Source organism: Bos grunniens, chromosome 12 (assembly GCF_055505025.1).
Source record: "Bos grunniens cultivar Pamir isolate PY7600 chromosome 12, Bosgru_T2T1.0, whole genome shotgun sequence".
NCBI classification, from domain to species: domain Eukaryota; kingdom Metazoa; phylum Chordata; class Mammalia; order Artiodactyla; family Bovidae; genus Bos; species Bos grunniens.
The window spans coordinates 59969213-60257570 of NC_141176.1; the positions used below are offsets into that span (position 1 = coordinate 59969213).

The 288358-nt window shown below is 35.7% G+C and overlaps 1 long non-coding RNA gene across 1 annotated transcript; it reads left to right on the forward strand.

Annotated features, from left to right (window-relative positions):
• Window positions 1-78416: 78416 nt before the first annotated feature.
• LOC147361814 (uncharacterized) lies at window positions 78417-218439 on the forward strand. The gene is made up of 3 exons (XR_015137657.1): window positions 78417-78967; window positions 201287-201416; window positions 218062-218439. It is a non-coding gene; the product is annotated as an uncharacterized LOC147361814 (long non-coding RNA).
• Window positions 218440-288358: the final 69919 nt, after the last annotated feature.

Here is a 288358-nt window from a genome sequence, read left to right on the forward strand (position 1 = left end):
TGTGATATTTTGACATTGAAACATGTAATTGACTATTTTAAATTGATGTAATATTGGTTTATAATATTCATTTAATCCATTTTAAAACCAAAATTTATCTTGTCAATTATCAGTTGAACACTATTATTGTAAAGGAAACATTTGAATTTCATTAATGAAGTGGCAATATCATTTAAGAATCAAACATTTGGAAATAATTATATTTCTAAATATATCTACTAGATTACTATATAAATATTAACAAAAACCCTTTTGAAAGTAGAATATAAGAAGTGATTTCTTTAGCTAATTCCAACCAGATTCTGTGCATCCTACTGAAAAAAGTAAATATCAGGTAGATGATTAAAATTATGCTTCTCTGAAAATTAATATCCAGTTAAGGGTAAAATATTGACTTCCGTACTCAAATATTCATAGTATGCAATGAAAGATAATGCTTAGTGACTGGACTGACCAAAATTATTCATTTGTTCTCTGACCAAAGGGATCAATAATGATAAAAAAAGAAATAAATATGTTATGGAACTAAATAATGAAGGAACCTAGAGTCAATATCATTGAGGCTACTCAAAATAATTGGAAATGATTACTATGTTTTTAAAATGTCAAAAACAGTTCAAACTTACTTACTAGTATATGATCTGTAAATTCTTATTCCTGGGCTTCCTTGCTGCAGTGGAAAAGTGTAATCTACATTACACCAACTGGATGTACTAAGGTTTCTTTTCTGAGGTGTGAAATATGATGTCACAGATTTCAGGGAAAATGACTTTCTGGCAATCATGGAGGCAGAGTTGCTGTTTGTTCTGAAGTAGTTGTATTATTTTCTGTTACCTAGTGACTAGAGGCAAACGTAAGAATCGTGCTTTCTATACACTGGTTACTGCACTATGTGGTTCTTGTTCTGGGTCAGTCTCTAAGTGGGGTCCAGCTCTTTTCAATCTCAGGGACTACAGGATGGCAGGCTTACCTGTCCTTCACTATCTCCTGGAGGCCACTCAAACTCATGTCCATTGAGTTGGTGATGCCATCCAACCATCTCATCCTCTGTTGTCCTCTTCTCCTCCTGCCTTCAATTTTCCCCAGCATCAAGGCCTTTTCCAATGACTTGGCTCTTTGCATGAGGTGGCTAAAGTATTGGAGCTTCAGGTTCAACATCAGTCCTTCCAAAGAATACTCAGGATTGATTTCCTTTAGGATTGCCTGGTTTGATCTCCTTGCTGTCCAAGGGACTCTCAAGAGTCTTCTCCAACATCACAGTTCAAAAGCATCAACTCTTCAGCGCTCAGCCTTCTTTATGGTCCAAGAATCACATCCGTTCATGACTACTGGAAAAACCATAGCTTTCACTAGACAGACCTTAGTCAGCAAACTGATATTTCTGCTTTTTAATATGCTGTCTAGGTTGTCATAGCTTTTCTTCCAACGAGCAAGTGTCTTTTAATGTTATGGCTACAGTGACTACCCAGTGATTTTGGAGCCCAAGAAAATAAAGTCTGTCACTATTTCCAGTTTTTCCCCATTTATTTGCCATGAAGTGGAGATCAACCCTGGGATTTCTTTGGAAGAAATGATGCTAAAGCTGAAACTCCAGTACTTTGGCCACCTCATGCGAAGACTTGACTCATTGGAAAAGACTCTGATGCTGGGAGGGATTGGGGGCAGGAGGAGAAGAGGGCAACAGAGGATGAGATGGCTGGATGGCATCACTGACTCGATGGACGTGAGTCTGAGTGAACTCCAGGATGGACAGGGAGGCCTGGCGTGCTGCGATTCATGGGGTCGCAAAGAGTTGGACACGACTGAGTGACTGAACTGAACTGAACTGTACTGATGGGACTGAATGCCATGATCTTAGTTTTTTGAATGTTGAGTTTTAAGTCAGCCTTTTCACTCTCTCACTTTCATCAAGAGGCTTTTAGTTCCTCTTCACTTTTTGCCACTAAGGTGGTGTCATCTGCATATCTGAGGTTATTGATACTTCTCCCAGCAAGCTTGATTTCATCTTGAGTTTCATTTAGCCTGGCATTTTGCATGATGTACTCTGCTTATAATTTAACTAAGCAGGGTGACAATAAACAGCCTTGATGTACTCTATTTCCAATTTTGAACCGGTCCATTGTTCCATGTCTGGTTTTAACTGCTTTTACTTGACTTGCAAACCTGGTGTTTCAAGAAGCAAGTAAGGTGGTCTAGTATTCTCATTTCTAAGAATTTTTCAGTTTGTTGTGATCCACTCAGTCAGACTTTAGCATAGTCAATGAAGCAGACACTTTTCTGGCATTATCTTGCTTTTTCAATGATCCAGTGGATGTTGGCAATTTGATCTCTCATTCTTCTGTCTTTTTTTTTTTTTTTTTCGTCTTCTGTCTTTTTTAAATCCAGCTTCAAATATGGAAGTTCTCGGTTCATGTACTGTTGAAGCCTAGCCTGAAGGATTTTGAGCATTAACTTGCTTGTATGTGAAATTAGTACAATTGTGCGGTAGCTTAAACATTCTTTGGCATTGCCCTTCTTTGGGATTGGGATGAAAACTGATCTTTTCTAGTCCACTGGCCACTGCTGAGTTTTCCAAGTTTGCTGGCATACTGAGTGCAGCACTTTCACAGCATCAGCTTTTAGGATTTGAAATAGCTCAGCTGGCATGCCGTCACCTGCCCTAGCTTTGTTTGTAGTGATGCTTCCTAGGGTCCACTTGATTTCACACTCCAGGATGTCTGGCTCTAGGTGAGTGATCACACCATCATTGTTATCTGGATCATTAAGACCTTTTCTTGTACAGGTTTTCTGTGTATTCTCATGGATTCCCTGGCTATATGGAAAGTTTTTGGAACAATTTAACATGTACCAATATTTTTTAACTATCAAGAGATGGCTTTTACTATTGTGTGTATGAGTTCTAGGCAGAAATAACAAGTTTGCAAAATTATTGCAAGTAATAAATATTCCAGAATATGCTAAATTTGGATTTTGTATCTGACCTTGTCTGAATTCGCTACTATAGGATAGAAACTTGGAAGTCAAGAGCATCCAGTGATGAACAAATTATTCAAACTCTCACATTTACTCATCTGAATCATAACGCTATGGAAAGCAAGACTTTGACAAACCAAGGACTACTTTAGATTGCACCAGTTATTTAATGATAAAATGCAGCACTCAGTATTTAAATTCTTACCTCAACACACAGACACAGAAAATGGAGATTTTTATGATCAACTTTTTAATCTCCTCCAGCCAAAGGGACAATGATACTGAAAATCAAATCTATGGTCTAAATCTGCAAATTATAAATAAATTTTTTATTTTTTTAGGTTTTCTAGTCTCTTGTGTGTGATTTTGGTAATTAATTGCAATTAAAGATGATCTGGAAGTTTAAGTAATTTTTTACAATCCCCAACATATGAAAGTCTTCTCACCAACAAAAGTACTCCCCTTCTGCTCATTGTAACTTGAAGACCATGTAATTATTGTGCTTGCCTGAGAAAGTTACCTACTGATAGTAACAGTATTTTCTTCACATCTTACCCTAACTATCATGCCCTTTTTTTTTTTTTTTTTTACAAATTCAGAAGTATATCATACTCCACAATGCCAACTGCAAATCTAATTTAAGAAGGCTTACAAATCAAAAGAATACATGTGTGACTGCAGTCTAGACAAGGGAATATAACTTTCTATATGTTAGCTTATAAGTATGAGTTCACTTACCAGAGACTTTGAATTAAGTGTGCTCTTATAAAGTGGTGGTGATTGATTTCTCAGTAAGTGTAGACAGTAAACTAATTCAGTGGGTTTCTGCACAGAAAAGTTACGATGTCAGAAATTCCTTGTCAAATTGGAGAGGGAAGAGTCCAAGTCTAACAAAGATAGGGATTTTGGAGTGGACTTAATATGGCTTGATGTACACATTTATCATTTAGATATGTTTCTGGATACGATTTTAAAAATCAATCATTTTAATAGGCATTTAGAAATTCTTTAGTCTGGGACAGCAAGCATCTTATAAAATATTCTTTTGGCTGTTTTCTAAAGAACAGAGATGTGGGTCTTAATGCTGTCAGTAAAATGTTTTGCTTGGTTTCAATATGGATGGTAAGATGCTAATCCAGCAGAATTCTAGTACTAGTACTAAACCACCACAGGTAATCTTAGCTACTAGGTCTTGTCTCTAATCAGAATAGAATGATCAGAAAGACTAGTTGATAGCAACTAATTAACTGTTGGTTCCTCCAACAAATATAATGGGGTACAACTTGTATAATTATATTAGGATTATGTAACTGAAAAAAATAGCATTTTATAGATCTGGAAAGCAGTTCCCTATATGAACCACCACAATACAAAATCTCTATATTTGCCTTAAATTCTAGTTTTAATCAATTCAAACCAAACACGGACCCCTAGTGTCCCTGAGCAAGAACTATATTATAAGGCATTTCCCTGGTGGTCCACTGGCTAAGACTCTGGGCTCTCAATGAAAGTGGCCTGGGTTTGATCCCTGGTGAGGGAAGTTGATCCCACATACCACCAACTACAGATTCCATATGCTGCAACTAAAGATCTCTCAGACCACAACAGAGATGGAAGATCCCATATGCCACAACTACACTCGACACACCCAAATCAATAAGTGTTTAAAAAATGAACTATATTATGACAATACAAGCATCTGTTATATCATCATCCTAACACTGTCTAGTAATATGTGTTATTTACCAAGATAACTCTATACTTACAAATTAATAGAAATTTTCCTGTACAGTTGTATGATTTTCTTGTGTTATATTCACTAGAATTCAGAATGGCACTGAGGTCATGGCAGTACACTATGGCTTTCATACTTCAAATATCTTTGGTGGTATGCAAACTTACTTACCAATCTCTTATTAAGTAATAGAAGTCTATTTAGTATTGCACATATAATATTCCCTTTGGAGTTCTTCAAGACTTGGGGGCAAATTTTCCAGCACTGCCACTCCTGTGACTATAAGAGGTAAGTCTAATTTAAAGTTGGCATAAAGGTCCTTTGGTTTAAAACTGTTCACTAGGGTAGGAAATAACTTCTCTGAACCTATTACGTTCTTTTGCAAGGTATTCAGTATGCATCAAAATCTTCAATCAATTTCACAATAATTATGGTTTTTGTTGTCCCATAGTGACTATACATTGAATTAATTCCCCAAAGTTTCCTTCTCTTCCTACATTTTATGTCAATTAATAATAAATATCATCTTAGCTAATTGAGATATGACTACCATAATTTAAAACATCATAATCAGTGGGGTTTATCATTGTCTTTAATCAGGTAGGAATCTGACCCTTAAGGCTTGCTTTTTAAAACAGGCCCTACTGGCAATTTCTGAGCCTCAGATTCCTAACAAAATCAAACTTCACACAAGGAGAAAATGTCAAGAATTTATTCAAAAGGTACAATCCTAGAGGAGTAAGAGTAAGACTATAAGTGACATAAGACAGGAAAAAAGAAAAGCATAATGAAATATCACTCTTCTGGGTACTGTTCCATGTGAAGCCTTAAAAAAACAGTGCAAATACTTCTATAGACTCATAAGGACTAGCTCCATGGCAAAACTGCCTGGAGAAAGAAGAAAGGATTTATCTTCCTATTACTCTCTGATTTTCTGTTTAATTTGATTCAGACCAGAAGTTTCATTGCCTGCGGCTGACTAGCCCCAAAAGCTAGTGCCTTCGTTTCAAACAAGATTTTTTTTTTTTGCAACATGTTTTGCCATACTACTGAAAATCAATCTGATTTCCAGAGTGGCTGCATAATGGACCATCTAAAACAAACATTAAGTGCATGTTGAGTGAGTGTGTAGCGGGTAGGGACAACTTCCTGACTGGAGTTAATGTGAAGTAAAAGTTGCTCAGTCCTGTCCAACTCTTTGCAACCCCATGGACTACACAGTCCATGGAATTCTCCTGGGTAGCCTTTCCATTCTCCAGGGGGGCTTCCCAACCGAAGGATCACACCCAGGTCTCCCACATTACAGGCAGATTCTTTATCAGCTGAGCCACAATGGAAGCCAAAGAATAGTGGAGTGGGTAGCTTATCCCTTCTCCAGTGGATCTTCCTGACCCAGGAATCAAACCGGGGTCTCCTGCATTGCAAATGAATTTTTTACCAACTGAGCTATCAGGAAAGCCCCTGATTAGAGTTAATATGGGGACATAAAATAAAAATAATGCTGTTAAAAACCTTAATAGAATCACAAATAAAATTTGATCTCAACATCACATCACATAAAAAAATCACTTCTAGATAGTTTAAAATTTAAAATGTACAAGATGTGTATAAAATATTTTTTTAAAATCCAGAATATGTCCATATCCTTTTTAGAGGGGTTACTACCTTAACAAAACAGAAACTTGAAATGGTAATAAAATATTGAAAATAAAACTTATCATATTAAATGTAAGAAACATGTATTGCTCAAGAGATGACATGAAATTGTATAAAGAAAACTGCAAACCTGGAGATGATGCATGGAACACATGTAAGTCACAAAAAAACAGAGAGACTACTGAAGAATAAAGAAAAAAAAAAAAAAAAAAAGACAGACAAATACATAGGTAAGTAGACAAAAGCATAACCCAAAAATCTGAAGGGATAAAAATCATGTTGACATATTAGTAACTAGTAGCTGCTGCTAAGTCACTTCAAATCAATGTAATTATCAGTAAACTGAACTGATGTATAATTTCAAATTTCTAACATGAAATAATACCACACCTACATCAAACAATATAAGTGATAGAGAAATGGTACCTTTATTCTCTAAAATGGAGATAAGACAATGATGTCTACTAAAATCTCTCACTGTTCACATGGAAGGATGTGTTATAAGCACAACTGTAACTCAAAAAAAGGAAGGATATTGAGATGGAGATAAAGGGAACAGAATTATCATTATGAAGACCTACAAGACTTTCTAGACCTAACATCCAAAAAAGATGTCCTTTTCATTATAGGGGACTGAATGCAAAAGTAGGCCATCAAGAAACACCTGGAGTAACAAGCAAATTTGACCTTGGAGTACAGAATAAAGCAGGGCAAAGGCTAATAGAGTTTTACCAAGAGAATGCACTGGTCATAGCAAACACCTTCTTCCAACAACACAAGAGAAGACTCTACATGGTCATCACCAGATGGCCAAAATGGAAATCAGAATGATTATATTCTTTGTAGACAAAGGTGGAGAAGCTCTATACAGTCAGCAAAATCAAGACTGGAAGCTGACTGTGGCTCAGATCATGAACTCTTTATTGCCAAATTCAGACGTAAATTGAAGAAAGTGGGGAAAATCACTAGACTGTTCAAGTATGACATAAATCAAATCCCTTAAGATTATACAGTGGAAGTTACAAATAGATTTAAAGGCCTAGATCTGATAGACAGAGTGCCTGATGAACTATGGGTGGAGGTTTGTGACATTGTATAGGAGACTAGGATCAAGACCATCTTCAAGAAAAAGAAATGCAAAAAAGCAAAATGGTTGTCTGAGGAGGCCTTACAAATAGCTGTGAAAAGAAGAAATGCAAAAAGCAAAGGAGAAAAGGAAAGATATACCCATTTGAATGCAGAGTTCCAAAGAATAGCAAGGTGAGATAAGGAAGCCTTCCTCAGTGATCAGTGCAAAGAAATAGAGGAAAACAATAGGATGGGAAAAGCTAAGATCTCTTCAAGAAAATTAGGGATACCAAGGGAACATTTCATGCAAAGATGGGCTCGATAAAGGACAGAAATGGTATGGACCTAACGGAACCAGAAGTTATTAAGAAGATGTGGCAAGAATACACAGAAGAACTGTACAAAAAAGATCTTCATGAACCATAATCACGATGGTGTGATTACTCAACTACAGCCAGATATCTTGGAATGTGAAGTCAAGTGGGCCTTAGGAAGCATCACTACAAACAAAGCTAGTGGAGGTGATGGAATTCCAGTTGAGCTATTTCAAATCCTGAAAGATGATGTTGTGAAAGTGCTGCTCTCAATATGCCTGCAAATTTGGAAAATTCAGCAGTGGCCACGGGACTAGAAAAGGTCAGTTTTAATTCCAATCCCAAAGAAAAGCAATGCCAAAAATGCTCAAACTACCACACAACTCCACTCATCTCACATACTAGTAAAGTAATGGTCAAAATTCTCCAATCAAGGCTTCAACAATATATGAACCATGAACTTCCAGATGTTCAAGCTGTTTGTAGAAAAGGCAGAGGAGCCAGAGATCAAATTGCCAACATCTGTTGGATCATATAAAAAGCAAGAGAGTTCCAGAAAAAACATCTAATTCAGTTTTATTGACTATGCCAAAGCCTTTGACTGTGTGGATCACAGTAAACTGTGAAAAATTCTGAAAGAGGTGTGAATACTAGACCACCTGACCTCCCTCTTGAGAATCTGTATGCAGGTCAGGAAGCAACAGTTAAAACTAGACACGGAACAACAGACTGTCTCCAAATAGGAAAAGGAGTACATCAAGGCTGTATTGTCACCCCACTTATTTAATTTATATGTAGAGTACAAGATGCAGGGCAGGATGGAACACAAGCTGGGATCAAAATTGCTGGGAGAAATACAATAACCTCAGATATGCAGATGACACCACCCTTATGGAAGAAAGTCAAGAAGAACTAAAGACCCTATTGATGAAAATGAAAGAGGAGAGTGAAAATGTTGGTATAAATCTTAACATTCAGAAAACTAAGATCATGGCATCCGGTCCCATCACTTGCTGCTGACGCTGCTAAGTCACCTCAGTCATGTCCGACTCTGTGTGATCCCATAGACAGCAGCCCACCAGGCTTCCCCGTCCCTAGGATTCTCCAGGCAAGAACACTGGACTTGGTTGCCATTTCCTTCTCCAATGCATGAAAGTGACAAGTGAAAGTAAAGTCTCTCAGTTGTGTCCGACTCTTAGCGGCCCCATTGACTGCAGCCTACCAAGCTCCTCTGTCCATGGGATTTTCCAGGCAAGAGTACAGGAGTGGGGTGCCATTGCCTTCTCCATCCCATCACTTGGGATCATGGCAAATAGATGGGGAAACAGTGGAAACAGTGGCAGATTTTATTTTTGGCGGGCTTCAAAATCACTGCAGATTGTGTGCGGCCTTGAAATTAATAGATGCTTGCTCCTTGGAAGAAAAGCTATGATCAACCTAGACAGCCTATTAAAAGCAGAGACATGATTTTGCCAACAAACGTCTGTCCAGTCAAAACTCTGGTTTTTCCAGTAGTCATGTATGGATGTGAGAATTGGACTATAAAGAAAGTTGAGCGCTAAAGAATTGATTCTTTTGAACTGTGGTGTTGGAGAAGACTCTTGAGAGTCCCTTGTACCGCAAGGAGATCCAACCAGTCTATCCTAAAGGAGATCAGTCCTGAGTGTTTATTGGAAGGACTGATATTGAAGGTGAAACTCCAATACTTTGGCTGCCTCATGGGAAGAGCCAACTCATTTGAAAAGACCTTGATGCTGGGAAAGATTGAAGACAAGAGAAGGGGACGACAGAGGATAAGATGGTTGGGTGGTATCACCGACTCAATTGGACATGAGTTTGAGTATACTCTAGGAGTTGGTGATGGACAGGGAGCCCTGGTGTTCTGTGATCCATTGGGTTGCAAAGAGTCGGACATGACTGAGCGACTGAGTTGAACTGAACTGAGCAGGCAATCTAAAAAAGATTTAATCTCACTCTAATCTAAAAAGGTTAGAAATAAGGTCAATAATGTTCTGAGGATGAAAATTGATTCACAGAAATTAGTTGGATTTGTTTTCAAGAACAATAAAAAACTGATGATATCTAACTATCTATCTATCTTTCCACTCTCTTCTAATTTTATTCTAGGATAAATATAGAGGAAATAAATCAATATGTAAGTGACAAACTGTTTAATTTACCATATCAAGAAAGTGGGCTCACTTCACAGAAAAAGAATAAAATGACATCTCTACAGCATCTACAAACATGGAATTCAGACTTGCCTGACTTAAATGTCAGCAAATAAATCATGAAATAAATACATGAAAATATAAATCAAGCTGAATTTAGGAAAGGATTTTTAAAATAGTATGTCTAAAGTATATAAAATAATATGAAGAACTAATGGATTTAATTATATACATACCTTACATGAAGTTTAAGAAAAGTCATATTCAAACTGAAAAACCTACAAATGGTAAAAATAAAAAATAATAAAGAAATTCTGCAAATCACCAAGAAATAAACCAGGAAAGAATAGAAATATGGAGAAAGTATATAAATATATGTTTACAGAGGACAAAACTCAAATTCTATATAAGGTACAAAAAAATCACAGCTAGCCAGTAAATTAAAATAAAAATGTACTACATTATATTCATGACATATTAAAATATAAAATACTGGGTAAAATTTCTAGGTGAAATGACAGGAACTCTTCACTGCTAGAAATTTGACTGGTGCAGTAAGTATGGCATGTAGCCTGATATACACAATCAAAATACACCCTATGACTAGAAATCTTCTCCCATCATATGTGGCCCAGAGAAATTCTTACACACATCTGTAAGAAAATATGTCAGAAGCTTACTGCAACATTCTTATAGTTTTTGTATTTGGAAAGTGTTTAAATTTTTATTTTTGATGGAGATAAATAAAATAGAAAAGTCTATAGAATAAAATGCAGTAATCAGTAGAAATAAACTAGAATATGTACACCTCTTGTATGTAAACAGAAAAAAAAGAAAACATTTTAGATTTCTGTTTTTTATGTATTTTAAAAATGTATCTATTCCCCATATAAAATACATATAAAATTCAAGGATAAATGCTGACAATATTAGACTACCTGTGAGACACGTGATTGAGAGTGAGAAAGGGGAAGAAAAATGGAATGAATGGGGTAATAAATATTGAGTAAAATATAATAGAGTTGATGGATGAAGAGTGTATGCCTTCATGATATGAATACTGAAATGTATTTTTAACTCAATTATGTATGCATGAGTTAAAGAAAGAAAACAGTCCCATAGTTCAGGAAAGCTAGCATAACCACATGATAAGTGATTGAGGAAGTTAAAATTCCAGTATAAAATTGCTAGTGAGAATGCACATTTCCTACTTAGTTTAGTTTGAAGTACATGGACAGTTGCACATGTCATAGGGTCTAGCTCACAGTGGGATTCGATTCAGGAGTATTTTCTACTTTCAGGCTCACCTTTCAAAATGTGATAATTCTGCTCTGTATTAGGTTTGGAGATTCAACTTTAAAACTGCTTAACCAATGCTTAGAATAACAAAAAATACAAACAATAAACCTTCCCTCATGTGCTTTATTTAAAAGATTTAGGTTGTCAGGTGAAAAGGATAGTTGTTACTAACTCATCTAACTCACTTTTTAAAATACTTTATTGAAACAGTTTTAACATTCTATCGAGAAATAATTGAACTTATTGAACAATTTTATTACAGAAAGAACACTGCAATACAATATTCTTGTTTACTAATGTTTTAACTAAAATCAATATGTACAACCAAATCTGTTTTATCCTCAGATTTCTCACAGAAAGACCCTTATCATCCCCATGTCTTTATTCCAGAAGCAGATCAAATACATTAAAGATGATCAAAATCAATTTCCTCAATTTGTTCAGTTAAGAAAAACTACATTATTTTAAGAATAAATAAAATCATTCTTAGAATGACTCTATGCCTGTCTTATAGTATATAACTGTCAAATTTTTGCAAGTTTTGTTTATAAATTAAAAATGAAAATACTTTATTCATACATAAGTCTTTCTGCAACCATTGTGGTGGAAGGTAGGTCATTAAATATAGCCAAAAATGGTCTGTGAGAAATTGAATCAGTTTTTCAGAGAACTCAGAGACTGGAAAGAAAAGACTGATGAACTGGGAGACAAAAAACTTGAGTATAAGGCCTAGTCTTGCTGGGGATATGTTGTAGGAATTGAGATACATCATTTTCCCATGAAATTTTCTAGTTCCCCATGGTGAAAAAGAAAAAGCAATTAGAAGCACACATACGTATGGCACATTTCTATTTATCCAGCCCATTCACTCAATGAATGCTTTTTGAAAAGCTACCATGTACATACCTTGTTCTGCATAACGGGGAAGCAGTGATTCAGAGTGAAGAGATGAAAAGCTGAGAGTTTATGCAAGGGAGTGGTTAAAATAATTGTTCATAAAACTTAACCTACAAATCAGGAAAGAAATATCATCATAGGGATGAGAAATAAGGGGCTTTAAAAATGTAGCAACAACAAAGGATTTTAAGTCTTAAATAGGATGAAAGCAGTTTGGAGTTGGAGAACTCAGGGATTAAACTGGATTGATAACAGGTTGGATTGGAAATATATGAAAGTGAGATAATAGAGGAATTATAGGTTTTGGTAACAGCAAGTTCAAGTTTTCAACTCTTCTTATTTTAGAGCTTCTGCACTAACTCCATAATCGGCTATCCTCTCCCCTCATTATCACAACATTCCTCTCGAAAGGTACTAAGGCTTTATCCTTTCGGGATGAAACCCCAAATTCTCATCAGTGTACTTATATATTTGTGGACACTAGAATTTGAAACACGGTTTTCTTGGGGCTGCTGGTATACTCTACACTAACATTTGAGAAGATCTACCCAAATGAAAATGGATTCAAAACAGAAAAAAAGTTGAATTCTCAGGAATTTCAATTTATGAAAGTTGAATTAATTATGTAAATCAAATGTTGCTATTCAGTCAGTAAATCATGCCTGACTCTTTGCGATCCCACGGACTATAGCACACCAGGTTTCCCTGTCCTTCACCATCTCCCAGAGTTACCTTAAACTCATGTCCATTGAGTCAGTGATGCCATCCACCCATCTCATCCTCTGCTGCCCCTTCTCCTCCAGCTCTCAATCTTTCCTAGCATCAGGGGCTTTTCCAATGAGTTGGGTCTTTGCATCAAGTGGCCAAATTATTGGAGCTTCAACTTCAGCTTCAGTCCTTAAAATGAATATTCAGGGTTTATTGACTTTAGGATTGACTGGTTTGATCCCCTTGCTGTCCCAAGGACTCTCAAGAGTCTTCTCCTGTACCACAGTCTAAAAGCATCAATTCTTCAGCACTCAGCTTTCTTTATAGTCCAACTCTCACATCCATACATGACTACTGGAAAAACCATAGCTTTGATTATATGGACCTTTAGCAAATAACAAAGTAAATCAATGTGATTTTTGTATTTTTGTTCCATATCAAGAGTTCTCCTTTGTAAAGATTTTACCTCTCTAATATTTTAAAGATTACTATATATTTTACTATATTTCAAGATTGTGACCATTCACCTGTATTTATCATCCCTGGTGCCTCAGATGGTAAAGAAGCTGCCTGCAATGCAGGGGACTCTGGTTTGATCCCTGGGTTGGAAAGATCCCCTGAAGAGGGGAAGGGCAACCCACTCTAATATTCTCGCCTGGAGAATTTCATGGACAGAGGAGCCTAGCAGGCTACAGCCCATGGAGTCACAAAGAGTCAGACACATCTGATTGAGTGACACACATCATTTAAAACATTGTGGCAATCCAATACACATTTCATTGGATGTTTCCATTTAGTATAAAAATTCATGATCAAATGGTGGTTTGTCCTAATTTTTTTAAAGTTTTTGTGAAAACTTAACTTGAGATCTACCCTCTTTATATGTTTTAAGTGTACAATTCAGTAAATTTTCTACAGGCACATTATTGTACAGTAGATCTCTATAACTTACCTTGCATAACAGAACTTTTATTCTTGTTGATTAGCAACTCTCCACTTTCCTTCCCCCAGACACTAGCTAACACAATTCTAGATGAAGTTCTGGGCTTGAGAGACCCATTTGTGAATTCTCAGTTTAAACGTGGAACAGCCTGGGATGAATGAAGGAAATGTGGGAGTGAATACATATAGACATGAAAAATGGATGGAAGACTGATACAATGCTTAAATGTTGCTAAATGAGGAAATAGTCATGGGAAACTGAGACAATGGCTAAAGATGGAGTTCTATACTGAGAATCAACTGAAGAACATGTTCAAAGACAGATGTGGATAGACCAGCTACTCAGAGATCAAGACTGAAGATTGGCTTTTGAATTTGTCAGTGTGGATGTTGTCACTGACCTCAGTTATAAATCATGGTGTGGTAAGTGGTGAATAAAATTCTGATTGAAGTGGTAATAAAAAAATTAAAAAAACAAAACACTGAAATACTGGTGATACCAAATATCACCAGTGTAATACAATTGCTTCCTCCTTAAAAATGATGTCTTGACCTTGTTTTGAGGCACAAATTAGAGGTCCTTCAATTTTCTTTGAGTAGGATTAAATTTCACCCAACAAACTCCCTTAACTTGCATCTACTCTCTGAAGACCACAATGCATCTACTCTTATCACCCCGATGTCAGAAATATAGGGACAGCCTCTATTCCTCAAAACCCACAGAATTATTTGAATTAGCCAGTTCACAGGGAACCCATGAAATGTAGCTAACCTCACCCACTTGCCCTACATAAATGGCCCCTAAGCTCCTGGTTACTGGTACTCTGTCTCTACCCTGGGGTTCTCTTCTATGTGGCCCTGCATGACAGCCTTCTCTCCTTTAGAACTGCAAGTTACAGTTCTTCCATCTATCCAAATGTAATCAGTGTCATTCTGCAGTGTCTTGCCATAAAAGAATCTTTAAATCCTACAATGAACATCTCTTGAACACATTTTTATCAGAGGAAAAACTGTAGTTACAGGAAGATTTGAGAGCAAGGGAAGATTTTTTTTTTTTCTTTGTATTACCTTTAGTAGTCATTGTGTCATATTTGGAAGCTGACCAGAGTAATTTAACAAGGAAGAAAACACTGGAGAAAAAGTGAGACCACTGTAGGACCAATGAATTTGAAAAAGCCATCTGTACTGGCTGATGGTGAGAGCAAGGGAAATTCACACACCCCCAAAAAAAATTGCTACTTCAATAGCAGAAACAAAAAATGGATATTTGATGACAGTAAAATTAAACCACAATATCAGTATATACAGGCTCCCAGGAGAACATATTACAGCAAAACAGAGTTAAAACTTCAAAACACTGATGCGTTGTGCTAAGGCTCAAAAAGTTTCCTCTAGAGTGTGAAAACTTGGCTTCTTTTCACTACATTAAAAAAAAAAAAATCACGCTGCAAAAATTGCTGAGCTCAACATTTCTCCATGGAAATTAACCAATTTAAACAAACCAAGAGCAGTGAAATGTGATTCACTCACTTACAATTAAGACTAGCTCAGTATATTCAGCATCAACATACAATTTTTCTTTGGACTAACATTGTCCCAAGAGTGTACAGTAGTGATATAAAGGGTCAGGCTTATTAAATTATTAAGTATCCCATGGGGAACCCGCTGAATAAGCCATATAGATTCTGAGTAGTATTGCAGCAATGAGAAATGTGTAGATGTTTCGTTTTATGCATTTAACTGCAACCTGTGCAATTTTTAGAAACTTGGGTCAAAAAATTTGTGCCTGATATTTATTCGCAGTAAATTTTTCTTTAGTTCAATAGAGTACACGTAACTCAGATTTTGACTTTGCATACTTTCCATGCCTTTAAGATTTTCTTTTACTGTGAAACTGGGTGAATATGTTTTTGAATTTTTGGTTCAGTTCAGTTACTCAGTTGTGTCCAACTCTTTGTGACCCCATGAATTGCAGAATGCCAGGCCTCCCTGTCCATCACCAGCTCCCGGAGTTCACTCAAACTCACGTCCATCGAGTTGGTGATGCCATCCAGTCATCTCATCCTCTGTCATCCCTTTCTCCTCCTGCCCCCAATCCCTCCCAGCATCAGAGTCAATGAGTCAACTCTTCGCATGAGGTGGCCAAAATATTGGAGTTTCAGCTTCGGCATCAGTCCTCCCAATGAACACCCAGGACTGATCTCCTTTAGAATGGACTGGTTGGACCTCCTTGCAGTCCAAGGGATTCTCAAGAGTCTTCTCAAACACCACAGTTCAAAAGCATCAATTCTTTGGCGCTCAGCCTTCTTCACAGTCCAACTCTCACATCCATACATGACTACTGGAAAAACCATAGCCTTGACCAGACGGACCTTTGTTGGCAAAGTAATGTCTCTACTTTTAATATGCTATCTAGTTGGGTCATAACTTTCCTTCCAAGGAGTAAGCGTCTTTTAATTTCATGGCTGCAGTCACCATCTGCAGTGATTTTGGAGTCCCCAAAAATAAAGTCTGACACTGTTTCCACTGTTTCCCCTAATCAATGATAATTCTACTTTCTTGTTATCTCTTGTTAATATAAAATATTCTAATAATTCTGACTGAAAAAATATAGCTGATAAAATGATTTGCAATAGAGTTCTGAGATAAAATACTTAGCTTTCATTTTGTTTTAATTTATTAATAGATTTTTTTGAATGACATGAATTTGACCATTAGCAAACAGATGTTAAATATTTCACAGGTTTTTAAGTATTTTGAAATTCCAATGGATTACATTTAGTATTCATTTATATTTTCTTAAAAATATTATTTGTTAATAAGCTGAATCATTATTTTTTTCCTAAGAATTGTATCATAAGCAAAATCAGAGATAGAACTGAAATCCTGAAAAATAAGATTCTATTTAATTGAGAATTACTTTTTGATATGAATATATTCAATATTAATTATGTATGTGATCATGCCTTATATGCTTATAATGTCAATTATTTGATTATAATGACAATTGGGAAAAGTGTAATTTGGGCGAAGTTTGTGTACATTGTAGGTAATTCTATTTTATATATTATTACTGAAATGATTTTCACTATAGAGCTTACTGCATTCTCTAAGTGATATGTCAATGTATCTGCTAATTACAATAATTGAAATCCATGTAAATATTAATAGATTGTTATGCTATCTTTCAGCATATAACTCTCAAAGATTTCAAATCTCAACTTAGTTATAGTAGAAGCTGGGAAATAAAAACTATAAAAAGAAAATATTTATTCATAATTTGGAAACATTCTGATATATTTAACTTTTATCTGAAGACAGAATTTTAATTTAATGTTTACTTCCCAAGTTATTTAACCTCTAGAATAAATTGTTTATCTTTCGACTTACATTTGGAATGATTTCTAAGATGTAGATTTTTAGTTCAAGAAAGCAGAGTTTTGAATTGAAAAGAAACTTTTTTTAAAACTCTCTTAGAATTCAAATTAGATTAAATATTCAACTCTGTTCAAAGGGGTATATTGTATGTGTACATGCTACTGACTATTTTATTTAAAATAAGTCAACATGTTTCCATTAATAGAACACTGAGGATAATTCTATTTATGTTGCAAAGTTGAATGATGGATTAGCATAAATTTGATGGAGAAAATATGATCAAGTGATACTGTTTAAACAGATTTAACCTGATTTGTTGGTAATGAGAACCCAGTATTTTGACTGCTGGCGTGGAACAACTTATATGTTACAGACTCTGATTAGCATAAAAGCGGTTAATGTAAGTAAATATATGCTTTCTTAAATAAACTTTCCTTAATAAAACATATTCTTTGTAGAATACCAAGTATACTCAACAAAGACTTTGACAGTTTAGTGAGAATTTGTAATAAAATTTAACTGGGATTTTTGGTTTGTTTGTTTTCTTTATTTTTAGAAAGGAAAGAGAGAGCCTGAATTTATAATTTATCTAGAAGATTTATGTGTATTATCCAAGCTAGTTCTTATAATTTTTATCCTGTTTTACATGAAGGATACAGGGCCTTGTAGGCAATGATATTGAGATTAGAACCCAACTGACTGATACCAAGTTACTCTTCCTAACATAGCTTTTGCTCAGAATTCTTAGTTATTAACTTACATGTGTGTGTCTTAAATCTGAGTTCCTAGAATTCAAAATCTTGTTTAGAAATATGGAGTAGGTATATTTGCCTCTCCCTTCACATCTCTTATTAAAAGAAACCTTGCTGCTGCTAAGTCACTTCAGTCGTGTCCGACTCTGTGTGACCCCATAGACGGAAGCCCACCAGGCTCCCCCATCGCTGGGATTCTCCAGGCAAGAACACTGGAGTGGGTTGCCATTTCCTTCTCCAGTGCATGAAAGTGAACAGTGAAAGGGAAGTCGCTCAGTTGTGTCCGACTTGTAGTGACTCCATGGACTGCAGCCCACCAGGCTTCTCTGTCCATGGGATTTTCCAGGCAAGAGTACTGGAGTGGGGTGCCATTGCCTTCTCCAAAAAGAAACCTTACAAATACAAAATTAGAAATATGAATAATTTGATAAAATTTATGCTTAGAAATTGTGCAATAGTTTGAGCATTCTTTGGCATTGCCTTTCTTTGGGATTGAAATGAAAACTGACCTTTTCCAGTCCTGTGGCTACTGCTGAGTTTTCCAAATTTGCTGGCATATTGAGAGCAGCACTTTCACAGCATGATCTTTCAGGATTTGAAATAGCTCAACTGGATTTCCATCACCTCCACTAGCTTTGTTCGTACTGATGCTTTCTAAGGCCCACTTGACTTCACATTCCAGGATGTCTGGCTCTAGAAGAGTGATCACACCATCGTGATTATCTTGGTCATGAAGATCTTTTCTGTACAGTTCTTTGTACTCTTGCCACCTCTTCTTAATATCTTCTGCTTCTGTTAGGTCCATACAATTTCTGTCCTTTATCGAGCCCATCTTTGCATGAAATGTTCCCTTGGTATCTCTGATTTTCTTGAATAGATCTCTAGTCTTTCCCATCTATTTCTACTTTATTGACTATGCCAAAGCCTTTGACTGTGTGGATCACAGCAAACTGTGGAAAATTCTGAAAGAGATGGGAATACCAGACCACCTGATCTGCCTCTTGAGAAACCTATATGCAGGTCAGGAAGCAACAGTTAGAACTGGACATGGAACAACAGACTGGTTCCAAATAGGAAAAGGAGTATGTCAAGGCTGTATATTGTCACCCTGCTTATTTAACTTTTATGCAGAGTACATCATGAGAAACCGCTGGGCTGGAAGAAGCATTGCTGGAATCAAGATTGCCAGGAGAAATATCAATAACCTCAGATACACAGATGACACCACCCTTATCGCAGAAAGTGAAGAGGAATTAAAAAGCCTTTTGATGAAAGTGAAAGAGGAGAGTGGAAAAGTTGGCTTAAGGCTCAACATTCAGAAAACGAAGATCATGGCATCTGGTCCCATCACTTCATGGGAAATAGATGGGGAAACAGTGGAAACAGTGTCAGACTTTATTTTTCTGGGCTCCAAAATCACTGCAGATGGTGACTGCACCCATGAAACTAAAAGATGTTTACTCCTTGGAAGGAAAGTTATGACCAACCTAGATAGCATATTCAAAAGCAGAGACATTACTTTGCCAACAAAGGTCCGTCTAGTCAAGGCTATGGTTTTTCCAGTAGTCATGTATGGATGTGACAGTTGGACTGTGAAGAAAACTTAGAGTGCAGAAGAATTGATGCTTTTGAACTGTGGTGTTGGAGAAGACTCTTGAGAGTCCCTTGGACTGCAAGGGGATCCAACCAGTCCATTCTAAAGGAGATCAGTCCTGGGTGTTCTTTGGAAGGAATGATGCTGAAGCTGAAACTCCAATATTTTGGCCACCTCATGTGAAGAGTTGACTCATTGGAAAAGACTCTGATGCTGGGAGGGATTGAGGGCAGGAGGAGAAGGGGAGGACAGAGAATGAGATGGCTGGATGGCATCACCGACACAATGGACGTGAGTTTGAGTGAACTCCGGGAGTTGGTGATGGACAGGGAGGCCTAGTGTGCTGAAATTCACGGGGTCATAAAGAGTAGGACATGACTGAGAGAATTAACTGAACTGATGTTTAGAAAAAATAGTCAAACTGAGTTTATCTTTCATTATTTCTTGTTTAAACAATATTTAAAATATGTTTAATATCACAGATATTTCCCTATGCTTATTTCATTTCTTTTTTTATCATGTTAGTCATTTTTTTGAACAAATATCAAATCACTAAATCTATATTTTCTAAATCTATATTCTTATAAGATATAGAAGCTATCAGAAAACCAAAAGGTAAAAATCTTCATAGACAAATGCTGTTCAAATTCTTATTGAAATAAAGTATTTGAATTTTTATAGATGAATTGATAAACATATACATTTCTAAAAATATGATTTTAGAGGATAGATGTGTAATCAAGTTACCACAAACCTATTGCTTTCTGTATGAATGAAGACAGTACGGTTAAAAATTATGAGCCAAATAGAAAAAACTTTTTGTGGAAACATACATATATCACCTGAGATTTAGCTCATGAGCAACATGATTTCTAAAATGCCAAACACATAAAAACAAAATTGATAAATGCATATGCAGATAGTTTAGGATATTTTGCCTAAGTGCATGAAGGAAGACTAAAAAAATTTCAAGAAGTTCAGCTCTGTTGTATTATTCTGATTTATGTTTCTTTGGCATATATACTGTTATTAATTTAGCAGTTCCAACTTTTCCTTAATCAGCTTAAAAGTGTAATCTGCTTTACAACCTAGTTAATAAACATAGCATTCTAGATATGGAGAGATATCAGATTTTACAGTTTCTCTGTGTTGCTGCTGAAAATTTTTTCTCCTGAAAGTGCTTTTGATGTCCTCTCTAATTCCTGACATATGACCTTGATTTATTTTTGAGCATAACAACACATTTTTTCCCTCCCAATGTTCCTATAAAAACAAGGTTTCACCCAGTGCGGCAGTAATTCACAGAGTTTTGAATCAAAGAGTTATCATGCCAAGGAATAAATGTGAACAAGAGAAAGCTGGCCAGGTAGGTGTCATAGATTATTGAGGGGAAGGTTTGTTTCCGGGAAGAGATGACAGGTCTACTCAGCTGTAAGCTTTGGGTCAGGATCTATAGTGATTTAGTTCTAGAGCAGTAAGCTAAAGCAGAAAAGGCCTAACAAGTCTCATAAATCTTGACATACACAATGATAAATGCTATAGCACTGAGGTAATACACATTTTAGAATATGTGAAGTAAGTACTTTGGTGTACTTATTACATCTCAATATGAAAGCCTGGTTATGAACCATGATTACAGAAATATTGTACTTGTTTTCTATTGATTACTGAGAGTGGAGAGTTGAGATAAGCCAGATAATAACAGAATAGGATTAAAAATTTAATGAGAATGATGGTTTAGTTTAAGGATTGCCAACAAGCAATGAAAAGGACATATGAGAGAATTAACACAAGACCAGGAACAAAAGAGCATAATAACCAATCTGAATTTCTTGTATTGGTCCACACAAAGTACACCAGAGCTTTTATGTTTCGTATTATATAACTCAGGTGGAATGAGAAATTTATTCAGCTAACTGAAGCTCAGTTGTTGTTAGTTTTGATATGGAGATGTATTAAGGGCATCTCAGCATCAGAAGTCTAACTATTTCAATTAAGAGATCTTGGCTTTGCCATGCAACCACACTATGTCATGTTCTCATAATGCATATATACATAGATATAGTTACAGATTTAGATGAAAGATACATATATTTCATATACTTAAATATCCTTCATCTTATACCGGACATGATGTTTGCCTTGTGGCTTTGATTCCAACTTTATATTTGGTAGGAATTGATTCATAAAACTGTTACCATGAAGAGGTCCTTAGGAAAAATTCATACTTTAAACACTTAAAATTGGAAGGAACTAAAAAGTATTCAAATTTATATAAATATGCACTTAGTTGGGCTTCCCCAGAGGCTAAGTTGTACAGAATCTGCCTTCAATGCAGGAGATGTGGATTTGATCACTGGGGTGGGAAGATCCCCTGGAGGAGGACATGGCAACCCACTCTAGTATTCTTGCCTGGAGAATCCTGTGGACAGAGAAGTTTGGCAGGCTACAATCCATAGTGATGCAAAGAGTCAGACATGATGGAAGTGACTAAGCACACATGTATGTGTGAACACACACACACATATGCATGCATATATATGAAATGAAAGTGTTAATTGCTCAGTTGTGTGTGACTCTTTGTGACCCCACTGACTGTTAGCCTGCCAGGATCCTCTGTCCATGGTATTCTCAAGGAAAGAATACTGGAGTGGGTTGCCATGCCCTCCCCTAGGGGATCTTCCCAACCCAGGGATTAAACCCAAGTCTCTTATGTCTTCTGAATTGGCAGGTGGGTTCTTTACCACTAATGTCACCTAGGAAGCCCTAACTTCATATGACTTCTGGTCAAACTTAGCATTTTAAACATAAGCATTTAGTACATTTCATCCTAAGAATACATGACAAGATCACATATTATTTTTGTTGTTTAGTTACTAAGTCATGTCTGACACTTTATGACTCCATGGACTACAGCACACCAGCCTGCCCTGTCCTTCATTATTTCCTGGAGGTTGCTCAAATTCATGTTCATTGAGTCAGTAGTGCTATCTAACCATCTAGTCCTCTGCTGCCCGCCCACCCCCCCCCCCACCCTTTCTCCTTTTGCCTTCAATCTTTCCCGGCATCAGGGTCTTTTCCAATGAGTTAGCACTCTGCGTTAGGTGGCCAAAGTATTGGAGTTTCAGCTTCAGTACTTTCAATGAATATTCACGGTTGATTTCCTTTAGGATTGCCTGGTTTGATTTCTTTGCTGTCTAAAGAGTCTTCTCCAGCACCACAATTTGAAAGCATCAATTCTTTGGCACTCAGTGTTCTTTATGGACCAATTCTCACATCTGTACATGACTACTGGAAAAACTATAGCTTTGACTATACAACACTTTGGCAAAGTGATGTCCTTGCTTTTTAACATGATGTCTAGGTTTATCATAGCTTTCCTTCTAAAAAGCAAGTATCTTTTAATTTCATGGCTGCAATTTACCAACAGCAGTGACTTTGGAGCCCAGAAAACAAAATCTGTCACTGCCTCCACTTGCAAGAACCACTTGCATATATAACTTGCATATATAACTACTGGTAAAGAGAAAGGACAGGAGACAGCAGCACTGGAGAGTTTTAAATATATTTAGGGGAAATAAATATTTATAGAAGTGCTTTAACTGAAGTAACAGAGTAATAAACTAAGACCTAAGTGCTTAACAGTAAGAATGACAGAAGGTAAGATGCTTTCAACTATTACATCACCATAAAGACTAAGATATTTTAAAGAAGAGACACAATGAAAGGACGAAATATAGTGAGTCACATTTTAAACAAGTAGAAGGTTCAATTGCAATCTTTAAGGAGAACTTGCAAGTTAAGAGAGGGATCAAGCAAAGCAAATAATATATACAAAAGATCAAGAATAAGAGTAACAGTGCATTTTTTAATTGAAAACTTAAAAAACATAATGCAAACCAATGCTCATTCTTAGATAAAATGCTTCTCAACTTGGTATTTTAATATAGAGAATAATTATTCAAGTATGATTATAAATTTTCTAATATGTAAGATCTTCCAAATGTATCTGGGTTGCTCTCTCTTTTTCAGGAAGAAATTAGGAAATGTGTTCCAACAAAATGTGAAAGCACACATACACCCGTGCATATTTTTTAAAATAGATTTTGATAGTGAGAGAGAGAGACAATCACACATTCTTTATGATACTGTGAGCAGTTTAGACTTGGGGTCCCAAACCTCCAGGCTGTGGATCAGTATTTAGTATCAGATCAGAGGCAGCTTATATTAGAAATAAATTGCATAGTATAGTCACTGACTTCAGTCTCTCAGTCCTGTCTGACTCTTTGCAACCCCATGGACTGCAGCATGCCAGGACTCCCTGTCCATTGCCAACTCCCAGAGTTTACCCAAATTCATATCCATTGAGTCGGTGATGCCATCCAACCATCTCATCCTCTATTGTCTCCTTCTCCTCCTGCCCTCAATCTTTCCCAGCATCAGGGTCTTTTCAAATGAGTCTGTTTTTCATATCAGGTGGCCAAAGTATTAGAGTTTCAGCTTCAGTGTCAGTCCTTCCAATGAATATTCAAGACTGATTTCCTTTAGGATGGACTGGCTAGATCTCCTTGCAGTCCAAGGAACTCTCAAGAGTCTTCTCCAACACCACAGTTCAAAAACATGAATTCTTTGGCACTCAGCTTTCTTTATAGTCCAACTTTCACATCTATACATGACTACTGAAGAAACAAGAACTTTGACTAGACAGAACTTTGTTGGCAAAATAATGTCTCTGCTTTTTAATATGATGTCTAGGTTGATCATAACTTTCCTTCCAAGGAGCAAGCGTCTTTTAATTTCATGGCTGTAGTCACTATCTGCAGTGATTTTGGAGCCCCCCAAAATAAAGTCTGTCACTGTTTCCATTGTGTCCCCAGATATCTGCCATGAAGTGATGTAAGCAGCTAAAGTCATCCCCAAACCATGCCCCCATACACTCCATGGAAAAATTATCTTCCAGGAAATCGATCACTGGTGCCAAAAGGGTTGGGGACTTCTGGTTTAATCCATCTACAAGTGAAGTATCTGCAGAATATATTTCCTACATTTTAGAAAGAGATTGCTCAGACTGAAAGAAGATATAAGCAATGGAAAAAATAACAGAAAGAGAAGTCAGAATGTGACTTGAATATCTGGATCTGCCTGTGTCTAAAGCCAGAATTTTTTTTTTTTTAAGCCATAATGTTTTATTTCTTTTTATTTATATTAGTCTCTCTAGTGAAGTTGCTCAGTTGTGTCCAACTCTTTGCGACCCCATGGATTGGGGCCTACTGGACTCCTCCATCCCTGGGATTTTCCAGGCAAGAGTACTGGAGTAGGTTGCCATTTCCTTCTCCAGGGGATCTTCCCATCCAAATCAAACCCAGGTCTCCTGCATTGCAGGCAGACACTTAACCCTCTAAGCTGCCAGGGAAGTCTCTCTTTTATTTATATTAACCCATACTCTTTTCTTCCTTTCACTTCATTTTTCTTCCATCATTCCTCATAACTTCCATATTTTGCCTTAAAGTAGTTTAAAGTGTGTGTAAAAGGGAAGAACAATTCTGATTCCATATTAGATCTGTTCCTTTTGCTTTAACTTTGTGCTTTGTTGCTCGTGCTTAGTCATGCTGGCCTTGCATCTTTTGTGAAAGAATGTTGCTTAAAGCCTGAAATATATAGGATAGCCTATTCTCAGGACTCTGACTTTTGAGTCCATTCATACAGAGATAAAAAAGTTGAAGAACAGAGAATAACATTTGTCTTATTGGAGTTTTACAGGAACATGAGGACCTGACCTACGTGGACAGTTGCAAGAACAAAGACATTTCCAACAACTGACCACACTTCTCCCCCAGCTTGCCTTTAAAAGTGCTTTGCTGAAACCCTTCTGAGAGTTTATGGGGTTTTGGCCCCGAGCCCCAAGCCACTCATATCCTTACATGGCCCTGCAGTAAACTTTTCTCTGCTTCAAATTCAGTGTTTTAGTTTGTTTGATCTCACTGTATGTAAGGCACACAAACTTGTATTTGGTAACATTTCATCACTTAAAATTGAAAGATAACTTCTAAAGAATCTAGTCAATAAATCTCTAAAGAGAAACAACATTCAATCACCAAGTTGATAGTGTCATTCTCAGATACTCAAACATTTGTCTCCTGTTGTTGAAAGAAAATAATTCTCATTATTGAGTATGTTACTATGGTGCACTCATACTTGTTATATGCACAAGACAAAGGACACAGCTAAGTTGACCCTTGAACAACATGGATTTGAACTGCATGAGTCTACTTATACCCAATAATTTTCAAGAGTTAAATACTACAGTACTACACAGTCTGAGGTTGGTTGAAACTGTTAAGTAGGAAATTAGGCATGAGCAAGTAGTCGTGGTCTAGCCAAAAAGGATGCAAGCTGATAGTTAAACTCTATCTGAGATACTCCAGGAGAGCTCACGGATATGCTACAAAAATAACAACAGAGACTTTTACAATTCCTGCACTTGCCCCCTAAGCACACAGTGCATACAAACTAACCACAGGGGCTTCAAGTAACCTTATGCAGCTGGGAGCCTGTTAAGGGATCATAAATATTCTATACATATATGCATGCAAGCTAAGTTGCTTCAGTCATGTCCAAATCTTTGCGACCCTATGGACTGTAGCCTTCCAGGCTCCTCTGTCTGATTATAACAGACTGAATTATGGGAAGACATACACAACAGAACCTGTTATTATATAACTTGCATTTGTCAATCGGCCTTGAGTGTATGCCCATTTGCATTCCGTTTCTTGATTAGTGGTGGGTACAAGCCCTGTTTTGCAGAGAGCACAACCAAATGAAGAGATGGGAAGTATAAAAATGTAAAAGTCAAGAGGGACTGGGAGGAGGATGACTCCTTTGGAGTCAGTTGGCTCCCATGTCTTTAGAGTATCTAGTAAAAGATCTGTTGGCTTGAGCTGAACCCTTTAGTCCATCATTCTAAATTTTTTCTGTGATGAGACAAGAACCTAGGAAAAGAAATAAACTGACTTGACAAATCCGTGGACGTGGAAGAACCAGGATATGGAGGATCAACTATAGTCAGATTAACCCCCACATTGTTCAAGGATCAACTGTACTTAAGGCCTCCACCAGAAATTTGCTTTTGGAGGTATTATACTAGGTTCCCCTCTGGTGTTTTAACTCTGGGAAGTAGTGAAGGACAGGGAAATCTGGCATGCTGCAGTCTATGGGTTCACAGAATCAGACATGACTTAGCAACTGAACAACAGCAACTTTGCAAATAACAAGAATGGTTAAGGTCTAGCTTTTCCAATCCAAGAATATTCTTCCACTTTTAAGGCAATCATCCCTGTGAAAATGCTTCATCATGTATACCTGATTTCAAGTGCTTTCAATCACTCTCTTTTCTCAGGTATTCCCTCTTAAACACAATCATGCTCTTTTTTTTTTTTTGCGTCTTAAATTATAGAGCAATCATTCAGACTTTCACTTCTGTCAGACTGCTCCCTACACATTAGAGTTAAAAATGAAACTGAATTCAAATAACCACGCTGTAAAAAGTCCATGTAAATATATCTTCTTCAAAACATTAAAGATATTTCAAGACAGAATGGACACAGTAGACCAAAAGGTGTGTGAATATATAAAGTGAAGATGTAGAAGTAACTTTTACCCTGACAGCATTGTCATTATCAGGCAAAATTCTGCTTTGTGTTTCTCCTAGTGGGTAGCTAGGGTACAAAAGTTCAAACAAGATAAAGACCTAAGAGAATCAGTAGAAATTTGACAAAAATTATCAGAATTAACTTGTTCAGAACTCTGGAAATTAACTAGAGGTTTGCAGCAAATCCAGCAGCAGTTTGGGGGAAAAAAGCCTGAATCTCTGTAACAACAAAAATAGCTTTTTGATGTTTTAAATTATCTTATTTCCATCCACCCCTCTCTGTATTTGTGGTTGCCTTCAATCTAACAGCTGGAACTAAAAAAATCAGCACCCTGGCAGCCACTGAAGGTGTGAAAACTAGTTTGGACCTTTATCTTTACTCACTACTTGCTAAATGTCATTATTTGACACTAGTATGATGGTTCCATGAAAGGTCCAACTTCCATTAGAAAACTGGTTTTATTTGAGGTGACTTAAAGCTCATCCACTGTGAAAGCACCACCCCCCCACCCAGTTCAGGGATATTGTTCACAATTAATTAAAGCAGCTATTTTAACATTTTATCTGGTTGAGGTAGTGGATAGCAGTTAGGGTGATAAAAACACAGAAATTAATGAGTATTGGCAAAAATATGGAAAAATTTGAGTGTTACTACATTGTTAGTAGGAATATTAAATGGAAGAAATTTAAAATACAACCACTGTGGAAACCAGGTCATCTGTTCCTCAAGAAGTAAAGCAAGTTGAACTTTCAAAAATATAAATTAGTACAATGACTCAAAAATTTATTTTATATTATCTCATAATATTCAAATTGTTTTTAATCTAAATGCATAAGCCACAATAGTGATCTACAACATTTGCACATATCTACTAAATAGTTTGTAAACTTTATATACTGAGACAACCATTCTTAAGACTAATGTCTTAAATCTTCTAATTAAGTATACCTAGTTTTAAAAGATAAAATCATTGGCATTTATACATATTGACATTTTATAATAAAAACATTGAAGACTTTTAGAAAGATATCTTTTATTTTGCTTTTTTTGACCTTGAATTAGGCCTTAATTAAATCACTCTGGCTACCACATGGACTAACTGAATCATATGGAGCTGTGTGAAGCCTCTTCTGTTATCTGTCACCATCATTTAATATCAGTAACATCACTAATGAGCTTCCCTGATAGCTCAGAAGGTAAAAGCGTCTGCTTACAATGTGGGAGACCAGGGTTCGATCCCTGGGTCAGGAAGATCTCCTGGAGACGGCAATGGCAACCCAGTCCAGTACTCTTGCCTGGAAAATCTCTAACATGTTAGGAACATCACTGAGCATCAGGAACCACTTCTAATAAATGCTTTATTTTACATATATTAAATGCAGAAGACTCTTAAGAATCCCTTGAATTGCAAGGGGATCCAACCAGTCCATCGTAAAGGAAATCAGTTCATTGGAAGGACTAATGTTGAAGCTGAAACTCTAAAACTTTGGCCACCTGATGTGAAGAACTGACTGACTGGGAAAAACCCTGATGCTGGGAAAGATTGAAGGCAGAAGGAGAAGCGGACAATAGAGGATGAGATGGTTGGATGGCATCACCGAGTCAATGGACATGAGTTTGAGTAAACTTCTGGAGTTGGTGATGGACAGGGAGGCCTGGCGTGCTGCAATCCATAGAGTCGCAAAGAGTCCGACATGACTGAGCAACTGAACTGAACTAAACAGAAGTGCAGATACAACATTCTTAAAAAGTAGGTGATAGAGTGACTTTGAAATTAGTTGCAATGAAGACTGAAAAGTAAATGTCAAAGCAAAACATAGGAAAAAAAAAATGGTGGGGACTTCACTGGTGATCCAGTGATGGTCCATAACACTCTCCATGCAGGGCGTCCAGGTTCAACCCCTGGTCAGGGACCTAGATTCTACATGGCGCAACTAGGAGTTCACATGCTGCAACTAAATATCCCGCATGACAAACGGAAGATTGAAGAGCCTGCATGCCTCAATTAAGACCTGGTGCAGCCAAATAAATGAATATATAGATTTTTTTTAAAGAAAAGAAAAAATGAAAAACATTTATGAGTGGCCAAATATTTTGAAAATGTTTTAAACTGTGCCATTCTCTATAAAATGTACTAAAGAGTGAAGAGATGAGTATGATTGTTATTTAACTAAATTCTGAGAATTCCAAGGCTCATTTCCTCCCAACTTTCAGTAGCTTCAAGAAATTGGTTCAAGGCTGTTTTTTTATGAAAGGCTGAATAATATTCTATCATGAATATATACCACATTTTCTTTATCCATTTTTCTGTTGCTTGACATTTAAGTTGTTTATACATCTTGGCTATTGTGAATAGTGCTACAATCTGTTAGGCTGCTAAGCCAAAGGTATAAATCCTTCTCAGGACATGAGAAGATAAAATGAGATGTCTCAGCTTAATCAAAGATTAGGGGAAAAGGGGGCAAATTTATCCTTTCAAGCTTTTTGTTTTAGTCAGGCCTCCAATGGGTTAGATGATGTCCACCCATATTGGGAAATTATGCTCCCAGCTATCAAAATTGTCAAGAATATTTCAGTTAGAGAAGGGATACAGGTATTAATTATTTTTTGAGAAATGGCACTAACAATATATTTCTATTTAGTACAAGGCTAAAATGTTAAGTCAGATATTTATTATAGTAAAAAAATCACTGCCTCTACCTGTAGTAATTAGATACCTTAAAGAATACATAATTAAAAAAAAAAAGAAGGATCAGCACAATATTACTTTAATATTTTACTATGTTTACTTTTCATTATAACAGTTTTTGTTATTCTTTTCTTGGTATATTCTGGTAGGAAAATAATAAGATGGGAAAATATGTAAAATAAGATATAGAAACTGGGTATATTTTTAATGTACTTCATTTTACATGGGACTATAACTCCAGAAAAACATATGGAAAACCTAGGGGGATACCAAGAAGAAATTTTGATAACAGGGAATCTGAATTTAGGAGAAATCAAAGAAATTCATTTTAATTACAGAAATTGATCCAGTTGACAACAAATCCATAAGAAATTTCATTTCAGCCTGTTTTTTTGAATAAGGAAGATAAAACAGACAGGAAATAAGAATTGCCTATGTTTTAAAGAAAAGTTGATAATAGAAAATCTTAAATGTCTTGGTTGTAGCTTGTTCTTCATAAACTTTTCATCCAAATATTTTGATAACAAGACTCTCACTTTACCATAATGAAATTCTAATGGTAAAAAAAAAAAAAAAAACACACAAATGTGATAGTTGCTAGAAACTAATATCTAGCCTGTGCCCATTATATAGGACAGTTCTATGCACTAAATTTGCTTTTTGTTTATATTCTTCATGCCATATATTTCATCCCTATGACATTTAATTTATAACAAACTTTGTATCTCTCATATTTTATTGAAACTACTTTTACACAATTTAAATTTCACCCTTGAGAAGGTTAATTTATGGTCTAGGATAAACTGGGGATTAGTAAGTTTCACAAATGTGATGTCATACAAGGTAAATCTATCATGTGTATAAAAGGGTTAAATTGAGCTGCCTTAATGGAAAAATAGTGCCCAGGTAAGAACAAACTCTTGCTTCTCCTTTGGCTTCACTTGTAGGTGATAAACCCATTAGTTATCCTTTAGTTATCACCTTGACATTACTCCAGCAAAACTGCAGAGTATTAAAATAAAAATACACTATTTTAGTTTATTCTCCTTATGCTTTATGCCAGGATTCAGAATCATCTAGTAGCCTGTTGTCTTGATAGTTCTGCCTGCAAAGCCATCATCTTCATGGATCCAGGAGTAGGAATGTATCAATATTTTAACTGATATAAGCAAGGTAAAGAATTATACATACTTATAATTCATAGATATAAAGAAATATATAACTGCCCCATAGATAAAATACCTATTATACGTAAAAGTAAAACATTACATGGAAGAAATTTGAATGAATTATTAGCATGGTTGAAAAATGAGATGACACTAAATGGAACATACAAATTTTTATGCCTCATTTACATTTTAAAAATAAGCACATAGATCTTAACAGACTCATCACAAGGACGGAAATAGAAACTGTAATCAGAAATCTTCCAGCAAACAAAAGCCCAGGACCAGACGGCTTCACAGCTGAATTCTACCAAACGTAGAAAAGAGCTAACACCTATCCTACTCAAACTCTTCCAGAAAATTGCAGAGGAAGGTAAACTTCCAAACTCATTCTATGAGGCCACCATCACCCCAATATCAAAACCAGATAAAGATGCCACAAAAAAAGAAAACTACAGGCCAATTTCATTGATGAACATAGATGCAAAAATTCTTAACAAAATTTTAGCAAACAGAATCCAACAGCATATTAAAAAGATCATACATCATGACCAAGTGGGCTTTATCCCAGAGATGCAAGGATGCTTCAAAATTCCCAAATCAATGTGATACACTACATTAACAAATTGAAAGATAAAAACCATATGATTATCTCAATAGATGCAGAGAAAGCCTGTGACAAAATTCAACATCCATTTATGATAAAAACCCTCCAGAAAGCAGGCATAGAAGGAATATATCTCAATTTAATAAACACCATATATGGTAAACCCACAATAAACATTATCCTCAATGGTGAAAAATTGAAAGCATTTCCCCTAAAGTCAGGAACAAGACAAAGGTGCCCACTCTCACCACTACCATTCAACATAGTTTTGGGAGTTTTAGCCATAGCAATCAGAGAAGAAAAAGAAATAAAAGGAATCCAGATTTGAAAAGAAGAAGTAAAACTCTCACTGTTTGCAGATGACATGATCCTCTACATAGCAAACCCTAAAGATTCCACCAGAAAATTACTAGAGCTAATCAACGAATATAGTAAAGTTTCAGTATATAAAATTAACACACAGAAATCCCTTGCATTCTTATACACTAACAATGAGAAAACAGAGAAATTAAGGAAACTATTCCATTTACCATTGCAAAGAAAAGAATAAAATGTTAGGAACAAATGAACCTAAAGAAGCAAAAGACCTATATATAGAAAACTATAAAACACTGATGAAAGAAATCAAAGATGACACAAATAGATGGAGAAATATACCAATTCATGGATCAGAAGAATCAATATAGTGAAAATGAGTACATTGCCCAAAGCAATCTATAGACTGAATCCAATCCCTATCAAGCTACAATGGTATTTTTCAGAGATCCAGAGCAAATAATATTACAATTTGTATGGAAATACAAAAATACTCGAATAGCCAAAGCAACCTTGAGAAAGAAGAATGGAACTGGAGAAATCAACCTGCCTGACTTCAGACTCTACTACAAAGTTACAGTCATCAAGACAGTATGGTACTGGCACAAAGACAGAAATATAGATCAATGGAACAAAATAGAAAGCCCAGAGATAAATCCACGCGCCTAGGGATACCTTATCTTTGACAAGGGAGGCAAGAATATCCAATGGAGAAAAGACAATCTCTTTAATAAGTGGTGCTGGGGAAACTGGTCAACCACTTGTAGAAAATGAAACTAGACACTTTCTAACACCATACGCATAAATAGACTCAAAATGGATTAAAGATCTAAATGTTAGACCAGACACAATAAAACTCCCAGAGGAAAACATTGGCAAAACACTCTGACATAAATCACAGCAGGATCTTCTATGACCCACCTCCCAGAATAATGGGAATAAAAGCAAAAATAAACAAGTGGGACCTAATTAAATGTAAAAGCTTTTGCACAACAAAGGAAACTATAAGCAAGTTGAAAAGACAGCCTTCAGAATGGGAGAAAATAATAGCCAACGAAGCAACTGACAAAGAATTAATCTCAAAAATATATAAGCAGCTCATGCAGCTCAATTCCAGAAAAATAAATGACCCAATAAAAAAATGGGCCAAAGGACTAAACAGACATTTCTCCAAAGAAGACATACAGATGGCTAATAAACACATAAAAATATTCTCAACATCACTTATTATCAGAGAATTTCAAATCAAAACCACAATGAGGTACCATTTCACACCAGTCAGAATGGCTGCTATCAAAAAGCCTACAAACAATAAATGCTAGAGAGGGTGTGGAGAAAAGGGAACCCTCTTACACTGTTGGTGGGAATGTAAATTAGTACAGCCACTATGGAGAACAGTGTGGAGATTCCTTAAAAACCTGGAAATAGAACTGCCATATGACCCAGCAATCCCACTGCTGGGCATACACACCAAGGAAAACAGAATTGAAAGAGACATGTGTACCCCAGTGTACATTGCAGCATTGTTTACAATAGCCAGGACATGGAAACAACCTAGATGTCCACTGGCAGACAAATGGATAAGAAAGCTGTGGTACATATACACAATGGTATATTACTCAGCCATTAAAACAAATGCATTTGAATCAGTTCTAGTGAGGTGGATGAAACTGGAGCCTATTATACAGACTGAAGTAAGTCAGAAAGAAAAACACCAATAGAGTACACTAATGCATATATATGGAATTTAGAAAGATGGTAACGATGACCCTATATGCGAGACAGCAAAAGAGACACAGATGTTAAGAGCAGTCTTTTGGACTCTGTGGGAGAAGGCTAGGGTGGGATGATTTGAGAGAATAGCATTGAAACATGTTTATTATCATATGTGAAACAGATTGCCAGTCCAGCTTCAATGCATGAGACAGGCTGCTCAGGGCTGGTAAACTGGGATGACCCTGAGGGATGAGATTAGGAGGGAGGTGGGCGGGGGGTTCAGGATGGGGAACACATGTACACCTGTGGCTGATTCATGTCAATGTATGGCAAAAACTGCTACAATATTGTAAAGTAGATAGCTCCAATTTAAGTAAATAAGTTAATTTAAAAAATAAGCACATAGTTTTATTTCATCTAATAATTTTTGGTGAGTCAATAGTAGTTAATATAAAATAGCTTTCTCCCTTTCTTGCTTTCAGTTGCTGGAATATGTGGCACAAATTGAGGAATTAGTTACAGAAAAATTAATGGTTGGCACAGTTTGATGAAGTAGGAATAATAACGAAAATGTAGCAGAAGAATTAGCCGAGTGGCATGGTGATAAGAGTAAAGCATTTCTTTAGATACAGTTTTTTGTACTTGAACCCTCTCAACTTTAAAAAACACAAATATATTGTTGTGATTTTTATTTTTCAAGGGAGTGATTGAAAATGTTATTTTGAATTATAGCTATTTCAAAATATCATTTTCAATCACTATTATTTCATAATATTAATTTATGAAAATATATAAACCTGTAAGTTCACAAATCACATGTTAGTATGATAATAGAGTGTTCATCTAGAATAGAATTTTTTTCTTTCAGTAATGGAAATTCCAAAGTGGAGTTATTTTGAATACCCGAGGAAAAAAAATTAAAATTTAAGCTTCATGCCCCATTACTTTTCTTTCCCTCCTGTTCATTTGATAGCATCTCACATTAAGAAACCTTACATTTTCTGCTTTTCTTTACTTCTATTATTTATCCACGTTAAAACTGTGAAATTAACTTTTTAGAAATATGTCTCATGAAAGGTTAAAGATTGGCTTGAGAATGTCTAGATTTTTATTCCTTTTATCAAGATATAACATAATATATAATTAATATATTAGATATTAGTTTCTTAGTTGAGTTGGTCATTTTCCTATCAAAATGTAATGGATTTCCTTTTATTTTCCATGGATACTTATTCAAAATCATGTACTATAATTTTCTCTTACAGTATTATGCAAAAATTTTTGGTTTTGTATTTTAATAGTTCACTACAAAATTAAAACAAGCAAATTTAAGCTGACCATAGTTCATAATGCTGTTATATAATTAATTTCAGTGCTATTTCAGAATTAGAGAGTTTAATATATGTAAAGTGTTTGATACATTGGCTGGTATGAAGTAGATATTCATTGCTATTGCTAAGTCACTTCAGTCGTGTCCGACTCTGTGTGACCCCATAGACGGCAGCCCACCAGGCTTCCCCGTCCCTGGGATTCTCCAGGCAAGAACACTGGAGTGGGTTGCCATTTCCTTCTCCAATGCATAATAGTGAAAAGTGAAAGTGAAGTCGCTCAGTCATGTCCGACCCTCAGTGACCCCATGGACTGCAGCCTTCCAGGCTCCTCAATCCATGGGATTTTCCAGGCAAGAGTACTGGAGTGGGGTGCCATTGCTTTCTCCAAGATATTCATTAACTAGTGTATTTTATTAAATGTCATTTTCAAACTGGCCCAGTGACTGTTCCAGTCATACAATTATATCTTTTATTTAGCACTATATTTTAACATGTAATTAATGCATTTCTATACAACTATATATTTATTGAGAGATGATCATGAGCCAATCCTACCATAGTTAACTCTTCTATAAACTTTGGCTTTCCACACTGAAAGTCTATACCCTCGTTTTAAATTTCAGAGACTCTGCTACCCTCTTTTTTATTTTACTCATGGATAATACCAGCACTGCTTTGTGCTGTGTTTAGTATACTTGAAACCTAATAATAATTATTTCATAAAAGATTCCTTCCACATCCTTTCATATGACATTATGCCCTGGTGCCTTAAGGGTTAGGAGTTCATAGCAGATACCCAAAGAATAAACATGGCAGCTTCAGTGACTGCAACATTTCATAGTCTTGTATTTATTCTTAAGTTTTGTCCACTTGTGTAACATATATATTTATTACCTACTGATTTAATATTGTGAATTTTCATTAATAGAAAATATATTGTGATTCTTTGATTGATCATTCTGTAGTTTTTTAAAAATTATTTCATACCTATAACTTTTTTTCCTGTAGCTTTCAGATAAACCACAGCAGTAAATAATTTGGATGTCTTTGAACTAGTGTTAGCCTTTAGGGTATTATTCTGCAGGTTTTATGGCTAAAGAACACAAAAATAGAAATTTTTCAATAAATCAAAACGATGAGAAAACAATGGTTCTGAGACACACATGCTGACCTTGCTGCTGCTGATGCTGCTAAGTCGCTTCAGTCGTGTCTGACTCTGTGTGAGCCCATAGACGGCAGCCCACCAGGCTCCCCCATCCCTGGGATTCTCCAGGCAAGAACACTGGAGTGGGTTGCCATTTCCTTCTCCAATGCATGAAAGTGAAAGGTGAAAGTGAAGCTGCTCAGTCATGTCCGACTCTTCGAGACCCCATGGACTGCAGCCTACCAGGCTCCTCCATCCATGGGATTGTCCAGGCAAGAGTACTGGAGTGGGGTGCCATTGCCTTCTCCACATGCTGACCTTAGGATGCTCAAATATGTTAAATAATTTCCCTGGTATCTTATTTTTAAATTAGTAGGCAAATGAAATTAAAATTCTCTACTGACTCCAAAGTATAAAATCAGTGTACTGTTTGAATATCTTTTTACTGGATCAAGAAATGATTTTCTTAATTGACCCATTCTTTCTAGGACTATTTTTGCATGATTCAGGATATTTAAAAATTTACCATCAACTAATTTTTTTATCATAGCCCTCAGGGAATGTAAACTCATTGTTCCTGAATTATTAATTGATAATAACTTCAGTTTGGACTTCAGTGGTAATAGTTTGGTCTGGAAATTATCTGCAAAACATAATCTCCTTAGGGATTTGTGTTAGATTCATTGGGCATAAACTACATATTAGATTTGCAACTAGCTCAGTCATTCATTCAATCACACCCAGATATATTTATTGAGAGGTTGAATCAGGCTAATGTATTTCCAGTAAACTTTTCTAAACTAAATTTCACTGAAGGCTTATTGTCCTCGTTGTCAGTTCAGTGATGCCTCTTTGCTTCTATATTTTAATGATGTACGATGTTAATAAATCTATGAGACTTTTTAATGTTCAGATTGTTTGCAAGCTGCTCAAAGTTCTTTCCTATAAAATTCCTTTCCTAGTCTTAGCAAAGCACAGAAATAGCACACACAATTTTAAATTTTAAAAATTTAAACCACTGAACAGAAGTTTATATTGCCAATTGAATTGCAGAAAAAATTAAATTTGTATTAAAATAATTCTGATTCAGAGAGACAAAACTTGCAGTTACAAAATAAATTAGTCATGGGAATGAAATATACGGAATGGGAAATGTAGTCTATAATAATGTAATATTTTTGTATGATAACAGATGGTAACTAGATTTATTTTGGTAATCATTTTGTGATATATAAAAAACACCTGGTCACTATGTCATGACCAATAACTAACACAGTATTGTAGGTCAATTATACTTCAACAAACAAACACATAGAAAATGAGGTCAGATTTGTGATTACCAGAGGTGGGAGTCAGGGGAAGGGTAATTGGATGCAGGGAGTATAAAGATATCTGCTTTCAGTTATAAGAAAAATATATACTAGATATGTAAGGTACAACAACTATTAATATAATTAATATATCTATATGTTATACACAAAAACTGTTGAGAGTTAATACTAAATTCCCATTACAAGGAAAAAATATTCACAGTTGAATTATTTAACACTTGCTTACACAAATTGTATTTCCTACTAAATCTTCAATATACTGAGGACAACACAGCTTTTAATATGCTCTCATATCTTCAAAAGTATATATGGAAGTGAAAGTGTTAGTCACTCAGTTGTGTCTGACTCTTTGTGACCCCATGGACTGTAGCCCACCAGGCTCCTCTGTCCATGGGATTTCCCACGCAAAAATACTGGAATTGGTTGCCATTTCCTTCCTTCTCCAGGAGATCTTCCCAACCCAGGGATTGAACCCAGGCCTTCCACATTGCAGGCAGATTCTTTACCACTGAGTCACCAGGGAAGCCCCACCCCTGCCCCCAGTAAGCTAATTAAATGAATAGAAAAATGTTACTAATAATTGTTTGGAAAAATTATTTCAAACTTAAATAGCCTGTTAAGTATGAGGATGTTGACTTAGATAGAAATTTGCTTATGTTCATGCAAACACTGAATTTTAATTCCCCTTTTTTATATTCCATCCAGTCAATATTCTTTATGCAGTGTTAGTCAAAGGGAGAAAAACGTTACTGTCTATGAATCTCAAAATTATTTATAGATGATTATCTCAATATATTTTTACTGGAAGATATCTCTGAGATTAAATGATACTTAATCTTGAGAATATATTGTCGTTAGTGTGACTCAACCAAATAGCCACATAGGGGAGCTCTAACCTAACAAAAGAATAAATCACCTGCTAAACAGGGCACCCTAAGAGTACTTTTGCTTTTTCACAGTAAAATCCAAGATTATTATACATTTGCATAATTTTCCAATAATATTTTCTTTGCTTCTCATAAATATGTTTGTCTGAATATTATGTGACATTCAAAACAAACTACAGCAAAAAGTAAAGATTTTTTTTTGGCTGACTAACCAGTTTTACATTCTGTATTAGCATGGAATTATATTACAATAGCTAGAGATTCTACTTCAAAGCAATTACAGTTAATGAAAATGACCAAATTCTAGCAGCTGCTTTGATAGGTTTCAGTAACTGATGAAAGGAAGTGTCTTTAAATTATGTAAAGATGAAAGAAACGGAGCATATCTTTAATAGTTAAATATTTAATTGCCTTGGTGAGAAAGATTAAAAAAAAAAACTCTGTCCTATTATGGAGTATATATTTTAACATTTTCTTCTGGTGTGGTAATTTTAAGCAAACTGTAACATTTGTTTGTTGTATTATAAAACGAAATACAAAGTTAGAGACAACATCATTACATAATTTATTTTAAACGATTAAAAACCACCTTTTGCACAAAACTCTGAACAATTTAAAGTTTCTTTGAAGTCATTTCATTTCATAAGCATTTCTAAATGATTTCAGCAAAAAGTATGTAAAGATATACTATTGGGGATTACTTACTGAATGATAGTGTGAGAAACTCCATAGATCCCACAATCAATGAAATCAAATATAAACTGATGGAAACTATTAAAACAAAACAAATCCCTTAAAAAGTATATTTTAAGCTTTTGAGATTATCTTAAGAAGATGCACAAAGGAAGACATGATTACTCAACACAAATAGAATAAACTTTGATAAGAACAATGAGAGTCTGTGGCTCTTAGGTTATATAGTTCAATACTTGCTTCAGGACTAGCATGAATGAAACCTCACTCAGGTTGAATGGGGTAAGAAAATGTGGCTTTTTTTGTTTTAAACTTTATAATATTGTATTGGTTTTGCCAAATATCGAAATGAATCCGCCACAGGTATACATGTGTTCCCCATCCTGAACCCTCCTCCCTCCTCCCTCCCCATACCATCCCTCTGGGTCGTCCCAGTGCACTAGCCCCAAGCATCCAGTATCCGTGCATCAAACCTAGACTGGTGACTCATTCCATATATGATATTATATGTATTTCAATGCCATTCTCCCAAATCATCCCACCCTCTCCCTCTCCCACAGAGTCCAAAAGACTGTTCTATACATCAGTGTCTCTTTTGCTGTTTCGTATACAGGGTTATTGTTACCATCTTTCTAAATTCCATATATATGCATTAGTATACTGTATTGGTGTTTTTCTTTCTGGCTTACTTCACTCTGTATAATAGGCTCCAGTTTCATCCACTTCATTAGAACTGATTCAAATGTATTCTTTTTATCCCTGCCTCAGCTCCTATTCAAGAGCTACAGTATGCCAGTGGACAGGGGAGTGGCCACCCTGATTTCTTATAACCCCAACACTATATTTCTGAGGCATAGTGAGTGCAGCCAAAGTGCTGGGGATTTCCTTCTTTTACCCAGCTCCCATTTGAAGGACTGAGGCTTTAACCTAAGGTGTGGCAAATTAAAAATATCAGGGCCCCAATTTTAACTGCCTTAGCTCATTTACATGATGGCAGTTCAATGTGAAAAGAGACAAGTCAAGAAGACCAAAAGGTACAAACAAACAAGCAAACAACAACAGCAACAAAAAGCCCTAGAAAGAGGGGGAGATTAGTATATATTTGATTATTATCTAACTTGTCCAGTTTTCAACAAAAAATATTATGAGATTTGCAAAGATAAGGGAAAGTGAATATGCACAAAGAAAAGCAGGCAAAAGAAACTCTAAGAGGGCTGCCATATAGGACTTGAAAGCAGTTATTATAAATTTGTTCAAAGAACTAAAGGAAGTCATACATAAAGAAGTAGATGAAGTTATGGTAACAATATAATACCTAATATTGAATATCAAGAAAGGAAAATCATTTTAAAATAAAAGTTGTGATGTTTAAAAGTACAACAGATGAAAAATTACTAGAAGGTGTCAAAAGCAGATTTGAAAGAGAAAAAAGAGTATAAATTTGATGATTGACTGTTAATGATTATGCAATCTGAATAACAAATAGGCAAAAAAAGACAAAAATGAGTAGACCTTCACAGTAATGAAGGACATTGTTAATTACATCAAGTGAATAAAGTGAGTACCAGAAGGAGAAAAAATATTTTTAAAATTGCAGAGTACTTCTTAAACTGGATGAATGACATTAATCTAATCTTTCAAGAAGTTTGAGTAATCTAAAAGTTAGATAAATGCAAAGAGATCCACAGCCAACATATTAAAAATTATCAAAGACAAAGAGAGAGAAAGAGGAAGAGCAATAGAAACGTGACTCATCAGATACAATGTAACACTAATAAGATAAACAGGTGACTTCTTGTCAGAAACAAATGAGGCCTGAAAACAGTGGGATGACATATTCAAAGTGCCAAAAGGAGAAAAGAAACACAAAAGAGCTGTCAACCAAGAATCTTATATATCTTTCACAAAAGAAGATAAAAAGATAAAGGCATTCACAAACAAAAAGACTACTGCTGGCAGAAATAAGTTCTTCCAATGAAAATAAGTGAATCAAGATAGAAATTTGAAAACACAATGTAATCATGAAGAAAAATATGTAATTGTAAAAGATAATACAAATGCATGTTTTCTTCTGACTTCTGTTATCCAAGGCAAAAGCCAATTTTATAAACAATATCAATACAGTTGAATTTTTCATTCTTTAACATATAGAGACATAATATCTTGGAATAAAAGAGGCACAAAGGAGACAGGTGAGAGCAAAACAAAGAGTACATAATTAATATTAGATAGTAACTCAAATCACACAGTATCAAATGTTGAGAAATAGAAATGGTAAACAAGAAAATTAACATGCATGTCAAATTCTATAAAATACATATCCTCAATTTCTTCTTTCACTTTAGCTAAAACATAGAAAATTATATGAAGTAATAATTATAGCAAAGTACTGGTGGACTTATATTATATTCAGATATTTTAAAATGCTCATTAAAATAACACAGAATATAGCAATATAAGTAATATTTATCTACTAAAATACAGTTAGTATACATTTGAAGTGGATTATAGTGAAGTTAAGAGGTTTGTTGGGACCTAGAACAATGATTTAAAAAAATAACTTAGAAATATAACTTAGAAATATAGTGAACAAATTTAAGAGAAATAAAATGTTAAGGTAGAAAATACTCATGCAAAAGAAAGCAGTGAAGTGAGAGGATTAAAAGACATGAAGTATATAGAAAATCAAAAGTAAATTGACAGATATAAATTCAAATATATTAATGATTACATGCAATCTGAATGGATAAAAGAATTTGAATGAATGATGGAATTATTGTCAGAATCTTTTTTATGTAACACTTATATGTTCTCTACTGGAGATTTGTCTTAAATTCAAAGAAACAAATAGTTTGAAAGAAAAAGGATGGAAAATATGTATCATGCAATAGTAACCTTAATAAAGCTGGAGTAGCTATATTAATATTAGACCAAAAGATATTTAGAACAAAAATTTTTCTAGAGGTAAAGAACATAATGGTAAAAGAGTAAATACATAAAACGTTACAGCAATTTTTGCCAACAAAATTGGCAACTGAAAAGTAACATTTGGGAAAATGAGGCAAAAAGTGACACCAAAGTAGAGATCAAAACAATACAGAAAACCAATGAGAACTCACAGACGTGTCTAAAATATGTTATTTGACAACAGTAGATATTTATTCTCTGTGATAGTTAATATTGTTTGGAAAAGACCATATTCTAGGGTATAAAATAAGCTTCAGTACATTTAGAAGGAGTAAAATCCTTTAAGAATTTTATCTGTTCATAACGGAAAGAAATAAAAGTCAGTATCAGAAGGAAATTTCAGAATTTCACAAGTAACTGAAAACTCACAGAAACTGCTAAACAGTGAGTCAAAAAAGAAATCATGATGAACCTAGAAAATACTTTCAAATGAATAAAAATGAAAATATAACACATAAAAACTTAAGGGATACAACTAAATCAGTGTCCAGAGAGAAATTACAGTTTTAAATGTACTGTATTAAATTCTAAAGGAGATCAGACCTGGGATTTCTTTGGAAGGAATGATGCTAAAGCTGAAACTCCAGTACTTTGGCCACCTCATGCGAAGAGTTGACTCATTGGAAAAGACTCTGATGCTGGGAGGGATTGGGGGCAGGAGGAAAAGGGGACAACAGAGGATGAGATGGCTGGATGGCATCACTGACTCAATGGACATGAGTTTGAGTGAACTCTGGGAGATGGTGATGGACAGGGAGGCCTGGTGAGCTGCGATTCATGGGGTCACAAAGAGTGGGACACGAGTGAGCGACTGAACTAAACTGAACTGAACTGAAATACTTGAACTTTGCTGAGAAGTTAAGGGTTAAGCATTCTCAACACACACAAATGACAACTAGGTTTGCTGATGGGTGTGTTAATTAACCCGACTGCAGTGATCTTTACATAATGTAAGCATACACCATATCATCACTTTGTATACTTGTGCTGTACTCAGTCACTTGTCATGTCCGACTCTTTGAGACCCCATGGAGTGTAGCCCGCCAGCCAGGCTCCTCTATCCATGTGATTCTCCAGACAAGAATACCATTTTCTCCTCCAGAGGATCTTTCCCACCCAGGGATGGAACCAGCTTCTCCTTCCTCTCCTACACTGAAAGCAGATTTTTATCACTGAGCCATCCGGGAAGTCCCACTTTGATCACTAAACATGGACAATTTTGTCAATTTACTTCAGTAAAGCTGGTGGGTGGGGGAAGATTTCAAATCAATAACCAATCTTCCACTAGAAACAACTACAAAACAGCAGAGCAAAATAAACTCAAGGCAAGCACAGGAACAAAGTAATAAATAGAAGAGTAGAAATTTAAATAAGAGAAAACAAAGCCAATAAAATCAAGAGTTGGTTCCATGAAAAAAAACAGAGAAAAATGATAAAATTTAAGTTATTCAGATTAAAAAAAGCAAGAAGATTCAGATTATTGCAATCATACAAGACCATTTATATGAAATATCCTCAAAAGGTAAACTATTATTGAATATACAAAGCTGATTATTTTGTGTGTATGTATATATATATTTATATATATATAAACTATGTATATATATTTATAGATATAGACCAAAGACTGAATGACTAACACTACCACTAAACATAATGAATATATGTATAAATATATACACATATGTGTATATATATATATGGATATGAAAATGTTTTTAATGGGAAATTGTGTTAGATTGTGAAATTCCATTTATAAAACAGACTAAATAAACTAAGTCTTATTTTTAGAAAAATATTTTTACTTTCAGTCATTACATTTTTTAAAAAAATCACTATTTTCATTAATGTTATGTTTTATTCATTAAAAATCAAGCACTTTTTAGTCTCTTTCAGAGATATAAATACTTTTCCTAAGAACAGAAACAAGCCTCTGTAACCCAGAGAAAGATATTCCTATGTTATTCTTCATGAAGTCAAATCATGTTTGTTGAAGATCTTTGTTCATTTTAGGCAGCACTAAAAACCCTATTCTCTTCACATTAAGTAATAACATTGGGTGTGCTAAGGTACTTAGCAAATTAGGAAAACCTTTTATCTACAACGTTATTTTCTCACGTAATGACAGAAAATCATTGAAACAAAAATGCTTACTATCCTGCAATAGTGATAGAAAGCACATTTTCCCTGAACCAATACATCTTTTATCTTCTAACCTTAGGGATGTAAGTGAAGTGGCTCAGTCATGTCCGACTCTTTGTGACCCCATGGACTGTAGCCCACCAGGCTCCTCCATCCATGGAATTTTCTAGGCAAGAGTACTGGAGTGGGTTGCCATTTCCTTCTCCAGGGGATCTTCCCAACCCAGGGATCGAACCCAGGTCTCCCGCGTTGCGGGAAGACACTTTACCGTCTGAGCCACCAGGGAATCCCTAAGGGATGTAAAGGAGAGATAAATTGAGACTACAAGATTCCTTAGCCTAAATTATTGGTTTAATATTTTCCATTGGCATAATTTCAAACAAGCAAAAAGACAAAAATGGGATTTTAACTTTGTTATTCAAAATTCTAGTATAGTTTTTCAAAATTTCCCTTACAAGACCAAATAAAAACATATGTAATATAGTACATGCCACATGCTAGACGTATATCATAATCTAAACATGAAAAAGATTTTTAAAATATTTCTTCAACCTGAAGAGAAAATGCAAATGCTTATTCAAAGGTCACTCAGTTCAGTTCAGTTCAGTCGCTCAGTCATGTCTGACTCTTTGCGACCCCATGAATCACAGCACACCAGGCCTCCCTGTCCATCACCAACTCCTGGAGTTCACTCAGACTCATGTCCATCGAGTTGGTGATGCCATCCAGCCATCTCATCCTCTGTCGTCCCCTACTCCTCATGCCCCCAATCCCTCCCAGCATCAGGATCTTTTCCAATGAGTCAGCTCTTCGCATGAGGTGGCCAAAGTATTGGAGTTTCAGCTTTAGCATCAGTCCTTCCAATGAACACTCAGGACTGATCTCTTAAGGATGGACTGGTTGGATCTCCTTGCAGTCCAAGGGACTCTCAAGAGTCTTCTCCAACACCACAGTTTAAAAGCATCAATTCTTTAGTGCTCAGCTTTCTTCACAGTCCAACACTCACATCCATACATGACCACTGAAAAAAACCATAGCCTTGACTAGACAGACATTTGTTGGCAAAGTAATACCTCTGTTTTTTAATACACTATCTAGGTTGGTCATAACTTTCCTTCCAAGGTCACTAACATTAGTATAATACATGACAATAACAGATGCATAGAAATGAATTTTGTCTTCAGAGTTAGTTTAATATTTTATAACCAAGGTTTTAAATTTTAAGTCAGAGCATCACCATCAGTTCAATTCAGTTCAGTCACTCAGTCGTGTCTGACTTTTTGTGACCCCATGGACTACAGCACACCTAGTTTCCCTCCATCACCAACTTGTGGAGCTTACTCAAACTCATGTTCATTGAATCTGTGCTGCCATCCAACTATCTCATCTTCTGTTGTTCCCTTCTCCTCCTGACTTTAATATTTTCCAGCATTGGGGCCTTTTCTATTGAGTCAGTTCTTCACATCAGGTGGCTAAAGTATTGGAGTCTCAGCTTCACATCAGTCCTTCCAAAAAATATTCAAGACCAATTTCATTTAGGATTGACTGGTTGGATCTCCTTTCAGTTCAAGGGACTCGCAAGAGGCTTCTTCAATACCACAGTTCAAAATCATCAATTCTTCAGTGCTCAGCTTTCGTTATAGTCCAGCTCTCACATTCATACATGACCACTAGAAAAAACATAGCCTTGACTAGACGGGCCTTTGGTGGCAAAGTGTCTCTGCTTTTTAATATGCTGTCTAGGTTGTTCATAACTTTCCTTCCAAGGAGTAAGCATCTTTTAATTACATGGCTGCAGTTACAAAATCATCTGCAGTGATTTTGGAGCCCCCCAAAATGAAGTCAGTCACTGGTTCCACTGTTTCCCCATCTATTTGCCATGAATTGATGGGACAGGATGCCATTATCTTAGTTTTCTGAATGTTGAGCTTTAAGCCAACTTTTCCACTCTCCTCTTTCACTTTCTTCAAGAGGCACTTTAGTTCTTCACTTTCTGCCATATGGGTGGTGTGTCCACATTTCTGAGGTTATTGATATTTCTGCCAGCAATCTTGATTCCAACTTGTGCTTCATCCAGCCCAGCGTTTCTCATGATGTACTCTGCCTAGAAGTTAAATAAGCAGGGTGACAATATACAGACCTGACATACTCCTTTCCCTATTTAGAACAAGTCAGTTGTTCCATGTCCAGTTCTAACTGTTGCTTCCTGACCTGCATACAGATTTCTCAGGTGGCAGGACAGGTGGTCTGGTAGTCCCATCTCTTTAACAATTTTCCAGAGTTTGTTATGATCCACACAGTCAAAGACTTTGGTGTAGTCAATAAAGCAGAAATAGATGTTTTTCTGGAACTCTCTTGCTTTTTCAATGATCCAACGGATGTTGGCAATTTGATCTCTGGTTCCTTTGCCTTTTCTAAATCTAGCTTGAACAGCTGGGATTTCATGGTTCATGTACCGTTGAAGCCTGGCTTGGAGAATTTTGAGCACCACCATAGTGTTTTCATAAACCAAGAATAGATTGAATTTGGCTTAGGGTGAAATTCTGCTTTCAATTCAGCTCTTACTGCAATCTGAGAACAAAATCTAGTTTATATTTAACACTTTGGAATGTTATCAATTGGCATATAAATATGTATCTATTTTGCAATAAGAAATTTGTAATAGTTAATGACTAAGAAAATATGTTATGATTAAATATTTGTGATTAACATTAAGAAAATTTTAAATAGCTAAGTAAATAAGAAAATAGACTGCTACTACAGGGCTTCCCTGCTGACTCAGACAGTAAAGAAACTGCCTGCAATGCAGGAGACCTGGGTTCAATACATGGGTCAGGAAAAATCCCTGGAGAAAGGAATGGCAACCCACTCCAGTAAGTATTCTTGCCTGGAGAAGTCCATGGAGAGAGGAATATGGAGGGCTACAATCCATAAGATTGCAAACAGCTGAACACAACTAAGTGACTAACATAATTACTAACAGTATACTCAGCTAATTATCTCTAAAAAAGAAATAGGCTTTTATAGTCTTTCTTCCCTGAAAACAGAAAGGAGGCCAGGATTGAGTGCTGGTACTTTGTATGGATCATGATCTCAGGAAGCAAGATGGAGGATGCAGGAAGAAGGAGGTAGGTACATGAAAAAATAAATTAAAAGCTGTTATTAAAGCTGCTGCTTTATTAATGGCAGCTCATTTGTGAGGACGTCACTCAAAAATTGTGCCACTCCAAATTGTGTACCTGAGGTACGGTAGCCAAAGCATTAATCCTACCTCAATTTGTTGGGTATTTCCCACCTCCACTGATGTCAATTGCCTTTTAGTTCAGATAAAGCATATTTAGTGAGTTTTTTGTCATGGTTTCAATTAGAAAGATATGTGACACGGCTATATTGTGGGATACTGTTGGTTGACTCTAAACTGGAAATTGTATAGAAATGAGCACTGAAACTGAGGTTGAAGACAGAAATATTGTGGGGTACTGTTGGTTGAATCAATCTGTAAATTGTATAGGAATGCCCACCAGAGCTGAGGGCGAAGTCAGAGGGAACCTCATATGATACCATATAATCACCAAAAGTACCCACTACATTTTTGTTTCTTTGAACTAATAGATATTTATAACATTTAAATGGTAGTCATATTTATTAATGTTTCTATATATTTATCTTTGTACTTTAAACCTACCTTATATGTATATTTGTAGTATTTTTTTGTAGATAATATAGAGTTGGATCATTTTTTAAAATCCACTTTTTCAATCTCTTTCAATAGCTTAAGTCATACATATTTAGGATAATTATTGATAAGCTCTGGCAAAGTTTGTTATTTTGTTTTGTATTTTTTATTATCTCTGGTTTTCATATCTTTTATTCTACATTAATGTGGGCTACTTTAACATTTAAATAATTTCCCTTTTAATATGCTTATTGGTATTTTGCATGCATTGTTTTACAGTGTTTAGTGGTTGCTCCAGAGATTACATTATACATACAAAAGTTATCAGTCTACTGGTGTTCATATTCTACCAGTTTGAAAAAAAACTACAAAATTCTTAGCAACTTTGTCTTTTTGATTTTCATATTTATAATTGTCTTTAAAATTTTCCTCTCCATATATTTGAATCCAGCATTTTAATTTTGGTTTCAACGATCAAGCATAACTGAGAAGACATATCAGGAGAAAGAAAGTGGATTGTTTTCAGTCACATTTCACTTTTTACATTATTCTTTCTTCTTTACCGATGCTCTCAACTTTCTTCTTTTATCATTTCCTTTATTTTCACAGAACTTGCTTTGGGCCACTATTTTTGGGTAGGTCGATTGTTGACAAATTCTTAGGTTTTTTTCATGTGTGAATGTAATGAGTTTGTCTTCATTCCTGATGGGTATTTTCACTGGGTATAAAATTATTGTGTCCTTTTCTCCAGCTGTTTAAAATATTTTCCACTTCCCTTTGGCTTCCACTGTGTTGGATCAGAAATTGACTGTTATTCAAATTGTTCACCCCACCACCACTAAAGCTCCATTTCTATCTGTATGCTTTCAATATTTTTTGTCTGTTTAGTTTTCAGAAGTTTGATTATGATCTAGATAGGTTTAGATTTAAGTATATCCTATATGTGATTGGTTCAGTTATTTGGGTCTGTAGGGTTATGGCTTGTGTCAAAGTTAGGGAGAGGAATCAGTCATTATTCCAGTACTTGGCAGCAAAACTATTTTTATCCTGTCCTCAGGACTGTAAAAACAATGACATTAGATTTTTGGGTTATAGTCCAACAGGTTCTAGCACCCTGCCCATATTTTCTTCACATTCTTTTTTCTATGGTGTTCATATTTTATTTCTGTTTTGTCTTCAAGTACATTGATTCTTTTCTCTGTTTCCACCATTGGTTGTTGAGATCATTTGTTGAGATTTTATGTTATTATAATTATTTTTTTTATTTTAAAATTCCCATTCAGTTCTTCAGTGGGTTTATTCCAGACATAACATGAAGGATCCTTGTGGGTTTAAAATGGTCTTTATATTAATGTTGCATTTTAGTTTTTAAAGATTTAATTACTTAGCAAAACTAGGTAGAAGGTTTATGGGAGCTCTCTGTATTTTTTAAAATTGTATGTGCATCTACAGCCATCTCAAAAATAAAAATGATAATAAAAATAAAGTAAAAGAGAAAACAATCTGCTCTTACTCTAAAAATTTAAACATCAGATCAGGTCAGTCACTCACTCGTGTCTGACTCTTTGCGACCCCATGAATCGCAGCATGCCAGGCTTCCCTGTGCATCACCAACTCCCGGAGTTCACTCAGACTCACGTCCATTGAGTCAGTGATGCTATCCAGCCATCTCTTCCTCTGTCGTCCCCTTCTCCTCCTGCCCCCAATCCCTCCCAGCATCAGAGTCTTTTCCAATGATTCAACTCTTCGCATGAGGTGGCCAAAGTACTGGAGTTTCAGCTTTAGCATCATTCCTTCCAAAGAAATCCCAGGGCTGATCTCCTTCAAAATGGTCTGGTTGGACTTCCTTGCAGTCCAAGGGACTCTCAAGAGTCGTCTACAACACCACAGTTCAAAAGCATCAATTCTTTGGCGCTCAGCTTTCTTCACAGTCCTACTCTCACATCCATACATGACCACTGGAAAAATCATAGCCTTCACTAGACAAACCTTTGTTGGCAAAGTAATGTCTCTGCTTTTGAATATGCTATCTAGGTTGCTCATAACTTTCCTTCCAAGGAGTAAGCGTCTTTTAATTTCATGGCTGCAGTCACCATCTGCAGTGATTTTGAAGCCCAGAAAAATAAAGTCTGACACTGTTTCCACTGTTTCCCCATCTATTTCCCATGAAGTGATGGGACCAGATGCCATGATCTTTGTTTTCTGAATGTTGAGCTTTAAGCCAATTTTTTCACTCTCTACTTTCACTTTCATCAAGAGGCTTTTTAGGTCCTCTTCACTTTCTGCCATAAGGGTGGTGTTATCTGCATATCTGAGGTTATTGATCTGCATATCTGAGGTTATTGATATTTCTCCCTGCAATCTTGATTCCAGCTTGTGTTTCTTCTAGTCCAGCGTTTCTCATGATGTACTCTGCATAGAAGTTAAATAAACAGGGTAACAATATACAGGCTTGACGAACTCGTTTTCCTATTTGGAACCAGTCTGTTGCTCCATGTCCAGTTCTAACTGTTGCTTCCTGACCTGCATACAAATTTCTCAAGAGGCAGGTCAGGTGGTCTGGTATTCCCATCTCTTTCAGAATTTTCCACAGTTTATTGTGTTCCACACAGTCAAAGGCTTTGGCATAGTCAATAAAGCAGAAATAGATGTTTTTCTAGAACTCTCCTGCTTTTTCTATGATCCAGTGGATGTTGGAAATTTGATCTCTGGTTCCTCTGCCTTTTTTAAAACCAGCTTGAACATCAAGAAGTTCACGGTTCAGATATTGCTGAAGCCTGGCTTGGAGAATTTTGAGCATTACTTTACTAGCGTGTGAGATGAGTGCAATTGTATGGTAGTTTGAGCATTCTTTGGCATTGCCTTTCTTTGAGATTGGAATGAAAACTGACCTTTTCCAGCCCTGTGGCCGCTGCTGAGTTTTCCAAATTTGCTGGCATATTGAGTGCAGCACTTTCACAGCATCATCTTTCAGGATTTGGAATAGCTCAATTGGAATTCCATCACCTCCACTAGCTTTGTTCGTAGTGATGCTTTCTAAGGCCCACTTGACTTCACATTCCAGGATATCTGGCTCTAGGTGATTTATCACACCATCGTGATTATCTGGGTCGTGAAGATCTTTTTTGTACAGTTCTTCTGTGTATTCTTGCCATCTCTTCTTAATATCTTCTGCTTCTGTTAGGTCCATACCATTTCTGTCCTTTATTAAGCTCATCTTTGCATGAAATGTTCCTTTGGTATCTCCGACTTTCTTGAAGAGATCTCTAGTCTTTCCCATTCTGTTGTTTTCCTCTATTTCTGTGCATTTATCACTGAAGAAGGCTTTCTTATCTCTTCTTGCTATTCTTTGGAACTTTGCATTCAGATGTTTACATCTTTCCTTTTCTCCTTTGCCTTTCCCTTCTCTTCTTTTCACAGCTATTTGTAAGGCCTCCCCAGACAGCCGTTTTGCTTTTTTGCATTTCTTTTCCATGGCGTGGTCTTGATCCCTGTCTCCTGTACAGTGTCATGAACCTCATTCCATAGTTCATCAGGCACTCTATCTATCAGATCTAGGCCTTTAAATCTATTTCTCACTTCCACTGTATAATCATAAGGGATTTTATTTAGGTCATACCTGAATAGTCTAGTGGTTTTTCCTACTTTCTTCAATTTAAGTCTGAATTTGGCAAGAAGGAGTTCATGATCTGAGCCACAGTCAGCTCCTGGTCTTGTTTTTGTTGACTGTACAGAGCCTCTCCATCTTTGGCTGCAAAGAATATAATCAATCTGATTTCGGTGTTGACCATCTGGTGATTTAAACATAACAATACTCAAAAACAGATTTTACACTTTCAAGAAGCTGATTAATATTTGTTCTAATTAGTAATACCACATTACATTTAACACAGAATTTAATAACTTTTGCAAATTAATCGTTTATTGCATCTCATGTAGTTTTGGGTCCATGGTAAGTGTTCAGCTTCAAATATCTTACTGGGACTCTTTCATGAATTTGTAATCAGATGACAGCTGGGACCACAGTCATTTGAAAACCTGAATGGAGACTGGAGGTTCACTCACATAGTCAGCAAACTGGTATTGATTGTTAACTATGGACATTAGTTTTTCTATTTGTACCTCTCCTTTGGTATTTTTGTTTTTATTTGTTTTAGTTGCATGGTAATAAACTTTCTTCACAACAAGTCATCTAAGAGAATAGCTTGGAAATGAGGAAGCCTGCTATGACATGGGGTGGTGGCTGAGAGGACCAACCCCATGCTCAAGGAGTGGTGGCTGCGCAGGCGCAGGAGGGCTTAGAGGAGCTATCCTAAATTGAAGGTCAGGAAGGGTGGCAGTGAGGAGATACCCCTTGTCCAAGGTAAGGAGCTGCTTTGCGGGAGCAGCCGTGAAGAGATACCCCCATGCCCAAGGTAAGAGAAACCCAAGTAAGACAGTAGGTGCTGTAAGAGGACATCAGAGGGCAAACACACTGAAACCATACTCACAGAAAACTAGTCAGTCTAATCACACTAGGACCACAGTCTTGTCTAACTCAATGAAAGTAAGCCATACCGGTGGGGCAACCCAAAATGCGTGGGTCATGGTGGAGAGATCTGACAGAATGTGGTCCACTGGAGAAGGGAATGGCAAAACAACATCAGTATTCTTGCCTTGAGAACCCCATGAACAGTATGAAAAGGCAAAATGATAGGATACTGAAAGAGGAACTCCCCAGGTCAGTAGGGGCCCAATATGCTACTGGAGATGAGTGGAGAAATAACTCCAGAAAGAAGGAAGGGATGGAGCCAAAGCAAAAAGAATACCCAGCTGTGGATGTGACTGGTGGTAGAAGCAAGGTCCGATGCTGTAAAGAGCAATATTTCATAGGAACCTGGAATGTCAGGTCCATGAATCAAGGCAAATTGGAAGTGGTCAAACAAGAGATGGCAAGAGTGAATGTTGACATTCTAGGAATCAGCAAACTCAAATGGCCTGGAATGGGTGAATTTAACTCAGATGACCATTATATCTACTACTGCGGGCAGGAATCCCTCAGAAGAAATGGAGTAGCCATCATGGTCAACAAAAGAGTCCGAAATGCAGTACTTGGATGCAATCTCAAAAACGACAGAATGATCTCTGTTCATTTCCAAGGCAAACCATTCAATGTCACAGTAATCCAAGTCTATGCCCCAACCAGTAACGCTGAAGAAGCTGAAGTTGAATGGTTCTATGAAGACCTACAAGACCTTTTAGAACTAACACCCAAAAAAGATGTCCTTTTCATTATAGGGGACTGGAATGCAAAAGTAGGACGTCAACAAACACCTGGAGTAACAGGCAAATTTGGCCTTGGAATACGGAATGAAGCAGGGCAAAGACTAATAGAGTTTTGCCAAGAAAATGCACTGGTCATAACAAACACCCTCTTCCAACAACACAAGAGAAGACTCTATGCATGGACATCACCAGATGGTCAACACCAAAATCAGATTGATTATATTCTTTGCAGCCAAAGATGGAGAGGCTCTGTACAGTCAACAAAAACAAGACCAGGAGCTGACTGTGGCTCAGATCATGAACTCCTTCTTGCCAAATTCAGACTTAAATTGAAGAAAGTAGGGAAAACCACTGGACCATTCAGATATGACCTAAATCAAATCCCTTATGATTATACAGTGGAAGTGAGAAATAGATTTAAAGGCCTAGATCTGATAGATAGAGTGCCTGATGAACTATGGAATGAGGTTCGTGACACTGTACAGGAGACAGGGATCAAGACCACGCCATGGAAAAGAAATGCAAAAAAGCAAAACGGCTGTCTGGGGAGGCCTTACAAATAGCTGTGAAAAGAAGGGAAGCAAAAATCAACGGAGAAAAGGAAAGACATAAGCATCTGAATGCAGAGATCCAAAGAATAGCAAGAAGAGATAAGAAAGCCTTCTTCAGTGATCAATGCAAAGAAATAAAGGAAAACAACAGATTGGGAAAGACTAGAGATCTCTTCAAGAAAACTAGAGATACCAAGGGGACAGTTCATGCAAAGATGGGCTCGATAAAGGACAAATGGTATGGACCTAACAGAAGCAGAAGATATTAAGAAGAGATGGCAAGAATACACAGAAGAACTGTACAAAAAAGATCTTCATGACCCAGATAATCACGATGGTGTGATAAATCACCTAGAGCCAGATATCCTGGAATGTGAAGTCAAGTGGGCCTTAGAAAGCATCACTACGAACAAAGCTAGTGGAGGTGATGGAATTCCAATTGAGCTATTCCAAATCCTGAAAGATGATGCTGTGAAAGTGCTGCACTCAATATGCCAGCAAATTTGGAAAACTCAGCAGTGGCAACGGGGCTGGAAAAGGTCAGTTTTCATTCCAATCCCAAAGAAAGGCAATGCCAAACAATGCTCAAACTACTACACAATTGCACTCATCTCACATGCTAGTAAAGTAATGCTCAAAATTCTCCGAGCCAGGCTTCAGCAATATGTGAACCGTGAACTTCCTGATGTTCAAGCTGGTTTTAGAAAAGGCAGAGGAACCAGAGATCAAATTGCCAACATCCGCTGGATCATGGAAAAAGCAAGAGTGTTCCATAAAAGCATCTATTTCTGATTTTTGACTATGCCAAAGCCTTTGACTGCATGGATCACAATAAACTGTGGAATTTTCTGAAAGAAATGGGAATACCAGACCACCTGACCTGCCTCTTGAGAAATCTGTATGCAGGTCAGGAAGCAACAGTTAGAACTGGACAGGGAACAACAGACTGGTTCCAAATAGGAAAAGGAGTACGTCAAGGCTGTATATTGTCACTCTGTTTATTTAACTTCTATGCAGAGTACATCACAAGAAACGCTGGACTAGAAGAAACACAATCTGGAATCAAGATTGCAGGGAGAAATATCAATAACCTCAGATATGCAGATAACACCACCCTTATGGCAGAATGTGAAGAGGAACTAAAAAGCGTCTTGATGAAAGTGAAAGTGGAGAGTGAAAAAATTGGCCTAAAGCTCAACATTCAGGAAACAAAGATCATGGCATCTGGTCCCAGCACTTCATGGGAAATAGATGGGGAAACAGTGTCAGACTTTATTTTTCTGGGCTCCAAAATCACTGCACATGGTGACTGCAGCCATGAAATTAAAAGACGCTTACTCCTTGGTAGGAAAGTTATGACCAACCTAGATAGCATATTCAAAAGCAGAGACGTTACTTTGCCAACAAATGTCTGTCTAGTCAAGGTATTGTTTTTCCAGTGGTCATGTATGGATGTGAGAGTTGGACTGTGGGGAAGGCTGAGTGCTGAAGAATTGATGCTTTTGAACTGTGGTGTTGCAGAAGCCTCTTGAGAGTCCCTTGGACTACAAGGAGATCCAACCAGTCTATTCTAAAGGAGATCAGCCCTGGGTGTTCTTTGGAAGCAATGATGCTAAAGCTGAAACTCCAATACTTTGGCCACCTCATGCGAAGAGTTGACTCACTGGAAAAGACTCTGATGCTGGGAGGGATTGGGGGCAGGAGGAGAAGGGGACGACAGAGGATGAGAGGGCTGGATGGCATCACTGACACGATGGAGCTGACTTTGAGTAACACCTGGAGATGGTGATGGACAGGGAGGCCTGGCATGCTGCAATTCATGGGGTTGCAAAGAGTCGGACACAACTGAGCGACTGAACTGAACTGAACCTCTCTACCATGTAAACAGTGTCAGACTTTATTTTTGGTGGCTCCCAAATCACTGCAGACTGTGATTGCAGCCATGAAAGTAAAAGACCCTTACTCCTTGGAAGGAAAGTTATGACCAACCTAGATAGCATATTCAAAAGCAGAGACATTACTTTGCCAGCAAAGGTCCATCTAGTCAAGGCTATGGTTCTTCCAGTGGTCATGTATGGATGTGAGAGTTGGACTGTGAAGAAAGTTGACGCCGAAGAATTGATGCTTTTGAACTGTGGTGTTGGAGAAGACTCTTGAGAGTTCCTTGGACTGCAAGGAGATCCAACCAGTTCATCCTAAAGGAGATCAGTCCTGGGTGTTCATTGGAAGGATTGATGCTGAAGCTGAAACTCCAATACATTGTCCACCTAATGCAAAGGGTTGAATCATTGGAAAAAACCCTGATATTGGGGAGGATTGCGGGCAGGAGGAGAAGGGGATGACAGAGGATGAGATGGCTGGATAGTATCACCAACTCGATGGATATGAGTTTGAGTGAACTCCACCAGTTGGTGAAGGACAGGGAGGCCGGGTGTGCTCTGATTCATGGGGTCACAAAGAGTCGGACACGACCGAGCAACTGAACTGAACTGAACTGAACCTTTCTACAGGCTGAGTAACATTTTTAAGGGAAAAAATAAATTTCTTTACTTGTTAAAATTACTAATTATGTGCAAGTGTGCCAAACTGTTAATTGACGATAGCGTACCCATGCTGCTGCTGCTAAGTCACTTCAGTTGTGTCCGACTCTGTGCGACCCCATGGACTGCAGCCCACCAGGCTCCTCCATCCATGGGGTTTTCCAGGCAAGAGTACTGGAGTGGGGTGCCATTGCCTTCTCTGACAGTACTTATACTACATCATTATTAACCCCATCTAAAATTTTATGCTGCTTATTAGAGAGTAAAGGGACATAATTTCCCTGAAATTACCATATATTCTTATTACAAAGATAAAAAGTAAGTAGAGGTTATGTTTTATCAGAAAATTTGGTCCTTGATGTCCAAAAATTCTTCTGGGATATGGTTATGAATCAGTAGTTCCGATCTTTATGCAGTGTCCACTTTATTAAAATATTTATTTAAAATAAGTGTGGCCAAATGTTATAAGAGCACCTTGTTTAGAATTCTGAAAAATAGATACAAGACAGTGTCGCTGATAAAACACAAATATTATTTATTACTTAAGTATATAGAAATGTGTATCCAAAGTTACAGGAACACATATATAGCACATTTAAATAGTAATTACTGTAGCAAAGAATCATCATTATGTAACTGTTGTGTGAAGAAGATTTCATTAAGTTCCTTCTTTAGCCATAATCTATGTAGAGTCTCCTCTAGGGAGGATCAGCTTCTGTTCTGAAAGTTTAATTGTTAATTATCATATACAATCCTCTGTAATAATGCTAATTAGTTTCTAAGTGGCTGTACAACTATTCTCAGAGCTATCATCTTTCCAGTTGACAAGAAATATTGTGATATTTTAATGTTCTATGAGTGCAATACAATAGAAGACATAGTGAAGACAAAAACTGTTGAATGGCAATTGGCAATTCCGAACCAGTCTCTTGCCTACTGTTCCATTAAAATCCTCAATGTTATTTGATGAAGACTATACTAAGAAATATGGAAATGCCTTCATAGAAAACCATTCAGTACTCTATGAAAATTTTGTGTTGTTACACTTGATTTTTTAAACTGCTTTCTTTTCATAATATTAGGAAGAGTTGCATTTATTTTTTAAGAAGCTTATTTAGAAAAAAACTTAGCCTATATATTTTCATATTCTAATGTGCTTAACTACTTTCCAATTAAAACATTATCCATAAAATTATATTTTGTAATTAATATTAGATTAGATAACAGACATCACTTAAAAGCAAATAATATAATCAATTAAAGTGATATAATTTTCAGACTTTACATATTATTAGCAGTTTTATGCATTTAATAGATATAATTCATAAACATGATTATGGTGATGATAAAGAACTGAATATCTAAATGCCAGGTTCTACAGTAAGGATTAAACTGAAATCTAATTTATTTTGCCTTTGTTGATAGCCTTTTCCATCTAACATTACATTTTTCAATGTATCATAATGTGCATGGTATTTATTATTAATATATGTGTGTAAGTGAAAGTCGCTCAGTCATGTCTGACTCTGCAACCCTATGAACTTATCCAGGCCAGAAAATTGGAGAGGGTAGCCTTTCCTGTCTTCAAGGGATCTTCCTAATCCAGGTCTCCCACACTGCAGGTGGATTCTGTACCAGCTGAGCCACCAGGGAAGCCCAAGAATAATGGAGTGAGTAGCTTTTCTCTTCTCCATAGGATCTTCCTGACCCAGATATGGAACCGGGGTCTCCTGCATTGCAGGCGGATTCTTTACCAACTGAGCTATCAGGGAAGCCCCAGTATGCGTCAGTATATTTATATCTATATAATCTTAAAGTCATAAATTTCAATATTTTTGGTATATTCACACATGTAATATCCAATCTGAATTTTAATATTTTATATTAAGACAGAAATAAAAAGCCTTGATCATCAGAATAATACCTGTGTGTATGTGTTAGTTGCTTAGTCTTGTCTGACTCTGCAACCCATAGACTGTAGCCCACCAGGCCCCTCCGTTCATGGAATCTCTGGCCAAGAGTACTGGAGTGGGTTGCCATTTCCTTCTCCAGAATAATACTTAGATACTCCTAAACTGCTAAATGGACTACAGATTGCAAAATTACAGGTTTTTCTTTAAATGATGAAAGATATGATTTATTTTATTTCCAAATTAATTGCTTTTAAAATATTCACCAAATAAATGTATCTTGAATTATTTTTAACAATAATCTAATAGTTTTCTGATTTTATATGTATGACGTCTATCTTCTATTTTCCATTTATTTTGTTAAATATAGAACTATTGGTTTATGTGAAAGATAAATCAAGCTTTTCTTACAAAATTTCTATAAATGAATAATATTTTTATTGTGTTATGTGCATACTTCAAAATAACAAAGAATCTGTTAGCAAACATGATATTTTAACATACAATATAGCATGTTTGTATATACAATTGTGTATACACAGTAAAATCCTACTATAGATTCCCATAGCCCGGGGAAGTTCTCTCATGCCCCACTGACGATTTTCTTTTGCCATCCTCCAGCCTAGGTCATCCATTGATCTTCTAACTATCACAATATTTCTATCATTTCTAGAATTTAATGTAGACTTTATGGTATGTAATCTCTTTTGTCTAGTTTTTCATTTTACATAATAAATTTGAGATTTACTCATGCTGAAATTATTGTATCTATTGACTTATTGGTTTTTATTACTTTTGGAAGTCTTTTAGCCATGATTTTCCTGTTTAATTTTTTGCCTCCTTCTCTTGCTTCAATTTAAACATATGAGAGCCTGTATGATATTGTCCCACAAGTCACTGAAGTTCAATTTTCTTTTTGTTTTTACTCTTATATCTGTGCTCTATTTTCTGTAATTATTTTCCTTCTGTAATATCTAATCTGATATTCATTTCATCTATTGTATTTTTATTTCAGACACTTTATTTTTCATCTCCAGAACTTCTATTTGTGTATTTTTTATATATTTCTTCTTGGTAAGCCTATTTTTTCTAAATTATTCAACAAATGTATATTTACAATATCTGTTATAGTACATTTGAGAATTCCACGGACAGAGGAGCCTGGCAGGCTACATTCCATAGAGTCCCAAAGAGTTCGACACAGCTAAGTCTAACACTTTCACTTTTCACCCTCTCCATCTTTATCTTTTTAAGCAAATACTTAAAACTAATTGGATAGTGTGCCAATCTTACAATTATGATCATTATATAGTAGGACAATTACCAACTATTACACAATGGAAGAAGTCCATGCATATGTAACAGTAATGCATTTTATTTAATCTTGCTATCTCCTTTGCAACTGAATTATTTCATATTACTCATTTTACCATCTTCAGATCAATTATCATTCTTCTTAGAACAAAGATATAATCAACATAAACAATGCATAATTCTCTATACTTAATGTTGCCTACTAATATAATAACTGCTCAAAGAAGGTGATTCCTTTTTTAAACAAAATATTTTTCTCTTAAAAATACGTTTTTAACTAAAATTTTAGACTTCTGATGTAGAGTTTAACTAATCTTACTCTTAAGAGCATAGTGATGCCAAAGATTCATAAAAAATCCTTTATGATTTTAATTTTTCATTGAAAACTGATTTCCCACTCATTTTCCTCTCATCGTTCCAGCAGTGCTATATAAATATACTCTGATATTTTTGACAGAAACCCTTAAGTGTTCATGAGTCTGCAAAAAATGCACACTTGTGGTTTTGTTTTGTAGTTTTGCTTTCACATAATTGAAATTGTGCTATGAAATTTAAACATGTTTCCATGTTTTTGTAGGGAAATAACTGATATTTTCCTAGATGATTATTTCTTACTGATGGTCACTAAGTTACGACTTTGCTTACATGAATAACATGGACATCTCCATAATAACTTCATACATATTTATACTAAGTTTGGCTCATCAGGACAAAAGGCATATCCATATTTAATGTAAATATTGCAAAATTCCCTTTAAGAATGACTATTTCAACTTATTAACTTTTCAAGACAATGCTCTCTTTACAAAAATACTGTACTTCCAAATTGTCTATATCCAAAACAATTCTTTGATAATCTAGGTGTATGATTATCTTTATTTGGATGGATATAATTTTGTATGTCATCACTAATTTAATTTTTATTCTGTATTACAGTGACTTGGACTATTTCTTGCAGCCTTTCAGTGTATATTCAGTTTATACACTGGATTATCATTTCCATGGTCAATATTTCATTAAGTACTTCTTCAATACTATTGCTCTTCCTTCGTGTTCCCAAGTTTTAACTATCTTTTTAGATTTTAATTTTTATTTCTTAATTTTAATTCTAATTTTTCCCATGTGAATATATTTTGATTTGCATTATATTCTCCATGCCTAGGCTAGTTATATCCCCCTGTAACTAAAAATCTAAATTATTCCCTACAATGAGTTCATCACATGAGTGGAGGAGGGGTGTACATTTAAGATTGCTACGTAAACCTCATCATTCCATGTGAACTCAAGTTATGTCCAAATCATTGTACTATAGACTTTACCCTTGCTTTTAAGTGTAGCTTTCCTTTTCATTATTCCGTATTCCAAGGATTATGTAAAAGAGTGTTCAGAGGTCTGCAGTCCAGTCATCTTCAAGTTCTTGCCTCCTTAAACTAATAATAAAAGTCTATCATCTTCTTAATATTACTCTACCTGTTGGTTCGAAAGGTGGCTGTGCCGCCTTTTTGGTATGAGTGGGTCTGGCAGGAATCTAGGATTACAAAGTCTGAATACACGGTGCATAATAATGAAATCATTTCCCATGTTTTGTGTTATTTTAGAGAGTTTGTAGCATCACAAACATCCCTACTGCCTCAAAAGTATGAATTGATATTTGTGAGTACCACCTTGGTCAGGTTTTCAACTTTGACCTCAATATCACGTTTTGTTACCTCTAGCTTCAAGCCCTCAGACTCACAAAATGAAGGTAAAGGGGAAAACTCTAGACTTTTCTCTCCTGGAATATTCCTACAATTTGATTCCTTAGTCCTCTCCAAACAAAAGCTTCCATTTCTCACAATAATTGTAACCTGGCTACTGCCTAATTCTTCAGGGCTGTTTTCTTTTCTTTTTTTCCCCATACATTTCTCATTATTGGGTTTGGATTTTATCAGTGCTGAAATTTAAAAAAAAAAATATTGGAGGGTAACTGCTTAACAACATTCTGCCAGTTTCTGTCATACATAAACATGAGTCAGCCACAGGCATACATAGGTTCCCCTCCTTCCTGAACCTCTCTCCCATCCCTCACCCCTCCCATCCCTCTAGTTTGTCACAGAGCACTGGGCTGAATTGATACAACCACCATGGAGAACTGTATGGAGATTCTTTAAAAAACTAGAAATAGAACTAACATATGACCCAACAATCTCACTACTGGGCATATACACTGAAAAAACTATAGTTGAGAAAGATACATGTGCTCCAATGTTTGCTGCAGAACTTTTTACAATAGCTAGGACATGGAGGCAACTTGGATGTCCATTGACAGAAGAATGGATACAAAATTTTTAGTTTATTTTATTTATTCAACAATTGGAGCCACTAGCTGGTTCTTATTTGTCTTCTTATTCCACAAAACATTTCAATTCTGAGTCAATCAAGAAATAACTAAAAAATTCTGTCTTTATCAGGCTTCCCTGGAATACAGGAGACCTGGGTTTGTTCCCTGGGTTGGGAAGATCCCATGAAGAATGGAATGACAACCCCTTCCAATTAGCTCATGTTAAGTCACAGTCTAAAAACTACATCAAATGACTTACGGACCACTACATTTCTCATAAATTTTAATTTATTCCACTCAAATTCAGAAATTGAGTTGTGGCATTTGGAGCTGTTATGCAGTGTCAGGTCATGCTTAAATTTTCTCAAAGACAAATTTGTCATATTTTCCTTCTCTCTTGACTAAATGTATAGGAGTGAATGTTCTGTCCTGACTTTCAATGTCTCTCTTGTTATCACTTCTTGAAAACAGTAGTTTGCTCAGCAAAAAGCTTTTTTCCCTCAAGTTAACAGAACTGATTCTTAGAGAGTATGTTTATATTCTCCACTATGTGAAAGTTAAAAAAAAAATCTGTTTTATGGTTTACTTGATTTAAATTTATTTTTAACTTTTCTCAACATCCTTGTCTTATTTTTAATCAAAGTTTGGATTCCTGTCTGGCTTTCTAGAATTCAATTCTTTGAAAAAGAGAGGTAAGGGAAATGACAGGAGGCTGAAAACTTGTACTGATTTTAAGGCTATTGTTAAAAACACACCATAAAATTTCTACATCTTTGTAAAACAGTAATCAGATGATTCTACCACACTCATGGCTGCTCTTCTAAATTAGTTTGGGTTCCTGAATGATACTCATTCCAATCAACTAACCTGCCACCATCCTTCATGATGTCAAGAGCTTTTAAACCTGGCCTTAAACCCATCCACTGCAGCAATTTTCATTTCATTCCACTTTAACTTTATATCCCACTGCACACCGATACATCATAATCAGAAATACACAGTCTCTGAACTCTTAAAATGAAATATTCCACTTGGCATAATATTAATCCTTTCTCATCTAAGCCTCCTAAACTCACTCTCGCACTACACTTACTCTTTTAACGCTCTTAGTGAACTATACCATTTATAAAAATCTGTGTAATATAAATGAACAATGTAAACAGTAATAACAAGAGAACTCAAGCACACAAGCAATAGTGTATGTGTGTACACTTGTATGTATCTCTAGCTTTCTATATATACATATATGCATATTTCTTTTATATAAATAAATGTATTTCATACTTTTAATGTATATTGATATATAATGTGTAAATAATATATATAAAATGTGTGTATATGAACTCCAAAGTATGTATATGTGTGTGTTATATACATGCACACACATATATACATTTATGTGTATCTCCAGTGTTTTGTAAATAAGCATTACACCTGCCTTATCAAATACCCTCCCAGTGACAACTGTTAATTTACACAGTATTTTCTATATTCCAAGCACTATATTAGACCTAAAGAAAAATAACAGATATCAGTTGAAAAATTGAAGAAATACGTTGCCTTTGTTGATCTCACGTTCAAATATATACCTTTCAGAGTATGGGAAAGCATGCAACAATTATAACTTTGTTTTCTAAATGGTAATAAATACTATGCAGAAAACAAAGCCAACAGTGTCATAAGGGTTGTTGATCGTGAGAACTTGCAACTTTTAAGCGTGTCGTTTAGACAGTCTTCACTAAGAAGGTACAACATGCACTTTCACTCACATTTTATGGCCAAAGCAAAAACTTGGCTACCCCTAACTTCATAATGATCCTCTCCTATGCAAAAAATTGGAAGAGAACTGTACACTGGTGACTAATGATACTTTCACATCAAGTTATTCTTGTTGGAAGGCATAGCAATGAATTTAGCATTGCAGAGTAACTACAGGTATATAGAAAAAATAAAATAGCATTACTAGTATGAATTATGCTGTATATAGTAAGAAATTATCAATTAACAAGATTATGAAGAAAATTATTTGCAATATTGGATGCTAGGCACTAGATAAATACAATCTGAAGAGATTCCTTCTCTATAAGAGATTAAAATTTAGATTGACATATTTACAAAGCAAAATCACTTGTAAATGGAACTTTGACCCAACCAAAGTTTGATGCTTAAGAATACCATATTCAACTGTCTGTTTACCAGTTTCTCTTATTTAGGAGATTATAAATTTATTTTAGGCACAGAATCTAGCATCATTCCTGAAATGTAGCAAGCAATAAATAATAATTGATAAAGAGAGAAACAAATTTACATTGGTGAGATCATAAAACTCAGGTTTTAAAGTAGCATCTTTTTCACATTTTATTTTGAAATGATGAAACAAACAAAAGTTATTCATTTTCAGTTATGAGTATGTGTGAGAAGGAGATAATGTCAAAACTATTTTTATTTTTTGTCTCTAGACTTCAATTCTGGAAAAATTTTACTTCTTAGGTATGTGTTATGAGAATTCTTAGATGAATTTTTCTAGTAGTAGAGTAGTAATTTTTGTTTGGAATTCAAGCTTTCTTCAGCTATAATCAAACACCTTTCAGTCTTCTGGGGCCAAGGTTTTAAGATAAAGGTATTTGCCACAATTCACTATTTAAAAAAAAGTGAAGAAAAAATTGAAAATTAAAAGAAGAGAATAATTGCCTAGTTTTGACTTGTGAGTGAAAATAGCTCTGACCACTCAGTGACACAGAATGCAACTGCTGAAACATTACCAATAAAAAAGGTAGCCAAGAAAATGACTAGAGTGGACAAGATGCCTTTCCAGTCCATTAGATCACAGCACATCCAGCTAGATTTTTAACATATGTTCTGAGAGTCCTATAAAGTATTAAAATGATCTCTAATTCAATCATAGAGTTTCAGCTAAAGAAACAGCCCAATGTATCGCACCTTTTTCAGCTAATACCAAAGGTCCATTGAAGGAGCAGTGAAAGCACGAGGAAGTCCAGGGCAGCCTGCTTCTCTGGCTCCAGGCCAGGGCTCTCTAGCTTGCCACTGGGTGTCATTGCGATGCAAATGACTGGAAGCCAGGCATCCACTGCATCTGAATTGATAGAGAAGGAAACAAAAATAACAAAAAACAAAGCAAGCAGAATCACAGTTTAGAAGACAAATCTTGGCATGTTCAGTGGCATTTTGAGCCTCTAAATAAGACATTTAAATCGATTCATTCAGCAGGATTAAGGAAAAACAACAGAGAATATCAAATTTACCTGCAGGGTTTTATGAGGTGGTAATGGTTGACAAAATTTATAAGAATAAAAAGAATGTTCATCTTCCTCTAATCAAATAGCTTACCATACAGACTTTAAAAAACATTTTTAGACTAGACTTCTTTTTTAAATTAAAAGTTTGAAAAAGTATATTGGTGTGATGCATTTCAGAAAGAAAAAGATACACAAATGAAAATCAGAATATATCGTTATTCCAAAAAAAAGCTTAATCACTACATTCTAGACAAAACAGATGATATTATTATAAAATGATACAACTAACCAGAATTAACTATATATTTCAAAAGAACATATAATTATTCATTATTTTTTTTCTAAGGATATGGGTTCTGAGCTCTACGATCTGTGAGCAAAACAAAACCCCTACTGAAGTGCAATTCCTATATCTTCAACTGTTTGCTAAATGTTCAAAATCATAAAATTAAATTTACAAAAGATCTATTCAAACATTTGCAATGAAAGAGAATATTTATTATAAAAAAATGATGCTGGGTAAGTTCTAAACTCCGCTTCACTCTCTGTATAGATCTTTTTTACTTCCCTTTGTGTCATTGGTATATAGACGTTGTATTAGATTTCAGGGCTATTCACCAAAGACTTCTGGGCTGTTTCGATAAAGAAGCACATGATTGGACTGTGTTTCTCTGACCTGTTAACGTTAGGAATGGACCTATGACTTGATTTGGCCAATGGGGTAATTTAAGTGACAGGAGACATTTCTGGCAGAAGTATTAAAAGTCACAATGCTATTTATATTGTTTGTTTCTACTGCATCTTGAAAGCAAAGTCAAAATGAAATGAAAATGATCTGTGTTTCCTAGCAAGGCTAACATTAAGCTAACCAACTCATGTTGGGAAAAGTATAATAAAATGTTGTTTTACTAAGCCACTGGAAAGCCACTATAAAGAAAGCTTTATTGATGAACTGATGCTTTTGAACTGCGGTGTGGGAGAAGACTCTTGAGAGTCCCTTGGATTGCAAGGAGATCAAACCAGTCAATCCTAAAGGAAATCAGCACTGAATAATCATTGGAAGGACTGATCCTGAAGATGCGAAAGAAATGACTAATTCAAAAAGACCTCAATGCTGGGAAAGATTGAAGGCAGGAGGAGAAGGAGATGACAGGATGAGATGATTGGATGGTTTCACCTAGTTCTGGGAGTTGGTGATGGACAGGGAAGCCTGGTGTGCTGCAGTCCATGGGGTCGCAAAGAGTTGGACATGACTGAGGGACTGAGCTGAAGCCACTGGACTTTAAAATAGTTTGCTATTTGCTACTTACTACCTTAGCGTAGATGACCCCATTTTGCTATAAATAGAAATAGGCAGTCACAGAGGAGATGCTGCTTTAACAAATAACTGCAATGTGTGGCACATTTCACAAGTCCTGCAGTGAGCAGAAAAAGGGAGAACTCTTATTGCAGTACAGGGAAAACAATGACTCAGGCAATAGAGTGATAAAAAGAACTGGTAAACTGGCTAGTTTTGTTAATGAGAAGACATCATGGATGTAATGACCTTATAACTCTTGGACAAAAAGTTGGAAAAAATATTAGAAGCATGTGTGATTGGCTATTGACAGAAAAAAAATCAGGTATCATATATAAATTTTCATGTTTGATAAAAGGAATGGAAAGATATAAAGAGCAGAAATTCTTGGCTGTTTTAAAAAACAGCTGCTTCTCACACACATTTCTAATATATATATATATATATATATATATATATAAAAGAAAGCTTTGGACTACAAAATCATTTAAAATTCATCATTATATTAATCATGAAATCAATCATACATATATAACACTTACTGTTTAAATCTCTGTTTAGATTAAGAAGTCTCAGATTGAAGGACTAATAGTGTGGTTTGCAATAAACCTGGTGTTTTAATTGGACAGAATACTTTAGGGAAAAAAAGCTAATCATTTCTTCCAGTCTAGCATTGTGGGTCCATAGTACCCAAGACTGAATCATAAAGGGAGGTATAGGAATAGGAAAGCAAAGATGTATATAAATATAAGTAGAGATTATGAAAATTATCATGAGTGGTATCTGTAATCAAAGGTTCAGGATGGGGAACACAGGTATACCTGTGGCGGATTCATTTCGATATTTGGCAAAACTAATACAATATTGTAAAGTTTAAAAATAAAATAAAATTAAAAAAAAAAACAAAGAAATAAAAATAAAAGCCAGTTAAAATAAGGAGAGTTATACTGACACTTCTGCATAAGTCAAAGAGGCTAAAAACTTTTGAAATTTAAAGCTTGCCTTGGTGCTCCACCTCAATAATCTGCTGAAAGGAAATAGGATAAAAATATTTTCACTTTATTGAGTTGCTAATGCCAAAAACCAAAATAAGTAAAAAGATATTCTAGAAAGTGAAAAGGGTTTCTAGAGAATAATGAACAGGGATTCTACTTCCAGGGAGCAAAACTAAGGTCTCATCAAGTGTCCCCTTTCTTCACGAAGACACCAAAGCACCAACGAGATACCCTGGATTTGGACCTCAATCTCATAACTATAAAGAAATTTTGTCCCACTTGGGAGCCTAAGGGATATGTAGAGTTTATGTCGAAGGTGATCCTACTGCTGGGTGTATTTCTTAAGAAATTTAAAGCAGGATCTCAAAGAGATATTTGCATTTCCATATTCATAGCAACATTATTCACAATAGCAAAGAGGTGGGAGCAACACAAAGGTCTGTGGACAAATGAATATCTAAACAAATGTGGTGCAAAGCCTTAAAAAAGGAAGACAATTCTGTCTCACACTACTAAATGAAGATTTCATGTTTGGTGAAATAAACCCTTCATAAAAGGACAATTACTATATGATTCCACTTACATGAGGTATTTAAAGTAATCAAATTCATAGATACCAAAAGCAATGTGGTTACCATGGGTTGGGGGGATGGGGTAAAGGTACAGAATTTCAGTTTTGTAAGATGAAAAAATACTGGAGATGAGTTTTACAACAGCATGACTGTACCTAATGTCACTGAACTTAGGTTAGAACACTTAGAAATGTAATTTCTAAAGTAAATTTTATAATGTTTTTTACTACAGTTAAAAAGTTTACTTATTTACTGTTATTTTAAAGTTGCTTTATTTTATTCTAACACATCTACAAATCTGTCCTATAATACGTAATACAGTACAAATAGTCTTTGGTTTTCTACTTAAGAAAAAAGAATAAGGGATTTTATATATATATATATATATATATATATATATATGTATTTCTACACAAACTGTTATTGTATGAAACTGCTAATGATCAAAACAAAAACATAAAATATATTATTTGGCACATGGAATTGATATTCTAGTTCTACATCCTCATTAATTCATTAATCAGGTAACAAAATTGCATTAGCTAGCTTGCTTTCTCTTGGACTTTTACTTTAGATCAGGAAGAAAAGGAATGCAAAACACAGTTAACAAATAGCAAAAATGTACCATGATAAAGGTCTACATAAAGGCTATTGTGATAAGGAGAGGCTCTGATCCTGTTTTTAACAACATAACAAGTTAGCTAATCTGAATTTTTCTTGCTAAAAAACACCTCCTCCAGTTAAAAGGATACATGAAACAACAACATGTTAATATCAAAATAGAGATAAAGTTTAGCATTGGTAGACCCTCATTTTAAGAACTAGTGCAAGGTGTGTATGCAGAAAAATAAGACTGCCTTTATAACTACTACATAATAAATGCTTCTCTCATATAGTAAGAGTTGAGGGATGTATGAATAAAAGATAAGGTTAGCCAAGTGGAAAGAAAATGGGGAATAGAGTAGGCATGAAAAGAAATGCATTGCAGATATATGAAAGGTCATCCTGAGGTACAGGAATGGGATCAGAGGACAGACCCAGAGGATATATGTAGATTTCAGTATCAAAAGCTAGTAATATCCATGTTACAATGTCTTACTATATCAGGAAGATGTTGTATTATTAACCAGGCAAGGGAATATAGGGGAAGGTCTTAAGTAGCTAGTTGATATTCAGATTGTATTTCTAAAAGAGATATTATAACAGTTTTGGGGATAGATTGTAATCAGAGGCAAATAAGCATGTTAAAGAAAGAATAATATGGGGCATGTGAATGAAAATTTTATGAAGCTAGAAGAGCTTCTGTGAATGAATGTGTGAGAAAGGAGAGAAGGAAGAATTTACTTTTTTTGCTAAGTGTCTGGGAGGATATTGATCATATTTATTGAGGTAAGAATTAACCAGAAGGGAAAAATATGGGATGATAAGTAGGAATGAGAAAAATGTTTACCTGTTTTCAGGAGGGAGTGACTTAGAAGGAATGAATGGTGCAATCCCAGTGTTTTTGTTAAAAACTGAGGGCTCAAGGCTTCCTTTACTAACATACATAAAATCTTGGCCAAATATAAACATAGTTATGTTACTTTCATGATTTCTTATTGAGCTTAACATGTTAACTATGGCAAAATATTACACAGAATAATATTCATATGTGCAGGATACAATCAAATGATTAAAAATAACATTTTCCTCTATATAGTTGAGCCATGGGAACAATAGATTAAAAAAAAAATGTTATACTTAAGAGTAGTCCAAAGAATTCAAACACACAGACGCTACCAAGAGAGAATAACTTAGTGTTTTGGTAACTGTGTATGCACCTTGGTTACCATTTCTTAGTGATTCAGAGGTGCTAAATCCATGTCCTAGTTAGTGACAGCAGAAATCACACATTAAATCTGACATCTTCCTAAGAAGCAATCTGTATTTGATATGCATTGAGATATGCTCAAGTGTTTCCAAATTTCATGCGATGCAGGACTCCAGACCTTCTGGACTCAATTTTACTGGACTCACTCTTACCAAGGAGTACTGACTGCTAAGCAAAAGGTGGTCTGATGGGGGGCATATCCAAAATAAAAAAGCTCAGAAGCATCTCTCTGTAGGGAATCTTGGTCCAAAAGAAACTGTTTTAGTATCAGTTCTAAGAGTAGATGCTGCTATTTTCAATCTCCAGCCCCTTTTTTGGCCTGCTTTCCATCCTTCAGCTCTGTTATTGTTGCCTCCCTCTTTTTTTAAGAATTGAGCATGGCCAAATGAGATACTTTGGGCTTCCCTTGTGGCTCAGCTGGTAAAGAATCTGCCTGCAATGTGGGAGACCTGGGTTCGATCCCTGGGTTGGGAAGATACTCTGGAGAAGGGAAAGGCTACCCACTCCAGTCTTCTGGCCTGGAGAATTCCATGGAATATACAGTCCATGGGGCTGCAAAGAAGACACGACATTGCCTAATGCCTGACCGGCATGGGGATGCCAAAGACAACCTGTTGTCTCAAGGTGAGAAAAAAAAAAAAGAAAAAAAAGAGTTCTAAGATGTGCTCCAGGACTTGTCTGAGTTTCTAAAGCTAAGGATATATTCTTGCTTAACTTTCTTTTTATATCCCTTCTTGCTTTCTCAATTTCCCTCCATCTGAAAGCATTCCCCAAATAATACTTGAACAAGAATCCCCACCCTCAGGATCTACTCCTAGAGAATAACTGACCTAAGTCAGCTATTTTTTCTCCAAAGTGAGTAGTTCCATTCAACATTATTACATTAAATTAAAAGTCCTTTCGGCTGACTAGGCCAGAACTTTCTGAGTTAAAGCTCTTGGATTTTCTCACTCATTCCCTTATATAGGTATTTAGATTTCTCCAGATTGCTATTACTCTCTCTCTCTCTCTCTGTATATATATGAGGCTAAAGAACTCTCGTGGTATAGCTAGTACAATGGAGGACTGAGTGTGACCATCACATTTTTTTTTTTTCTTTTCTGTTGCAGAAGGAAAATTCTCTTAGGTAAATTTTATGATAGAATCCATTATGGATAACAAACCTAAAAGTTAATCATTGATGTAGAAAATGAATTTGAAAAACTCTAATACTTATGCATGACAAAAACTCTCAGTAAACTTTCTTCAAGTTGAAAAACGATATCTACAAATAACTTACATCTAATATCAAACTTCGGAGAAGGCAATGGCACCCCACTCCAGTACTTTTGCCTAGAAAATCCCATGGACAGAGGAGCCTGGTAGGCTGCGGTCCATGGGGTCGCTAGAGTCCGACACGACTGAACGACTTCACTTTCACTTTTCACTTACATGCATTGGAGAAGGAAATGGCAACCCACTCCAGTGTTCTTGCCTGGAGAATCGCAGGGATGGGGGAGCCTGGTGGGCTGCCGTCTATGGGGTTGCACAGAGTCGGACACGATTGAAGCGACTTAGCAGCAGCAGCAGCAGCAATATCAAACTTAGAAACTCAAAGTGAGAAATTCTGTTTTCTTACTAAAGTCAGGAATAAGGCAATGATGTACCCTCTCACCATTGTTTTTCAACATCTTATTAGAAGTCCTAACTAATATATTTAGAAAAGGAAGGAAAAATGGGAAGGAGGAAATAATAACTGTGTTTGTTCTCAGATAACATTATAGTCTATTGGAAAATCCAAAAGAATCTATGAAACAAAACTGGAACTAACTTATAAAGAAGTCACAGGATGTAAGGTTCATATAAAAAAGTCAATTTTCTCCTATAGGCAAGCAGTAAATGAGTGAAATTAGAAATTAAGAACAAAATATTATTTATATTCACACCCCCAAAATTGAGTACTTCAGTATAAATCTAACAAAATTTGGACAAGTTCTACATGAGAAAAACTGTGAAACTTTAATAAATCAAAGAAAAGCTATATAAGTGGAGATATATTCCACATTCACATATAGAAAGATTCAATATTGTCAATATGTCAATAGATTCAATGCAATCCTGATCAAAGTCCCAGCAATTTGTTTTGAAGATATAAAAAGAAATTTTAACCTTTATATAGGAGAGGCAAACTCCCAGAGTACCCACACAAAACTCGAAGAATAGCGTTGGAGAAGCAATACTGCCAGAATCCAAAACTTTATTATAAAGGTAAGTAATCAGGACTGTGTGGTGTTGGCAAGATAATAGATGTATAGATAAATGGAACATAGTAGACAGCTCAGAAACAGACTCACAAAAATATGGTCAACTGATCTTTGACAAAGGAATGAAGGTAATACAATAGAACAAAGATAGTCTTTCAACAAATGTCACTGGAACTGTAGGGCATCCACATGCAAAAAACGAAACTAGACATAGGCTTTATACCCTTTACAAAACTTAACTCCAAATGGCTCATAGATCTAAATTAAAAACACAAAACTACAAAATTTCTAAGAGTATGATGACCTGGGTATACCGAGTATGATGATGAGCTTTTAGATAAAAATTTAAAGACATGATCCATAAAAGAAAGAAATGAAAACCTGGACTTTATTAAAATTAAAACCCCTGCTCTGCAAAGGACAATGTCAAGAGAATAAGAAGACAAGTCATTGACTGGAAGAAAATGTTTTCAAGAGACATATCTGATAAATGATTGTTATTCAAAATATACAAATAAATCTTAAAATTCAACAGACATAAAACAACCTGATTAAAAATGGCCAAGATCTTAATAGGCACATTACCAAAGAAGATATACATATGGTAAGTAAGCATATGCAAAGATGTTCCACATCATATGCTGTCACAGAAATAGAAATTAAAATAAGATACTGTTACCTGCCTACTAGAATAGCAGAAATCTGTAACACAATAACACCAAATGCTGTCAAGGATGTGCAGCCATGTGAACGCTTTTATTGCTAGTGGGAATGCAAAATAATAAAATAACTTTGGAAGACTGTTTGGTGGTTTCTTACAGAACTAAATATACTCTTACTATACAATCTACCAATTCAACTTATTAAACATAGTTACCCAAAGATGTTGAAAACTTATATTCATGCAATTACCTGCACGTGGATATTTTAGAGCAGTTTGATCTATTAATGCCAAAATTTGGAAGTAACCCATAGGTGAATGGCTAAACTGTAGTATTCCAGATATTGGAATATAATTCAGAACTAAAAAGAAATGAGCTATCAAGTCATGAAAGAGGTGGAGGAACCTTAAATGCATATTAATAAGTGGGAGAACCCAATCTGAAAAGGCTAATACTATGATTCCAACTATGTGACATTCTGGAAAAAGCAAAATTATAGAAATAATAAAATTATCACTGAGTTCTTCTAGGTATTAGGTAGGGATGAGTGGTGAATAGTTGGAACACAGGATTTTTGCAGATATGAATAAACCCTATATGATATTAAAATGAAGAATATATGTCATCTCCATACAAAACAAATGTACACAACCAAGAGTGGATTTTGGGTGATACTGACGTCTCAATATATGTTCAGCAATTATAACAAATGTTCCACTCTGGTGAACATTGGTTATAGAGGAGTTGATGTATGTGTGGAGACAGGATGTTTATGGAAAATCTCTGTGCCTTCCTCTTAATTTTGCTGTGAATCTAAAACTGCTGTAAAAAATGTCTATTAAACAAATACGTTGGTAGAGAACCACTTACAAAGAAGAGGCTCAGACTTTTTGAGTTATTATAGAGTACAGATTTTGGAAAGAAACAAAAGAAAAATGCGTAATCATATCTGTCAATCTAGCTACCAATCTACCTAGAGAGAAAATTTTTAAATGATCATGGTAGTAAGTTATCCAAAATAAACTGGTTATCATAGAAGACCAATTTATGTCAAATGCAGTTAATATATTGAATGAGTTGTAGAATGAAAGTTGCCATTATATTGGCATAGTGATGATCACTGGGCTTTTCTTTTGTGTAGTGGGGACAAAGATCTGACTGACCTGGATTCCAGAGAATTCAATAGGTGAGAAAGGAGAATAATGTAAATAGAGCACTCCTTGATGATTTGCCTCAAAACAGGAGCATGCAAGATATTGGTAAGTGGAGGAGGATGTTGGATTAAGGATGCTGTTTTTTTTTTACTTGTTTTGCAGCAAAAAATATTAAAGAATTTCCTTATTTTAATAGGAATTATTCTTGAGGAGGCTTTAAAATAGAAATTCTTTGTAGAGATGCACCAGTGGGATTCAATGCACACGTGGAGATTTTGGCCTTGGATGGAAATATTTCTAATTCATTCATTTTAAAAGGAAAACAAAGGAAAAAAATTGATAATTTTAACAGTGAGTAGGTATGAGAGATCTCTTCTGATTGTGTACATTAGCTCAGTGACTTTAGAAGCAAAACTGACTGAGGACTGAAAAGAAGGCTTAGAAAACTAGTTGCATGGAAAAATAGGAGAAATGAATTGATATAAATATAGGAGACTTCCTTGAGGGTTATATTGATTAATGAGAGGTGAGAATGTGCACCCTGTGTATATGTGTCCCTAGATATATTCACAAGCTGCCTTTCAGGCAGAATGTAAAATTCAGATGTGGTTTTAAGCCAAACACCACCCCCCCTCCAATCTCAGAAATTTAATTAAGGGAGAGAGCAAGTTTGAAGATATATGCAAGGAGATAAATGTTGACAACTGGTTCTGTATGCAGAGAAGTCAGGCAGTGAGGGGCTGATGAAAAGTAAACATTGCAGTAACTTGTAGGTTATGGAAATGCTATAAAAATTTTAGAATTGGAGTATGATAGTGATTGCATTATGAAGATAGAAGGAGTTAGTTATTAATAGAAAGACAGCAGATATCGAAATTCAGGAGGTGGTTCAATTATTTCTCACTGAAAATCTAAGTGTGACAATTAGTATGTCTGAGGTCTGGTGGAAGAAAAATTAGAGGAGAAAACATCAAGAAACTATGGAGAATAGATCATACATTTATATTGAATGATATAACTGGCAAAATACAAGGAAGCACACTAAAATCTTTGCTGAATGAGGAGATTACAGAAGGATAGATGACTGCAAACAGGTTGGATTACATTATAATATGCAAATACAAGCAAATCAAAGTGTTGGTCTTCTGAGAGTATAGATATTAAAGAATCTGGGGGAGGTTGACTAACTACTGGGAACTGAGATAACCTAGAATAAAGGGCACGATGAGTCTAACTCTCATCTAAATTAAGGAGTTAGTCATGATGATCACGGAAATGTAGTTAGCTATGCTAATTATAGTCTCTCTTTTTTTAGTTGGGATATAGTTGCTTTACCATGTTGTTTAGTTTCTGCAGTGCAATGAAGTGAATCAGCTATATGAATGCATATAGCCCTGCCCTCCCCATCATCCCACTCTAGGTCAACACAGAGCACTGGGGTATAGCACTCTCTGTGCTATAGAGCAGGTTCCCACTATATGCCAATACTACATGTGTGTGTATATATATATTTATATATACACACACACATATACATATGCCAATGCTAATCCAGTTCATTCCCTCCCTCCCCAGCCTGGTGTCCACACGTCGATTCTCTATGTCTTTGTCTCTATCCCTGCCCTGTAAATAGGTTCATCAGTACCATTTTTCTAGATTCCACATATAAGTGTTAATGTACAACGTTTGCTTTTCTCTTTCTGACTTCAGTTCAGTTCAATTCAGTCGCTCAGTCATGTCCGACTCTTTGCGACCCCATGAATCGCAGCACGCCAGGCCTCCCTATACATCACTAACTCCCGGAGTTTACCCAAACTCATGTCCATTGAGTCAGTGATGCCATCCAGCCATCTCATCCTCTGTCATCCCCTTCTCCTCCTGCCCCCAATCCCTCCCAGCATCAGAGTCTTTTCCAATGAGTCAACTCTTTGCATGAAGTGGCCAAAGTACTGGAGTTTCAGCTTTAGCATCAGTCCTCCGGATGAACACCCAGGACTGATCTTTAGAATGGACTGGTTGGATCTCCTTGCAGTCCAAGGGACTCTCAAGAGTCTTCTCCAACACCACAGTTCAAAAGCATCAATTCTTTGGCACTCAACTTTCTTCACAGCCCAATTCTCACATCCATACATACACTTTCTGACTTACTTCACTCTGATTGATAGACTCTTGGTCATCCACATCTCTTTTTTATAGGACTGGAGACTTAGGCAGGATATTTGTGAATGGAAGTAAAGAAAAATGGCAGGCTCAGAGAGAACGTAAGGAGCTGTCTAGGTCTTTCTTCAACCCTGCTATTTTACTATGTGTGGGGAAATATATAGCCTTACAGTTAGTGCTAGAACCGGGACGACAGCAGTATTAAAGTTAAGGGACCACTCTTAGCTTATTCTGACAATTACTTAACAGAGCAAAGCCAAATCTTGTATAAGCCAGTATGGTATAAGGCATGGTATTGGACAGCGTATTTCCTTATTAATATCTTTGACTATTATAATAACTGTGAATACTTACCAATGTATTATTTAAAGAATAATCTGATGATATAAATGTGTCCTCAGTGAGGGGAATCAAGAAATTAAAATGCAAAAAAAAATTCAAAATTATTGAATATGCATTAATGAAGAACTGAAACTATCAAACAGCTTTCAATATTTTAGAAATAATTTTTTACAGTAACTTTTACTTTTAACTTTTCTCAATCACTTGGACAATTTTTTAAAAAAGCATAGATATGTTTTATTTGTTTTCAGAGGAACCCAAATAATTGTGAAGATTATTGTTTTCTAGTGGAAATAAGTCAAAAAGGAATTTTATTTATCAAATAGAAGTCAGTTATTTTTTTTAATCATGGAACTATTGTATAATTTAGTAAAAGAGAAATAGATATGAAAGAATGAAAAATAAAAAGTGATAGAAATTTGACCAAATCATGATTTATCTGTATAAATAATTGAGTTGGAAATACTACAACAGACTGTTCTCACCACAATAAAAAGTTACTTTGACCTACTTTGACCATGCTAGGAATGTGACATTTTCATCTATTTTCACATATTAGAGCTCTTCCATTCACAGTTTTCTTTTGGAAATAGAAGAGATGTGTAAAAAATTTACAAGGTGAAAAAATATAATATAAAATAGAACTTCAAAGACATATGATTCAAAATGTACTTTCAATGTAAGTGAAGTAATATTAAAATCATCCTTTATTGTATTAGCATCATTGCTATTGCTATTTAAAAACTTAGTATAAAACAGGAAGATTTTAACATGACTGGCAAAAGATCATGTACCAAGAGTCAAATAAATATGTTTCAATATTATAAGAATAATGAAAATAATCATGTTTACCAAAATTAAAATATTTTTGATTATATACCTTTTCACAAACATTGTAATTTTAAGGTAGAAAAAACAAAATATACTCATCTTAAATCAATTTGGGGTGTGTGTAGGGGGTGGTTCATTTCAGGTATTTTGAGTATAGGCAAGTTTATTCATCATGAAGAAAAGTTGATTTTCAATATATATATATAATATATATAATTTTTTAATATATATAGTTGTTCATATATATATATATTTGTTTACTATCTATATTTCATATTATATATGCTTATACTATGATAAGCATACAAAATAATATTATTTTATTCTACTATTAGAATAGTAAAGCACTCTTGAAATGAAAAGATAAAATCCTTGGTTACTACAGGTTAATAAAATTAGGGTTATTAGGTTGCTTAAAAAATCATTTCATGGGCTGACTTCAAATTTTAAAGTCAATTTACTGGGAATTTCAAGGACTCATGAAGCTGTTAAACACACACATGCACATTCAAACACACATACACACATCACAGACACACACATGCAGACTCTTGGGTAGGTTTTTCCTGTAAACTCTGAGTTCTCATGCTTTCAGAAAGTTGTTTGTAAGGTTCTATTTGTATAAAACATACAGTACCAAATTGTAACGTGGAGACTTGGGTCCTGTTTTTTGCTCTGCTAGTTATCAAGTTGATCACCTTAGACAGATCATCACCCTCTGAATATCCTTTTCTACAGCAGGGATAATAACAAGTCCTACATTACACGCATATTGTGCATGCATAATTTAAAAAGAGCTTGGGAATGGCCCACAGTATAAAAACAGGATCAAATATTTTAATAATTATGAAAAGCAAGAGAAGTTCCAAAAATAGGTTTTTGCCTTCTCCTGAATTTCCTGGATGCCTCTTGAAAACTTTATTAAATGCCCACAGGACTTAGGCATTTAAGTTTTATGTAAGCTCTGAGGAAACCACAAAACAATAAACTATAAGAGATACAGGCAGGGTCCCCATGAAGTTACTCCGGATTCCCATACTAAATTAAAGGGAAGGTTTACAACCTCCAAAGAAATTAACATCCTGTAAATAAAGGATAAGGATGTTCTCAAATTCTTTGGGAGACGAATCTGCTTAGGACACCAACCTCGGCTTCCCAATGGAACAGTACATCCACTAGAGGGAAAGTGATGGCGTCTACTTCATAAACCTGAGAAAACCCCCAGAGACGCTATAGCCAGCAGTTTGCGCCACTGTTGTCATTGACAACCTGGCTGACCTGAGTCATATCCTCCAGGATTACTGACCAGGGAGCTGTGCTGACGTTTGCCGGGGCCACTGGAGCCACTGGTATTGCCGCGGCTTGGCTTCTGGACCTGCACTCTGCTCCCGGGCCTCCACTCACCAGATCCAGGCAGCCTTCCAGGAGCTGCAACTCTGGTTACCGATCGCAGGGCTTCCCACTAGCTCTCACTGAGGCGTCTGGTGTCAGTCTGTCAACCACTGCTGCGAGTATCAGGCTCTCTTCTCTGCTAAGCAGACACTGCCATCTGAGCTACAAGGGAGCTGGCTCCCTCAGTCCGTCTAACCGGAAGCAGTCTGGCTCTGGAGTTCTGTGCTCGCCAGGCACTTTTTGGCGGGAAAACTCACAAGGCGTTCACTACTGTTCTCCACAGATCCTGCAGAGATTGAAAAGGAGGGCTGGGGTCTGCCATAAAGGCCATAAATGGGAAGGAATTTGAGAGTGATTCGACTTCTTTTCCCCCCAAGATTACTGTTCTTCAACCAGCTGTTGCGGAAGGCACTGAAACCACTGAGGACTGACTGGGCCTCAGGCCACTGCTGGAGTCAACGCTGCCGCTCCCGCTGCTCAGGCCTCTGAATGGTGAGAAGGGCCACTGAGTGGTCTTACTTTGCTTTTCCAGAGGTTTATACAGGAAATGGAAATAAGATTTACAGAAAATACATACTTTCTAAGTTTCTATGGGGAGGCGGGGGGGGGGGGAGGGGGGGTGGTGGGGGTGCGCAAAAAAACCTGCTTCTTTGTTTGTGGGACTCTTTCGTAGCTTTCATTGCCCTCGGCTTTCACAACTTGGTGTTCTGGGCCCTTCCCCTCATGGCAGTCTCACAGATTTAGGCACTAAATGTGAAGTACAAGCCTTTCGCTCCAAAGGGAGAAGCCCCTCACGGTGCCTACCTGATTGGATAGTGCTGTGTGGGACTGGGGTTTACAGCGGGAGCGTGACTCAGCATTTCCTACCTGTTTTGATGCAGCAGTTTTTCATTTGCTCAACTTGTAGGATTCACTCAGCCAATTTCTGCATTTCTTTCAGAGGTAAATGGCTCCATGTGTGGTTGTACATTCCATACACCTGTGTGAGGAGGGAAGTTCAGGGTATTTTATGTCATTATCTCTCTCTGTCTCTAAGAGAGAGTTCTCTCGCTTTTTGAGAAATAATTCACCAATCTTGATTTTTATTTCCAAAATTTTAGATGTTCACTTATTAAAAAAAAAAAGTTATGCTGGTTAATCAGGGCATCTGACAGTTTAAATATCCTTAAAACTCCTAGAGTAAACTGTTTGGAAAAGTAATAGCAAGTCTAAAGTTTACATGAATATTATAAATTGTGTTAGTTCAGTTCAGTTCAGTTGCTCAGTCGTGTCCGACTCTTTGCAACCCCATGAATCACAGCACTCCAGGCCTCCCTGTCCATCACTAACTCCTGGAGTTCACCCAGACTCACGTCCATCGAGTCAGTGATGCCATCCAGCCATCTCATCCTCTGTTGTCCCCTTCTCCTCCTGCCCCCAATCCCTCCCAGCATCAGAGTCTTTTCCAATGAGTCAACACTTCGCATGAGGTGGCCAAAGTACTGGAGTTTCAGCTTTAGCATCATTCTTTCCAAAGAAATCCCAGGGCTGATCTCCTTCAGAATGGACTGGTTGGATCCCCTTGTAGTCCAAGGGACTCTCAAGAGTCTTCTCCAACACCACAGTTCAAAAGCATCAATTCTTCGGGGCTCAGCCTTCTTCACAGTCCAACTCTCACATCCATACATGACCACAGGAAAAACCATAGCCTTGACTAGACGCACCTTTGTTGGCAAAGTAATGCCTCTGCTTTTGAATATGCTATTGTGTTAAGTCTGTGGCTATAACTTTTCCCTAGGACTATAATTGCATTTTGGTTTTGCTCTCCATCCTTGATAAAATATTCCCTGATAGTTCATAACTGTCTGTTTAGCAATGTCTTATTCACAAGTAAAATTATTTTAGACTACTGTGCTTTCACGTGTTTTCCGAGAATAAAAGAGCAAAGATAAAACCTAGGTAAGTGTTTGATCTACATAGATAACTTTTTAACTATAATTAAAAAAATACTACATATAAATTAATTAATCAAGTACCAAATCACCTACAAAGTGATACTGTCAAACTCAAATGCTTCACTGATCCCCAGAAATTAAAGGCTGCACATTTATATTTACATTTATTCCAATTTACAAAACCACTTTTAATCACAGACTGTTAGAACTTCCTATTTCAAGCTTCCGCAGACAGCCCTCGGAGAAGGCACTGGCACCCCACTCCAGTACTCTTGCCTGGAAAATGCCATGGACTGAGGAGCCTGGTGGGCTGCAGTCCATGGGGTCGCTACGAGTCGGGCATGACTGAGCGACTTCACTTTCACTTTTCACTTTCATGCATTGGAGAAGGAAATGGCAACCCACTCCAGTATTCTTGCCTGGAGAATCCCAGGGACAGAGGAGCCTAGTGGGCTGCCGTCTATGGGGTCTCACAGAGTTGGACACGACTGAAGTGACTTAGCAGCAGCAGCAGCAGCAGCAGCAGATGGCCCTGGGTGATGAGGGAATAAAGAAGACTCTGGTAATTTAAAAATTTGTTTAAATAACCTTATATATCTTAAATGCACTTAAAATAATGCTCAGATAATCTGAGCATGCATCAAATTCTTTATTATACTGAAAAGAAGAACATAGAACTAGAACTCCATGAGAAAATAAGTAAACTTCCAAGACTTGCCAAGAACACTAAAATCTTAAGAAAAAAATTAAAGACTGGGATGGTCTACTAGAAATTAAAATATATATATATGGATTTTAGAGCTAAGAAAACCCATATCAGATATCAGCTTTGACATTAGATAGGTGTATGGGCTTCCCAAGTAGCTCAGACAGTAAGGAATCTGCCTGCAGTGCAGGAGACCAGGATTTGGTCCCTGAGTTGGGAAGATCCCCTGGAGAAGGAAATGGCAACCCACTCCAGTATTCTTGCCTGGAGATATAGGTGTATACTTAACTTCATTTTTTGAATGCTTATTTTTTTAGTAGTGAATTGAGTAAAGTAGAAACCAAATCAAAGAATTATTACTTTAATTTATATTAAATTTTGTTGTTCTTTTACATTATGGAAGGAATCATAGTCCTTTAGGATTATTTATTTATAAAACTCTATTGCTTAACAAATAAAACTTGGCTAAGATCAGTTCATCACTTGACCTAATATTACTGGTTTTTAGAGCCTACTGAAGGTAAGCAAATTGAAAGATTTTCTTTTTTAAAGTGGTTTACCAGCTTTTCATTTAACTACAAATTTGAAACTTAAATTTGTTTATTTACTATATAAATAAATTGGATTGTTTCATAATATATATCATTTGTCTTCAAAACAATTCTATTACTACCAGCCTTAGTATCATCTTCACTTTATAGAGGAGAAAACTATGGCTCTGACAATTAAGCTTAATATCCTGCTTTTTATAAAGTCAAGATATTGCCAAAACAAAACTCAAAGAACACTGGATTCCAAAACAAAACATACAACACTTCTCGACTATCATTGTTAATGTTTTTCAGTTGCTAAGTTGTGTCCAGCTCTGTGCAAGCCCGTGAATTGTAGCCTGCCAGGCTCCTCTGTCCATGGGATTTCCCAGCCAAGAGTACTTAAGCAGGTTGCCATTTCCTTCTGCAGGGGATCTTCCCAGATCAGGGATTGAACCGGGGTCTCCTGCATTGGCAGGTGAATTCTTTACCACTGAGCCACCAAGGAAGCCCCAGTCATGACCATTACCTATTCACAATTTAGACTTGATAAGAAAAGAAACGATGTGCCCTCAAATCTCCTTCATTTATCTAAGTATATGATAACTATTTCAGATTTAAAAAGAAAATAAGAAAATACAATTATTTTATTAAGTATTTCAAAACCTTAATTGTTCACAGTGCCTTTGTTTAAATATGATGTGAACTCTTGCCTTTCATTAACTGAAGCATTTCCTATTAGCATTCTAATGACATCAACCACACATACTGGGTCTGTTATTTTGTACTTATTATTTCTATGTAGGCTTCTTTGAAAATTAGGATCTAACTTACATTATCTCAAGGGAGTTCCAGAACGTGACAATTAGTACTTTAGAAATCAAAGTTGCTTGCTTTCTTGTGCTGTAACCATATCGGATATATGCATGCCTCTTGTCTTTCAAGTCTGAAATTAATTTCCTGAAATGTGCATTTTAACTATAAGATAAGCATTGAGTCCCCAAAAAGAGTTTGCTTCAGTGAAGAATAACTAAGCCATAGGCATTGCTTTCAATCTTTAATAGAATGCAGATTATCCATTAAAAAGCAAAGCCTTCATTTAATAAATTGAATAGAAAGATGATTGGAAGTAATTACAACTGCTTAAAAAGTAGGTCACTTGGAAAAGTCAAATCTAAGAATCTCTCCTGAGGGACTGCAGTATTTTTATTTAATTTTAAATAGAAATATTTTCATTTATTTTAAGCAGCTAATGTTTTACTTTTATTCTCTTAAAACTAGAATTGATTGGTTTGAATAATTCAGCAGTAAGTATTCTTTTATTTAGAAATAAATTCTGAAATCTGTATTAATGTTAGATAAAGAGGCACGTCTTCAATGTTCATTGAAATTAAAACCCAGGAGGAGGCCGGGGAGGAGGTTCCACGCGGAGGGTGGTGCCGCCGAGCTTGGACGCGCACCGCGGCGCTCGGGGGCCCGCGCCCCAGATCGGACTGGGATTGGCCGGCCCGCGTCTTTCCCCGCCCTCCAGTTAATTGCCAGGGAGGTCTTCGGCGGGGGCGGAAAAAAAATTTTTTTAATTAAAAAAAAAAAAAAGAAAAGAAATTAAAACCCATACATGAAACATTTATTCTTCTACTTTGTTATCAAGTCAACCTTATTATAAGCGGTATGGTCTATAATAAGCTCACTCAAAATAAAGTAATAATGTAGTAAAATATTTGAAATGTTCAAAGAAAAAAGACACCAAGTTAAAATTATGTATCTAGTGAAATTATCCATCAAAAATGAAGAAGATATACTAAGACAAGAGTTGAAGACATTTTTGCCAGTGAGCCTGTCTTGAAGTAACTGTTATAAGAAATTCTTCACAGAAAAGAAAAATGCTATAATTCAGAAATTTTAATACACATAAGGAAAGCAAGAACATTAGATAAGGAATATGTACTGGTAAAATAAAATATTTTATTTTCTAACTCAACTTATCTAACAGATAAGATTTTGTTTCAAATAATAATAGCAGCAATGTATCAGATGATTATAGCATGTGAATAAATGAGATAAATCACGGCAATGTTAGAAGAGAGAGGTGGGAAAAATTGTGAATGGTTCGTTGTGAGGTGTGTGCAGTATAATTGAAATGGTATAGTTCTATTGGAAAAGAAATTTATATTAGTTGTAAATTATATTACAGACTCTAGGCAACCACTGCTGTTACTGCTACTGCTAAGTCACTTCAGTTGTGTCCAACTCTGTGCGACCCCGTAGATGGCAGCCCAACAGGCTCCCCTGTCCCTGGGATTCTCCAGGCAAGAACACCGGAGTGGGTTGCCATTTCTTTCTCCAATGCATGAAAGTGAAAAGTGAAAGTGAAGTCGCTCAGTCGTGTCTGACTCTTAGCAACCCCAGGGACTGCAGCCTACCAGGCTCCTCCGTCCATGGGATTTTCTAGGCAAGAGTACTGGAGTGGGGTGCCATGGTCTAAAGAGAAGTATAATTAATATGCTTAGAGTATATAAATTGGAATGAGCAATTAATTTCAGAGAAAGTAAGCAATAAATGAATGGAGTTGAAGGAATGAAGAGCAAGGACACTGACAGAAAAAAGTTACAAATATGGTAGGTATTAATCCAAATACATAAATAACACAAATTATATTGGATTATTTTAGTAATCTTCATTTTAGCTTAATTGCCTTTTCAAAAACTTTAAATCCAAATATAGTTACATTATAATGTACTAGGGCCTATGACTTAAACAAGAGTTTGAGGGGAACACAATTTGGGTCATAAGAGGTAGCCATATTAATTTTGGACAAACTAGACTTTAGAGCCAGAGAAGGCAATGGCACCCCACTCCAGTATTCTTGCCTGGAAAATCCCTTGGACAGCCAAGCCTGGTGGGCTGCAGTCCATGGGGTGGCTAAGAGTTGGACACAACTGAGTGACTTCACTTTCACTTTTCACTTTCACGCATTGGAGAAGGAAATGGCAACCCACTCCAGTGTTCTTGTCTGGAGAATCCCAGGGACGGGAGAGCCTGGTGGGCTGCCGTCTATGGGGTCGCACAGAGCCGGACATGACTGAAGCAACTTAGCAGTAGCAGCAGTGGACTTCAGAGCAAAGAAAATTATCAGGGATATAGAGATACATTATATGAATAAAAAGGGGTCAGTTCTCCAAGATGATATATTAATCCTTAATGGGTATGTGTAAGGCAAAAACTGATAGAACTGTGCAAGGATATAGACAAAGCTACTATGATAGCTGGAGACAGCAATGTTCCCTATCAGTATCTAACAGATCCAGGAGGCAGAAAATCGACGAGGATAACACTGACTGAACAACACTATCAAGTGGATGTACTTGACATTTAAGGAATATTTTATCCAACAACAGCAGAATATACATTTTTCTCAAGCTAGCATGCAATATTTGATTGTTAGGGCAATGAATGTTTTCTGTATGAGACTGTAATGCTGGAAAGTGACATCATGTGCCTGTCAGAACAGAACTGTACAACATGAATTGAACACTAATGAAAACTATGAATTTTAGTTAATAATAAAGTATCAATATTGATTCATCAGTTATAACAAATATAGGCAAAAAAGGTAGGGAACACTATGTGCCACCACCAGAGAGCTTCAGTCATGTCTGATTCTTGGTGACCCCATGGACTATAGCCCCCTAGGCTCCTTTGTCCATGGGATTCTTCAGGCAAGAATACTGGAATGGGTTGCCATTTCCTTCTCCAACTATGTGCCAAGGGTTGTGATAAAGAGGGGTAGATAAGAAATTTCTGCACTTTCAGCTGCTCTTAATTTTTGGTTATCTGTTGTTGACTTGTTTTAATATCACTAAATCTGTTTTGAGGTTTTCGCTAAAAAAAAAAAAAAAAAAAAATCTGTTCCATCTGCAAATAAGGAAAATAAGGAAAGTTTATTCCTTCTTTCCCCCGTATGCATAAATTTTCTTTTTATGGTCTTATTTGACTGGCTCAACTCAACCTCCAGTGTTTTTGTTTACTGTGGTTCAGTTGGTAAAGAATCTGCCTGCAATGCAAGAGATCTGGGTTTGATCTGTGGGTCAGGGAAGATCCCGTGGAGAAGGAAATGACAACTCATTCCAATACTCTTGCCTGGAGAATTCTATGGACAGAGGAGCTGGGCAGGTTTCAGTCTGCAAAGAGTCGGACTTGACTGTGCTACTTTCACTTTTTCTTTCAAGGAAAAAGCAGTCTTTATATTATTTTCTATTTTGGGCGGAAAGCTTTTACTCCTTCACAGTTAACTATGATGTTAGCTGCAGGTTTTCCATAGTAGTCCTTTAGCTGTTTGAGTAAGTTCAATTCTATTAGTTTCCAGAAACTACTACTTTTTACAGATACAGATGTTGCATTTTTTCAAGTGCTTTTTCTGCACTTACACAGATGTGTGGGTGTTTAACTCCTTTGCTTGTATTGCCATTGTCATTTGCCTTTTAATTTACAATTGTGTATGTTCATTGATTTGTGTATTTAAATTGCCAAACTTTGCTTGGGCAAAACTTCACTTGATCATGATGTACATAGATTTCTATATGTTACTGGATTCACTTGTTCGTGTTTTTAAGGAATTTCATGTGTATATTCATAATGCAAATTAATGTGTGGCTTTGATTTCTTTTGATGTCTTTATCTTGCCTCCATGTTGAGTTAATCCTGGCCCAGTGAAATGAGTTATAAACCTTATGTAGGACTGGGATATCTTTTCTACCTTAAAAATTTGATAGAATTACTTCAGCTTCTTTTGTGAGAAATTCTTAATTATTAATTCAATTTTATTATCTCATGTAAGTTTACATACACATTCTATTTAGTGTTCTTGCTTTAATTTTGGCAATTTCTAGCTTTCTAGAAATTTGTCAGTTTTATCAAATTTTTCTTATTTGTTAGCGTAAAGTTGTTCATAATATTTTCTTATAATTCTTTTAATATCTGTAGGGTCTATAGATATGTTTCTCCTTAATTCTCATGAGTTGAATTTTGATACTCATATAGATTGACTGGGGTTTAATTCCTGGGTTGGGAAGATCTCCTGGAGAAGGAAATTGCAACCCACTTCAGTATTCTTGCCTGGAAAAAATCCATGGACAGAAGAGCCTGGTGGGCTACAGTGCATGGGGTTTCAAAATAGTCAGACACAACTTAGCAACTAAACAACAACAAATTGAATATATGCTATTACAAAAACTTGGCTATTAGAAAACTCAGCATGATATGAAAATAAATTTCTAATACCATGGCTGCAGTCCATGGGGTCACAAAGAGTCGGACACAACTGAGTGACTAAGCACAGCACAGCAATACCATGCATGCAAATTCTTTGTTTTCAAATAATTCAAGTAAGATTTCCTCTCTTTTTAAAAATTCTATATATTTTTCTTTATTTATGAAGGAATATGAGTAATCTGTTTACTCATTCAGTTGCATTCATACTTTTATTCCATTGAAAGTAAGCTAATTGAATAATTATAAAAATAAGAAAAAAAACTTAGCTCCTCACTACAGAAATGATTCTCAAAAATTTTAATGACATCATCATGATTTTAATGACAATTCTCACTCCATTTTTAACATCCTCTTATTCTCCCATATGATATATGGATAGAGTATGACATACTGACATGCAACATAACAAGTATTTCTCAAGCTGCAGATTCTTGAGGACCCCGGGCTCCACACAGATTCAGAGTCAATCCTTGCTTAGTATTTTCTGGTAATTCTGATGTAGGAAGTCCTGAATACATTTACAGAACACTGATCTAAAAGGGCCATGTCTATGCAAATCAACTCTGTGTTTCCTTTTATTATTTCCCAAAAGGAAAATCTGTCTATATAACCCTTACTTTGCACCATCAAGCAAATGTTTGATAAATACTGTTTGACATAATATGAAAATTAGGTTGGATTTAATTTTTGTCTTCATATGGTATACATTTTATTGTTGTATAATTCTTAAAAATAATATTAAAAAAGAAGCACAGAGAAGTTTCCAATGTAATCTGACCTTTAAAACTAGTAGTATAGTATAATTTTCAAGATAAAACAGCATTTTGGCTTGATATATTTATTTTTCTTTATGTTTAAACTTTATTAACTGCCAGATGCACCTCATACACCCCAAAGCAGACTTTGTTTCATTCAGTCTTTGGACTGTGTAATACACAAATATATGTTTCAATTTCAAATTATTATTTCTGTAAATTGATGTTCAAACATGATATTTCCTTTTTGTGTATTTTTGTTTGGTCTTGGACCAGAAAATATAAACACATTTTTCATCACATTTCTAGCCAAAATTAATTATTTTAAATTATTAATTATTATAAACTAATCATTATTAAAAATTAAATTATTTTAAAATAATTATTATTTTAAATAAAAATTATTATTTTAAATTAATTAAAATTAATTAATTAATTTGATAATTATTTTTCATTATTAGAAGTAATAATGAAAACTCTCATGTGATTTCTATGAAAACAGTAATGACTCAACATTTCAAGATTGTGAATTATATATCAAAACAAAGCTACATTTTTCAAAAACTGCTAAGCCACTTGATGCCATTTGAAAAATGTGGTAGTCAGAATAATGTCCCCAAATATGTCCATGTCCTAATTCCCAGAATTTGTGAACAGCACCTTACATAGTACAAAGGACTTTACAGGCGTGATTAACCTAAAGGGATAATCTAGGGTACCCAATGCAATCACAAGAATCCTAAGATGTGGAAGAGTTAAGCAGAGTAATAAAAGTGACCTTTCAGAAGGATGATTGGTCAGAAAGATGCAGTGCCCTTGGCTCTGAAGATAGCAAGGCCACAAATGAGAATTCAAGAAGCCTGTGGAAGCTGTAAAAAACTAAGAAAGGGAACTCTCTTCTCAAGCCTCCTGAGATGAACGCAGACCTGCAAAGACCTTGATTTTAACTCAGTAAGATTTATATTGAACTTCTGGCTTATAAATGGAGAAGGAAATGGCAACCCACTCCAGTACTCTTGCCTGGAAAATTCCATGGACAGAGGAGACTAGTAGGCTACAGTCCATAGGGTCGCAAAGAGTCGGACATGACTGAGCGACTTCACTTCACTTCACTTCACTTCTGGCTTATAAAACTGCAAGACAGTATGTTTGTGTTGTATTAAACAACTAAGTTTGAGGTAATCTATTCATCAGCAACCACAAGCTAATGTAATATAAGTAAATATGATACAAATGAACCACCAGTGAACTATAGGCCAAATTTTGTGAAACATTTGGACAGATTTTAAATTTTGTTAGCAATCAGAACCATTAGAAATGGCAATTTTCTTCTGGTCAAATGAAATAGAAGTGGAAAAATTACTAAAATTCAAAAGTATTTGAATAATCCACTCAGTTCTATAAATTCACGCATATATTTACTTATCACCATTATTGCAGTCAGGCAAATGTAAGCACTACTTAAAAACAGTTTTGTTTTTTTTTTTGCTAGTGACATATTCTAGTTAGAATACTAAAAGGTTATTTGGCCTCTGATATAAATATGTGTCAATCAAAAAACTATAATTGATTGTGTTATTTATTTTATATTTTAGAAGTACTATTAAACATGTTACAGTGCTTTTACTGTCCAAGTTATCTTACTCTTACATTATTTTTATGCTTTTCATGTCATATGCAAGACTAATGTGGAAATACTCGTTGGATACTCATTTAATGTTCTCAAAAGCCTGGTGTTATAATATATGATTCCAATTTTTAAGTACAAAGAATCTGAGATAGAATGCTTTTCACAAATTAATACACAAATTAATATTTTTCACAAATTAATATTTTTTTCAGCCTCCTAACTGCAATAAAATCTAAGTGAATTCTGCACCTATGTCCTAAATCAATGTATTGCGATTTTGTTTTTTAGTCTCTAAGTCTGGTCTGACTCTTTTGTGACCCCATGGACTGTAGCCCTCCATGCTTCTGTGTCCATGGGATTTCCCAGGCAGGAATACTGGAGTGGGTTGCCATTTCCTTCTCCAGTACGCCTCAATTCCACTTTCCCATATTGAATCACTTTGTTTCTCCTCCTAGAAACTTTTTTTTGGTCTCCATTTATGTACTCAGGTGTGTTTAAAGATTATTTTTTGATTTACTACATTAACTATTTAAGACCTTCTGTATTACTTTTTAGTTAAAATCAAATTGTAATTACCCACATAAATGTTTTTTAAAAATGAAATTAAACAGGTCATGGAGACGTTAGTGGATGAGAATGCATAAATCAGATTTACTCACAATTAAAGAGAACATCACCATACATGGGCGCATAGCTTTGCATGTTGTGATACCCTTTTAATAGAAAAATATCCTAAACATCACATGAGTTTTCTTATTTAGTGCAGTGCACATCACTATCAGTCCATTATTTAAAACAGATAGTTTTCCATACCTTCCAGCAGGTGGCAGCACAATGTCACTATTTGAATCTCAGTTTGCACTTTTAAACAGGCAAAACTAAATGATAAAAACACAAGAACACAGACTATTTTAGAAACATTTTTAGGGAGTGTAAAACCTAATTTTTCATGAAAAAATATGTATTAACTACAGAAAAACTTTATTTTCATTTATGATTCTAAGCTATTTTTAAGTATGGGAAAAGTAAAATTCAAAATAGTTGTTCATTTCTGTCCAAATTATTTTTTCTCAGAATCATTTCCAGAATATTAAGTGATGTTATCTTTTAGAGAATATTACAATTTAATAAATTTAAATAAAATGAGACATTCTTTAAAAATCTGTTTGCCATTAATGAGATACATTATTTGTTGCCTACAATCTTAAAACTATAAACTTAATGAAGTTAAAAACAAAACATTAGAACTCTTTTTAGAATGCTTAATTCTGTGCAGCAAAGGGCAGAAAAAATTTTCTCATTATCCAAGCTAACTTTGTCCTCTGTTCTCTATCTCAATGACATCACTGTCCAACTGATTTTATCAATCCAGTAACTCAGTTTTTTCAAGCTGACCATCTCCCTTTACCTTATTCTACACATCAACTCTTGTTCTGTCCTATCAATTTTACCACTTAAATATTTATGGGATCTGTCTAGTCCTTTCTATTCCCCTGTCACTTCACTGGTTGGAGCCACCATATCACCTAGCTAACCTCACCAGCCTCATAAAATATCTACTAGCCTCAAGATTCTCACTGTTAGTTTGTGTCAATGTGAGAGAAATTTCTAAAATACAAACTGTGTCCTACCAATTTATTTATTTATTTTAATTTTATTTTATTTTTAAACTTTACAAATTGTATTAGTTTTGCCAAATATCAAAATGAATCCGCCACAGGTATACATATTTTTAAAAATCCATTTAAAAGTTTCTCCTTGCTTTGGGTATATATTTAACATTTACACAAAAATTAAGAAAATTTTGTTTAGCTGTTTTATAAGTAATTAATAAAAGAGAAATTAGATTCAACTATAGAATTTAAATATTTGAGAAAAGAAAAAGAAACTAAATATAACAGTATTATGATTTGATAGTACTGGAGAAATTCAGGATATTATAGGAGTATAACATAAAAGGAGATGTTCACAAAAATTTTCCCTGAGAAACATTTATGTTGAGGAAGATGACAAGACTGGGGAGAGAGAAGAAAGCATGGGGTATAATAGTTGGAGGCAATAGCACTGGCTAGGGGTTCTATATCCTCCCATGCAATTCCAGTGGAACACTCAAGTCTCAAGAGTATATTTGAAATCTGTAGTCATGAGGAATTGATGCAGTTCCTGATCATATTTGTGTTTTAGAAACTCAAATTGCATGAGAAAAATTATTTGTGGTGCAGCCTGAGGAAAATGAAAGAGAAAGCAAGGAAATGAATGAATAGTATGAGAATGTAGTTTTTAAAACTTGATAGCTTGATTTAATCTTCATTTTCATTATTGATTTTCAGATTTTTGTTGTGATTCTATACTTATAGGTTGTTTGTTTCTAGGAATTTGTCCATTTCTTCTAGATTATACAGTTTATTGGCATATAATTGTTCATATTAGTCTTCTATGATCCTTTATATTTATGTGATATCAGTAGTAATGTGTTCTCTTTATATATTTTTAATATAACTTTTCTCTATGCTTCATATAACAAAATGTAAAAGTTTCTGATACTAGCTATTTTAGCCTCTTTTCAATAAATATCTAGGTCCATGATCTAGGCCTCACCCACACACCTACCGTAGACTCAGATTAATGTCTAATTAAAGTGAGGAATCAAGGGCCACTGCGGAGTAGCTGCAGCTATTAATAGATCTACTTTCTAAGGCTATAGTTTTTGGGCTTCCCAAGTGGCCCTAGTAGTGGTTATGAACTTGCTTGTCAGTGCCCCAGACTTAAGAGATGTGGGTTTCATCCCTGGATTTGGAAGACCTCCAGGAGGAGGAAATGGCAACCCACTTCAGTATTCCTGCCTGGAAAATCCCGACAGAGGATCCTGGTGGGCTACAGTCCATGGGATCGCAGAGTTGGATACCACTGAGCATACACAGCACAGATAAAGCTATAGCTGTAGCTGTTTGAATGACAGCATCAACACCTTATGTTCGTGGAGTCAGTAATGTAATTTTTGTTGTCTGTTCCTGTAGAAACAAAAAGGGAAGTAATTTAAACCTAGGAGAAACCCTGGAAATGTAGGAGAGTTTAGCATACTCTGGCCTGTTCTACCCATATATCTTGGACTTTTTATGTGCTACAAGTGATTTTCAACAGCCAATATCTGCATCCCTTTTACCTTGGATTTTTGCAAAGGCTAGCCACCTACACAGCTTTGGCAGCAGACTGAGCATGCCACAGATTTATAGTGTCCAGGAGCAGCCCTCAATCAATGATGTTTATCCCATGAGTATGGTAAAATGGAAATGTGCATTTTCACTGTTTCCACAATTTGCCCAGTAGATTCATCTGATTAACACTTTATGGTAGCTTTGCTAATATCATGCCCATTACTAAAAATTACTGCTTCATATATTAATTCTTTGTTTAATAATATCATTTTATAACTAAAGAATTTCTCCTAAATTTTGAACTTCTTGGTTTTTGCACATTAAGACACTAAATTTATATTTGTGATGCTAAGTAATATATATTAAGACACTAGATTTATATCTGTGATGCTAAGTCAAATGATGTAAGTTGAAAAATGCTACCACTTTATATAGGTAAAACCAATAAGGACTCAGGTCCTTTAAGAATGAAGATATGTTTTATCTCAAAGGGGGAAAAAAAAAACTCTTTAACAGCTGAGCTCCTGGCTAAAGACAGGGTAAGTGATATAATTAGTGAAGTAGAAAAGTAATGAAAACCAGTTATCACCTATTGACAAGTTGGGAAATGAATACTATAGTAGATATTCATATTATGTTGTTGTTCTGAAATATACATGTGCATATAGTATAAATAATTTTCCTCTTCTGTGCATTTCTTTTTTTTCCCTATTATTTCATGAAGGGTATAAGTTATTGGTAATATCAAAATTAAAAATTTGACAAAATAATATTTTAATATTCATGACTGAATGACTATAGTACTCAATTTGTATTTAGTGATTCATATTAAGCTTTTCAATGGGAAGGTTAAGTGTATTTATCTGTGTAATTTATAATTATATTGGGAAAATAGTTAATTTTTGATGTTTATTTTAGAGTTAAAATAAGGAGCACATAATGATACTGTTATTATACAGACAAGGGTGGTGATGTTAAATATTTATTATTATTACTTTTTGTTCTTCAGTAAATTAATCTTTAGGGAATCTTTACTGCTATGAGAAAGGTCCTGATTCAAGCAAGTGAATTAGAAAGTTTCAGAATTTTGCTTTCCAAGTCTTTTTGGCAGATAGGGTGTTTTGGGAAACCAGACTCTATTAATTGCATGCATTTACCCCAAACATTGACTTAGAACAAAATAAAATAAATGGGAATGGACACGTGGAATTTATGGTGGGGTTGGTGGACTCAGTAGCATCCATGTTCAGTTTACAGGATTAGCAGTGGCAATGTTCTCACGAGGGCATTCTGAGTCAATACACAAACAGGTCAGTATAGCCCAGGGTCTGGGCTGTTTGATGATAGGAGCAGAGCTTTCATTAACCACCCCTGTACTTGACTGTGATCACTCTTTCTGGCTATAAAAGGAGTGCCCAAACCAGCTTCTTCAGCCTTGGAGATTCTGTGAGCTAAACAATAAACCTTAAGTAATATCATTACTCATTTATATTTTACCAGACAGAATTATGTTTATTTTAACAGATATTCTGTGCCAATGGGGCAGTGTTTCATTGTCATGAACTTAGTCTACATCACTCAAAGATAGATCTATTTTAAAAGAAAATAACTGAAAAATGTGATTACATATAATAGTGACAATTTATCCTGATTTCTAATGGAATACTTAACATTTGCTAATGTGACAGATGGATGTGAGAAATATTTTCACCACGATTTTAGTTTCATTAAGCTATATTATGAAGATGGTGGTCTCTGGCTACTTAAAAATAAGTGGTTTTATGTGTACTCAAATTTTGTTACATATATAAATGATTTTTTCTAATCATAAAGCCTTATCAAAAGTATTTGCATTCATTAGTACTATAGATGAAATGTAAACTATGAATCCTCTTATTTTTTTTATTCTATTACTTTCTATATGAAGCAGACCTAAAAGAACTGAAATAAATATCAGCCCAATTTTTAAAAGTATCCCCCAAACCAGAATTTTAATTTGTTATACTATGTGAAAAAGGTCAGACCTAAATTTTGCTGTCAATTTGGTTTTGAGTTTAGAATAAGTTGACAAAGCCAGTTTTAGAGTATGGATTCTTACCATCTATCAGATAGCAATAAAAATTTAAGAAATAAGTAGGCCTTCATTATGATAATAATGTTTTTTACTGCAGGAAGAGTCTATCTTTCTCTGGCTACTTCCCTTTGTCCCAAAAATTCCATGTCAGAATTGTCTATCTGAAGTCAAAACAAGAGAAACTATATGAAACTAACATACGTATTAATGAACATTTTTTATCCATAATGAAAATGAATGCTATTAGCTATCAACCTTTCCTCCTCTATCCCCATCCAACTAATGACATTGATTAAAAACTATTCTGCTATTTAATCTTTAAAGATTTTTCTACTTTATCTGACTGGAAAGTGTGTGAAAATGGGTCAAGAATAACCTAGATGAGAGTAGATATTTTCACTCAACACTGATATCCTTTAGACTCAGAGGCAGATTCTTGCCAATAATATAATGGCATTACAATAGTAAAAATAAAAAAAAATATTAATAATACAGCATTTTTTAAAGTCAGTGTCCCCAAATCTAGTCTTCTTACTTCCATAAAAATTGCTTTCATTATTATTGGAGTATTTATCTTTTCTCAGCAGAGAAGAGATATTTATTAGTAATAATTATATTTTTATGTTTATTAGCATTATTATATGTATATATTATATGGGATATTAATATATTGGGTTTTTTTTAACTTTACAATATTGTATTGGTTTTGCCATACATCAACATGAATCTGCCACGGGTGTACACGGGTTTCCAATCCTGAACCCCCCACCTACTTCCCTCCCCATACCATCCCTCTGGGTCATCCCAGTGCACCAGCCCCAAGCTTCCTGTATCCTGCGTCGAACCTGGACTGGCTTGAAACATGTATAATATCATATAATGTATTTTTTATTTTTATTAGTTTCCAGTTCTGCTGTCGAAAATTTCTCTATCATTCTGATACTTGACCATGTATAGCTGTTTTTGCCTACTTCGCTCTGTTGTTTTAGAAACTTCTCTTTGTCTTGGATAGACAAAATTTTGTGGTGATATTTGTTGATGGGAGTATTTTTTATTCGTTTTTATTTGGCATTTAGTTTGAAAACTAAGAAGGAATAAAATCCATGTTAGTAGATGACCATAATCAAGATAGATATTGTATAGTATAAAATCTGAAGACAAAAGATTCAAAATCTTGGGCATTTATGGAAGAAGAATTTATTTTGAAATCAGGACAGAAGTATTTTTGCCATATTTTTGGGCCTTGTGTAAAGGCTCAGTGAAAAAAGCTGCCACCATACAATTTAGAAATATCATTGTCCTTGGCGCAGACTCAGGAATGTTCAGAGAAGGGGTTTATGATTTAGGAATTTTGGTTTTTTATTTTGTTGTTTTTTGTCTGTGCTATGCAGCATGTTCCCTGGGTCAGGGACTGAACTCATGCCCCCTGCAGTGGAAGCACAAGTCTTACCCACTGGACTGCCAAGGAAGTCCCTAGGAATTTTCTTGATGATGAATGTTGAATTCTTTATTTGAAATCTTAAAATAATTTAAGAATTTTCAGATTTAATAAACATAAGCTATGAGGAAATTAAATATGTGCAGAGAAATATTAAACATGTATAAAATTATGAGGGATAACTGTAAAAGTAAGAGATGAGACAGAACCTAGTATTCTGAGATCTTTCAGAGTGATTTGCATTAACAGAGATAAAGACTATAGTGATACTAGTTCTGGTGTCCTTAAGAATTATAATAGTGATAACATTTACTGCTAGTGTTTTTTTCTTCTATTTTATAATTTTTGTTTCCATCAACAAAAATTTAATTCATTATGGAGGAAAAGTAACTTTATTAAATTATTAACTGTAATACATAAAAAAATATACTTTCTTCATACATTTCCCTGCAAGATAAATGATTGTACTAGGTACTACTGTAAGTAAACATTCAGGTTTAAAAGTGGGTAAAATAATCTATGCCTGTTTTCAACAGGCTTAGAATTGGATAAGGGAGACTGGAAATAAATAACTTTAAAGTAAGTGTAAAATTTTTCAGAAAATGAGTAATGTGTCTTATTTAATATCTCAGGCTGCATCAACTTACTGTAGGAAAAAAAAATATAAAGCTTCCTAATTCAAGGATATGATGAGCTTCCCAGGTGGCTCACTGCTGAAGAATCTGCCTGCCAATGCAGGAGATATGGGTTCAATTTCTGTGTTGGAAAGATCCCCTGAAGAAGGAAATGACAACCCCCTCTAGTATTCTTGCCTAGAGAAATACCATGGACAGAAAAGATGGGGGACTATAGTCTATTGGGACGTAAGAGTGGAACATGATTTAACAACTAAACAAACAGTAAAAACAAAATCAAAAATATATTTAGTTAATATATAATGTCCAGAAATATATATGCACAATATTTTTTCTGCATTCATTTGCTAAGAAATAGACTCATAATTCAAAATACTCGTGGTATGGATGCCCCCGATTTCTTCTTTTGTATTCCAATGAAAGACCATCCATTTAACCTTTCTAGGGTAGTATATCTTGCCCTGCATTCCTAGATGTGGTGCTAGGCTAAGAAAATGGCTGTTTCATTATGGGAGACACAGATTTCTTCTTCTTTAGCTCACCTATGAGAACAACAAAATACACATTCATAAGGTCCAAATGTCCAAATTACCATACAAATTAAAGGATTTTGATCTGTGGTTCTTGGCAACCTCTCTAGTGATGAAAGTGGCATACAATAGATATGGAAATCATGATTTCTCTTGTCTGTGACAAGACTTTAGTAGTGCCTTCTATTAAAGTTTATGTTTATCTTCCAGAAGTTGCTAAGAAAATAGAATCAGCACTCTGAACCTATGTCAAATCAAAAAGATCCAATATGCTAGCTTGTACAATAGAGGCTGTCTAGTGTATGGTTTTATCCACATCAATTTTCAGTGCAGAAAATTGTTTCTACTTCATTACTCCCCAAAGTATAAAACCCCCAACCTCACCATAGAGGACACACTTTGGTAGTACCAACAAATGCCTTTATGTCGTTTAAATATGTCCCGAAAGTTATTTGTCTATCTGAGTCAACCCCTGCTCTGCATCATTGCTACCCTCCTTTGCGCATTACTTCCTGAAGTGTCAGATATGACTTCTTCATGTTTCTAATTACAGTTAATGGAGACACATTCTTCTCTCTTAAGTTCCTAAGTTATATTGGCTATTAAGCCATGCATGCATGCATGCTAAGTCGTGTTAGTTGTATCCGACTCTTTGCTATCCTGTGGATTGTAGCCCGCCAGGCTCCTCTGTCTATTGGTTTCTCCAGGCAAGAATACTGGAGTGGGTTGCCATGCCCTTCTCCAGGGGATATTACTGACCCAGGAACCTGTCTTTTACATTTCCTTCATTGGCAGGCAGGTTGTTTACTGCTAAAACCACCTGGGAAGCCATAGTGTTTAACAAAACAACAAAAGGAACACTCATATGGTCTTCCCTGTCTTCTGAAGCCTATCACTCTGTAGCAGAAAGCAGGCACAATACCTTCCATCCATCATAGGTTTGCCTTAACCAGATCTCACCTTGTGCAGGCCAGATTCCATGCATCTAGATAGAACTTCCTGTTCCTAGTACCCTTGTATACTTTAAAGTGTATACATTCTAACTAATTGTTTTATATTTTCCCAATTTTATTAGGTAGGGACTTGCATGGTATATTTAAACTGTTCACGAAAATGTACCATACCAGAGAAAGTGCCATGAGTACTAACTGTAATTTCTACCCTATGAAATTTATTATCCAGACTTCTATGGAAATCTACTTTCACTTATAAATATTTTTCAAACAAAAGAGGACAATCTGTGTTTCAAAAAAAAAGCCGTCTAGATGATATTTCAAGTTTATGCTCAGTACATAATATCCCCTTTATTTACAAGTATATAATTTAATTTCTGTGACCATGAGTACTTTCTGAGCAGGTCTCCTAATTTAAACTTCTTTGGGGCTTCTTTCCATGTTTCTTTGAGCTGCAACTTGGGAAACTAATTTTCTTTTCTCTCTATTTGGCCTATCCTATAAAAAGCAGAGACATTACTTTGCCAACAATGGTCCGTCTAGTCAGATCAGATCAGATCAGTCGCTCAGTCATGTCCGACTCTTTGCGACCACATGAATCACAGCACCACAGGCCTCCCTGTCCGTCACCAACTCTGGGAGTTCACTGAGACTCACGTCCATCGAGTCAGTGATGCCATTCAGCCATCTCATTCTCTGTCGTCCCCTTCTCCTCTTGCCCCCAATCCCTCCAGGCATCAGAGTCTTTTCCAATGAGTCAACTCTTCGCATGTGGCAAAAGTAATGGAGTTTCAGCTTTAGCATCATTCCTTCCAAAGAAATCCCGGGGCTGATCTCCTTCAGAATGGACTGGTTGGATCTCCTTGCAGGCCAAGGGACTCTCAAGAGTCTTCTCCAACACCACAGTTCAAAAGCATTAATTCTTCGGCGCTCAGCCTTCTTCACAGTCCAACTCTCACATCCATACATGACCACAGGAAAAACCATAGCCTTGACTAGACGGACCTTTGTTGGCAAAGTAATGTCTCTGCTTTTCAATATGCTATCTAGGTTGGTCATAACCCTCCTTCCAAGGACTAAGCGTCTTTTAATTTCATGGCTGCAGTCACCATCTGTAGTGATTTTGAAGCCCAGAAAAATAAAGTCTGACACTGTTTCCACTGTTTCCCCATCTATTTCCCATGAAGTGGTGGGACTGGATGCCATGATCTTCGTTTTCTGAATGTTGAGCTTTAAGTCAACTTTTTCCACTCTCCACTTTCACTTTCATCAAGAGGCTTTTGAGTTCCTCTTCACTTTCTGCCAGAAGGGTGGTGTCATCTGCATATCTGAGGTTATTGATATTTCTCCCGGAAATCTTGATTCCAGTTTGTGTTTCTTCCAGTACAGCGTTTCTCATGATGTACTCTGCATGTAAGTTAAATAAACAGGGTGACAATATACAGCCTTGACGAACTCCTTTTTCTATTTGGAACCAGTCTGTTGTTCCATGTCCAGTTCTAACTGGTGCTTCCTGACCTGCATACAAATTTCTCAAGAGGCAGATCAGGTGGTCTGGTATTCCCATCTCTTTAAGAATTTTCCACAGTTTATTGTGATCCATGCAGTCAAAGGCTTTGGCATAGTCAATAAAGCAGAAATAGATGCTTTTCTGAAACTCTCTTGCTTTTTCCATGATCCAGCGGATGTTGGCAATTTGATCTCTGGTTCCTCTGCCTTTTCTAAAACCAGCTTGAACATCAGGAAGTTCACGGTTCACATATTGCTGAAGCCTGGCTTGCAGAATTTTGGGCATTACTTTACTAGAGTGTGAGAGAGTGCAATTGTGCGGTAGTTTGAGCATTCTTCGGCATTGCCTTTCTTTGGGATTGGAATGAAAACTGACCTTTTCCAGTCCTGTGGCCACTGCTGAGTTTTCCAAATTTGCTGGCATATTGAGTGCAGCACTTTCAAGGCTATGGTTTTTCCAGTGGTCATGTATGGATGTGAGAGTTGGACTGTGAAGAAAGCTGAGCGCTGAAGGATTGATGCTTTTGAACTCTGGTGTTGGAGAAGATCCAACCAGTCCATCATAAAGGAGATCAGTCCTGAGTGTTCATTGAAAGGACTGATGCTGAAGCTGAAACTCCAGTACTTTGGTCACCTCATGCGAAGAGTTGACTCATTAGAAAAGACTCTGATGCTGGGAGGGATTGGAGGCAGGAGGAGAAGGGGATGACAGAGGATGAGGTGGCTGGATGGCATCACCGACTCAATGGACATGAGTTTGGGTAAATTCTGGGAGTTGGTGATGGACAGGAAGGCCTGGCGTGCTGTGATTCATGGGGTCACAAAGAGTTGGACACGACTGAGCAACTGAACCAAACTAAACTGATGCCCTGTAAACAAAAACACTCAATGTGTCTCTTTTGTGTTATACCTCATAGGATAAGTTTTTTTTTTTTTTCCTTTAATTTTACTCTTTTTAAATGCAGGGAGTTTTGATTCAGAGATAGAAGGGATTTCTTCCTACAAAGTTACTGGTTGTAGATCAGCAAAAACAACTAATTTAGTATACTTATTAATTCCTAACCTATTGCAATCTAAGTGTCTTGAACTATTTGACTTTATAGTGTCAGAATTAAACATTTAAGGATTTTATGAGAGCAAAGGTCTGATACTGACCCTGAGAGGAAATAGATAGGAGACTGCTAAAGCGGGAAGATCCATCATGTTGCCATGGAAGATTGATTCTAAGTAAAGGATAGAAAAAAGGAATTTATATGTACGAGTCCTAGACTCTTTACGGAGAAGGCAATGGCAACCCACTCAAGTACTCTTGCTTGGAAAATCCCATGGATGGAGGAACCTGGTAGGCTGCAGTCCATAGGGTTGCAAAGAGTCGGACACGACTGAGAGACTTCACTTTCACTTTTCACTTTCATGCATTGGAGAAGGAAATGGCAACCCACTCCCGTACTCTTGCCTGGAGAATCCCAGGGACAGAGGAGCCTAGTGGGCTGCTGTCTATGGGGTCGCACAGAGTTGGACATGACTGAAGCGACTTAGCAGCAGTAGCAGTAGACTCTTTAAGTCTAAGAAAAGTTTAACAGGGAGACTGGAGAATTCTGGAACCAAGGGCAGCTCTAATCTCCTTGCCAGTCTTAGTCATTAGCCAATAATGTTTAGTAAGAAACTTATCATTATAAGTGTGGCTGATGGATTTCAGCACAGCAGCTTGGGCCCTTGGTCAATTATACTCCTATTCCCAAGGCTACTAATTCTACTACTTGTGTTGTACAGACAAGCTCCTCCATGGCCCATTTTCTTGAGAAAAACCTTAAAACATATTATTATTTTGAACTTGAGTTCTAACTGATGGAATTGATCTTGAAGTTATAGCGGATACACTGTCCTAGCACTACTGTCCATTCTAAATCCCTCCCAGTCTCAGTTATCTCTTCAGAGGTCATGCTGGCCTACTTAGTAGTGTGACCAAAACTTCATTCCTGATGGCTCTGACCCTGATAGTCATACCTTGCTTCTCCGTCCAGGGTACGTACATGTATCTGGTCACAGTTTAAATAGAGCAATGAAGGATTAATGAGGCAGAAGCAAGCCAAGTGGGTCGTCTGGGTTTTGTGTTTACTTGCCCCATTTTCTAAGTACAGTTATTCTTTCTCCTACTGATCAAGGTTAATTATCTCTGACATTAAATGACCTCTTTGCTTATCTTCTGATTCCTGGGCATATTAATTCTAAGGTCACCAGTTGGTTTCCATAACTTACATCTAAACGGGACCCTTGCTGTCCCCTACTCAAATGCAAATTCTGTGTGGGATTCCAAGCCTGTGGATCAAGTTCTCTATAAGCTACCATATGGGAATGTTGGCTAAGCATATCACAAATATTTGTTTGCTTTCAGTGTACACAAAGTTTAGCCAACACTGCTACATGGAAGCTCACAGAGAACTTGATCCATCTATTATTCTGGGGCTTCCCTGATAACTCAGTTGGTAAAGAATCCACCTGCAATGCAGGAGACCCTGGTTGGATTCCTGGGTAGGGAAGATCCACTGGAGAAGGGATAGGATACCAACTGCAGTATTCTGGCCTGCAGAATTCCATGGGCTATATAGTCCATGGACTCTCGAAGAGTCAGACATGACTGAGCAACTTTCACTTTCTATTACTCTGAGGTCATTCTGGACCTTCTAGACCTCATTTCGGAATTCTCCAAGAAGTAGATGCTAAGTGGGGTTAAATGTGTGGGCATTTTATTAGGAAAAATGCCCAAGAGGGAAAAAATGGAGTGAGGTTGGGAAGCTAAAAGAATTTGGGAGAATCTTCAAATTGCAATACAAGTCTGACCCTGGCAAAGGAAAGAGGGAAAGAAAGTTGGTGGATGCTTTCTAGACAGCAACACAATCTAAGAAAAGTTCATCTGAGCTACAGAGTAGTTCTTGACTCAGAGATGGCTGTCGAAAGACTATCATGCAGCCCAGGAATAGGCCTGACTTTGTATTCATACCATACTTAGTCGTTGATTGGGAAGAAATTGTGGAAATCATGGCTGTGAAGTAAACATGGACATGGATTTCATAGATAGCAACTAGAGCTTCTGGTCAGTTATGCTCTCATAGTTGGAAAGTCAGCCAGTGTATTCTTATCACTGACACACTTTTTGTGTGACCTGGGTTAGATCCCTGGGTTGGGAAGGTCCCCTGGAGAAAGGAATGGCTCAACACTCCAGTATTCTTGCCCAGAGAATTCCATAACATTTTATTTATCTTTTGAAAAATTTCTAGGAGAAATTTAAATGATACGTTAATGCATAAGAGCTAATCTCCAATTATTTCCAAAGTTGTCTGCAACATATTCAGTATATTACACATTTCCCTCAAATTTCACTAGATGGTGCTATGTATTAAATATAGTAAATTTAGTAATGGATAGTTCATCTTAATGGACTATCTCTTTTATTATCATTTTATTTTATTTATGACTATAAAACAGGAAACTGGCATTAGATGACTCTGTTTTTAACAACATTTATGGACCTCATTTATGGAAGGATATAATTGGCACAAGTTATAAGAAGGCAAAATGAAAAAGTGCAAAAGCCTTCCCCTTAACATGACTGCTGAGGCTGCTTAATGATGTGTGAGAGTTTATCTGATTTGTCATGGTTCATACTCACCTTCTGTGTTATCATATCTCTTCTGTGATGGCTAATTGAGTTATAATTTATAAATTCTATAGAATCTTCTTTTATAGAATGTGCAGTAATTATTGATACACATTGATTGACCATTCAAAATGATCTGATGAACCATAAAAAACACAGGCACTTACTTTGAAATTACATATCACAGGTGTTATCAGGCAGAGTTTATTGAGCTCTCTGTCAAAGAAGGTCAATGGAAACTCTTGGAAAATGATCTAAGCATAATCATTACATCCTGAAAATAATTGTCTATTTTAGGCCTATATCAGCAAACCATTCTTTTCTGATAAATCCAAATTAGAAATGCTTTACGATTCTGGCTAATATGTTATTACATAGCAACAAGTTTATTTTACTCAGTATTTAAAAACCATTAGTAAGTGAACTGCTGTATCTCCTAAAAAATAAAGACCTATGGTTATGGAAGAAAAGCAGGCCATTGTTTCTTTTCTTTCTTTCTTTTTTCTTTTTTTTGTATTTCTCTTAGGATTTAGCTGTGGAAGCTATTTTTTAAAGTAATGTATGAAGGAAACTGGCTTTACCCTTCATAATATATAGTATTTTATTATGATTCAGTGACCATAAATCCTTCCCACTTTCTCAGGAAGGCCCTATTCTCCCTGGACTTGCCCACCACTCTTAACTAACCTACAAGCGCATCTCTATGTTCACGCTAATTCCACAGCACAGTGTCCCATTGTGTACAGTTCTAGAACCACACAGTGTCGTATATGCTTTTCCTCATTTGTACCAGCTGTTCTCTCTCCCAGGAAACATTTCCCTCAGATGATGCCATAACTGTTCTATTCATTTGTTCTTTATTGTCTGTCATATCCTACTGGGATTTAAGCTCCAAAAGAGGAGGAGCCTTGTATGTCTTATACAAGGACATGTTTCCTGAACGTGGAATATAGGAAAAACGGAATGGTTGTTTGTGGTTGAAAGAATCAACATATTAGCTGAAAACAAGGCATCTTGACACATAAAGCATGTTTTAATTAGAGTAAGCACATTCAAATGAGAAAATAGTGTTGAAAAATACATTTTGGTCTATGTACATAGAGTGCTGTTTTTCCCAAGCAGGTTTTTGAAAATAATTTTTTTTCCTACAATGGAGCCAGGATATTTCAATATCTATGCTTTCATACTCAGCTGAGTTTCAATAGCAGCCTTACTTTAATATCCTTTTTTCTAGTTTTACCTGTGTGTATATTTCTGTGTGTGTGTGTGTGTGAGAGAGAGAGAGAAGAAAGTAAAAAAATAAAAGCTTTCATTTCATGTTTTAAATATGAAACTATATCACATTTTTTGTTGGTTTTTTTAGTCTGTTTTATTCATTATTATCCCTAATTTTTCTAGCATATTTAGTTTAAACCATGGTGCATACAAAAAGATATCATTTTTTATTTAAATTATTTGAGCACCAGTACTGCTAGTAACAATAGGGTAAAATGTGGCTTTTACAAAGTATAAGTAAAGAATTGTTAAAATGCCAGGGCAAAATATGGCTTCTGAAAATATAAACAGACAAAGGATTATGAGAATGCCAGTATCTGAATAGATAATATCACATTTCTTGGTCTACTGATTCAGATGTGATTATAATTATGAATATAAATGCAGTCTAATTCAACTCTAACCTGATTAGGTCTGCATAAACTTTCAAAAGTTAATCAACCAAGTAGGTCATCACATGTGTAGGTCATCGCTCTTAGTAGCCTTTGATATAAAGTATGATTGCACTTCTTTTTATTCCTAAAGCAAAATTGTTAATGTGTGAGCTCTTCTCATACCACTTACAGTACATAGTTAGTTCCACTCCAACTGCCTGCTATGTTATTCTGCAAATGACATTGGTAAAGTTAACCTCTGATTGGATTGTTTGTTGTATCTTGGTGACTTTGCTAAATGATAATTTCCGACATTGGGAAGGTGCTCATTCCTCTTCATGCTTGCTGGTGAGAGAAGATTTTGATATAACTCTTTACAATTATTATTTATAATTTCTGCCATGGGTATTCACTTCTGAAATTTGTGTTGATAGTAATGAGAATGTTGTTGATTTACTTTTGTGAACATAAAGAAGTGATTTGACATTGCTATTTATTTATAGTATTTTGCCATGAGAATTTATAACATATCCACTATTATCAGTATTGAAATAATTTTTCGAAACTCCCTACTTATCAGAATCTTGTTTCCAAAGAAAGAAGGAAATTATTTCTTGGCAACAATATTTTCAGATTAGCTTTTTACTTTGATATTTGAAAGTAGGAAAATCCACATATATGTATCCATTATATAATACATGCATTCATTATATATAATAGGTATGCTGCTGCTGCTGCTGCTGAGTCGCTTCAGTCGTGTCCTACTCTGTGCGACCCCATAGACGGCAGCCCACCAGGATTCTCCAGGCAAGAACACTGGAGTGGATTGCCATTTCCTTTTCCAATGCATGAAAGTGAAAAGTGAAAGTGAAGTCGCTCAGTCGTGTCCAACTCTTAACGACCCCAGGGACTGCAACCTACCAGGCTCCTCCGTCCATGGGATTTGCCAGTCGAGAGTACTGGAGTGGGGTGCCATTGCCATCTCTGATAATAGGTATAAGATACATTATATAATGTATAAAAGATTAATCAAATATGTAAAATTTACTGTAATTCAATCTAATTACAAAATACAGAAGTTCAGTAAAGTTTCTGGACACATGGTCAGTGTACAGATATCGAGCATATTCTAATGACTAGCAATGAATAATACTAAAATTTATGTAAATACAATGGAATATTATTCAGCTATGAAAAATTAAAATTTACCACTTATGAGAACATGGGAGGATCTAGAGGGCATTACGCTCAGTGAAATAAATCAGGCAGAGAAAGACAATCACCTTATGTTTTCACACTTATATTTGGAATCAAAAAAAAATAAAACAAGTGGATGATTATAACAAAAAGGAACATATTCACAGGAATGGGGAACAAACTAGTTTTTTCAAGTGGGAGGATGGCTGGGAGAGGAGGAAGAAGGAAAGGTGCTTAAGAGATGCAAGCTATTAAGTATTAAATAAGATAATATGATGTAATGTACATTTCAGGGTATATATTCAATATTTTATAGTAACTTTTTATAGTCTGTAAATATTGAATCATTGTATTGTATACTTGAAACTAATATAAGTCAACTATACATCAAAAGAAATTTTAAAAGATAAATTTGTGTAAAAATTCAAAGGAACTAGAATATTAAAAATGGTTTTGAATAAAAGGAACAAAGTTCTCATTCTACCTAATTTCTAGACTTACTATGCATGAGAAAAGAAAAGAAGCTAAAGGCAAAAGAGAAAAGGAAAGATATAGCCATTTGAATGCAGAGTTCCAAAGAATGGCAAGGAGACATAAGAAAGCTTTCCTCAGTGATCAAGGAAAAGAAATAGAGAAAAACAACACAATGGAAAAGACTAGAGATCTCTTCAAGAAAATTAGAGGTACCAAGGGAACATTTCATGCAAAGATGGGCACAATAAAGGAGAGAAATTGTATGGACCTAACAGAAGCAGAAGATATAAAGACGAGGTGGCAATAATATATAGAAGAACTATACAAAAAAGATTTTAATGACCCAGCAAACCACAATGGTGTGATCACTCACCTAGAGCCAGACATCCTGGAATAGAAGTCAAGTGGGCCTTAGAAAGCATCACTTCGAACAAAGCTAGTGGAGGTGATGTAATTCCAGTTGAACTATGTCAAATCCTAAACAGATGATGCTGTGAAAATGATGCACTCAATATGCCAGCAAATTTGGAAAACTCAGCAGTGGCCATAGGACTGGAAAAGGTTAGTTTTCATTCCAATGCCAAAGAAAGGAAATGCCAAAGAATTTTCAAACTACCACACAATTGCACTCATCTCACACTCTTATCAAGATAATGCTCAAAATTCTCCAAGCAAGCCTTCAACAGTGTGTGAACTAAGAACTTCCAGATGTTCAAGCTTAGAAAAGACAGAGGAACCAGAAATCAAATTTCCAATATCCGTTGAATCATAGAAAAAGCAAAAAAAAAAAAAATTCCAGGAAAAAAAAAATCTACTTTTGTTTTATTGATTACACCGAAGTCTTTTACTGTGTGGATCACAACAAACTGTGGAAAATTCTTCAAGAGATTGAAATACCAGACCACCTTACCTGCCTCCTGAGAAATCTATACAGGTGAAGAAGCAACAGTTGGGACCAGACATGGAACTGACTGGTTCCAAATTGGGAAATGAGTACATAAGGCTGCTTATTGTCACCTTGCTGATTTAACTTATATGCAGAGTACATCATGTGAAACACTGGGCTGCATGAAGCACAAGATGGAATCAAGATTGCTGAAAGAAATATCAAAAACCTCAGATATGCAGATGACACAAAGGAAATGACAAACCTAGACATTATATTAAAAAGCAGAGCCATCACTTTGCCAACAATGTTCCATCTAGTCAAAGCTATGGTTTTTCTAGTCATCATGTGTGGATGTGAGAGTTGGACTATAAAGAAAACTGAGCACTGAAGGATTGATGCTTTTGAACTGTGTTGTTGGAAAAGACTCTTGAGAGTTTCCTGTACTGCATTAGATCAAACCAGTCAATCCTAAAGAAAATCAGTCCTGAATATCTGTTGGAAGGACTGATGATGGTAAAGCTGAAACTCCAATACTTTGGCCACCTGATGAGAATAACTGACTCATTGGAAAAGACCCTGGTGCTGGGAAAGATTGAAGGCAGAAGGAGAAGGGGAGGACAGGGGATGAGATGGTTGGATGGCATCACCAACTCTATGGACATGAGTTTGAGCAAGCTCCGGGAGTTGGTAGTGGACAGGGACGCCTGGTGTGCTGCAGTCCATGGGGTCGCAAAGAGTCAGACATGACTGAGTGACTGAACTGATGCCTGCACGCATGCTGTCACTTCAGTTATTTCTGACTCTCTTTGACCTTATGAACTGTAACCTGCCAGGTTCCTGTGTCCATGGAATTCTCCAGGGAAGAATATTGGATTGGGTTGCCATGCCATTCTCCAAGGTATCTTCCCAACTCAGGGATCGAACCCATGTCTCCTGAGGCTCCTCCATTGCAGGCAGAATCTTTATTGCTAAGCCATCAGGTCATCCCCTCAGATTTACTATATAGTTATGATAATAAAGACAGTGTAATATTAGTGAACAAAATAGACAAAGATATCTGTACATTTTGAAAAAAAAAATGTCCTGAAATCAATACAAACAAATATGATCAACTGATCTTTGAAAAAGGTGCTAAGGCAGTTCAGTAAAGATAGGTATTTTAATAAATAGCATTGGAAAAGTGACCATATATTTTAGAAAATACCTGAAATCATACTTGATTGTTCTTCATTCAGTGGCTAAATCATGTCCAGCTCTTTGTGACTCCATGGACTCTATCCTGCCAGTTTCTTCTGTTTTACACTATCTCCCAGAGCTTGCTCAAATTCATGTCCACTGAATCCGTGATGCTGTCTGATCACCTCATCCTCTGCCACCCCCTTCTCCTTTTGCCTTCAATCTTTCCCAGCATCAGGGTCTTTTCAAATGAGTTGACTTTTTGCATCATAATATTAGAGCTTATAAGCTTCAGCATCAGTTCTTTCAATGAAAATTCAGAGTTGATTTACTTAGAATTGACCAGTTTGATCACTTTGCAGTATTTGATACCTTTTACAAAAATTATATCAAAATGGTTAACAGATCTAGATGTAAACCTTAGGATAGTTTAAAAACAGAAAAAATTTAGAGGATTTTTTTGTGAAAAACATTTATTGGGTTGTAATATTAAGTTTATCTCTTTACATGTGGCAAGACATTTTTTTTGTTGTTGTTGTTGCTTTTTAAATCAGTGCTATTTCATAAAATGCTGCTTTTGAATATGTCTGTACAACTTTTGGTGTGACGTTAGTTTCCTTTCCCTAGGATAAATGCCCAGGAGTATAGTTACCCTGTAGAGAAGTGGAGTTTAATTTTATATATCCAACTTTTTTTTTCCCTCTAAAATGGCTTCATTATTTTGCTTTTCCACCAGCAAAGTATGACAATTAAGTTGGCTTGCAATAACTCCAGGATTTCACATTTTAATTTTTTTAACTTAGCTGTTTAAACAGGTACATCAGTTCAGTTCAGTTCAGTTGCCCAGTCGTGTCTGACTCTTTGCAACCCCATGAAATGCAGCACGCCAGGCCTCCCTGTCCATCACCAACTCCCAGAGTTAACTCAGACTCATGTCCATTGAGTTGGTGATGCCATCCAGCCATCTCATCCTCTGTCATCCCCTTCTTCTCCTGCCCCCAATCCCTCCCAGCATCAGAGTCTTTTCCAATGAGTCAACTTTTCGCATGAGGTGGCCAAAGTATTGGAGTGTCAGCTTTAGCATCAGTCTTTCCAATGAAAACCCAGGACTGATCTCCTTTACATAGTGGTATCTTATTGTGGTTTTACTTTATCAAAAAGGTAACTATATTGAACATCTTTTGAAGTACTCATTTGCCATCTTTATAACTTCTGTAATCAAATGTCTGTTCATATATCCTGATCATCTTATAATTATGTTGCTTTCTACTGTTGATTTTCACTCTCAAGGTCCATCTAATTAAAGCTATGGTTTTTCCAGTAGTCATGTATGGATGTGAGAGTTGGGCCATAAAGAAAGCTGAGCACCAAGGGATTGATGATTTTGAACTTGGTGTTGGAGAAGACTCTTGAGAGTCCCTTGGACTGCAAGGAGATCAAACCAGTTGATCCTAAAGGAAATCTGTCCTGAATATTCATTGGGAGGACTGATGCTGAAGCTGAAGCTCCAATACTTTGGCCACCTGATGAGAAGAGCTGACTTATTTTTAGAAAAGACCCTGATGCTGAGAAAGACTGAAGGCAGGAGGAGAAGGGGACAACAGAGGATGAGGTGGTTGGATGGCATCACTGAGTCAATGGACATGAGTTTGAGCAAGCTCCAGGAGATAGTGAAAGTATGGAAGCCGGGTATGCTCCCATCCATGGTGTTGCAAAGTGTTAGATATGACTGAGTAACTGAACAGCGACAACTATCGACTTTATAGAGTAATTTTTATATTAAGGACACATGACAAATATGAGATATGCTAAAAATATTATCTACAAGCCTATTCTTTGCATTTTTGTCTCCATCATAGAAACTTTCCCTGAGCAACAGTTTTAATTTTGATAAATTTAAATTTTATCCACTTTTTTTTTTGGTGGAATGTTGCTTTTCCTTTTGTATCATGTTAACAAAATCTTTGTTAATCCTAGTTCATGAAATAGTTTTCATATTTTCTCTTCTTAAATGTGCTATATATTTGAATATCATAAGCATCTATATTTTTTAAATTTATTTTTGTCAGGACTTTATAGTTTTTGGTATACAAAGCCTCTGCATTTTTGCAGAGTATGTTAAATTTTTAGAGCCATTATTAATGGTATTTAACTGGTTGTTATTAAAAAATTGACCCTCAGTTTTACATTGCCCTTATAAATAAATATAATTATTTGCATGCTGACTTTTTATCCTGTAACCATATTAAACTCACTTATTATTTAAAGGAAATTTTCATTTTCTTGGGATTTTCTCCATATGTAACTATATAAGAAATGGGGAAACATTTCCATTGATTCCTCTTCATTCTGGCTGTCTCTCCTCCTAACCCCCACCTCCAACGACTTGTAATCTATAGCACAGGCTAGAAACTCCAATACTATGGGGAATAGGAGTGGAAAGAATGAAGATATTTGGCATATTAGTGATGTTAGAAGTAAAGTATGCAGCTTTTCACCATTATGTATTATGACAGTTTAGGTGTTATTTATTTATTTTTGATGTTCCTCATAAGTTTGAGAAAGTTCCAATCTGTTCCTAGTTTTCTGAGAGTTTTTTTTTTTTTTTTTAAAGAATGAGTGTTGCATTTTGACAAACACTTATTACATCATTTATATGATTATGTGTTTTTTTTCTGGAGTTAAATTAAATTTTTAATTTAATTAAAATTTCTGGAATTAAATTAAATTTAAATTAAATTAAATTTTTTACTGGAATTAAATTATTGAGAAATATCAATAACCTCAGATATGCAGATGACACCACCCTTATGGCAGAAAGTGAAGAAGGAACTAAAGAGCCTTTTGATGAAAGTGAAAGTGGAGAGTGAAAAAGTTGGCTTAAAGCTCAACATTAAGAAAACGAAGATCATGGCATCTGGTCCCATCACTTCATGGAATATAGATGGGGAAACAGTGGAAACAGTGTGAGACTTTATTTTTGGGGGGCTCCAAAATCACTACAGATGGTGATTGCAGCCATGAAATGAAAAGATGCTTACTCTCTGGGTGGAAAGTTATGACCAACCTAGACAGCATATTAAAAAGCAGAGACATTACTTTGCCAACAAAGATCCATCTAGTCAAGGCTATGGTTTTTCCAGTGGTCATGTATGTATGTGAGAGTTGGACTATGAAGAAAGCTGAGCACCGAAGAATTGATGCTTTTGAACTGTGGTGCTAGAGAAGACTCTTGAGAGTCCCTTGGACTGCAAGGAGATCCAACCAGTCCATTCTAAAGAAGATCAGTCCTGGGTGTTCATTGGAAGGACTGATGTTGAAGCTGAAACTCCAATACTTTGGCCACCTGATGCAAAGAGCTGACTTATTTGAAAAGACCCTGATGCTGGGAAAGATTGAGGGCAGGAGGAGAAGGGGACAACATAGGATAAGATAGTTGGATGGCATCACCGACTCAATGGACATGAGTTTGGGTGGACTCCCGAAGTTGGTGATGGACAGGGAGGCCTGGCATGCTGCAGTTCATGCGGTTGCAAAAAGTTGGACATGATTGAGCAACTGAACTGAACTGAACTGAACCATAAAATTAAGGAAGTTTGACTCTTAGTAGCAAAAGTAAAGTTGAGTGATACTTTCAATCATAAAGTGGATAGTAGGTTTATGTTTTAGTTTGGAATCAGTGGCTTCCCTCATATCTCATTATTGACTTTTGTTAAAAATGGTGGTATGCATTACTTCAGTCTTTAAAACAAAAGAATGAAATCACACTGAATGATTGAGAAATCAGTTAACGTAATATTGGATTCCTTACTTTTAAAATTCTTGTTTGATTTCTGTACCTTGTAATTATACATAAGGCAATGGCACCCCACTCCAGCAATCTTGCCTGGAAAATCCCATGGATGGAGGAGCCTGGTAGGCTGCAGTCCATAGGGTTGCTGAGAGTTGGACACAACTGAGCGACTTCACTTTTACTCTTCACTTTCATGCTTTGGAGAAGGAAATGGCAACCCACTCCAGTGTTCTTGCCTGGAGAATCCCAGGGATGAGGGAGCCTGGCAGGCTGCCATCTATGGGGTCGCACAGAGTCAGACACGACTGAAACAACTTAGCAGCAGCAGTAGCAATCTCATAAGTTAGTTGAGGATATCAGTTAACTTAAGCCTAGTGAAAAAGATTTTTCCTGACCTTTGGCTAGTAATTGCTGCTGCTGCTTCTAAGTCACTTCAGTCGTGTCCGACTCTGCGCAACCCCATAGATGGAGCCCACCAGGCTCCCCCATCCCTGGAATTCTCCAGGCAAGAACACTGGAGTGGGTTGCCATTTCCTTCTCCGATGCATGAAAATGAAAAGTGAAAGTGAAGTCGCTCAGTCGTGTCTGACTCAGTGAACAGTGTAAAAGCAATTGTTTCCCTTTGTATTTTTTTTACTGTTATGACTTATTTTGAGGATAAACTTAAAATCCAAGTTCAATTTTATAAAAAGTAACAAAGTACACATGATATATTTATCAAGGGAAAAACATAATGTGAAGATAAGAAGCGCGTACTTTTTAAAGATTTTGGAACTCTCATCTCAATGAAGATCAAGTAACACAAGAAAAGAAGATATCTAGTCACTTATCACTGTTGTCCCTTAGATTTCTTTTACAATGATTATATGGTGTGATGTAGCAGGTTGTTGGAGAAGGAAATGGCAACCCACTCCAGTGTTCTTGCCTGGAGAATCCCAGGGATCGGGGAGCCTGGTGGGCTGCTGTCTGTGGGGTCGCACAGAGTCGGACAGGACTGAAGTGACTTGGCAGCAGCAGCAGCAGGTTGTTACAAAGTTATTTTATGGATTTTGAGTAATTCTTAGAAACAGAGGAATTTCCAGAGATCTGTGCAATTGCTTACAATTGTAATGCATTTTCTTGTCCCTCACGAACCCTACTGCTACTCATCAACACATAGCACAACGTTAAGTATCACAGAACCCCAGTGACTAATAGTATCCCAGCCTCCAGCCTATATACCGTAAATTTAAGTTCAACCTTTAAAAGGGACAAGCAAAATAGTCAATATATATTACAAACTCCATAGATTTAGTATTTCCTGGTTTCTTTTCATATGGCACTGAGCTAATGCATTGTTTATAAACAGCTTACAAATCTCTGAAACATGCTGTTCTGTTTTCTATGGAAAAGCTACAAAAGCTGAGATTTTTCTTAATATTCTAGATATAAGACTAATAGACTCATAGAAGAATTATTTTCAGAGTGTTCACCAAAGTCTAAGGACTGTGGTAAAGATTAAGGATTTATTCATTTGAAAATGAATAATAATTGCTGTATAGGAATTTATTAATAATACTAATTTCTAACATTCCTGTGAAAGCAAACTTCCCAGTTGCCAATCAAAGGAACACTGTGGGTTAAGGTATACTATGAAATGTTCCATAATCTCATACATACATTATGATAATATTTGATCCTGGAAAGTAACAATTGTTAATTTGCGCATATATTTCCCATTTTGGTTATAAGTTTTTTGAAACAAGGACTGTGTCTTTACATATTTGCATATTTGGGTCTCTAGCAGGTATCATATATATTGCACATAACATATTTAATACATAACATAACAAGAGTCATATTAGGTAAACAATGACTACTTCAATTGGGAGCTAATAATTTAAAGAAAAGGTAACTGTCACATTATACCTAATTTTGCTGAGTACCTTAACATAGACTTGATGAATTGAAGCTCTTGTAGTTGTTCGTGTCTGAATATTTGACATTTTTGATGCTTATTTTCTTATTTGAATTATAGATTACCAAACACAAATATACCAATTCTGTATTAATAATATTGGGTTTATTTTACCAGAGAGAAAAATGACCATTCTAAAAAGAGCAAAAATGAAACTGATAATGCAAGGAGGTTAAGGAGAATTGTCTATTACTGACAAAAATGTACTTGCCTCATTTTTTTTCTTCTGCAGTTTAAGGAGATTTATGAAGATTGGTATAAAGCAATTTCTGACTTCTTACAGATAACAGAACTCTTTTTTTTCTTCCTCATCCTATTATTGCTGTTGCTGCTGCTGTTTAGTTGCTAAGATGTGTCAGAATCTTTGCAACCCCATAGACTATACAGGCTCCTCTCTACATAGGATTTTCCAGGTGACAAGACTGGAGTGAGTTGTCACTTCCTTCTCCAGGGGATCTTCCTGAGCCAGGGATCAAAACTGGGTCTCCTGTATTGGCAGGTAGATTCTTTTTACCTCTGAGCCACTTGGAATGCCAGATGGCTAAACTAGTTCTATGCATCTCTTAACTTACAGAATCTATAGTAAAATGATTAAAATACATTTAATGGTTTATATATTGTTATTAAGTTGCAATGTGGTTTTTTTTATTTTATTTTATTTTTAAACTTTACAAATTGTATTAGTATTGCCAAATATCAAAATGAATCTGCCACAGGTATACATGTGTTCCCCATTCTGAACCCTCCTCCCTCCTCCCTCCCCATAGCATCCCTCTGGGTCGTCCCAGTGCACTAGCCCCAAGCATCCAGTATAGTGCATCGAACCTGGACTGGCGACTCGTTTCATACATGATATTATACATGTTTCAATGCCATTCTCCCAAATCTTCCCACCCTCTCCCTCTGCAACAGAGTCCATAAGACTGTTCTATACATCAGTGTCTCTTTTGCTGTCTCGTACACAGGGTTATTGTTAGCATCTTTCTAAATTCCGTATATATGTATTAGTATACTGTATTGGTGTTTTTCTTTCTGGCTAGAGTGAAGTAAGCCTATTATGCAATGTGTTTTAAAATTCTATCACTCTTATCAGTCAAGATAATCATTCAGTTGAGTTCAGTTCAGTTGCTCAGTCATGTCCGACTCTTTGTGACCCCATGAACTGCAGCACATCAGGCCTCCCTGTCCATCACCAACTCCCAGAGTTCACCCAAACTCATGTTCATTGAGTTGGTGATGCCATCCAGCCATCTCATCCTCTGTCGTCCCCTACTCCTCCTGCCCCCAATCCCTCCCAGCATCAGAGTCTTTTCCAATGGGTCAACTCTTCACATGAGGTGGCCAAAGTATTGGAGTTTCAGTTTAGCATCAGTCCTTCCAAAGAACATTCAGAACTGATCTCCTTTAGAATGGACTGGTTGGATCTCCTTGCAGTCCAAGGGACTCTCAAGAGTCTTCTCCAACACCACAGTTCAAAAGCATCAATTCTTTGGCGCTCAGCTTTCTTCACAGTCCAACTCTCACATTCATACATGACCACTGGAAAAACCATAGCCTTGACTAGATGGACCTTTGTTGGCAAAGTAATGTATCTGCTTTTGAATATTAAAAATATCTATTTGGCATTAGAAAAATTAAAAAATTATCATTTTGATGATTTTTTTTCCCTCTGAAGTACCCATCTTTAATGGACAGTAACAATCTAACAAAATTTAAAATTTGATTTGCATATATAAGCACAGGGCTCCCCAGGTGTCAATAGTGGTAAAGAACACTCCAGCCAGTTTGGGAAACATAAAAGATGGGGATTCGATCCTTGGGTCAGGAAGATCCCCCGAACATGGGCATGGCAACCCACTCCAGTATTCTTAACTGGAGAATCCATGGACAGAGGAGCCTGGTGGGCTGCAGTCCATAGAATCACAGAGTTGGACATAAGTGAAACATCTTAGCACGCACGCACGCACACATGTAAACAAAAGTAACTGAATCTGTGTGAGTTATTTAATGCCATATTATTAAAGTGTAGTTTCTTCTAAATGGGAATTAATTCCACCTTCAAATGGATTATAAAATCTAGTATTTTCTGCAAAAAAAAAAAATGCTTAGTCTGCTTTAGTTTGCATTAATAGAGAATTGACCTATAGTATTGAAACCTTAAGTTAAAATCTTCTCAATTCTAAAAATGCTAGAAATAGTCAATGATTATTGTTGTGGTTCAGTTGGTAAAGAATCCACCTGCAATGCAGGAAACCTGGGTTTGATCTCTAGGTTGGGAAGATGCGCTGGAGGAGGAAAAGCCTACCCATTCCAGGATTCTGGTCTGGAGAATTCCAGGAGAAATCATGGGATCACAAACAGCTGGACACGACTGAGCTACTTTCACTTCACTATTGTACTTTTTAATCAATGGATTTATGTTGAACTTTGTTGTTTCAGTTCAGTTCAGTCTCTCAGTCATGTCCGACTCTTTGTGACCCCATGAGCTGTCCATCTCCAACTCCCAGAGTTTACTCAAACTCATGTCAGTTGAATCGGTGATGCCATCCAACCATCTCACCCTCTGTTGTCCCTTGTCCTCTTGCCTTCAATCTTTCCCAGCATTGGGGTCTTTTCAAATGAGTCAATTCTTCGAATCAGGTTTTGTTTACTACCATGAAAAAATAAAATTATAGTGATATCTGATAAGATTTATTATGGTAACAAAAATGTGAACAGAAATGACGAAAAGGACAAACTATCTGAGAATAGAATCATAATATTAATCAGCTGTTGATCCCACCCATTCAAATGGCAGGAACATGAATGTCTGATGAACAGCTAGAGAGTCACTCAGAAAAGTGCTTTCCCCTGTTAAAATGTCAGTTACAAAACAAACATGAAATCCAATTGTAACTGGTGAATTACAATGTTAAAAGTCTTATTTGTTTTAAAGTTTTTTGAAAATCTGGCATCTGAGTCACCACTTACATGATTTTTTGTATACAACGGCCTGAAAGCATGTTTATTCAATGAATTATCAGCGGAGACTAGAAATGGCTTATAAATCTGTCCCATTCACATTGCAGAAAGATAAATAACATTGAAGTTTTTAAGGCTGTAAACTGTTACATCATTTACTTTTTATTCTAAAAGCTTTTTGTTGACATCACTGTTAGGAAATATGCCATGTCAGCTATTTTATCCATTAGAACACGCCCATTACTTTTCTGTGGAATTTACTGTCAATAGAAATACCTGAAATACCTTACCTCTGATTACAATAGCAATAACTATTTTTTTGTTGTTGTTAAAGAAACAAGTGATTTGTTCTTAAAATTGTGACAAAATAATACACTGCCATTGATGAGCTGGCAGCTTACTTTTTAATTATTTACCATTTAAACTGCACACTTTCACCTAAATTTGGGTTAGTTTTGTGGTAAAAGGTAAGTAAAAGAAAGACAAAGGTTAGTTGATGGGCAGTAATGGCAGGGTATAAAATGAGTAACAAAGCTCTTTAGAGATCAACTTGACAGACTTCAAAGATATTGTATTCCTAAGTACTTATTATGTAGATGACTGTAATTTGTGTGGAATTAAGTTTAAAGAAATTGAAAGTTACTGACATCATGTTTATAGAATTTTCCAACATTCGAGAGTGTTTAAGAAATTAAAATTTTCTCCTTTCCATGCTTGCTTTGACTTGTTTATTGAAGAAAAAAAGAAAAAAAAAAACAGAAAAACAAAGAAAGCTGAGGTCACTTTCTCCTTGTATATCCATCCCTTTATTTCATTCGTGTACATTGCTTAATTGCCTGACTGAAATGGAAAATGTCATCTAGTAATTAAAATAAGCTTCTACTGAAAGAAATAATATATTTATATCCTCTTGATATAATTAATAAAAGGAAAGGAACAAAAGTATCTGTTTATTCTCCAAAAGTAAATTCAATGATTTAAGAAACTACTATAAGATCCATAGCCTAGGGTGAATAAGATCACTTGGAAATTATGTTGAAAATAAATAAGCAAGATGTGACTAAAAGATATATGCCAAAGTGTGTATTTTAATAAATATTATTAAAACCATGATTATCTGAAGTCAACATAAAAATTGAAAATATTTATTATCAATAAAACTTGAATGAAAATCTATATAATCATACTGTTTTAATGAGGTATAACAAAGGCAAAGTCTCTTAATGTAGACATGTAGTCATATAAAAAACATGGGAAGAAATGATTAAAAATTATAAATTGTATCATTAGTATCCAGAATAATAGAAGTATTAATATATTTATGTTTGATCTTTATAAAACCTTCATTATTGAGATAACTCTCATGTCATAAAATTCACCCTTTAAAAATAATTTAGTGATTTTTAGTATATTCTCAGAGTTGTGCAGTTATCACCATTGTCTAATTTTAAGATATTTCATCATACCAAAAAAAAACAAAACAAAAAACACCGGCACACGTTAGCAGGCAATCTCCATTCATTAACCCTTCCCTCCCAGCACTGGGCAACCACTAATCTACTTTATATCTTTACGAATTTGATAATATGTATATTTCATATAACTGGAATTGTATGTAGCCTTATATCTGGCTTCTGTCACTTATTATAAGGTTTTCAATGTCCATGTTATGACTGGAGCAGGACATCATTCTTTGTATTACCAAACAATATCTCATTATATGGATGAAAAACATCTTATTTATTCACTTATCCAGTGAACAACATGTGAATTATTTCCAATTTTTGGCTATAAGGAATAAAACTACTAAGATTGTTTATGTACATGTTCTTATTGAGACATATGTTTTCATTTCTCTTGGGTATATAACAGGGTAAAATTACTTGATCATAAGAGAATTCTGCTTAACATTTGAGGGAACTGCCTAACAGTATTTTTAAAGTAGCTACAATTACATAGAGTTCTGATAAAAGACCAAAGCAAGTTTGGTCTTTTCTTTATCTCAAGATTTATTTTGGCTAATCTGGATACCTTGCATTTCCATAGTAATTTTAGAAATCTGATTTCAATTTCTGCTAAAATATCATGCAGCTGAGTTTTTCATAGGGAATGTGTTGTGCTTGTAAGTCAGTTTGTGGAACATTGACATCTTGCTGTTGTCTTCTATTCCATGAAGATAGATGTCTTTCCATTCATGTAGCTTTTCTTTATTTTCATTCAACAGTGTTTTATAGCTTTCAGTGTACAAGTCTTGCACTTCTTCCTGGTTAACTTTTTCCTGAATAGTCCATTGTTTCTGTTATTGCAAGTGGAATTTTTCCTGAATTTCATTGCTAGTGTATAGAAATAGTGTTGATTGTTATATTGATTTTATGTTTTGTAAACTTGCTGAGTATTTGTTAATTCAGATAGTTTTAGTGGATTCTTAAGATTATCTACATACAAGATTATATAATCCTTGAATAGATGTAATTCTACTTTTTGTTTTCCAACCTGTGTGCTTTATATTTATTAATATTTATAGCCAAACTGACTCGGGTAGAACATCTAGTACAATGCTGAATAGAAGTGTATATAGTAAGATTCTTTCCTTAATCATAAAGTGTTTTCTTGATCTTTATACTTAGCAATGATCCTTAGCAAAATCAACATGCACTTTCAAAATCAAACATAATTATTTACCTAACTTTCTCAAAAAATACGAACATTACTAAATAAAATGATTTGAACAAGTATAAGTTTTTAATTTTACTTGTCCACACATCATTACTTAAAGAAATTGCAAGTGTATATTATGTTAATTATTTCTGTGAAAAGAATATGTGACAGAAAAAGAAGAGTAATGAAATTTGCAACCTATTATTTTTAGTGATTTTAACTGTTTGCAACTAATCTCATTGATTGTTTTGGAAATCACTATTAACTATCTAGAAAAGGAGTATGTCAAGGCTGTATATTGTCACCCTACTTGTTTAACTTATATGCAGAGTACATCATGCAAAATCCCGGACTGGATGAAGCACAAGCTGGAATTAAGACTGCTGGGAGAAATATAGATAACCTCAGCTATGCAGATAACACCACCCTTATGGCAGAAAACAAAGAGGAACTAAAGAGCCTCTTGATGAAAGTGAAAGAGGAGAGTGAAAATGCTGGCTTAAAACTCAACATTCAAAAAAAAAAAAAAAGAAAGAAACAAAGATCATGGCAGCTGGTCCCATTACTTCATGGCAAATAGATGGGAAAACAATGGAAACAGTGAGAGATTGTATTTTCTTGGGTTCCAAAATCACTGTGTACAGTGACTGCATCCATGAAATTAAAAGACTCTTGCTCCTTGGAAGAAAAGCTATGATGAACTTAGCCAGTGTATTAAAAAGCAGGGACATCACTTTGCCAACAAAGGTCCATCTAGTCAAAGCTAATATTTTTCCAGTAGTCGTGTGTGAATGTGAGAGTTGGACCATAAGAGCACCGAAGAATTGTTGCTTTTGAACAGTGGTGCTGTAAAATATATTTGAGAGTCAATTGGACAGCAAGGAGATCCAACCAGTCAATCCTAAAAGTAATCAACCCTGAATATTCATTGTAAGGCCTGACCCTACAGCTGAAACTCCAATATTCTGGCCACCTGATGCCAAGAACCAACTTATTAGGAAAGACTCTGATGCTGGAAAAGATTGAGGATGAGATGGTTGGATTGGGTGGCATCACCGACTTGATAGACATGAGTTTGAGCAAGCTCCAGGGGATGGTGAAGGACAGGGAAGCCTGGAATGCTGCAGTTTATGAGGTCACAAGAGAGTGGGCACACACACACATATGTCAGTTGTAGGTCAGCCTGCATACAAATACTTCAATTTGCCTATGGTAGATAGGAGTGTTTAGAGTTATTTTCAGAGTAATCAAAATGTATGTTGAAAAAAATGCAACTTTAATGTTTGTCTATATTTAAGAACGTACCAAAAGTTATTAAATAACTCACTCTGAAATTTCACATTGCTTTTATACAAGAAGAAAATGGTTAAAATATTCTTGTATATAAAATTTAGGAAATATATTAAATGTTCTTTGAATTGATTTTTACCACTGAAGTATCTGGGTCCCAATGTATGAAGGACAACTAAATTGTCAAAAAGTTTTAAATAATGTTACTTTTCAAGGCACCTCTCATCACATTCTGGTTAAAATTTGATTAGTGTAAAGCATGTGTGACTTTATTATAACATTTTACGGTTACCATTATGTATTAATATTTAATTTTTATTTGTTTATTGTCACATTTTCTTCTGTGATCCATCTTTTCTTCTCTTTGTATTTTCTCCATCTACATTCTATTAGTTTCTCATGTCTACATATCTTAGATTTTTATTGCCTATATGAGGGAATTATATTCTTCATCACTTCCAGTGTAGATTTTATTTTGGTGAGTTTCAGAATAGTTTTTCAAAATTGCATTCCTCTGCTTCTTCTCAACTGCCTTCAATAATGTCTTCTATCCCGGGTCCTTAGAAACACTTTTGTGTCCTGTTGAAGAAGCCAACTTATTTCATGTCATTACACAATGTAATATTCAGTGTGATAGTTTTTCTGTCATTATGCAAGATGAGTATACATTTGCTCTTTTAAGAATTACGTTTTTATGATCAACTAAGTCTCTACTTTCATTATCCTTATAATGATGTATGAGCCCAGTTGTTTAAATATCTTTTATGCTATGATTTATTACATATGCATTTCTAATTGTGGTTTTTCTTTTGATTTGGATGTTAGTTCAGATTCTGTAAAAGTGAGTCTGAGAAGTGAATTTACATTTAATAAATTTATTTTCAAAGGGAATGCTATTGTGGATAATTAAAAATAACTTTAGACAAGTCTAGCCCTTGGAGAAGGCAATGGCACCCCACTCCAGTACTCTTGCCTGGAAAATCCCATGTACAGAGGAGCCTAGAAGGCTGCAGTCCATGGGGTTGCTGAGGGTCGGACACAACTAAGCGACTTCACTTTCACTTTTCACTTTCATACATTGGAGAAGGAAATGGCAACCCACTCCAGTGTTCTTGCCTGGAGAATCCCAGGGACAGGAAGCCTGGTGGGCTGCCGTCTATGGGGTCACACAGAGTCGGACACGACTGAAGTGACTTAGCAGCAGCAGCAACAACAGCCCTTGGATAATGGTGTATATTGAACCATAGAGTTTGTTTCACATGGAGGAAAGACACTTGAGCATACCTCTGAGATATTACAACTTTTATTCCAGACCACCACAGTAGAGTGAGTATTTCAGTAAAACAAATTACACGAATTTTTTGTTTCCCAGTGAATATAAAAGTTATGTTCGTAATATACTGTACCCTACATAAGTGTTTAATAGTGTATCTATTAAAATTTTGTACACAACTTAATTTTAAAGTGCTCTATTGCTAAAAAGTGCTACTATCTGAGACTTCAGCAAGTCATAATAATTTGCAATAGTAACATCAAAATAACTAATCACAGGCCATCATAACAAATATAACAATGATGAAAAATTTTAAAATATTGTGAGAATTACCAAAATTGAGCCAGAGACATGAAGTGAGCAAATCTTGTTGGGAAAATGGTGGCAGTAGACTTGTTTCACACATTGTTGCCACAAACATTCAATTTGTAAAAAATGCAATCTTTACAAAGCTCAGTGAAGTGAAGCACAATAAGAGGCATGCCTCTATTGATTTTTGCTCTTCATTCACTTTTGCCTTGCAATAAATTGGTTAACCCAAGGTGATGCTAATAGTGCAAGAACAATATTTGAGCAGGTATGGGCAGCAGTGAAGGCAGTGCCTGTGTCTGGTGGGTAAATGGTGGCACCAGGTGATAAATGAGATCCGGGGTGCACCCAATGTGTATGCTCCAGTATAAAACTCCCTACTTGGTGTCTTCACCATAATCTCCAAGAGTCACCTAACTCAAACAGTTTTAAAACAGAATCTTATTTTTTCTAATTCAGTCTTCTAGTCTCTTGATTGCTCAGTTTTTCCCAACTCATAAGTGGCATGATCTTTCAGTCCATCACCCAGACCAAAAACCTAGAAGACCTCATTTGTTAATTTGCTTTGATCATATTCTGTATTCTAGGTTATTGAAAACCTGCCGTTCCATATTCAAAACTTCTCCTGATTGTCATAGTACTTTATAACCTTAAGGGGGAGTGGGGCTAATAATATATATTTTTTGTCATTCCATGAAACTATATTGTCACCTGATTTTTATAATTATGCACTGCAGAAGCAATTAATCCTGGGAAATAAAGAGAGATTTCAAAACAGAGTGCTAAATTGAGAATAAATGTTTAGTAGGTAGGCTTACTTGTTAACTATGTCTATTCTACCTAGTCATTGTCTTGTTCCTGCTTTAAAAAATAGAATTCTCATTTGCATATCAAAGAAAAGCACCAACAGGAAAGTCCAGGCACTTAATGGATCAATTTAGCTCTTATGAGTTATGATAAATTAGCTCTGCCTGTATTTTAGTGGCTCTGTTGCTTCTTTTGGAGAGGGCAATGGCACCCCACTCCAGTACTCTTGCTTGGAGAATCACATGGATGGAGGAGCCTGGTGGGCTGCAGTCCATGGGGTCACACAGAGTCGGACATGACTGAAGCGACTTAGCAGCAGCAGCAGTAGCAGTTGCTTCTTTTTCCTAATTGCTTCATCATATTCAGACAAATCTGATAAACAGGAAAGGAAAGGTTTCCAATTAAAATCTGTAGTTTTGGTTAATTTAGACCCTATGATTATACTATAATCAATGAATTAAATTGCTACAAGTGAAAAGTTGCTTTTCAATCATTAAAGTGCTTAAATGAATTTTCATTCTTCTGCCTACATTTGAGTGAAATGATGTAGCCCCCCTGACTTGTTTCAGTTCTTTATCTGACTGTCATTGCTGGAACACCAAATTAATCCAAACATTATTTAGTGAACCAAACACTACATAATAAAATAATTGGGTCTGTGCTTACACATGTGTATGGAAATGTGAGAGAATCAAAAACACAGCACAAATTTGAACAATGATAAATTCTGACATACAATTCAGGTAACATATTAAATCCTAAACATGTATTTTTATTCAAAGAGAAAAAAATAGACATTCAGTCAATCTTATTCTTGGCTGAGTCTTAACTTTCTTTGGAAGTAGGACATCATAACAGTTTTTACTTCCTAGGACTTTTTCTCAGTTGGATATTTCAAAGTAGCCTATTTATTTTTAATGATTTGATATTCTGTCTTCACTGCCTTTTACGAGGTTATCTTACATTTAGTTTTATACTACTAAAAATACTGTTCAACCTAATGTACTAAAGTCTCAAAAGCTGCACATATAGGCAGAATTAATGACTAGCTGACTGTGTTCTTCATTTAGTCATCCAAAATGCAGAGTGCTACTTTAGCTTTTAACTGTCTTAACTACTGTTGCTATCATAGGGTCTTTGCACATATCTGTCACTTACTAGATCTCAGCAGGATGATAAAATACATGCTCTTTGTTAGGAATCAAGGTTTTTAAAATCTTTAAAACCAAGGCCTATTGATGAACACTTTTTTCCAGTATCTGTGGTTGGTGAAATTCTGTTTTATAGAGAAAATATAAAAAGACCAATATTTTACAAGTAGAAAACCTACTTCTAAGCTGCTGCTGCTGCTGCTAAGTCGCTTCAGCCGTGTCCGACTCTATGCAACCCCATAGACGTCCACCAGGCTCCCCCGTCCCTGGGATTCTCCAGGCAAGCTAGATTTTGTCAAATAAACATAGTAAAGAATTAGCTATTTATGCTATTGTTTCTACATGAGACATCAACAATTGTACAAAACTAGTATCCTGACTTGCCTCATTTTATACATAAGGACCACATTGAAAATTTAACTGAAAAATCAAATTTTCATTAAAATTTACTTTTCTCTCTTTTCAGAAGCATAAAGAAATGTATTAGAAATAATTGAAGGCAACATTTTTCCAAAAATAAAAAAATAATGCTAATCGATTTTATTTTTGATAGTGTTAGAAATCAAACAATGTAGATATGGCTATGGCTAACCTTAGCTTTATTCAAGATTATAAATCCATTTCCCTGGCTAAGTTCTAAAGACTCTGACCCTAGTCCTTTAATTTAATTTGATATACATGTCAAATATCCATTTACCATTTAGAGCATTATGTGTGTGTTATTTCATGTGAATGTTTAGCAACAAAATGTATAATCCACATCTTCACTTTATTTTTTTTTTTTCACATCTTCACTTTATTGTCCACTTGCAACTGCATTTTATGATCTAGTTTTATTTTCATGTAAGTTTTCAACTGCAAAGTTTTCAGCTGCTGACAGTTGCTCTCAAAATAGTAGTAACAATTCACTCCCTCAGAATCATTTAAGAAAAATAATTTTATCTATAATCTTGTCAATATCTGAATCTATATACTTCTTTATTTTTTCCCAGAATTTTGGTTTGAAATAATAGCTTTTAATTACTTTAGTTTATAGTTTGCTGGTAGCTTGTAAGATTGAGCTCCCTTTCATATCTTTAATTTCTCTAAAGACTTTTAATTCTGGGAGTTCTTCATTCTATTTGTGAACTTTGTTCTAAATCCTATAGGTTTTTCATCTTTTTCTTTATATACTTTGGATGCTAAATATCTTCTATGATATTGAATTATATTTTCTGTCAGTTGTTTGGATCTGTTGCTTGTAAAAGATTATTATCAGAATCCAGCAGGCTAAAATCAGTCATGGAAAATATTAATTACTTTAAAATAAATTAACTATACAGAAAAAAATGGATGGTTTGTTGCTTTGGTATGGAAAAATATGTGCCTTGGTTGATCATTTCTGTATTTATTATTTCTTAGGGTAGTTTGCTCAAATGCATTTTTAGAAAAAATAATGGTTTACATTTATCAGCTTTATAGACACCAAGGATAAGTATTGTTCTGATAAACTATTTTTTATTTTACCTGCTCAAAGATTTTAGGTTTTGTTTCTGTTATTTATTAGAACTCTATTTTTATCTAATGCATGGATAAGAAGAAAGAACACATTTTAAAAAATAGAAAACATTATAGAGAAAAGGATTTATTATGAGGTAGAGTTTTCCAAATTATAATTTTCAAACAAGACATTCTTCATCTTACAACTGTCTCTGTCTTTTGAGAGGTATATAACTTTTGTTACAGTTTGATTTAGACCTAAATTGTCTACAACAAAAGTTGTGATTTTTAATGTATAGATGTGGGAGAATTTTAACAATACATGGAATTGTGTATCTACAGCCAAAGTCAAGATAAAGTACTATGTGCTTCAAATTCCCTCCTATATTTCTTGTAAATGACCTTTGCCTTCACTTGATCTCCTGGAAACCAATGCCCTGACTTCTGTCAGTGTAACTTTTGCTTAACTCAAAAATTCATTCAAATGAACTCTCACAGTATGTAGAGAGTTGGCTCTGTCTTTGTTCACTTAGCGTTATGAATGTGACATTATTCCACATTGATATTGACATTCCTGTGTCAGTAATTTGTTGTTTCCTTTAGTTCAGTAGTACCTCATTGTATTGATGTGCTTTTGATTTTTTATCATTTCATCAGCTGAGGGACATTTAGGCTGTTTTCAGGTTTTGGTAGCTTTGAATTAAGTTGAATACAGTACTCATACCTTTGAGTAAATACCTTGAATTTCTGGTTCTTATAGTCAGTTTACACAAGCTTTGTAAAGAGCAATTTGTTTTCCAAATTGACTATACAGAATCTTCTAACAGAAATGTATGTGACTTCCACTTCCTTCATACCCTCATCAGCACTTAGTACAAATAAGACTGGGATCTTAGCCATTCTAAGAAGTTTTAGTGGTATCTTACTGTGGTTTCAAATTGATTTTTTCTAAGTAATAATCTATTGAACTATATTTTTAAATGTTTAAAGGTTTGCTGTCTCCAATGAGAAGAAAATTGAAAGTGTGACAAGTACAAAATAGAACTTATCGATGGTAACAATAACCCTGTGTACGAGACAGCAAAAGAGACACTGACATATAGAACAGTCTTATGGACTCTGTGGGAGAGGGAGAGGGTGGGAAGATTTGGGAGAATGGCATTGAAGCATGTAAAATATGTATGAAACGAGTCGCCAGTCCAGGTTCGATGCACGATACTGGATGCTTGGGGCTGGTGCACTGGGATGACCCAGAGGGATGGTATGGGGAGGAAGGAGAGTATGGGGAGGGAGGAGGGTTCAGGATGGGGAACACATGTATACCTGTGGCGGATTCATTTCGATATTTGTCAAAACTGACACAATATTGTAAAGTTTAAAAATAAAATAAAAGTTAAAAAAAAGTTTACTAAATAAATTTTCATTTCCTAAGTATGACTTCATGCTCTTTATTCATGTTCCCATTTATATTTTTCCCTAATGTCATTATATTTAAACAACAGGAAGTATACCTGTCATTCTTTAGAAGTAACGAATTATGAATATAGTTAAGGTCTTGATATAATTTCTTTTAGTTTTAGTAAACAAGTAATCATACTAAGACCTCTATTTCTAAAGCAGGTATAAGAATCTATCCAAAGTAAACTTTTAGTGGTCATCTATTTACTTACTATTTACATTTTATTCATAGGCTTGTTAAAACTGGGGATTGTAAATAATGCAAACTATGACACATTGTGGATACATACTCATAAATATAAGAGAAAGATTGTCAAGGTTGAGTACATGGAATTAAAAGCAGGCTCACTTCTCAACAGTCAGTGAGATAAAAAGAAAAAAAAATCTTGTGGAAATATGTTCCAGTATACCATCCTAGCTGTAAGTGCCCTATTTCCTATTAAAGTGAAAGGAAAAGCTCAGTGCTTTCAGTGCTTTTGTCTGTAAGAGGAATGATACCTGAATGTTAAAAATTCCACTTGTTATTTCCAACCTAAGAAAAAATACGAAATATCAAGAAATAAAAATGTTTTTTAAAGTTCCAAAACATGATAAAAATAGACGCTGACTTAGAATTAGCCCATAGTCCTACCCATGTGAATAACCTAGCTCTTTCATTTATGTGACATATGATGACCTAACTACATGTTTAATTTCTTTTCCAATTTAATGGTTACCAGGAATATTATAATAAATAGTAATTTTATTAGTTATCTTAGATTCAGCTGTCTGCACCTGTGTTAGTAATTATAAACAATGATTAATGTGATAGAAGCAGCTCATTTCATCAGAGAATGGCATTTTCCCTTGCTCTGACACTTCATTGTGCCAGTCATCTCCAAACATAAGGTCACAGCTGTTCTGTGACATTTTTACACAATGGAAAATCAGCCTGTTCCATAGAGAAATAAAAAAAATAAATTTAATAACCTGACATTTGATAGTAGAAAAATTATTTCAAATACAAGTAATTTACATGCATCTTATGTGAAAACAACATCAGTGTTAAAGAAATAAAAAGAAATATTTTCTTAGGAATATTTTGAGTTTTAATATGTGGACATAACAAGGCCATCATCCTGAGTCATTTACCCAATGAGCAAGACTGACAATCTCATGAAACCTTTCCAGCAACCTACATGCATGCAATGCAAAAAAACTCCCAAGTTTTTACTATTTGTGGGAAAAAAAAAATCACTGTTCACTTATATTTTAATAGTGGTTTTACAACTTTACATACATGTCTATTTTGAGGTAGAGCTACCAGAATAAGTGCATCACTTTCTTAAAGTGACATGCTATAAGTGCAATGAAATTTAAGGTCTATTATGACAATAATAGAATATTCTGTCCTTTCTTTTCAGTCCATGAATTTGTCTATTCTGTTACCAATGCCATGCTGTTTTTTTTTTTTTGTTATTTTTAATTAAATAATAATTGCTTTATAATATCATATTGGTTTCTGCCATACATCAACATGATTCAGCCATAGGTATACATATGTGCCCTCCCTCTTGAATCTCCTTCCCAACTCCCACCCCAGCGCATCCCTCTAGGTTGTCACAGAGCCCTGGTTTGAGTTTCCTGAGTCACGCAGCAAATTCCCACTGCTGTTTTACATACGATAGTGTATGTTTCCATGTTGTTCTCTCCATTTGTCCTACCCTCTCTTTCCAGCCCCCAATCCCATGTCCAAAATTCTTTTCTCTATATCTACATCTCCCTTTCTGCCCTAAAATAGGTTCATCAGTACCATCTTTCTGGATTACATATTTGGCATTAGTATTTCAATATTTGTTTTTCTTTTCCTGACTTCACACTGTATGATGGGCTCTAGGTTCATCCACCTCATTTTAACTGACTCAAATGCATTCTTTTTTGTGGTTGACTAACATTCCATTGTATATATGTACCACAGCTTCTTTATCCATTCATCTGTCAATGGACATCTAGGTTGCTTCCATGTCCTAGCTATCGTGAATAGTGCTGCAAAGAACATTGGGGTACATGTATCATTTTCAGTTATGATCTCCTTAAGGCATAAGCCCAGTGGTGGGATTTTTAGGTCATATAGTATTTTTATTCTTAGTTTTATAGGGAATCTCAATACTGTCTTCCATAATGATGTTATGCTGCTTTTATTTGAATAAGCATACTTGTTATATTTATGTTTGTGCTTATGGACATTTTAAGATTCGCTTACTAAACTGTATGTCTGCATATTTAGACATTTTATATAGAATATTGACATTGTTCTTCCTTGAGAAATATTAATTTCTCTAAATTAAAAATTATAATTCTTATTAGAGTAATGAAGTATTTGGGCTAGTACCTTTGATAGAACTTGAACGTCACAATTCATCTGTCAAGTATGACTTTCAATAAAGGAAATGTTAATGACCTTTATTAAAAATGAGAGTTTGATATTTTAAATGTTTATGCATATTTCACTACCTGTCCTATAAAACAATTGAAAAAAGTGAATCTTTCTACTATTTTAACATTTTTTTCTTGCTCTTTGGTCATTCCCCAAATTCCAAACTGTATATATCTACTACCATATGTATTCTTTTCCATGATTTCACTCAACTCACTGTCTTTAAAAGGTTTATATATACTGATGATTTGAATTTATAGACTTACCCTCCACCACAATAGACTATTATATATGACTGCAGCCATGAAATTAAAAGATGCTTAACCTAGACAGCCTATTAAAATAGCAGAAGAATTACTTTGTCAACAAAAGTCTGTCTAGTCAAGGCTATGGTTTTTCCAGTGGTCATGTATGGATGACTATAAAGAAAGCTGAGCACAGAAGAATTGATGCTTTTGAACTGTGGTGTTGGAGAAGACTCTTGCGAGTCCCTTAGACTGCAAGGAGATCCAACCAGTTCATCCTAAAGGAGATCAGTCCTGGGTGTTCACTGAAAGGACTGATGTTGAAGCTGAAACTCCAATACTTTGGCCACCTGATGTGAAGAGCTGACTCATTTGAAAAGACCATTATGCTGGGAAAGATTGAGGGCAGGAGGATAAGGGAACGACAGAGAATGAGATGGTTGGATGGCATCACCGACACAATGGACATGGGTTTGGGTGGACTCTGGGAGTTGGTGATGGACAGGGAGGCCTGACGTGCTGTGGTTTATGGGATCGCAAAGAGTCGGACAAGACTGAGTGACTGAACTGAACTGAACTATATATTTATGTCTTGTGTTTGGATTTGTATTGTGTATCTAAGCCTATAAAATTGAAATATATGTTTTTAACCACACAAAATCTATGCCCTGCCATCAAGCACCTTCCTTCTCTACATTACCCAGCAGATACTTGTTCAGAGATATAGGAGTCATTCTTGATTCTTAATATTTCCTTCCATGCCCCCACAACCAATCAGCAGCAAGTTGTTCATCAATACATGGGACATTCTGTTCATTTTTCCTACTCTCCCCTACTTTAAGCTATTTGTTCAGACTTCTATAATGTACTGAATTGATTGGCTCTGTCTTTATTTTGTTCTTTCATATAGTTCTTTTAGATAGCAGCCTGGTGCCATTTCTAGAGTATCAAACAAATTACACAATTCCTCTCAGTAAGAGAATCCAATAACTTCCCATTTAATCAGATTAAAATTCTAACTTCTTACAATGACTTAGGTGCTACCTGATCTGGCCCAAAAGTATGCCACTTTAATTTCGTCTCTCACAGAAGATGACGTATATCCATTACTGCAATTCAGAATTCCCTAGTCTTTCATTCCTTTGAACATATCAAGCATCTTTCAGTTTCAGAACCTTTGGAAAAGTTTTGGCATCCAGTTAGAATTATAATTCTCCATATATTTAAGTAGCTTTACTTTTTGTTGTACAGTTTTGAATTGAAATGTCACTTTATTGGAGAACCCAAGAGATCCTTGTCATGACAGTAAAACATCAATTTATTTCTATGATAATACCAAGTTTATTTTCTTTACATTATTGACTATTATCTAAAAATATTTTAATTGCTTCTTTACCTGTCTTTTCAATAAGATAGTATTTTCTTTAGGGCAAAGATTCAAATTCTTCAGTATAATGTATCCTTAGAAACAAATATAATTCCAGGATTATAGCAGTCATTCAATAAACGTTGTAGACTTACCAAAGGAGGCTTCCTAGGTAATGCTAGTAGTGAAGAACCTGCCTGCCAAAGGAGGTAAACCTAATAGACGTGGCTTTGATCCCTGGGTCGGGAAGATTGCCTGGAGAAGGAAATGGCAACCCACTCCAGTATTCTTGCATGGAGAATCCCATGGACAGAGGAGCCTTGCAGGCTGCAGTTCATAGGGTCACAAAGAGTCGGACATGACTGAAGCAACTTAGTACACACATGCATGACTTACCCATGTGTCTGAATGTTTGTATACCCACAGAATTCATATGTTGAAAACATAATCTCCATTTTGATTGTATTTGAAGATGAGGCCTTCCAGATGTAATTAGATCATGAATGTGATGGAATTGGTGCCCTTTTTGTATCAGTAAGAGAAGCAGAACATATTAAGAAGAGGTGACAAGAATACACAGAAGAACTGTACAAAAAAGATCTTCACGACCAAGATAATCACGATAGTGTGATCACTGACCTAGAGCCAGATCCTGGAATGTAAAGTCAAGTGGGCCTTAGAAAGCATCACTACGAACAAAGCTAGTGGAGGTGATGGAATTCCAGTTGAGCTATTCCAAATCCTGAAAGATAATGCTGTGAAAGTGCTGCACTCAATATGCCAGCAAATTTGGAAAACTCAGCAGTGCCCACAGGATTGGAAAAGGAAAGTTTTCATTCCAGTCCCAAAGAAAGGCAATGCCAAAGAATGCTCAAACTACCACACAACTGCACTCATCTCACACGCTAGTAAAGTAATGCTCAGAATTCTCCAAGTCAGGCTTCAGCAATACGTAAACTGTAAACTTCCAGATGTTCAAGCTGGTTTTAGAAAAGGCAAAGGAACCAGAGATCAAATTGCCAACATCTGCTGGATCATGGAAAAAGCAAAAGAGTTGCAGAAAAGCATCTATTTCTGCTTTATTGACTATGCCAAAGCCTTTGACTGCATGGATCACAATAAACTGTGGAAAATTCTGAAAGAGATGGGAATACCAGACCACCTGACCTGCCTCTTAAGAAACCTGTATGCAGGTCAGGAAGCAACAGTCACAACTGGACATGGAAAAACAGACTCGTTCCAAATAGGAAAAGGAGTACGTCAAGGCTGTATATTGTCACCCTGCTTATTTAACTTCTATGCAGAGTACATCATGAGAAATGCTGGGCTGGAAGAAGCACAAGCTGGAATCAAGATTGCTGGAGAAATATCAATAACCTCAGATATGCAGATGACACCACCCTTATGGCAGAAAGTGAAGAGGAACTAAAAAGCCTCTTGAAGAAAATGAAAGAGGAGAGTGAAAAAGTTGCTTTAAAACTCAACATTCAGAAAACTAAGAACATGGCATCTGGTCCGGTCACTCCTGGGAAATAAATGGGGAAACAGTGGAAACAGTGTCAGACTTTATTTTTGGGGGCTGGAAAATCACTGCAGATGGTGACTGCAGCCATGAAATTAAAAGACACTTACTCCTTGGAAGGAGGGTTATGACCAACCTAGATAGCATATTCAAAAGCAGAGACATTACTTGGCCAACAAAGGTCTGTCTAGTCAAGGCTATGGTTTTTCCAGTGGTCTTGTATGACTGTGAGATTTGGACTGTGAAGAAAGCTGAGTGCCAAAGAATTGATGCTTTTGAACTGTGGTGTTGGAGAAGACTCTTGAGAGTCCCTTGGACTGCAAGGAGATCCAACCAGTCCATTCTAAAGGAGATCAGTCCTGGGTGTTCTTTGGAAGGAATAATGCCAATGTTGAAACTCCAGTACTTTGGCCACCTCATGCGAAGTGTTGACTCATTGGAAAAGACTCTGATGCTGGGAGGGATTGGGGGCAGGAGGAGAAGGGGATGACATAGGATGAGATGGCTGGATGGTATCACCGACTCAATGGACATGAGTTTGAGTGAACTCTGGGAGTTGGTGATGGACAGGGAGGCCTGGCATGCTGAAATTCATGGGGTCACAAAGAGTCGGACACAACTGAGCAACTGCACTTGTATCAGACTAGAGAGAGCTTGCTCTCAGACTTTTAAAGAAGTCAAGAATAGGGTTCTCATTATACCCAGCCATGCTGGCACCCTCATTTACAACTTCCAGCCTTCAGAGCTGTGAGACATAAATATTTGTCGTTTAAGCAACCCAGTTTATGGTATTTGTTGTGGCAGTCTAAGGATACTAAGACATTTACCAGGTTCTGTTGTAATTAGATCCAAGAATATTTTTTAAACCATATTTCAGAAGACATGTAAGTATAGTGGCATTCAACAATTGTGGATTTAAACTTAGCAAGTGTTATATTATTTTTTTCTGATATATTTGTCTTCTTACTTATTTTTATTTCCATGGAACTTTTCTTAATATATTTCATAGGTATTCATTATTTTCTGTGGACTAGCAGAATTAGAAGATGAAGGAACCACTTATTTGTCCATCTATTCATTTAGCATTGTTTATGAGATGCCCACTGTGAGCTAGGTATCCAGGGTGCTACCTTCATGAATCTACTATTCTAATCAGGACAGAATCTCAATAAATAAATAAATAAACATATTAATATGGCCAAGAAGGTAAAGTGCTATGAGGGCAATTAAGTCAGGTAAACAATATATTGTGTTCTAGGGAAATGTTTACATAGCGCATATAGGGAAGTATTTACTAATAAGATGAAAGTTTGGTAGTGACATCAGTGAACGATAAATGAAGATATCTACAGAGGAAGCATTCATGGCATAGAGAAAAGCAAAGACCTGAAGAGAAAAGATAGTTGTTCCCCTTCAGAAGAGCAAAGAGTCCAGTGTTGCTGTGTCTGAGTGAGTAAACAGAAGAGCTGCTAGAGGTGAAGATGATCTAACTCAAGCTGAGTTTTATGATCCAAAGAAAGGACTTTGTTGTTGTTGTTAGTAAGATGGGCAATTATTTAGAGGAGTTCATGCAGAGAACTGATAAAATCTGACATGTTCGTTGAGTGGCCCATTTTCACTGCTTTTTATACAGGACAGAAGCAGAAGGATCAATTGGATTACTGTTGTGATTATTTAGGTGGGGGATGTTGTGTGGGCTTAATAAAGGATGGATGGTAACAGTGAAAGGGGCTAGTTTTGAGTTTTGTGCTTTGCTGTGTTTTACTTTGTCAGAGGTGATTAGGAAATGCTGGATTTCTAATGTTAATTTTCATGTTTATTAGCTAGTCAACAGAAAGCATTAGGTACATAGGTTTTACAAGCCTGGGATTTAGAGTTCTGGGCAGTGGGTATATGAATACAAATTGATGAAATTAGTGAGACACTAAATGATTTTATGTTTAGAGCTAATAGAAAATATTACAGTGGTGAGCCCTGAGGCATGTTGTAATTTAGAAGTGGTCAGCTGTCAAGGAACCATGGAAAGTAACTCATATAAGAAAAACGAAAACAAAAAAAAACATGTCCAGGAGCTGGGACTGTTTAGGCGGGCTGATTGAAGTATTTCATGACTTAAGGGTGTAGAAATGACTTTTGCTAACAACCTTTCAAAGAGTCCCTGGAAGCCATATTCATGAATGTTGCATTACATGAGTTGTTGTATCATGAGTAATGATGCAGCCAGCAATACAGTAAAAGGTGTTTTGAAGCAGCAGAGGCAAGAATATCTCTATTAGTCAATGCATATTTGTCTATAGGCCTAAGGCATTGGGTAAAAACAGTCAGTACCCCATTCTTTTATATTGGAAGACAATAAATGAGCCAGGGGTAACATTTTTGACAAAAAGGTGAAGCAATGTTTCCTAGACCTGACCAGGAAGAGATGGTATTTTGACAATATGAAAAATCTCCACATGCAGATTTTGGACAGTAGTAAATAAATACTCTTCTCTACCTATGATTCCAAGTCACCATTAAATCACCATGTGCTAAGTCCCTTCAGTCATGTCTGACTCTTTGCGACTCTCTGGACTATAGCCCTCCAGGCTCCTTTGTTTATGGGATCCTCCAGACAAGAATATGAGCCCATATTTTTTATAATACATTTTAAAATAAATTGTATATATAGGAAGGGGTATCATAAAAATATTTCCCTTGGGTCTTAATGCAACTTAAGGATAGCTCTGGTTTCAATTTTGTGTTCTGATTTTGAAATTGTATTGTTATATAAGAAAATTCTCCAATCTAAGGAACATATACAGGAAACATTTAGAAATAAATGTCTCAGTGTCTGAAATTTACTTTTGAATGATTCATAAAAATATTATACAGGTGAATATTTGCTTTGTAAATTTAAAAATATTTTAGCTCTTTATTTGAATTTTTAAAGATATAAGGTAAATTAAAGAGCTACTTATTGAAATTGTTAGTTATTTTGAATCTTAGATATGTGTACTATTCTACCTTATGTTATTCTGTTTTACTTTAGTATACTTGATTGTAAATTAACTTTATTTCCCAAAATATAATGCTATTAATCAGGAAAATGTAGCAAATCCTGGCTATGTGAAACCATAAATAGATCCTGTACCAATCAGAATAATATATATTCTAAATGTTCATGAATCAAATAAACAAAGATGAGTTGATTTTTGATGAGTTGAGTATATTTTTGATATATTTTGTCATTTTTATGTTCTATTTTTTCAACTACATCTTTAAAGAAATTTATTTACATCATATAAAAAGGAACCAATTTATAGGCACACTGCTAAAAAACTTGACTATTGGTGTAAAAGAATATAATGATTGTACATAACTTAAACAGAGGTATCTTATTTTATTATTTTAACATAATCTGATTTGAAAAAATACTAATATAATGTTATATCTTAATTTTATTTATAGTTATAGACTAATAATCATTCAATTACTAAGAGGCCCTTTGGTACTTGGAAAGAGATGGCACTGAAAATAATTTGCACAACAGAAATTTTATAATGAGTTGAATCTGAGGCAAAGCAGGCTAAAAGGCTGAGAGGAAGTGACCCTACTTCTGATCTCACTTTTCTGCAAATATAATATGATCATTGACATGAACAAAATAAGTATTGAACTACTCAGAAGTAAGTAATTCAAATCCAATAGGACTTTTGCTTATAAATTTCTAAAAAGAAGAAATCATGTTTCTGATGATCTTGGCAAATGCTAGTTAATCATACTGGTAATAAGGATGTCTACAGTGGATGCTATTCATCACAATGTCAAGTCTTAATAGACTATGGGTGGACCTACAGGGCCTCATGCTGAGTTAAATCAGAGAGAGAAAGACAAATACTGTGTTATCATTTATATGTGGAATATAAAAAATAAAACAATCAAATGTATATGACAAAACAGAAACAGACTCATAGATACAGAAAACAACCTAATGGTTACCAGTGGGAAGAGGGAAGGAGGGAGGGCCGAAATAGTGGCATGGGATTAAGAGAAAAAACCTACTGTGAATAAAATAGGTAAGCAAAATGATATTGTACAGTGCAGAGAAATAGTCACTTTTGTGATAACTTGAGATAATCTTTTAAAATATTGGATCAAGGACTTCCCTGGAAGTTCAGTGGTTAGGACTTTGCTTTCCAGTGCAGGTGATGGGGGTTTGATCCCTGACTAGGGAGCTAAGATCTCACTTGCCTTGTGGCCAAAAAAAATGAAAGCATTAAAAAAAAAAAAAAAAGTGGTACTGTAACAAATTCAATAAAGATTTTTAGAATGGTCCAAAAATATTGAATCACTGTTGTACATCTGAAACTAATATACTATTATAAATCAGCTATGCTTCGATATATACATATATAGAGAGAGAGAAAGAGAAATTTTCAAAAGGACAATAGACTGATTAGTAACAAAGTGGTTCATTCCATTATCTTCAGTATTTATGGCTTCTTAAATTTCCATGTCAGTAACTACAAAACAAGGCTAGAAAATGGGAAATTAAAATGCATGTACATTTTGCATTTGGAGTTTATCCTTTTGCTCTTGTTTTTCTTTTTTTTTCACTTTTATTGGACATAAGAAAATATTCCCTAAAGTAAAAAGGGACAGTTTAAGCATACTGCTGTTTTTTTCCTTATAGTCAAGAGGAAAATCAGAGTTTTGATAAAGCCTAGTAAATTAAATTTTCTTTGTTCTCTGAAACTTTCTGCATGGTCAGTTTTCAAGCAAGCCATACTGTGAACCTGTCAAATTCGTATTTCAGGAAAAAACAGAGTAAAAGTGAATACCATTTATCCACGATGCCACCATATTGTTCTTAAAAATTTTGAGATATTTGAATTTGGATCTTTTTTCCATTTCCTTTCTTATAATATGTATTTTTGAATTTATGAAAATTGTAGTAGTACTTTTATTTTTCTGTGTTTCAGCTCTTCAGTCATTTTAGTGTTATCAGAGGCAAAGGATTTCAAACTATGATCTCTGAACTCCAGTATACTACCCATTCTTCCTCTGATAGTTCCATTGTCTGGGTTCAGGGTTCAGTTCCAACTGATTAAATGAAAACTCAAAATATGCATTATATATCTTCAGTTTTAATGATGAAATGTATGTTGTGTTTTAAAAATAACTCTCTGATAGTCTTATGGAGATCTTACACATTTTAAAACTAATACAACTTTTATAATTTTTGCTTTATATCTTTCTATTTATTTAAAAGATCTAAGCTATACCTTGAAAAATGAAGCCAGAACAAACCTGATTCATGTTCACAAATGTTTTTTCTTCTTCCTACTGTGCCCTTCTCTGAGGCTTTTGTCCTGTTTCTGGCCTTTTTAGAATCCAACTTTTATAAAAGTTCTTTAGCTTTGCTTATAAGTTGCAGTGATTTTGCTCAAGCCTGGCTTTTCAGTTGTAATAGGTAGAATTTTTTTTAAAAGTTAAACTTTGTTTTTTTATTTGGTATCAATATCTGTGTATCTTTGTGCTGTAATTTTGAATAATTCATTTGAAATAAAACTAGCTATCAGGTATAAAAGTGATTAAGCTTTAAATGACCATTCTAGCTCAAAGAGCACTTTTCCTCACCACAGTTATTTGGATTAGAGAGATCTGGTAGAACTCCTCCAAACCCCAGCCTACACATAAAAGCACATTCATATTTTGTTTTATTGAAAACTACAATGAAAAAAAAGAAAAAAATTTCAAAAGTATATATTTGAATTCGTCAAGTTGTCAGTTTTACATATTGGCTTGTATTTCTGGAGAGATGCCATGTTTACAGAAAGAAATAAGGGACTCATCAGCATACGTTTTAGTTGGTATTTAAAGAATAAATTCTGGATGAGGTTGAATAGGAAAAACATAGATAATTAGTCAAATGGACCCTAGGATGATACCTATTATCAGGCCAATAGTTAGATTTTAGAAGAGGAATAGAAGCAGAAAGGAGAAAAATGAACAGCCAGTAATGAAAGAGAATTATTTCAGCAAGCCAAGAGCAGTTGTGTCAAAGAAGACAAATCAGAAGAAGGGAGACTAGATACTGAGAAATGCTGACTGGAGGTAGCAACAAAAAGGAAATAGTGACATTGATAAATAGCAGTTACAATGAATTTTGGAAGGAAAATGTTCTTGTGAAGGGATACAGTTTTGTAAGCAAGTGGAGACAGAGCTGATACAAATGAAGTATTCTAGACAGAAAGTAGAGAAATTAAATATAGCTCTGGGACAGTGATATTTTTAAGTGGCTCATTTTATGAATTTATCATAGTCAATCAGTGTGTAATAACTATATTTTTGTCTATTTATTTGAGATGGTCTAAAGACTATCTCAGTTCAGTTCAGTTGCCCAGTCGTGTCCATCTCTTTGTGACCCCATGGACTGCAGCACGCCAGGCATCCCTGTCCATCTCCAACTCCCAGAGTTACTCAAACTCATGTCCATTGAGTCAGTGATGCCATCCAACTATCTCATCCTCTAATGTCCACTCCTCCTACTGCCTTCAATCATTCCCAGCATCAGGGTCTTTTCAAATAAGTCAGCTCTTCGCATCAGGTGGCCAAAGTATTGAGAGTTTCAGCTTCAGCATCAGTCCTTCCATTGAATATTCAGGACTTATTTCCCTTAGGATGGACTGATTGGATCTCCTTGCCATCCAAGGGACTCTCAAGAGTCTTCTCCAACACCACAGTTCAAAAGCATCAATTCTTCAGTGCTCAGTTTTCTTTACAGTCCAACTCTCACATCCATACATGACTACTGGAAAAACCATAGCTTTGACTAGATGGACCTTTGTTGGCAAAGTAATGTCTCTGGTATTAATATGCTGTCTAGGTTGGTCGTAACTTCCATTCCAAGGAGCAAGCGTCTTTTAATTTCATGGCTGTAATCACCGTCTTCAGTGATTTTGGAGCCCCCCAAAATAAAGTCTCTCATTGTTTCCACTGTTTCCCCATCTCTTTGCCATGAAGTGATGGGACTGGATGCCATGATCTTAGTTTTCTGAATGTTGAATTTTAAGCCAAATTTTTCACTCTCCTCTTTCACTTTCATCAAGAGGCTCTTTAGTTCTTCTTCATTTTCTGCCATAAGGGTGGTGTCATCTGTATATCTGAAGTTATTGATATTTCTCCCTGCAATCTTGATTCCAGCTTGTCCTTCCTCCAGCCCAGAGTTTCTCATGATGTACTCTGCATATAAGTTAAATAAGCAGGGTGACAATATACAGCCTTGATGTAATCCTTTCCCTATTTGGAACCAGTCTGTTGTTCCATGTCCAGTTCTAACTGTTGCATCCTGACCTTCATACAGATTTCTCAAGAGACATATCAGTGGTCTGGTATTCCCGTCTCTTGAAGAATTTTCCAGAGTTTGTTGTGGTCCACACAGGCAGAGGCTTTGGTATAGTCAATAAAGCAGAAATAGATGTTTTTCTAGAACTCTCACTTTTTTGATGATCCAGTGGATGTTGGCAATTTGATCTCTGGTTCCTCTGCCTTTTCTAAATGCAGCTTGAATATCTGGAAATTTCTGGTTCATGTACTGTTGAAGCCTGGCTTGGAGGATTTTGAGCATTACTCTCCTAGCATGTGATATGAGTGTAATTGTGTGGTAGTCTGGGCATTCTTTGGCATTGCCTTTCTTTGGGATGGAATAAAAACTGACCTTTTCCCGTCCTGTGGCCACTGCTGAGTTTCCAAATTTGCTGGAAATTGAGTGCAGCACTTTCACAGCATCATCTTTTAGGATTTGAAATAGCTCAACTGGAATTTCATCACCTCACTAGCTTTGTTTGTAGTGATGCTTCCTAGTGCCCACTTTTCTTTGCATTCCAGGATGTATGTTTCTAGGTGAATGATGACACCATCATGATTATCTGGGTCGTCGAGATCTATTTTGTATAGTTATTCTATGTATTCTTGCCACCTCTTTTTAATATTTTCTGCTTCTGTTAGGTCCATACCATTTCTGTCCTTTATTATGCTCGTCTTTGCATGAAATGTTCCCTCAAATCTATCTAACAAGTTCTAATCATGTCAAGAGTTTTTGTCAATATATTTACAAGCTATATAAATGTATGATTTCTTAATGAGTTATGTTAGCTTTCTGTATTTATTTGTAGTGTCATGTTTTCTATAATACATTATTTTCAATAACTCTTTCAATGTAATTTATTTCAATGTTATTTTTTTGTCTTTTTTCTGAAGTACTACTTGAACAGCTTTCTAGGTCATTTTCTTTCAGTTATTAATTTTAAAAGAGCTTATCAATTCTTCATTTTACAAAATATGATTTTTTGTGGATTTTTCATCCTTTATCAGGGTATAAATATTTGGTTCTTTTTAGTGTTTTATCTGGTACAGTAAGAGGTTGGGAAATATAGAACTGGGAACAGTTAAAATTACTGGATATCATTTGACTAACTTATGGTTGCTTTCTTGCTATAGGGTCACTGTCACACATTTAATTCTTCTGATCAAGCACACATCTGTTTATGTTTCTATCTATGGAGCAAAACATGCGTGTGTTTGTTCTTCATGGCTGCTCTTAGGTCACCTTCATCTCAACCTTTTCCTTCTAGCTTCCTTTTCCTCCACCTTCTCTGGTTTCATTGGTATTTCTATTCACAAAGATTGCTTAGTTATCTATAGAGCTCTAGATTAGAGAAGGAAAAACCAAGGCTTGATATTTTCTCCAACTTTTGTTGAGCCTGTATGTATTCAATGTAACAGAAATGTATTAGCTTTGGTTTTCAGACTTTAGTAACATCAAAATCATCTGGAGACTCTGACAAACACAAGTTTCCAGGACTCATTAACTCCATATCTTCTGATTCAGTAGATCTGAGGAGAGACTTGATAATTTACTTCTCTAACAAGTTCCCCAGTGATACTGATGCTGCTTTTCCAGGGATCATAGCTTGAGAAACACTGATCTAGATTGAAAGACTGTCTCACATCACCATTATTAACTAGAAGTATTGCTTCTTTTCCATCATAAGCATAAAAGAGCTAGTGAAAGATCTTTGTCCTTCTGGTATTGATGCACCTTGCCTCAAAAATTTTGGATCAAGGCTTCTAATCATTAGTTATGCAAAATCTAATTTAAAAACTTGGAAAGTTTGGCCCTAACAACAGTATCACTGTCTATTCTATGAGCTATCTTGTAGCTAACTTTAGACTCCTGAACTACTTGCTGTGCTTTCTCTTTTTTTACATTAGATCTACAGCTTTTGGTATCTCCTCAGGGAATCCTTCTTATGGAATACCTGAGTGATACACCTCTTTCTTACCAGACAAGCAATGATGTAAGATTTTTCTAGAAACTTACTTGTTGTTTTTATTTTAGACCAACTATGTTAGTTTTACTTACTGAAAACATTCATTATTTCACAGTTACTACAGTAATGAATCAAAGGGTGGATTAGATGGGTCAGTGCTGACTCTCACAAGGCTGAAATCAAGGCGCTTTCCAGGGTTGGGTTATAATACGGTGATTCAACCAGGAAAGAATCTATATCTCCATTATCTTAGAGAAAGGAAATGGTGAATTCATATTTTTATGGGTGTAGGAATCCTGGAAGTGTGCTTCTTTAAACCCACCCATGCAAAGTAGAAATTAGAATGAGTCAGCTAACAAAACAGTCATGTATAATGCAGGCACATAGGTGGCCTACCTTTGCCTTATTTTTTTGGTTAGAAGTAAGTCACAGATCTTTCTCACAGTGGAGGGAAAGGGATTACATGAAAGCCTAAAAGCAAAAGGCTGGTAATATGAGGGCCTTTGAAGTCTGTCCACCACACCATTAAATATCTTATAGTGCTAAATAACAATAGAATTTCTTTGTTGATTTTTGGAAACTTCTTTTAATTTTTCCCTCTAAATAATGTTAGATCTTAAAGTATGATGATGAGGTCACACTTCATAGAATAGCTGTAGCTGAAGTATAATGATAAAACTAATAACTACTATTGGTATTTTTTGTTTTAATAAATCTTTATTTTTATTATAATAAATCTATCTACTTCTGCTTTGTAAAAGAATGCATTTGGCTGTTCTTTACTGCTACTGCTACTGCTAAGTCACTTCAGTCGTGTCCGACTCTGTGCGACCCCATAGACAGCAGCCCACCAGGCTTCCCCGTCCCGGGGATTCTCCAGGCAAGAATACTGGAGTGGGTTGCCGTTTCCTTCTCCAATGCATGAAAGTGAAAAATGAAAGTGAAGTCGCTCAGTCGTGTCCTACTCTAGCGACCCCATGGACTGCAGCCTACCAGGCTCCTCTGTCCATGGGATTTTCTAGGCAAAAGTACTGGAGCGGGGTGCCATTGGCTGTTCTTTGCAATGCAACAAATTATTGAAATTCTTAACATGCAGACATTTGGTTTTAAGTATAAAAATGAGATTAATAATGGTGAAAATTTCAAAACAGGTATCATGTCATTTGTTTTTCTAAAATGGCAGTACAGAATTCTTCCTGCCTCATAGAAAGTTAGCTTAGTAATGGAACCTGTTACAAACAAAATCTTTAATCAATATCCTAAAAATGTACATTCATTTTAGAATAATATATCTCATAGGCCATTAAATATGAAGTGTTTTGAATATTTTCTAATCTCTAACTTATATTCCACAATACATGCTAATTTCAGTATTCAGTGTACTCTTTGAGCAATATGTCTGTATAAATCATGAAGAGTTATATAAAGGTTTATACAGCTATTTTCTTTTAACAATATAACTGTTCATTGATTTCCCATATATCTTCTGTAGTTTTTCAGAAATAATTCATTTTTATAATAGCTAGATATATAATCGTGAAATTAAAATTCTCACAAGATCATAATTTTGAGAAGGTATTTCTATAGTTTTACTCTCTGCAAAGCTCATAAATGTTGATGCACTTATTAGTACTCTTTTATGTGTTTATTTGATGAAAGTGAAAGAGGAGAGTAAAAAAATTGGCTTAAAACTCAACATTCAGAAAACTAAGATCATGGCATCCGGTCGCACCACTTCATGGGAAATAGATGGGGAAACAGTGGAAACAGTGTCAGACTTTATTTTTCTGGGCTCCAAAATCACTGCAGATGGTAACTGCAGCCATGAAATTAAAAGACGCTTGCTCCTTGGAAGAAAAGTTACAACCAAACTAGACAGCATATTAAAAAGCAGAGACATTACTTTGCCAACAAAGGTCCATCTAGTCAAAGCTATGGTTTTTCCAGTAGTCATGTATGGATGTGAGAGTTGAACTATAAAGAAAGCTGAGCACCGAAGAATCGATGCTTTTGAACCGTGGTGTTGGACAGGCCTCTTGAGAGTCCCTTGGATGGCAAGGAGATCCAACCAGTCCATCCTAAATGAAATCAGTCCTGAATATTCATTGGAAGGAGTGATGTTGAAGCTGAAACTCCAATTCTTTGGCCACCTGATACAAAGAACTGACTCATTTTGAAAGACCCTGATGCTGGGAAAGATTGAAGGCAAGAGGAGAAGGGGACAACAGTAGATGAGATGGTTGGATGGCATCACCAACTCAATGGACATAAATTTGAGTAAACTCTGGGAGTTTTAAATAAATAAACATTTATTTGAAATAAATATTCAGAAATTGAAAATGTTGCAAATATTCAAAAATTGAAAGGTGTTTTAGTATTTTCACTACAAAATATGTTAACTCACACTTACGCATGTATTAGAAATTAGGGAATCAATCATTCAGTGTCTTGCACAGATTGCTGTTCCCATATTTAGCAACATAGGTTCATTATTTCTTTGGTTAAGTTGAATTTTGGCAATTTTATATTTTCAGTATTTTTCAAATAGTATTTCAGCACAAACTTTTTCATTTTGTTTGTTTGATAGGAACAAATTTTATCTTCCAACTTGCCCCTAATTGAATGTGGATTTTGCTTTAATATTGTCTTGAAAAAAATTAAAGTGACCTTTACTTCACTCTTTAAAAGATGTTCATTAAGGTGGCCAAATAATATATCATATATATTACTGTAGTTGTCTTAAAGACTACTATTTAAATTTAATATTCTTAACTAGGTTGGAAGTTATAGCTCTCTAGAATTATTAGGCAGAACAATTAATAGGTGGCTTCTCTTTTTCTATAAAGATCTGGTAATGAATTTTGCCTATAAAAGAACAATGCAGATTATATGTCTAGATATGTATCAGTTCAGTTCAGTCGCTCAGTCGTGTCCGACTTTTGCGACCCCATGAATCGCAGCACGCCAGGCCTCCCTGTCCATTACCGACTCCCGGAGTTCACTCAGACTCTCGTCCATCGAGTCAGTGATGCCATCCAGCCATCTCATCCTCTGGCGTCCCCTACTCCTCCTGCCCCCAATCCCTCCCAGCATCAGAGTCTTTTCCAATGAGTCAACTCTTCACATGAGGTGGCCAAAGTACTGGAGTTTCAGCTTTAGCATCATTCTTCCCAAAGAAATCCCAGGGCTGATCTCCTTCAAAATGGACTGGTTGGATCTCCTTGCAGTCCAAGAGACTCTCAAGAATCTTCTCCAACACCACAGTTCAAAAGCATCAATTCTTTGGCACTCAGCCTTCTTCACAGTCCAACTCTCACATCCATACATGACCACAGGAAAAACCATAGCCTTGACTAGATGGACCTTTGTTGGCAAAGTAATGTCTCTGCTTTTGAATATGCTATCTAGGTTGGTCATAACCCTCCTTCCAAGGAGTAAGCGTCTTTTAATTTCATGGCTGCAGTCACCATCTGCAGTATTTTGGAGCCCAGAAAAATAAAGTCTGACATGTTTCCACTGTTTCCCCATCTATTTCCTATGAAGTGATGCCATGATCTTCGTTTTCTGAATGTTGAACTTTAAGCTAACTTTTTCACTCTCCACTTTCACTTTCATCAAGAGGCTTTTTAGTTCCTCTTCACTTTCTGCCATAAGGGTGGTAGATATGTGTATGTTACTTAACATATGTAAGAGAGATTATGTATAGATATACATAGATATTATGTATAGATATGTATAGATATGTATAGATATATGTATAGATATGTATATGTTACTACTTAACATATATAAGTGAGATTATGTAGTATTTGTCTTTATACATTTTGCTTATTTTAATTAAGCTAAGATCCTCCAAGTTTATCCATGTATCGCAAATGGTAGAATTTCCTTATTTAAAGGTTAATGATATTTTTTATAAATGTAATGAAATATTATATTTATTATTTTATATATATGTATGTATCAATATGAAGGATTTCCTGGTGGCTCAGTGGTAAAGAACCTGCCTGTCAATGCAGGAGATGCGTGTTTGACCCCTCGGTCAGGAAGATACCCTGGAGAAGGAAATAGCAACTCATGCCAGTATTGTTGCCTGGGAAATCCCATGGACAGAAGAGCCTGCAGGGCTACAGTCCATGGGGTTGCAAAATAGTATGAACATGACCTAGTGATTAAAGATTAAACAACAACAATATAATGTGTGTGTGTATATATATATATATATACACACACACATATACATATACACCATTCATCTGTTGAGATATTTAGGTTAAAAAAATGACCTTGTTGATATTGCTTTGAAAATAAAATTTAGCTCATAAATTAAAGTCTATGAAATGAAAATACTTCCACATTTTGGAGGGAGTATCCCCTGATGCTAATCGCTGTGCAGTTTAAGCATTGTTAAAGATCTACCTTTCAGGGCATCATGGAATATATTTTATTTTTATTTGACAAGAAATTCTAGTACTGTAATTAAAATGGTAAGTTACATGTAAAAGTCTTTATTTAAACTTTAAAATGTATAATAATGTAGGCTGCAATATTAATTCACTGTAAAACATAGTTGGGCGTAGTTTTCAAAATTAGTATTCTTATTTAAGAAAACAAAAAAACAACCTGGAGTAGTTTACTTAATTAAAATAGAAGTATTTCATTTGAAACAATTAATATTACTACATTCTCAAACTATTCTGGGAAATAACTAAAATAGCTCATCAAAAGAAAGAAAACATCTCATCAAAAGTTAGTTGAACAAATTTTTTAAATTCCCTCTTTACAGAGATTTTTATTCACTTGAATTTCTTATGACAAAAGTAGAAAAGAAAAGGATTTAATTTCCAGAGGGGTGCTCATGGAAAGCAGCATCTCTTTAAAAGTGTGTACTTCCTTTGAACGCAGCTTGTAGCCAGAACAGAACAAAGAGGATAAGAGAAGAGTGACGTTAAAAGTGCCCTGTGGAATAAAAGAGGGGAACATATTTGTATCAACTCATGGCTATGATACTCTAAGAAAAAAAAGAAGAGGTTCAGAAGGAATGTTATGAAAGGGAACTAGATGATGACCTGTTTCTCTCTGTGCCTGCCATCATTACAAAACTCGGCACTAATAATCTGCAGTAGTTATCTAGACTTTACCAACAAGATTTTCTATTTAATTTCATGCAATGCTGAGGAAAGCTTCAAAGGAGTAACAGTTGGGTGCACATCATCTTGAGCATTGAAATGAATGTGTTGTAATCACTTAGAGTTTTATCATTATTTAGGACCTGTAGTGAGTGATATGTCAATCACTAGTCACATGCTTTTCAGGCATTTAAAATGTGAGTATTTTAATTGAAATGTACTTAACTATAAATCACACATTGGATTTTGAAGACAGGACAAAAAATAAGGAATGTAAACTCTCATGAATAAAATGAATTATTTTATACTGATTAAATTTTGAAAAGATAGTATTTTGAATAATGAGGTAAAAAAAAATATACCTAAAATAAATTTCACTTCTCTTTAGCTTTTTAACATGGCTACTAGCAAATTTAAAATTACATATTTGAATCTGTTATATTTCTTTTTTTTTTTTTTAACTTCTTTGGGGCGCGGCGGGCCAACCCCATGGAAACAACGCGCCGCCGCCGAGCGCTGCAGGATCCGCCGGCCGCCCCGCCGCCCCCGTCAGCCGCTCGCCCGGCCGCCCGCCGCCTCGCTCCCTCCCGCGGAGGACCGCCGGCCCGAGGTGGCGCCGGAGCGCTGGCAGAGGGGCGGCGGCGGCGGAGGCTCAGGGGGAACTGACAAAAAGTGTTATATTTCTATTTGATTGCACTAGTCAGTATTTTAGCCAGAAGTAGCTTCCCCATCATGCTCTGATTACTGGATATATAATACAAATAACAGTTTATAATGAGACAAGATACTATCATTTATAGAGTAATGGAGTTCTCAAATAACAACAAAAAAAAAGATAAAGCTTATTCTAAAACTGAGTGTAATTTAGTAAACATAGGAAGTTGGAGACTGAATACAACAAACTGAGAAACCAATAAATGCACTTTAAGAGCATACACTAAAAAGAGGAAGACTAAGAAACAGTCAAATCAAACTGCTAATGGGAAACTAATTAGTAAGCTCAGCTTCCTTAGATAACCATTTTCTTAAAAAAGTAAATTCATAGAGAGAGGCCTGTTCAATACTATCTGGTTTATTATAGAGAGGCCTGTTCAATAGTATCTGGTTCTACTCAATAATTAATTAGGTAACTTAGACTTGATAATTGTTGTTGTGGAATAAACAATCATGATGCTTTAGAAACGGTCATTTATGACTATTTGTTACCATAAACATGTGATACAGGTAAGATTGAGTCAAGAAATGTTATATTTTTCTTACTATATGCCACTAACATGTTGCAAGACTAGTGATTTGAGACACATTACCTGTATGAGATTGTCAATGGCGTCCTTCATACAAACTTAGAACCACCAGAACTTTTACCATCCTGATCAAGGAAGTTTGAGAATCTAATTCTTTGCACTCAAGATTTAAGGCTTAATTGTCAAATATTGTGTTCTATAACTTTTGTAAAATGTTTGTCTCTTTTTTCTCTCACCAGTTTCTTTCCTTCCCTAAGAAGCTGGAAGCAAAAATATAATTTCTTGTTATAATGTTCTTTGGGATAGAAAAATTTGCTCAATATTGGAAAAGTGCTTTTTCACTCGTTGTTCCAAAGCAAACTCAAATGAAAATACTCTACAGCACAAAAATCATGAAGCTAAAAGTCCAGTGACTTAGTTTATGTCCTTGGCTTGACCACAGGCGGGGATGTGATTTTTTTGATACCAAACATATCTCCACAAAACACTAAAAACAAAAAGCAAATACTATAAGTATAAATTTATTCTACTTTTATAGTAAAGTAGGAAAGGAGAGATATTTAGAAAAATATACAGTTCTTTCAAGCCAGAATAACACGATATGTAAAGAATTGACCATTGAACCAATTATTCAAGAGGGAATTAAAAAAAAATACAAGATTGTTTATCTTTATAACTTTTCATAATATTTTAATAACATGAAATATAAAACCCAAAGATGTAGTTGTTGAGTCAACTTGACTTTAATATTGAAAATATCTGTAAAAATATAAAATAGAAGGAAAATAAACAAAAATAAACAATGGCAAAAATGATAAAAATAAAGCAAAACAATAGCAAATTATTAAGAACTAAAACATATTAATCAATAGCTTTTCTTGAAGTGTCTGGGCTAAAACAAGAAACCAAATCCATATTTCCAAGGATATATCAATCTAACTTCCTAAAGATTTAGGTAACAAGTCAATTAAAATGTGTGTGTAACTTACCCCATCAGATCATATCATCATATTCAAAAATTCTTTGCATCATACATATATTTTATTTGTATAATTTTAAAATTGGTATGGAAAAGGAAATAATGCATAATTGCAAATGACTTTTTAAGTAAGGTAATTAATTCAAGTTAAGTTTTAGAGGACAGACTTGAATCCTACTGCTAAGTCACTTCAGTCGTGTCCCACTCTGTGCGACCCCATAGACGGCAGCCCACCAGGCTCCCCCATCCCTGGGATTCTCCAGGCAAGAACACTGGAGTGGGTAGCTATCCCATTTTCCAGGGGATCTTCCTGACCCAGGGATTGAATCCTGGTTTTCTGCATTCCAGGCAGATTCTTTACTGTCTGAGCCACCATTTATCAGATAATATTCATTAAATGATATGTTTAAAAGCATAGGGACATTTTCAGATGAAAAGTCATTTAATATAAATCATGTATATTAAAGTTTTAGGGATAAGGACACTAATGACCATAAGGATGAATATTTTGCCTGAGGTTTTACATTATATTATTGTTACAAAATATTAACATAGTGCATTCCATATATAGAATAATTTCCTCTACATTAAATCTTAAAAATTTATATGGAGACAAAAAAGAACCCAAATAGCCAAAGCAATCTTAAGAAAGAAAAACCAAGCCAGAAGAATCATGTTTCCTGACTTCAGACTTTACAACAAAGATAGCGTCATCAAAAGAGTATGGTAATGGCAGAAAAACAGAAATATATGTCAATGGAACAGGATAGAAAGCCAAGAAATAACTGATGTAGTTATGATCAGTTAATCCATGACAAAGGAGGCAGGAATAAACAAAAGAAGAAAGACAGTCTCTTCAATATGGTGATGGGTAAACTGGACAGCTACACACAAAAAAGAATAAAAGAGAGTATTCTTTAACACCATATATGAAAGTAAACTCAAAATACCTAAATGTAAGACTGGATACTATAAAGCTCTAAGAAGAAAACATAAGCAGAACACTCTGATATAAATTACAGCAAAGAATAATGGAAATAAAAACAAAAATAAACAAATGGGACCTAATTAAACACAAAACTCTTCCACAGCAAAGGAAATCATAAGCCAGATCAAAAGACAACCCACAGAATGGCAGAAGCTTTGCAAATGATGTGATTGACAAGGGATTAGTCTTCAAACAGCTCATGGGACTCATTATCAAAAAGTAAACAACACAATCAAAAAAGTGGACAGAAGATCTAAATAGACATTTCTCCAAAGAAGACATACAAATTGTCAAGAAGCACAAGAAAAAATAATCAACATTGTTTATTATTAGAGAAATGAAAATCAAAACTATAATATCACCTCACACTAGTCAGAATGGCAATCACAAAAAATCTGCAAACAATAAATGTCAGGGAGGGTGTGGAGAAAAGGGAACCTTCCTACGCTGTTGGTGGCAGTGTAAATTGGTACAGCCACTATGGAGAACAATGTGAAATTTCCTTAAAATCTACAATTAGAGCTATCATATGATCTACTAGTCCCACTTCTGGGCATATGTGCAGAGAAACACATAGTTGGAGAGGATATATACACCCAAAGTTCATTGCAGTACTGTTTGCAATAACCAAGACATGGAGGCAACCTAAATATCCATCAAAAGATGAATGCATGAAGATGTGGTGCATATATATGATGGAATACTACTCAGCTATTAAAAATGAAATAATGCCATTTGCAGCAACATAGATAGACCTAGAAATTGTCATATTAAGTAAAGTAAGTTCAACTAAGAAAGACAAATATATTATATCACTTATATGTGGAACCTAATAAAAAGAAAAAATATACAAATGAACGTTTGTACAATCAGAAACAGACTCACATACCTAGAAAACAAACAGAGTTTACAGGGTGGAAGGGTTGATCAAGGGTAAGGATAGATAAGTTGGGATTGACTTGTACACACTGCTATATTTAAAATTCAGCAGTGACCTACTGTATAGCACAGAGAATGCAGTTCAATACTCTATAAAACCTAAATAGGAAAAGAGTTTGAAAAAAACTAGATATATTTTATCTATAACTGAATCACTTTGCTATACATCTGAAAATAACATTGTTAATCAACTATGTTTCTATATAAACAAAATTATAAGAAAAAGAAAACCCATTCTCATTTTAAAAGAATAAGTGAATTTAACATGGTGACTAGAAGAGCAATATGTGAAAATCAATTGTATTTCTAAATGTTTGAAACTGACAGAAAAAAATACCACTCATTTGCAATGGAACAATGACAGAAAAATCAACAACCTACAAACAAAATTAACACAAAAATGTATAAGACCTCTATGGTGAAAATTTGAAAACACTGCTGAGAGAAATTCAGAACTTTAATAAAGTGTATAAAACATGCATAGATAGAGAAACTCAATAGTCCTACTTTGTCAGTTCCCCCCAAATTAAAATATGTGTTGTTGTTTGTGTTGTTCAGTCACTAAATCATGTATAACTCTTTGTGACACCCTGGACTGCAGCATGCCAGGCTCTTCTGTCTTCCACTGTCTCCTGGAGTTTGCTCAAATTCATGTCCATTGAGTTGGTGATGCTATCAAACCATCTCATCCTCTGCTGCCCACTTCTCCTTTTGCTTTCAATCTTTCCCAGCATCAGGGTCTTTTCTAATGAGCTGACTTTTCACATCAGATAGCCAAAGAATTGGAGCCTCAGCTTCATCATCAGTCCTTCAAATGAATATTCATGGCTGATTTCCTTTAGGATTGACTGTTTTGATCTCCTTGCAGTCCAAAGGACTCTCAAAAGTCTTCTCCAGCACCACAATTTGAAAGTATCAATTCTTTGGCACTCAGTTTTCTTTATGGCCCAACTCTCATATCCCTACATGACTACTGAAAAACACCATAACTTTGACTATATGGACCTTTGTCAGCAAAGTAGTCTCTGCTTTTTAATACACTATCTAGGATTAAACTATAGATTCATGAGATTACAATAAAGATCCCAGTAGAGATTTTGTCTGAGTAGGAGGGTAAGGGTATTGACCAGCTAGTTGTAAATGCAAAAGACCTAAAATGATTGAGACACACTCGAAGAAAAACAAAAATGTGGAGATTTTAATATTACCTCCACACATCAAAACTAATTATAAAGCTATAAGCAAGAATAAACAGACAAGATAATAAAACTAAAAACATAGGGACATTTACAGCTGCAAAGTCATTCCATATAAATTATGTCTATTGTCTAATTGCATAGGTGATGGAAACTAATGTCCATCAGTGAGTTCTGTTTAGTCACTCAGTCGTGTCCAACTCTGCAAGCCCAGGGACTGCAGCAGGCCAGGCTTCCATGTCCATCACCAACTCCCAGAGCTTGCTCAAACTCAAGTCCATTCAGTCAGTGATGCCATTCAACTATCTCATCTTCTATCATCCCCTTCTCCTCCTGCCTTCAATCTTTCCCAGCATCAGGTCTTTTCCAATGAGTCAGTTGCTCGCATCAGGTGGCCAAAGTATTGGGGTTTCAGCTTCAGCATTAGTCCTTCCATTGAATAGTCAGGACTGATTTCTTTTAGGAAGGACTGGTTGGATCTTGCTGTTCAAGGAACTCACAAGAGGCTTGTCCAACACCACAGTTCAAAAGCATCAATTCTTTGGTGCTCAGCTTTCTTTATAGTCCAGCTCTCATATCCATACATGACTACTGGAAAAACCATAGCTTTGCCTAGATGGGCCTTTGTTGGCAAAGTAATATCTCTGCTTTTTAATATGCCAGGTTAGTCATAGCTTTTCTTCCAAGGAGCAAGCGTTTTTTAATTTCAAGGCTGCAGTCATATCTGCAGTGATTTTAGATCTCCAAAAACTAAAGTCTGTCACTGTTTCCACTATTTCTCCATCTATTTGCCATGAGCTGATGGGACCAGATGTCATGATCTTAGTTTTCTGAATGTTGAGCTTTAAGCCAACTTTTTCACTCTTCTCTTTCACTTTTATCAAGAGGCTCTTTGGTTCCTCTTCGCTTTCTGCCATGAGTGGTGTCATCTGTGTATCTGAGGTTTTTGATATTTCTCCCTGCAGTTTTGATTCTAGCTTGGACTTCATTCAGCCTGTCATTTTGCATGATGTACTCTGCATATAATATCCATAAGGATAAATATTTGCCTGATGTTTTGCAGTATATTGCTGTTATAAAATATTAAATAATTCTACACATTCCATATATAGAATAAATTTACAATAATTCAAAATAGTCAAGATATGGAAATAATCTAAATATTTTTCAGTGGATGAGTGAATAAAGAAAAATCAATATACATACAATAGAATATTATTCAGCCTTACAAAAGGAGCTAATTCTTTCATTTACAACAACATGAATGGATCTGAAGAACATTATGCCAAGTGAAATGTTAGACATAGAAAGACAGGTACTGAATTATCTCACTTCTTCCTGGTATCTCAAATATTTGACTATTTCTATTTAAGAAAATAGAGTGGCCTATCATGGCCCCAGGAGGAGAAATAGTGTGGTGATAGTTAGTAGTAAAAAGTCCTAGTTATGCAAGACAAGTTTTTAGAACATGATGCACAGCATGGTGACTCTTGTTAAGAAGATGTTATATTGAGATTTGTGCATTTAAAGTATTTGTTTTCTTGTTTTTCTTTGGTGCTATAGACAAAATATTTTTGTCTCCTCAGAATTTACACATTGAAACCTAATCCTTAGTGTGATGGTATCAGGAGGTGAGAACTTTGGTTGGTTTTTAGATCATGAAGGTGGAGCCTTTATGAATGAGATTAATGCTATTTATAAATATAACCATAGAGAGCTCCCCTGACTTAGTGAGAACACGTGTGGACGCACTGAAAAAACAGTCCTCTATGAACCAGGGAGAAGACTCTTACCAGATATCAAAAGTGGCAATGCCTTGATCTTGACATAAGCCTCTTCCTGAACTGTGAAAAATATATTTTTGTTTATAAATCATCCAGCCTACAGTATTTAGCTATAGCTGAATGAACTTAGACTTTTTTTCTTTTTATCATTATGCTTGCTTCTTATTGTTCTCTAATAGTGTTTATGAATCTAAATTTTCAGTGAAATGGCTATACAGATTTGAAAACTGTGAGAGGAACAGAATTTAATAATGTGTCTCTTCATACAGACTGAATTCAGTAAACATGACACAAGCATATGATAGAGTCTGGTTTGTAAGTTTGTGATGTGTTTAAAATAACATTTTTACTGGTATTTTGAGTGTTCGTGTGATTATTTTAGCATCCTATGTATCTTGTCAAAATTTTAGATCATTTTGATATATCCTAATTCAGGATATCTCAAGTAGATTAAAACTGTGGGGCACCCACCATGCTGATGTTCATACAGTGAGATTTGTGCCCCTTTATATGAATTTTTAAGAATACCTTCAAGACCTATGAGAAGGTAAAAAAATAAAGAACTAACTTTGTCAGCTTGACATTTCAGAAATCCATCATCTGACTACTGCAAAGTAACCTTATACAAGAGAGTGAGCCAATTAGCCTTGTCACTCATAGACAGCTAAGTACAAAATGGATTTCAGGTTAGGGTTCTGAGATATCAGATTTAAGATGTGACTTAAACAGTATGTCCTGTAGTGCAGTGTTACATGAGTGGCTCTGGAGTCTTTGGCACATTTCTGACAATGTGGCTGATGATTGACAATGCAGTGTTAGGGGAATTATGGGCATGATGGAAATGGGTCAATGTTCAGTTTTGTTCCTCCACTCAAAAAGGAAGGAACTAGCTTTCCTCCAGACTTTTTAGGAATCTGACACCTGCATTTGGAGTAGGGGTCAGGTTGCTTAGGAGGAAAAAAGTGAGATAAGGAGAGGGTAATGTAGACTTTACTTAGGAGAAGTATACAAATTAGGTTATTTTACACAATTATGGTTTACTGTGGGAGAAGGCAATGGCACCCCACTCCAGTACTCTTGCCTGGAAAATCCCATGGACGGAGGAGCCTGGCAGGCTGCAGTCCATGGGGTCTCCAGGAGTTGGACACGACTGAGCTACTTCACTTTCACTTTCATGCATTGGAGAAGGAAATGGCAACCCACTCCAGTGTTCTTGCCTGGAGAATCTCAGGGATGGAGGAGCCTGGTGGGCTGCCGACTATGGGGTCGCACAGAGTTGGACATGACTGAAGCAATTTAGCAGCAGCAGCAGCAGCAAAACATTAGAGTTTAATTTTAATTTAGTTCTCTTTTATAACTCCTAGTTCAGCTACAATGTAGTAATTTGATAGTGACAAGGCTGGAAGAATGTAATATTCTAGGTAAAATGTGAAGAAACAACTTTTCTTAAAAACCTAATGAGACAAAGGGTTGAATAAATAGGAATACCTGGATTGCAATCATAAATATTATATAAACTGCTTGTGTGTTATAAAATGAGCAATGGAGTCATTTTGTTTCACACTTACAGAAATAGAAAAAGAGGGAAATGACTGAATAACCTCAATATTTCTTCCAGTTAAACAAAAAAAATTTTAAAAACCCAAAACTATGTAGCATCTTAACTACCTACTTCAGCAACTCCTGTTGCTAAATTACAGCCTGAACTTTCAACAAAATCTTTCCTTCAGTTAAGTTTTAATTTTATTTTAATCCCATTAACTGATGAGAAGGGATTATACAAGCAATGCAAATATAGCAAGTTAAAGTGTTTGCTTCCTTCAAGAACATACTGACACATTTTTTTAGACAATGAAGATAATTCATTATAAATTTACATGAGCTATTGAACTCATAGGACTGTTTCACTTCTGAAGAATATTTTCAATTATAATAGGAACTGTCCTTAAAGAATAAAGACTAAAATATAGTGCTAGAATATGTTTGCTTTCCATTCACATAGTTTTACATAGCTGATTTATATTCAAAAGAAACCATCAGAATATGCCAAAGCACCAATTCACTTCGAGTTAAAGTTTAAATATTTTCTTTAATCACAAGGGATCTGAGGAGTTATTTATAAAACCTAATGGATTACAAAAGTGTTTCAGGTGAGGATGTTTAGATATCCCTTTACTCATTAAAATGAAAATAATATTTTTGAAACTTAGAGCTTCAGATTAATCAAGGTTTTAAATGAAGTATGACATAAAATTTTGAAAAAAAAAAGAAACAGAATGGTATCACCTAGTTATGCTACATGATTGTGCAGAACATATTATAATGATGATCAAATACAAAATCTATGTTATCAAACAATAAGATACAAGCTCTTGAGATAAGAAATAATAAATTTTTACAAAGGATGACATAATCAAATACCTGTATATCTATATTTGCATCTATCTATGTCTCTATCTATCTATGTATCTGTGCATGCATGCGTGAGTGCTTAGTCACTTCAGTCATGGCCCACTCTTTGTGACCCTATGGACTGTAGCCTGCTAGGCTCCTCTGTCCATGGGATTCTCGAGGAGAGAATACTGGAGTGGGTTCTGGTGGCCTCCTCCAGGGAATCTTCCTGATGCAAGGATGGGACCTCTCTCCCTTATGTCTCCTGCATTGGCAGTCAGGTTCTTTAACACTAGCGCCACCTGGGAAGCCCCATTTGTCTATCTATATATAAAAATGAAAGTAATTCCCTTAATTCAAATTAAGTGAAAATTTGAAAAGATGTTCAAGTATAACATAAGAAGGGTTACTAATGGTGAAGTGATAAGTGGAATGTGTTCACTTTGTTATTTTATTGTAAATTAGCCACCACTTATATCTTAATTTCTCTAGAAGTCCTTTTTCAAATCTCCATTGTCTTTATTCTATAAGCTTTATTACCAGTTTCATCAACTCAGCTGTTATCTGAATGGGAGTTTGAATATTTTTTAAATTGTCATTAAATAGAGAGCATGCTTACCTCTCTTTTCCTATTATCTATCCTAGTGTTTAAGTCAAAATAGGTGCTAAATATCAATTACACATATACTAATACGGGTCATTTAATTTCTTCTGATATCAGTGCACTTCAGTGTCATCATGCATGAAATTAATAGGAACTGAAGCAATGATGGTTACAAAATAGATAACATATAAGAAAAGGTTTTTCTGCTATAGAGCAATACACACTTTGTTAGATTAATCAAGATGAACATAAATATAGATACATGACACACAGATGTTTTTGTGTGTATTTAGTACGTTAGATTCCTTACATTCAAAGATGATTGAAACATATCCATGTTTCAATATATAGGAAAGGAACTCTAAATTCCTTCCCTAAGTATTACCAAAAATGAAGGTTCCTGATACTGGAACATTTTCCAAGCCTTATTTTATTGACTCTGTACCCTCATTTGCTTAGGTGTCCAGAACAGCAAGGCATGTTAATATATAAGGTAACTCCCCTAGTCACCAATTTGTACTAGCTAAATGGGTTGCACGTAATAATTTTCATTCTAACATTTTTATTTCCCTGAGCTTTCAAATTCCTTCCCATATGGTATGCCAAGGAAGTTCCAGCATTTCAACTTTCTAGTCTCTAGACCATCACTGAGTCTCATTAACCAAGTTAGCAGAATATTAATATTCCTCCCAATCACATTTTATATCTGGGTAAGTTCTCCATCAGTACACTTACAACAATCAAGTCTAATCTATTTCATCTTCCTTGATATAACATTCTCAGAATGTATTTGCATATTGTATACACCCTTACCCACATAAATTGGTGACACCTTGTTAAATGTTTACGGTCACGCTATGCCCTCCTGGATAAGGCCTTATGCTTCTCCATCTGGGTTATGCTAGAATGTTACTTTTGTTACATTTATGGAGAACATGAGGAGTGATCTGTTATGGGTTCTGAAGACAAATATTATTTCTTAATCATGCATTTGGTGGAGTCATTCTAAAGAGTTTATACAAGAGAAGGCAAGTCCTTTAAGCTGAGATAGATGGTTGCCTCTGTTGGCAAAGGAGAAAGATTTGAAGATTTGAAGTTCTCAATTCATCCATAAGTGCAAAAGTCTCCAAATATTATTCTGGATTTTGTTGTCTGGATTTCTGCCTTGAATGCCTTTACCTGATACTGAAACTCTGAATTCAATCATGTTGTGGGCTCAGTATTCAACTTTTCTTTTTGTATAAATATGATATGAGAGCTGGAAGAGGAAATGACAACCCACTCCAGTATTCTTGCTGGGAAAATCTATGGACAGGAACCTGGCAGGCAACAATCCAAGGGGTTGCAAAGAGTTGAACACACTTGACTTTCCTCATAGCTCAGTTGGTAAATCATCTGCCTGCAATGCAGGAGATCCAGGTTCGATCCCTGGGTTGGGAGGCTCCCTGGAGAAGGAAATGGCAACCCACTCCAGTATTCTTGCCTGGAGAATCCTATGGACAGAGGAGCCTGACAGGCTACAGTCCATGGGATCGCAAGAGTCAGATTCGACTTAGTGACTAAACTACCACCACCATCAAGCGACTGAGCATAAGCATAAGCATGAGATGAGGAACTTGCTCTAAAGTTGCCAAAAAGGATTTCTGATTTTCCAGTCATACTCTCTATTGGGCATGAAAGCCCTTCAAATTACTCATTTGTTCTATAAACAGTGAGATTTGTTAGAAGCCATTTAGTAATCAGACAAGCTTAAAGTCACTATGGTAACCTTGGCACTTATGTTCTACAGCTACGAGAGACACAACGCCTTGCTCTAGACCTGCCCTTCATCCCTTGTATGAAGAACTGTACATTGATACCTTATAATTCTGTCTTTCTTAGAATTCCAGTATTTCATTTCCTTCAACAAGAAAGCAATCTTTCTTTGCCTTAAATATGTGAATAACCTGAGCTTAGAATCCCATGTTCAGTGGCTGTTTCTGAGCTACATTATAAATTAGTGTGGTGTTTTTGGTTTCTTTGTTTTGCTTTTGTTTTTGTTTGTTTGTTTTTTTGGCTGTAAACAGGTGGCATAATCACATAAGGGGAATTTAATGGAAAGACTATATCAAAATTTGCAGCAATGGTTAAGAATAATGTTGATGCTTCTCTGAGCTAGTTGCATGGAGGGGCAAAGAGAAGGAACGTTTACTGGAACACAAAGATAGCAGTAGCATTTGCAAGGGACATTTCGTGACAAGAACTATAGCCTTTAGTAGAGGGAGGCTTGCAGAAGTGAGGAAGAGAGGGAGGTAGAAGAAAAAATTTAAAAGCATAATTACTTTCCTTATGTTTTCTAATTTCCACCCATATGCAAACACTTTGAGGCAACACAGGTTAGACTACCAGAGGATTTAGCAGGTTACTAAAGCATAAACAGGAACTATGGAATGAAACATAAAAAAGAAATACAGTATATTTACCATCATCTTCCATTACCAGTCACTAGAACAATGTAAGACAGATGTGCTATTTCTAGTTGATTAAGATACTCTGAGGGGCTTCCATGGTGGCTCAGTGGTAAAGAATCCACCTGTCAATGCAGGAGACACAGAAGACGAAGACGATTTGATCCCTGGGTTGGGAAGATCCCCTGGAGGAGGGCATGGCAACCTGCTCTAGTATTCTTGCATGGAAAAGTCCCATGGACAGAGGAGGCTCGCGATACAGTCCATGGGGTCACAGAGTCTGATGGGACTGAAGTGGACAAGATGATCTGAATATGAAATAACACTGTAAATTACATTAGAAAATTTAGCCTATAATCCAGTTACAGTTATAATTGCTAGACTGTAAGCATGATTTCGTTAATTTTAGTATACAAATAAACTGGAAAGGAAGTAGTGAACTTTGATAATAAAATAATTTAGCATATACCCAATTAGGATACTTTTAGATTTTGACTTTTAAGTTATAAAATTGTTTGCTATATTTAACATAACTTAATCTAATAAGATGTATTGTACATTGTCTGTTTCCAATCATTTAAATGCTAAGAATTCCCATTGATTCTCTCCTGCTATACAAATTTCTTTTATGCATCCATGAAATTTTGCTTGACCTTTATATGCATCAACTGAATAATTTTATGCCAATATTTCAGGTAGATGTCTTGATATATTAAGTCTAGTTTGGCGATGTTTATTCATGCTAGCATGTTAATCAACATGCCTCCAAATGCGCATTCCCACGACGTAAGAAAAGATGACATAGATGTCATCAAATTGAGTCATGATTGAAAGTGAAGGATGGCTCTAATGAATTTAAAAAGTGACATCCAAAATATACAGTATTCATCCCTCACCCTGTGTAGATTTAATTATATATTTTGATTCAACATTTCAAATGGATTAAATTGGAACGCTCTTTCTTAAGTATGGGATTTAGGCCTGAAAATCCTGATGCGATGAACTCACTTCATTATATATGAACACATACTTAATGCATAATCCCTAATTCTCCTGTTTAAAAACAAAATGAAAAAAGCCTGAAACACCCTTTGAAAATCCACATCAATATTAAATATATTTGTTATTGTATTAGTATGTAAGTTCAGGCAGTTTATATTGCCTTTTATTTTAAGCCAATAGAGCTTACTGAGAAGAGCTGTATTTTCATTACCAGTGGGCATCTCTGAATTTAATTTTATAATCTTGACATTTAAGTTGTTAAATATACCAGCATATCTAAAAATAGAAAATTCTTCTTTCAGAATGTGAGAAAAACTTATTGGAAAAATTCTTTCTTTTAAAATAAATAGCATTATAGAAATCAAGATTTTCTATCACTGTCCCAATTGATGTCTCCTGTATTCTCTTCTTGAAAAATGCAATTTAGTTTTTAAAAAATTTAACATGAATGCACACAGTCTAACCAGATTTCATTAAAAAAATCAGAAAACTACCTGTAAATTTGGAATTCAGTTATTTGATTGACATTTTAAAATAATACAAACCTTGTTGTAGGCTGGAAATACAACAGCCGGAGAAAAGCACTCAAATATTTTTTGTTAAACAATTAGCAATTTTCCCACTCTATTATAAACCCACATGGAAAACTCCCTGAAGACATACATACCACCATTCTTCATTACTAGAGCTGTGCTTAAAATTTTTGTGTCATAACTTAGACTGTTTTCCACATTATGATTTAATAATTTTATTTAATACTTAGCATATATTATTATTCTATTATTGTATTATTAATGATGTTATTTTACTAATAATAGATGCATGGAGTTTTATAGTCTTTGTAATGTTTGTTATATCCTCTTCATTATCAGTATTTTAAAGACAAGACTATAAGTTTAGTGCAAATTATGTTGCAAACTAATTACAAATGTATAAGTAAATGGGATAATATACATATACATGCACACATTTTCTTTGCATCATATATCATGAATTATTATAAGAAAGTTTTAAAATGAATTTATATAAATCCCATGGATGAGGAGCCTGGCAAGTTACAGTTCATAGGGTCACAAAGAGTCAGACACAACTTAGCAACTAAACAACTACTAATTGAAAGTACAGCGTTTTCTGGGCTTCACAGATGGTGCCAGTGGTGAAGAACCCATCTGCCAGTTTAGGAGACATGAGATGTGAGTTTGATTCCTGAATCAGAAAGATCTCCTTATGAAGAATGTTGCAATCCACTCCAGTATTCTTGCCTGGAGAATCCCATAGAAAGAAGAGCCTGGCGGGTGACAGTCCATAGGATTGCCGGATCACACACCACTGAAGTGACTTAGGACGCATGCACACAATTTTCCATTACAACTTTTAAAATATTTTATACATTTGCTCATTTATTTGAAATAGTTTTTTTTTTTCAGAAAAAAATGTACTGTATTTCTTCAACACTATATTTTTAAAAATAATATTACTTTTGTTTATGTTTTAAATTATTCAAGTTTCCTAATCCCACAGTTCCTTTTTGTAACCAATAGCGTTGTGCCAGTGTTGACAGAAGCACAGTTAGTGGTATGGAAAAAAAATTCTGGAGGAAAACATGATTCAATTTCATGCCTGAGTGTTTACCTGAAAACTAACATATTAAACATACATTCTAAAAATGGTTCAAATGTTGGAAAAAAAAAAGATTCAAGAGCAAAAGTAAGATGAATGGAAAACATTGTCTCCTTAATCAGGTTTTGGTAACATGAATTAAACTCTTTGTCAAAATTTCAGTGAATGGAATTCTAAATATTTAAATGGGAGTGATCCAGAATATCATTTTCCTTTTCTATATTTTCTAGTAAAAAAAAAAATAGTTTGTGTGATTTTGTTGGTTGGTGGGTATACTAGATTTGTATTTTGATGCGACTGAATTACTTGTACTCTGTTCATTGCAATCACAATGAACAAAGCAAAGCCTCTCATATTTCCCATCCCTGGGCAATTTTCCTGCTGATGGGTTGATACTTTTTTATGTTTTAATTAAGTCTTTGCATATATATTCATTTTAAATAATATGTTTATTTTTAATTTATAAATTTTATTTAAGATTTCATTCTGTTTCTTACTTTTACATCAAGCACCATATATTGTAAGACACGTCCAAGTTGCTATATGTATGTTTACTTCATTATTCTGACAGCCACAAGTTATTCCAGTGTATGAGGCAGCCTTATTCCTCTTACCTATTTTCCTAGTAATGACACATACATTGCCTCTAGCTCCCTGTCTTTGTAAATATAATATGAGAAGAATCTTTCTACATATCTGCTTATGAACTTTATATGAGTTTTTCTAGGAATACATATCCAGAAATGGTTTTATAGAATAATAAATAAAAGTTTTCACAAACCAGAAGATTATTTTCTTAGAATTGTGATTATGCCTTCTATATTTCTTGAGCTGTATTTAAAAATATCATCTTTATCCCATACTTCCTTACTTGGACTTATTTTCATATATTTTAGATATTAATTACCATCTTTATGACTTGGCATCAATCAGTCCAACACTGAAAATTTCTCTCAGTTTATTTATGACTTCTCTGACACAACTGATTAATTAAATTTTAAAAAATTTTATGAAAAATATCTGGAGTATTCAGGAATTGGTTATTGATGCTTTCTAGATTTTTATGGCACTGACAATTAACTTTACTTAATAGTATCATTCCCAGTTTTTTGTTGCTAGAAAAGAGTTCCAAAGTGTAAGTTGGTATTTCCTGCAGGTTAAGATCTCTGAAAAGATACTTCATAGGGAGATGGAAGATGTTTGCTCAATATCCACACCTGTGAAAGGAAAAAGGAGAAAGCAGAAATGGGCAGGGAAAGAAGCGAAAGTATGATCCAGGCCCTACAAGGGCTTAGCCAACTTGGTGGAAAGCTACAGTTTGAGTGTGCCCACGGGAGCTGTCAGAGTAGGACCAAACATCTAAGACTTTACATCCCTGCCTCCCTCAGTCAGCAAACTTGAGCTATCCTGGGAAAGAAGTGATTCTGTACCAGTTTCCAAGCTCAGGATTTAACAGAGCAATAATCATTGAAACACTCTCTTTGGGAGCCCTGGGCAACCATGTAAGAGACCCAGGAATCCTGTGTTTACCATGCTGAAAATTTCACATGTAAGCACTCTGATAGGAGAATACTAACTAATTGAACTTTCCTGTCTTCTCTAATAAGGTTTCAGAGAAGTAAGAGGAGCAGTTTTGAACTTATCAGGCTAGTCCATCTGCCAGCTGATTACCAGTGAATGTCTTTAGTCAATGCCACACAGAGCAAAAAAAAAAAAATCTCACGACTGACCCCTGCTGAGTTTAGCCATCAGTTCAATTTAGTTGCTCAGTGGTGTCTGACACTTTGTGACCCCATGGACTGCAGCAGGCCATGCTTCCCTGTTCATCACCAACTCCTGGAACTATCCTCTGTTATCCCTTTCTCTCCTGCCTTCAATCATTCTCAGCATCAGGGTCTTTTCTAATTAGTCAGTTCTTTACTGGCCAAAAGTATTAGAGCTTCAGCTTCAGTATCAGTCCTTCCAATGAAAATGAATCTAGCCATAATCAGCATTAAATATAATAAAATTGTTGCTTTAGCCTCTAAATTTGGGGGCAATTTATATAACAATATATATGTAGACCATATCCCCTCTATTAAAACACACTAACTATTCATGCTTTCTGTTGCTGTACTTAATGTTTCACTGTAAGTGGCACCTGTTCAATTTTCAGCGAAATGCAAAGCTTTTGCACATGATTTGTGTATGTATGAGTATCTTGCTAACATTTTCAAGCACAAAATTCAACTGTGTTTTATAGTAAGAGAAATAATGATATGTGCTGCTAAGTCGCTTCAGTCGTGTCCAACTCTGTGCGACCCCAGTGACGGCAGCCCACCAGGCTCCCCTGTCCCTGGGATTCTCCAGGCAAGAACACTGGAGTGGGTTGCCGTTTCCTTCTCCAATGCATGAAAGTGAAAAGTGAAAGTGAAGTCGCTCAGTCGTGTCCGACTCTTAGCGACCCCATGGACTGCAGCCTACCAGGCTCCTCCGTCCATGGGATTTTCCAGGCAAGAGTACTGGAGTGAGGTGTCATTGCCTTCTCCAAATGATATGTAGAGTGCCATATAAAATATAAAAATATCCTGAATTTAAAGGAATTAAAAATAAAAATTATGTTGCTAACATTTTAAAAAATGAGGGATAAAACGCACATTTAAATTTAATATTTTTATATTTAAATAGATCACAAGTCACTGCATCTCTTGGGAAATTTTATGAAAAATAATGATTCTGGTGTGAACAGACTGGGGTTTCCTGATGGCTCAGTGGTAAGAATCGATCTACCAGTGCAGGAGACATGAGTTTGATCCCTTGGTTGGGAAGATCCCCTAGAGAAGGGAATGGCTACCCACTCTAGTATTCTTGCCTGGAGAATTCAGACAGATGAGCCTGGTAGGGTAGAGTCCATGGGGTCACAAAGAGTCGGACACGACTGAGAGATGAACACACACAAACAGACACACACACAGAAAGTCAACAGACCAAAAATAGGTTATGTCAAAATATTCTAACAAATAAACCTGTGCCGAAACAGATCAAGTTGCTTTGGTATCAGGACATTTCTGACCAAAACAGAAGCAGATACTTTATCAATTTTGGCAGAACTGTAGCAGTGACAATATAGAATTATCTAATCTAACATCAATATGCTTTGACACATTAAAAATAAATCTTCAATTTTATAATATTACACATGCACTCTACAGAGATGTGCTCTGTGAGTGTGTGGGTGTGTGTGCACTCATGTGTGCATGCAGTGATATGAGTATAATACAAACGGGAAACTTTCTCTACTATACATTTCTTTTCCCCAGAACTAGATAACTGAATATCATATAAGGAGTGTCACTAGTCTTTGCATTTTGAATGAAAAAAATAATTTCATGTCCCTATGTCTATGGATATCCTGGATTCATGTACATGTAAAAATGTCTCTTTGTAGTCCTCACTAATGAAGACATGGGTTGGATAAGGATAATCAAGCTGCCTTCCACTGGAGCATGAAATTCTACACTCAGTTTCAGAATCTGAACAGCAAGTAGTTTGGGTTCGAGGCTCTTTTGCCTAGAATCAGGTTGGAAGAACATATGGATAACACAGAATAGACTCTGAGGACTTCTGTTTTAAGGATATGAAGTGTCTTCTTGGCTTATGTATTCACATGATCTGAGTTTACAGGGTCTCCTTTCTTACCAAATCACAATGGAAAAGCGAGAAGAAAGATCTTCATTTTCTTTAAGAAATATGTGTATGTGTGTGTGATTTTTCTATTTCTTCTTTTTACATTTCCCATTTCTTCATTTCTCATTCTAACTGCTAGACCAGCAATGTATTCCATGTAGCTTCAGGTAGTAATGATAAAGTGGCCATTATAAAGCTGTGTCTTGTACGTGTGATGTTTACACATACTAACAAATTAATTTACTGTGTTAGTGAAATTACAAAGAATATTTATTCTTTGGTAAAATTAACTTGTACCCATGATGAAAAATATTCAAATAGTAATACAGTACATAAAATTTAAATATTTATAACATTTCATATTCAATACTAAATCTATACATGTACTACTTTATTCCTTCACTTTCTCTTTCTCTCTCTCTTGCCCAACACACCTTCCCGCACAGAATGTTAGCATTTCTCTGTAACACATGGTAAAATTCTTGATGAATTGGCGTTTTCTCCATAACTTCTTTTTAAATTCTATTTAAAATACTTGCAAACCATATATAAATTAGTGATCCTGTGCATGATGTTAACATGTGAACGATATAACTCAAATATAATAGGCTAGTAACTGGAAATTACTCTAATCAACTTTTGATTTTTAAGAAGCATAATATTTTAAATATACTGCAATCAATGGAAATTGAAATACAAATCCGAGATACTTATTTACCTGCATATGGCTCCTTTTTGGGCCTTCAGTGAATATACATATAATAATTTTAGCATAACTTAGGACCACAAAATGTCAGACTGGCCTGATGGTTACATCTTAAATTGCATTTTAATAATGACACTTTAATTAGAGTAAAATGTTGCTGAACATGTTATAAGTATTACATATAATAAATTATATGTGTTGCTGCTGCTACTGCTGCTAAGTCGCTTCAGTAGTGTCTGACTCTGTGCGACCCCATAGACGGCAGCCCATGAAGCTCCCCTGTCCCTGGGATTCTCCAGGCAAGAACACTGAAGTGGGTTGCCATTTCCTTCTCCAATGCATGAAAGTGAAAAGTCAAAGTGAAGACTCTCAGTCCTTTCTGACTCTTAGTGACCCCATGGACTGCAGCCTACCAGCTCCTCCATCCATGGAATTTTCCAGGCAAGAGTACTGGAGTGGGTTGCCATTGCCTTCTCCAAAATTATATGTGTTAAAATTTGTCATATAAGGAAACACTTGTTTTTACATAGCAAAACAAAATTTAAAAAGAAATCCATGCTCAGCCATTACTATAATGACTATAATTTGTCATAGGGAAATAAAAGGAATAAATATGCTTTGTAATGACTATAATGTGATACATTCAAAATAAATTAAGCACGTATACAAAGCAGTTGAATATTGTAATACAAGGCTCTTAATTTAGAATCAAGCAGAATTTGACTCTAAGCACCTGCCTACAATGTGGGAGACCCGGGTTTGATCCCTGGGTCGGGAAGACCCCCTGGAGAAGGAAATGGAAACCCACTCCAGTACTCTTGCCTGGAAAATCCCATGGACTGAGAAGCCTGGTAGGCTACAGTCCATGGGTCGCAAAGAGTCAGACACTACTGAGTGACTTCACTTTCATTTTCACTTTCAGAGCTTGGTTAGAGCTTCTCAGGTAGCTCAGTGTTAGAGAATCTGCCTCCAACACAGGAGACCCGGGTTTAATCCCTGAGTTGGGAAGATCTCCTGGAGAAGGAAATGGCAACCCACTCCAGTAATTCCTGCCTGGAGAATTCCATGGATAGAGGAGAATGGCAGGCTATGGTCTATAGGGTCTCAACAGAGTTGGACACGACTGAGCTACTAACACTTCATTTCAGAGCTTAGTTAATTGTAAGATCTAGAGCCATACATGGGCCATATGATTTTGGGAAATGATATCTTGTATACCAGTACTAGCCAGGATTGAGAGTATAGGAAATAACATTCTATAGTTAAAAGGTAATTTGCAATCTTTTTTTAGTAAAATTACTTCTAAAAAGAGTCTTTTAATTCTTAAAAGTTGAAGTTATATTTTCCACCATAGAATAAAAAATTTATATACTATACAATTTCAAACAAACCCTTTCAGAATATTTCATGGAGGATTTCTATCTTTATATGTGTTTTGAGAGAAGAGTAAAACCTTTCTTAGTAGGAAAATACTGCCTAATGCACAAAAATAATCATGGATTTAGGCTGCATACCATAGTTTATTCAGTTTAATGAAATAAAATTTCAGTTCAGTTTAATCACTCAGTTGTGTCTAACTCTTTGCGACCTCATGGACTGCAGCACGCCAGGCTTCCCTGTCCATCATCAACTCCCAGAGCCTGTTTAAATTCATGTTCATCAAGATGGTGATGCCATCCAACCATCTCATCCTCTGCCATCCCCTTTTCCCCCTGCCTTCAATCTTGCCCAGCCTCAGGGGCTTTTCCAATGAGTCAGTTCTTCCCATCAGGTGATCAAAATATAGCAGTTCCAGTTTCAGCATCAGTCCTTCAAATGAATATTCAGGACTGATTTCCTTTAGGATTGACTCATTTGATCTCCTTTCAGTCCAAGGGACTCTCAACAGTCTCCAACAACACAGTTCAAGCATCAGATAAATAATTTTATGACAAAGCTAAGCCAACTCACTCAAATCAATTGGTCAATTGTAAGGATATTTCAAACTATTGTCTCTAACATTGTGTGTGAGTCACAACCTTTTTCTTAATAGTTATACTTTGAGCTTCTCAGGTGGCGCTAGTGATAAAGAACCCACCTGACAATGCAGGAGACATAAGGGAAACAGGTTTAATCCTTGGCTCAGGAAGAACCCCTGGAGGTAGAGACTGGCAACCCACTCCAGTATTCCTGCCTGAAGAATCACATGGACCGAGGAGTCTGGCTGGCTATGGTCGATGGGGTTGCAAAGACTTGGACACGAATGAAGCGACTTAGCATGCACTCACTCATACTTTGGCTTTACAGAGTTAATACTTCTGTTATCTTTAATAGTTAGAGATGGGACTTATTTTCAATAAGTGTATTGCTTTTTTGTAGATTTTCTGTGAATTTCCAGTTAACTAAAATGTGAACATTAAGTATAATTTTTTTTTAATTATCCCACCCACTTAATGAGATAGTGATGTTTTCCTCGTCTGTGTACATATTATGACAGATTGTTTATATTCCTAAATGTAAAGCAAATGTAGGCTAATAAGCTATTAAAGAAATGTAGTTAAAATAAAACTCATATCTTAAGGAAGAATATTTTTTGGAAATTTTCATTGCAGTTTCCTTTTTCTAAGAAATAAAAAAGCTCAACAATGAATCCTCTCTGTTTTGTTATGTCCCTTCCAAATCTTTATTTCTATATATTTTGTCTGTCAGGCTATAGTTGACTTTTACTGATTTTTACCTTAAGTCTTCCCAATTGTTTGAGAGCTAGAATAATTTTGGAAACATATTTCATTTCTGTATGATTCTGCACAGTAAAATTTTGGGACACTGGCAAACTTGTCTGACTGCTAAAGCTGAAAACTGTCACCTAAAATTGACATCCAGACAAGATTTTGCAAGTACTTATAGTATTGGGAGGTTTTTAAAGTCTGCATAGTAATATGGTACATTTCTTAAAATCAGCCCTGAATTCAGAACATTTTCTGTGTGTGAAGAATAATTTAATTTAATGTTTGGATGACAATTATTCTTAAATTTGCTCCTGAATCTACATTCACATTGCTGACTTCCACATTCATAGCTACAACACCTATTTGTAATATGCGTCTTCCTATAAACAGTTTATTAGTTATAAACTTTCTATATAATTCTGTAGTTATTGAATAAATAAATTATAGCATTCTATGCACATATAGGTGTTTATTTTTCAAAATGCTGATAGCTAATTAACTCCAGAAGAAAAAAAACTTTAATAATAATATCAGAATCTGTTCACTTATTACCTTTTTTATAATCAGAAACTATGCTTATCAATCTTTGTATACAATTAATAAATTTTGGTTATAATATCATTATAAATATTAAAAATATTTATAATATTTATTGCTCATTATTTTAAAGGAATATATTCACTATTACAGTTAAAGTAACTTTAATTATAAAAATGTATAAAAGTGAGTTTAAAATTAATGCTTATACAACTTAGCTGGTGAATCAGTTCAGTTCAGTTCAATTGTTCAGTCATGTCCAACTGTTTGTAACCGCATGGACTGTAGCACGCCAGGCTGCCCTGTCCATCACCAAATCAAGGAGTTTACTCAAACTCATGTCCATTGAGTCTGTGATGCCATCCAACCATCTCATCCTCTGTCATCCCTGTCTCCTCCTGCCTTCAATCTATCCCAACCTCAGGGTCTTTTCCAGTAAGTCAGTTCGCATCAGGTGGCCATACTCTGGGAGTTTCAGCTTTATCATCAGTCCTTCCAATGAATATCAGGACTGATTTCCTTTAGGATGGACTGGTTGGATCTCCTTGCAAACCAAGAGACTCTCAAGGGTCTTATCGAACACCACAGTTCAAAAGCAGCAATTCTTAGGAACTCAGCTTTCTTTATAGTGTACATCTCACATCCATACCTGACTCTTGGAAAAACTATAGCTTTGATTAGATGAATCTTTGTTGGCAAAGTAATGTCTCTGCTTTTTAATATGCTGTCTAAGTTTATCATAGCTTTTCATTCAAGGAGCAAGGGTCTTTTAATTTTATGGCTTCAGTCACCATCTGCAGCAATTTTGGAGCCCCCGAAAAATAAAGTCTGTCACTGTTTCCATTGTTTCCCCATCTATTTGCCATAAAGTGTTTGGACCGGATGCCATGATCTTAGTTTTCTGAATGTTGAGTTTTAAGCCAGCATTTTCACTCTCCTCTTTCACTTTCATCAAGTGGCTTTTTACTTCTTCATTTTCTGCCACAAGGGTGGTGTCATCTGTGTATCTGAGGTTGTTTATATTTCTCTAGGCAATCTTGATTCCAGTTTGTTTTTCATCCAGCCCGGCATTTCGCATGGTGTACTCTGCATATAAGTTTAATAAGCAGGGTGACAATATGCAGCCTTGATGTACTCCTTTCCTGATTTGGAACCAGTCTGTTGTTCCATGTCCAGTTCTGACTTGCTTCTTGACCTGCATACAGATTTCTCAGAGGCAGGTAAGGTGGTCTGGTTTCCCATCTCTTGAGTAATTTTCCACAGTTTGTTGTGATCCACACAGTCAAAGGCTTTGGCATAGTCAGTAAAGCAGAAGTAGATGTTCTTATGGAACTCTTGCTTTTTCGATGATCCAACGGAAGTTGGCAATTTGATCTCTGGTTCCTCTGCCTCTTCTAAATCCAGCTCGAACATCTGTAGGTTCACAATTCATGTACTGTTGAAGCCTAGCTTGGAGAAATTGGAAAATTACTTTGCTAGCTTGTGAGATGAGTGCAATTGTGTGGCAGTTTGAACTTTCTTTGGCATTGCCTTTCTTTGGGATTGGAATGAAAACTGGCCTTTTCCAGTCCTGTGGCCACTGCTGACTTTTCCAAATATGCTGGCATATTGAGTGCAGCACTTTCACAGTATCATCTTTCAGGATTTGAAATAGCTCAATGGGAATTCCATCACCTCCGCTTGTTTTGTTCATAGCGATGCTTCCTAAGGCCCACTTGATTTCATATTCCAGGATGTCTGGCTCTAGGTGAGTGACCACACCATCATGGTTATTTGGGTCATGAAGTTTTTTTTTGTATAACTTTCTATGTATTTTTGCCACCTCTTCTTAATATCTTCTTCAGTTAGGTCCATATAATTTCTGTCCTTTATCGAGCCCATCTTTGCATGAAATGTTCCCTTGGTATCTCTAATATTCTTGAAGAGACCTCTAGTTTTTCCCATTCTTTTGTTTTCCTCTATTTCTTTGCATTGGTCACTGAGGAAGGCTGTCTTATCTCTTTGTACTATTCTCTGGAACTCTACATTCAAATGGATATATTTTTCCTTTTCTCATTTGCCTTTAGCCTCTCTTCTTTTCTCACCTATTTGTAAGGCTTCCTCAGACAACCATTTGCCTTTTTGCATTTTTTTTTCTTGGGGATGATCTTGATCACTGCCTCCTGTTCAATGTCACAGAGTTCCATCCATAGTTCTTCAGGCACTCGGTCTATCTGGTCTAATCCTTTGAATCTATTTGTCAATTCCACTGTTTAATCATAAGGGATTTTATTTAGGTCATACCTGAATGGTCTAATGGTTTTCCTCACTTTCTTCAATTTCAGTCTGAATTTGGCAATAAGGAGTTCATCATCTGAGCCACAGTCAGCTCTCCATCTTGTTTCTTCTGACTGTTTAGAGCTTCTCCATCTTTGCCTGCAAAGAATATAATAAATCTGATTTTGGTATTGACCATCTGGTGATGTTCACGTATAGAGTCTTCTCTTCTCTTGTGTTGTTGGAAGAGGGTGTTTGCTATGACCCATGTGCTCTCTTGGCAAAACTCTGGTAGCCCTGCCCTGCTTAATTTTATACTCAAAGGCCAAATTTCCCTGTTTCTCCCGGTATCTCTTGACTTCCTACTTTTGCATTCCAGTCCCCTATAAGGACATCTTTTGGGTGTTAGATCTAGAAGGTCTTGTAGGTCTTCATAGAACCATTCAATTTCTGCTTCTCCAGCATTACTGGTCAGGGCCTTGATTATTGTGATTTGAATGGTTTTCGTTGGAAATGTACAAAGATCATCTATCATTTTTGAGATTCCATCCAAGTACTTCATTACGGACTCTTTTCTTGACACCAATGGATACTCCATTTCTTCTAAGGGATTCCAGCCCACAGTAGTAGATATAATGGTCATCTGAGTTAAATTCACCCATTCCAGTCCATTTTAGTTCACTGATTCCTAAAATGTCAATGTTCATTCTTGCCATCTCATACTTCACCACTTCTAATTTATCTTGATTCATGGACCTAACATTCCAGGTTCCTATGCAAAATTGCTCTTTACAGCATCAGACTTTACTTTGATCAGCAGTCACATCCACAACTGGGTGTTGTATTTGCTTTGGCTCCATCTCTTCATTCTTTCTGGAGTTATTTCTCCACCCATTTCCAGTAGCATATTGGGCACCTACCGACCTGGGGAGTTCATCTTTCAGTGTCCTATCTTTTTGCTTTCATACTGTTCATGGGGTTCTCAAGGCAAGAATACTGAATTGGTTTTCCATTCCCTTCTCTAGTGGACCAAGTTTTGTCAGATCTCTCTACCATGTCCCATCCATCTTAGGTGGACCTACACAGCATGGCTCATAATTTCATTGAGTTAGACAAGGCTGTGGTCCATGTGATTAGTTTGGTTAGTTCTGTGATTGCGGTTTTCATTCTGTCTGCCCTCTGATGGATAAGGATAAGAGGGCTATGGAAGCTCCCTGATGGGAGAGACTGACTGAAGGGGAAACTGGGCCTTGTTTTGATGGGCAGGGCCATGCTCAGTAAATCTTTAATCCAATTTTCTGTTGTTGTGTAGTGCTGTGTTCCCTCCCTGTCATTTGACCTGAGGCCAAACTATGGTGGAGGTATTGAAGATAATAGCACAGGTGATATCCCTTTAACTATAATATCCATGGATATTTCCATTTGACTGTTACTGGATTCTAACGCTATTCTACTGTTTACCTGCCCATATGATCTTATAATTTCACTTTTGTGTCAATAGTCCTGCCATTTGGAATTGGAAGTGAAGAGAAGTTGATCAGTGTGACTGACTTTGTGACTCCATGATCTATATAGCCCATGGTATTCTCTCCAGTATACTGGAGTGGGCAGCTGTTCCCTTCTCCAAGGGATCTTCCCAACCCAGGGATCAAACTGAGGTCTTACACATTACAGGCAGATTCTTTACCAGCTGAGCTACCAGAAAAACTTTGGAATTTTAAGCTGACTTTTTACTTGGCTTCTGCCATACACTTGGCTGGAAAGGACATAGTATTCTAATTCTACCTACTTAATTTGTTTCTGTTAATCATCCTGTCAAATCAAGTTTTCATTCAGGGACTCAGTATTACCATGCTATAAGAGTGAATCATAAGTAGTCTATTTTGGTGAAAGACTATTTTGAATTGTTTTATCATTAACACAATAATTGTTAAACTGGTAATTGTGATCTGTATTTAGGCAAACTGAATTTTAGTTTCTTTAAGATATATGATTTGATAGATACAAGTATAATAAGAAGTATTCAAAATATATGACAGATTAAAAATTAATTTGTTTGTTCACCTGGCTAGAAATGTACCTATAAAATGTACTCCTCTCTCAATAGTAATACTACCAATAATAATGATAACATTCATTTACATAGAGTTGTTTATAAAATATTTCACTAACATTGGAATTTTTACTTTCCTGTCAAGAAACTGATAATCAAAGAAGTTGTGTGGTAATTTAAAATCCTTTGGAAACAAACATGACCTGGTAATCTACAATGAGGAAGTAATTTAGAAGAAATTAAAACATGTATTAAATGTATTATTAGGGGATATTTTATTATCCCACATAACCATAACCATATTTGGAAATATGACCAATTAAATGAATCAAAATTAGGTGAGCCTTTGAGTAATTAAAAAGAAAATATTCAGGTTCTTGGTGACTGTACATGCATGGACAGGTGCACGCATTACTAGTTTCTCTGAATCTTTATAGGTATGTTCTGTCCAGAACTTTTGCCTGGATCTTCACCTTCTTAATTTGCTCAGAGTCAGCAAATGCCCTATGGGAAAAGGCCACTGCAGAATGTCAACTCATTTTTCTGTGGTGCCACTTTCTCCAGAATTTTGTCCTATTAAATTCAGGTTGCTTCAGTGGTTCCTTGATGACAGGAAACAGTACATTTTCCATCAAGCTTTCTTAGTTGTTTTCTGTGTAGATAGAAATCTGCTCGATACAAGAAAATTGAAAAAAAAAAATTTTAGTTAAGTGGTAAACTGAAATGCTAATGTGAAACTCTCAGTGATCAGAGAAGAATTATAATGACAGGCATTGTCTCTAAAAAGCAACATAACTAGGAATATAAGAAGAATACAAGGTTTAAATATAGACAGAAGGTCATTTAAGTTTAAGGTAATTACAAACGTTGTTGTTGTTCTGTCCTGTCCGACTCTTTGCGACCCCATGGACTGCAGCACACCAGGCTTCCCTGTCCTTCACTATTGCCTGGAGTTTGCTCAAACTCATGTCCATTGAGTCCATGATGATGCCATCCAACAACATTAGCAATACAAATATTAGCAATCAGAAAGATTAGCAATACAAACTTTAGCAATCAAAATTTGGTAAATTCCACTTTTTATTAGTTATTCAACATTTTCTTCTAAAATACACATTTATAAAAATTAGCACATGCTGTGTATGTGCCCAGACATACATTTCAACATATTTTTAACTCAATGTGACTATATAATTTTGATGAATGAATGGTTTAACATGAATTATATAGAATGTCACACAATAAATAATTTTTTTTAATTAATTATGGTCTCTCTAGCTTCCCTGTTGCCTCAGTGGTAAAGAATCTGCCTGCCAATGCAGGAGACAAGAGTTTGATTCCCAGATCAGGAAGACCCTCTGGAGAAGGAAATGACAACCCACTCCAGTATTCTTGCCTGGGAAATCCCATAGACAGAGGAACCTGGTGTTTGCAAAAAAGTAGGACAGGATTTAGTGACTAAACAATGAACAACCAACATGTTTTTGCATGACTCTAGCTGGGAAGACTGTGTTAGCAAGTATGCTAATTAGAGTTAGGAAAGAATTAGAATATTATTATTCTTGTTTTTAATAACAAAGGAGACTACAACATTAAGCAAATATCTCCTTCAGAATATTTAGTGCTCCTCCTCCTTTCTTTTTCTCCATCTCTCTCTCTCTTTGCTACTTGACTCAGTGAAATGCAATCTGATAGAACAGCTAAATATTTAACAATAAGTTTTACTAATAATATTTTGTGAAAAGATTCCCTAAGAATGCTTTTAAAATACTTGATATAGATGACTTCTGAATATCAAAATAAGTTTTTATTACTAGCATTTAGGAAAAAATATTTTTATTCAGTGTAAATTATATCCTTGATATATAAATAAAATGAATTTATTATAATTAAGAACATTAGGACTCATATTCTTCAGTAGCACAAAGTTTGTTTGTGTTGAGAAACACATATTTGGCTGACAAAGTCTCTGGAATGGATATATACACTTATCCTTGTTCACTGAATGTGAAAGTGTGCTCCCATTAGGATAGCATTTTTTGGCAAAAAAAAAAAAAAAAAAAGACATAATTTTGATATGCTCAACTTCAAATTTCTGTGTGTTTTAATAGTTGAACAATCTTAAAAAGTACGGAACCCAAGAGTTCCAAAGTTTTTACAGCAAAAATAATAAGATCTAAATTATTTAGTAGAAAATATAGTCAAAATTCTATTTAATATTAGCAGCAAGAATTTATGAATTACTTTTCTAGGCATTTGAAAGTAAAGTAAAGTAAAAAAAAAATTCCTTTTTCAGAAAAAAAAGTCATATTGATTTAAAAGTCTAATGCATTTTCTCTCTGTTCCCTACCTCTTGTTGAAATCATTTTTATATTAAGGGGAAACTATGTAGACAATGCTTTAAAATGGAATAGCTCGAAATCCATGTTTTTACTGATGAAATATATCATACTTTATTGTGATATTAAAAGAATTTGTATTTTTGCCAATGGTATCTTAAAGAACCTAAGTAGATACGCTTAGCACATTTCAAAAGGTATTTAATAAAAAAATAGTTTATGTTGTACTGTGGCTTGATTTGAATCCAGTTAAATTCATTTACATTTTCAGGCATGGAGTCCAACCATTCATGTTTGAGGATGTTCTATTCCCTGTGTTCCTTCAGCAACTGTATTTTTAGAACTTCTAAACTGTGTAAAACATCATTTAGCAGGAAGCACAAGTGAAGACATGCAAAGGCAAGTTAAATACCTATGATTATTTTTCCATTTATATTGATCGAATACCAGACCACCTGACCTGCCTCTTGAGAAACCTATATGCAGGTCAGGAAGCAACAGTTAGAACTGGACATGGAACAACAGACTGATTCCAAATTGGAAAAGGAGTACGTCAAGGCAGTATATTGTCACCCTGCTTACTTAGCTTCTATGCAGAATATATCATGAGAAGCACTGGGCTGGAAGAAGCACAAGCTGGAATCAAGATTGCCGAGAGAAATATCAATAACCTCAGATATGCAGATGACACCACCCTTACGGCAGAAAGTGAAGAGGAACTAAAAAGCCTCTTGATGAAAGTGAAAGAGGAGAGTGAAAAAGTTGGCTTAAAGCTCAACATTCAAAAAATGAAGATCATGACATCTGATCCCATCACTTCATGGGAAATAGATGGGGAAACAGTGGAAACACTGTCAGACTTTATTTTTTTTGGTCTCCAAAATCACTGCAGAAGGTGATTGCAGCCATGAAATTAAAAGACACTTACTCCTTGGAAGGAAAGTTATGACCAACCTAGATAGCATATTCAAAACCAGAGGCATTACTTTGCCAACAAAGGTCCATCTAGTAAAGGCAATGGTTTTTCCAGTGGTCATGTATGGATGTGAGAGTTGGACTGTGAAGAAAACTGAGCACCGAAGAATTGATGCTTTTGAACTGTGGTGTGGGAGAAGACTCTTGAAAGTCCCTTGGACTGCAAGGAGATACAACCAGTCCATGCTGAAGGAGACCAGTCCTGGGTGTTCATTGAAAGGACTAATGCTGAGGCTGAAACTCCAATACTTTGGCTACCTCATGCAAAGAGTTGACTCATTGGAAAAGACCCTGATGCTGGGAGAAATTGGGGGCAGGAGGAGAAGGGGACGACAGAGGACAAGATGAGTTTAGGTGAACTCCAGGAGTTGCAAAGAATCGGACACAACTGAGTGACCGAACTAAACTTAACTGAATCTTTCTTTAAAATATTTTATAAAGTTTTCTTAATTATTCAAAATTAGTAACCTAGCACATTTTAAAACAGTAAGCCAATAGTAATCCTCTTATTTTTAAAAAGAAAACATAAGTCTCTCTTGATTAGAGTTCAAAGAAATCAGGCATTCAAATATACATTTCCAAGGAAGCTCTATATTAAACATTGTCTTATTTGAAAAAAATTCTAACATTCTGAAAATCACAGAAGATAATATAGGGACTAAATAATAAAGATAAGACTATGTTTCATTTATTTCAAGTGAGTCATGTTCAAAATATTTCCTCAAATGCAAATAAATACTATATGCTCAACTATAGAAAAAAATATATTTTGTTTTTCCACATATGTCACTACTTTAGCTATTACAATAATATGTATCTAGGATAGAAGCGGAGAAGGCAATGGCAACCCACTCCAGTGTTCTTGCCTGGAAAACCCCATGGACAGGGGAGCCTGGAGGGCTGCCGTCTATGTGGTCGCACTAAGTCGGACACAACTGAAGCGACTTAGGAGCAGCAGCAGCAGGATAGAAGCTGGGTTGCTTACTCATTATGTCCATTGCTTGTATGGTGGACATAGTGTATGCATTACTCATGCATGTCTAGTATGACACCATGGACAGGTAATACAGTCATTTCTTTGCGTTGTCTAACTTTCAAACATGATACACTGCTGGCTACCTCCCAGAGTTGGGGAAAGAACGTCTAACAAAGTATTTGGAGTATCTCTCAAAATATTTGGTATTTCCAGCACTATTGTTTAAGTTTTCTGGACAGAAATCATTTTATTTTTGTCTTTTTACCATGGAAACTCTGCAACATACAGTTTTCTCAATAAACACTTGTTAAATTAACATCCAAATGTGTAAAATAATGTTATTCCATGGGTATTACAGAGACTGTGATTTATATAGTCCTGGTCAGCCATGGTTCACAGTTATGGTGAAAAAAGACTGACACAAACATAAGTAAGACAAGATATATTGTACAAATAGAGAATGAATGATACTGCCCCAAAATGGCATCTATATTTAGGTGAACAAGAGAGCCCAGTGCATTAACCAAATTAGAGGATGTTTTAAATCTGAGGAGACATTCAAATTTAGAAACTCTGGGTTTTGATGGGTAGAAAATTCAAGATAGGTAATTGGGAATTTGTGTGAACAAAAGAAAGGAAACAGAGTTCATAAACTGCCTTTCCTGACCAGCAAATACTTTTCACACATTCCCCTCTGCAGATTATAAAATTATTTTCAGTAATAATTATGAAATAAAATGATCAATAATAATGTTCAGAAAAGAAGTGCAAGCAATGAAAATATTCACTGATATTATTATTATTATGAATTGCTGATAAATAGAATAATAAGCAGAGGGCTGAATTTTAGTCTGTTTCATTATTACTTATACATTCTGGAGAGCAAAACTCTTCCTAACTGATCTTGAGGCAGGCCACTGTTGCAGTTTGCCCCTTGGCACACCACTGGCCTCAAGGATTCATAAGTTCAAGAAGCAGGTTTTCATTTAATTTAATTCAGTGAATATATTCCATTCTATTTTCCCTAAACACATGTTTTACGTATCAATAAAAATCATGCTTAGTTCTCAGACTTCTCCAGGGAACCTTACCAACCCAGGGACTGAACCCAGGTCTCCCTCACTGCAGGCAGATTCTTTACCAGCTGAGTCACCAGGGAAGCCCAAGATTTACTGAAGAGATAGCTTTTGTTCTCTAAGAATGGAAAACTAGAAGGAGTTGAAATCATTATTAAGCTGGATGGATGATTGATTTTACACTTAGGACAATATTTTTGTTCATATTTTGTTTTGTATGTTTGCCACATGTATTTGTATGGATTGATATATAAGAGTAAATGAAAGAACTGTAATCTGGGATGAACAATGGTGATAGTACGTTTTTGTAGTCAACCTAAAATTTAAACTTTAAAAAGTAGATATATGAATGCTCTATAAATAACATATACGGATTAAAAGTTAAGAAAGTAAAGTAAATTCAAATACACATACATGCCCTCTCAATTATCTGGACAAGATAACTTCATACTGCTTCATAGATAAAAGGAAGCAATGAGAACTAAAGTTTAAAAAGCACTCAATTTATCTAGTATGCCTTCAGCACTAGATAGCTGTAAAGAAATTGATAAAATATCTTTAAAATTAAATCTGAAATTCTAACTTCTAATTGAATCAAGGAATAGAAATATTTCAAAGATTAAAGGTCTTAAATTGTGGAATAAAATTAACATATTTTTTCATATAGCCAGCAATTAAGTGGTTATATACTTTCTCTAGGTTAAGTCACAATTTTTTATGAAAAAATCTTTATAATTATGACACATGACATAAATATTGTAAAATGTTTTGTAGATTTAGACACTAAAGAAAGCAACATTTAATTTTTAAAACTAAGTTTTAAAAAATATATTATTTGCTTGATATAGTAACTCAAACAGTAAGTTCTATTGATATATTTCGGCCACTCTTTATAATTCACTGGCAATAGTGAGGAATGCTTTTTGAAAAATTATGAAAGCACTTGTAATTTTTAAAACCCTCAATTGTGTGTCTGATGTACAAGCAAAATTGAAAAGTATTACCCTTGAAGCTGTGAAGTATTGGGAACGTTCAGGTATCCATAATGCTGGGCAGGATTCCCTCACCATAAAAGTGAGTGGACTACTCTCTTTCTCTACTTCATACCATACCTGGTCATTTTCCCTTCATCTTGGAGAAAGGCATGAAATTCCAGCATTTCAATATAGCTTCTATTGACCTAACCTCTTTTTTGTATCTCATACCTCCAACTCTCATGTAAACATTTTGGGGAAATAAGTTATCAGCTCTCTTAAAAATATATCTGATTCAATATTTACTAGAATAAACAAATAATATTAGTATATAGACTCAGAGTAGCATGACTATATATTTTTATAAATATTTTATTAAAAATAAATATATATTGTTATTAAATGGGGAGAATTGAAGTATTTCTTCTGATAACTAGTAAGATAAAATAAGGAGAGCAGAAAGCTGTGTGTCAGTATGTTTGCTTGAAATGGGACTCTTCATGTAGCTTCATGTGACTCAGAATAATTCATACAATATTTATAAAGACATTTTTAAATTTGCAGAGCATTGTTAAAATTTCTATTGGGTTTACTTAATATACATATATTCTGAGCTTTAAATATTTAAATGGCTGTTCTATCCAAATCTTCTCTCTTCCACTGTATGAATGGTGCACATATCTTGAGGATAGAGCCTCTTCAAAAATTTTTAGGTTTTTTTTTTTTTTTTTTGCCTTTGAGCAAATATTCAGTTCAATTCAGTTCACTTCAGTCGCTCAGTTGTGTCCGACTCTTTGTGACCCCATGAACTGCAGCACACAAGGCCTCCCTCTACATCACCAATACCCAGATTCTCCCCAAACTCTTGTCCATTGAATCAGTGATGTCATCCAACCATCTCATCCTCTGTCATCCCCTTCTCCTCCTGCCCCCAATCTTCCCAGCATAATGGTCTTTTCAAATGAGTCAGCTCTTTGCATCAGGTGGACAAAGTATTGGAGTTTCAGCTTTAGCAGCAGTCCTTCCAATGAACACCCAGGACTGATCTCCTTCAGAATGGACTGGTTGGATCTCCTTGCAGTCCAAGGGACTCTCAAGAGTCTTCTCCAACACCACAGTGCAAAAGCATCAATTCTTTGGTGCTCATCTTTCTTCACAATCCAACTCTCACATCCATACATGACCACAGGAAAAACCATTGCGTTGACTAGATGGACTTTTGTTGGCAAAGTAATGTCTCTGCTTTTCAATATGCTATCTAGGTTGGTCATAACTTTCCTTCCAAGGAGTAAGCATCTTAATTTCATGGCTGCAATCACCACCTGCAGTGATTTTGGAGTCCTTCAAAAAATAAAGTCAGCCACTGTTTCCCCATCTATTTGCCATGAAGTAATGGAAACAGATGCCATGATCTTAAGTTTTCTGAATGTTGAGCTTTAAGCCAACTTTTTCACTCCCCTCTTTCACTTTTGTCAAGAGGCTCATTAGTTCTTCTTCCCTTTCTGCCATAAGGGTGGTGTCATCTGCATAGCTGAGTTTACAGACATTTCTCCTGGCAGTCTTGATTCCAGCTTGTGCTTCATCCAGCCCAGTGTTTCTCATGATGTACTCTGCATATAAGTTAAAAAAGCAGGGTGACAGTATACAGCCTTGACGTACTCCTTTTCCTATTTGGAGCCAGTCTGTTGTTCCATGTCCAGTTCTAACTGTTGCTTCCTGACCTGCATACAGATTTCTCAAGAGGCAGGTCAGGTGGTCTGGTATTCCCATCTCTTTCAGAATTTTCCACAGTTTATTGTGATCCACACAGTCAAAGGCTTTGGCATAGTCAATAAAGCAGAAATAGATGTTTTTCTGGAACTCTCTTGCTTTTTTTTAATCACCAGCTAATAATTTGTACTCATTGCATAGGTATGTGTGTGTGTGTGTGCGTGTGTGTGTGTTAAGATATTCTGAAGACCTGTCTCTCAAACCATAATTATACCCATTAGAGAAGAAACTTATTGACTGTGATAGATGATAGATAGTAGATGTGAAAGGTGAAATTGTTAGACTTTCAGTCCTGTCCAGCTCTTTGCGACCCCATGGACTGTAGCGTGTCAGGCTCCTCTGTCCATGGCAATTATCCAGGCAAGAATACTGACGTGGGTTACCATTCTCTTCTTCAGGAGATCTTCCCAATTCAGAGATTGAACCTGAGCCTCCCACATTGCAGGTAGATCCTTTGCCATTTGGGCCACCAGGTAGATAGTAGATACATAGAAGTAAATATGTGTATATGTGTGTGTGTGTGTTTGTGTGTTTAAGCTAGGAGGTACCAAAAGACACTGGGGAAAACTACTAATTTTGAGTTTCCTTTTATGAGACCCTGGGTTTTCACATCAATTGGCTTCAAGAAACTACCTAAATTTGCATTCTGGAAAAGTCAGAATACAAATACTAGGGTCGCGTAAGGAGGGAAGAGCGCGAGGTTTCCACAGTGAGCCATAGGTGTAGCATGTTTGAATTGGAATGACAGCAGTACAATTGCAGAAGAATAGCACCTGTGAAGAAGGGCTTGGTTAAAACATCTGATATTAATTGCGCATTACTGGAAGTAAGTGGTAAAATTTTGAAACTATTTTGCTACAAGTCTTCTAGGAATTGTGTTCTTAAGTATCTATTTATTGTGTGAGTTTCCATATAATCAAATGCAAATGTTTGCTTACAACATAGAATTAAGCAACTGTTAAGTTCCATTGTATAGTTCTGAAATAAAAGGTCCAAAGTTATATAAGAGTTTGTGATTTTCTAAATCAAAGGTTGATTTTTCTACTGGAAATATTTTTCTAGCTTATTTTTTTTCATTAATACCTAGCTTTTTTTGCATTTACTGGGAAATTCTTATACATTTATAATTCTGGTACTAAAAATGATTTCCCTTCACAACTTCTTTTAGTAAAAATAAATATATGGGATATTATGTACAGAAAAATCACTCTGTAAAATATGTAACTAGAAAAAATAGATATTATTAAGCCTAAAATATCAATTTGAGTAAAAAGCTATAAAATGCTATTAAATATAAGGGTTTCCTAATAACATATAATTTTATCTTCCATTCTAATGATCGAAGTTAAATTAACATCCCTTGCCATATATATTTTCAGTAGAATATGTTTAAACATATACAAAAGATTTAAAAATCAGTTTGAAATAAATCAATTGAGAATAATTATCTCTAAGACCTGAAAACAAAAGAAAATACTACTTTTTTCCTTCATCTTTCAGCTTCATGAAGTAAAGCTGTTCTCACTCAGTGAAAGGTTCAGATACCTTCCTTTACTTCAAGAAGGAAAAAAAAAGTGAATAGAGTTAGAAGCATGACACTGAAACTGAGAGACAGGGATCTCTAAAACTGAGAAATTCAGGTGGCATAATGTCTCTATGCATTAACTTCAAAATAATCCAGCCTACATAATTGTAGCTATGAAGAATGTATGCATCCACAAAGAAGAAAGGTATGCTAGAAAAATGAAGATCTCTAAGAGGAATGATTTTATTTTATATATTAGGTCATGAAGCTATTTAATCAAATTAGTTCTTAGTATACATTTAAGTGTCAATGAACTACATTGAAAATTATACTCTAAAAGGTCATCTCAAGTAAATTGAACCCATCACAAAGCTGTTTTCACACCCAGACACAAACACTCCTTCTTACACTCATATATACATGCACACACACAAACATATCGAGTTCATCAGATGACTATTCAACACACAGAAACGTGCACATAAATTCAAGCACAAACACACAAAATTCTGAAGAATTTTGTTTTATTTTTATAAATAAACACATGGAATATTATTAAGATATGGAAAAATCTCATATTTGATAGTATAATTTATTTATTAGCAAATTACTTATGAATACTAGTATCTAAGATGTTTAAAAGTCTTATTTAAAAGTATTCCTTTATATTAAAGTTTAGATTCCTAAAGCTTAATATATAAAAAGAACTAATTTAGTAGAATGTACTTTATAATCGAGTAAAGATATAAATATACAGTGTTTATTTATTTTTCAAAAGCTACTTAATGCATTTAAAAATAATTTTACAGAGTGAAGTAAGCCAGAAAGAAAAACACCAATACAGTATACTAACACATATATATGGAATTTAGAAAGATGGTAACAATAACCCTGTATGCGAGACAGCAAAAGAGACACAAATGTATAGAACAGTCTTTTGGACTCTGTGGGAGAGGGAGAGGGTGGGATGATTTGGGAGAATGGCACTGGAATATGTATAATATCATATATGAAACGAGTCTCCAGTCCAGGTTCGATGCACCATACTGGATGCTTGGGGCTGGTGCACTGGGAGGACCCAGAGGGATGGTATGGGGACGGAGGTGGGAGGGGGGTTCAGGATGGGGAACATGTGTACACCTGTGGTGGATTCATGTTGATGTATGGCAAAACCAATACAATATTGTAAAGTAATTAGCCTCTATTTAAAATAAATTTAATTAAAAATAATTTTAAGTAATAGTAAAGCTATATAATTAAATCTATTTGTGTGGATATGGTTAATGCTTTTATCTTTATGCTCACCAGAAGTTTATTATTCATATATAGCAAATGTTGCCTTACATTTTCTTGAAGAGAAAGTATACCTGCTTCTGATTGCAGCCACTTAAATCTAAGTCACGTTTTGAAAAGTCTAAACATTGCTATAATTAATTACTTAGGTATGCTACTGCTGCTAAGTCGCTTCAGTCGTGTCTGACTCTGTGTGACCCCATAGACAGCAGCCCACCAGGGGTGGGCTGCCGTCCCTGGGATTCTCCAGGCAAGAACACTGGAGTGGGTTGGCATTTCCTTCTCCAATGCATGAAAGTGAAAAGTCAAAGTGAAGTCGCTCAGTCACGTCTGACTCTTCGCGACCCCATGGACTGCAGCCTACCAGGCTCCTCCATCCATAGGATTTTCCAGGCAAGAGTACTGGAGTGGGTTGCCATTGCCTTCTCCAACTTAGGTATAGTATATGACAAATATTTTCTCTACCTTTTGTCATAAGGGATTATTCAGTGACTTCAAAACTGTATGTAAGAAAGAATATTTTTTTTTATTAATGATATTTATTCTGTGTCATTGCATATGCCCATTTGTTAGTATTATATTTTAGCATTTATCAGCCATTAGTGAAATGTTGATAGAACATTAGTCTAAGGAAATGATACAGAGACTTGAAACCAAAATACTTTATTTGGTCAAACACTTCTATTTTCCATTAATATCAGTTTAGAATTGTCTACAATATTCAACTGAAATGCATTTAGTAAGTTATTGATCTCTATATTGTCAATTCCACACATTTTACATTCTCTCAATTTCATCATTATTTAAATTAGTATTTTTCCAGGAACACAAAATAAGTATTTCTCTTTTAAATAATGAGTATTAAATAAATTTAGTTCTGGCAACTATAAAGTATCAATACATGTTATAAGGAGCAATTATAAATTTTGAAGTGAATTTAATATTATCCATAAATTAGCTCAGGACAGGGAAATGTATTGTTAAAATCACTCTTTTCTTAATCACCATATTTGATTTAAGGAGAAAAGCTGGCTCCCCCTTTTTTTAAACAAGGAGTGGTATATTCAGTTGCAATTGCTGCTTACATTTGCCTAGACCATGATTTATCAATCTCAGCACTATTGAACTTTTATGTCAATTAGTTCTTTGATTGTGAGGTTGTTCTGAGCATTGTTGGATAGTGAGCAGTATCCCTGGCCTCAACCCACTAGAGGAAGTCATAACAACCAAAATGTCTCCAAACATTTTTTAGGTCCCCTGGGGACAAAATCACCCCTTTAATTTAAAACCACTGGCTTAGACTCTTCAGTTTACAAACAAATAAAGAACCTTGTTAATAAAAACACTGTAATGTAATTATCCCACTGCTGTATCTTACCAGATTCTGTACCTATTAAAAATTCACTTACTGCATGAATAGAAAATAATGTAAAACAGAGTGTCATTTTAATAAGATGGAATGTAATCTAGCAATAGTCTGATTTTTATCTTTACTCTGAAGATCCAAGTAAATGAAAAAATAAAAGGAGGGAATTTTAAAAGTGTATATTTTCTTTCCTTTGCTGTAAATGTTTATACTGTGCTAAAAAAATAAGGATAATTTATATACTTTCTGAAGTTTGTTATTTAGAATGATCAGCATTTTCATATACTATTAATTACAAAGATTTCCCTACCTTCTAAACTACTTTTGATTAGTTTAGCTTGATAAGTCACAGTAGTTGATATTCCCAAATCATAAGACATTTTCTCTGGGAATAGTGTCAAATACCTTTAACATTTTAAGTTTTTAATGCGTTGTTGTAAGGTATTATCTATTCTCAAATTATTTTTGATAGTAAACAGATGAATGGTCACTATGATTATTGTAATTTGCTTAAGTGTGAGGATGGCTGGCAAATATATTTGCCTATACTTTATAAAATCTTGTTCTTTACTTTCATCCATGTTATGGACAGACATGGGGGACAGAAGTAACTGATAAACAGAAGATAGATTTATCAAGGCTAATAAAATCTTTCAATTAATTCCAAATTCAGATTTTTTTCCCCTGAGAAACTGACTACATCTTATCCATCATAGTTGACTCCTCTAACCTAAGAGGTTTAAACTAGCAGTAGTTCCTCGGTCAATATAAAAGATTCATTCCACCTGCTCTCTCTTTATAGACACACACACACACATATATACACACATTTATATGTTTACTTATACACATATAATACACTCATGGATATATTAATATATATTGTGAAAGTGAAGTCACTCAGTCGTGCCTGACTCTTTGTGACCCCACAGATAGTAGCCTGCACCAAGCTCCTCCTTCCATGGGATTTTCAAGGCAAGAGTACTGGAGTGGGTTGCCATTTCCTTCTCCAGGAAATCTTCCCAACCCAGGGGTCGAACCCAGGTCTCTCACATTGTAGACAGACGCTTTACCATCTGAGTCACCAGGGAAGTGTATCCATGTCCATGTCCATGTCCATGTGCTTGTGTGATCAGTTGTGTCCAACGCTATGCAATGTCATGGACTAGAGCCCACCAGGCTCTTCTGTACATGAAATTTTCTAGTCAAGAATATTGGTATGGGTTGCCATTTTCTACTCCAGGGGATCGTCCTGACCCAGTGATGAAAGCCACATCTCTTGTATTTCCTGTGTGGGCAGAAGGATTCTTTACCATTGCACCACATAAGAAGCCGAAAATATTGATATGTGTATATAAATACATGCTTAAACATATATGCATATACATATATATATGAAATGAGTCAATTCACAATTGTGGATATCGTAATTATGAAGTCACCACTAGAAATGACCTAAGTGTCTGAGCACAAACAGCTTTGAGGAACAGTCTTATGATACCTATAGAACTCCTTCCTTTTGCATCTTTTATTTTAATGCCTAGAATTCTAACAAGAGATTTCAACCTGAGTAAGAAGAGGAATCTTATAAGAATTCTAGCAATGGGATATAATCTGTACATTTAATATTTAAATCTCATTTTTATGAACGAGTCATACTCTCTCCATTTATTAAATTTATCAAAATATACTGCATTTGCAAGGGAAAATCAGACATAAATCTTGCCTGCTTTATTTAACAAATATTCTTCAGACTACTTCAGAAATGAGGATGAGATACTACACTAATATTTCTAAACTAAGTATGCCAGTCAGTTCAGCAAAAGGAAATGATGGATTCTGCTGAAAGTCATATAATGAACATATGTTTTAGCCCTGAAAATATGTGTATGTGTACACCCATTTTTTTAAAGTTAAATAAGATTACAGACAGTCACTGAAACTTTTACCAGAGTATATTTATGTGGTACTTGTGTATTATACAAAGAAATGTTGTATTATATATATATATATATATATATTTGTATGATTTTAATAGATAATGATTTCCCTGCTGAATATACTTCTCTTTTTCCTTCTGTCTTCTTCTGAGCCTGAAGAAACTAATGCCATTCAAAATTCAGGGTTTTGAATCAAGGAAATCCTAGTAAAATTTTATTGGTGTACAGAAAGCACAATTAAATCCTTAAGCCTTAACATATATTAGATTATTTGGACTAAAGTAGAATGTAACTTAGAAAGGTCCTGTGTTAAAGAACTTAGAAGATACTAACGGGGCGAGATGTGGGTGGGGAGAAGGGACAGTAGAGCCATAGCACACCCTAGAGGGCACTGAAGGTTGTGGTATCAGTGGGTGACTGGGTGTAACATGGAAGTAAATAAATGCCTTTGATTCTGGTAAAAGACAGTAATGCAGGAAATGTTCAAGCTAGGCTTCAATAGTACTTGAAAAGAAAACTTCCAGATGTACAAGCTGGGCTTAGAAAGGCAGAGGAAACAGAGATCAAGTTGCCAACATGTGCTGGATCATAGAAAAAACAAGAGATTTCCAGAAAAATGTCTACTTTTTCTTCACTGACTATGCTAAAGTCTTTGACTGTATGGATCACAACAAACTGGAAAATTCTTAAAGAGATGGGAATATCAGACTACCTTACTAGCCTCCTGAGAAACCTGTATGCATGTCAAGAAACAACAGTTAGAACAAGACATGGTACAACGAACTGGTTCAAAATTGGGAAAGCAGTATACATCAAGGCTGTAAACTGTCACCCTGCTTAGTTAACCTATATGCAGAGTTCAGTTCAGTTCAGTCCCTCAGTTGTGTCCGGCTCTGCAACCCCATGGACTGCAGCATGCGAGGCCTCCCTGTCCATCACCAACTCCCAGGATTTACTCAAACTCATGTCCATTGCGTTGGTGCTGCCATCCAACCATCTCATCCTCTGTCGTCCACTTCTCCTCCTGCATTCAATCTTTCCCAGCATCAGAGTCTTTTCCAATGAGTCAGTTCTTCACATCAGGTGACCAGAGTATTGGAGTTTCATCATCAGTCCTTCCAACGAGTATTCAGGACTGATTTCCTTTAGGATGGACTGTTTGGATCTCCTTACTGTGCAATGAACTCTCAAGAGTCTTCTCCAACACCACGGTTCAAAAGCTTCAATTCTTCAGTGCTCAGCTTTCTTTACAGTCCAACTCTCACATCCATACATATGCAGATTACATCTTGTGAAATACCAGGCTGGATGAATCACAAACTGGAACCACAATTGCTGGGAGAAATATCAATAACCTCAAAAATGCAAACACACCCTAATGGTAGAAAGTAAGAAGGAACTAAAGAGCCTCTTGCTGAAGTTGAAAGAGGAGAGTGAAAAAGCTGGCTTAGACTCAACATTCAAAAAACTAATTCATGGTGTCTGGTCCCAATGCTTCATGGCAAATAGATGAGGAAAAAATGGAAACGGTGAGAGAATTTATTTTCTTGGGCTTCAGCATCACTGCAGATGGTGACTGCAGCTATGAAATTAAAAGACGCTTATTCCTTGGAAGAGTAGACATCACAAACCTAGACAGTGTATTAAAAAGCAGATGCATAACTTTGCCAGCAAGTGTCCATATGGTCAAAGCTATTATTTTTCCAGTTGTCATGTACAGATGTGAGAATTGGAGCATAAAGAAGGCAGAGAACCGAAGAATTAATACTTTGAAACTGTGGTGCCAGATGGAGAAGACTCTTGAGAGTCCTTTGGACAGCAAGGAGATCAAACCAGTCAATCCTAAAAGAAATCTTCCCTGAATATTGATTGGAAAGACTGATGTTGAAACTAAAGCTCCAATACTTTGGTCACCAGATATAAAGAGCTAATTCATTGGAAAAGACCCTGATGCTGGAAAAAAAATTGAAGGCAAGAGTAGTGGACAACAGAGGATGAGATGGTTGGATGGTATCACTGGTTCAATGTAAATGAGTTGAACAAACTCCAGGAGATAGTGAAGAACAGGGAAGCCTGCTGTGCTACAGTTCATGGGATAGCAAAGAGTCAGACAGAAGAGAGAAACTGAACAACAACAACAACACAGGGGAAATTTATGAACAATACTGGAGAGAAGCCCATTATTATTCAAAAGTGTAACAAGTTGAGTGGCTCTGCTGCAGGAACAAATACCAAATATATATATATATATATATATATATATATATGTATATTTCCTTTTCTCCTTTGCTTTTTGCTTCTCTTCTTTTCACAGCTATTTGTAAGGCCTCCCCGGCTGTCTGGGGAGGCCTTACAAATAGCTGTGAAAAGAAGAGAAGCAAAAAGCAAAGGAAAAAAGGATAGATATAAGCATCTGAATGCAGAGTTCCAAAGAATAGCAAGAAGAGATAAGAAAGCCTTCCTCAGCGATCAATGCAAAGACATAGAGGAAAACAACAGAATGGGAAAGACTAGACATCTAGAAAATTAGAGATACCAAGGGAACATTTCATGTAAAGATGGGCTCGATAAAGGCCAGAAATGGTATGGACGTAACAGAAGCAGAAGATATTAAGAAGAGACAGCAAGAATACACAGAAGAACTGTACAAAAAAGATTTTCACAACCCAGATAATCATGATGGTGTGATCGCTGACCTAGAGCCAGACATCCTGGAATGTGAAGTCAAGTGGGCCTTAGAAAGCATCACTACGAAAAAAGCTGGTGGAGGTGATGAAATTCCAGTTGAGCTATTTCAAATCCTGAAATATGATGCTGTGAATGTGCTGCACTCAATATGCCAGCAAATTTGGAAAACTCAGCAGTGCCCACAGGACTGGAAAAGGTCAGTTTTCATTCCAGTCCCAAAGAAAGGCAATGAAGAAATGCTCAAACTAACGCACAGTTGCACTCATCTCATATGCTAGTAACGTAATGCTCAAATTCTCCAAGCCAGGCTTCAGCAATACGTGAACCGTGAACTTCCTGATGTTTGCTAGTTTTAGAAAAGGCAGAGGAACCAGATATCAAATTGCCAACATCCGCTGGATCATGGAAAAAGCAAGAGTTCCAGAAAAACATCTATTTCTGCTTTATTGACTATGCCAAAGCCTTTGACTGTGTGGATCACAATAAACTGTGGGAAATTCTGAAAGAGATGGAATACCAGACACATAACCTGCCTCTTGAGAAATCTGTATGCAGGTCAGGAAGCAACAGTTAGAACTGGACATGGAACAACAGACTGGTTCCAAATAGGAAAAGAAGTATGTCAAGGCTGTATATTGTCACCCTGTTTATTTAACTTATATGCAGAGTACATCATGAGAAACGCTGGACTGGAAGAAACACAAGCTGGAATCAAGATTGCTGGGAGAAATATCAAACACCTCAGATATGCAGATGACACCATCCTTATGGCAGAAAGTGAAGAGGAACTCAAAAGCCTCTTGATGAAAGTGAAAGTGGAGAGTGAAAAAGTTGGCTTAAAGCTCAACATTCAGAAAATGAAGATCATGGCATCCAGTCCCATCATTTTATGGGAGATAGATAGAGAAACAGTGGAAACAGTGTCAGACTTTATTTTTTGGGGCTCCAAAATCACTGCAGATGGTGACTGCAGCCATGAAATTAAAAGACACTTACTCCTTGGAAGGAAAGTTATGACCAACCTAGATAGCATATTCAAAAGCAGAGACATTACTTTGCCAACAAAGATCTGTCTAGTCAAGGCTATGGTTTTTCCTGTAATCATGTGTGGATGTCAGAGTTGGACTGTGAAGAAGGCTGAGCACCAAAGAATTGACGCTTTTGAACTGTGGTGTTGGAGAAGACTCTTGAGAGTCCCTTTGACTGCAAGGAGATCCAACCAGTCCATTTTGAAGGATATCAGCCCTGGGACTTCTTTGGAAGGAATGATGCTAAAGCTGAAACTCCAGTACTTTGGCCACCTCATGCAAAGAGTTGACTCATTGGAAAAGACTGATGGTGGGGGGGATTGGGGGCAAGAGGAGAAGGGGACAACAGAGGATGAGATGGCTGGATGGCATCACTGACTCGATGGACATGAGTGGGTGAACTCTGGGAGTTGGTGATGGACAGGGAGGCCTGGCGTGCTGCGATTCATGGGGTCGCAAAGAGTTGGACTCGACTGAGCGACTGAACTGAACTGAACTGATATATATATATGTATGTATGTAAGTAATAGTTGACTCTTCAAAACTCATTCCTCAAATCTAAATTGCGTCCTATTTTCAAACAAAAACCGTATTCTGTATTCAGCAAATACTTGAAACTTAGTTGGAATGCATGTAGTGAGAAACCAAAGTCATGGTTAAACAACAAAAATTCAGTGCCGAAAATTCTTTGTTTATGTGACATCAATAGCATTGGTCTCATAGTTTGTTCTTTATAGAAACATTGCTTCTGGCACAGTATAAAAATTGAATTTTAGTGTCAAAACCTTTACTTTCCAATTAAAGTTTTATTTGGATGTTTATTTCTGAAATGCCCATTCCTCACTAAAATAGCAGCAAATACTTATATGCTAAAACTTTGCTTTTACAAAATTAGTGTTAGGAAGATTATACATAAGTTCTGTCAAGTAAGAAAAAGATAATATATATTAGAAAATATTTCAGAAACATTATTTCCTTTGCAAATCGGATACTCCCCATTTTACAAATGGTATATTTCATTATGCAAACTAGTCAATAACCAGTACAGAAATAAATAGGACCAATATATTAAGAATGTTGTTCAAGAATAAAAAAAGCATAATATTTCACCCAGATATGCATCATTTGGTTGTTTTTAAGCCAGTTAAAATACACATGCATTCACTGAATAAATACCTTTGCCCATTACTATGTACCAGGTAGTTTTCTAGGTACTGAGCAAACAATAACAAACGTACAAAAAAATTACCCCATGAAGTTTGAACAGGCTAAGTTTTCAATGACTAGCAGATATATAGTTGGAAATGTCAAGTAGGCATAGAATGTTTGGACTTGGAGATCATGAGAGAACCAGACTGAAGATTCAAAATCCAGGATTTAGAATTTATATATTCAAATCATCAAGCTATGTGAGATAGTTTAGAGACTTAGGTTAGATAATAAAAAATAATAATGTTGAACAGTCCAGGGGCACTCCCAAATTTAAGGTTGAGAATGGTGTCTAAGAATTTAGGTGAAAGAAGCATTTCAAGAAAAATAGAGTATTATACTATATGTAATAACCCTAAGTAGATAAAGTATGATTACTGCAATTTGATCATTGAAATTGCCAACACAAAATTCGCTGGTGACTTTGGAAAGAGATATTTTAGTAAAGTTTGTGGGCAAAAACCAGCGGAAGTGGCGAACATGAAGCCAACAATTCTCTTCTACTCTTATAAGAAAAATTTCTGTAAAGAGGAGATAAATGGAACAGAAGCTAGGATAAAAACAAGGATTCTTTTAAGATGGAAGAAACAGTTTATTTCTATGATGGTAGGAATAACAAAAAAGAAAATTGGTAGCTGCAAAGCAGGAGAATCGATATATTAGTAGCATGTCCTTGAGAATGTATGAGGGAATTAGATTCAAGGAGAGGGTTCAGCCTTAGCTAGGAACATGGCAGTCCAGCTATTGTTTATGCATAAAGAGTAAATTGTTGTTTAGTCACTAAGTTGTGCCTAACTCCATGGGCTGCAGTAAATGCTAACAGTAAATTAATATAATGCATAATTAATTTGATTTCCCCAAAGAACTCAATGGTTTGAAACTAAAAGAATTTTACTTCATATTCTTCATATCTCGAGTCTATAAATACCTCTGGACGCTGAAATAGTTATGAATAGATGTATTGTATATTGCATTCTACCTAATCTACCTGATCATTATGGTGATTCTATGGGGGAATAAAGCAGATAGATATACATATACATATATAATAATTATTATATTAAAATATACTTTATTTACTCATTATAACTGAAACTGAATAAGGGTAAAGAGTGAATGATTTAAAATACATTTTTTTTTATTCTGTGAGATGATCTAAAAGTAAAACAGAATTCAAAGTGGCATAACAACATGATACACTGTGACATTGAAAACTCGTACTGAATTTCCAACAAAGTGCATATTTCTTTTTGGTTATAAGTGTGAATATTTCTGGTATAGCATTTTTGTGTGTGTCTACCAACAAGATAAATACCAGTCCCTTTATTTTCTGACTCAATTCTTTAGAAGCATAGGTATGACCATAAAATTTAGAATTTTTTTATTACAGCATGATTTTTTAAGTAAATGACTGAAATGTCAATATATATGGACAAACTATATAATTTAGAAAAACTTAAAATTCTGCAATTTCTGACTCATTAAATATTTTATTATGTTACTAATACTGAATTCTATTCAAATAGACATAAACTATCAGAAGGTTTTAAAACTCTGCAATCTAATCAACAGCAAACAACTCTGTTTACATATGTATATAAGTGACAATAATACCTCAAACACTAAAAACACTAAATTCAAAATTTAAAATTGGTAAGTTACTGCTGACCTCTGCATAGAGTTTGAATTTAATCTTTTTTTTTTTTTTTGCATCGCTGTTAAAATCCAGCCAACTGTAAGCAAATATATTACTTATGCCTGCAATTCCATGTACACACACACGTATATATGTATATGTACACAAACACATATGTAAAATAAATTTTAAACATAAGAATATATCCTCTATATATAGCTCATAGGATTATAATTGATTTCTTTCTGCTAGTGTGTAAAATAGGAAATATAAAACTGCATTTAAATTTTAATAAAGTGACAGTGAAAGTTGCTCGGTTGTGTCCGACTCTTTGCGACCCCATGGACTATACTGGTATTAAAGAATGAAGAAACTATTGTTCAGTCATCCAGGGAATATAATGCAAATAGCATGAGAAGGAGGGAAATCAGATTGGCAGTACATTTCTTGAAAGTAAATTGAAAAAAAAAAAAAAGAAAGTAAATTGAGTGCCAAAACCACAGAGCAATGCTTATGAAGTGCTAAAGAAAAAAACTGATTATACAGAAATGTAATATAAACCCTCCAGAATATCAGGCATTATGTCAAGGGACAAACATAAGAAAGTATGATTAAACTTAAGAACATATCACTCATAAGCACTTCTTGAAAAATACCTAGGTAAAATGATAAGTTATAAGGCAATGCCATTAATGTAAATAAATATTATTGAACAATTGTGGGCATAGTAGAACAGAAATGTTACAAATTTTGTAGTAAAATAATATTAATATAATTAACAATATTGAAAGTGAGAAGAGGGGACTTAGCAAAATCAGGAAGAAATATGAGAGCATTAATGACCTCATCTTTTATATCATGTTTATATTTGAAACTGACAATTATTTATAAAATATAATGACTTTAATCCTAATATTATTTTTGCAAGTTTCAAATATGCAATATTTTATTATTATTCTTTATCATTATTATTACTCTTGCTTATCTTATCATTATTCTTTTTCTAGTTGGAGGACAATTTCTTTACAATGCTTCTCTGGCTTCTGCCATATGACAGCATGAATCAGTCATAATCATATATATGTCCCTTCCCTCTTGAATCCCCTGCCCAATCTCCCCTTCTAGATTGTCACTGAACACCAGACAGGGCTCCCTGTGTTATATATAACAGCTTCCTATTTTACACATGATACTGTATATGTGTCAATGCTACTTTCTCAATCTGTCCTACCCTTTCCTTCCTCCATAGTGTCCACAAGTTGTTCTCTATATTTATGTCTCCGTTCCTTCTCTGAAAATAAGTTCATTAGTACTACTTTTCTTGATTCCATATATATATATATATATATATATGTGTGTGTGTGTGTGTGTGTATTAATATACAGTATTTGTTTTTCTCTTTCTGACTTAGTTCACTCTGTATAACAGGCTCTAGGTTCATCCACACCACTACATCTCAAATCCATTCCTTTTCATGACTGAGTAATATTCCATTGTACATATGTACCACATCTTCTTTTCCACATTAAAAATAATTATTACATATTAATGCATAATATTAATGCATATTAAATACATATAAAATACTTTCATATGTCAAAGGAACCTTAGTGGGAGGTGGGCCTGATGTCCCCTTATTTTCCCAGCTGCTTGGAGTTTTGCTTGCTGAGAGCTTGCAGATGAATTTGCCTGGTGAGCAGTCTGTGTCTGTTAATAATAATAAGAGCCCCACCCTCTTGCTTCAGTGCAGGATAACCTTCACAGATGTGGGATCACAAAACATTCCCCCAGTAAACCTCCCGCATGCAAATACCTTTCCCATAGCATGCCTCCTGAGGTCACTGGCCAATGAAAGTTGGTACCAGGAGTCATCCAGAAATCTGACTCTAAAATGCAATCTCACAACTGGATAACCAATTATCTGGGAGGCAAAGTAAACCCTGCAATGTCAGTTCATGTACTCAGCTTCTGGCATCCTGTCCCGGTTCAACTGTTAAAATTTTCATGAGATAAAGTATCAAAGTCTAACAATGATTAATCACCAACTAAAGGAAATACGGGGGCTTTAATGTTCAGTGGTAAGAATCTGCCTGCAATGCAGGAGACGCAAGTTTGATCTGGTCCAGGAAGATACTTTGGAGAAGGAAATGGCAACCCACTCCAATATTCTCACCTGGGAAATCCCATGGACAGAGGAGCTTGGTGGGCTACAGTCTATGGGGTTACAAAAGAGTCAGACACAGCTTAGCAACTAAACAGCAAAGGCAATAGGTTAAACCCTCATAAAAATATAATTATTTCCTGAAACCAGAGGGTAGAAACAACTGAGAATCAGTCCCATGACTTAATTATCAGGGTGGCAGAGCTCCAGAAAAGATTGACTTTTTTAACTCCAGCAAATATTTATACCAAGGTCAGTGCCATGCTTGAGAAAGAGTAGAACCCTGAGATTTGGGATAGGGCATATGAGTTGACACATTTGGAAAATCTGAATCCCAATACTCTCCTAAACCCTCTGAATCTGCAGAAGGATTTGCTCCTTTCTGTTAGAATTTATAAACCACCTCTTCCCTCATGCTTGAAAACAATACGTGGTCTTTGCTTGACATGAAAGCATTCAGCCTCCAATTATCCTCCAGCCTCAGGGTTTGCTTTTGTCATTCCTCCTGGACAGTAGGTTATATCAAAACATAATCAAGCTTTGGAAGAGCTAACTTTTGTAAAAGAAGATGTAGCTATCAATATTAGAGGAGGAAATGGCAACCCACTCCAGTATTCTTCCCTGGAGAATTCTGTGGACAGAGGAGCCTGGTGGGGTACAGTCCATGGGGTCGCAAAGAGTCAGACACAACTGAGTGACTAAGCACACAACTAACAATATATGTCAAAGACGCTGTGTGATTTATGAAACAAATGAACTTGCAAAGAGCCAAGCGACTGGAATTTATCAGCAGGTGAATGGATAAGAAAGCTGTGGTACATATACACAATGGAGTATTACTCAGCCATTAAAAATAATACATTTGAATCAGTTCTAATGAGGTGGGTCAAACTGGAACCTATTATACAGAGTGAAGTAAGTCAGAAAGAAAAACACCAATACAGTATACTAACACATATATATGGAATTTTGAAAGATGGTAATAATAACCCTGTATACGAGACAGCAAAAGAGACACTGATGTATAGAACAGTCTTTTGGACTCTGTGGTAGAGGGAGAGGGTGGGATGATTTGGGAGAATGGCATTGAAATATGTATAATATCATATATGAAACGAGTCTCCAGTCCAGGTTCGATGCACCATACTGGATGCTTGGGGCTGGTGCACTGGGAGGACCCAGAGGGATGGTATGGGGAGGGAGGAGGGAGGAGGGTTCAGGATGGGGAACACATGTATACCTGTGGCGGATTCATTTTGATATATAGCAAAACCAATACCATATTGTAAGGTTAAAAAATAAAATTAAATTTAAAAAAATAAAGATTTTAGATCAAGAATGACAGGACACAAAGCTGAGTAATGTCGTTTACCTATATGGGAGCATTCTCCATTGATATATGATTAAAAACTCTGGCAAAGTCCTGGGAGGCAGGGCTAAACTTGAGTGGCTTTTGAAATATTGAAAAAAATCATGCCCCACATGAAATAAAGTAGACAGGACAGGATTTAAATGAAAAATACTGAAGAAAGAGATCATAAGCCTTGGAAAACCGGTCATGTTATGATTATATATATTCAGAAAATCCACTTGCTAATTATACTCTGTGGGAAAGTACATTTACAAAAACAAATTTGGAATGTACCAATTCCAATTTGAGAAGTTCAGAAGTAGGCTGATGGCAAGAGATGCTTTGATAGTACTGAGTATCTTGTTACTATTGGGGTAAAGGGGATATTACAAAACATAGAAAACAAGTAGCATTAAATATCAAAATAAAAGTGTATGCCATTATCATTATGGGCAGCAAATTGCCCTGACATCCAGAAACAGTCTGAAATGCCCAAAACCAAGTGATAGGATGGATATGTGTGGTGCCAATAAAGTATTGCTATATTTACACAATTAACCAAAATCCATGATGAATGATGAAGAGGCTGAGAGAAGTCAATTTAAGAAAAACTGGCAATTTGCAGTTTAATTTCTAATTGTGAACCAGTTCTCAAATCTGGATCTAATATACTAAAGGAGGGGCTGATTTTGCAAGAAAATATTAAAAGTAAAAATGTTTACTATCAAAAAAGCATTTGAATAGATGAATAGATACATACAGGTGAATTATTGTCCAACAATTACTCTATACCAAGAAAATGAACAAGGTTCCTTTTGAGGAGAAATATTATAGAATCACTTGTGAGACCTTGATTCTGTTAATATATGTCTTAGACTAGGTAGCTTATAAACAACAGAAATGTATTTATCACCATTCTGGAGACTGAAATTCTGAGATCAGGATGCTAGCATTTGTTGAGTGCACATTCTTTTCATGGTTGAGGACTTTTTGTTGTGTTCTCACATGGCAGAAAGGGCTAAAGAGCTTTCTTGGGGCCTTTTATAAGGGCATTAATCTTATTCATAGTTCTACTGTTATGACATAATCACTTCTCCAAACCCCTATCTTCTAATACCATCTCAATGGAGTATAGAATTTCAACAGAAGAATTTTGAGGGACACAAACATTCACACTGTAACAACGCTCCTTTTGAGAGAATCAATTCCTAGGCAGGTTGATAAGAAGTCTGGGGGTCCCCAAGGAGAGAGGGGTCTGGAATTCTCAAGGAGGAAGAAAGGACAAATGTTTTTGTTTGTTTTTTTTTTCCCTCTACATTCCTTGGGATTATATAACAATAATGTATCCTGCTTGAGGACAGTCTCTGGAAAAAACCTTCTGGCTAATCCTGTTATCTGGAAATGTAAATTATGGGAGTGGGTATCAGTTCTGTTCAGTTCAGTCACTCAGTCATGTCCAACTTTTGGGACCCCATGAACTCAGCACGCCAGGCCTCCCTGTCCATCATCAACTCCCGGAGTTTACCCAAACTCATGTCTATTGAGTTGGTGCCATCCAACCATCTCATCCTCTGTCATCCCCTTTATTATAATATAATAAAATCCGAACAATAGCTCTCAGATGAAGTAAGGCTTCATCAGCCTTCTATGGGGAAACACTGGTGGTTAGAAAGTATTCTGCATGTATGTGGTGAACAAAGAAATTTTAGTGTGCACAGACTGAATTTTGAAATTTATTTACAAAAATAAATATCTGTAAAGGGCAGTTTTGAATTCCTACAGAGCATTCAGTTACTCTTACCACTTTTCTAACCAAACTTCAGGTTGAGTCTTCAATACCAAAACCATGGTCAATAAAGGCAACTTGCTCATTCTCACCCCCAAGGTAATACAGATTATTGGCTAAAGGATAATCTGATGATCTCCCTTGTTAATCTGATGATCTCCATTAGTTGAAAATGGAGCATCTAATAGAGTTTAAGTGAAGAAATCAAACTGGGAAGATTGTTGATTATTCCAGAATGAAAAAGAACCTCCTGCAACTTCTTGGAAAGCTCTCCACCAAAGTCTGCTTTTTCTCTTCTCTTTTTTAGGAGATGTGATGCTAGGTTCACCAGTAAATATTTTGATATCCAGCTGATGTGGAAAAGGACAAAATACACTCAATCTTAAATAGAGTTGAGAGCCTGGATTATGCCAAATCTGAAGTATCTGGATTTTCAGGTTTGTGATGAAATCAATTTTGTTCTTGTTTAAGCCAGTTTGAAGTTTGTTTTTCTCATTTTTCCTATTGCCAGCAGCTAAAAATATCCTAAGGTAGCTTACAGGGTTATGGGCAAAAATGTGTTAATGAATGTAAAAGAGTTAGTGCCAAACACATACTAGGAACAATGTGTACTTGTGTTCCATCTCAGTCGAATCACTAATCATGATACTGGATTTTTACTTAACTCTAATTAAACTAGCTGCTGCTGCTATGTCACTTCAGTCATGTCCGACTCTATGTGACCCCATAGATGGCAGCCCATCAGGCTCCCCCGTCCCTGGGATTCTCCAGGCAAGAACACTGGAGTGGGTTGCCATTTCCTTCTCCAATGAATGAAAGTAAAAAGTGAAAGTGAAGTCGCTGAGTCGTGTCCTACTTTTAGCGACTCCATGGACTGCAGCCCACCAGGCTCCTCCATCCCTGGGATTTTCCAGGCAAGAGTACTGGAATGGAGTGCCATTAAACTAGCTACATTCATATTTAAACACCCAGGGTTATTTTATGTTCATATCACCTTCAGATTTTATCTTTCTATTGATTATTTTTGTATCAATGCATACATAAGTATAATTCTAATATGGCTCACAGAGTTATGAGGATCAAATATTATAGTGAATTTAAAAGAATTTTAATAGTACTTGGCACTTCCTGAGCTCACAAGAAATTGAACATTATATAAATTAATGAATATATCCTTTGATTTTTTTCTCTCAAAGATATTTAAAATTTTAAATTTATTTTACACTAATATTTTGACAGACATTCTGTAGTTTTGATTTCTAATTAATATATTTATAATTAGGACAATGTTGTTTAGTAATATAATTAATTTTTGTTTCAAAGTTGGGAATTGCTGTGTGTTTTGGAAAAGTGTCTCTTCATAACTGTTTCATTGATTTTTCAAAAATTGAGTATTTTAAAGGGTATTAAGTTGTAATGTATTTGTTGCCTCGCTAGGCCTTCAATCATTTTTAATACTTATTTTATATTATGAAATATGCATCCAGATTCCATAGTGTGAAAATTTCCTGATTGTTATATTTGTCACTCTCATTTCAAGTGGTATGAGTTTTCTGATGTATTTTGTAATATTGACTAGTATCCTCAATTTCACTGATAATTTAAATTTGGGAACACCATTCAGCCTAATGTTAGGGCACATCCCTCCAGAATTTGAATACAGTATACATTTGGCACTCTTCAAGAATGAAGAGTGAATTGGAACTTGATGATCTTGTCACAGATACCCCTACGAGTGGACTGAAATAGGAAATCGGATCCCAGGTAATGTAAGAAAACTTCCTTTTAGAGATGGTATCACCAGAAATAAGATGCTGAATGGCTCTTGTGGTATGTTAGGAAACAGTAGGAGTAGTTTATCTACCAACACCAGGGAAAGTGAGTTAAAAGGAAGTTTCCTCAGATAAATGAACTTCTCCTCTATTTCTTATTTAAATTGCCATTTTATGATAAAAATTTGTTATTGGGTAAATATCTGATTTCAATTATCTTGGGTATATACTTCAGAGTGGAAATACTGGGTCATACAGTAACACAAAACTTACTGATGAATTACCAAACTGTTTACTAAAGTGACTGCATAAATTTACATTTTCACCAGTAGTTTATGAGTATTCAGATACCTATATCATTTTAATTTTTTATTTCTTTTTATTTTTGAGATACAAGAGTTCTTTGTGTAGTCTGTATACAATTCCTTTCTCAGACATAGGACTTACAAATACTTTCTCCCATTCTGTGGTTTGCCCTTTAACTTTTTTTAATGATATCCTTTAAAACATAAAATAATTTCATTCTGATGAAGCCTAACTGGTCTATTGTGTGTGTGTGTGTGTGTGTGTGTGTGTGTGTGTGTGTACACACATATATCACTTGTGCTTTTGATGTCCTATCTCAGAAAGCATCATGAAACCTAAGATCATGGAAATATATCTGTATGTTTTATTCTACAAGATTTAAAGTTTTAACTCTAAAATTTTTATTCCCTTTTAAGATAATTTTAGCATATGGTATTAGGCAGAATCAATTTCATTATTTTCATAGTGGAAATGAAATTGTCTCTGAGCTCTTTTTGAAAAGATTGTGCTTCCCTAATGAGTTGTCTTGACATCTTTGATATAATCAATCAATCATAAATGTAAAGATTTGTTTTTAAACTCTCAGCTCTATTCCACTGATTTATGTATGTCTATTGATATGCCAATACTACACTTTTTCTGATTGCTATAACTTTGTAATATATTTTGAAATAACATGTATGAGTCATTCAACTTTGTGTTTTTGTTTTTTCAAACTGCTTCAATATTCTAGGTGCTTTGCATTTAAGTTAAATTTTACGGTTAGTTTACTAATTTATGCAAAATCAGCTGCTGAGTTTTTAAAAGGAATTGTGTTGCTTCTGTAAATTTATTTGTAGAATATTGCAAATATAGTAATACTAAGTCTTTTGATCCACTAACACGAGTTCTATTTATTTAGATTTGTAATTTCTTACAAAAATGATTCCAACTTTTTGATGCATAGTAAGTCTTATATAGCTAGTTAAATTTATTCTTAGCATTTTAATATGATTGACCTTACTATAAATGGAACTGTTTTCTTTATTTTGTTTTCAAAATGTTTATTACCAATAGATAGAAAAATATGATATTTATATATTAACATTGTGACCAACTGTGGTGAACTTGTTCACTAATTCTGAAAGTTTTCCAGTGAATTCCTTCCAATTTTCTACATACATGATTATGTCATCTAAAATTAGAGATAGATTTACTTCTTCCTTTGTAATTAGAAGGCTCTTATTCCTCTATCTTTCCCAGCTGCTCTAGCTAGTACCTTAGATACAATGTTGAATAGAAATGTAAAGAATAGATGACTCTTTGCTTGTTCCTGATATCGAGGGGAACATTTTCAGTTTATCACCATTAAGTAGATGTTGACTGTGGATTTTGAAGGATATCTTTTAGCCAGTTAATGAAAATCCCTTATATTCCTAGTTTGTTAAATTATTTATCATAATAATTTGTTTGATATTGTCAAATGTTTTTGAATGCATTGAAATGATCACATGTTTGCATTTATTCTATTAATTGACTGATTTTCATATGTTAAATTAACTTTTAATTCCTAGAAGAGATACAAATTGGTCATGAGATATAATTGTTTTTATATGTTTCTGGAATTGCTTTGCTGGTAGTTTGTTAAGAACTTACTTTTTCACCTGTTCATTGGTGGCATTTTTTTCTGTAGTTTTCTTTTCTTGTCATTGTCTGGTTCTGGTATTCAGATAATCCTGGCTCATAGGATGAGTCAGAAAATACACTCTCCTGTTATATTATTGGGAAAATTTTATAAAGTATTGGCAGTATTTCTAAGTAATCTTGTAGAAATTACCATTGAAACAGTATAACCCTGGACTCTTCTTTCAGAAAGTTTTAAAATTATTCTTTCATCTTCTTTACTAGTTACAAGTCTATCCAAATGGTATATTACTTCTTGAGTCAGTTTCAGGAGTTTTTGTCTTTCTAGGAATTTGTTCATTAAATCTGGATTTTCTCATTTATTACTGTAAAATTATTCTTTTCCATTGTAAAATTAGAATTAGATCACTTTGAAAATCAGATTCCCCTCAGGGCTTGTTTTTGCCATTTGTTATTATTTTTGTTGTTATTATTGTTGCTGCTGTTGCTCTTTGCTTATTTAGTGACTTTCCCGGACTAATTCTATAAAGTCTGTTTTCTTTGTCATGTGTAGCTAGTAGCCTCTAACTCACCTAATGATTGGTCACAGGTTTCTTTGAACCCTTGGAATCAGTAAGTATTCCACCCTTTGCCAAGAAACTCTGGGTGTGTGCTGGGGCACATAGAGCATAGCAAATGTTTTCCAAGCTTTACATAAAAGCTGGGAAGCAATATAAAATTTTCCAAAAGAAAAATAACTACTTCATTTTATAGCTCTACCAGATACCCTAAACATGCATATACACAAAAATGCATTTGCAATAGGCTTCTTTTAAAACAATAAATACTCATGAACTATTTTCAATGTCAGATTACCAAAGTAGGACATATGTTAATAATACTTTGCTAGGTGTGATGGTTTCTAATAATAACTGTGACTTAAGTGTGGTATGAAATGAAGAAGCTGCTTGTTTTTCTATTAATAGTATGTTATTTTCTTGATGTTTTGAAAAATAATTTATATATTGCATTTAAAAATATAATGTTCTAATAAGAAAGCAAATATATAAGTGTTTGTTGAAATTAGTAGAAAGTAATATTTATGGATGAATTGGCAGTATCTGTCTCTTTTGTCTGTAAACTATTTTCTGATAATATTGTATTTATTTTTGGTATCTTCTTATAATGAATATGTCTATGCATATAATTTATATTCTATGATGGCATTTTCACTGAAAATATAATTTTGAATTCTGCGGTACAGAGAACTAAATATTGGATAAGTCAGGTTAAATGATTAAATTTACATAAACTCATGCATATAGTTACTATTTAAACAACCCTAAATCAGTCAGTTGAAAACAAAATTTGCATCAAATATACTCAGTTTTCATCTCTGTATAAGACAGAAATCATCTGGGATACTGATATAGCATGGATAAACATTCACATTTTCAGTTCTCATCCAGATGCTTCAGTAAATACACAACCTACGTTTGTTCGGCAAGTTATAGAAACAGTGTTTGTTATAGTCTGCTGAATAAATTTACCCACCTTTTGTCTGCTTACATGGTATTTCAGAATGTGTAAAATCCTTTAAAATTGTTTTAAAGAAAGCTATGAACCAGCCAAACTTAAATTCACATCCTGAATAGCATATACCATATTTGATGGTTGTCAATTCCTACTGGTAGAAATTAACACTCTAAAGTTGCAGTTTTATTGCAGATTCCCCATTTGCAGTTAATTTTCGGCATGACAAACTGAGACATAGCTAGTCAGATCCCACTGGGTTCATTATTCATTTTGTTCAGCAGCCCTGCAAGACTGATCTGAACATAAAGATCACACTGGCTTTAAATAGAATTCCACAGAAAGCAAAACAAAGTCAAAGAAAAGATCCTTGCATATCCTATGTGTGGTGCTCAAAGGAAAAAAAAATATTGTACCAAATTATTGTTTCTATTTCAATATCTTAAGTGCATATTTTCCCAGGCTGAAATTAACAACTGAATTACTAAATTTGAAATTGCACCTATTTTATGCAGTTTAACTTTCAGTTTGGGGGGGCAAGGTTATGAATTTATACAAATAAATTAAAGAACTTTATTTTTTAAAAACCATTATTATGGAATAATTTTAGAATACTAGAAAAGGCTTTAAAAATAAACTTGGCTGATCTTGACATTTAGAAGAAAAGTTTGATACTCTTATTTTAAATAACTTCTTTGATGGCAACATTTTCACTAGACATTTCGTTTATTACCACTCTGAAACAAGACATTTTATATCATAGTTCTGTGAATAACACTGTGTTCATTTTATATAGACCTAAACAATTGGCTAATCCGTAATGCATTTTAATTTTTGGCCCTATTTGCAAAAAAGAGAACATTTCCCATTTGATTCCCCTATTATTTATCTGATATTTTCCATTAGGAAAACAAAATCATTTCAATATTGAGGTCGAACTAATACAAATGCAAGTTAGATGTGAAAATCTATTTCAAGGATTTCCAAGTAAAAATAAGAAAGAATATTGTTATACTGGTTTAGAAAAATGATTATTGTAGCCAGGTTTTCTATCTTTAGTAGTAAATTATATGAAGGGAAGATGATATGTACATAAAACTTAGGTAAATAAGCCAAAATAACACAAAATCACTCCCTTTCCCTCAACTGTCCTATTGTAGTTCTTATAATAACTTTTCAACTCATGCTTCCATTTTTGGGTTGTTTTTCATAGATGTCCACTATTGTACACTATTTTTCACTTTTTTTTTATAATGTGTATACATAAAACTATACTGTGAGAACGTGCAATGAAAGTTGAGTATTTTAACACATAATGTAGACTGATGGATTTCTGCAGAACCAGAAAGGAAGTAGATGCTTATTGATATTTTAGGTAAGTCACATTATACCTCGAAATGTAAAAAATGCTTCCTCATTCATAGACTCACTCTGTTTTAGTAAATAAGCTTAAAATGCCATAATAGGATACCAAAAACTGATGACTTAGACAATAGAATCTTATTTTCTCACAACTGTGGAGGCTGGAAGTTCAAGATGGAAATAATGGCAGTTACTGGTGAGGGATCTCAGTAGCTTAGGTAGATATCTACCCTTGTGTTCTCACATGTCATTTTCCTGTATATGTTTGTGTGTGTGTGTGTGCGTGTCTGTGTGTGCTCTTGGTGTCTTTTCCTTTTCTTGAAAGGACATCTGTCCTATTAGATTATGTAGATTATGGCTTCTCACTTATGACCTCATTTAACCTTGCATGCATGATCAGTTGCTCAGTCATGTCCAATGCTTTGTGACCCCTCACAGTAGCCTTCCAGGCTCCTCTGTCCATGAAATTTTTCAGGCAAGAATACTGGAGCATGCCAGTTCCTCCTCCAGGGACTCCCCTAGTAGTTCAGTGGTAAAGAATCCACCTGTGGTGCATGATACTTGGATTAAATCCCAGGGTTGGGAATATCCCCTGGAGAAGGAAATGGCAACCCATTCCAGTATTCTGGCCTGGGAAACCCCATGGACAAGGAAACCTGGCAGGCTACGGTCCATGGGGTGTCAAGAGAGTTGGACACAACTTAGCAACTAAACAAGAAGAAAATACTTTACATGGATGATGTAGTATGGAGTGGATCCCTTAAAATGATGATAGGTAACAGGCATGTTAAACAATACAACTATTTACAAATCAGTGTGAATTGATCTGTCAACTTTTATTAATACTGAATAAAAGATTGTGACTAACTGAAAAAGAAATAAGGACACTGATACCTCAGAAGAAGAAAGTGTCAAACAATGGGAGAACTATCGAAAATGAAGCTAGGGGGCTGGAAGGAAGACAAAAAGTCACAGTCGTGCCTAAGTCTAGAGTCAAATCTGATGACAATACATTCACTAAAATGTTATTTATGCTAAATCTACCATAGGTTGTATTGTCTCTAAAAAAGCTAAGAAGGTAGTTAACTGTAGTTTTCAAAAGTTCTAAAATAAAAGTTGGAGATGAAAAAGGCCTTAAAAACAGAGAAATATTATGCCAGTACTTTGCCATCAACCAGATTATTTAGACCATAGCAGTAGGTAATGTTAATAGAAAAAAAATATTGTTTTACAGAAATGAAGTGATTAACGGATTATGAAAAATTAAGTATTCCAGGTAATATCTTCATAAATAAAATACTATTTAGAATAAATATATACTTGTGCATGCTCTGTTGCTCCAGTCATGTCCTATTCTTTGCGACCCTATGGACTGTAGCCCGACATGGGATTCTCAAGGCAAGAATACCAGAGTATTTAAATATATATTTACTTAATTGTAATCCAAGTCTATGCCCCAACCAGTAACACTGAAGAAGCTGAAGTTGAACGGTTCTATGAAGACCTACAAGACCTTTTAGAACTAACACCAAAAAAGATATCCTTTTCATTATAGGGGACTGGAATGCAAAAGTAGGAAGTCAAGAAACACCTGAAGTAACAGGAAAATTTGGCCTTGGAATACGGAATGAAGCAGGGCAAAGACTAATAGAATTTTGCCAAGAAAATGCACTGGTCATAGCAAACACCCTCTTCCAACAACACAAGAGAAAACTCTACACATGGACCTCATCAGATGGTCAACACCAAAATCAGATTGATTATATTCTTTGCAGCCAAAGATGGAGAAGCTCTATACAGTCAACAAAAACAAAACTAGGAGGTGACTGTGGCTCAGATCATGAAGTCCTTATTGCCAAATTCAGACTGAAATTGAAGAAAGTAGGGAAAACCACTAGACCACTCAGGTATGACCTAAATCAAATCCCTTATGATTATACAGTGGAAGTGAGAAATAGATTTAAGGGACTAGATCTGATAGATAGAGTGCCTGATGAACTATGGACGGAGGTTCGTGACATTGTACAGGAGACAGGGATCAAGACCATCCCCAAGGAAAAGAAATGCAAAAAAGCAAAATGGCTGTCTGGGGAGGCCTTACAAATAGCTGTGAAAAGAAGAGAAGCGAAAAGCAAAGGAGAAAAGGAAAGATATAAGCATCTGAATGCAGAGTTCCAAACAATAGCAAGGAGAGATAAGAAAGCCTTCCTCAGTGATCAATGCAAAGACATAGAGGAAAACAATAGAATGGGAAAGACTAGAGACCTCCTCAAGAAAATTAGAGATACGAAGGGAACATTTCATGCAAAGATGGGCTCAATAAAAGACAGAAATGGTATGGACCTAACAAAAGCAGTAGATATTAAGAAGAGGTGGCAGGAATACACAGAAGACTGTAGAAAAAAGATCTTCACAACCAAGATAATCACGATAGTGTGATCACTCACCTAGAGCCAGACATCCTGGAATAGAAGTCAAGTGGGCCTTAGAAAGCATCACTATGAACAAAGCTAGTGGAGGTGATGGAATTCCAATTGAGCTATTTCAAATCCTGAAAGATGATGCTGTGAAAGTGCTGCACTCAATATGCCTGCAAATTTGGAAAACTCAGCAGTGGCCACAGGACTGGAAAAGGCCAGTTTTCATTCCAATCCCAAAGAAAGACAATGCCAAAGAATGCTCAAACTACTGCACAATTGCACTCATCTCACACACTAGTAAAGTAATGCTCAAAATTCTCAAAGCCAGGCTTCAGCAGTACCTGAACTGTGAATTTCCAGATGTTCAAGCTGGTTTTAGAAAAGGCAGAGGAACCAGAGATCAAATTGCCAACATCCGCTGGATCATGGACAAAGCAAGAGAGTTCCAGAAAAGCATCTATTTTTGCTTTTTGACTATGCCAAAGCCTTTGACTGTGTGGATCACAATAAACTGTGGAAAATTCTTCAAGAGATGGGAATAACACACCAGCTGACCTGCCTCTTGAGAAATCTATATGCAGGTCAGGAAGCAGCAGTTAGAACTGGACATGGAACAACAGACTGGTTCCAAATCAGGAAAGGAGTATGTCAAGGCTGTAGACCGTCATCCTGCTTATTTAACTTATATGCAGAGTACATCATGAGAAACGCTGGGCTGGAAGAAGCACAAGCTGCAATCAAGATTGCTGGGAGAAATATCAATAACCTCAGATACGCAGATGACACCACCCTTCTGGCAGAAAGTGAAGAGGAACTCAAAAGCCTCTTGATGAAAGTGAAAGTGAAGAGTGAAAAAGTTGGCTTAAAGCTCAACATTCAGAAAACGAAGATCATGGCATCTGGTCCCATCACTTCATGGGAAATAGATGGGGAAACAGTGGAAACAGTGGCAGACTTTATTTTGGGGGGCTCCAAAATCACTGAAGATGGTAACTGCAGCAATGAAATTAAAAGACGCTTACTCCTTGGAAGGAAAGTTATGACCAACCTAGATAGCATATTCAAAAGCAGAGACATTACTTTGCCAACAAAGGTCCGTCTAGTCAAGGCTATGGTTTTTCCTGTGGTCATGTATGGATGTGAGAGTTGGACTGTGAAGAAGGCTGAGCGACGAAGAATTGATGTTTTGAACTGTGGTGTTGGAGAAGACTCTTGAGAGTCCCTTGGACTGTAAGGAGATCCAACCAGTCCATTCTGAAGGAGATCAGCCCTGGGATTTCTTTGGAGGGAATGATGCTGAAGCTGAAACTCCAGTACTTTGGCCACCTCATGCAGAGTTGACTCATTGGAAAAGACTCTGATGCTGGGAGGGATTGGGGGCAGGAGGAGAAGGGGACGACAGAGGATGAGACAGAGGATGAGTCCATCACTGACTCGATGGACGTGAGTCTGAGTGAACCCCGGGAGTTGGTGATGGACAGGGAGGCCTGGCGCGCTGCGATTCATGGGGTCTCTAAGAGTCAGACACAGCTGAGCAACTGAACTGTACTGAACTGACTTGTACTTTGCATTGTGTTTATTCATAAGGGAAACATTGAGTCCTGTTGTCAAACAAACAAAATAAAACCCTTAAATTAAGGTGTTTGGACTCTTTCCTATTAAACTGTTTAAAGAACCCCACAGAATATTACATTTCAAACATGACTTGCTATTTGATTACTTAATGAGGAGATTAATTTAGTGGTTTATCATGTTGTCAGAAATGTGAGCAAGATAAATTAGTTTAGTGGTTGTTTTAAGTCACTGTGTTGTATAGTTGTTTGTTGTATGTCAATATGTAACCAAAGAGTGGAATAATCATTTTTCATATCTATTTACTATTTTTTCTTCTATCAAAGTGATTGTGAAATTAATTTAATGAATCATAAAATATACTTTCCAATGCTCCTATTTGACAGTTATATTTACAGTGAAAAAATGTTGAAATAAATAAACCCAGAATTTTTTCCTTAATGTCTCATATTTATGTCTGTATTTATTATAATGTCTTACTACCACTGACATACCTCTCCATCTTCAATCTTTTATTTTAATGAGTAGGAAAAAATTGTTAAGTAATACACAAATATACAAGGGAGCACCGGTTGGGGGATTCTCTGAAACATGTGGTCTTTGGAAGACCCAGGGTGAACATGAGGTGGAGGCAGATTTTGTGGAAAACATGTAGAAAATACAGTGATTTTAAGTAGAGAAAAAAAGAAACATTTGTTTGGATGTGTGGCTTGGATGATTACCCAGAAAGGAAGAACTGAAAATATCCCATACTGCTCCTACAGTATTGCACTGGAGGTGGTGGAAGTGCTAAAGGGCTCACATTAGCCATGAAACAGAGTGTTTTTCTGGACATTAATAAAGACCTTTATACTGAAGACAATGGAAGTCTAAACTGAAAAAGTTTTACAGAGAAGTCTTACTGAGGAGTAAAGTGAATGAGAGACCATGATTCCAAATGAGGTGAATTTGTTTGGCATATTGAAAGTATTCAGACTCAGTAGGCAGAAGAACCTCGTAATATACAATTTGTGTTTTATATGATGTTGTGTTTTATATTAAAATGTGTGTTTTATATTAAAATGACTTTGTACTAGCACACCTTGTTTTTTGGTTTACATGTCCGTTGAAAGGCTGGGAATTTAATGTTGTACAAAGTAGGTGAAGTAAAAAGTAACAGGAAAAGTAAAACATTTTATTTTAATAGCAAGTGATGCTTTTCAAGGAATTTTATGTAAACGTTAATTTTATCACCCACATTTCATATAGAGGAAATTGACAGTTAGAGATATCAAATTATTTGAATGCTGTGACTTTTTGTTTAATGTTCTTTGTTTACCTTATGGGAGAATATCAGATTTACTCATTGAATAATTTTTTAATAAGGTTTTACTTAAAAGTTTAAGTAAAACTATTTATTTGAATAGTTTATCTTTATTTTACTTCTTTAAAAATTTACTTGATGTTTCCTCCTATTAAATAATTAGCAAACTAATTTTTTTAATAGATGAATTCTCTTTGACATTTTGTCTTAATCTTGGCCTCTGCTATATAGGTTATTTTACTTTGTTCTAAGCACGTTAAATTTCTCTATAAACACTTAAACATGATTATTTAAATGACTGCTCTTTGAAATTTCCCAATATTTAGTTAGCTACTCAAAGACTTGTCATATACTTTCTAAATGTTAGACAAATAATAGTGTCCTTTACACAAATAATATAAGTTTTTACATCTGATCTGGTAATATGAAAAGAGGAAATGTTGTAATAGAGATGGGTTTATATCATAAACACAAGCACTTCACAGTTCAAACTATTAATTTTGCTACTTTAATAACTAATGCATCATTATTATTATCACTATACTTCTAAAAATGACGATGGAAGAATATAATTACCAGTACCATGAAATTGATTCAGTGGCTTCTGAGATTATGTGAGGAAGAAATATTGAAGATTTTCCCTTCTCTATGGAATGATGAAATTCAATTATCTCTATTATCCAACTACAAATTGTGTAAGAACATGCTCTATCACTAGGTCATATTATCTTGTTAACATTATTAGAATTCTGTCTCATGCCTTCTCTTCTAAATTCCTTATCCTCTTATTTAAAACTATTTATGATAATAAAATGGAGAACAAATAAAACTCATGATAGCATATCAAGTTGTTTTACTCTGATATAAATCTACCATGTTCCTTCTATGCCAAATGAAACTAGGTCAAGTTTGGATATGTGATATATGTTAGCATTAGAAATTAAGATAATCAACTAAGAAAATCAGGTCAGTGTGCATTCCTAAGCAGGATTGACAGAAGCCAAAATAGTTGTAAAGATCAAGAGATTATAGATTTAGACTTTAGCTTTTCTATGAAAATAGATGCATAGATTGCAACTCCAGTTTCTCTATGATTTAGATGTAATTTTCACTGCAAAAATCAGTTTGTCAACATTTTTCTTTTAACGTAAGTTGAGGAAGAAATCTAGCTCTCCAACTTTATGTGCTAGATAAGATTAAATAATATATAGAAAACACACTGCTTGTTTGCTAACTGGCAACAAGGAAGATCTTATTGAACCAAGAAAGTAATTTACCTATAAAAAAGAAAAAAAAAAAGGAAATATTTTATTTGTAAGAAAATATTATTTAGCATATTTTCAATATTAAAGAATATGTTTTATTATAGGAAATTTTAATATATTTTTTCAAGCTACTGAAACACTGCATAAAAGAAACCAACTTTATTCAGATGTTATAAGTGTTAATCCTTATCCTCGTCTAATACTTTAAGCAAGGAAAGCTAATCTGGATTTATGTCCTCTGAATAATGTCCTATATTCAAATATGATGTAATCTCTTATTTCTTCCACTTGAAATTTCTATTTTCTTTTTCATTTGCATGCAGCTGTCTTCTATTGTCTTTATATAAATTCCATTATCTGCATCCAAGTAACCAGAAAATCAGGGAAAGAGGTTAAAATCTAACAGAAGAGCAAATGAAATCATAGTGGTTTCATCACAGAACATTCATCAGAAAGTCCCTCCTATTGAATTTTTACAGCTTTATTACTTCTGAATTTTATCTAAGAAGTTATGCAAGCATAATGAACCAAATGCTTTCTTCTTTTCACGTAACAAACAGAAATTTAAAAACACAGTTCAGTTCAGTTCAGTTGCTCAGTTGTGACCAACTCTGCAACTCCATGGACTGCAGCATGCCAGGCCTCCCTGTCCATAACCAACTCCCAGAGTTTATTCAAAAGTCATGTCCATTGGGTTGGTGATACCATCCAACCATCTCATCCTCTGTCGTCCCCTTCTCCCACCTTCAATCTTTTCCATCATCAGGGTTTTTTCCAATGAGTCAGTTCTTTGCATCAGTGGCCAAAGTATTAGAGTTTGAGCTTCAGCATCAGTCCTTTCAATGAATATTCAGGACTGATTTCCTTTAGGATGGACTAGTTAGATCTCCTTGCAGTCCAAGGAACTCTCAAGAATATTCTCCAACACCACAGTTCAAAAGCACCAATTCTTCAGTGCTCAGCTTTCTTTATAGTCCAACTCTCACATCCATACATGACTACTGGAAAAACCATAGCTTTGACTAGATAGATCTTTGTTGGCAAAGTAATATCTCTGATATTTAATCAGTCTTGTTTTTGCTGACTGTGTAGAGATTCTCCATCTTTGACTGCAAAGAATATAATCAATCTGATTTCGGTGTTGGCCATCTGGTGATGTCCATGTATAGAGTCTTCCCTTGTGTTGTTGGAAACTTCAGGAGTTAGTGATGGACAGGAAGGCCTGGTGTGCTGTGGGTCATGGGGTCGCAAAGAGTCAGACATGACTGAGTGACTGAACTGAACTGAAGGTTTGTCATAACTTTTCTTCCAATATTATTATTAATATTAATTTGGCTTAATTTGAATAGAGCTGTAGAAACATCACAATATGATATCTTACTGCTTTTCATTAAAATTTCACATATTTTCTGAACCTCATTTAATGTCAGATATGGGAATATTTTCTGTGTTCTTCTAAATACTATGCAATTCTGTCATCAAGGTTTCTTCATTTGAAAATTTTTGAACTTATAATTCCAAATCATTCTTTTTTTTTTTCTCATCTTCCTATAACCCCTTGTATAGAGTATAACAAATTTAGAATATTTCAAATGTGCATATAGGATATGCCTAAATGCATATGATTGAAGTAATAATGTTAAATAATTATTCACATATGCTACTGGTACCTCCGGAGAAGGCAACGGCACCCCACTCCAGTACTCTTGCCTGGAAAATCCCATGGACGGAGGAGCCTGGTAGGCTGCAATCCATGGGGTCGCTAAGAGTCGGACACGACTGAGCGACTTCACTTTCACTTTTCACTTTTCACTTTCATACATTGGAGAAGGAAATGGCAACCCACTCCAGTGTTCTTGCCTGGAGAATCCCAGGGACGGAGGAGCCTGGTAGGCTGCAATCCATGGGGTCGCTAAGAGTCAGACACGACTGAGCGACTTCACTTTCACTTTTCACTTTCATACATTGGAGAAGGAAATGGCAACCCACTCCAGTGTTCTTGCCTGGAGAATCCCAGGGATGGGGGAACCTGGTGGGCTGCCGTCCATGGGGTCGCACGGAGTCGGACACGACTCAAGTGACTTAGCATAGCATAGCACTGGTACCTTAAGCATATTTTCCTGTTAATACTTTTTTATCAACTAAAATGTGTAATTTTTTTTCATGTTTTCTGAAAATATACATTGGCTTACACATTATGTGTGTGTGTGTGTGTTAGTCACTCACTCATGTCTGACTCTTTGCCACTGCATGGACTGTAGCCTGCCGAGCTCCTCTGTCCATAGAATTATCCAAGAAAGAATAATGGAGTAGGTAGCTATTCCCTCCTTTAGGAGATCTTTCTATCTTCCTGACTCAGGGATCCAACCTGGGTCTTCTGCTTTATTCTTTTAATTATAACTTTAAAATTTTAATATATTACTATAACTTTTATAATTATAATTTTAATTTTTTCTTATAATTTTAAATTTGCAGACAGATTCTTTCCAGTTGTTTTTTTTTATTATTATTCTGAAGTCTTGGTAGATACAATAAGGATTTTGTTAATATCAGAAGGCTAATAATACTACTTTATGATCAACAAGCTATTTTTCAAAAGATTCCATAGAAAGGTTGCTGTCTGGGTCACAAACTGTATTGGCCTATTTCAAAATAGCACTATTAATTTATATAAAGTCAAAGAGATCTGTGTTCTGTGTAGTTAACTATGAATTTTTGTTTCATGTGTGGTTAACTATGAATTTTTGTTTCATTCCTTTTCAGTGAATATATATTTATTTTAAACATTCTGTATATCCTGATTTTCTGGGTATAGAAAGGGAAAATTACTTTTGAAAATTATATAATCTCAATTTCTTTCTTGTAAGAATTTTCATCTAGTACTCATGCAATCAAATAATATTTTCATGCTTATACTGCATAATTATTGTAATCTACCCTTTTCAGGGTGGTAGAAAGGATTAAATGTCATGGTCTAGGAGCTTCTTGTTTATTTGGAGACACTTATAATAGGACCTTAAGTGTTAGAAGAGACTAGTGAAGCTAAATAAGGGACAGAGTTAAAATAAAATGAAACAAAATTGTCTCCAGTAAATTGCTTCACTCAACATATATTAAACCTATGAAGTATTAAATCATCAAAGTGCATATATTAAATTTGTGCAATTTTTGTTGTGTCACATATACCTCCACAAAGCTAAAATATAAACATAAACTAGCATAAAATAAAATCTACATTGCAAATAAAAGAGATTCAAATAATTTCTCTGAATGTAATTATATACATTGATGGCTTATTATCAGTGTTTTTAAAATGAAAGTTTCTATGAATTATTAATTTATACTTAAATATATGAATCTTTAAAGTGAAAATTTTCATAATGCAGTTTGTCTAAAATTTCAAAGCGTGCAAGGAACTTTCATCTTCAAGTGCAACAAAAGTCAATTTTGGTTGTACAGTGTGTTTATAAATATGAAATTAATCTTTGTCATGTATACTCTCAATAACACATTACATTGCATTGCACTACTTATATTTTATATTTATTTTCTTTTAAGTCAGCATGTTGACTCCATGAAGGTAAATTCCTAAAATTTCAAGTAAAATATCTATGTAGTTTTTACTTTTAATGCTTCTGTGTTTAAAAATCCTTCATTTTCTACAATACGCAATCTCTTAGATTCAGAATATTTTAGCACATATAGCACAGAACTATGTTGAAACTACTTTAGGCTGTATTTTCCCTCAGTTGACTACATATCATCGTTTATTTAGATCAATTTTTCTAAGAATAGAAAATTATTCCCCTGTTTATGATTATTCATAAGTTAACGACTTCTGCTTGTTTTATCTTAGTTAATTTTGAAAATTTCTTAATGCCACTCTGAAATTTTGTTTGCCATTTCCACTCTATTGAAATAATAATTTGTACCCTTTTAAACCCCAGGCCTGTGTAGAAATGACAAGTTGTATTTTTAGGGAATGCCCTGTGAAAATTAATAAAAAGGAAACCTCAACAATTGGGACCTGTGAAGACCTGTAGAGGGAGCTCTTATGTCCTACCACACATGGTCAATTACTGAAACAGGAAAATATCAGTTTCCTCAACAGGAAGACATCAGTTACTGACCCCAACAGAAAGAGATGTACCTCCTACTACAAAACAAGAAGTACAACTACTATCCCTCCCCTGCAGGAGGAAAGAAGACTTCCTTCTTGCCCAATAACAAGCCAGGCCAATGTAAAACATCATCACTCAGCTACAGAAAATCCACTGTTACCCAAACTTTTACTTTCTTCCAATAAATGTTCATTTTCTCTTTCATGATGACTTTTTTCCTTGTCCTGACTTCCTTACTGTAAAAGCCTTCCATGTTGTGTAAAACACACACACACACTCACAAACACACAATGAGTTTAGACAAAATAAATTTGAACTGTCCAAAACAGAGATAAGTTAAAAGTGGTAAACTCAATAATAAAAATTTTTAAATGTGTCATTAAGTAACACAAAATTGTAAGTTGACACATTTTATAACCTCCCATTACAACATATTAATCTGGTAATACATTTGGATTTTTTGTTAATATTACACCTATGTTTACCTAAACACATGTTATAAAAAATATAGGTTGTACATCTAACTGAAGAAGAAACTGCAAGGTAAGGACAGAGTATCTTTATCTTAAACAAAAATATCATTAATGATTAAAAGAAATGGAAGAGTTTAAAAATACATGAATCAATCTCAACTCTTTTGATGGAAAGCTGTGTATGTTCATGTTTTCAGCAGAATGGATATTTCTTCTGATATTACTCTTAGAAGTAAGATTTGTCACATAGAATTTTATCAGAAAGATTTGACAAATACAGACAAGGAAAGCCATATTCTGTTCCATTTTTTGTCACATGTTCAGCATCCTGATACATCAAAGAAGATAGATTTGACATATTTTTTTCTACGTATTAGTCTGCTTTTAAATATCAGGCTATTTTTCTGTAGCATGGATAAATTTATTCATAAAGTGAGTTACATTCCATACAGTTTACGATGTATAACTGACATGTTTATATAACCATTTAAAAAAATTATGCATTCTCATTCATATCCTTTTGTATTATTAGCATAAAAGCAAATTTTGTCAACTAAAGCCTCTTCTGTGTTCAGAACATAGACAAAATACTTTCTGGGTCACTTTGTCTTTGATTTAAAAAACTTTAATGATATGTTAAATTTTCCTTAAGAATATTTTTGGTTTTAACTCATGCGTACTATGTCTAAGTGACTCTGTTATTAAGTTCCATATGGCTAATTTAGAAAACATTTGTTTTCTTCTTGGTAAACATATTAAGGCAGAAATTATTGTTAAGATATATTAAATTGACATTGAAATGTCACTTTTATTGTCACAATATGTCACAATTATATTTCAAACACAGATACAGAATTTCTTATATGGTTTTGACATTTGGAATAATCAGCAATATTTTTGCAAAAATTGGTATTATTTTGTATCCCCCTCCAAATATTCTTTGTTTCTCATTTTATGTCACTAGCATTAGGTCACAGTTTTCAGCAAGCAAGTTTGATGACAATATTTTACTGAAGTCACAAGTAATGTCTAGAAAAGAGGGTACAATCCTGTGCAACCTGATTCTGGAGTGTGTGGCCATAGTAACTGTGTACTTTATATTGCCTCAATTTATATACATGTATTTTTGCCTGACAAGAGAGAAGTTAGAGTGTATTGTCTCTGTTCAGTAAGTCATTTTAATGTCATGAAATTAAGAAGATGTAAATATAAGTACCACTTTATTCAAGTTTTATTTTCCATACATCTTTAATCATCCTTATAGGCTGACAAACAATGGCTCTGCTATCCAAGTCCTGCCTTCAACCAGTTTTGGTACAAAAAGAAGTGGGTGGTGAATGGGAGTCACATACATTTATTTACTGTTATTTACTAATCTTGATGTCTGCTTTCATGCTTCAATGGCAGATTTGAGTGGTGGCCAAAAAAGACCATATAGACCTCAAAACTTAACATATTTACTATCTGATCCTTTATTCAAAAAACTCACAAAACTTTGAGTTGTAAATTAACTCATTTCCATTCTTTTTTTAAAAACAGCAGTATGCTAGGTTACTGAGGAAATGTCCATTCTTATTCTAGCCATAAATAGATTTTGCTTCTATCTTGAACTATTTGGTTAATTATATTACTTGTCAAAGTTTAATTGGTGTTGTTGACCTAAAACAAATAGACACCAGTTATTTTTCCAGAAAAATTAAAAAAAAAAAAAAGGTTTATTTGGGATCAGTAGAGAATTGTGATTGAGTGTCTGCAACCATGGCAATCCACATGCATGTCCTGCACAGCAAGTGAATGATAATTCTTTTATAGAGATGAAAAGGAGATTGGGAGGGCTTTAGTTAACAGAGTCCATGGCTTTCCATTGATTGAGTTGTACCAGGAGAGGGCTCTTCCTGCTGGGCTCTACTGTCATCACAGGGCATGAAAACTACTTCTTCTGGTCTCCTGATTAATTGAGGTATTTTTTTCCCCCATTACTGTTATAATTAACATTTTCACCTTTTGAACAAGATCTTTTTCTGAAAGCATTGCTGAGCGACAATAAGATTTTCAAATTTCAGTGGTTTTGATCCCTCAGGAAATAATTTTTTGGGGGTAGTTCCTCACAACAGAGGGAAAGTGCAGAGATTGAAAGCCTATTGAGGTCACATGTAATTAAGTAGAAGGGAGAACACTCAGGCATTTTTTTATTTAAAGTTCATATATTATCAAGGTCATACACATTGGAGATCATCTGAAGTGTTATGTCATCATCAGAATTTTGTTAACAAATTTCCAATAGGCCAGGTCCAAATATCTTCTCATCCAGAATCTGTATCATCAGATGTCATGTGCTTCAATTCTGAGAATTGCTTATTTTGGGGTCAACAAATGGTGTGCAAGTTCAGTCAAGCTTTAGTGTCACATGAATCCAAGAGTCTATTCTTGGAATTTTGTTGCACAAGAGTTGGTTAGTAGTACCCAATGGAGGCCTTTCCTTTAAGGATCAAGAGAGTTCTTCTGATCCTTCTTCTGTTAGAGCTCTTTTTCTAACAGACACAATCTCTAGGTTGCAAGATGCAATGCTTAGTGTTTTTGTCTTCTGAGAGTACACTGTGAAAAGACGACTCTTCCAAAACATAATTTTTAAAATAAACAGTTAGACTTTCAAATATTAGAATATCTCTTTTATTGATTGTAGGTCAAAATACTCAGGAACCAAGTGCATTGGGCATGCTGTGACTATCTCAAATAGTAAAAGTTTATGAGTTCCAAAAATAATGGGTCTGAGTTTTAGAAGAACACATGGCAATGATTTTGGCCAAAGTATTTGGAGAGCCACTACAAATTTTGTCAGTTGCATCTTAATTATGCCATTGGTGTGTTTCACTAAACCAGAGAATTGGAAGTGGTAAGCACAGTCAAACTACTGCAACTCTACCAACAGAGTATTCTCTTTTTATCAAACCAATAACTGTTGAACTTCCTTTTTTTTTTTTTTTTTTCCTGAGGCCAATGTTACACTTTGCTAGACAGTTTTTCTAAGATTTCATGTGGGGAAATATCCCTTTTGACCATTACAGAGGATTAACTGTTGCAGGTTCCTTTAAGGGCAGCATTTCTTGTGGAAATCTCAGCAAAGTGATTTCCCTTAGTTTCCAAAAGTCAAGTTTAGAATGCCTCATAATCTAAATGATAAAGTTGCATGTCAATGTATTGCAGCCAATAATTCCTGAATATACAAGGCATTTTTAAATTTATTTCCACTGAAAGTAAGAAAGCCTTGTTTCATAATATTCCAAAATCATGAACTATTCCAAAAGTGTATCTACCATGAGTATAAATATGAAAAGCTCTGCCTTTGGCTAAAGTCCAAGCCTTTTTAAGAGCATCTGATTTAGTCTGTTGGGCTGAAGTAACCACAGGTAAATATTCTGCCTTAACAACATCAAAATGAGTTGTAATGGCATACCCAACATACTGTTTGCCATTGTCCACTCTTAAATAAGAACTTTTAGTAAACCTTGAGAAGTCAGCCTTACCCAGTGGAATTTCCTGTAGATCATCGCAAGGAGTCAAGAGGTGATCTCTCAATGGAAGGCAGTCTTGGGGGACTTCATTAAGGGAAGAAGAGTATCAGGGTCAAGTTTGTTACAGTGTAGAAGAGTTATGTGAGAAGCAGTTAAAATGACTTCACAGGAGTGAGTTAGCTGACTAAGAAATGTTGAATATGATGAAATTCAGGAAAGCTTCTTCTGTGTGAGGTATAAACAATGGTTACAGGAGATCCTGCAACAATTTTTCTTTGTGGATTTAACCAAAAGGGCAGTAGCTGTAAAGGCTCTAAGGAAAGGGGTATATTCCTGTGCTTTAGGGTTCACTTGTTGGCTTTACTATGCTATCAATTGATAATGTTTCCTGTATTTTGGTCCAAACTCCAAGGCATTCCCTTCCTTTGCAAATAAGGAAAAGGGGAATCTGATCATTGTGAATCCCAAGGGTAGTTGAGTTCATCAAAATCAGTTTTAAAGCCCTGAAGATTATGTTATCTGGTTCTTCCCATAGAGTTGGGTCTGGGGGTTATTGCTCAGTAAAACATAAAGAGGTTTGGTTATAAGGGAGAAATTTGGAATCCAACTTAAGCAATAACCAACTATCTTAGAAAAACCTCATGGTTGGCACTTAGTTTTGAGTTTGGGGAAACTTAGGGCACATTGATTATGGTTTCAGTGTGATTATGGTTTCAGTATGTCACTACGGACAAAGCTAGTGGAGGTGATGGAATTCCAGTTGAGCTATTTCAAATCCTGAAAGATGATGCTGTGAAAGTGCCGCACTCAATATGCCAGCAAATTTGGAAAACTCAGCAGTAGCCACAGGACTGAAAAAGGCCAGTTTTCATTCCAATTCCAAAGAAAGACAATGCCAAAGAATGCTCAAACTACCGCACAATTGCACTCATCTCACGTGCTAATATAAAGTAATGCTCAAAATTCTCCAAGTCAGGTTTCAGCAATACATGAACCATGAACTTCCAGATGTTCAAGCTAGTTTTAGAAAAGGCAGAGGAACCAGAGATCAAATTGCCAACATCCGCTGGATCATTGAAAAAGCGAGAGAGTTATTTCTGCTTTATTGACTATGCCAAAGCCTTTGACTGTGTGGATCACAATAAACTGTGGAAAATTCTGAAAGAGATGGGAATACCAGACCACCTGACCTGCCTCTTAAGAAACCTATATGCAGGTCAGGAAGCAACAGTTAGAACTGGACATGGAACAACCGACTGGTTCCAAATAGGAAAAGGAGTACACCAAGGCTGTATATAGTCACCCTCTTATTTAACTTCTATGCAGAGTACATCATGAGAAATGCTGGCCTGGAAGAAGCACAAGCTGGAATCAAGATTGCTGGGAGAAATATCAATAACCTTAGATATGCAGATGACACCACCCTTATGGCAGAAAGTGAAAAGGAACTAAAAAGCCTCTCGATGCAAGTGAAAGAGGAGAGTGACAAAGTTGGCTTAAAGCTCAACATTCGGAAAACTAGGATCATGGCATCTGGTCCTATCACTTCATGGGAAATAGATGGGGAAACAGTGGAAACAGTGGCAGACTTTATTTTTTGGGGGCCCAAAATCAGTGCAGATCGTGCCTGCAGCCATGAAATTAAAAGACATTTTTTGGAAGGAAAGTTATGACCAAACTAAACAGCTTATTAAAAAGCAGAGACATTACTTTGTCAACAAAGGTCTGTCTAGTCAAGGCTACAGTTTTTCCAGTAGTCATGTATGGATGTGAGAGTTGGACTATAAAGAAAGCTGAGCACCGAAGAATTGATGCCTTTGAACTGTGGTATTGGAGAAGACTCTTGAGAATCCCTTGGACTGCAAGGAGATCCAGCCAGTCCATCCTAATATCAGTCATGGGTGTTCATTGGAAGGACTGATGTTGAAGTTGAAACTCCAATACTTTGGCCACCTGATGTGAAGAGTTGACTCATTGGAAAAGATCCTCATGCTGGAGTGGGGTTGGAAGCAGGAGGAGAAGGGGATGACAGAGGATGAGATGGCTGGATGGCATCACCGACTCGATGGACATGAGTTTGAGTAAGCTCTGGGAGTTGGGATGGACAGGGAGGCCTCTCATGCTGCAATTCATGGGGTCGCAAAGTATCAGACACGACTGAGCGACTGAACTGACTGACTCACTAAGGACACCTTGAAATCTATCTAGACCCAGGTGTAACTCTTGCTCTGATACCAGATGTCCTAAATATTAAACCTGGATTTGGGAAAACTATATTTTTTCTTTTTCAACCTTAAATCTCTTTAAATTTAAAAGCTTTAACAAGTAAATGCTGTCTTCCTGTAAAGAGTCTTAAGACGGAGAGAGAAGCAAATCATCCACATATTGCAGTACAGTAGAACCGCTAGGGAACTTTATATCATCCAAGTCATCCTTGATAATTTGTCAGGAATAAAAAGGACTCTCAGTAGAACCCTGAGAATTACTGTCCTGGTAGATAATTTTTCTTATCAAGTGAAGTCATCAAGGTATTGCTAACTTTATCAACTGAAATACTAAAGAATGCACTGCATAAATCAATTACAGTAAAAAAAAATGTCCAATGGAAATGAATGTTAGTAAGTGTGAGGGTTAGGAACAACTGTGTGTCCACTAGTAACAATGCTCTTTATTCCTGGGAGATCCTGGCCACATCTCCACCCCTCGTCTTCAGGTTTCTCACCAGTAAAACGGGACTATTACAAGGGCCAGTACAGTGGACAATTAGGCCTTGAGCCTGGTGATCTTTCATTACGGGCTTCATGCCTTGAAGAGCTTCTTATGGGATATTGATTAATTCTGGGAAGAGGTCTGTGGGGTCTATTTGAGTCTTAAAGAGAGGCAAGTTGTGAAAGGTTACCCTTACCACACTTTACTACTCAGGAAACAAATGGTACTTGTATGATACTTGTAAATTCTAACATTTACTTTCATTTGGCCAAAATAGCAAAAATAGCACACAGAAATCCACCAAATTACCAGGTCACAGGATTTGAAACCGTTAGTCATTTCCATGATCACTATGGTTACAATAATATGGCCTGTGATAATTCATTTCGGAAAGTTATGCTTGTCTCACAAGGAAAAAAGAGCAAATTTTGAATTTACAAATAAGTGATGTAGTGATGAGAATTAAGAATATATGTATTTTTAATTTCTCTAATCTGATTATCATTCAGAAAAATATCTTTCATGTGTCTGACCTCGATTTCTCTCGATGATGAGAATTAATATTTAATGAATGTTTTATGTTCTTAAAATTAGAGTATTAACTTTTTAAAAGTTATTAGGCAACACCCTATGGACTGAAGAGTACACTGAAATTATGTGGGCTCATTATATTTTTCAGAGAATCATGAGCTCATTGTAAAGTTGCAAGTTTTTCTAGACTGTGGGTTTCTGGTATCTTTTTAATGGCATGCTTGACTATCTGACCAAATCAAACTTCTTTATAGATGTTTCATGCACACATTCTCCCATAGTTGCCTAAATTGTATTGAAAGACAGAGACAGATAAGGGGAAAGATGCAATTCTTTTTAAAGAAAATGAAAAGACAACTATATAAAATTAAAATGACCAAAAAATAATTATGTGATATGCAAAACTTGATCATTCAATAGTCATCTTGTTGGCACTGACTTATATTGCATAATGAGAGAAACTAGTGTTTATTTAGAGCATTCTTCTCTTAGAACTTTTCAGTTCAATTTAATTGCAGCTTTAGTTATTGTAACACACAAGAAATTAAGTTGTTTACTAAATTCATTAGAATAATTGCACAGATTATATTACATGCTTTAAAGGTAAATGCCTGTGTCTCATCCTACTTCTTTTAAATTACTACAGTTCTACACTACTTTTCTCCTTCATAATCTTTAGTTTGGTTCAGGACATACAATCTTTTTCTAAATTCATAAAAGCAACATGAAAGGACATCATTTTTACCTTAAAATCTTTAAGGTAAATTTATATATGTATAATTAACTTAATTTAAGTAAAAATTAAAGTTCTTAAATTGGCTTATTGCTGATTGCAATTGTTTTTGCATAATGAAAATTAAATTATCTTGATAGGAACATATTATTAGAGATGATTATACAATTTTCCAGAATTCAGTGGTTCAAAGCTTTTCAGTAACACAAATATATAACTGACAAATAGTGGAAAATCTAATATAATACTTGCAGATTTTTTATTTAATAATGATGCTATCTATTGTTACTTGAATTAAAAAAAAGGGAGAGAATAGAATTAAATATTGTTTAATTTCAAATGAGTTCATAATTTGGATTTCAATGGTTAAATCCATATCAAAATAATAAAATAGGAGATTAGTTTTACTAAACTTGATATCCCATCACTTAAATAAGTTAAACATCATGATATATATTATGAATAAATGATGTACACTGAAATTCTAGTCAGTTTTAAAAAACTAAATTTTTTTATTTTAAAGCAATTGCAAATTAACATTGCAAAGTTAGAATAGTTTATTATGCATTATAGCTATTTTACTTTAGCTTAAAAGCAATTGTTTCGTTTAAGTGTTTCTATTTCTATGATATTTGATCATGGCCTGGATGATGACTCTTTGTAATATTTTAAGATGTCAAGACACCATCTGGATTGCATTTCAAATGATATGTTTGTGGGTCTTGCATAGATTGTTTGGATTATAGAATAGCTGGAATCATAAACAGATATGGCATGTAGAATATACCATTCGGTAAAAGCTGACTGTTGTTCCCAGAATATGGGAATAAATTACTAACTCCTTCAAGCTACTTAATTTTATAAATTTGTTTTATTGTATACATATATAAAATGTTGCAACTGAAAAGAAGTTACATTATGAAATAAAACCCAAAGTTTGAGAAAAGTAATGAGTTGATTTACATAAGGAGCCAGGGGACTCTCTGGGAGCTTTAGCATTCCCCTCAGAATGGCTATGACCAAGATGCAAATGCAGAAGAAAGAAATAAAAATACCCAGGAGGAACTCACAGGAGTGAGTTCTAGGGAGGACTGAATCTGGAAAGTTAACACAAGCTATAGAAAAAGGCCAAGAGTGATCATGAAGAGTTCTAGTTCTTGCAGTATGTGAAGCTATATGTAAGTCATCATTCAAGGCAACTTGGAGGAATTGTGATTAATCTGGTTTAATTTGTTCCCTTCCTCCAAGAGTTTACAGATCAGTACAGGAGAATATTGTGCACATGGTTGAAGTGGATGAAGTAGAACAAAATGCTCTAAACAAAATATAGATAAAGCCCAATGTAAATTCTAATGTATCTGAAAGGCCATCTTGGAAGAGGCAACACTAAGGATGGATAAGTTTTAAAAATGCATGGACATGATTGCCGGGGTCCAGCCCCGGTGGATCCAGGGAATTCGAAGCGGGGACCGTGTCGGCGAGGATCAGGAAACAATTGCTTAATTAAATGTTAATTAAGGATATAAAGAGTGGTTAAATAAGGATAGCTCAGTGAGGAAATGCAGTGGAGAAAAGAGGCTGAATAATTCAGCCAGAAGGTAAGAGAAAGAATGACACGGTGAGACCAAGTTTCGGTGAACAAGGCCCGCACTTTATTTTCCAAAGTAGTTTTTATACCTTAAGTTATGCATAGAGGATAATGGGGGAAGGGGTAGAGTCATGCAGTAAGCCAGGCTTTCTTCCTGCAAACTTATCATATGCAAAAGTTTAGGTGATTTGCATCATCTTCTGGCCCGGAGGCCTGTTAACATTTTAATACCCTTTCTTCAGAAAACTTATTTTCTCTAAAGGTGATTAGTCAGGTGCCACCCTCCAAAAGCATTAGATAAAGTTGCATTCCTACAGGGCAAAGGTGTGGTGGGCTATAACAAGAAAAAGAATTAACTCAAGGGTCCAAGGTTACAAACATTAAAACTACTACCTTCATTTCTATACACCAATTATATCAATCAATACACTGCCAGGGACACAGTAGGTAAGGGATATGGAGACTTAGCAGCAAGCATTGGCCCAACAAGTGAAAAACCCTTCACCAATACAATTTCTAATCAATCTTTTAACTGTTCAAAGGAGTCTGTATTCAGACAGTTTAGAACATCTCATGCCTCTCACAGTTGTGAACTAAAACACTCTTGTCACGCCCAGGAACTTTATTAACTGGAGCTGTAATTTAACTCTTTTTCAGAGAGAAGTGGTGGGGGACAGCCCCCCATAAAGTCAGAAGTGTAGGTGAGAGCACAAAGCAGTAAAGTAGGCAGACTCTGGTTTTGGGGGTAGATGCTCGAGAATTTCCAGGGGGACTCCTGAGGCTCGATCCTGCCTTTGCGTATGCCGAGCCTCCTTCCTTGTGACCTTTGCCCTGGGCAGAGTTCCTCACGCTGGCTCCTGGCATCTCCCCCTTTTTTATTTCTTAAAACAGCCAGATGCATCTCAGTCGCGAGATTCTGAATGTTCTGTCAAAGAATCCTGACAATACAAGGAAGAATGATTAGGAGAAGATTAGACAGAATGTTTTTTCCAGAAATAAAGTTAGAGAAGGTGTGAAAAGAGTCATTAGCTGCTCCAGCGGTGGTAAAATCCAGTCGAGAGTGTTCCAAGGTCTATTTGATTATGAAGTTTCCCGAAGTCCAGGCCAAGGTTAGAACTGTTCCAAACACCTGAAATATGATTTTTGATTTTTTCCCATTCATAATCTGTCTTGTTTACCTTCAAAAATGTCACGCATATCCACCGGTAATCAGCGTGGCATGACAGAGCCATTTTCACTTTTAAAGCCTGTAACTCAGTCCCAATATGTATTATTGCCTCTTTCAAAGTGTCTACTCTCATCTCTAATTTTCTATCTATAACTTCCTGTATTGCTAGAGTTAGAGAAACATTTTTAGACATGGATCAACATATTGGGCAGTATGCTTTTGTTGAGTCAATGATATTGCTGCCACAGTAACAGAAGTAATTGCTGCTATTAAAGCTGATATTCCTAAAATAAGTAAGCCCACAAATCTCCATTGTCGCATTAAATCCTGCAGTTGTTGTAACACAGCAAGACCATAATTACATCAATAAGTGGTTACATCATAAGATAAGGTGGACGTTGTAACTCTACAAAGGAGCAAACATTATATTGAGGGTGTAAACAAGATGAGAGCATATGCATTGCTCACAAGTCACTACATTAGGTCCACCAGTGAAAGTCATATGTACATTAAGTTTTCCAGAATCATTGGTAAAGAGAAAAACATAAGGAGAGGGTAGACAAGCCAAAACAGAATAAGTAGAATTATTTTCTGGTTGGAGTTCGCGCTGCAGCAGCCTCGTCAGTCTCGCTGGGATCTCAGATGTTTATCTTGCCTCGCCTGCCGGAGGGCGCCGCCCCTGCTCCCTCGCTGAACCAGACTCGGGCTCAGCGGCGGCCAAGCGAGCTCAGATGCTGGTGGGGCTACCAGCTGCGAGCACTGTGCTCTGGGCCCTGGCAGCCAGGCTGGTCCGGCCTGCAGCTCCCAACGCACGGCTGTTCTGTGCTGCGGCAGCAGGGGCAGAGGAGTGCCCCTCTTCTTTTGTGATAGAAACAATGGGGGAACCAGATGTCTGGGGGACTGCAACATGGCGAATCAGCCTGTCTGGGATCTAAATTGGAGAATCTGCGTCCTGTGGAAAAATACAAGCACATCCTCGACTGCTAGTTAATAATGGGTCAGGACCCTTCCATTGTCCAGAGAGGAGGTCCTTCCATTTTACCAATGGCTTTGTATCTTGTTGTTTCAGATGAATCAGCATTTAGGTTATTTATTACAAAGAGAGCATGTTGTAAGATCTGATGGGGGGAACTATACTTAAATTCCCCTTCCTTTAATTTTTTGAATTTGTGTTTTTAATGTTTGGTGTGCTCTATCTGCTATAGCTTGTCCCTGGGGATAATAAGGGATGCCCGTGTTATGTTTTATTTGAAATTTTATACAAAATTTTTGGCATCTGGAAGAGGGAACTGTATCTAACAGGGAAAATAACTGGGTGTCTAGATACAAAATTTAACAAAACATTGGAGGGTAAATGATGCAAAAATTTGACCAAAACAGTTTTCTATAGCAATCTGTCAATTTTCATCAAACATTAGAAGAGCATCAAGTTGTTCCTTATTATATGGAATTACAATTTCTGATGGCTGTTTACCAAATAATTCAATGCTCTGCTTTTTTCCTTTAATATCAAAGTAGCTATCAATCCTGGATAAGAAGCCACTACTTTTTTAGTTTGAGCGGGAAGATGGACCCACTCTAGGGGGCCGTTTTGCCATAAAACCAATTTTTTTTCTGGCTACCCCAATTACACCTATTGGGGTTTTATGGCAAAGGAATTGTCAAGCAGTTGTCAATTTAATTTTTTAAATTTTTAATATTTACATTTTAACTTATAATACTCAGATTTTACAATGGAAAATGGTCATAAGTTGCTAAGTTAAAAGACAGTATTTCTAGATTTAATAAGAAGTGATTGTTTGCATGCATGCTAAGTTGCTTCAATCATGCCCAACTCTTTGTGATCCTATGGACTGTAGTCCACCAGGCTCCTCTGTCCATGGGGTTCTCCACGCAAGAATACTGGAGTGGGTTTTCATGCCCTCCTCCAAGAAGTGATTGCTTGTATCTTTTCAAACATTACTTTAAATCTGTTAGGACTCTTTTTTTTCCCTGTATCTATTTTCTCCATTTAGTAGATTATTATACAATTTTTATTTTCTTTTAGCATTTGCTTTTGGACCACATTGTACTTTTTTTTTTTTAGAATGATTATATCTCATTTGGATTATTTTTTGGGGAAATTTTTGTCCAGATATTATTAATAGAATTTTTTTATTGAGGTTTACTTTAATATTATTTCCTCATTCTCTGACCTATAAGAGTAAGATTAATGATGAGGATTGACCTTAGTGGTCTTCCAACCTGTCCCAATCACTTTATTCAATTCTACATATTATCTAGAATTAAATTTCACAAAAGAGAGAGTATAGATTCTTATACCTAACAGCTAAGATCATCGAGATTCAAAAAGTTTAAATATTTTTATAAATGTTTGAGCAAAGTCACCCTGATGCCAAAATCTATGGCTTCTCCATGGCCAGATGCTAGTATATTTCCAGCGAATTCAACAAACCTGTATTTTGAGACCATAGCTTAATTTTCTGTCCTTTCCAAGGTATGTATGCCTGACAGCATTTTAAAGCTGAATATACTCACAGTATATATTGAATACCTGGAGGAAGAAAGGAATCTATCTTTACATATTACTCCATGAACATCAGAAGATCAATCTGTCAAAGTATTATATTTATAAGACAAACAATGGGCTAACCTATTTAAACAAACACTTTGCTCTGGAGAGGTCAAAATACTGAAACTGATGACCCAGCAGGCACTCTCTCTTCATTTCTTCATTTTTTTCTTCCAGAAAGCACTTTGTATTGTAATACATGTCCTTGGAGAAACTACATGTTTAATACTTAGTCTATTTAATATTTTAACTCTGAGCTATTGTTCACTGAGGCAGAAATTTGGACACTGAAGTCATACAACTAAATCCTATTAGAAGGCTAAGGAATCTACTTAAAATTTCAGAATGTTGATCTGGGCCATTTGCAGTGAATTGCAATGAAGCAGAAAATACATTTTAGAGTTTGCTGTATTAGAGATAATGGAACAACTTTGCTCAAGAACAGAGATAATTTAAATATTTCTTTTGTTTCATATACAAGCTCCCTGTATGTTTCAGAGTAACTTTTATTGTACAGTGCTTATCTCTGAGATTTTAATATGACTATGACAAATTATTAGCTTCAAATGCCTATTCCCTGTACTTATTGTTATACAACTCTCACCATTTCTATGAAACTAGTTTTCCTTTTTGTTGTTGTTTTCCTGACTTCCGCATGCAAGACAGATCTTGACCTCTCACTGTGTCACTGCTCTGTTGAGATAGCTGTCACATATTTGCAGCTGTGCTCTGAATGCTTTGTTTATTCAGTATCTCTGCCTCACTGTTTTCCATGTTTTTGATGGCATTATCTCAGCTTAATCCATTGGCAATGTGAATCAAATTAGTTCCATCGATGTGTGAAAGAAGTGAAGGGAAAAGATAATAATCAAAAAATGAGAGAGGTTTTAGAGTTTTATTGGTTGTGGATTTCCAAAGTAAAAATTTGGGAATTCTTTCAGAATGGGTTAGATGGGATTTTTACATACCAATTATAGTGCCATTTAGCTTTGTCATACATCCAGGTCAAGGATAGTGCTATTGACCTGAAACAAATATACTGCCAATATTTGTCCAGTAAAGACAGATTTATTCAGGATCAGCAGATTATTGAAATTTGGGGTCTACAACCATGTTGAGTCAAATGCAAGTTCCCCGTGGGGCAAGGGAAGGAGAATGTTTTTACAGAGAGGAAAAGGAATTTGGGAGGGCCATATAAACAGAGAGTCCATGACTTTTCATTGGCTGAGTTCTCGCCAGAAAAAAGGAGACTTTCTTTCTCTTGGGATTGGCTATTGTCAGAAGGCTTGGGACCTACCCCTCTGGTCTCCAAATTCTATTTAATTTAGGCTTCTGTTTATTAATGTTTTTATAGCAAAATGGTTTACCTATAAATTACAATTTGATTTTGAAGAATTTATAAATAGTAATGCAAATTTGGCTTCAATGCCTAAGGTGAAGAATTTATTGTTCTTAAAGAGAAAACCTGGGAAGTATCCATAAAGCATTCTAAGACACTTTCTAAAATGGGCATTTGTAGTTTGTCTTCAAGTTTTTATGTCATCCAATTAATACGTTTTTATGGAACTCACCTCATGATGACTTATGTGGAGAATCTTACTGCTTCTTCAGTTTACCAGGTACATCTCACATTCCTATGAAGTAAGCTGAGCTTTGTTTATCCAATGTGTTTATAATATGTGTATACTGTGTATATGCTAACTGCAGTCAGTTTTCAAAGTTAACAAAAAAGCCTCTAGTCTCAAAGATTCTATAATTTAGTGGAAAGTTTTGATAGAATTTACTCAATTGATTTATTTTCTACCTTACTTGATCATGCTTCTCAAAAATATCTGTATATTTATTATAGTCTGTGTTTCTTTAACTTTCAGTTTTCCCAACTCTTCTCTCTCTATATAAATTGAAACTAGGTACTTTGCTCAGCTTACCTCTAATGATAACATGATTTATTCTCTGCTGCTGCTGCTGCTGCTAAGTCGCTTCAGTCGTGTCCGACTCTGTGCGACCCCATAGACGGCAGCCCACCAGGCTCCCCCGTCCCTGGGATTCTCCAGGCAAGAACACTGGAGTGGGTTGCCATTTCCTTCTCCAATGCATGAAAGTGAAAAGTGAAAGTGAAGTCGCTCATTCGTGTCCGACTCAGCGACTCCATGAACTGCGGCCCACCAGGGTCCTCCGTCCATGGGATTTTCCAGGCAAGAGTAATGGAGTGGGGTGTCATTGCCTTCTCCGGATTTATTCTCTAGCTATCCTTATAAATGTCATTCTTCTATCTTCATCAACATGATTTGTGACTCTACTATTCTGGAAATTCTTGTCCAGGTAGATAAAAATTTCTGACTTTATCGCTCATTTTAGAAACTTCCCCAAGCCTTGTTTAAATAAGCATCAACATGTTCAACTTTTCTATCTATAGTATCAGATGATTAACTCCAAGATTGTTCAAACCTTGTCAAGTTGTGTAAGTATTTTTTGAAAGCCATGACTTAACAATCTGGGAGGCCCACAGAGACCTAATCAAGCTCTTTATTCTTGTTAAAGCCCAAGAACTTTTAACACAGAAACCGTACTTCTCTTGGCTTTCTGGCTTGAGTGCCTCTTGAAACACTGTGATGACAGTTAATTAATTTTGTTGCATCCAAGTTTCATTTTTTTATAGTAAATCTCAAACACTAAATGAATTTTATAATCTTGGGTCAAAATAACAAACATATCTACATGAAAAGGAATTAAGTTAAACAAAAAAAAAGCAAACAAAAAAACTTTTACAATTCCTTTATCAGATCAGATGTGAAAATCCCTTTGTGTCAGGACACTCTTATTGTTTCTCTCTGTCTTTGTCCTTTTTATTATTTGTTATGAGAGGAAAGTATGTAACAAGAAAGACAGACGAACTCCAATAAGCCCACTCTTCAAGCCAAATTTAATGAATGAAAAATCTTATACCAGCATTCCTCAGTTAAGCTACCTCAGGTCACTTAACAAAAATTTATAGACTGTCCATAGTCATGTTTTGTTTTGTCCGTAAATATTTAAATCTAAGAGAGCTCTCTATTTAGCGATGCTCTCTTTCTGACACAAAGTGAAAATTATTTGGGCAAGAAGTTGAAAATACCAAGAAGAGTTTCAAAATAACCTAAATGTATCTATTTCAGTCTAAGTTTTAGTCTTAACCCTTTCCAGAACCAATGGTTAATTTATAAATGCATTTATACTTTAACCTGCTGTGGATAACTGTTATTTAAATCACATAATCTCACTATTGACAATTTAGAATTATAGCGGCCAATTGGAGAAACTTGATAGAGACAAACTTTATTTCCTGAAGAGTATCTTAGAATTGAAAAGGAGCAACGACATTTCAAATATTAAATATAAATGTTTAATTTTTTCAGAGAATAGTTTGCATTATTTGAAATGACAGTTATGTTTTTTTAATTAAATTCACAAAGTTATAAAACCATTATCAGAAAATAAGTCTAGAATATTTTCATCAGCCTTCCAAAAACTTTATATACTGTAGCTCCTGTTTTTCTTCCCCCTAGCTCCACCCTACCACTGACTTTCCCAGCCCTTAGGCAAACAATAATCTCCTTTCTATCTCAATAGAGTTGAATGTGTTGGACATTTCATTAAAATTGAATCAGGTAGTGTGTAATCTTTTCTTACTATTTGCTCTCACATTGCATGTTTTCAAGATTCATTTATGTTGAAGCATGTATCAGAAATTCATTTCTTCTTGCTGAGTAATATTTCATTGTATGGGTAACCATGGTGTGTTTATTCATTCAATGGTTTGGTGTTGCTTTCACTTTTAGTATATTAATACAATGAATGCTGCTGCTGCTGCTGCTAGGTCGCTTCAGTCGTGTCCGACTCTGTGCGACCCCATAGATGGCAGCCCACCAGGCTCCCCTGTCCCTGGGATTCTCCAGGCAAGAACACTGGAGTGGGTTGCCATTTCCTTCTCCAATGCATGAAGGTGAAAAGTGAAGGTGAAGTCGCTCAGTCCTGTCCGACTCTGAGCGACTCCACGGACTGCAGCCTACCCAGCTCCTCCATACATGGGATTTTCCAAGCAAGAGTACTGGAGTGGGGTGCCATCGACATATGCTTTAATATCTCTTTCATTTATGCTTAAAAGAGTGAATTTTTTAGGTCATATGGTAACACTATCTTTGCCATTTTGAGAAACTAAAAAACTAGTTTCCAAATAAGTTGAAGCATTTTGTATCTTCAGCAATAGTGCAGGAGCATTCCCGTTTCTGCACACTCTCAGTAGCACTTGTATTGTCTGTCTTTTCTATTGCATGTGAGCATGCTCATATCCACTAAATATATGTGAAATGTCATGTCATTATTGCATATCTGCATTCTCTTAATGTAATGATCATGAACATCTTTTTGTGTGTGTCTTTGTCCAATGTATATGACTTATTTGCCAAACTATTTAAGTCACTTGCCATTTTTTAAAAAGGTTGTATATATTTTGTATTATTGGATTGTAAGAATTCCTTATAAGGAACCTCTTAAGGGAGCTATTTTAGTATCTGTCTGTCTTCCTTACAATATACTAAAAAATAAAACCATATATTTTACAATTGCAGGTCTGCTTTCTCCAGTGTTCGTTTGGATCACAATAGCTATATCCATTTGCTTCTTCCTAAAGAAATCATCAATCTATATGGTTCAGATGGTCTCTTGAGGTTCTCTCTTAAATTCACAAGTTTTCAAATGGGACCACCAGTACCTTAAATTTCCATATGTTTCTAGTCTTATACAGCAGGTGGATGATCTTTGTTATATTCTAATAATGAGGTGAAATCTAAGACATTACATCCATCAGCTTAATGTTTTATCACCCATAAGGCATACGATTTTCAAAGAAAGCTATAATTTTGTCCCAATAAAATGGTTTTCCTATGACAAGATTTATCCTATGATGTTAAACTCCTATACTGTTGAAAGACCATGCACTGATTAAAATTTTCCCAGCCCTGTAACTAAAAGACAATTAAAAGGATTCCAGTGCCTTAATGACAATTGCAGGCAATTAATTACCAAATGATATTAAATTGTCACACCACTGTATAAATTAACTATGTTTTTAGCAACTCCATCTCTTCCCAGAGAACCTCAATACAAATGTGTGCTCGGTTGCTCAATTGTGTCCAACCTCTCAATGCCATATACTGTAGCCTGCCAGTCTCCGCTGTCCATGAAATTTTCCAGGCAGGAATACTGGAGTGGGTTGCCATTTTCTACTGCAGGGGATCTTCCTTTAAAAGTTAAAATTGGCTCTTTAATCATTTTCCTCTCTCCTTACTGTGAACATTAGGTAATAACATCAGAAATACATCCCCTGAGCCCAAAATTTCATCTTATCCATCTTCCTAGATTATGTATGAGGAGTGGTTAATCATTTTAGTTACAATATGTTGATCTCACTTGCTCCTTACTTCATTGTCCTCTGTGATAAAAGTACAAACATGAATGTTCACATTCTTCTGTTTCTTCCCTGCTTACATTCAAGCTGCTGAGTTCTGTTAGAGTAAATCATAACGCATGACAAACAGGTACTACTATTAATTCATCACAGGAACATCAACATGGTAAAAGGGCAAAGAAGGTTACCTGCCATGTCAGTGCATTGTGACCATCTACCATCAGCCATTGCAGTTGCTTCCTAAGGTGCACCCTGATGGAGTTAAGAACGGAGAAATGCAGAATAATGGCCCTATATAGTTAAGGTACATATCAAGGTAATACTTTCAATAAGCTCAGATGCTTACTTCTTCCCATAAATAGGAAAGCACTCAAATCATTAACTTGAGATGACTGAAGCTTTGTTTTTGTTTTGTTTTGACTAGCAGCAGTATTTTGATGTTCAGCTACCGTTTTTTGTTTTCCTAAGACGTCTTCATTTCCTGCCTCCTCCCTTATCTCTTGAGACTAGTCCTGCAGAACTGAAAAAAAGACTGACTTCCCAGGCTATAGCCCACAATAAGGCTATAGGGGATTCCCAGGTAGTGCAGTGGTAAAGAATCTACCTGCCAGTGCAGGTGACACAAGAGTTGCATGTTCAATCCCTGGGTTGGGAGAGCCCCTGGAGTGGGAAATGGCAACGCATTCCAGTATTCTACAGAACATTCCATGGACAGAGGAGTCTGGCAGGCTATAGTTCATGGGGTCGCAGAGTTGGATGTAACTGAGCAACTGAGCACAATAAAGCACAATTTCCAGCTTCTAGGTTAGGTCTTTTCACATAACTTTAGTGTTTTAATTTGATAGTCTTCATGAATTTTTACTTTTATACTCCACAGTAGAATTGTGAATAACAATAAAATCCCTAACACATCTCTAAGTTGATGACTAAAATTTTTTACAATATAAAATTGCAAAGATGTAATTTCTGGAGTACTGTATATTATAAGCATTAAATAAATTTTAATTAAAATTTTAGAATGGGGCTTCCCTGATAGCTCAGTTGGTAAAGAATTAGCCTGCAATGCAGGAAACATGTGTTTAATCCCTGGCTTGGGAAGATCCCCTGGAGAAGGGAGAGGCTACCCACTCCAGTATTCTGGCCTGGGGAATTCCATGGACTGAATAGTCCTTGGGGTCGCAAAGAGTCAGACACGACTGAGCAGCATATTTATTTTGTTCAATATTCAGAAAGTGCCCATCATAAGAACTGATTGACAAGGACAGCCTCCATAGTCAAAGAGATTGTGTTTGGATCAGACTTATTTTCTGTCAGAAAATAACACTTCATTTTTCAACTCTAATACAAATTTTAATATGACCCTGAATAACAAGCACATTACTTCTGAACTCTGTATAATATAGCTATCCACTAACTAATATATAGAGTCTTACGTGATTTTCTCATTTTTATGTAATCAATTACTATCCCCTAAATATTTATTTCTTTATTGTAATAGACAACTTATTGAGAAGCAAATTGGTGTTTTGTGTGTCATAGAAATCTCCAGAAATGCATTATGTTAACTTTTGTATGAGTATATTATGCTTTTTTTTGTTTTGGTTTTGGTTTGGTTTTCAAAGAAAAAGGATGATTTTGAAAGAGATGTTGGGAAATAAGAATTAAAAAAGCAATACTCAAATTTCTTTTAGAAAAAATATAGAAAAAATTAAATGCTAAAAATTGATTCACTTGAAATTATCTCTGGCAATTTATGATCACAGAAGTCTTGGATTTATCATGATATATATGCTTTGAAGATCACAGCAATCCTACATTAGTTAATAGTTTTGTTGACCCACCAACAATAGTTTTTTTGACGCTTTGCTATCTTTAAATCTCTTCTTCCAGTGGCGACTCTATTCTATGTAAAGTCTGTTAATTTCTTTTTGATACATTTATTTTTAATATAACATGTTTAGTGTAATATTTTTCTTGGCTAGAAATGGTATTCTTTTAAAATTATCTGAATACTTCTTCTCTTACTTGTTATACATTATTTTGCCATTCAACATCCAGAGTAAATCTTTATTTCCATATTTATAAATTTTAAGAATAACTTCACCACTATAAAAATAAAAATACTATTTTATTTTATACCTTTCAAAATGCCTAGGAGAATGTCCTTTTCCTCTCAGGAAGTTATACCAAGAAATCCTTGCATTGTTTTGTTTTGTGAAAAGGATAAAAACAACAACAACAACAACAAAAAGATACTAGATATTAAGTCACATATTTAACCATGTTTTCATTGAAGGTGAAATTAAGTGCACACAGATCAGATGCCTCTGTCTACTGCAGCACATTCAAGATGTTCATCCTTTAATAAAAGAGGTATTTTCATAGTACATTTTCCAAATTTACTTAGTAGCATTAAGATCCAATGAAATTTATTGGCTAGAGTTGAAATTTTTATTAACCTGCTAAATTGAGTTGATGAATTAGGAAATCCCAAGATACTTAATAGAGCACGTTAGATTTTTTGAAATGTTCATATTTGCAAAAGACCAACTTTAGTACTCTAGTGATCAATTATACAGAGATATTAGTAAAGCCAAGCTTAGGATCATCTTAATTACTTTGAGGGAAATATATAATAAAATATATACCTGTATTTTAAAACTATATTGTCCTACTTCATTACATATAACTTACCCAGCACCAAATCAGTATATCTTTATTGTTAAAATCTAAACATTGCAATTGGGGATGGATAAATTTAGATATGACATTAACTGAGTGTGATTGAGACCAAATATGAGAAAAATTTTTTAAAGGAAAATAAATTCTCTGACATGTAAAAGTGTGAGCAGCTTCATGAAGTCATCTGGTATCCAGCTCCCTCTGTATATGACTTCGCCGTCTCTATGGAATGTCTCTTACTTACCTAGTACAAGATGGCTGACCACCTGGTTTTTATAGCACCAACAGGAAGGCAAAAAAGAGAAGTCAAAAGGCAGAATCCTACCTACTAAAGAAACAACCAGGAAATTGCACACATTAATTTCACTTACATCTCTTGCCAGAATATAGACACAGGTTACAACAAAAAGATAAGAGGCATATATTGTGTATTTTGAATAGTTTATGTACTGAATAAATGCGGTACTATGGAAAAAGGGGAAACAGATTTTGGGATAAAACTAGCAGATTCTACAGTTTGGAGGATAGAAGGTTAGCTCTAGCTGACAAATCTAACGTCAGAAAAGCCATATGTTGAATATTTCTAAGTATATTTTCATTTATTTATTTATATACTTTAATCTTTCTAAAGAATCAGTGTTTTTTAGTAGAAGTTTTATGAACATATTCTACAATAAATGTTCAGAAGCAAGAATGCTTTAAATTCATTGAAAATTTTCTGATGGATATCTGTTTTATTTTCTTTAAACACGGACAAAAGTCTAATCAAAACTCTAGATTGGATTTGCAATGTTATGTAAGAAATTAAATGAAATCAAAGGATTATTTTCCTTTTATTGAACAAACAATAAATGATTATTTGTAATCTAAAAACCTGGTATATACTCTAAAAATATATTACATATTTATTAAGTGTCGCAATGTGTCATGTTTATTGAGATATATTAGGAAAGTTATGACCAACCTAGATAGCATATTAAAAAGCCAACAAGGTCCATCTAGTCAAGGCTATGGTTTTTCCAATATTCATTTATGGATGTGAGAGTTGGACTGTGAAGAAAGCTGAGTGCCAAAGAATTGATGCTTTTGATCTGTGGTGTTGGAGAAGACTCTTGAGAGTCCTTTGGACTGTAAGGAGAGCCAACCAGTCCATTCTAAAGGAGATCAGTCCTCGGTGTTCTTTGGAAGGACTGATGCTAAAGCTGAAACTCCAGTACTTTGGCCACCTCATGCGAAGAGTTGACTCATTGGAATAGACTCTGATGCTGGGAGGGACTGGGGGCAGGAGGAGAAGGGGACGACAGAGGATGAGATGGCTGGATGGCATCACCAACTTGATGGGCATGACTTTGAGTGAACTCCAGGAGTTGGTGATAGACAGGGAGGCCTGGCGTGCTGCGATTCATGGAGTCGCAAAGAGTTAGACACGACTGAGAGACTGAACTGAACTGAAGCAAAATTATTGCTTTCATAAAAATTACATTCTGTTAGGAGGTCCTTCAATGTATACATTCGGTAATCATGTTAATAAATGCATCATTACAATTTAGGTTTGTACTATTATGTTATGGAAACTAAACTGTGGATTAAATGTGTAAAGAACATCTTCATTAAGGTAAGGTTCACAGCTTTTCTTGACAGGCTATTCTCTTTTGTTGTTGTTGTTGATGAAAACTTTAATCTACTCACCCAAGAAGCTCAACAAACTCCAAGAAGGATAAATACAAAAAAGATTGACACAGAGATAAAGTGAAATCAAACTCTGTATAATTTAAGACGAAAAAAGCTTTCTTGAAAGTGAAAGTGGTAAAAGATATGTGACTTGCCCTGTACAGTTCAGTTCAGCCACTCAGTCATGACTGACACTTTGCGACCCCATGGACTTAGCCTGCTAGGCTCCTCTGTCCATGGGGATTCTCCAGGCAAGAATACTGGAATGGGTTGCCATTCCCTCCTCCAGGGGATCTTCCCAACCGAGGGATCAAACGCAGGTCTCTTGCATTGCAGGTGGATTGCTTACAGTCTGAGCCACCAGAGAAGCCCAATCAACAAATTAGGGAGGTTCTCTGTGAAAAACTTTGATTTGTTGCAGCAATTTTGTGATTCTACAAATTATTGCTAAAGTCAAGGAGATCATTGTGCCCTTCTGTGATTTAGATTTACAAGTAGTAGCTTTCTGAGAAATTGCTGCTAAAAATGTTATTCTAGGGCAAGAAACTATGGTTTGGCAGACCGCATTTCTACTCTCCCTATAAACATGAAAAAATATTAAAAAGGTTCACTTGATATGAAGGCTATGAGTAATTTGTGATTAACTTGCTTAGAAGTATTTTTGTTTACATTTCTATATGAGAAGTTCCTAGTTAAAAATTGTTACACCAAATCAGATTTCATATCAATGCCCTTTAACTTTTCCTATAAAAATATTTTAAGCTAGTTAGTTCTTACTACACAAAGCTTGTGTAGTAGGCAAAATAATGACCTCTCAAATATATTCATGTCTTACCTCCAGAAACTCTGGCAATGTTATATTACATGGCAGAGGGGGATTAAGGTTGCAGATGGCATTAAATTTGCTAATCTACTGATTTTTTAAAATAGGATTACCTTGGATTATCCCAATGGTCTCAGTATAATCACAAGGGTTCATAAATTTGGAAAGAAGTAAAATAGAATCAGAGAGAAGGCAGAAAAAAAAAAAAAAACTCAGAGAAAATGATTCAGCCTGATCTTGCTGGTATTAAAGATGAAGGAATGGGGTGACAGTCAAGGAATGTAGGTGGCCTGTCAGATCAGATCAGATCAGATGAGTCGCACAGTCATGTCCGACTCTTTGCGACTCCATGAATCGCAGCATGCCAGGCCTCCCTCTCCATCACCAACTCCCGGAGTTCACTCAGACTCATGTCTATCTAGTCAGTGATGCCATCCAGCCATCTCATCCTCTGTCGTCCCCTTCTCCTCTTGCCCCCAATCCCTCCGAGCATCAGAGTCTTTTCCAATGAGTCAACTCTTCGCATGAGGTGGCCAAAGTACTGGAGTTTCAGCTTTAGCATCATTCCTTCCAAAGAAATCCCAGGGCTGATCTCCTTTAGAATGGACTGGTTGGATCTCCTTGCAGTCCAAGGGACTCTCAAGAGTCTTCTCCAACACCACAGTTCAAAAGCATCAATTCTTCGGCACTCAGCCTTCTTCACAGTCCAACGCTCACATCCATACATGACCACAGGAAAAACCATAGCCTTGACTAGACAGATCTTTGTTGGCAAAGTAATGTCTCTGCTTTTGAATATGCTATCTAGGTTGGTCATAACTTTCCTTCCAAGGAGTAAGTGTCTTTTACTTCCATGGCTGCAGTCACCATCTGCACTGATTTTGGAGCCCAGAAAAATAAAGTCTGACACTGTTTCCACTGTTTCCCCATCTATTTCCCATGAAGTGATGGGACCACATGCCATGATCTTCGTTTTCTGAATGTTGAGCTTTAAGTCAACTTTTTCACTCTCCACTTTCACTTTCATCAAGAGGCTTTTTAGTTCCTCTTCACTTTCTGCCATAAAGGTGGTGTCATCTGCATATCTGAGGTTATTGATACTTCCCCCGGCAATCTTGATTCTAGCTTGTGTTTCTTCCAGTCCAGCATTTCTTATGATGTACTCTGCATATAAGTTAAATAAGCAGGGTGACAATATACAGCTTTGATGTACTCCTTTTCCTATTTGGAACCAGTCTGTTGTTCCATGCCCAGTTCTAACTGTTGCTTCCTGAACTGCATACAAATTTCTCAAGAGGCAGGTCAGGTGGTCTGGTATTCCCATCTCTTTCAGAATTTTCCACAGTTTATTGTGATCCACACAGTCAAAGGCTTTGGCATAGTCAATAAAGCATAAATAGATGTTTTTCTGGAACTCTCTTGCTTTTTTCGATGATCCAGTGGATGTTGGCAATTTGATTTCTGGTTCCTCTGCCTTTTCTAAAACCAGCTTGAACATCAGGAAGTTCATGGTTCACATATTGCTGAAGCCTGGCTTGGAGAATTTTAAGCATTACTTTACTAGCGTGTGAGATGAATGCAATTATACGGTAGTTTGAGCATTTTTTGGCATTGCCTTTCTTTGGGATTGGAATTAAAACTGACCATTTCCAGTCCTGTGGCCACTGCTGAGTTTTCCAAATTTGCTGGCATATTGAGTGCAGCACTTTCACAGAATCATCTTTCAGGGTTTGGAATAGCTCAACTGGAATTCTATCACCTCCACTAGCTTTGTTCGTAGTGATGCTTTCTAAGGCCCACTTGACTTCACATTCCAGGATGTCTGGCTTTAGGTCAGTGATCACACCATCGTGATTATCTGGGTCATGAAGTTCTTTTTTGTACAGTTCTGTGTATTCTTGCCTGTAGATGCTGAAAAAGATAAGTCAACAAATTCTTCCTTAGAGCATACTGAAGGAAATACAGTCATACAGACCTTAGAGATGACTTTGTATCAGTGAGACCCATTCTGGATTCAGACATGAGATTTGTAAAAAAATTACTCTGTGTTATTTTAAGCCATTATGTCTGTAGTAATTTTAAATAGTAGAAATAGGAAGCTAATACATAGGTTATTCAGTATTAAAATACTTAATAAATAGTACGGATCTCCTGCATTGCAGGCAGATTCTTTACCATCTGAGCCACCAGGGAAGCCCAAATAATTTTAATAAATGTTAAATTTTAATATGAGCATACAGACACTGTTGAATTTTATTTCAATATTTTGAAGAGAAAACTGAATTAACATCAACGAATTGTTTGCTGATACAGTCAAGAGGATATGGTGAATTTATGCTCTGGTAATAATTCCCTCTGTTTCAACACGTGACATTAACTAAACAAATACAATGGAGTAAAATCCCTAAGACAGTTGAGCTATGCTGTTGCTGCTGCTGCTGCTGCTGCTGCTAATTTGCTTCAGTCGTGTCTGATTGTGTGCGACCCCATAGACGGCAGCCCAGCAGGCTCCCCTGTCCCTGGGATTCTCCAGGCTAGAACATTGGAGTGGTTTTCCATTTCCTTATCCAATGCATGAAAATGAAAACTGAAAGTGAAGTTGCTCAGTTGTGTCTGACTCTTAGCGACCCCATGGACTGAAGCCTACCAGGCTCCTCCATCCATGGGGTTTTCCAGGCAAAAGAGTACTGGAGTAGGGTGCCATTACCTTCTCCTCAATTGAGCTATAGAAAAAGGAAAATATCTGGAGATGAGAGAACAATCCACTCCCTTCCTCACTGCCCAAAGGCAGAAATGATATTTTAAGCAAACAGATCAATGATCTAAGATTGTGCTATATGGCACTGGTTTGCCTCCCATAGCAGAAAAGGGATTGAAGCCAGACTCACTGCTTGAAGCTTGAATCTGCTGGAGACTCCAAAATAGGCTATATTGTGATAAAAGGCTGAAAAGCTCCTGCCACACTTCCCTCTTTTCAAATATCATCATGTGCCTTGGTGACCTCTATGCCTAATGAAGAAGAAAGACACAGACACAAGATTTTCAAATCCAAATACCTCACTTGCACTGAGGATATATCTGCATTTCACCAGGCTCATGTTGGAGTAATGAACCTGAATCACAATTAATTATAAGATCTATTTCTCAATTTGAGGCTTAGTGTACTAAATGGAGGTAAAAACGACTTCAACAGGAAAATAAAACTTCACACAGGAAGAGACAAACACAATGGTGGAGAGAGAGAGACAAAGACAGAATAAAACGAAAATAAAAAGTTCTCTTCAAATAATCCTGCAAGCCAAAATTTTAGACCACTTGGGAGAACATAATTCTATGAAAACTATTGAGAAAAGTATTGGGATAGAAATTCACTTTAAAATATCAATTTTCAAAAGTAATCTAAATTACAAATACCAAGGATGTTCAAAGGAAAAAAAAAAAAATGGAGAAACATCTGACAAATAAAAACAAAATAGAAATTATTAATTAAAAGTTTCAGGGTATTTAGTGCCCTTGCTCCCTGTTTCCAGGATCTTCTATGAATTTACTATGTTTCCTGTCCAAGGCTAGCAAACAATGTTTTAGTTTCAGTTGGGCAGGCCCATCTATACAGCCATTCGACCCAGGTCTCAGTAACTGCTCCCTTCTTTGCCCTAGTGGAAGCAAAGATGCCCTGCTCTTTCTGTGCATAGGGTATTGCGAAATTCTTATATGGACCGTCCAAGTCCTGCCTTTGTAAATATTTTCTTAACTTTTACCTACTCGTTCAGTTTGATTTTGACATCTGTTTCATACTGGGAAAGTTACCAATTGAAGACTTGTATTGAAATAGTTTCAGTAATAGTCCTTTTTTTTTTTTTTTTTTAAGAGAGCTTCTGAGTTCAGTTGCTTATATATTTGTGGCATGAATGAGTAAACCTTTTTATGTGGGAGATTAGGACACTGTTATCTTGTAACCATAGAAAATACTTCATGAGCAAAGAAAAAAATTGATGACTAAAAATATCTAATTTATAATACAAGTAAAAATTTAAAAGCCTTGTTGGTTGCTTTATCTCCTGTATTTAAAGGACAGATTAAGAACCAATATTAGGGTCTTTGAGGATTTCTGAGTCATAACATCAATAATATGCCCAATTCCACCAGGACTCTTAAGTTCATATAAGGCAATGGCAAGGAAGGAGGGCTTCTTGGAGACATGAAATGAGAACTATTGAAAAGAATCAGATCAGTCTGTGAACCTTAAGGTGCCTCAAGCCTGAAATTCCCTTGCCAGACAAACTATTTTCCTCACTCTTTGAAGGAACTAGTTTACCCTGAATAACAATTTCTGAGGACTGCCCATGGGGTGGCTGCCCCACAAACCAATGTTCTTCAAGATCCAAATCCATGACCCTTCATTACTTCCATTCTTATAGTGATATAGATACCAAACTATCACAGTTACAGAAATATAAACAAATAATATTGAAGATAACCTATAAATGAAAACATATCCCCCAATATGGGTGTTTGCTTTCATCAATTTATATAAGTAGAAGTAAGTGTCTCAGCAGGAAATAAGTGGCACACTCAAAGTAAAGACTTTGGTGACAATTTAATAAAGTGAATATTTAGAAAGGCTTTCAAGACTTTTTGAAAAGATGCACAGTTACCTCTGTGGTCACTGACTTTTGTTGACAATAGACAATGTTGGATGACGATGCAATGAATTAAGTTTCCTGTGATCAATGGAAATAAAGGGATACCAGAGAAGTTAGGCAAGGTAATAGCTGTTAACCATCAAAAGCAAAGATGATTGCAATTATCAAAATAAGCCATGGTTACAAACACATGAGCTTATCTAACCTATAAGGCATCTGTGAGTGTTGCTAATTGGTCACAGGGTCAAGAGATATATAAGGCATAGAAAAGCTTACCAAGTTGTTGCTTCACATACAAATTGGTAAATAATTAAAATAGTAATTATTACAATTAGAGTATGTTTAAGGAAGTGTTCTATAATACAACTGCTGCTGCACACCATACATTTGTCCTGCTACCATGTATATAGGTGACTGAACATTAGAGAAAGGAAAAGAACCCTTAGGGATTATGAGATGCTGACTCTAAAATGATATTAATCTTTAGAAATAAGTGGGCTCTTAATCAGATGGAAGATTTGTGAAGGTTAGATGACAGATGATGTTCTGGCTTGAATCTGACTAGCAATGGATATAGTGGGACTGCAAATTGTCCCTGTGGTTAATTATCCAGCTTCAGATTACATGATATATCTTAATATATTTTGCGTGTGTCATATTCCCATATTGATTTCTGACCTAGGAAGCATATTTATCATTATAGAGTGTGGTTATATGGCAGGCAGGTAATAAATGAAGTGTTGTGCTCGTCTAGAGCAGAGTAGGTATATTGAATCTACAGAACACAGCCCCCAGAGTCATATTTAGAATAAACACACCAGATAATTCACACATTGTGGTTTGGATCTTTGTTCTGTTGATTAAGAGCTAATGCTGTGAAATGGCTAAGTGAAGTTTTACAATGGATTCCCTCTCCCGATCATGATATTAAATAAAAGCAATACTTGCCTGAGGAATGGCAGAAAATAGATCCTACCTTTAAATGATAAAGGATGCAAGAGTGGTTGAATCCATGATGTCTTCATTTCTGTCACTGGTCCTGATCCCTGCAAAAACTAGAATGATCCTGAAGGATGAAGTGCACTCTATATGTTCAAACAGATAATCAGCTAGTTGCAGACCCTGTGTCCAAACTGGGTTATTTTCTATAGCTGATAAAGTCTGAGGTACATGGTATGTGCCTACTGACTGAGTGAAAAATTCGTGACTGCCCATATTGCAAAAGAAATGGAAAAACAATTCTCATTCTCTTAGAATGAACAGCAATTTAAAGGTGTACTTGTGACCTAGGTTATTATTAAAGCTTTCCCTCTCTGTCATAATATGATAAAGACCTGGATCCTCTGCACATCCTGAAGAACAGAGCATTGGTCTACCACATGACTGTCATCCTGCTAATCAGAACAGATGAACAAGGAAGTCCACTTAGTAGCTCAGTGGTTACGATCCTGTGCTTCCACTGCAGTGGGTACGGGGGGTATGTGTGATCCTCACTTGGGGATCTTGCAAACTGCATGGCACAGCCCAAGAACAAACCAAATAACAGATGAACAATATTTGTATAGAATGTTAGAGGTAAGACACTGGCATAGCAGAGGAGGAAGATAAACTCCATAAAGACCCAAGAATTTTTCTATCAGTAGATTTTAGGTGTTAGGTTGATTAGACTATATGCTCTGGGGAAACTCTTACACATATGTACAATAAGAGAGAAAATATAGCTTTTGTACAATTTTTAATAGTGCAAAGAAGGAAATATAAATGCTGATTTGCAGGAAAATGCATGTTACAGTACTTTTGTACAATATTCTAATGGACATTAACCAGAGCACATTTAATTTAATAGGGGTAAATTCAACACATAAATTTGAATGAAAAAATCCTTCAGAACAATATATGTATAACCATATTTTACCTTTAAATGTATTAGTTGAAAAAAGTTTTTATGGAACCAATGATACTAAATTATAAAAGAACATACAGTAGAATGATATATCTGAAATTGTGACAGTGGTTACTTCTAAAATAAAAGGGAGATATATCAGAAAGTGTATAGGCATATAGGGAACTTCAAATATATCTATAAAATTTCATTTAGTTAAAACATTAAATCTTAAATACTTATGATATAGTGATAATATTTTATTAAGATATATTGTTGGTATGCAAATGTCTGTTTCATTGTTTAACATGTTTACTTATATATTTGAAATATGTAATCATGAGAGGACTCTCTAGGTGTTCCAATGGTAAAGAATATGCTTGCCAGTGCAGGAGACACAGGAGACATGGGTTCAGTACCTGAGTTGAGTTGATCCCCTGGGGCAGGAAATGGCAACCCACTCCAGTTTTCTTGCCTGGAAAATTCTATGGAGAGAGGAGCCTGGTGGTCTACAGTCCATGGGGTTGCAAAGAGTCGGACATGACTGATTGATTGAGTGAGCACACATGCAATCATCTAAATAATAAAAATAAAATATTTTATATTAAAAAACATGTTTTAGATCAACTCTGTGAAACTCCATTATCTGAGAGCAAAACAAGCCAGTTTTTAGTTCTTGATTCTGCAGCCTTCAGGTGTACACTGTCCTCTGATATCCAGAGACTTTTCCTTAGCCTATGGCAGTTTATGTCATTACTAGACTTTTGCCACAATATCTTGATACTCTTTGAATCCTGCATTTTCAGAGCATCATAACATTCTAGAATTGAAATAGACTAGTGACTCAGGTGGTAAAAAACCCACCTGCAATGCCAGAGACCTAGGTTCGATTCCTGGGTTGGGAAGATCCCATGGAGAAGGGAATGGCTACCCACTCCAGTACTTTGGCCTAGAGAATTCCATGGACTGTATAGTCCTTGGGGTTGTGAAGAGTCAGACAAGATTGAGTGACTTTCACTTCACATCATATTAACTAAATTATACAGAAGTGGAAACATTTTTAATAATATGTTTGGTTATTCATTTTGTATCAAATGTCACAGGATATGGTATTTTAGGGTACTATCTTCACTACATAGTTTCATATCCCTTCAAACTAGTTTTTTTAACTGTCCAAATAAAACTGATTTTTAAAAAAATTTTATTGCTTTGGTTTCAATTGTAGATACCTTTAATTCCTTTTGCATTAGGAAGAATATAGATATATAAAGATAGAAAGATACATTCTGGTCTCTGTTAAGTACCTTCATAAATCAACATAGTTATTTCCATATTCCAGTATTCTAGACTCAATTTTAAGCATGATAGATTTAAATAGATGAGAAAATTTACATTCCTTATGGAGTTAGCATCATAATGAAATGAAGCTAAGCTAGTGTCTAAAGTGCTATCTCTCAGAATTAATTAACATGCAAATATTATATACAGTATGTGAAATGCCCTTCATGTAAGTCTGGTCACAAGGTAGCTATATAATATAGTGATATTTATGTATACAAGAGCAGAAAGGAAATGATAATTTATATTAAGTCAACAAAATTATGATTTAGTGGAGGTTTTTAAATTATTTTTATTCATTTTATGCAAGTTATTTTTTAACAGAGATGTTCATTTGAAAGCAGATGGAAAGATCATTTCCTGGAGCTGAAAACAGTTCTAGGATGATAATAGGAAGGCTTGTCATTTTCTAATACTAGTTTCCCAAGTGGCTCAGTGGTAAAGAGTCTGCCAGCAATGCAGGAGATGCAGGTTTGATTCCTGGCTCAGGAAGATCCCTTGGAAAAGGAAATGGCAACCCATTCCAGCATTCTTGCCTGTGAAATTTCATGGACAGAGGAGCCTGGTGGGCTACAGTCCATGAGGTTACAAAAAGAGTCGAACAAGACTTAGCAACTAAACAACAATTAAGTCTCAAAGCATTGACTTGACTGAAATTGTTTAGTTATGCTGCTCCAGCATTATAGGTCTTCTGTTTCTGATACCCTTAAACAAACTACCTTGTATGATTTCTTCCTCCACCATTTTCATCATATTTGACTGACTCTGCTATTCTAAGTCTTCCAAGTGATGCTCAGTAAAACTTGCCATTCCAGGAAGTGATAGATCTTAAAGCTTGTTTACAACTTCAAAGAGTATCTGCTTTTGGTACTATTTTCTCATTAAGTTATAGGTGATCTAATAGTATGCAGGTCAGGAAGCAACTGTTAGAACTGGACATGGAACAACAGACTGGTTCCAATAAGAAAAGGAGTACGTTAAGGCTGTATATTGTCACCCTGCTTATTTAACCTATATGCAGAGTACATCATGAGAAACACTGGGCTGGAAGAAGCACAAGCTGGAATCAAAATTGCTGGGAGAAATATCAATAACCTCAGATATGCAGATAACACCACTCTTATGGCAGAAAGTAAAGAGGAACTAAAGAGCCTCTTGATGAAAGTGAAAGAGGAGAGTGAAAAGGTTGGCTTAAAGCTCAGCATTCAGAAAATGAAGATCATGGCATCTAGTCCCATCACTTCATGGAAAATAGATGGGGAAACAGTGGAAACAGTGTCAGACTTTATTTTTTTGGACTCCAAAATCACTGCAGATGGTGATTGCAGCCATGAAATTGAAAGACATTTACTCCTTGGAAGGAAAGTTATGACCAACCTAGATAGCATATTCAAAAGCAGAGACATTACTTTGCCAACAAAGGTCCATCTAGTCAAGGCCATGGTTTTTCCAGTGGTCATGTATGGATGTAAGAGTTGGACTCTGAAGAAAGCTGAGCACCAAAGAATTGATGCCTTTGAACTGTGGTGTTGGATAAGACTCTTGAGAGTCCCTTGGACTGCAAAGAGATCCAACAAGTCCGTCCTAAAGGAGATCAGTCCTGGGTGTTCATTGGAAGGACTGATGCTGAAGCTGAAACTAATACTTTGGCCACCTCACGCGAAGAGCTGACTCATTGGAAAAGACCCTGATGCTGGGAAGGATTGGGGGCAGGAGGAGAAGGGGATGACAGAGGATGAGATGGCTTGTGGCATCACTGACTTGATGGACATGAGTTTGGGTAAGCTCTGGGAGTTGGTGATGAACAGGGAGGCTGGCGTGCTGTGGTTCATGGGGTCACAATGAGTCGTACACGACTGAGTGACTGAACTGAGTTGAATTGTATTGCTATAAATTATAAAATATTGAAATACTTTAGAGAGAGCTTCTTGCATTTTCTCACCCTATAAACCATAATTCTGACAGTCATACTCTAGCAGGATTTCTTCAATTGACAAAGAATAATAATAGGAAAGAACCTTTATCTAGGTCCTTTACTATGTATATTAGTAAAACGTTGTAGGTGATAGAACATACTGAGATGGAAACACTATGTATTTTTTAATGTCTGAAACAAAGTATAAATATTCATGATTCTCTTACTGTCTAAAAAGTTGGAAAAGGACCTTGTGTTCTGTGTTAAGTCACTCAGTCGTGTCCAACTCTTTGAGACCCTATGGACTGTAGCCTGCCAGGCTCCTCTGTTCATGGAAGAATTCAGTTGGATGTAATTTATAGAAATGGTCATTATTTTAATTGATTATGAATGATAAAAGTTCTTCAGTTCTCATCCCTGGAAACCACTCTCTGCTTATCTTAGGTCTGTCTCCAATGTCATTTTCTTATGTCTGAACCCTTACTTGAAAAAAACAAATTTATTTTTCATATTTACATTTGCTCAAATTTGACCCCAGTGGCTCAGCAGTAAAGAATCCGCCTGCAACACATGAGCCACAGGAGACCTGACTTCGATCCCTGCGTTGGGAAGATACCCTGGAGGAGGGCATGGCAACCCACTCCAGTATTCTTGCCTGGAGAATCCCTTGGACAGAGAAGCCTGGCAGACTACAGTCCATAGGATTGCAAAGAGTTGGACATGACTGAAGTGACTTAGCAAGCAAATTTGACTTTAATTACAAATGTTACAGACTTTTTTATGGAAAATTTATAATAAACCTTACTAAGAGGCCTAAGTACCTCCATTCACAAAGGCTGAAATCCTGTGATTTATTTGGATGCTGTTTTTCTTATCATTTCTACAAGCATTACCATTGTAAGAAATCATCAAACTATTCCAGACTGAATCAGTTTCCACGAAAGTCACTGTTCTGGTGATATAAGTATCAATAAAGACACAGAGTTATTTCTGCCTGTAACTCAGAGTTTAGTTGTTGGTCTGTGTGTGTGTGTGTGTGTGTGTGCATGCATGTGGTAATAAAAATTCCACTTCTTAAGTTCTTACTACGGGTGCTAAGATCTTTAAAATGTACACACATATTTCTCATTTAATTTTTACAAAAAACTATAAAGTTGGTTTTATTACCTGCTTTACACAAGTCAGGAATGCATAACACAATGCGATTAAGTGTACTAAATAGCTCTTATTTTACTGATTCCCTTAATGAAAACCAGTATTAATTTGGAGAGAGATGGGGGTTTATTTCTGTCCCTTGAGTGAAGTTCTCCAGGGTTTTATATTCAGCAGCTAGAGGTTTATTCATGAAAGACTGAGCTTTTTTTTTGTTCTTTGGAGGTTTTGAGTTCAATTCGCAGATCTTGCCTCAGGCAGCTTCAAACTGTGGCAAATGCCTAGACAGGAAGACTGGTCATGTGCTTGTGGAAGATTTAAAGCACTATAAAACTGTGGGAAATACCACACCATCTCTTAGCTTCTAACCAGATTCTCTACCTTCAGGCTAAACAGAGCCCGGGTTTTCGGCAAAGGGAAATCTGATTATGAGTTTGACCGCGTGGTTTCCATTTTGAAATGACCGTTCTGAATGACTGCCAAAAGGTCTTCAGTTTTTCTTCTAAGTGGAGTCCATTTACCTGGGTCACAAGATCAACTCATGCCTAGAATGACAAGAGCTCCTAGGGAATTAATTCATCCATTTTTTCAGTTGCAGAAACAGAAGTGTTGCTCAATACTCAAATCCTTTATTTTGACCTGCAGTGATTTCTTTTATATTCTTTTGAGTTCTGTAACATATTAATTGATCCTGCATCTGGAAGAGCATGATTTTTTTTCCCCTCCGCATACTTATTTTTCTGTATTTCTGAATGAAAACATCTCTTTTCCTGCCTTTTCCCAATATAAGAACCTTTTAGTTCCTCCATTTTCTCTTCCTTTTGTCTTAGATTATATCCTATTTCACTTTGCCTACTTTCTAGACCTTACCCTATACTAAAAAACTAAAAGCTGTCCTACTTCATGACCCTCAAACTGAAACAATGCTTTTAAATCTAGGTCCTCAAAATGATTCAAGGAAACAAATACCATTCCATTGTATAAATTTGGGAGGTTTCAAGTGTCAACTTTCCCATCTTGCCTTACTTCATTTTAACTGCCAATCTTCTGGCTTCTTTTGACCTTTATGCCCCGTGTACCTGAGGTAAAATTTTTCATTTTCTCTCATTTTCCTCAAGCCTCTATGCTAATTGTACCTGCGATTTACATAGAATGTAGGTTTCTGGTGTACTCTCTCAAGGCAGAGTCTTCACATAAATAATTTAATCTGGATCTGCTTACATGTTTGTTCCTTGTCCTCACCTTCAGTGAAAGAAAATCCTTTTTTCTGTATAAGCCTAATCTTTTTATTTCTTTATTGAATCAAAATTCTTACTCCTTCAGAGACCTAGCTATGTCTATTTAATTTCTTCTCCAAGAATAATTTTATTTTCTGGGTTTTTATTTTTAGCTGAAAACCATTTATAAATTTCTCATAGGAAAACAAATTTTACTTCAAGACATATTTGCTATTTATGTATGTGAATATACTATACATAAAAAGTATCTCATAACTTTAATTCTGTTAAATAATGAGGCAAATTTGCTAGTATGTACACCAAATATGTTCTTTTTTATTTTATTTTATTTTTTAGTTATAACTGAAAAAAATTAAAAAGGAAGAACTAATAGAGCCATATTTTAAAAATCAAAAATATAGACTTAATCTGACAAATATTAATGGATCTGCATTAACACATTAATGGATCCATTTTATCCAATGTGATAAAATGACTCCTGTTAAAATAATAATGTCCTCAAAATCTTGTAATTAATAGAACTATCTGATCTCATAGCAGAACATATATTAGGTTCCCATGAATATATATCAGAAAAGGCATACATACAGAAATTATTAATATGGAATTCAGTAAAGAATTTAAGGTAACGTTTAATTCCTTTGTTCTAAATATCTAAAGTGACTATGAATTATTTGTTCAATTTTTATAAGTACTATGCTATGCTATGCTATGCTAAGTCACTTCAGTCGTGTCTGACTCTGTGCGACCCCAGTGACAGCAGCCCACCAGGCTCCCCGTCCCTGGGATTCTCCAGGCAAGAACACTGGAGTGGGTTGCCATTTCCTTCTCCAATGCATGAAAGTGAAAAGTGAAAGTGAAGTCGCTCAGTCGTGTCTGACTCTTAGCGACCCCACGGACTGCAGCCTACCAGGCCCCTCCATCCATGGGATTTTCCAGGCAAGAGTACTGGAGTGGGGTGCCATTGCCTATGCCAAAGGATATAAAGAAATGTAAGCAATTTCTCATTCAAACTCATATCCTCATCAAATATAATTTGACTTTTTTTCTTTTCAAACTGAATTTTAATCATTTGCTTCTTAAATTGAAGTCTTTCCCCATCCACTACTCCTAATAAATTTATTCTTACTAATGTTAAACTTTATCTTTCTAAATCTCCCAGTACTAAATAATATTTTATAAACTATCATTTGTTTTCTTCTTACTTTTACATCATTCAGTTCTTACCACTCCACTGCTTTTTACTTCCCAAGTTTGTTTTTATTGAATCATCTTCCCCCATTTTTGTTCTCCTTGTGGTATCTTCCAGTTTTCTCCCTGAAAAGGCTTTTTATCTCTCCCTGTAACCCTTTCTTTAACTCTTTGCTGTGTATATTCTCCTTAGGTGACCTTACAGAATCTAATGAGTACTGAAGAAGTGAAGTGAAGTCACTCAGTCGTGTCTGACTCTTTGCAACCCTATGGACTGTAGCCTACCGGGATCCTCCGTCTATGGGATTTTCCAGGCAAGAATACTGGAGTAGGTTGCCATTTCCTTATCCAGGGGAGCTTCCCGACCCAGGGATCGAACCGGGTCTCCCGCATTATAGGCAGACGCTTTACCGTCTGAGCCACAAGGGAAGCCCTAATGAGTATTGCTGCTGCTGCTAAGTCGCTTCAGTTGTGTCCGACTCTGTGCAACCCCATAGACAGCAGCCCACCAGGCTCCCCTGTCCCTGGGATTCTCCAGGCAAGAACACTGGAGTGAGTTGCCATTTCCTTCTCCAATGCATGAAAGTGAAAAGTGAAAGTGAAGTCACTCAGTCCTGTCCGACTCCTAGCGACCCCATGGACTGCGGCCCACCAGGCTCCTCCGTCCATGGGATTTTCCAGGCAAGAGTGCTGGAGTAGGGTGCCATTGTCTTTTCTGCTAATGAGTATTAGTTCCATTTAATTATCTGCTGATCTCTCTATCACTTTCTCATTCATATTTTCTCTCCCTCTCTCTCATTCATTCTCAAATATCTCTCCCTGTTTTCCCTCTCTTTTTCAGACACACAGGTACTGTTGAGTCTGAGAGAGGTATATATCATGGTCACATATGGGCTCTCTTGGAAATAGAGGTTCTCATAGGCTGTGAACTACTCATGCTGTCATGGGTCATGGAAATAGTGATGTACAGATCTGACACAGCTGAATGGAGCTAACCCTGTGCCCTCTGGCATATTCATCCTATGGGAAGAGAATGGCCCACCCTCATCTTTGTTCTTTGCCAGATTTCATGGTGAGAAGGGGTAACCCTCTCCCAGACCTCTTAACTATCTCATCTGAATGAACATCAATGTTCATACACTTAACCAACAGCAGTGACACCAGACATGTGATGAAGTTCAGGGGAGTGATTCTGTTTTACCAAGTATATATAATAAAAGATAGGACCCAAGGGAAACACGTGGCCAAACTTAGCACTAGATTCCTTGGCCAACAGTTGACCCTATTTGCACAGTTTTTTTTTTTAACTGTGTTAGGTCTTCGTCTCTGTGTGCTGGCTTTCTCTAGTTGTGGAGAGCAGGGACGACTCTCTATTTGTAGTGTGTGAGCTTCTCATTGCAGTGGTTTATCTTGTGGAGCATGGGCTCTAGGGCAAACTAGCTTCAGAAGTTGTAGCTTGTGGGCTCCAGAATGCAAAATCAGTATTTGAGGCTCATGGACTTAGTCTTAGTTGCCCCGCAGCCTGTGGGATCTTCCTGACCAGAGATTGAACAAGTATCCCCTGCATTGCAAGGTGGATTTTTAACCAGTAGACCACCAGGGAAGTCCTATATGAACTCCTTTTAGCTCTGTCTCTTGTGCCTCACGTGGATACAAGCTGATAAGAAAAACACTCTTTTCCATCCTCTGGCACTAGTGGAAGGCTCAAACTATGCATCCCTCTGCCCCTGTAGGGGAATTCTCATCCCCAACATCCTAGCAATAATAAAAACACTGAAACTGTCTCCTCTCCCTGCTTTCTGAGGCCACTTTGGATCTGCATGAGACACCTACCCTGCTCTCCCCAGAGACTTCAGTTACAGTTTTAATGAAGTTTTTCATATCCCTATAATATGTGTATAGTGTCAACAGTGTCAACATCTGAACCATATTTTGGTTGTGTGGGAGGTCCACCATGCTCTACAGGATGGTTACATCAGGATAATTACAGAACGGGAGGCATTTTAGTCGAGCTAAAATATGTGAAGCATTTAGGACAGTGTGTGGCCCATAGTGAATATTCACCATGTTAGCTATTAGTAAATGTTGTGTACCACTTCTTCTCCCAGCGTGCTGACATCTGAAATATTATGCTAAGGTGAATATAGTTTTTAGCCAAAAGTATAAGCAATGAAAGAGACTTAAGATTCAATCTCTGAGTCAGGAAGATACCCTGGAAAAGGGCATGGGAACCCACTCCAGTACTGCCTGGAGATTCTTATGAACAGACAGCCTGGCAGGCTATAGTCCATAGGGTTGCAAAGGGCCAAACACAACTGAAGTAACTTCTTAGTATGCACAATAAGCATTTAAAAAATTATTTCTTGAACTTAGACACAGAGAATCACTCCTGAGAGAATATCAAGATATATGGTGGTGACTGCAGTTGCAACATTAAGAATGCACCTTTCATGTAGTGTCCTAATACCCTTTTAAAAGCATTAACATGGATCATGCATATGTTCAGACTTGTGTCTCATTCAGAAAGGTTACACCTCTTGCTTCCAGTTTTCCAAATTTCTGTCATAAGGCCTGACCATCGTATTCAATACAGGAAGAGGGTGTTTATCCCTTCAAGCATAAAAAATAAAATATAATTCTTCCTGCCACCTATTGTATCTTTCTTCCACATTCCTCACTTCCAGGGCTGTAACAACAGAGAAGCTCCCTTTGATGTGGTACTGACAAATCACACTGAACCATTTGTAAACCAGACTCAATCTTCTGTTTTCTTTTAACCTTTTTTTTTTTTCTAGATTCATTTTCCTTTAGTGATTAGATGAAGCAGATCACTTATACCATTTGCTCAAGATTCCTGTCAATTCCCATCCAGCATGCTAGGATTCTGGATATAATTTCTTTTCTATGGAGGAGGTTCTTTGGGGTGAGAAGTTGATTTGTAACTGATTCATGGAGGGAGTGAGGGAAGCAAAAGGTATGAGTTTTGCTGATGTGAATCAGGTCACAGAAAATATGATTTTGAGTGTAGGAGCTATAGTGGCATCTTCTTATCTCAACTGGTAGGTTTTATTTTCGTCAGCTTCTTACTCAAAGCAAACTCCTCTGACTCTCAGCTCTTCTTCAGTTTAGCAATGGAAAAATGTCCTGAATGTTCAATTCGGGGTCTGTTCCTATACTCAGATCTCTAATTTTTAGGTTAACTATTACACACATAATAAAAATCATTTGCTCCTTCAAAAAAGTGTATTCTTTAACTCAATGGATTATACTGAACCACACATGACAGTGTAATTGTACAGAGCTACTGCAAGAAACAGACATTCAAGGAAATAGTCCGAAATTGTTTCTCAGAGTTGGGTGATTTTGAAAACAGCAAGAATCTTCTTAACTTGGGTAAATGGCTACTGCTAGATGTTACTATGTGCTGATGGTGGTGACTGAAGCACTTACATTTTCACCTGTGGTCACCTGATATAAAGGTATAATAAAGCCAACACTGTGATAAATTGTGTGGCTTCTGCAATAAACCATTTCTTCAAGAAAAGTTGGAATATGAAGTCTGTGGGTATGGACTGTGATTGATAACACACACAGGAGCTTTAAGGAAGAAAATTACAAACTCATGACTTTAAATTTTCAGTTGAAGAATGGTCACTTAATCACAAAGTCTCTCTGACTTACTCTGATGGTTCAGCCATAAGGCTCACATAGTAAAAAGTCAGATACAGAAGCTGCTCCTTCAGATTGTTGATTTAAAGTCTAGATTGATTTTTCAGCTTCACCATAACAGTTATGTGGACATTATAGTATTAAATGGGAGATCATATTACATTGAGAATTAGAATGGGGTTATCAGGTTAAATGAGAAAGACTGAATAAGTCTCTCTGAGCCTTTTGTTTGCCAGCAGAATCAGATCTATTTCCTGGTCTTATGCATCAGTTGTCTTGTTTTTAAACAAACTCTGGGAGATAGTGAAGGACAGGGAAGCCTGGTGTGCTACAGTCTGCGGGGTCACAACGAGTTGGACATGACTTAGTGACTGTACAACAATAACAAAGTCATAATAATGTCTTTATCTGAGAGAATTGTCTTATAAGAGGAATTCTAACCCTTCACCATAGCTCCATTTCCATTGTCTTAGTCACATCTCAGACAAACTAATGAAACCACATTGTGGTAGAAGCCATATCAGTTCAATTCAGTCACTCAGTCATGTCCGACTCTTTGGACCCCATGAATCACAGCACACCAGGCCTCCCTATCCATGACCAACTCCTGGAGTTTACCCAAACTCATGTGCATTAAGTCGGTGATGCCATCCAACCATCTCATCCTCTGTCGTCACCTTCTCCCCCTACCTTCAATCTTTCCCAGCATCAGGGTCTTTTCCAATGAGTTAGTGCTTCTCATCAGGTGGCCAAAGTATTGGAGTTTCAGCTTCAATATCAGTCCCTCCAATGAACATCCAGGACTGATCTCCTTTAGGATGGACTGGTTGGATCTCCTTGCAGTCCAAAGGACTCTCAAGAGTCTTCTCCAACACCACAGTTCAAAAGCATCAAATCTTCAGTGCTCAGCTTCCTTTATAGTCCAACTCTCACATCCATACATGACCACTGGAAAAACCATGGCCTTGACTAGATGAACATTTGTTGGCAAAGTAATGTCTCTGCTTTTCAATATGCTATCTAGGTTGGTCATAACTTTCCTTCCAAAGTGTAAGCATCTTTTAATTTCATGGCTGCAGTCACCATCTGCAGTGATTTTGGAGCCCCCCCCAAAAAACAAAGTCAGCCACTCTTTCCACTGTTTCCCCATCTATTTGCCATGAAGTGATGGGACTAGATGCCATGGTCTTCGTTTTCTGAATGTTGAGCTTTAAGCCAACTTTTTCACTCTCCTCTTTCACTTTCATCAAGAGGCTCTTCAGTTCTTCTTCACTTTCTGCCATAAGGGTGGTGTCATCTACATATCTGAGGTTATTGATATTTCTCCCGGCAATCTTGATTCCAGCTTGTGCTTCCTCCAGGCCAGCATTTCTCATGATGTACTCTGCATATAAGTTAAAAAAGCAGGGTGACAATATACAGCCTTGATGTACTCCTTTTCCTATTTGGAACCAGTCTGTTGTTCCATGTCCAGTTCTAACTGTTGTTTCCTGACCTGCATACAGATTTTTCAAGAGACAGATCAGGTGGTCTGGTATTCCTATCTTTTTCTGAATTTTCCACAGTTTGTTGTGATCCACACAGTCAAAGGCTTTGGCATAGTCAATAAAGCATAAATAGATGTTTCTCTGGAACTCTCTTGTTTTTTCCATGATCCAATGGATGTTGGTAATTTGATCTCTGGTTCCTCTGCCTTTTCTAAAACCAACTTGAACATCTGGAAGTTCATGGTTCATGTATTGCTAAAGCCTGGCTTGGAGAATTTTGAACATTTCTTTACTAGCGTCTGAGATGAATGCAATTGTGTGGTAGTTTGAGCATTCTTTGTCATTGCCTTTCTTAGGGATTAGAATGAACACTTACCTTTTCCAGTCCTATGGCCACTGATGAGTTTTCCAAATTTGCTGACATACTGAGTGCAGCACTTTCACAGCATCATCTTTTAGGATTTGAAATAGCTCAACTGGAATTCCATCACCTCCTCCATCTAGCTTTGTTTGTAGTGATATTTCCTAAGGCCCACTTGACTTTGCATTCCAGGATGTCTGGCGGCACTTAAATATGAAAGGCAAGGTGGCCTCCATACCTTAATAAGCAGAAAGGTAAAGTGGTAATCAGAATGATTTACCCAAATGTTTTCTTAGTTGTGACTGGGAATGGAATACAGGATCTATTGATTGATACACTTAAGATCATGTGTTAATCCATCATGTAGCTACTTTTAATCTTTTTATAAAACACAAATTATGGTATGGCAAGTATATTAAAACTATAGTAAAAGAGAGAACAAGAGAGGGTATGATAGCAAGAAAATGAGTGAAGACAATGGATACACAGATGGTGGTGGTGTATCCATACTTAGTCTCTAAGTAGTGTGTGTGATTCTTTTGACCTCCATGGAGGTTAGCTTGCCAGGCTCCTCTGTCCATGGGATTTCCCAGGCAGGAATAGTAAAGTGGACTGCCATTTCATTCTTCAGGGCATCTGCCCAATCCAGGAATTAAACCAGTGTATCCTGCATTGCAGGTGGATTCTTTATGGACTGAGCCACCCGCTAAGCCAAGATACACAGATAACTGAGTATTATGATAATGGTGGACAAAGCTGCAAGCCCAATTCACAATAAAGAAATTCTCAGAAATTTCCAGAATTTATATAATCAGCTATCTATTTTATTGGAGCTTAAGGGGAGGCAATTAAGGTAGGAGACTTGTGCTAAAGTTGATTAAAAAGCAGTTAGATTCAATATTGCCTTCACAGTCTATGACATTGGATGGCTATATCCCACTGCAACATTTTGGAAGTTTACTTTCTGAGAGATTAGTAGAGGGATTCTTTGGAAAGGTTAAGATCTTGGACAACTGAGAGGAGTTACTCTATAGAAAACAAGTGATATTGTGAAAAATTGCATAAAAATATTATAACCAGTATCCTTCTCCTTCCCAGTTCTCAGAGTGAAGGCACGAATATCCTCAACCTCACAAATAAAGTTGACTAGATAAGTTTAAGGTAAAAAAGCTAAAGCTACTGATATTTTCATAATGACCTTATTATTTCATTTTTAATTAAGCACAATATCAGAGACCCCCTTTTCCAAACCCATGCTTTCAGAATTTTCAGTCAAAATATCTCCCCCTACTAATTACAACACATGTCTAAATGGTTATTAACAGGAATGTGAAAAACATGGAAGGAGGAGTATAAAAACAAAGAGTGAGAGAGGAAAAATAATGCAGAAAAACCAATCTGGAGGAAAGAAACTATATAAAGAAAGAAAAACTTTAAAAAGCCCCACACTTTTTAATATAAAATTTACTATTAATACCCCTAGTTCTAAGAAAAGATTTTGTATCTTTATAACAAGAATGCAAGAAGGAGATGATATAAGAAAGATTATTCTGGGGGTGATCTCTTTGAGTTTAAAACATTGTAGTAAAAGTGAAAAAAGAAAATATAATTAGAAGCATTGAAAGATAATGGAAGACGCACTTAAAATATCTTCTAGAAAACAGAGCAAAAAATGATATGAATGAAAAATAAGGAGAAAATATATAAATGAGAGGAGCTATGTAATAGATACAATTTTAAAGGAATATAATGATTCCAGATAAAGAGAATACAGAAAATAAAAAAGAGGAAGGAGAGAAAACAAGGGGCAAGATAGTACCTATGAATGAGAAATTCTTTTAAATATAATAAAATAATTTTTTTAAGGCCAAAATCATTCAAGCACAATGGATAAAAAGTGACTAAGAGAAAAACATCTTACTTAAGAAAAGTCAAAAACCTACAAAGAGAAAAAAGAAGTAACCTTAGAAAAAATATAACATGAATCAAGATGATTTCAGAGCTTTCTGCAACAGTATGGAGAGCAAGAAAACATTGGAGCAACACCTTTAAAACCAAACGGAAGCTTGACACCCGCAAGATTGCTGACTATAAATCTGTAGATTCCTCCTTTCTCTAGACAGACATTGAGTTAACAATATATGGACCGGAATACCTCTGTGAGAACTCTAGAGACTAGTTGAAAATGTTCAATACTCAGGCTATTATGAAACCAAGAAAAGATTCTAGTGAAAAAGATATGGAAATTCACGGCATTTGGCACACATCTTCATGGCATAGTGCAAAGCAACAGGTAACAAAATCCTCCCTCCTGTGGTCATGTATGGATGTGAGAGTTGGACTGTGAAGAAGGCTGAACGCCGAAGAATTGATGCTTTTGAACTGTGGTGTTGGAGAAGACTCTTGAGAGTCCCTTGGACTGCAAGGAGATCCAACCAGTCCATTCTGAAGATCAGCCCTGGGATTTCTTTGGAAGGAATGATGCTAAAGCTGAAACTCCAGTATTTTGGCCCCCTCATGCGAAGAGCTGACTCATTGGAAAAGACTCTGATGCTGGGAGGGATTGGGGGCAGAAGGAGAAGGGGACGACAGAGGATGAGATGGCTGGATGGCATCACTGACTCTATGGACGTGAGTCTGAGTGAACTCCGGGAATTGGTGATGGACAGGGAGGCCTTGCGTGCTGCGATTCATGGGGTCGCAAAGAGTCGGACACGACTGAGCGACTGAACTGAACTGAACTGAGGGCTACTCCATTGGGAAGAGAAAGTTTCATCGTGACTCCAATATCCTGGTTTGTCTGGAGCTGGTGGGGGGACTAGTTTCTGTCTCACCTGACTCAGCGTCGATGGGATCAGAGTCCTAGTAAGAAATCTACTATAAACAGAAATGAGCAGCATATTAAAGCTGCAGTTCTGAAGCCAAACACTAGGGGGAGAAAGAGGTTAGAAAAGGTTTGCTGCTGCTGCTGCTGCTAAGTCGCCTCAGTCTTGTCCGACTCTGTGCGACCCCATAGACGGCAGCCCACCAGGCTCCCCCGTCCGTGGGATTCTCCAGGCAAGAACACTGGAATGGGTTGCCATTTCCTTCTCCAATGCATGAAAGTGAAAAGGGAAAGTGAAGTCGCTCAGTCGTGTCCGACCCTCTGCGACCCCATGGACTGCGGCCTACCAGGCTCCTCCGTCCATGGGATTTTCCAGGCAAGAGTACTGGAGTGAGTTGCCATTGCCTTCTCCATAGAAAAGGTTTGAGAAACCCTAAAACCTTCAGCCCAGTGGTGAAAGCCTTGCCTTATCAGTGGACTTCCCTTGTGGCTCAGATGGTAAAGAATCTGAACTATTAGTATGCAAATCCTGGGAAAGGTAGCCTTTTTTTTTTTTTAGTGCTCAAATTCTAGCAAAAAATAAAAAAAAAAATATTACAAAATATGCAAAGAAACAGAAAATATATCTTAATCAAAGGAACAAAATAAAACTCCAGAAACTGATTTTTATATATAATTAGAGATGTTGTCAGTTTAAGGTGGAATGCTATAATTTAAAATTATTTTATGTAATTGCAATAGTAACCACAGAGAAAATATTTATAGACTATACATAAAAGGAAATGAGAAGGAAATCAACACATATAATTAAAAAGTATCAAGAAAAAAACCCAGAAGATAGAGGGGGAAAAAAAACAGCTACAAGGCATACAGAAAACAATGCAATAGCAATAATAAGTCCTTCCTAAAGAGTTGTAATTTTAAATATTAAGAGAATAGACCTCCCAAACAAAAGAATTAGGCTGGGTGGATAAAGCAAAACAAAATAACAAAACAACAACAAAAAATAGAATCTCTTTTCTATCTATAAAGACTCACTTTTTTTTTAAGAAAGATAGTTTTGTGGTAATTTTTGAGACATCAGGTCTACATTATGCACTAAGAAAGGTGCTGATTAACCAAGAAGATATAAGAATTATACATATTTAGGTACCAATCCTCAGGGTTCCTAAATATTACATACAGGAAAATTTACAGAATTGAAGGGAGAAAAAAACAGAAATAAAATAATAGAAGGGTAATTCAATACTGAATGAAAAAAATGACAGAAAATTAAGAAAATAGGGAACTTGAATAACAAGCATTATATTAATAAAATATTGGACCTGGACAGACACATACAGAACACACAACCTCAAAACATTAGAATATACATTCTTCTCAAGTGAACATAGAATATTCTTCATGATAGATTACATGTTAGGCCACAAAAACATTCTTAACAAATTCCACAAGACTGAAATCATTAAAAAATACCTTCTTTGATGACAATGGAATTAATCTAGATATCAATAACAGGAGAAAAAGTGGAAAATCCATAAATAAATGGAAATTAAACTACACCAAAGCATCAAAGAAGTCACAACTGGAAAATACCAAAGCATCAAGACATCAAAGAAAAGGCCCTAATTAGAAAATACTTTGAAACAAATGAAAAGAAAAACAGAGCATGCCGAGTTTCAGGAGATTCAGCAAAACAGTACTAACGGAAAATTTGTAGCTATACATTCAAACACTAAAAATAGATACAAGATTTCAAATCAACAACCTGATTTTACATTCTATAAAATATAAAGGGAAATGATAAAGATTAGTGCAGAGATAAATTGAGATAAAAAAATGATAGAAAAACCAATAAAATTAAGTATATTTTTGAAAAGTTGGTAAACCAACTTTAAAATTATTTTATGTAAATGCAATAGTAACCACAGAGAAAATATTTATAGACTCCACATAAAAGAAAATGAGAAGGAAATCAAAGCATATAATTTAAAAATATCAAGAGAAAAAACAGAAGATAGTTAGAGGGGGAAAAAAAAAAACAACTACAAGGCATACAGAAAACAATGCAATAGCAATAATAAGTCCCAAAGTATTTTATTCCTTTTGATGTTAAATGGAATTATCTTAATTTCCTTTTCAGACTGTTAATTGTTAGTGTACAGAAATGCAGCTAATTTTTATGTACTGATTTTTTATTTGGTAACTTTGTTCAATTTGTTTATTGCTCTAACAGTTTTTCTCTGTGTAGAATCTAGTTTAAGTAAGAAAAAAACAGAATAGATTAAAATAGCAAAAATCAGAAGTTAAAAAGGGGACATTACAACCAATGTCACAGAAATGAAAAGGATTACAACAGATACTACAAACAATTATACACCAATAAATTGAATACCCTAGAAGAAATAGATAACTTCCTAAGAATACACAACCTATGCAGATTAAATCAGGAAAAGTTAGAAAATCTGAGCAGATCAATAATGAGTAAGGGGATTGAATCAGTCGTCAAAAACATCTAACAAAATCTCAGGACCGAATGACTTCACAGGAGAATTATACTATTTAAAGAAGAATTAATACCAATCCTCCTGAAACTCTTCCAAAATTTGAAGACATAACACTTTCACACTGATTCTCGGAGGTCAACATTAACCTCATACCAAGCCAAATACACTGAAAGAGGAAACTATAGACAAATGTACCTGATGAATATTGATGCAAAAATCTTTAATGGAATACCAGCAAACAGAATACAATAGCACATAAAAAGGATTGATACCATTCCTAAGTATGCTGCTACTGCTGCTGCTAAGTTGCTTCAGTTGTGTCCAACTCTGTGCGACCCCATAGACGGCAGCCCACCAGGCTTCCCTGTCCATGGGATTCTCCAGGCAAGAACACTGGAGTGGGTTGCCATTTCCTTCTCCAATGCATGAAAGTGAAAAGGGAAAGTGAAGTCGCTCAGTCGTGTCCGACTCTTAGCGACCCCATGGACTGCAGCCTTCTAGGCTCCTCCGTCCATGGGATTTTCCAGGCAAGAGTACTGGAGTGGGGTGCCATTGCCTTCTCCCATTCCTAAGTATACAAGGATACAAATATAGTTCAACATAAGCAAATCAATCAGTGTTATATATAGCATTAACAAAATGAATGCCAAAAGCATATGATCATCTAAAATGACGCAAAAAAAAATTCACAAGATTCAACAACTTTTTATGATTAAAATTTAGTAAAGCAAAGCAAAACAAAAAATTAAAAATAGAGGGGCACTACCTCAGTATAATACAGACTTTTCTAAAGAGCCCACAGCTAATATCATACTTAATGGTGAAAGAAAGCATTTTTCCTAAGTTAGGAACAAGGTAAGATGCCCACTCTCTTCACTTCTATTCAACATAATATTGGAAGGTCTAGCCAGAGTAATTAAGTAAGACAAATAAATAAAAGGCATTCAAATTGGAAAGAAAGAAGTAAAATTTTCTCTGCTTATAGGCTGTATGTTGAAAATTCTGAAGATTCCACACACAGAGAAAAACTGTTAGAGCAATAAACAAATTGAGCAAAGTTACCAAATAAAAAATCAGTACATAAAAATTGGTTGCATTTCTGTACACTAACAATTAACAGTCTGAAAAGGAAATTAAGATAATTCCATTTAACATCAAAAGGAATAAAATACTTTGGAAAAACCTAAGTAGGTGAAGGATTTGTACCCTTAAAGCTGCAAAATATCACTTAAGAAATACAAGAAGACAGAAATATATGGAAAGACAAGCTTTGTGCAGGGATAGAAGGACTTATTCTTAAGAAATCCATATACCTAAAACAATCTACAGATTCAACACAAGCCCTATGAAACTTTCAATGCCATTTTTGCAAGAATAGAAAAAACAATATTAAAACTTGTGAAGAATTTCAAGAGACTCTAAAAAGCAGAGCAATTTTTGAAAAGAACCAAGTTGGCATACTAAAACTTTGTAAATTCAAAATGTATAACAAAGTTACAGTCATCAAAACAATGTATTACTGGCATAAAGACAGGGAAAAGTGAAAGTCTCTTCAACAAATACTGTTAGGAACAGCTGGATATATACAAACAGAAGGCTGAAATCAGATCCTTATCTTACACTATATACACAAAATTTAAATATATTATAGACCTAAATATAAGACCTGAAATTATAAATCTATAAGAAAGCATAGGGAAAAGCTTCATGAAACTGGACTTCACAATGATTTCTTGGATATGATGGCAAAATCAGAGCCCCATAAATCAATGGGACTGCACTAATTTTAAAACTTTATACTTAAAAGGACACAGTCAACAGAGTGAAATGCAATGTAGGAATTGGAAAAAATATTTAACCCTTATATATCTACTAAAGGGTGCGTATATATATATATATATATATATATATATATATATATATATATAATCCTACATCTCAACAACAAAATATCAAATGACCTGATTTTTAAAAATGGGCAGAAGACTTAAATAGATATTTTTCCAAAGATAGTATGCAAATTGCCAGCAAGTGCTTGAGAAGATGATCAGCATCACTAATTATCAGAGAAATACAAATTAAACACACAACAAAACAGCACCTTACACACTTTGGATGACTGCTGTGGGTGGGAGAGGCAAAGAGAGAAAACAACAAGCATTCTCAAGGATATGGAGAAACTAGAACCCTTGTTCACTGTGATGGGGTTGTAAAAGAATGCAAAACAACATGGAGTTTTCCCCAAAAATTAAAATAGAACTTCCAGTGATTCAGTAATTCCACTTCTGTATATATATCCAAAATAATTAAAACCAAGGTCCTGAAGAGGTATTTGCATACCTCTTTTCATAACAGCACTATTCACAGTAAGCAAGAGGTGAAAGCAATTCAAGAGTCTTTTGGTGTAAGAATGAATGAAAAAAAATGTAATATATATGATGAAATATAATTCAGCCTTAACAAGAAAGGAAATCCTGTCACAAGCAACAACATGGATGAATCTTGAGGACATTATACTAAGTTAAATATGCTATTCACAGACAGACAAATACTTTATAACTGCATTTATATGAGTTATCTCATAATTAGCTACAGTAGTTAAATTATGATAAGCAGAATGTAGAATGTCGTTGCCAATAACTAGGAGAAAGGAGAAAAAAGGAGTTATTCTTTAATAGTTTCCAATTTGCGAGATGAAAGAGTTCTGGAGATTGGTTTCATAATAATCTTGAATTTACTTAACACAAGAAAATTCTTAATTGTTAAGAACTGTACAATTGTTAAGAATTGTACACTACTACAATTGTTAAGAATTGTACAATAAAGTGTATACTTAAAATGGATAATATAGTCAATTTTATATTATTTATTTTTTAATCACAAAAAATCTGAAGGAAACATATTTTACAATTTAAAATTATAAACCCATCTATACTATGAGTCAGGTAGATGTATAGAATAAAGACATTTTTCAGGCATTCATGATCTCAATCAAACTACCTCAAACAGCTCCTGGAAGACTTATTTTCCAGAACTGGGGAATGAAGTATGTCATGAATGCAGAATGCACAAGACCCAGGGAATGCACCCTCAAAAACAGGATTTAGATCATAGGAATTCTCAATATGATAGAAAAGAGATAAGACCTTATTAAGGCTAACCACAAAGATTAAAGAGGCTGAAACTTTGTTGTCAAAATCAATTATCAGTTCACAGGATCTTGATTCTATTAATGTTTCCTCCAACAATAAGATATATACGATATATAAAATGGAGATTTGAGATGGTCCAGACTTGTGTGAACATCTGAAACAACAAAGAAATAGTAATGAATAAAATGTAAGTGAATTTATTTTGAAGGGCTATGTGCTGAACAAACAGGAAAGAAGAGCAAATGGAAATAGTTGTGAACACCAACACTAAATTATAAGAAAGATAACACTGAATTATAAGAAAGATATTAAGTGTACATCCATTTTCCCCTCAATAAAATGCTATTAAAAGTGATAGAAGGAATTTAAATGAAATTCATGTGATCAAAATAAATATTTAGTAAAAGAAAATATAGTTTTTTCAGTAACATTTTTGTATGACTAGAATACAGACACCTTGAATTAAACAATGTATAATTGTTTAACTAACCATAATTTTCTAAGACACTAACCATAATTTTATGAGCTTTGGACAAATAGGACACAATATGTGAGTCCTTTATGAGCTCAGTACTGAAAATTGGCCCTTTCATCACATTCAGGACAAGTCTATTTGCTGACTGCACAAATATCAGGAGGTATTAAAGTTGTAACGTTTGGGTATTTCCCTTTAAATACGCAATCTACAGATTTTTGTTGTATTTGCTGTTGTCAGCCTGTGTGCTGCGCTAAGTGGCTTCAGTCATGTCCAGCTCTTTGTGACCCTATGGACTCTAACCCACCAGGCTCTTCTGTCCATGGGACTCTTCATGCAAGGACACTAGAGTGGGTTTCCATGCCCTCCTGCAGGGAATCTTCCTGACCCAAGGATCAAACCTGTGTCTCATACATTGCCTGCATTGGCAGGTAGGTTCTTTACCACTAGACAGTGATTTTAAAAAATGCATAAGATGGTCAGTAAACACTTGACAAGACGCTCAACATCACTAGATATTAGAGAAACGCAAATAAAAACTCTAATGAGGTATCACCTCGCACCAGTCAGAATGGCCATCATCAAAAAATCTACAAACAATAAATGCTGGAGAGGATGTGGAGAAAAGGGAACCCTCCTGTGCTGTTGGTGGGAATGTAAACTGATGCAGCCATTATGTAGAATGATATGGAGATGCCTTAAGAAACTAGGAATAAAACCACATGACCCAGCAACCCAACTACTGCATGTATACCCTGAGAAAACCAGAATTCTAAAAGACACATGTACCCCAATGTTCACTGCAGCATTATTTACAATAACCAGAACATGGAAGCAACCTAGAAGTCCATCAACTGATGATGAATGTATATAGAAGATGTGGAAAATATCTGCAATGGAATATTACTCAGACATAAAAACAATGAGTTTGAGTCAGTTCTAGTGAAGTGGATGAACCTAGAGCCTATTATACATAGTGAAGTAAACCAGAAAGAAAAAAACCCCAAATATATTAATACATATATATGGAATCTATAAAAACTATATTTATGAACCTATTTGCAAAGAGGAAACCAAGACACAAATGTAGAGAATTGACTTGTGGACATAGTGACTGAGGGAGTGAGTGGGACAGATGGAGAAAGTCACATCAATATAAATGTAGTATCATGTGTAAAATGGATAGTTGGTGAGAAGTTGCTGTATAACACAGGGAGCACAGTCTGTGATGACCTAGAGGGGTGGAATGGGAGGAAAATAGAGAGGCTCACGAGGGAGGGGGTATATGTATAATTATGGTTGATTTGTGTTGTTGTATGACAGAATATGTTGTATGTTGTATGTTGTATGACAGAAACCAACACATGATGAAACCAACACATGACAGAAACCAACACATGATGAAACTTCTAAAAAATGAATGCATATTTTAGACCTGTTTCCAAATATATAGCAAAATTATGGCAAACAGATATTTTTTTTAAAAAAGAGAGAAAACATATTGATGAAGGGTAAAGATAAATAGTCATTCCTGTTTGTTAGAAATTTTCCATATAAATATCATAGTAGCTAATACTAAATTCAACTGATTATGAAAATAATCTCATTTATTAGCTGTAAACAAGCTATTTTGACTCACCTCTCATTCTTCCCTCTCACAATTTCCTTCTTGAGCTTATTTTAACGAGATGGATGGCATATGGTGATCTCTTTCCAACCCTAAGCTTCAGCAGGAAACTGGCTTGCAGCTGGAATTCATAATGTGCTGATGCATCCCAGGACTTGCTTTAGTTACATGTGGCACTTCAAAGAAGGTTCAAAGGGACCAATAGAGAGAATTCTGGGACAGACTCAGAATGGCAAAAGGATCAACATGTGAGGTGCTGTCTTTGAAGAACCACATGTAGCAGTAGACGCAGAGCCTGGGTGCATGTTGTACATTTTACTTGAAGTGCCAACTTAATGTACAAAGTGGGACCTGGGAAGAATTAGAGCACCAATGAGCCTGCCTCACTAAGACGGAAAATAACATTCTTTGTTATTTAAACATGCAGAAGAACTCTTTATGACATCTAAATTTAGGAAATATAGCAAAGACAGAAGGACAGGAAAAGAGAAGAAAATTCTGGAAAAATATCTTTGGGCTTATACTGTCCATTTTCTGATTTTTATGCTAAAATAAAATAGTGCATATACTATCAAGAGTAATTTCCTTATTTACAAAAAAATATAATATCATAGTCTTTATTCTCTAATGCTCCTATTTGTCTGATAATTAATAAGGAAAAGATTAATAAGGAAAAGATCTGAGGAAAAAGATCAATTAACTCTTTCATGTCATTAACCAATCCCACCTGTAAAATATAAATTTTGTTGATATGTTTGTGCCTCATCCTCTGATACATATTAATTATACGACATCTGCAGAGCAATGTAACAACCAATATCCTCAAGAGGAGGTGCTCTCAAACCTGTTGTTGGGCTTTGATACCTGTTTCTGGGCTTTCAGATAAATGTTAAACTGTATAAGTGGACAGAGCACGACTTGAAAATCCAAACTTAATCTCTTTCACTGATTTCTGGAAATGTATTTAAAATTATCAGAAGACTGTTTATCCAAAAAAAAGTAAATATAATGCATTTATGAAAAATACATCACAATTGCAAAGCTATGTAATGAAAATAATGATTTCATAGATAAAATGGCAACAAAGAAAGACAAGCCTCAAAATAAAAAAATCCCTGGTCTTCTCAGCACCTTAAAAGAAGTGGGCATCATTGGAGAAATGCCTGTGTCAGTGTTCAATATTTAGTATTCTGCTTGCATCAGGATTAACTCCTGTGCTGACCATATCAAAATCTTTACTTTTTTTCAGTTTTTAAAAAATTTGAAATATATGGCACAGGCATGTATATCAATATACACTGTAATTGAGCTCTTGTGTGTGTGTGTGTCTGTGTGTGTGTGTCTGTGTTAGTCACTCAGTCATGTCTAACTCTTTGTGATCCCATGGACTGTAGCCCACCAGGCTCCTCTGTCCATGGGGATTCTGCAGGCAAGATTACTGGAGTGGGTTGCCATTCCCTCCTCCAGGGGATCTTCTGGACCCAGGGCTGAACCTGGATCTCCTGCCTTGCAGGCAGATTCTTTACCGTCTGAGCTTGAACTATTTTCTGTCTTTGATTTTTCTTATTTTTTTCCTCTAATTATTTCTTCTCTTCATTAATTATTTAATAAAATTGCATATATTTAGATGTACAACATGAATGATCGTGTGTGTGTGTGTGTGTGTTTAGTGAAATGATTTCTGTATTCAACACAATTAATATAGCTATCTCACAGAGATAGTAATGCTTTTGAACTGAGGTGTTGGAAAATATTCTTGAGACTTGCTTGGATTTCAAGAGGATCGAACCAGTCCATCCTAAAGGAAATCAGTCCTGAATATTCATTGGAAGGACTGATGCTGAAGCTGAAACTCTAGTACTTTGGCCACCTGATATGAAACAGACTCATTTGAAAAGACCCTGATCCTGGGAAAGGTTGAAGGCAGGAGGAGAAAGGGATGACAGAGGATGAGATGGTTGGATGGCATCACCGACTCAATGGAGATGAGTTTGAGTAAACTCTGGGAGTTGGTGATGGACAGAGAGGCCTGGTGTGCTGCAATCCACCGGGTCACAAAGAGTTGGACATGACTGAGCAACTGAACTGAACTGAGAGCACCTGTAATCTACTCCCTTAGCAAATTCCTGGCATTATTAACTCTAGTCATCTTGCTATGCATTGTATCTCCATTTTTTTTTAATCCCCTACAACTGTAACTTTGTACCCTCTAACCAATGGCTGGAAGAAGCACAAGCTGGAATCAAGATTGCTGGGAGAAATATCAATAACCTCAGATATGCAGATGACACCACCCTTATGACAGAAAGTGAAGAGGAACTAAAAAGTCTCTTGATGAAAGTGAAAGAGGAGAGTGAAAAGGTTTGCTTAAAGCTCAACATTCAGAAAATGAAGATCATGGCATCTGGTCCCATCACTTCATGGGAAATAGATGGGGAAACAGTGTCAGACTTTGTTTTCGTGGGCTCCAAAATCACTGCAGATGGTGATTGCAGCCATGAAATTAAAAGATGCTTAGTCCTTGGAAGGAAAGTTATGACCAACCTAGATGGCATATTAAAAAGCAGAGACATTACTTTGCCAACAAAGGTCTGTCTAGTCAAGGCTATGGTTTTTCCAGTGGTCATGTATGGATATGAGAGTTGGACTGTGAATAAAGCTGAGCGCTGAAGAACTGATCCTTTTGAACTGTGGTGTTGGAGAAGACTCTTTTTTTTTTTTTTTTTCAGGGCGCTTGCGCGCCCTAGCTCCGCCCAAAGCCCGTGGCGGTGCTCCAGATGGCTGACTCACTCTGGAGAAGACTCTTGAGAGTCTCTTGGACTGCAAGGAGATCCAACCAGTCCATACCAAAGGAGATCAGTCCTGGGTTTTTTTTGGAAGGACTGATCCTGAAGCTGAAACTCCAATACTTTGGCCACTTGATGCGAAGAGTTGACTCATTGGAAAAGACCCTGATGCTGGGAGGGATTGGGGGGAGGAGGAGAAGGGGACGACAGAGGATGAGATGGCTGGATGGCATCACTGACTCGATGGACGTGAGTCTGAGTGAACTCCGGCAGTTGGTGATGGACAGGGAGGCCTGGCATGCTGCAATTCATGAGGTCGCAAACAGTCGGACACGACTGAGCGTCTGAACTGAACTGAACTGAACCATCTCCCCATTTTCCTCATCTCCCCACTGCTAGTAACCACTCGTCTACTCTCTGCTTCAGTATTTTTAGATTTCACATACAAGTGAAATCACACAGTATTTTCTTTCTCTCTGGCTTATTTCACTTGGCATGATTCTCTCTAGTTTCATTCATATTATTACAAGTGATGAGCCTTTTCTTAAGGCTCAATATTATTCAATTGTACTCATACACCACAATTTCTTTATCCATTCATCTTTTGACATAAATTTACGTTGTTTCCATAACTCAGTTATTGTGAATAATTCTAAAATTACATGGGAGCACAAATATCTGTTCGAGATACTAATTTTACTTCTTCACTGGAGAAAAGACATTAATAAACATTTTTTTTTTCCAAATGTGATATACCTAATGGCCAACAGGTATATGAAAAGGTGCTCAAGACCACTAATCATCAGGAAAACACAAATTAAAACCACAATGATATATCACCTGTTATAATGGTTATTATCAAAAAGATAAATAGTGACAAAAGTTGGTGAGGATATGGAGAAAATGGAACCCTTTTGCACTGCTGATGGGAGTGTAAATTTGTATAGCCATTATGGAAAATAGTAAGAAATTTCCTCACAAAACTAAAAATATATCTCTCTTCTTTTTAATCTCCTTGAACCATATGAGTTTATATAATTTAACTTCCTATCCCTCAAGATATATATGTATATATGCATATATATACATATGTAACATACAAATATATGAATAACATATATAAAGAAATATGTATATATGTGTAATAAGTATATATGTATATGTTTATATACCATGATTATTCTAATTATTCTTATTACAATTATCCTAGTAGATTAATATGCTCACAAGTCCCCAGTGAACAGACCAAACTTTAGTTTTCTACTTCTAATATACTTATTTACCTTTAGCATTTCCACACTTACTGATCTTTTGCACTAGCTCTCCCTTCTATCTATAATGTGCTTCTCTTCACTCATTTCATGGCTGGAAATGTTATATCCCTCAATTTTAATTTGGGTATCATTTTCTCAGAGATGCATTCCCTGATCACCTTAAGTATCTATGGTCATACAGAGTATTCCAGCAAATATCTATTATAGAATCATATTATTTGTACTATTTAGGTTTGGCTTCTTTAAATATTTTTATTCCCATGAGTTTCAAAAACATTTATCTTGTGTACTACTGAATCTCTTTCGCATATTCCTGGCAGATAAGTGATGTTTCATAAAATATATGTTAAATAATAAATATTTGCTAAATAATTTAGCAGTTCCTAATTAATGAAATATTTCTGAAAAAAATTTCTGAAAAAATGAAATATTTCTGAAAACAATACTTGTTTTTACAAACTCCTATAATACAGTCTACTTATAGTCTACTTGAAACAATTTATTTTGTTCATTAGGTTTTTTTAATACATTGAGTATTTGTAATTTTTTTTAAATTGTGGAACTCTAAAAATTAATTTATCTTAGGTGATACTCTCATTGTTATTATAAAATCTAAGTAAATTTAGTAGTCTACTATAATGGTTTGTTGCATAAAATTTACCTTTTTTCATTGGTTCCTCACTTGCTATTTTTAAGATCACATAATTAATTTTATACTATTATAGCATTAAATTCCATATCTAATTGCGGCACCATATCTTTTCTCATTTTCTAGTTAATGGGGTTAACAATCTTCTACTAAAGCCTTCAGAGTGACTATATATAAATATATATACATATATACACATGTGTATAATATACATATACAGTATATACACAAAACATATGCACACACAAATAATTGTATTTGTAAACATAAAATAGCACTAAATCTGGCAATTTTTAGGGAAAATTTGATTGAAATATTCATTCATATGGAATTAAATGAGTATTTATAACAAAGGGAATGAAGAATAGAGATTTTCCCAGTTACTCTCTATTCTAGAGAGAAGAGGGTATATCAGTATTTTCAGTGTATTACAGATTTATGAACTATATGTTTCCTCCACAAATGTTTTCCTACCATGTTTTTACTAACTAAATTGAAAAAAATTGTCCAATTATAGAATAATTTAAAAGAAAAAGTTTTTCTTAATAAAGAAAGGAGCTATTTTTTATTTATTTGTAGTACTTGTCTGCATGGAATCCCTAATGAAACTATCAAGTCAATTTAAATTCTGCATCTATTTGCAGAGAGAGAGAGAGAGAGAATGAGTGTGTGTGAGTGAAGAAAAATGCTGTGGTTAGATTCATGCTGCAAACAATCAAATGACAAGTCACAATTCCTTAGGGCAATGGTCTGAGGTACTTAAATTCGATTCTTTTGTTATAACCAAGCACTCTAGATAGACCTGTATTTACAAAGTGGTTAATTTTGCTCACTGCATTGCCTACAAGGTATTTTCTTAAATTTAGAATTCCTTTGAGAAGTTTCTCAAACATTTTTCATGGATGTATCCCAAATAGTAACAGAGAAGAAAAATTAGGGGCAATTGAATATGGTCCACTTCATCTGCTTCCAGTGCAAAGTCAAAACATACTCAAATATTTGGGGGTTCCCAGGTGGCCTTAGTAGTAATAAACCCACCTGCCAAGGCAGGAGATGTTAGAGACTTGGGTTTGACCCCTGGGTCAGGAAAATCCCCTGGAGAAGAACATGGCAAGCCACTGCAGTATTCTAGCCTGGAGAATCCCATGGACCGAGGAGCCTGCAGGCTACAGTCCATAGACTCGGGAAGAGTTGGCCATGACTGAAGGGACTTATATGCACTAAAACATTCATGCTATTCTTAAAATTTATGCCAGTTTCAAACTCTATATCATCAGTTCAGTTCAGTCACTCAGTCATGTCCAACTCTTTGTGACCCCATGGACTGCAGCACACCAGGATTCCTTGTCCATCACCAACTCCCAGGGCTTGCTCAAACTCTTATCTGTCAAGTCGGCGATGCCATCTGACCAACTCATCCTCTGTCATACCTGTCTCCTCCTGCCCTCAATTATTTCCAAAAGCATCATGACTTTTCCAATGAGTCAATTTTTTGCATCAGGTAGCCAAAGTATTAGAGCTTCAGCTTTAGCATCAATTCTTCCAATGAATATTCAGGATAGATTTCCTTTATGATGAACTGGTGTGATCTCCTTAGAGTCCAAGGGACTCTGAACAGTCCTCTTCAACACCACAGTTCAAAAGCATCGATTCTTTGGTGCTCAGCTTTTTCTATAGTCCAAATCTCACATCCATACATGACTACTGGAAAAACCATAGCTTTGATTTGAGGGACCTTTGTTGGCAAAGTAATGTCTCTGCTTTTTAATATGCTGTCTAGGTGGGTCATAGATTTTCTTCTAAAAGGAGCAAGCATCTTTTAATTTCATGGCTGGAGTAACCATCTGCAGTGATGCTGAAGTCCAAGAAAATAAAGTCAGTCACTGTTTCCATTGTTTCCCCATTTATTTGCCATGAAGTGATGGGACCAGATGCTATTTTCTTAGTTTCCTGAATGTTGGGTTTTAAGCCAACTTTTTCACCCTCCTCTTTCACTTTCATCAAGTGGCTCTTCAGTTCTTCTTTACTTTCTGCCATAAGGGTGGTGTCATCTGCAAATCTGAGGTTATTGGTATTTCTCCCAGCAATCTTGATTCCAGCTTGTGCTTCATCCAGCCTGGCGTTTTGCATGATGTACTCTGCATATAAGTTAAATAAGCAGGGTGACAATATACAACCTTGATGTACTCCTTTCCCAATTTGGAACCAGTCTGTTGTTCCATGTCCAGTTCTAATTGATGCTTCTTGACCTGCATACAGATTTCTCAAGAGGCAGGTCAGGTGGTCTGGTATTCCCATATCTTGAAAAATTTTCCACAGTTTATTGTGATCCACACAGTCAAAGGCTTTGGCAAGTCAGTAAAACAGAAGTAGATGTTTTTCTGGAACTCTCTTGCTTTTTTGATGATCCAGCTGATGTTGGCAATTTGATCTCTGGCTCCTCTGGCTTTTCTAAATCCAGCTTGAACATCTGGAATTTCATGGTGAAGCCTGGCTTAGATAATTTTGAGCATTACTTTGATAGAGTGTGAGATGAGTGGAATTGTGCCATAGTTTGAGCATTCTTTGGCATTGCCTTTCTTTGGGATTGAAATGAAAACTGACCATTTCCAGTCCTGTGGCCACTGCTGAGTTTTCCAAATTTGCTGGCATATTGAGTGCAGCACATTCACAACATCATCTTTTAGGATTTGAAATAGCTCAACTAGAATTTCATTACCTCCAGTAGCTTTGGTCATAGTGATGCTTCTAAGGCCCACTTGACCTCACATTCCAGGATATCTGGCTCTAGGTGAGTAACCATCATGATTATCTGAGTCATGAGTATCTTTTTTATATAGTTCTTATGTGTATTCTTACCACCTCTTCTTAATATCTTCTACTTCTGTTAGGTCCATACCATTTCTTTCTTTATTGTGCCCATGTTTGCATGAAATATTCCCTTGGTAGCTCTAATTTTCTTGAAGAGATCTCTAATCTTTCCCATTCTATTGTTTTTTTCTATTTCTTTGCATTGATCACTGAGGAAGGCTTTCTTATCTCTCCTTATTATTCTTTGGAATTGTGCATTCAGATGGGTATATTTTTCCTTTTTCCTTTGTTTTTAGCTTCTCTTCTTTTCTCAGCTATTTCTAAGGCCTCCTCAGACAACCATTTAACCATTTTGCATTTGCTTTTCTTGGTAATGTTCTTGATCACTGCCTCCTGTACAACCTCACAAACCTCTGCCCATAGTTCTTCAGGAACTCTGTTTATCTGATCTAATCCCTTGAATCTATTTGTCACTTCACTGTACAATCATAAGGGATTTGACTTAGGTCATACCTGAATGGTATAGTGGTTTTCCCTACTTTCTTCGATTTAAGTCTGAATTCTTTCTTTATTTCAATATTCAATGTTTCTCCCCAAAATATTTAAGTATACTTAATGTTCTAAAAATCTATGTCATAATGCTGCTGCTGCTGCTGCTAAGTTGCATCAGTCGTGTCGGACTCTGTGCAACCCCATAGATGGCAGCCCACCAGGCTCCTCTGTTCCTGGGATTCTCCAGGCAAGAATACTGGAGTGGGTTGCCATTTCCTTCTCCAATGCATGAAGGTGAAAAATGAAAGTGAAGTCGCTCAGTCGTGTCCGACTCTTAGCGACCCCATGGACTGTAGCCTACCAGGCTCCTCCGTCCATGGGATACTCCAGGCAAGAGTACTGGAGTGGGTTGCCATTGCCTTCTCCGATGTCATAATACTTTGAGATAATTCCAGTATGGTATTATTTACCTTTATTGATGTTTACAAGTGGCTTTGTAAACATTCCAGTGAAACATTTTAATAAAAATATGAAATTCTGATAGATTTTGTAATAGTGCCTTGTGATAGGTGCTTCCTTCCCTGCAGTTCAGTTCAGTTCATTTCTGTCACCCAGTCGTGTCCGACTCTTTGCAACCCCATGAATTGCAGCGCGCCAAGCCTCCCTATCCATCACAACTCCCACAGTCCACTCAAACTCACGTCCATCGAGTCGGTGATGCCATCCAGCCATCTCGTCCTCTGGCGTCCCCTTTTCCTCCTGCCCCCAATCCCTCCCAGCATCAGAGTTTTTTCCAATGAGTCAACTCTTTGCATAAGGTGGCCACAGTACTGGAGTTTCAGCTTTAGCATCATTCCTTCCAAAGAACACCCAGGACTGAAAAGTAAAAACACCACACATTAGTGTTAACAATTCCTTGTTGTCCTTCACATGAATTAATGTTCCTATCTTTAAGTGCTTTGGTCTGAATATTTGAATCTCTCCAAAATTCTGTTGAATTTTAATCTCCAAAATGATGATGTAAGGAGACCAAACCTTTTGAAAGTGATTAGGTCATGAAGGTAGAGGCCAAATGATAGGAAATAGCGTCCTTGTAATTGAGTCTCCACATTGCTCTGTAGCCCTTCCATCTTGTGGAGACACAGCAAGAAGTAAGCAATAAAGATAACCCAGAAAATGATCATCAGCAGAACTTGATCCTGCTGGTACCCTCTCTTGAAACTTCCAGCCTCCAAAACTGTGTGAAATACACATCTTATGTGTATAAGCTACCCAGTCAGTGGTATTTTGTCACAGTAGCCCAAATGGACAAAGACAGGCAAGTAGCTGTTTCTGTGTTATATTTAATTCTGTCATTTACTTTAAGGTACAAAATTTTTGCAGCGAGTTAAAATAGCACTCTATTTTATGTATCCCAGTGCTTTTGTTAATAATCAGCTTTAATGTAGAACGTTAACGTGCACTCTAGCACGAAAAGGTGCAAATTGCCTAAGTGAAGACAGGAGTGGTCCGGGCACAGGGAATGCTGTTACAAGGAGTGCTAAAATGTGCATAAATCATCACTCTCTGTGCAGCTATTACTTGAATTTATCTTTCAAGCAGGGTGGATTTTCACCCTGCCAGATTTGCTTGGCATGGAAAAGGTCTATTTTTTAATAGTACGAAATAAGTCATGGGGTGTTTACTCTGCTCAAACAAAAACAAACAAACATAAACCCAATGGATCTAAATTACTTTTTTCTTTAAATCTCTGCTTTCATTCAGCTGCAGTCACTTACGATGTAAATTGCTTCATGATGTGTTTTGTCATTGCAAGGACACACCTTAATGCCTTCCAGCAGTAATATTTAAAGTGCTACTATTATAACCTGAAAATGTTGAGAAGCATGCAGATTAACTCATTCCCTTGTAAAAAGCTTAAAGAAAACATTTTCTGGGAAACAAACACAAAAAAATTCACAGAGAACAATTACAGTATTCATTAAATCTTAATTTTCCCTTCTCTTATACATACCATATACACAGATATAAGCACTCACTATACACTCAGTTCTTAATAGTGGGAATAAATAAGATCATAAATATAAATTTAATGAGACATTAATAAATTTATGCTGCTCCACATTTGAGTGTATTGACCAACCTAGATAGCATATTAAAAAGTAGAAATGTTACTTTGCCAACAAAGGCCTGTCTAGTCAAGGGTGTGGTTTTTCCAGTGGCCATGTATGGATGTGAGAGTTGGACTGTGAAGAAAGTTGAGTGCCCAAGAATTGATGCTTTTGAACTGTGGTGTTGGAGAAGACTCTTGAGAGTCCCTTGGACTGCAAGAAGATCCAGCCAGTCCGTTCTAAAGGAGATCAGTCCTGGGTGTTCATTGGAAGGACTGATGCTCAAGCTGAAACTCCAATACTTTAGCCACTTCATGCGAAGAGTTGACTCATTGGAAAAGACCCTGATGCTGGGAGGGATTGGGGGCAGGAGGAGAAGGGGATGACAGAGGATGAGATGGTTGGATGGCATCACTGACTCGATGGACGTGAGTCTGAGTGAACTCCAGGAGTTAGTGATGGACAGGGAGGCCTGGTGTGCTGCGATTCATGGGGTTGCAAAGAGTCAGATACGACTGAGTGACTGAACTGACTGAACTGACTGATAGAAAAAGTAAGTAACCACATTTTTGAGGAATTGAGGAAGGTAAGGAAAGGACACTGCCTAGATTACATGATCAGATTTGTATATTTAAACTATTATTCTGGCTTCAGAAGTTAAACTGGAGGAGATTACCAATCAATGTAATGTTTTGTTAAGACATTTACATAGTAATTAAACCAAAAATAAAGAACTGTGGCAGTAAAATGGAGAAAAACTTGTTTGAGACCATTTTTGAGTCAGGGCATATAATTTTCTCTTCATTTGTCATGAGATTCTGACATAGACCAAATCTTGAATAGTAGAATAAGGCATTTGGTAGAATATACAATTGAATATGGAGGACACAGATCATTTAAACATAGATTTTAAAACTAGAACCCATGAATTCTCATGAAATCCATGAATAAAATTAAGAATACCAAAATTTTGGATATTAAATAAAGCAAAACCTTTATTTTCACTGACTTCAAACTGAAATTCGGCATTTCATTCATTATGTACTTGGGAAACTCACCACCTTAGTTTTAACTGTACCTGTGAATTTATCAGCCATAGAAATTGCATATATATTTATATTGCATTTCAGTTGTCACAGCTTTGTCCAAATATTATTTAATCTCTTCTAATACTTCTACCCTTTGAAATTACACTATTTATTAGATGTGCCACTAGATCATTCTTTGTCTGTAAAAAAGAAATACATACATTGCCATATGACAAATGTTTAATATTTCATAACAGCATTGCAATATATTTAGTTCCTTTGAAATCTTAGATATTTTATATTATATATTAGAAAAACAATTTTCCATGACTTTCCACTGAACAATGAAATTTTTAGAAATTCTGCTTACAGTGGTACAACTATGTATATTATCCTTGCTAGCAGAGGCTGAGCTTGACAATAAGACCTACTTGTAATAGTTCACCAAAAGCTGACAATGATTGTTGAGCTTTTTTTCTACCTTTACAATTCCAGTTAAGGGTATGGGATTCCTAGGCCACAAGATGTAACAAAATTGTATGTCAGAATCAAAAGCATAAACTTGAAGAAAAGTCTGGCAAAAAAAGTTAAGTTAGAGGAAACAGGAAAGATGGATAGAATGTCTATAGAAAGTATTTTCTTAATGACAGAAGAGGCACAGCTCTGTGAAACAGTTTGAGTCGAGATCAAAATCTCTAATTCTGTGGTAGGTGATGAAAGGGACTGTTGCCAAGAATAAAGTGAGAATTCGAATTGTCAGAATTCCTCATGGTAGCAGTAGGTTTGAATGTATCACTGAACTTGAAATCCTCTTTTTATATATTTGTAGATTTCTTGTTCAGGCCATCCTTTATATCCAGTATAAGAATCACTATTGTTATCTTTCTGGTGGAAAAAGAATCTTGAGCTTTTAACCTTTGACACAGTGTCTGCCTATAATTGAATCATAAAATTGAGTCATGAAATGTTCCATACACCTACTGTATAGCACACGAAGCTCTGCTCAATATTATGTGGCAGCCTAGATGGGAGCGGAGTTTGGGAGAGAATGGATGCATATATATGTATCGCTGAGTTCTTTCACTGTTCACCTGAACCTTCACAATGTTGTTTGTTAAACCGCTATACCCCAATGCAAAATTAAAAAAAAAAAGTCATGAAAAATGCTGTGCACCGTAGCATCAAAACTGTTGCCAGAATTTGTCCTAGCTCCTATGGGGGTACAAACACTTAACGATGCTGGATGTAGGTAGGTAGAAATTTCAATCATTTTGGCACTAAAAGTTCGGAATGTTTACAATGTTCAGGAAAGTACATTTCAAAGATACTTGGGGATAACACGTCATTGAAAAACAATCAGGCGTGTTTATGATAGGGGAGAATGTTTAAAATTTATTTGATTCTAAAAAGTTTCTGATGTCACAAATAAAAATGTCATGAATGAGTGAGACAAGAGAATATTATCACTTATTTTTCTTTAGAATTATTGATATCCCCTAGGTTATAGACAAGGACTGACCACAAAAATAGTTTGTCTTTTGTTCAAAGAATTAGTAAGTTGTATTTAGAGGACCTTGGTACACATAATAATTCTGATGGTAACCTGTAGTTAGTTGTATTAAATCTAATGAGTCAACTGGAAGTCACCTAGTAAGCTGCTCAATCAGGAAGGTCATGATTACTGCTTATTCTTTCTTATGTCAGCCTCCATTTAACCCTGTAAGAGGGGAGTCTAAAATCTGTTTAATAAAAAAAAAAAAAAATACTGCTGTTTAATGATAAACAGATCTTTTCTTTCTCTCACTAAAAAAAAAAAAAAAAAGTATGTAAGATTCCAAGACCCCTGGGTTCGTCTATTTTATTTTGGCTTCCATCTGATGCAATTTGTTTCTTATTGTGCTAACAAGACGTCCCTGACAAAAGGATTCAGTTGTCCATTAGAAAGACTAGTCATATTGTCTATGATCAATTCTAGGGAAATTATAAGCAAAGAGATAGCAGTAGCCAAGGGGAGGGGGATCTCCAGTAGAACCCAGTCAGGCTTCACTGCTGTACTTCTGACAGTGAGGGTTGTGGCCTCTGTGACTTGCCCTGAATGTGTGTCCCAGAATCAACTTGCCTAGTTATTCTAGTCCTAGATTTTGTCATGATTCATCTGAGCATCAAGTAGCTGGGAGGGGCTACACATATGTTGAGATAAATCATCAAATGTGAAAAGAGAAAGACAAGACTAAACAGTGACTAGAGTTTTCAAATGGAAATCCTTCATCTAGGATTTTATTTGCTGTAGTTCATGGAGAGGTGGCCTTTTGCCATAATAACCTGATGGTTATATTTTTATGAAATTATTAAGAAGGGCTATTGGAATGTTCTATTGCAAAAGGAAATAAACAGTTGACTTTAAAAAAAGTAAGACTGCTTCTCTCCCCCAACTTCTTTGTAACTATAATCTGTACTATAAACATGGGAATCCATTGCTAAATAGCAAAGTATGGAAAAATCTAAATAAAGCAAAGACTGCAAAAGTATGTGGAATGTGTGTCTTGAAGAGAAAAATAAAATCATTATTGTAGGAGATAAGATGATAAATTATTAGAAAGTAAAGAAGTGAAATTTGAAAGTTGCGTTTTCTTGATTGACATGCCAGCATGACTAATGTATAGTGAATAAGTTGTTTATGCTTCATTTTGTTCTCACTCCAACTGAAGATGCAACATACCATATTTGAAAATATTTTATAGTATTTCAAAAATGTTTCAATTCTAATTAAATTCCACAATAATCTAATTGTTATTCTTTCTAAAACCTGCAATTAGTTAAGCAAAAACCTGGTTTTGAATCCAGATAAGCATTCTTAAAAACTAGTTTATTTTCCTTTGCAAGGGAAAAATAGTAGCCAGACGTTTTGATTACTCACTCTCTCATTCATTCCTATAACAAATATTTATTGAGCCCCTAGCATGAGCCAGTCATATTTCTGGTCTTTGGGAAAAACATTAATTAAAAAAAAAAAAAGATTGAAGATAACTGCCTTGTAAAGTTTATATTCTAATGTGAGAGACATAAATAACAAACATGAAGCATAAGTGACCTGTTCAGTGAAGTAGTTTCAATTGAGAAGCTGAAAAACATTGGGGGTTGGGGGGCAGAGAATCCGGAATGCACAGAGCATTATGGAGATAGCACTGCAGTAGATGTGGGAGTTGGGGTTTCTCTGGCACCTGATATAACCTACAACAGAAACCATCAGTGAGCACCAGTAACTTTCACTCTAATAGTGACAAGGTTTTGTGTGTTGGGAAGCAGAGAAGGTTGTTTCTTGGAAATCTTTCTTCTCATTTGATGATAGAGACAGAGGATCTATTAAAGGCCTTATCTCAGTACACAGGCCTGCTCTTGACCCTGTGATGGTGGATGGCTTAGAGCTGTTTTCAATTCAGAGCAATGCTCAGACTCATTTTTTACCTCTGTTAGGAGGAAAAGTGACCTTAAATTGAGGGTGCTTTATTGAGACCATTTTTGATGGCTTAAAGGATTCTGTTGAAACACTGTTATACCATGAGAAAGGGCCCCACCTTCACCTGAGCTTCACTTCATTAATAAAACCTTATAGTGTCCAGAATACATATTATAACCTACCATGATGTTTTGGGGGTAGGTGGAATACTCTAATTAGACTATAATCTTTATAGCTCAGACTTGCACAGGTAATTTCCCTCTATTAAAGAATCTAGCAGAATATACCTACTTTCTTTCTTAGTAAACACCCTTAGCCCCTAAAATCACGAGATATTGTATTAGATTCCTGCTACTGCTAAGTCATTTCAGTCGTGTCTGACTCTGTGCGACCCCATAGACGGCAGCCCACCAGGCTCCCCCGTCCCTGGGATTCTCCAGGCAAGAACACTGGAGTGGGTTGCCATTTCCTTCTTCAATGGAGGAAAGTGAGAAGTGAAAGTGAAGTTGCTCAGTCGTGTCTGACCCTCAGCGACCCCATGGACTGCAGCCCACCAGGCTCCTCCATCCATGGGATTTTCCAGGCAAGAGTACTGGAATGGGGTGCCATTGAAGATGCTATAACAAGTGACCACAAATATGACAATTTAAAGCAAAAGACATTCATTTTCTTATGGTTCTGAGGGCCAGATGTCCAAAATCCAGCATGTCCATCCTTATGCTTTCTCTGGGATCTCATTTAGTCACTGTCCTAGAATTCTTGGGTTTGTAAACTCATCTCTCCAACCTCAACCTCCATATTCACAGTGGGTTTTCTTCTGTGTGTGTCTGTGTGAAATCTCTATTTGCATATCTCTTAAAAACACACTTGTCATGGCATTTGGGACTCACTGGATAATCCAGAATAAATTCTTTATCTCAGGATTCCTAACCTAATCTCATTCTTTAGCACATAACATCCACAGATTCTAAGCATTTGACATTGTGAAAGAACTTCAGTCTAAAATGGACTTGGAAAATATAAAATGAAAACTCTTACGCATCTGTCCTCAGAAAAACAAAACTTAAGGATGAGAGACTGATTTCCCATGAATGCCTGATCTACAGAAAACTGACAATGTTGGAATTTTCTTAAATAATGGTGAGTTTGTTGGGAGTTGCCCTCATATCAACCTTGGAAATTTTGCTTACAGTCTCCAGAGATGAGAAAGAAATGATCCAGGTCAGAGTGTTCTTGCAAAGTGAGCTGCATTAAACTTTCTTTGTCTTCTTGAGGCATTTTCAAAGTTGATCTCCATTAGTTTTTATTTCAACAGGATCTTTCTCCCCTTCACATTTCTTGACAATAAATACAGCCTACCTCAAACCCTCAGTGTTTTCATCTGTAACTTGTTCCAGTTTGCATGTTCCAAATTCTGCTTTCTCTGCCATTCTTGAATAAACTCATATCTTTAAGTTTGCCTCAGGTTACATCTTTACTTAGGTCAGCAACATGGATATCTTTGAGAAGCCATTTTTCTACCCACCAGACATATAATGAGATTGAAAAAAAAAACCTTAATGGATGAAATTTAGGAGATTTTATTGAAAGCATAGTGACCACCCTGAAAAGAAAGAAGGATATTGTCTTGAAAACTCTGATTTACCAAAACTCACTGTAGCCCTAAATTTACTTCCTATACCTTCTCGCTATTCTAGGTCCCTCCTGGCATAGCACGAAGCAGTGGGTATTGAGGAACTATGCAGCAAAGAAGCTATCACTGTTCCTTCGTCATCTATATTGAGTTTGATATTTTTGCTTTGCTAAAATTTCAAAATCTTTGAAATTTATAATATGTATAAGCATATATATATATGTGTGTGTGTGTGAATATTTCTGTGTGTGTGTATATGTGTGTCTGTGGTGAGAGAGAGAGAGAGAGAGAGATTATGAGAAAGTTCATATTATAAAGGCTGGAAAATTAAGCCTGTAAAACAAAATCTGGCAGGCTGAATACTCTAAGTCAGCTGTTGTTACAGAATTTCTTCTTCTTCAGGGAAACCTCAGTTTTGTTTTTAAAACTGATTGGATATCACACTATCCAGGTGATTTTCTGCACTTTAAGTCAACTGATTGTAGATGTTAAACATATCTAAAAATATAGCAA